This window comes from Chelonia mydas, chromosome 1 (genome assembly GCF_015237465.2).
Source record: "Chelonia mydas isolate rCheMyd1 chromosome 1, rCheMyd1.pri.v2, whole genome shotgun sequence".
NCBI lineage: Eukaryota > Metazoa > Chordata > Testudines > Cheloniidae > Chelonia > Chelonia mydas.
Window position 1 is genome coordinate 289,407,920 of NC_057849.1, and position 288,358 is coordinate 289,696,277.

General features: G+C 44.0%; 1 protein-coding gene across 4 annotated transcripts; it reads right to left on the reverse strand.

Moving 5' to 3' along the window:
• Nucleotides 1-24,981: 24,981 nt before the first annotated feature.
• On the reverse strand, nucleotides 24,982-175,426 carry SLC16A7 (solute carrier family 16 member 7). 4 transcript variants are annotated; one of them, XM_007063994.4, is made up of 5 exons: nucleotides 175,063-175,426; nucleotides 86,226-86,464; nucleotides 32,536-32,679; nucleotides 30,095-30,910; nucleotides 24,982-26,775 (listed from the first exon to the last, which is right to left on the reverse strand). In XM_007063994.4, exons 2-5 carry the CDS (start codon nucleotides 86,437-86,439, stop codon nucleotides 26,516-26,518), a joined length of 1,434 nt encoding a protein of 477 aa, XP_007064056.1. In that variant the 5' UTR covers nucleotides 86,440-86,464; nucleotides 175,063-175,426; the 3' UTR covers nucleotides 24,982-26,515. The 4 variants fall into 4 exon arrangements, with proteins under 4 accessions (XP_007064056.1, XP_043404611.1, XP_043404616.1 ...); XM_043548676.1 differs by lacking the exon at nucleotides 175,063-175,426 and adding an exon at nucleotides 155,084-155,149; XM_043548681.1 differs by lacking the exon at nucleotides 175,063-175,426 and adding an exon at nucleotides 124,534-124,607.
• Nucleotides 175,427-288,358: the final 112,932 nt, after the last annotated feature.

Below are 288,358 nucleotides of genomic sequence, written 5' to 3' on the forward strand. Positions count from 1 at the left end.
CAGGCCCATGGGGTCCTCAATCCTTCTTCCATTTGTGGGCACCTCATTTGAGTGGATTGGGGTAGACATCATAGTACCCATAAACACACGTTCAAGCAGGTGTATTCTCGTGACTGTAGACTGATACCCAGAGACTGCGGCCCTGTGCTCTGAAACAGAATAGGAAATAGCTACTGAGTGCTCAAAGCATTCTCCCCAATACGGATTCCAAGAGTCATCCTGACAGATAACCATGGCATGGAAACCTTAATACAAGAGATGTGGTCCCCACTGAGAGTCCATCTGTCTACCACCCACAAACAGATGAGTTGATATAACAGTTAAACTGTACACAAAAGGAAATGTTGCAAAAGCTTGTAACTATCAAGTGCCGAGAATTGGGACAAGATGTTACCCTACCTTTTGTTGGTAATCAGGGATGTCCCACAATCCTCTACAGACCTCTCACATTTTGAATTACTATATGGGACGCAGCTTTGGGGTATACAGGAGTCCTTATGTGAACTACAACTCAACTACTTAAACTGAGGGAATGAATAGTTCTGGTAGGGACAAGGTGGGTGAGATAATATCTTTTACTAGACCAACTTCTGTTGTGAGAGAGGCAAATTTACAACACTGCATAGGTCTGGCAGGGCTCTTTGCCAAGGAGAACTTGCAGCTGGTGCAGCACGCCCAAGAACAACATGATAATAAAAAATGTCTGCCTGTGGGTTTACCAACTGAGGACAGACTGCTTCCACTGCTCCCCTCCTCCGAAAGCAAGTTGCTAGTGAAATGGCAGGGTCCTTTCAAGGTTCTGAGGCGCATTACTATGAAATACGCTTGGCTGGGGATGTGACGGGGTCACAAACATAGCATGTCAACTTACTAAAACCGTGGAAAGCCTTGGAGGTTTGCTTTGTCCACCCCCTGACATAGGAACTAGACTTAGGAACCCAAGTGTAGGGGCACAGAGGTACCCCAGGAAAAAACACAGCAAGAAGTAACCAGGGAGCCGGTTGGAGACTTTGGTGATGTTTTTACTACCAAACCCAGCGTAACCCATTTGATCAACCACCACATGCCTCTCTAAGGGCCCTGTTCTGGAGGGAAGCCTGCAGGCAGGTGCTGGGAATCAGCTCTCGCAGGTGATGGAACAGTACTTAATGACTGGGTCTGATTCCCCATTGAAAGATATAAACGAGGGCCCCAGCTCCATAGGTTCTGGGGAGAGTTGAGAGTACACTCTCCTGTGGCTGCTGCAAATGGCTACTTGCAAAAGAGCAAGCAGACACCCCTAGACTGGAGAGGTCCACAACCTTTATTTGCCAGGGGGCTCCACAATCTCAGCCAAGAATGGGGCTATTGCATTTGCTATTCTACATTTCCGCTTGACTGTGTTGGAGAATAAACAGAGCCATGTGTTAAGGGGATGTAAATGGAACAGGTGTGGCTGATTGATTGTCCCAGGTTGGTGATCAGATCCACTAGCTGCAGTATGTATATTTCTTTTATTGTATAGTGCAAGGACAAGTGAGGTATGGCTTGTTTGTTTGCTGGGGTGGTTTTATTTTAGTAGGGCTTGTTTATTTTTTGCTTTTGTTGTATGTTATGTTCTTTAGACTTGAGTAAAGTTTTTAAAATCCCTTGGACTAGCACAGGATTTTTTACTTGATCTATAGCCCTTTGTTCTCTGTTTTGGTAACTCAGAGGCAAATGCGGCAGCCATTTGCTTATCTGCTGCTCACACGCTGCTTTGGATTGTAGAGTTTGTTTTCAGAGAGAGGGAATCTCTAGCAGGGACACTGTGTTATCCCCCTCTCAGATGGGGTCATGGGATCTGTAACGTTCATGCAGGCAGGGACCAGACCCCAGAATAAGATAACTCATCAGACCTGCCCACCCCAATACCGTGCTGCAAGCTTAGCCTGGCATTTGCCTAAAGCATAGTTTTCAAAGCACCAAAACTCTGGTGATCCTCCAGAGATGCAGAACCAATGTCCTATGTCTCTATCCCTTTTCACTGCTTGTGTAGCTGGGGATAAGGAGGCATGGCTGGGATGAGCAAGTGTGAAAAATCAGGACAGGGGTGAGGCATAATAGGAGCCTATATAAGAAAAAGCCCCAAATATCAGGACTGTCCCTATAAAATCGGGACCTCTGGTCACCCTCGCTGGGATACCCCTGACCTAGCCCAATACTGAGCTGTGGTTTTGCTCCTCTGTAATCACTGTAGCCAGGAGTAAGTTAAAACAGTCCCCAGGCTTCTCTGAAACGGAGCCGGGAGACGTGTCTGCACAGAGCACAGCAGGGTCAGGGTCGTTTAAAAGAGGGGGTTTCATCCCCACCACCTGACTTTTATAAAGAGACTGCTCAATTCAACAAGAACTATCCCTGCACTGGCGGTACAGCAGGCTGGCAACTTGCTACTTTATTCACCTGCATCACAAGAGATGGTGGGATTCAGGGGGCAGGGGGGAGCAATCCCACTTACCAGACCAGAAGTAAGGGAGAGTTGGAGCATAACTCCATCACGTCATACTTTGGGTAAGCCAGTCAACTCCAGTCATGAGCACTCTACTACACTGACCGGCTAGCCACACCCCAGGAACCACCAGAGACAAATATGATGCTCTCGATTATTTAAATCTAGAGAGAGTTAAAAAAATATCCACAAGGTTTAACAAATTAATTTTTCAACCAAATTTTAAAAAAAAAAAAATGGTTGGAAAAAGTGGGGGAAATGATTTTTTCAACAATTTTTTTTTTGTGGGGGGAAAAAATGAATGAATAAGTATTAAGCCTTGGATTGGGCATACTTTGTGTAGCCATTTACCCCTGGGATAAATGAGTGCAAATTGGGTGTAAACTGCTATAAAATCACAATAGAAGTATTTTACTCACCCTTTTGCATTCATGGAAAGCAGGGATGAATTGAAGCCACTGTGTGTAAGGGCTGCTGAACCAGCCTATAACGTAATCCTTGTTTTCTTTGTGGCATGGAAGTTAGAAGTGGAGTTTGAATCTAATCAATCAGTAGCTCTGGGAACCCTTCATTCCCAGCATTATGACTGAAAACAAACCCTCCATCAATCTCCCCTGCTCCTGTAAAGAACACAGGGTTAGATCCTCAGTAGTGTAAATTGGTATAGCTCTATTGAGGTCATCATTGCCTGAATATTGTATCGGCATTTACACTAAATATAAAAATCAATGGAACTATGCTGATTTACACCAGGTGAGGATTTGGTCCACAATTGCAGATAAAGCATCATTTCATAAAGTGGTATGGACTGAGTTTTGCTGAAGTCCTTTTTTTTTTTTTTTTTTTTTTTTTTTTGCACTTCCCCTATCATTATTCAACCAGTTTCATGATTTAGACACATGCACTAAAAAAAAAAATCTTTCATTCCCCCCCCCAGGATTATTCATGACAAATTTACAGCTCTTAGTACCAAGCCTGGGAATGCTCTAGAGAGCACGTGACTCACATGGAGAGCTAATAAAATGATCAGTCATCAGGTGACATAACAAACATGTCATTTCTTTGCCAGTCAGAGCCTGTTTAGTGCTGAGAGGAAATTCATATTTTTTAAAAAATTTCTGTCCCATTCTGTCACCAGCCCATCTGTCCCTACTAGCACTGAGTCCAAAATTCTAGCAGAAGTAACTCTGGAAACTTTATGGACACTGGAAGAATTTACTTATCACTGAGAGGTTCCTGTGGAGATACTGTTAAAGGAGGCCTTTGATGAAAACACTATAAAAATGAAACCTTGATTAAAGATGAAGTGAAGGAAGATTGGAGGATTTGAATTCACTTTCCCTCTTGTTGCCTTCAATACAGCTGCCTAATTGTCCTCATTCACCAATGCCTTGCAACTTGCATAATTATTTATATCTGTGCAAAGTGCGTGTAAGGAAATGAGGGATAATTCTGATTTGGTAGCATATTAGAACCGTCTTGCACAGGTGTAAATGGCTACAGAACATACAAGGTAATGGAGACTTAGGCCCAGTGATTCTTACACCAAAACGGTAGGAAAGCCAAGTACAGGTCTTGACCTAAAGTTCTCGGATGGCAGTGTAAAAGACTGCTCTGACATGCCAGGCTGGCCTGTAATGGGTTTTAAATGTCATTTCAGGATTGATTGAGAAATGAGGCTGACCTACTATTTTAAAAAGTAAAAAAGATTTTTCTCCCCTCAAGGACTCAGTTTCTGAGCGGGAGACAGGAATCATCTCCACTGAAGGCTCCAACCTGAGTTTTTATTTTCTCCAGTTCGCTACTCAGCTGTAGAGTCTTGAAGGAGAGGGTTATGAGTACCTTTCATTTCTTTTGTTAAACTGCAGATTTCATGAACAGAATAGAAATTACATTTCTGGCTTTGATTAAAGGGATGTTTCAGGGCCATTCCTTTTAGTTTCTGGAGAGATCTCCTGATAGCTTCGATGACAAGGAGAGATCCCATTTACTGATCAGTACAACCAGACAACATTTCTGACCCTATCCTTTATACTCAGTTTTTAAATAATTTTCCTAACAAGAAGCGCTTAAGGAGATGAAATATAAAATAGACAGTTAATTATGTATATGAAGAAACTGTTTGAATTAAATGAGGATTGTTCCCTATGAGCAGGGAGAGCTTTAAAATGTTGAAATATAAAATGATTTTAATCATTAATATTTTTAAATGGAAATGAATTAGATGGAAATTCAGCTGAAAGTTACCTGGAGAACTCCACAGGAGGTTCATGCTGAATACAGCAGATTCCTCTGAACCTTTGCATTTCCATGATGTGAAAAATGAAAGTGCAGGTAAAATGTAAAAACTAAATACAATAATGGACTTTTTAAATTATTTGATCTGAGAACCATTACTTTGAAGCCAATACAAAACTTGCTTGACCTTTTTACATCCCAGCTTTCATTAAATGTAAGATGTACTGAGTAAACAGCCAGAAGTAGTAATCACTTTCTGGTATAAATTACATTTTCCTGAGGACACTTAGCAGATATAGAAGGTTAAATAAAACATATAGACAAATGAGATAAGACAACCTGCACAAATATATGGCAGCCAGAAGGCTTTTTTCATAGATACCTTGGCATCTCAGCTGGGACTGATTTTCAATGGCGCCTCACTACTTTTCCAATGCTCACTTGCACATCCAATAGAGTCTAACATCTGCTGCTGTCCTGTAGCCATGAACCACCAACTTATTCAGCTGTGTCCATTACAAATAGTGCTCCAGTCCTACAAGCTCTCCTGAAGTCCATGGGACTCTGTGCATGTGCTAAAGGTCCACCTGCCTGGATTTGATTGCAGGACTAGGCCAAAGTGGTAACACCATTAGAGTAGACAGGTTTCCTCCCCCTGTGTGTCAGTTAGGCTGTCAGGCAGGCTAATTTAATAGTACCCTTCTTAGCCCACTTCCTGGGGCTCTCTCACAAGCACAGCATCTGCCTTTAAACAGTAATGTTTTAATGTAAATAACCCATTTAAAAGTACACTCCCTAGTGTAGGGATATTGCATACAATTTCTGGGCCAGATCCTACATTGATGTACATCCTGAAATCAATGGAGTTATATCAGTTTACATCAACTAAGAGTCAGGCCCTCCTCCAGACAGTCTATTGTAATGAAAGCACTTTCCCACCCCCCAGACTAGCACATATGGCTGCTGAGCACTGCTCCTCATAAATAAGTAAGGAAATAGACAAAGTGGTTGAACGAACATGGTGTGCTTCTGCCTTTGCTTGCATGTTGTACCCTTTTCCTCCCCTCATGTCTTACTTCACTTTCTGAATTAAAGATTGTCAGTACAGGGTGTCTCCCTGTCTGGTTTTAACCTTGCTTAGCACAATAGGTCCCAATCCTGAGCTGGACCTGGGGAATGCTACAACAATAAAGAAAGGCAGTAAACGGCTCCAATCAGCAGCTAAACATTCATTAAATATAGCTGAGCTGTAAAATAGCAAAGGTCAGGTACCCACCTTATTTGCTAGTCTGGCCCCTATTCTTTCTGTATTCCAGCAGGTAGCTTTCTTAATAAATATGGCCCACCTTGATTTTCATGCACGTTGTAAGGAGAGTGGTCACTTTGGATAGGCTATTACCAGCAGGAGAGTGAGTTTGTCTGTGGGGGGGCGGAGGGTGAGAAAACCTGGATTTGTGCTGGAAATGGCCCATCTTGATGATCACTTTAGATAAGCTATTACCAGTAGGAGAGTGGGGTGGGAGGAGGTATTGTTTCATGGTGTCTGTGTATATAATAATGTCTTCTTCAATTTCCACAGTATGCATCCGATGAAGTGAGCTGAAGCTCACGAAAGCTCATGCTCAAATAAATTGGTTAGTCTCTAAGGTGCCACAAGTACTCCTTTTCTTTTTGCGAATACAGACTAACATGGCTGTTACTCTGGAACCTTAATAAATATATAGATCTAAAGCACATATTGAGGAGCTCCCTCAATACATTGGTCCTGATTCTGCATTATCCTGCACCTGGTGTAGCCAGTGCAAAGTAGGTACCATTCTTCTCTGGTAGTTGTACACCTACTTTCCATTACTGCTTTATAGGTATAAAAGGCTATACAAGATGCAGGGCAATAGAGAATGGGGAAACTTTAGCCCACTACCTGAGCTACAAACCTACTTATGTCCCTAATGAAAGTGTCAATAGAAACAAGGGCCTGCAGCAGTATACACAATGACATAGCCCTAGGTTTATTTGACTTTATCTTACAATAACAGTTTACCTTTGCAATTGCAGTTACCTTTGGGGAGATAGGTCAAAGCAGTAGAAGACACCCTAATCAAAATGAAGCCTGGGTGAGAGTAAACATCTGGAGCTAATATCCTGAAAACGTTGCTCGTTGCTCGTTTAATGATTGCATACTTACTCTTATCACAGCTGTCGGAGCACTCAAACCAATAATATAATTTAGGACTGGCTAGCTGAAGTCACATATTGGCTGATCTTCTCTGTATCATAAAGTATAAATAGCTAACTCAGAAGAGACAAAAATCACACAATCACTCTCTGATTGGAATCTCCTTTCTCCTATAACTATGTAGTTTTATTTACATAATTCAAAACAATACACTGAAGCATAGGCCCTCCAACATCAAACCCCATTTTGAGATGCTGAGGTATACTAATATATCTCTCACCAATTATGATTTACATACTATTTCCGTAGTATAAAATTCCTAACACATAATCTATTAGCACTGTTGCAAGTGTGCATATCTATTATAACTAACTGCTTAGAAGCTCTCATTAGAAATCAGCAACTATGTTGAGCAAACATTTGCTTTTAACTTAGTGTGTGACTGAGAGTTTCTGTTAACTATTGGCTTAACCCTACAGCCCCAGCATATTAGAGGGGGTGAGTAGCTGCTCTGCCACATTCTATTTAGCACCTCATGTTGAGAACTTGTTGCATGCATGTTTGTGACAGTGTTCAGGTGTTACAAGGGCAATCAGGAAAATAACAGGTGTTTTGAGACCATAATAATATTAATGCTCACTGATTCAGCGTTTTGGATTAATTACAAAGGTCTTTGGCCATCATTTGCCCAATATTTATATTAGGGAGAGAGAAATCAACTAGAATAAGCTTGATGAAATTCACGCAACAAGTCAGAGGTAGCTCGAGGAATTGAACTCCCGTCTCCCAGCTAGAATACTGTTTTCGTAGTCTCTATACTATACTGCCTGTCTGGAAGATAAGCTTTCAAAATATGCAACCCTTTCTAAGAATGCTTGTACTGCAACAAGAGATTTGGTCTGCTGCTCTGGAGAAAGGTCTGCAGGATACAGGGACCATGGTGCTTATTGTATTGCTTTTGTTTACACTATGATACTTGTATTGCTATGCTTGTGCATTAAAGATTTCTATAGGGTAACACCTGTAGAAATATAGGTATAGTTTTCCAAACTCTTGTCACAGATGCATCTCTCCCAAGGAGCGATAGTTTGCAGCTGAAGTATTTGCTTTCAGATCTGTTTGAGCTGCGTGTAGATATGGTTCTAGAACGTGGGCTCCTTAACAGTAGATGGGGACTAATACAATCCTATCAGGTGGAGTGCTCCTAAGTTAGAGGGGGTTTTCTTTTCATTTTTCTTGCAAATCATATTCCCACAGCCTGCATTTGTTCTCAGACTCTTATCGGTTTGGATGACTGAGCCATAAGGAATAGTGTTCGTAATAAAAGAAATTCTAAATCATTGTGCAAACAACTCAAGGGAAACTCTACACTGCAGCACCTGTGCCATCTTCCCTGCCACTTGAACACACCGCCATAAATTGCAGATCACCACAGTTGTTAAGTAAAATGGCTTGACTTTACTCCAGCCTGTAGCATCTGGAGCAGTGAGGAGCTAAGATAAGTGTACCTGGAAGTTGCTTAACTTGCTCCATTGTCTGTTTAAGGTGCCTCTGCATGATGTAGCCCAGGGTGAGGAAGAATTTGCACAGTACTCTGCCTAACAGCATTCCTTTATAACCTCCACTGAACTGAGTGCTATGGGGAGTGGGGGAGAGTGGATGTGATGGGAACAGAGACAGGGCATGGCCATGGATTATTGTAAATACTTAAATACATCCAGAAGATGAAAATAAAATGTGGAGCAAACAGGATTTTTCAGTTATTCCTACTGCCAACCAGGAATAGCAACTCAACCACTTAAGTGTGCTTCCAAGGGCTTGTCTAGAATGACACTTTACGGTGCTGCAACTTTCTCACTCTGGGGTGTGAAAAAACACACCCCTGAGCGCTGCAAGTTTCAGTGCTGTAAAGTGCCAGTGTAGACAGTGCACCAGTGCTGGGAGCTGTGCTCCCAGCCCTGGTAGCTATTCCCCTCATGGAGGTGGGTTCTTTACAGTGCTGGGAGAGCCCTCTCCCAGCGCTAGTGCCGCGCCTACACAGCCAGCGCTTCAACATTGCTAGTGAAAACGTGCCCAGAGGTTGCCATAAAGTGACCTTGCTGAGGCCATGAAAATTAGAATACAAGTGTAGGCTGGCAGGGACCTCGAGAGGTCATCTAGTCTAGTCCCCTGCACTCATGGCAGGACTAAGTATTATCTAGACCATCCCTGACAGGTGTCTGTCTAACCTGGTCTTAAAAATCTCCAATAATGGAGATTCCACAACCTGCCTAGGCAATTTATTCCAGTGCTTAACTACCCGGACAGTTAGGAAGGTTTTCCTATTTTCCAACATAAACCCCCCTTGCTGCAATTTAAGCCCATTGCTTCTTGTCCTATCCTCAGAAGTTAAGGAGAGCAATTTTTCACCCTCCTCCTTGTAACAATCTTTTATGTACTTGAAAACTATTATCACATCCCCTTTCAGTCTTCTCTTCTCCAGACTAAACAAACCCAATTTTTTCAATCATTCCTCATAGGTCATATTTTCTAGAACTTTAATAATTTTTGTTGCTCTTCTGTGGACTTTCTCCAGTTTTTCCACATCTTTCCTGAAATATGGTGCCCAGATCTGGACACAATACTCCATCTGAGGCCTTATGAGTGTGGAGTAGAGCAGAAGAATTACTTCTCGTGTCTTAGAATCATAGACTATCAGGGTTGGAAGGGACCTCAGGAGGTCATCTAGTCCAACCCCCTGCTCAAAGCAGGACCAATCCCCAACTAAATCATCCGAGCCAGGGCTTTGTCAAGCCTGACCTTAAAAACCTCAAAGGAAAGAGATTCCACCACCTCCCTAGGTAATGCATTCCAGTGTTTCACCACCCTCCTAGTGAAAAAGTTTTTCCTAATATCCAACCTAAAGCTCCCCCACTGCAACTTGAGACCATTACTCCTCGTTCTGTCATCTGCTACCACTGAGAACAGTTAGCAACACTCCTGCTAATTCATCCCAAATGATTTTTTCTTTTTTTGCAACAGTGTTACACCATGGACTCCTATTTACCTTGTGATCTACTATGACTCCCAGATCCATTTCTGCAGTACTCCTTCCTAGGCAGTCATTTCCTGTTTTGTATGTGTGCAACTGACTGATCCTTCCTCAGTGGAGTATTTTGCATTTGTCTTTGTTGCATTTCATTATGTTTACTTGAGACCATTTCTCCAATTTGTCCAGATCATTCTAAATTTTAATCCTATCCTTCAACAGATTTGCAACCCCTCCCCACTTGGTATCATCCACAAACTTTTATAAGTGTACTCTCTATGCCAATGGTGGGCAGCTTGCGGTCCACGGGTTGCATGCAGCCCATCAGGGTAATCTGATTGCGGGCTGCAAGACATTTTGCTGACATTGACAGTCCACAGGCATGGCCCCCCACAGCTCTCAGTGGTGAAGTTCGCTGTTCCCGGCCAATGGGAACTTCAGGAAGTGGCGACCAGCATGTCCAACACTGCTCTATGCCATTATCTAAATCATTAAGGAAGATATTGAACAGAACTGGATGCAGGACTGATCCATGCAGGACCCCACTCAATGTGCCCTTCCAGCTTGATTATGAATCACTGATAATTACTCTCTGGGAATGGGTTTCCAACCAGTTACGTACCACCTTATAGTAGTTCCATCTAGATTGTACTTCCCTAGTTTATTTACAAGAAGGTCATGCAAGACAGTAGCAAAAGCCTTACTAAAGTCAAGCTATACCACATCTACCACTTCCCACCTATCCACAAGGCTTGCTACACTCAAAAAAAGTATTAGGTTAGTTTGATATGATTTGTTTTTGACATATCCATGTCAACTATTACTTATCACCTTACGGTCTTCTAGGTGTTTGCAAACTGATTGCTTGATTATTTGCTCCATTATCTTTAGTTAATAATGGGTATGTCACAGTTGGTTGGGGGCAGAGCAGGTGCATGATGGGCTCTGCTGCTCTCCTGCTGTTGGAACAGTTCCTAGGGGATTATTCTAGACAGTGTAATTTAGCGCAACCCTGTGGCTGCTCTAACTTGCATCTGCGTAAAATTACGTCTATACCTGGAGCTGAGGGTATGAGATACTCATGCTATTTTCTAAGCTGAAAAGTCCCAGTCTTATTAATCTCTCCTCATTAATCTCTCTTTTGTCTTGAAGACAAGACTGGGCCCCCATTTTAAATGAATTTTTGCTTGTCAATTTTAAGATAAAAGTTTGCCTAAGTCAAAACTGAATAAGGATCTCAGCATCTGGCTCATTGATTGGAACTTTTAATGCATGGGGGAAATATTGTTACAGTAGTGATCTATATTGGGCAATAATGCCATGGCCTATAGCCTTGAGCACTACTTCCTATTCTCAGTTACTTTTTTTACCAATGAGTCAACAGTGTCTCTGTCTTCATGCTCTCTTTGGATCTCAGGGTTGGAGTGCAAATTTGTTGTCCTATTAGGAATAATTCAAACTGGGCTCAGCCAGTATCTCTAATCTAACAAATCCAAGATACATGTTAATAAGAAGCAACAGATTGTGGGTTTTATGAATATATGGTATGAAACCTTGGATTTGTTTGTTTGCTATCAACATGAGCTGTTTCAAAGTAAAAAAAAAAAAAGAAGAGCAGATCATTAATGTCAATCTGCCTGTGTGGTTTTTTTTATTTATTTTTTCTATCAAGATAAAATGCTGTGCTAGCTTTTGAAATCAATGAATTGCTAACTGAAGAAAGCAGGGATAAAAACAAACTACAAACTGATGCAAAATCATTGGCAGGCATTTCCAAGCAATATATTTTAAAATGATTTAACTATGCGTGTGATTTAAAATGAAAATTACTTAATCCTGTTTTGTTGGTTGTTTGTTTTGGTGTGTGTGTTTTTTTTTTTTTTCCAGTATTGGGGACTTTTCCCAAATTCTTGGTCCACACTTAGACTGTAAAATCTTTAGGACAGAGATTGCCTCTTTTTCTGTATTTATGCAGCACAGAGCATCACAGGGCTCTGATTTGATTAAGGGCTTTGGGCACTACCTTAATACTACTAAGATACCAATTATGCCATACTGGAATTGTGAACATGAACTAAAATGTGTTCTGCTTCTTCTTGTTATTGTTTTGAATCAGTATTGCTCAGGTATTAGTCAATGGGAGCTTTTACCCTGATTTTCAAAAGTGTTGAGCAGCTATCTATTTTGGTAGCTTAACTATGGATTTAGGAGTCTAACTTAGGAGACCATTTTTGAAATACATTGCATTAGTACTGTCCATGAAATATACAAGTTAGGGCATGTTGAATCACATTGGATAAAATATCCTTTCTTCATAACCACAAACCTTAGTCCAAAACTTGTACTAAACCTGAATGGAACCCTTTGCAGGTCTGAAGAAGTTTGGTTAATTCACATTTTCCTCATTATTTTTAATGTTCACATGTCTCTTCTTTTCAGAGTTCCAGGAGGAACGCAATGCACTGAGAGTTGATCTGAAGTCCAATGAACTAAACATGAGTCTTTCTATATGATTCAGTGGGCTTTGAACGAGAACCTTAGACTGAGATATCAAAGGTATTTAGCTGCCTAAAACCAGTGAGATAAATATTTTGCACAGGCTGACTTTGGAGATTTTCTAGTTTGATCAAAAATAGCAAGTAAGGAACATCTCATGAGAAAATCTCCCATCCCAATTTCACAGACACCAGAGGTCTGAAAAATTTACGTAAGTTTCTAATTCATTACAGAAATAAACTTCCAAATCTATCTTAGTTTACCCAGCACTATTAAAATTCTGTATATTCACACCATTTCTGGTGTGAGAACTCTTTATAACTAATTTCTGAGCCTATTAGAGAAATCTAAAGTATATTAGAATCCAAGATTTATAGTTAAAAATAAAATATTTCTTGTATCACATTAATAAATCTTACCTCCTGGAATCTACCACATTGGATGTCCAAAATTATAATTCTGGCATCTAATTCTGTGACTATTCCAAATAATTTTCAACACTATGTTTAGGGTGGTGGCTGGGAAGCTGAGTAGCATTTTTTTTCATTTATGCATCTTATGAGGCACTCCATGGTCATAGAATATCAGGGTTGGAAGGGACCTCAGGAGGTCATCTAGTCCAACCTCCTGCTCAAAGCAGGACCAATCCCCAATTTTTGCCCCGATCCTTAAATGGCCCCCTCAAGGATTGAACTCACAACCCTGGGTTTAGCAGCCAATGCTCAAACCACTGAGTCAACTTTTCATGACATGAACATTACATACTGTGTGGCCAGGAGTCTCACAACATGACCTGCTCTACTTCATTTTTCCCAAGTTTAAAACAAAGGGCTGTTTTGTTGTATCATTGTAATCTGTTGAAGAGAATGTCGCTCATCCAAGCAGCCAGTAGAAATATTACACATTTTACATGCTTGGATAGTTTCCCAACAAGTCCACTGTTAAAACAATGAGGATGAAGAAGGTATGCACATGAAAAAAGGCAAATAGGTTTAAAGGGCTTTCTTGCCTCTTTTAGATGCCATAATTATACACTTGGGACATATGCTACCAAACTACTGGATGTCAGTAATATGTTTTCAGAGCACGTCTGAGTTTTTGGTGACTCACTTGAAATCTGGGCATGAAGAACCCCAAATAAGATGTCTTTGAAACCCATTTTAAAACTGAGTTTAATGAAGTAGCATTCCAAGTGTTCTCAGTGGCATTGTTTCCCCCTCCACTGCTAAATTACCAATGTCAGATATAGTAGGCTTTCTCCTCCCTTCCGCCATTTTGACATTTTTTATATTTCCAGGAATATTTCCATGTGAAGTAGCTGCCTACGCTTGTGAAAACCAGCTGACTTCAGTGGACCTAACAGTCCACTCAGAAAATCAGGTTTCTTATGGACTAATTTGGATGTTTTTAAAAGAGTTACAGTGAGCTATTAATCAATATGCTTCACTGTTAAAGTGGTGTCTGATGTGTGCAATGTCAGGGGTACTGAAGGAAAGTTGAGGGATCTGAATAGTCTGTAAAACTTTCATAAGAGGTCAAGATAGAAGGCACTTTCTATGGGAAAATCCAAGGTCCCAAAGGGTTACGTCATTCTAAACAAGTACTTGCTACCTTACAGGTCCTGAGACATCTTCAAACTTAGGAATTTTTCTTATTGCAAATGAAGTGTTTATTTTAACAATGAATATTATTAGGTGATTATTAGAGAGACAAGGTGGCTGAGGTAATATCTTTTATTGGACCTTCTGTGGGTGAGCGTTGGTCCAATAAAAGATATTATCTCACTCACCTTGTCTCTAATATTCTGGGACCAATATGGCTACCACAACACTACATTTGCTCATTATGTGACTTATTAGTTCATTATGTATTCAATTTATTTTCTTTGCTTATGCTTCTGATTACATATTTGAACATAAAATTCAGTGTCCCTGGGCTTCCAAGGGGTTGCCACATCTTAAACTAAAAGCAGTACTGGAAGTGAAATGCTGAGAACTACATGCCATTAGGTGAGAAAGAGGCATTGTGAAAATAGCAAATGTTTTCATAATTATTGTTTTAAAGATAATTACACATGAACTGTATTTGGATGGCAGATTCTAGGACTGTGCACAGGAATTCTCTAAGTCATCCAGCTGTGAGGGGTTTGAACCCTGAATAAAGGTGCAGGGTAATTACTGCTGAGATAGAGTGACAGGTGCAACTTATTAACGCCAACCAGGAGTATAAGAGGTTGGAAAGTCTTGCTCAGTGGGGCAGAATAGCTTCTGTATGGGTAACATACTAACAGCCAATCTTAGGGAGAAACCTTAGGCTGAGGTTTTCATTCTGTTGTTATTGAATTCCCAACAAGACAGTTCCTAACCCTGGCAAGGGGCTAAGTTTGGACTGTATTCAGAATGGCCATGATTCAGCAAGGGACTGAAGCATATGAGTAGTTCCATTGGCTTTAATGGGACCACTCTTACATTTAGTTAGGAATGTGAGCGTGCAATAAACAGGGTTAATAGCAATATCTCATTGGAAACAAAACAAAACTTGCAGGAAGCCACTTTGGACTCATTCCTTTATCTCAGTTATCCCAAGTTCAACATTTTCATTCCTGTATTTTGAGCTCAGTTCTTACTGTTTAAGGTGTATATTTTAAAATATTTTATTTCTTAAGAATCTGAGTAATATGGCGGCAGTCTAAACAAAACGGGGTCTAAACAAAATTCTACATAGTTTCTGATAGTTGAATCAATCTTTGCAGACTAAGTAGGCTGCAGCAAAAGTGATAGAAATCTGAATTTTAGATTAAATCAACCATAAAGGTCTAAAAATAAAGACTATGTGCTTTCAAGTTCTTCCTCTGAGGCATGTTCACCAGTTTACTGCTTTCTAAAGTTATACACACTTGTCTTCCAGTATCCCATGGCTCCTCTGTCCAGCAGAAGATGCACATTGATATCCTGGTGTTATGCTGAAAAATCATAACAATGTTGAATAATGCTCCTGCATTTAAAATAACCGACCTGAGTCTGATCTTGTTGACACTGTAAATTAGCACTATTTTCACTGAGGCAAATGCATCTAACAGTGGTGTAAGAGGAGAATTTGGACAATTGATTAGCATAGGTGATCTGGGAAAGGTTAGAAGATGACAAGGGAAACAAAAACCCGCACCCACTCATTTCAAGTCTCAGGGGCATAGGCCCAGATCCTCAAAGGTATTTGGTGCATTGATTTCCAGGGGCTTTAGCCACTTAAATACTGAGGATTTGGGCCATATCGATGGACATGAATAATTCCCATAATTATTAATGGGAGTTACATATATGTAGCAAGAGAAGACTATCACACCTAATTTATCTTTCTCTATTAAACTAATAAATACAAGTACATTCTATGAGTGTAAACAAATTTGTATGCATACATTCAAAGAACAGATAAAGCTGACATTCTTTCACAATCTTTACATGATAACTTTATTTTCAGTTTTCATTTCTTAAATTGCTTATCATACATAATTTTTCTTGTAATTCCATAAATATATATGGACAAACTGGACACATTAGTCTCTAATACAGGCCTGGAATAGGAGTTAATGAGCAAGAAGAAATAAATATACATATAAATACAACATAATATAGTGTATAAGAATTTGTACAGTGTTAATATACAGTATGAACAGCAAAATTTTGTCAACTCAAAAAATCTTATTGAATGTAGACATCAGCCTAACCATCTTTGGAATCTGAATAGCACCTGTAACTAATAAATGATTGTCAAAAAATTTCTATTCAATATATTTAAGTAAAAAAATTACAGTATTGCAAATTTAAAAAAAGTCTTGTTAGTCGATAAGAGTGGCTACTACATATTTAATTATTGCATAGCAAATTCTGTTGGTAGGGAGCAGAAGTGGTGCATTTTCAAAGTAGGCCATGGGTGGAAAGTGCACCAATGTCTCACTTAAGAAAGGATGTGTTTCACACACTATTTTGAAAATGCACGGTATTCTTCTGGATGAAACTTTCCCTTGGGTCATAGGCTAATGCAGTTTTTTCTCTGTATTGTGTACCTTCAGGCAGATTGAAACACATGTACAAAAAGTACAAAAAGATAACTTGTCAGCATGATGTTTTAACTTTGACATTCATTAAACTTCAGTAAGTACTTGCTAAGGTTTTCTAAACTCTTGGTATTGGCCCAATTTTTCAAGGTTCTATTATTCTTCTGGTGGCTGCTGCATTGAATTCAAAGGGACTTAATGGCCCTCAGCACCTCAGAGAATCAGGCCATCAATGTATGGAGTACTTTAGATGAAATTGTACCATTTGTTCAAAGATCATCTATCCAGCGGTTCTCAAACTGTGGGTCGCGACCCCATTTTACTGGGATCACCAAGGCGAGCATTAGACTTGCTGGGACCCAGGGCTGAAGCTGAAGCCTGAGCTCCCCCGCCCCTCACTCAGGGCAGAGGGGCTGGCACTCCGGAACTCTCTCCCCCACCACCACCCAGGGCAGCAGGACTGGGGCTCCAGCCTCCTCTGCCTCCCACCCGAAGCAAAGGGGCTCGGGCTCTGGCTCCCTCTCCTTCCCACCCAGGGTGGTGGGGCTCAGGCTCCACCTGCCTCCTCTTGGGGTCATTTTGTTGTCAGAAGAGAGTCATGGTGCAATGAAGTTGACGACCCCTGATCTATACAATATTTCTACAGTTAGATTATTAAAAAATCCCCTTTTTAATAGCAGTTACAATACTTGATGGTATTTGGGGCCATATTGAAGATGTGGGACATGGTAGAACACCAGTGATATTTAATATTTCAATTCTCTCTTTGAATGAATTTCTAATATAAATAAAACCTGGAAGAAATTTTAAAATAATGAAATATATTCCTGTAGAAAATTTTCCGTTTCATTCATTTGTTGAAATCCACTTACAAATGTTTTACTTACCAAGCACAGTATAATCACTATGTATATAGTGGGTTACAAACTGTGCTTGGTAAGTAAAACATCTGTAAGTGGATTAAAAATTATATATAAAATCCATAAAGAAATAAAACACATTCCAAATAGATATGAATAATGAAGACTACAATCTGCTGAAGAAAGGCTTAAAAAGAGCTAGGTAACTTTCCATTGGATTTAAATAAGATTTGTTCAGGTATTTATTTAAATATGCCCTTTACATTTAATAATCTACATGTCTTCATTACTTCATAGACTATTAAAATGGTACACATTGTGTGAAAATTTAAGGACAGATTCATTAGGAAAATTATGCGGGCACAACCTACTTTATGTCTTGTCACATAGCTAGTATTTGTTATATTATATATGGTACCCTTGAGGACAGGTATAGATAGTTAAAGAGTAGGGTGTTAAAGAGTAGAAATAGTTAAGAGTAGATAATTAAAGAGTAGAAATCTTGGCTCCTTTGAAGTCAATGGGAGTCTTGCCATTGACTTCAGTGGGGCCAGGATTTCACCCTCAGGTGAATTTCAAACCTGAAAAAATCCATTAGTTTACTCTAACATTCTCCCTTTGAGAAATGTATAGTATGTATGTACCAAAATTCCTGTAACCTGTTTCCATGACCCTGATTCCCTCTATTCTAGTAATTATATATATGGTAACATGGTGTATTAGGTGCAAAAGTTAATAGGACACTTCATGTATGTATGATACCATAGTGAGTATTAAAGTGTAAATACCCATGCTAGTCAAGGGTCAAATCTTCTCCTGGTAGTCCAACTCCTCAGCGGCTGGTCAACATTGCAAACAGAGATTTCTGAGAATCTGGCCCTAAATTTGCAATGTTTGTTTAAAATAATAATAAAATAAAAATATTACAATGACTGACTTTTAAAATATTTGGGAGGCTTTCTAATTAATTTTATGGGTTTTGTTATACATTTGCTAACTTTCTCCTGTGGCCATGTACTTCTCTAAACTGTAGTTGAGAGGTAGATGATAGGAAAAGAAGATCTACTGAATTGCAAAAGAAGAATATGCAATTTATGATGAAAATATATTCTACACTTTTAATGCAAAGAAGAGGTATACACTAATATCAAAACAGTAAAAATAAAGACTATATAGAAAGCAGTTATTAAAATTGAAATGCTAATAACCAATAAAACCAATAAAAGCTCCCTTTATAAACCTGTATATGAGTAGAAAAATAGTTTATCTATTGAGAAATTAGCAAAAGTTGCCTTAATTCCATTTTTGTACTAGGCAAAAATGTCAGCCTAATTTACAGCAATGTAGTCTAAAAATAACTGTCACTGGTTTTGCTTACTGAAACCCTGAGGTATGCATCATGTCAGAGACAGAACTGATGGTTACATGTGACTTATATGGTTTGTTATATATGATCTAAACCAGTGGTTCCCAAACTTGTTCCGCCGCTTGTTCAAGGAAAGCCCCTGGCGGGCCAGCTGGTTTGTTTACCTGCTGCGGTTCATTGCTCCAGGCCAATGGGAGCTGCTGGAAGTGGCATGGGCCGAGGGACGTACTGGCCGCCACTTCCAGCAGCTCCCATTGGCCTAGAGCAGCGAACCACGGCCACTGGGAACCATGATCGGCCGAACCTGCGGAGGCGGCAGGTAAACAAACCGACCCGGCCCACCAGGGGCTTTCCCTGCACAAGCGGTGGAACAAGTTTGGGAACCACTGATCTAAACATTACTTATCTCAACCCCCTGAAGTCTCAGCCCCCACAGGGAGACTGTGGAAAGAGAAGAAAGTCACATAAGTATTTAAAGAAAAAAAGCAGAAGAAAACACTTCACAGAAGTCACAATATACCAGATACTACTTCTATTGTGTTACATCGATGTAGGGAGAAAACAACAGAATGAGAGGGGAAAAGGAGAGGAGGAAAATAAATGATGTGATAAGAGTAGTTGAAGAGAAATAAAGACAATAAAACTACCAAACCTCAATGTTTCTTCTGTAAAGGCCAAAGAACAAGAGAGAACCGTCATCAGTATTCTTTAGGCCTGTTCTGCACATAGACTGACTGAACAATTGGGATCCTATTTCTCCATGGTGTGCGGAGGACCATGTCTTCTGAGCCAATACTAGCAACAGTCTCAATGCAGTACAGAGAGGTGAAAGGGTAACAGAGAAAAAGTACGGCTCAAAGTCAAAATGAAGTCACTGCAGAAACTAATGAGCAGCTATGACAATGGGTGAGAGAGTGAAAGGAGTGACAGGTATTACACATACTGACCATCTTGTTATGCAGTCACACACATTTGTATTCACAATGTTTTACCCATCCTTTCTGTATGATAGAAACTTGTAAAAGAATCTCGAAAGAAACAAGAGGAAAAGATTGTGCCCTTCTTGATGCTGTGTGACCTGGTAATGTGAAGGAAGCAGCTAGTGAGCCTACCTAAAGCACTGTATGGGTTTCTTACAAGGACATATTGCTAACCCATTCCAGTATGGCTAAGAGTCCTGATCTTCCATCTTCCACCTGATGAAATGCATCTCTGATTTTGGAGAGCACTTGCATCAAAATGTGAAAACACCCTAACTTTTCAGCCTTTTAAAAACTGCTGTAATAGTATTTTCAACACACACTAAATCACATGGCAACACCTTGATTCAATGTCCCATGTTTTGTTGCCTCATTAATTCACCATGCAACATTGTACATGAACTGTTTGGAACTGACCAGATCCCACTAAATTCAGTTGTACAACTACCATTGACATCATCATTGGGAGCAAGGGTTGACCCATTATGTTAACAGTGAGACAAATCTCTCTTATCCACACTGAAAAGTTGGCAGGTATAAAAGAAAAGGAGTACTTGTGGCACCTTAGAGACTAACCAATTTATTTGAGCATAAGCTTTCGTGAGCTACTAAATTGGTTAGTCTCTAAGGTGCCACAAGTACTCCCTTTCTTTTTGCGAATACAGACTAACATGGCTGTTACTCTGAAACCAGGTATAAAAGAGTCATACAAGGAAGAGACTTGATATGAAATCTATCCCCATTGAAGTCAATGGGAGTTTTGTCATTGACTTCTACAGAGCCAGGATTTCACCCTCTAAATGAGAGCAGTGTTTAAAATAATGACAAGGGAAAAGTTCATAGAATCATAGAATCATAGAATATCAGAGTTGGAAGGGACCTCAGGAGGTCATCTAGTCCAAGCCCCTGCTCAAAGCAGGACCGATCCCCGACTAAATCATCCCAGCCAGGGCTTTGTCAAGCCTGACCCTAAAAACTTCTAGGGAAGGAGATTCCACCACCTCCTTAGGTAACGCATTCCAGTGTTTCACCATCCTCCTAGTGAAAAAGTTTTTCCTAATATCCAACCTAAATCTCCCCCACTGCAACTTGAGACCATTACTCCTTGTTCTGTCATCTGCTACCACTGAGAACAGTCTAGAGCCATCCTCTTTGGAACCCCCTTTCAGGTTGTTGAAAGCAGCTATCAAATCCCCCCTCATTCTTCTCTTCTGAAGACTAAACATCCCCAGTTCCCTCAGCCTCTCCTCATAAGTCATGTGTTCCAGTCCCCTAATCATTTTTGTTGCCCTCCGCTGGACTCTTTCCAATTTTTCCACATCCTTCTTGTAGTGTGGGGCCCAAAACTGGACACAGTACTCCAGATGAGGCCTCACCAGTGTCGAATAGAGGGGAACGATCACGTCCCTCGATCTGCTGGCAATGCCCCTACTTATACATCCCCAAATGCCATTGGCCTTCTTGGCAACAAGGGCACACTGTTGACTCATATCCAACTTCTCGTCCACTGTAATCCCTAGGTCCTTTTCTGCAGAACTGCTGCCGAGCCATTCGGTCCCTAATCTGTAGCGGTGCATTGGACTCTTCCGTCCTAAGTGCAGGACTCTGCACTTGTCCTTGTTGAACCTCATCAGATTTCTTTTGGCCCAATCCTCCAATTTGTCTAGGGCCCTCTGTATCTTATCCCTACCCTCCAGCGTATCTACCACTCCTCCCAGTTTAGAGTCATCTGCAAACTTGCTGAGGGTGCAATGCACACCATCCTCCAGATCATTTATGAAGATATTGAACAAAACCGGCCCCAGGACCGACCCCTGGGGCACTCCACTTGATTCCGGCTGCCAACTAGACATGGAGCCATTGATCACTACCCGTTGAGCCCGACAATCTAGCCAGCTTTCTATCCACCTTATAGTCCATTCATCCAGCCCATACTTCATTAACTTGCTGGCAAGAATACTGTGGGAGACCGTGTCAAAAGCTTTGCTAAAGTCAAGGAACAACACGTCCACTGCTTTCCCTTCATCCACAGAGCCAGTTATCTCGTCATAGAAGGCAATTAGATTAGTCAGGCATGACTTGCCCTTGGTGAATCCATGCTGACTGTTCCTGATCACTTTCCTCTCCTCGAAGTGCTTCAGAATTGATTCCTTGAGGACCTGCTGCATGATTTTTCCAGGACTGAGGTGAGGCTGACTGGCCTGTAGTTCCCAGTAAATATGGGCACTACATTAGCCTTTTTCCAGTCATCTGGGACCTCCACCGATCGCCATGAGTTTTCAAAGATAATGGCCAATGGCTCTGCAATCACATCCGCCAACTCCTTTAGCGCTCTCGGATGCAACGCATCCGGCCCCATGGACTTGTGCTCGTCCAGCTTTTCGAAATAGTCCCGAACCACTTCTTTCTCCACAGAGGGCTGGTCACCTTCTCCCCATGCTGTGCTGCCCAGTGCAGTAGTCTGGGAGCTGACCTTGTTCGTGAAGACAGAGGCAAAAAAAGCATTGAGTACATTAGCTTTTTCCACATCATCTGTCACTAGGTTGCCTCCCTCATTCAGTAAGGGGCCCATACTTTCCTTGACTTTCTTCTTGTTGCTAACATACCTGAAGAAACCCTTCTTGTTACTCTTAACATCTCTTGCTAGCTGCACCTCCAGGTGTGATTTGGCCTTCCTGATTTCACTCCTGCAAGCCCGAGCAATATTTTTATACTCATTCCCTGGTCATTTGTCCAATCTTCCACTTCTTGTAAGCTTCTTTTTTGTATTTAAGATCAGCAAGGATTTCACTGTTAAGCCAAGCTGGTCACCTGCCATATTTACTATTCTTTCGACACATCAGGATGGTTTGTCCCTGTAACCTCAATAAGGATTCTTTAAAATACAGCCAGCTCTCCTGGACTCCTTTCCCCTTCATGTTATTCTCCCAGGGGATCTTGCCCATCAGTTCCCTGAGGGAGTCAAAGTCTGCTTTTCTGAAGTCCAGGGTCTGTATTCTGCTGCTCTCCTTTCTTCCTTGTGTTAGGATCCTGAACTCGACCATTTCATGGTCACTGCCTCCCAGGTTCCCATCCACTTTTGCTTCCCCTACTAAATCTTCCCAGTTTGTGAGCAGCAGGTCAAGAAGAGCTCTGCGCCTAGTTGGTTCCTCCAGCACTTGCACCAGGAAATTGTCCCCTACATTTTCCAAAAACTTCCTGGATTGCCTGTGCACCGCTGTATTGCTCTCCCAGCAGATATCAGGGTGACTGAAGTCTCCCATGAGAACCAGGGCCTGCGATCTAGTAACTTCTGCGAGTTGCCGGAAGAAAGCCTCGTCCACCTCATGCCCCTGGTCTGGTGGTCTATAGTAGACTCCCACCACGACATCACCCTTGTTGCTCACACTTCTAAACTTAATCCAGAGACTCTCAGGTTTTTCTGCAGTTTCATACTTGAGCTCTGAGCAGTCATACTGCTCCCTTACATACAGTGCAACTCCCCCACCTTTTCTGCCCTTCCTGTCCTTTCTGAACAGCTTATATCCATCCATGACAGTACTCCAGTCATGTGAGTTATCCCACCAAGTCTCTGTTATTCCAGAGTTGGCTGATTGGGAAAAATAAGACCTTGCTGAATTCAACCAGGACAGTTCACAGTTCATGCTCTGTACTGAGGAGGGCTCTGGTACGTGACTCCTTATGCCAGAAGGTGTAATGTCAGAAGGTATTTTTGTGAGTTTGGGGATAATCCAGAAGTGGAGACCATTACAAACAGTTCAGTGAGGAGCAGATGAGAGGGTTCATGTACATCTACATGCATTAAAAGCTTGAAAAAAAGAACTAACCTGACTCATTGGTGTGAAGTCTTTCTTTGTAGTTAAAAAGGACAGTACAGAGGGAGGGAGGTCACAAAAATAAAAGGAAATTAACTGCATGTGAAGATATGCTCTAAGAAGCTATTTTAAAAAATAACCGTATAGTAGAATGGGAGAAACACCACTACATAGTGCAGTGCGCCTGATTGTCACACTACTATAAAATTTCAGTGGTGTTATTCTTATATTAACCAGGTTTAAGGAAGAAGAGGATGAGGCCCAAACTCTGTGGCTGAGGTCAGACAAAAAGAGGCTGAGGTCAGTACTAACATAACTCCTATAGGAGAGCAATTCCCACCTGTTTATTCTGTGAACTATTGTCCAGTGCTGCAGAGTCAGTTTCACCAAGTAAAGGGCTTGTCTATTTGCTGCCAATACTGAGTTTGCCATTCAGAAAGATGAACAACACCTTTTTCCTGTACATTACACCATAGGACTACTTTGATTAGTAGTTTTGTAAGGAAGTGGAGGGAGAAAATATTAATAAGGAAATGCCAAATGACCCATTTGTCGTTAATCACAGAATCGAAGGGCCTCATCCAGCAAGGTGCTGAGAGCTGTCTGAGATACTATACTAAACACCCTTTACTTCCATAAATAAAGAGGGAGTTGCTTAGCATTTCCCAGAATTAGGGCCCCAAAAAGAGATGGAGAACACTAAAGAAAGTTGCTGATGGTACTGCTTAAGGAGTAAGGTACTTCTTAGCATAAGTAAGGATGCCACAATGTGGCCCATAGGCACAGTTTTATTTATTTCAATGTTTTGTTCTCCCTGAAGCAAGGCAAGGCAGGGCAGGAACTGTGACCGAGCCCTGTGGTGACATTACGCAGCACTGAGCCTACTTTCAATCCAGCCCAAAGTGAGCAACAATAGGTGTTTTCTCTGCAAGATTTGCTTGTATTGTGCATTAGACACTGCTGAGATTCCTACAGAATCACCAGATTTTTCTCAAAATGGTCCAGCTTTGCTGCAAGACCATTGGTAAATGTCAATTTACATTTCTGCACAGCTTTGGAAGTGGATTCAATATATTACTGAAAACAACGCTGAGTCTTGAAAGGAATGACAAAGTGTTGCATCTGCTATGGCAATTCATTGTACATTAAATATAATAGCACATCAAAAGAAAAACAAAAACCTGATGTAAATGATCAAATTGAACATGAGTACTGGGGCAAGTCTACCTTAAATGCACACACATCTGTCCAATTTTTCACGGATTTCTTTATTTATTTTATCTGAGAAATTGGGATTTCATCTTCTGCTTAGTTTATCAGTATGTTTTATATGTTCACACCTTTCAGAGGTTAAAAAAAGGGGGAGGGAGGCCAAATTAACTGCACAATAGTATGTTTTCCTGAATCATGTCTGAGTGGTGCATAACCAGTTCATAAATGTTTCATGAATCTGACCCTTAATTTTCTCAATTTCAGATGCATTTACACATAGGTACCTCCCTTCAACATTTATGAATAGCACCTTCTCTTACCTAAATAAAACAGAAATATTTTCATTTAACACACCATCATTTTGAAACTTCTGCAAGCCTGGAATTAGCTTTTAGCATTAGCTTTCAAAAGTAATCATAGGCAGATACTGTTTAGTATTTGCTTGTATTTTTGTCCTCCTTTAAGAAAACAACCTGTAATGTTTTCAGTTGAAATTGAATGAGTATTTATGAAATACTGTAGGTACAAGACCAAAATCCAGTAAAAAAAAAAGTGTACCACAGGCAGTGGCAATGCCAGGTTTCTCACCCTGCACTCCCAACATATCTCAACTGTTTTACAGAGGGCTCAGTTCTTGGCTGTTCTGCTCATACAGTCAACAAAGGAGTTAGTTTACGCTTAATGTGTTGGGTGGGTAGATGGGAATTGTAATGAGGTTACCTGTGAACAAGGACCCGAGGTTAAATCTTAAAATTCCTTTCACATAGGCTATCAAAGGATAATTACCTTCTGTGAATAAACATATGGCTCTGATTTGAACTAATTGCCAAAGGACTGATTGATCCAAAGCCCACTGAAGTTAATGGAAAGACTCACTTTGACTTCGCTGGGTATTGGATTAGGTCACTAGAGATAAAAGGCTGAACCATTCCAATCCCCTGAACCAGTTAGTCCTTCTTGTTAATTTTGGTCTGTGTATCTGATGAATGATATGGTAGCTACCCTTACAAGCTATGTACCACTGACATGTTCATCTTTATTTTTTTTTAATACAAACAGCTTTTTAAGCTAATTTGGATTAATGCTGCCTGAGTGTTCTCACAGTTCAAAAGTAAATGTTTAAAGATGTGGCTAGCTATCACTGGATGAAACAAACACTTGTATTTATTATATTGAAACATTTATTGCATTTTAGCAATAAAAAATTTTACCTTTTTTCTCTTCTAACCTTATCTTTTACATCCCCATTGTAGTTATATGTATAAATACATCCTTTTGATGTAGTGGGCATACATTATAAAAGGGCAGGCAGTTTCTTATGCACTTTACTCAGGACATTTCAGTATTTTGTCTTCCTTTTCAGATCTTAACCCATAATCTGATATCCTTCTTTAATACTAGAGGCCAAAATATGGTGGTGGGGAGAAGTCAACAAGCACTGGCAGTCAAGAGGGTTAAGACAGATGGCTTCTGTAACAAGACTAAACAGATACTGTTGCGTTAGAAGTTATTTTGGAACAAGAAAATTTGTCATGGAGGACCTTAAAGTTTAACTCTACCTGACTCATACTGTCTATAGTCATAGTTGGAATGGACTCATGTGCATGGAGTCACTATCTCTGAAACCTAAAATTCCTATCACCAAAATAAACAAACAAACAAACAAACAGTCAGTGGTAATTTGTCTGGAATCTTGGCTTTGGCAAATTTCTGTTCTCATCCAATATTGTGACTGATCATTATTATTACAAAACCTGGCCTGTATCTTGACAAAATACTTGTAATGGAAGTCAAAAACATCGATGTCTGAGCCATATTTCATATTAAATATTAGTTTCCCTTTCCGAAGAATCATTGAGTACTTTGTCAGCCCTGTTGGCAGCCTCCTCATTCTCACTGTTGGTCAAAGGTTCTGCTTCCTTCTTTAGTGCTTTCTGTTTTTTATCTTCTAAATTCTTCTCTTTTGCCAAAAGCCTGTAGTTGATGGCATTGCCAATGAACAACCAAATACTTGCCACAATTACAATTGATCCACAGACAATGTACATGTATTTATAGTCTCCAGTTATATCCACTAACCAACCTGAAAGACAGAAACAAAACGAAACCACACTTGAAAATATTCCGACTGTAGACAGAAATAAATTCCAGATCCTTCCCACAGGTATTATCAATATATGTCCTGCAATAAAAAGTATTTTCAACATGATAAAAGTTGTCCTATATTGGGCATTTTCACAGACAGATGTACAGTGGAGCTGTAACAAATTTTATATTAGTTAGATTGGCAGTTATTGCATTCATCATCTGTAGTAAAATAACTGAAAGACTAAGGAAGTAGAGCCTAGTCAACAATAGTAGGTTGTATACTTTTCTATTCAAATCTGTCTTTTTTTTTCTCCTCCTAATGTCTTTCTACTGTTGTTTTGGAATGAATGCCTAGCACTCAGTGCGGCTGCTTGCAGACAAGAGTCTGGAAAGGTGTCTGCCTTCTCAGCTGCTGTCACTATGTCTCATTGTGCAGCTGCTATTTGTGCTCCACTTCTTCTGTCCCCAAAGACAGAATATTTCACCTTGGTGTGCAGACACCACTGTCATGAAAACTGAGTTTCACACGCTTGAAGTGTGTTCCCAAACTTGTATGGGTAATGGTTACTCCCCGGGGTCGATCATCAGCAGCAAAGATGAAATGTGGTACCTCTGTATCTTAACGCATGAACTTCTACCATCTCAGCTAAAAGAACTTGCTCTGTTAGTCCTGGTTGTATCAGGCTCGTCAATCTCAGGTTGACCTTGCCACTACCAGAAGGGGAGTGCCACAATGAGCAAGCATGATTTACGTGCATAAGCCATTTAGATCAAAGAAAAATGGATTCTGACTGCCTTTTCGCATTGAGTCATTCTTGTAATTCTGTTGCATTTTCTAAACTTTAAATTAAAAGACGGGCTCCCATTACAGCAAAGCACATAAAATACATACTTAATTTAAGTATGAGTAGTCTTATTGAAGTCAATGGGATGATTCACATAATTTAAATATGTGCTTAAATGCTTTGAGGGATTGGGGCCATAATACTGACATATCAACTAGACCTGGGCAAAAGTTAGAATTTCTGTGGGAAACTCCAACATTTAATCACAAATTTTCCAAATCAGAATAAAGTTGAAAAACGTCCAATATCCTGCTAAATGAAATTTCGGGGGGGGAAGGGGGGAGTTTTGAGTCAATCTAAAGGTTTTGTTTCTATTTTGATTTATCTATATATTTATAATTTTTGTATATTTTAAAATTATATTATAAAGTTCATTAAAACACAATGTGATAGAAAACAATAGAATATATATAATTTCAAAACAAAAATGAAATGTTTTATTCTGATAACGTCAAAATATTTCACTTTTTCAAAACGCTTCCTTTAATTTTTTCCATTGGAAAAGTGTTCCATATGAAATTCGTTGACCTGCTTTAATATTAAACTTAAGTACATTTTACAAAGCATTTAAAAGCAGTAATATTTTATCTAATGCAATAAGACCTTTGAAGGTAATGCACAGTGGCTACCCTTTATAAAGTTAGTAGTTTTTGCCTTAAACAAATAGAAATGTTTACCTCAGTATTGGCAGTATTCCCTATGCTTACTACTGGGGAATACTAAAATAATTTATATGTTGAGATAATAATATAGTACTACAAAAGTATTAATATATTGTTGCTACTTAGATAGATATCACAGGCAATTTGTTAGTTTTTAATGGTGCCAGTCTCAAAGAATTATTAACAAAAATTAACTTAATGTTCATGCATGAGATCATCATAATACTTTAAGAGACCTGAACAGATCAAAACTGGAATATGAGCTTTTCAGCCTACATCCCTACTTTGTTTTCTCTATTCAAGTAGAGATATTAACAAAGGTGACTATATCCAAAGGTGATTATATCCAAAATGTATCCTTTTTAAAAAAATCCACATAACAAATATAAGAAAAATAAATAGCTGTATACTTAGTACTACATTAATATTAGATTTAATATTAATATAGGTTTCAATGTTTGAGGTGACGGGATTTTATTAGTCATAGGCACAGTCCCTCCACTAGGTGGCATGCCAACTGTCTGTGTTAGAGGAATCTATTGTGTTCCAACATCTATGAAAATAAGATGAGATCAGATCATTTGGAATAACTTGTATAATTGTTAAATATTAATTTCAATAAAATAAAGTGTACATTTTATAATCAACTGGCATCATTTACATTTTCATTAACAAATAAGTTCAACAGATGTTATTTTAGTACAAATTATAGCCTGGGTCATGCAAACATTTACCTATATAACTTTACTCGCTTGAGTAGTCCCATTGACTTCAGTGGAAGTACTCCTGCCTGTAGTAGTCAGCGTGCAGGAAAGAGTTTGCAGTACTAGGATCTACATTTATAATTCACACCTATAACATCTAATATTGTTTAGTTCAAATGTATATATTTGTATATTTTTAGTTCAAAATAATATTTGGTCAGGGATTTTAAAATTGGATTTTGGGCACCTAACTCACTAAAACTCTTTTGAAAATCCCAGTTCTATTATCAGAATTCTAGTGGTGATCAGTATGTGAAAATTAACTAGCACTGTCTTTTCATAATGAGGGACAATGCTCTGCTTATGCTCTGAGGGGCAGCATCCATCAGAGCCTTCTTGTGCATGCACCTTACCTAGCCATGTTGTGAGAATCAATCTTATTTCAATAACCTCCCTTGTACTTGGGATTAAAGCAGTAAGGTAGTAAAGTAGCATGTGGGGAGCTTTAAAATGACAATTTATATATGTATCATTTTATTTTTAAGCAGCCACTGGTTTGGCAGCCATTGGTTAGGGAAATTAGGAGCCATTTTGTGAGGTAGCAACTATAGATGTAGCTTCTTTGCTATGGGGAATGAAGTGGAGTCCCATGAATGTAGCCAATTTGACAGAGAGGGAGCTGTGCTGGCCAGGAGGTAGTGGAAGCACCACTATGGAAGAGATGCTCTCAGCACTGCTAACTGCCGAGTAAAGCACATGAAAAATAGGACTGGGTGGCTAGCAATGAGAGCAAATACCATCTTACTGTATCTTATCTCTATATGTATCTCTACCGATATATCTACATACATAGCCATGGTGGCTATACACCATACACACACAGGCAATATAAATCTGCATATAAATCTAAATCTGTGATATGCCAAAAAGAAAAAGGGGAAAAAAAAAGGTAAATCCAAAAGAACAAGCGGTGAAAAAACATGACAGTTCTTCTGGCAACATTAAGTAACATGTGCACGTCTAATATTTTAGATACATATAAATAATAAATATTTACACTCAACCCAGTGACATCAGAAAGGACAATAAAAAGGAATCCTTACCTCCTAGAGGGGGGCCTAGGAGAACAGGGCAGCACTCCACAATTGTGACAAGTCCCACAGCACTGGAAAATCTGGCAGCACCAACGAGATCCATCAATGACTCAAAAAGGATACTGCTAACCATTCCAAAAGCAAACCCAAAAAGTACAGCATATACCACCAGGCCTGTGTAGTCCTCGGCCAGTGGGCACATGATATGACAGATGCCATTGTACAAGACAGCAAAACTAAAGAAGTACTGGATTTTTGGCCGGATGTATTTGGAGTTTGCTACAAGTCCCATTGAAGGCCTAGCAAACATGTCTACAAAAGCTAGAATAGACAGCAAAAAAGCAGCAGAATATTCATCAATTCCCTTGTGTTTGGCATAAGGAGCCAAGAATACTATTGGGGCAAAGAAGCCAACAAACATAATAACATTTCCTGACAAATAAACCAGAAACCCTCTGTGTTTAAAGAGGGATAGATCTAAGTATTTATTCACGGTTTGCCAGAATGACGACTTCTTGTTATTCATGTGTAAGGCTGAATCTCCTGATCCCTTCTCAACATCTTTTTTCACAGGAGGGACTGGTTTTGGTCCAACAGGTCTCATAAGTGACCCAGCCACACAGCAGTTCAAAAGAAGTCCTCCCAGAATGAGAAAGCTTCCTTTCCATCCAAATGCATTAAAGAGAAATTGATTGAGAGGTGCCAGTGTGCTTAGAAACACTGGACTTCCAGCCATGGCCAGTCCATTAGCAATGGGACGTTTCTTATAGAAATACTTGCCAATCATAGTCAAGGCAGGCTGCAAGTTGAAGGCTAAGCCAAGACCTAAACAACAAAAGAGCACAGCATTATTGCATGTAATACATTGAAAACCCTTCACGATAAGCAGACAAAATCATTCAGAAAGCTAAAATGCCATTCAGAAATTCCAAATGAAGATAAAATGCTATCAGCACTGGAAAATTAAATGTGGTTTCACTGCTTTCCACACATTTTAATGTCACCACTATGTCACACTCGAGTTCTGTCATTTCCTGGTATTGCATTGCAATAAAAGTAAATACTCATAGTAATGTTTGAGCAATTATATAGACAATGGAGTGACAGAGGAACAATGGTATCAAGACCTTGAATACACCATTTTTGTATTTTACTAAGCTGCAACACAATTCTCTCCTGGTTCATTTCACAAAAGTTATTAAATGTCACTTCATCAACAAAAGAGAGCACATTATATTTAGAAGTATAAATCAACTGGCTTTTATCCCTCTATCCCTTTTTAAGGTTGAACATGTACCCAAAGTAAGGTGTAAAATGATTAATAAATAATGATTTTGCAGGAAATCCAGCCCCACATCCACAGCTCTGGAGGTCCTGGTAGTGGAATCACTGGTTAAGTGGAAATTGCACTGGGGTGGGAAAGGGGCTGTGTGGGGATGCACAGCCCCAGCTCCCTGCACAGCAGAGCAGAGGGGTGAGGCAGAGTTGGGCCAGATGTGCAGTCAGAGGATCCACCTGTGGTCCTTCTCCTTGGGTGAGGATACACCAGAACCGCCGAGTTTTAGTAGCAATGCACCCGCTATGTAGTCTCAGAGGAAGGATTCCTTTCCTCGTCTCCCATGGGCAAACCCAGTACCTAGCTCACTCCTTGGGCTAGGTAGTGGGTCCCTGCATTTGACTCTTAAAAAGTAGAGAGGTGAGGTCTTAAACAAAACAAAACAAACAAGAAACCCACCACATTCAGTAAGAAAGGGTTCTTTCAAAATGATTAACTTTTACTCTAGTCAGTTACAGATAAACATAAGCTTTGATGTAGTGACAGAATAAGATCTCATTTGTGTATTCCATGCTTCTATATGACCTCTAATCTCACCTTCTTTCTTTATTCAAAAGAGATGCTTTTAAAAAATTAGAATCCCTTTGGTAGCGAGGTAATTTAATCTAGTGGCTTTATTATTACTTTAATTCCCACCCTTTGATCAGTTCCTAGAGCTTTGGTGATTTAGCATTTGTTTTCAGACAGGAATATTTTTATTCTGGGGCCAGCTGGACCCTGCCCAGCATACTATTTTGCTGAATATGGATATATATATATATATATATAGTGAGCCTATAGAGCTTAGTATTAGAGTTTGCATATCTACTAGACCATTACTCATCTCTGCTGTTTTATTCATAGTATGGTATGACTGAAGGCTAAAAAAAAATCAATGCAAAATCCAATACAAATTACTCTAATAAGTGCTGTCATGCGTCAGTCAATTCCTTTCTTGTAATTATAGTGCAGTACAGTATGGCACATACATAGGGCATTTATTGAATAAAATAATCAGAGGTGCATGAAATATCCCAAGCAGTAATTTAATATCCTAAAAATCAGTTTAAAGGAGTACAGTTCAGGATAGCTGAAATTAACTGGACTAGTTACCATTTTTGAACCAGTTACTTACCTCCAACAATTCCTACACATACGTAAAGCTCCAGGACACTATTGCAGAAAGAGGAAGCAATCATTCCAAATGAACACAATACACCTCCTGCCATCATCACTGGCCGGCAACCATATTTGTTCACCAAGACACTGCTTATGGGACCTAATGGCAGGAAAAGGATAAATGATCCATCATGCAGTGATAAATATATTTGCAGTTGAGTGTTTTCAGTGATTAAAAGTCCCTCCCTGTGAGCCTGACAACACAAGAACTTACATAGTAGAAGTCAAAAGAATTACTCACCCTTCCTGGGTGTATTTGAAGAATCTGGCCCTACATAATAACCTGTGATCATGGAAGTGGATCAAAGGATGTAAGGCATGAGTGTAGCAAGCTTGTTAATTACAGTTCTCAGAGAACCAACAAGGGGCCCAGTCAATGGAAGTTTTGGGTATGCAAGAAATGGAGGATTAGGCCCACTGTCTGCAGTCTAGTTCAGAATTTCAAATGGAAGGAAGTTGTTTAATCAAAACTATAATTAACAGAGCAGAAGAGATCTCTAAATGAGTCAGATTACATCTTTTGATAGAATGAAAGCTCTTCTGAACTCCCTATAACTGCTACTGTTGACTAGGGCAACACACTTAATTATGTCAATGGGACTAGTCACTTGTTTAAAGTGTTGAAGTTGTGCATAAATAACTCACAGCTGAGATCTATTTTCCTTGTCCAGATCTGAATGAGAGTGATAATGGACAGTATCATTTTGTCCTGTAGTCTGAGGCTTCTGAAGTATGCTTGGTATAATGGCCTAGAAACTTTGAAAATATGGCTACAAACCTGTTTTTTAGTTTCAAATGAAATTTATTCCAGTGTAATTTTGTCCATACCAAACAAAGAACCAGCATGCAATCTGTCATGATGTGCACTGTATGTTCTTTAAAGGCCCACAACAGGAATAGATGGTGTCTGGCATATCAAGACTAAGAAGCTGTCAGAGTTGCTTTAGGAAGCTTGCACTACACCTGATTGTACTATATGTAGCCCTAACCATCATTAACAGCTTTACTTTTTTAAGCACTATATTCACTCCATTTAAAAAGCAGGGTGGGGGTGTTAGATTTAGAACTGGTGATAAAAGAAACCAGATATAAAGTGAAATGTCCAGCATTACATTTGGTTTTACTGCAAATCATTCTGGTTCCTACTGTGTATTGGCTCCAGTACAAATGTCTCATAATAAACACCTAAAGAAATATACATAAGCATTTTCATTGGCAACACAAATCAAGTTCAACAAAATTGGAGATATACATTGTTTGCAATATGTCCTACTTTGGGTTCAAATGTTTGACCTATCTTAAAACTGATACTGTTAGTGATGGGTTACATGCAAAAGTAGGCCCATACCATGCCATCAATATTTTAAGTATAAGTCTCAACTGAATATGATGGAAGTAGGTTGACCAGATAGCAAGTAAGAAAAATCAGGACAGAGGTGGGGGTAATAGGCATCTATATAAGAAATAAAGCCCCAAATATCAGGACTGTCCCTATAAAATCGGGACATCTGGTCACCCTAGATCAATGGTTTTCAAAAATTTTTACTGGGGACCCAATTGAAGAAAATTGCTGATGCCCATGACCCAACAGAGCTGGAGATGAGGGGTTTGGGGTGTGGGTGACTCAGGGCTGGGGCAGAGGGTTGGGGTGCAGGGGTGAGGGCTGCGGGGTGGGGCCGGGAATGAGGGGTTCAGGGTGTGGGAGGGTGCTCTGGGCTAGGGTAGGCGGTTGGTGTACAGGAGGGGGTCAGGGCTCTGGGCTGGGGATGCAGACTCTGGGGTGGGGCTGTGAATGAGGGGTTTGGGGTGAAGGAATGGGTTCCAGGTTTGGGGGGGCTCAGGGCTGGGGCAAGGGATGGGGCGTGGGGTTGGAGCACAGACTCACCTCCGGCAGCTCCCAGTCAGCGGTGCAGCTGGGCTGCAGAGGCAGGCTTCCCGCCTCCTCCTGGCAGCACAGATCACGCTGCACCCTGGAAGCGGCCAGCAATGAGTCCCACTCCTAGGTGGTGGTGCGCAAGCAGCTTTGCACAACTCTTGCCCGCAGGATGCTTTGAGTGGGGGCAGCACACGGACCCCCATGGCTCCCCTGCCTAGAAGCCGGACCTGCTGCTGGCCACTTCTGGGGCCCAGCGCGGTGTTGGAAAAGGACTTTTTAATGTCCCAGTTGGCAATGCTGACCAGAGCAAGGCGACCAAGTGCATGACATGGCACGACCCAGTACTGGGTCGCGACCCACGGATTGAAAAACACTGCCCTAGATGGAAGTGCAGTTTAAAAATCAATGGCATGACACAGTCTTTAGTTTCATTAAACACACTGAAGTCTGGATACTTTCCAAAAGGTTTCCAGCACAGTTTTCAAGAGATTTGGATGAGAAACCTTCTCATGAGATATACAATACTTTTCATTTCTGGTCAGGTCAGAAATACTTTGGGAACAGTTCCCCATGTGATAGATTGGTATGTCTTCTTTCAGCACTAAGCATAAAAAAAATTACTGAGAAGAATGGAATTGAGAAATCAAACTCAAAGCTTTGACCAGATACTTCCTGAATTGTGACCTGAAGCTTACTGAATTTATGCTCTCATGAACCATGATCCAACCATGAAGGCTCCTACTGAGAACACCCTTTTGCCCGTCCTGGGATGTACAACTCCAGGAAAGAACCATTGTTGCACTCTGTACCTCAAACCAGCACCCTGAAACCCCCATATTCACTGCTGTCATGTAATTATGATATGTTTTGTACAAAGTAAGCCTCATGAGGTATCATCTTAAAAGTCTTGATCTGTTGAACATTAATATCCTGTTGGATTGTACGTACTACCATTGAATTTCAAGTTTTATGAAGTTTTGATGTGTGTGTTACTAAAATATGTTGTGAGTTTGGGAACACCTACAACCAGCCTTTCAGGTACTACAATGGAGTAGCCAGACATGCTGATCGTGAATTAAAGGTGAATTCACTTGCCCAAAGGCCATCCCAGAACACTTTTCAGAAAGAGCATGTAGACAATGGAGGCTCCTTGACCAATGGGGGTGGACCTCCACATGACAAGCATAAATCTTTTCAGGAAGCTGGAAGAAACTATAAAGAGGGGAAGTGACATCACGACTTGGCCTCACTCCCCCACAACTCAACCCCTGGAAACACATCTGGAGAACAAAGACTTTGAACTGAGGAGGGTGGTCCCAGGCTGGAGCAGAGTTCTAGCCTATGTACCTGTGACCTGTTTATACCATCCATCAGGATGAGACACTGCTTGATTCAAATCCTATTCAGTTTATAGAACTCAGATTGTGAATTTACTTTTATTTAGTAGGTAATCAACTTTGACCTCTATGCTTACTACTTATAATCACCAAAAATCTACCTTTCTGTAGTTAATAAATCTGTTTTCCATTTTACCTAAAGCAGCGTGTTTTGGTTGAAGTGGTTGGGCAATATCAGCTCAGGTTACAAAGGTGAGTGTGTGTCCTCTCCATATCGACTGGATAATAGACTTACACTGGTCAGGCTTCTAACAAGGACAAGATGGCATATTCCAAGGGTGCCAGGCTAGAGAACTGGGGGCAATTGGCTGGATCCTCTCTATTGTTAGTTTATGAGTGGCTGGGAGAAGCATTCATGTAACTCAGTTGGGTGTGTCCCTGTCTGTGGACGTCTATGTCAGTGCAGTACCTGACAGAGGTTGGCCACTTGTCACAGCATCACAGTGTGAGAGGGATACCCCAAGTTGGTGGCACAGAGGGCTCAGCAGTCCCACAGTTCAGGTTATACCTCAGGAACCCCATCACAACCATCATGCTAGGAGAGAGGGGGAGAGGTGAGCACTCAGAGAGCTGGGTCCCAAGCCATTTAAAGCTTTGTACATTATAAACAACACCTTGAGCTGCATGTAGAGGTGTACAAGATTATGGAATACTGGAGTTATGGACTTCTAGCAACTTGGACCTCTTCTCATGAGGGAAGAAGAATCAGGAATAGGGAATGGGTTCGAAGAGCCATGGAAGAACGGATGGGACGCACACATACTGGAGCGTGGAGTGTTGAGTGTTGGAAGGATATGGGGATGGCACCCGAGAGAGGTTTCAGTACAACATGTATTAAATTGTTGACTCAGATTTATTAATACACACACCAAAAAGCCACCTAGGCACCACTACCAACTATTTAAAAGCACAACCAAACATGGAGACAAAACCTGAATAGCCTTCACCATACACCACAGAAACTAATGAAAGAAAATAATTAGGCAAATACCCCCACCCTCCCTAAAAATGACCCTTAAAACAACATTCTTCATCTCAGAAGCCCCACAACAAAAAGTGTCCTGAAGATGAACATATTGGGGCTTTTTTTTTCAGAATGGGAAAGGGGAGGGAAAGAGAAGGTTCATGGAGAAAGTTCTGCCGGCGTCTCCCTGGAAACTGTAGCTCAAGCATCTCTACTGGCATGGGCTGCAAGTGACGCTTCCCCTTGGGGAGGCTAGCCCCCTACCCTGCTTTGTCCAGCTGAGGCCCAGACTCTTCCAGCCAAGGCCACACCTCCGCTTGCTGCTTTCAGCCCCCTTCTCTCCTCCATAGAGAAGAGCTTGGTTGGGGCCACAGGAGCAGGGCTGGGAGCTTGGTCCCGGCTGGGGTTGAGCTCTCAGCCTCAGCTGGGTTCATAGAGCAGCTCTCAGCCCTGGCTCAAGCTCTGAGCCTGGAGCCCCTCCCCAAGTTTGCCCTTTTCACCTGCACCCCCCAAGGCCATACCCCATTTCCCCCTTCTCCAGTGGCCCTGCCCCGTCACACCCCCACTCTGCCTCTTCCACCCTGAGGCCCCTTCCATCTCCCCGCTGTGGCCCTGAGACCAGAAAAGCTAGGTGCCCCCACCCTGGCCCTGGGACCATGGCAGGGGGAGATTTTTCTGGGGGCTCCAAATCCGCCACTGCCCTCCTCCTCCTGGTGGCACAAGGTTTGGGGAAGCTTAGCCTCCCCCAGCCTTCATTATGTGCCACCCATGTCTACTGGTCTTAAATTATGGCAGTAATGCATGGGGAAATAAATATCTCATAAGTAGAGAGACAAGGTACTCCAAACATCATTTTCCTAGACCTGAAGAAGAGCATTATGTGACTCAAAAGCTTGTCTCTTTCTCATCAACAGAAGTTAGTTCAATCAAAGATATTACCTCACCCACTTTGTCTCTCTAATATCCTGGGACCAACATGGCTACAACTACACTGTGCACAACAATGGAAGATATTGTAAACAGGCAGGTCCCAGGCTATTTAGCACTTTTTAGGTCAAAGCCAATACTGGCTTAAACTCCAACTAGAAGGCAACCAGTGCAGATCCCAGAGAGCCACTGATCTATTTGAGATCCCATGGTCTTGGGTGGGTGGTAGGTGAGGATAAAAGGGAAGAATTGGAGGCACCTGTGCTCTGCATGGCCATTGAGTGTAATGTTGTTTTAAGCACAACTTTGAAATCAATTTGTTGACTTTCAAACTTCTTTTTAACGACAACATTCTATTAAAGTTTTTCCTGTAAGTTATCAACATGTATTTACCACCTTAACTCCAGTTTAATTTTGTTTTCTGGGAATATTCCAGTACTTTAGTTTAAAATACAAACATGTGGGGAATGTTAATTGTCATATAAACCATAATGTTGGGTTAAGCCACTGAATGAGGAAACTCCATATATTTCCCAGTTTCAATTAGACCTGATAAGTGGATTAAACATTTTCTGCTGATGTCTTTGCATATACTTTGTTTTTTAGAGTCTCATAAACTACCACATATTCATCAGTGTATGTGGATTTACGAATCTGCATAAATTCTAGTTGTGAGCATGTAATCAGGCCTTGCACGGGCATGCACAAATTTGATTTTACATTTAACTGCAACTAAAATCATTTAAGTAATGTTCACATCCAAGCATGTATTGATATCTGCTGCAAATTCTTCTTTTGAATATAAAGCAAATTTCAACCATTCAACTTCAAGAAACAAATCAGTTGCAAAATCATGCTATTTGCTAATATATATAGATAGATAGATAGATATCTATATATATATCTATATCTCTATATATCTATATCTATATCTATCTATATCTATCTATCTATCTATATATATATATTTAAAAAACAAGTAAAAATAAATTCTGATTCAATATGCAGACTTCTTGACTCTTAAATGGGAAAATTATGTACTTTCTATTTCTATCCTTGCCTGGATTTTCACTTAATTCTTCTCTGGCTGGCAGGGTGGGCAGACTTTTCAAGTGAAGAAGGGAACAATTCTCACCTGTGCATGCGTCAACCTGGATAAGAGGGTTACAGAGAGATGGTTTGGGAGAGGGTCAGGGAGCTGTACACAGGCGGCTTTTGGTAGCTGAGGACCCTTTTCCATCCCTTCCTCCTCACGTGCCTCACTGAAAGGTAGATTCAGCTCTACATGCAGGGGAGGTCTGGCTCCATAGCTCATACATTTGTGGGATCATCTGGTGGTCTTGTTTGTATGTATGAGACCAGTGAGTCAACATGTAAGAGGACTGATGCAAGCTGGTTCTGAAGGTGCATGTACACTCAGCTAGTGTGCTGTCCTTTCCACTAGCCCTTGTGGCTAGATGCTTTCTGAGGTAGCCAGTCTGCAGGAATGTGCAAAACTGAGGCAAAACACTGTTTTAGTAAAACTGTCCAGGATGCTGAGATCGGTCAAAACTCTTCTTCCTGGGGACTGATTTGATCAACAGAGGAACTAACAATACCATATGATTCTGCTAAAGCCTTCTCTTTATGCTTGGTCATGACTAGACTTCTTACGTCAGGACTGCTTAGCCCAGATGTCTGCTCTCCAGAGAGCCATTTATACTTCTGTTTTATCTCAGATTGGAGTGGACCAAGTTCTTCCCAAAGATTTGTTTTTTTCCAGGCTCTGACTCTGACCTATTGCAATACAGCCATACTTAAGGGTGGGGAAAGGGAGGAGTTTTCCCAAAGTCCATGGCTGGGAAAGTCACAGTCCCAAGCAAAATGTTGTAAAAAGGAGACATAGTACTAGCTCCACCATAAAGCTTTAGCTTCCACCCCTCCTGCTGCATCTTGAAGGAAGACAGTTCATCCCTTGAGATGGTAAACATATGTCCTCTAAAGGGAATAATTCATAACAAACGTGCCAGTCGGTGATGTCTTCTCCCTTGGCCTCCCAAAGATACTTAAGGATGCTCTTGGATGTTTCTAATAGTTCTTCTCCTTGCTTTTCTCTTTAAAAACTTCTCACTATTATGGGGGCCCCCAGAGCTGTATAACAAATACAGGAAAATATGGTTTCCAACTTCCTCTTACTCCACTCCTTGCCCTTTCCAGAAATCATGGAAATCAGCACTTTTAAATTCTTCATCATGATCCCATGCATTCTCTATCCTGTGATCATGCCCAATTCCTGTGTGGCTTATTGTATACCCTCTTTTCAGTTGCTTTTCCTCTTATGCATTTCTCATCTTCTGGGCCTGATTCCCTGTAGCCTTGCGGCTTAATTAATCATTTACACTAATGCTACCGAAAAGCATGGGAACATTTTGCATCCACTTTGCACTGATGTAAATGACTACAAAAGGCTCAGGGCAACAAAGTTTCAGGCTTATTGCTTTCTCAGTATGTAAATTACACTTATCTTACACATCACAGGATGCCAGGTTGATGCAAATGGCACTACTTTAATCATTTAAATTATTTTTTTTCACTAACGTACACCCAGCGTGTAATATACATCATTGGTTAAGTCACTAATTAATCTGACTTGTATTTTGCAGGTGCTTTAGTATTTGTTCAACGCATTTGGCTCTATATAAAGTACCTTTATACATAGGAAGGGTAACCTAAACTTGCAGCATGATAAACTCTATGACCCTCACTTGAAAGCTCTTAAATGAATAAGGATGAATATCACCTCTGTACAAAGCCTACATGCCACTTAATTTACACTTAGGTTCCATTTTGAGTGTTTACATGAGATTTTGCTGCGCAATTCACCTTGTGCTAGCCCCTCTGCACAGTGGTAAATTTAAACCTATTGGTCAGATCCTTAGCTGGTGTAAATCTTCATAGCTCCATTGCAGTCAGTTTACACCAGCTGAAGATTTGGCCAGAGGTGAAGAACACGACTCTGGTGTAGAAATAGAATATATTCTTGTTCCCTTTAAATAAAAAGGGAACCAGTAATCTATGTTGTTCTTATCCTCTCACTTGCTAATTTCTCTTTTCAATCACCATTTGAATCTTTCCTCTCGTGCTAAGCCATGATGCTGTACATGAGCAGCAGTTAAAAAAGACTACACATGACTGAATAATAAGGTATAAAAAGCAGATGTTTGAAGGAATGACACTTTTACCTTCTTAAAAAATACTAACTGTGCTAATATGATCTTAAAAGAACTTTACCAGTAAAATATTCTATTGTTAAAAATCATAACATGATATTTCTGCTGAACTGAATGTTTAGGACTCATTTTATGTGTTATATGTTTAATACACACACACTCACACACTGACCTGTTCTGATCTTTTACCATCCCTAAAAGGAATACATAGTTCATGAATGACCTAACTCTGAAGACAATGAAACAGCTTTCTAATGAAGGTTTCTAAGAGTTCAAAGGATGCAAACCAGATAATATTTCAATTTCATAATACCTAGATATTTCCATTTCATAATACCTAGAGGTAATGGTAGTGGCAGATCAGTTTTAAGGCCACAGAATAGAATAAAGGAAGATTTAGTTGGCATAAAACCTATATCCTGCAGAGCTCTCAGGTAGAATAACATTTATGAGACCAAATATATTAGGTATACTCCATTAATTTATAAGAAGAAGAGAATCTAGGACAGAAGAATCCCTGCTTTCTTCTCTCTGTTCCATCATTTTTTATACTAAGAACAAGTATATTCCTCTTAGACAGATTTCCCACAAACAGGTAACACTCTTTCTGATAGAAGAAAAATGTTTTGTAACTTAACTTAACTGGATGATAGCTAATCAGACTGCAAAAATGATAACACCAGCTGGTACAGGTATTAAACTTCCACCAATGACCTTCAGTTCTACACAGAGGTCATCTTCAAGTCTTTCCTATGTATATGTATATGTACTTCTCATTGATATAATTTTTACTGGAACTAAAACTCTTTCATGCCCATATTGTGTTTAGTGTACTGCCCACTTGTGCTTTGAATTTTCTTCTGTCTTGACTACACTAGAGATTGCTTAATACAATGATAGCATTTAAAACAAATGTTAACAATAAATACTTCATACATCATACTTGATCCCTTTGAAACCATGCATTTGAAACGAGTCAATTTGAACAATGTGACACATTTGTACATAACATAAAAGTCATGAAAGAAATTGAAAATAAGCACAATAGTCTTATTTTAGCTTGTGGTAATATACTTGTTATAGATGGCAGCCTGCCAAGTCCAATGATATAAACACAACTACAAGATTGGCCATATGGTTGGAAAAGTCAGTGTAGCTCTTTTCCGTCTGGATTTAGACTTACTTCTGTTTTCTACCAGACTGGAAAAGTCTGAGGAACTCTACAATCTTAAAAAAACCACATCTACTAATGTTAGTTTGGTATTTTACTACCTACAAAACCTATTTGCATGTGATGAGTTGATTTGTTTGAGTGACCTAGGTTAGTTTGCTAAAACAAAACCTTAGTTTTTCCTGTATAAGCTACTTGCTCAACAACAAATGCTTTTTTGTAATTTCCTGACACTGCTTGCAAAATGGCTTGTGTGGCATCAGGTGAAACGTAAAATTTTTAGTCTGATCACATTTAAAACTTGTTCACATCCTTGGACAATGCTTTAAAATCTATTTTTGATAGGTCTAAATGGGACTAAAGGGCTTTGTGAGGTGATACAATTTCTATTTCCAAAGGCTTTTGATCACTTCTGTAGGGTTGGGAGGATGGGGGCAACATAGCATGGAGGAAGGGAACCTAAAAAAGGATACATGAGATTTAAAACTTGTCAAAATTTGCAGTACATATATCTACATATTCTCCCTCCCTTCCAAAAAAAAAAAATGGGGGGGGGTTAATGTTGATTTAAGGTTGCTAAACTGCACAGCTCATTAGCACAAAGCATATAAAACAAGGAAAAAGCAGTTAAGTCTTTCAGTATCCCATCTGCACTCCATGCATCTGTTCCTCATCTTAAGCTAAACTACCTCACTATCACCCATAGCCCACATACCTCCCTCTCCACCCTGAATAACTTTTGAACTCTAACCATGTTTACTGGTTATTCGTTCATGAGTTCTGTTGATTAATATAGGGTTGGTTTGGCTTTCATGTATTACACTGTACATGGCTCTTGTTATTAATAATAACAATAGTAATATTAATTATTATTATTATTATTATTATTTATTATATTTTTTACTGCAGTAACTCCTAGGAGCCCCAATCACAGAGCAGAACTCCAATACACTAGGCACTTGGCAGGAGGATGTGGTTGCTAGTGGTTGTAGCAGGTAGCAGGCCAAGTGATTAGAACAGGCATTAGTAGCCAGGAGTGAGAGCCCTGCATCTGAGTTGAAGTCAGAGGCCAGGTGCCATAGCCAATGGTGAGAGCCAAAGTCAGGAATCACAGCCAAGGGTGAGAGCCAGGTTACCTGGAGTAAGGCAAGGCAGCCGCAAAGCTAGGTCTAAGGAAGGAGCAGGGCTGGAGCAAGGCTGCATACGGGGCAAAGTCTAGGCTGGAGCAAGGTGGGAGCAATGCAGAAGCAGGGCTTGGAACAAGACAAGCAGAGGTAGGAATCATAACTGCAGGTGTATGTGATGAGCAGCCAGAGAACTGCTGTTGGGCTTAAAAGCAAGCCTGCTAGCTTCTTCAGCCAATCAGGAGAGGTGATCCATCAGGCAGTTCGACTAATGTCGTCTAGCTGTGCTCATTAGGCTGTAGAGAGACTGAGCAGGAGCCTTAAGCTGCAAGGCCTTATTCCTACAGTACCCTCTCCTTTTGAGGGTGCCCCGCAGGCACCCTCAGGCCTGGCTTCTGAGGGTAGTTTCTGGGAGAAGCTCAGAGCAGACCTGGGGTGTGGATGTGTTCCGCTGGTTCCCAGGACCATTCATAAGGGCTGTAATCCTCCCAGTCCACCAAGCATTGGAGTTGTCCCCTAACACACAGGGAGTCAAGGCTTTGTTTCATCATGCTCTCATCCTACCCTTGGATTGTTACAGGTGGAGGCAGAAGGCTGGAATGGTGCAGGAAGGGGTTTTCGGTATATAGGTTCAGGACGGAGACATCAAATACGGAATGAATCTTCAGAGACTTGGGTAATTACCATTTGAATGTTACAGGTTGACCCATGCCTTACTCTAGAAAGCGCCCAGATATTGGTGGTCCAGCTTGGCCAAGGGGTGAGTCGATTTAAGATTGCAGGTGGACAGCCAGACATTCCCTTCTATGGCAAGGTTGGGAGTGACCTGGCATTCCTGGTCAGTGTGATGTTTATATGCTTTCTTAGTTATTTGTAATTGCTCCCTGAGCTCTTGGCAGAGATGGATAGCTAGATCTGCAACAACGGGTACTTGGAACTTCATGGGGACATCTGAATGAAAGTCATGATGAAACCCCTAGTGTGCAAAAAAGGGGTTTTGCCGGGTGAAGGCATGGATGGCATTATTATATGCAAGCTTCGCATATGGAAGCAGAGACAACGAATTGTCCTGATCATAATTCAAGAAGCAGTGTGTGACGTTGCACTCACTTATGAATGAGTATGAATGAGTATGAATATAATGTAACTGGAATATGCTTCATGCAAAAGATCTCTCGTAAGGTATCATTACAAAGCTTATAATCTACCGAGTGTGGTCATCCTATTTGTATAAATGTATCACCCTTGCATCTGAAACTAGAAATATGAAATATAACTCTGAGGGCCTATTGTAATTATGCAAAGTGTGGGCCATTAATGGTGGTTTGAAATCTTGATGGCTCCCATCAGCCAGGACAGTTGACTGTGGATGGCTCTGTTTGCAGGCAGGCCTTCCTGTGAATCAGGCTGGGAGGCATGAAGGCTTGGAGTCACACGGGAAATGTGACCATGTCATGTGGTACTGAAATCCATCTTAAACCTGGGGCTTTTCCATTTAAAAGTGGGTGTGGGGACCCAGACAGACAAAAGATTTCCACCTTGTGCCAAAGCCATATAAGGGGGTGGAACACAACAAAGGGGGTGGCAGTCATGAGAAATCCCCTAGCTACCACCTGAGCTGGAACAAGGGCTGTACGAGGGGAAAGGATTGTGCCCAGACTAGGACGGCGTCCAGTCTATGAACGAAATGTATTGAAACATCTCTGAGGGTGAGATGTTTTAACTATATTCAGTTTTATTAATGTATTCGGCTTAGACTTGCATGTTTTATTTTATTTACTTGGTAATTCACTTTATTCTGTCTGTTACTACTTGGAACCACTTAAACCTACTTTCTGTATTTAATAAAGTCACTTTTTACTTATTAATTAACCCAGAGTATGTATTAATACCTGGTGGGGGGGCAAACAGCTGTGCATATTTCTCTACCAGTGTTATAGAGGGCGAACAATTTATGAATTTACCCTGCATAAGCTTTATACAGGGTAAAACTGATTTATTTGGGGTTTGAACCCCATTGGGAGTTGGGCATCTGAGTGTTAGAGACAGGAACACTTCTTAAGCTGCTTTCAGTTAAGCCTATGGCTGTTAGGGGATGTAGTTCAGACCTGGGTCTGGCTCAAACCAGGCAGGGCACTGAAGTCCCAAGCTGCCAGGGCAAGAAAGTAGGGGCAGAAGTAGTCTTGGCACATCAGTTAGCAGCCCCAGAGAGTTTCTGTGATCCAACCTGTCACACAGTGAAGCTATCGCTCAAGCATCTGGTTCACCTGCTCCATCTGTCCAATGGCGTGTGGATAGTAGGTGGATCAGAGGAGGGACTCAATCCCCAGAAGCCTTAGAAATTCCCACCAGAACTGAAAAAACAAATTGAAAACCATGGTCTGACATGATGACTGATGGTAATCCATGGAGACAAAAGATGTTCTCCAGGAAGAGGCAAGTTTTTTCAGGGACGATAGGGATGGCAAGAGCGGAGGCAATGGGAGGCTTCTTTGTTAAGAGATCAACCACAACTAGGATCACTGTATGCATCTGGGAATGCAGCAGCTCCACAATGAAGTCAATGGATACAGTAGCCCATAGCTGAGATGCAATGGGCACAGACTGGAGAAAGCGGAGTAGTTTTGAGTATGGACAGTTTGTCCAGGTGCAAAGATGACAGGATTTTATGTAGTTCTTGACTGATGTGTGCAAGCGTGGCCACCAGAAACTCCTTGCAAGTAGATTCCAGGTCTTCAGATGGCTGAAGTGCCCCACAATGGACATGTCATGAGATAATTTCAGAACCTGAAGCGTGGTTGATGTAGATACAACCTTCGTGGTAGAGATCTCCATCTCAGAACTTGAAGTTGGGGGCAGATGAGGCACCAGCATTACCCAGGGTCTAGCAGATCTGAGCAGTGAAGGGGTCGCTGCTCAACAAGGAGTAAATTGACACGACAAGACTGTGCCATAAATAAAACTGTCTGCCTTGAAAATTGTGGAAGGAGTCTCCCCACCTCCCCCTCCCCACCTCTCCAAACTCCCCATGTTTCCAGTACTCATCCTTATGAGACCAGGGCATCAGCCTTCCCATTTCTTGATCTTGAGTAATAGGTGACTATGAAGTCAAATCAGGCAAAAAGAGGGACCAGTGGACCTGATGTCTGGCCATTCAGAGGTACTCCAGGTTCTTGTGATCTGTGAGAACCTGGATGGGAAACATGGCTCCCTACAGATGATGATGCCATTCCTCAAGTGCTGCCTTGATGGCTAAGAGCTCCTTGTCCCATTTATCATAATTCTTTTCTGCTGGGGTTAGCTTGCAAGAGTGAAAGGCACAGTGGTAAAGTCAACCATTAGGATCTGTTTGGTGGGACAGTACTACACCTAATGTGAAACTAGATCTGTTAGCTTCCTCCATACATTGATTTGACGGATCTGGTTGGCCCAGGATGGGTGTTGTGATGAAGTTCTATTTTAGCCAACTGATGGCAGTTTGAGCTTCTGAGGACCAGGTAAACTGGACTCCCTTTCACAGAAGTGCAGTCAGAGTGGCAATTAGACTTGAAAACCCTCAATGAACTGCCTGTATAAATTAATGAAGTCTAAGAATTGATGTGCCCTAAGGATGTTCTTTGGCACAGACTAGCTGGATATGGCTGCAACCTTGCATGGGTCCATGGTTAGCTTGTTGGGATAATGTAGCTAATGAATTATATCATATCCTGGTAAAACTCACAATTTTCGGGCTTCACACATAAATGGTGTTGGTGAAGTCTTTCTGTGACATTGCACATGTGGTGATCGTGAAGAGCCTGAGAGTCAAAAAAGATGCAGATATTATCAAGGTAAATGCCTACAAAGCAGTCGAGCACATCCCTGAAGATATCATTCATGAAGTGCTGAAAAGTCACTGGGCCGAAAAGCCTGATCAAATATTCAAAGTGTCTATACTGTGTGCACTCATATCCCTTTCCAATCCGAACCAAGCTATAGACCAGAGGTGGGCAAACTACGGCCCACGGGCCACATCCGGCCCACAGGACTCTCCTGCCTGGCCCCTGAGCTCCTCACCCGGGAAGCTCGCCCCTGGCTCCTCCCCTGCTATTCCCCTTCACCTGCAGCCTCAGTGTGCCGTGCCACTGGCGCAATGCTCTGGGCAGCCGGGCAGTGCAGTTGCAGAGCCGCAGCCTGACCCGGTGCTCTGGGCAGTGCGGTAAGGGGGCAGGGAGCAGGGAGGTTGGATAGAGGGCAGGAGAGTTTGGGGTGGTGGTCAGGTGGCCAGGGCGTGGATAGAGGGCAGGGAACAGGGGGGTTGAATGGGGGCAGGGGTCCCAGGGGGGCAGTCAGGAAGGAGAGGGGGGATTGGATGGGGCGGTGGGGGGCAGTCAGGGGCAGGGGTTCCGGGGACGGTCAGGGGACAGGGAGCAGGGGGTGGTGGATGGGATAGGAGTCCCGGGGGGGCCGTCAGAGGATGGGAGGTTGGATGGGGCAGGAGTCCCGGGAGAGCTGTCAGGGGGCGAGAAGCGGGGGGGTTCAGATAGGAGGTGGGGGCCGGGCCACGTCTGGCTGTTTGGGGAGACACAGCCTACCCTAACTGGCCCTCAGTACAATTTTGGAAACCCGATGTGACCCTCAGGCCAAAAAGTTTGCCCGCCCCTGCTATAGACCCTGCAAAGGTCCAGTGTAGTAAAAATCTTAGTGGAGTGGAGCCTTTCAAAGAATTCATTAAGGAGAGGGAGGGGATATCCATTGTTAATTGTAACCCTGTTTAACACCTGATGGTCAACAGAAGGCCTTAGAGATCCATCCTTTTTCTTTACACAGAAAATCGGAGCCCCATGGAAAGATTAATAAACCCTTGTGTAGGTTTTCCTGGAGGTAGTCATGGAGAGCCTGCAGTTCAGGGAGTAGATGTAGCTGAAAGGGGCTTCTGCACCAGATTGGAGGTCAATGGAGTGGCAAGCTGTTTGTATTTTTTTTGACACACACAGTGACAAAGTCCTTATATTTGGGAGGTTGCACAGAGGCAGTGATAGGGGTCTTGGAGGGTGCCGAGATTCCCTGTGGATTAACCTGCTCAGACTTGAATCTTGGGGAAGGCAAACCAAAATGTAAAAGGCTCCTGGTCTGTGGTCCCCATAATCAGGTTTCAGGAGACAAAATTGTTGGAAATACAGGGAGCTGAATTGTACTGTGCCCGCCCACCAATAAACGCATGGATTGTGGGTGGTGAGTCAGGGAATGACAAGAACTGGAAAGTGTGGTCAGAACCAGAGCTCAGAAGTCAGACACCAGAGCCAAGGGTCAGAATCAAAGTCAGAGGTCATGAATCGGAGCCAAGAGTCAGAACCAGGTTACCTGGAGTGAGGCAACGCAGGGGCAAGGCTAGGTCCAAGGCAGAAGCAGGTGCCAGCTGTTGAAATGGATCCTTAATGGCCCACAGCTGGGCGGATTGTTACTGGTACCAGTGAAAATTCTGAAATAATATGCTTAATGCATAGTAATTTATTTGAGAAAGAATCACACAAGCAGTAAAGTTACATAATACACATCTCCCTAATAATCCTCTTTTCCTCAAGCATTAACCCTCAGTAACTATGCTGGCCTTACACAGTATCCTGATTGGCAAACAAAGCAGGTATAGCTACCAGTCCTAGATGGGGACTTCTTTTCTTCTCCTTTTTCCCCTCTCAGGTACTGAGTCTATCAAATATTCCCTGAAGCATGGTCTTAGTTACCCCGAGGCCTTCTGGTTCAAGCATCCCACAAAGGCCCCTCGCAGCAGGGTCTTGGTTACCCCAAGGCCCTCTGTCTCACAGCATCACGGATCTCTTCAGATGTTAATTGGGGAACTAACTAATTTACTTTGCTTAGGGTTAGGGTTATCACATTTATTCATATCAGCAACAGTAATTCATAATAATTCAGCATTGTCCCAACACCGGACAGGGTCCAGGCTGGAGCAAGGTGGAACAAAAGCAGGGCTTGGAACAAGATTAGCACTGGAAAGAAGCATAACCACAGGCATATGTGTTGTGCAGCCAGAAAATTGTTGCCACTGCTGAGCTTAAGAGCAAGCCTGCTAGCTTCTTCAGCCAATCAGGCAGGGAGATCTGTCAGGCTAATTAGGTCGTCGGGAGACAGAGCAGGCATATCTGCATGGCTTTATTCCTGACAGTGCTGTACAAACACATAATGAAAAGACTGCCTCTTCCCCTAACAGTTTACTGCATATGGGTTTGTACTGGTATATGTAAATTAGCAAGGTGTTATGTCAGATTGCAAATGGTAGCTGTGTAATGATTTTCTGCAATGTTTATAAAAAAGCTATACAAATGGGTGAGCGATATTGCTAATGATTGCTCTAGATATGATATTTTTAAATCAAAATTACAGGATTGAAATCTGCATATTTGTGTGCACTGGGGAAGTAGAGATGTGGTCAGTTAAGATTGATGGCTGGTTCAGGATGAGGCTGAAATTTGTGGGCTATGGGTTATATTTAGGTAGAAAGCTTTGCTGAATGTCTTAGTTGCTGTTTCCTTGTGTGCCTTGATGTGGATTTGTGTGCGATGTGCTCTGGAAAACTTAACTTAAAATTAATGCAGTTTTATACATGCACACACACATACACAGAGACACAATAGAAGTTGTGAATCCAGCCAAAAAAATTTTTAAAGTGTGGGAATTGTCCAAGTTTTTAAGAAGCATATACCACGTTTATTGTTATATATATGGATAGCTGTCAATAATATTTATTATCCCTTGTATGCCCTGCTATGGAGCTTTTTTCTTACAACAAGGTAGCACAGTGGATTCACAAAATGGAAGTATTAATTAATACAGTTTGTAACACTTCTTTGTAAATCAGCAGGAGAAAACATTATCAAGTGTAGTCAAAAATAGGCCCAGTTCTCATCTCCCATGTAAGGGTTGTATGGCCTCAGAATCAGTTTGCTTTAGTTCCACTGACTTCAAAGGAGAAGTTCTGTTTAAAAACTGATGGCACAATATTTTTTCAGGTCACACTTGCAATGATTTAAGCAAGTTCCTGCACACATCTGAGCACTTGCTTAACTTTACTCATATGAATATTTCCATTGATTTAAATAAGACTACTCACATGAGTAAAGCCATACACATGATAAATGTTTGCAGGTTCTAATCCTTAGAGTGGGGGAAAATAGGTAGTAATGAGATGAAGCCAAAATATCTATGAAAGCGATCTATATAAATAGATATAATGCAACACAGGGCACATATTTTACACAAAAGGTTCCCTCATGCTATTGAAATGAAGATAGCTAGAAACAGAATCAGCACATGATATGTAAATTGCAAATACTCTTCTCAGAAAACCATAACATTTGGAAAACCAGCAGCTTGTAATTTAAGTGGTAAATGTGTCACCGCGAACATTAGCAAATTCACTGGCAAATGCAAGGTGCTTTGCAGAATTAATAAATGTTTCCATCAGAGGAAAAGACAGACTGAACTTTTCCTGCTTAGCATTTAACAGTGATTAATTCAATTCCCTTAGGGCTCATGTGCTTCCATGAATCTAAACTTAACATAGTTTTTTCATCTCTAAAATTTTCAAAGATCTCATCTAAACATTATTACTAGTGACCTGAACAAGGAACCACAGGCACAGAAGATTGCTCCTTCCTCAAATGAGAAACCAAACTGGAACCACTAACTTGCTAATCTAAAATTAAAAATACAGGACTGTTCTTTTAATGATAAACCTCATGAAATATATACTATTTTTAATGCTTCACAGGAGATTTCAGGAGGCATGATTCTCAGTTTAGCAGTGCCCCAAGTAAAACACTTAACAGTTCTCCAGCTGAGGCCCTCTTCTTTGAAATATTATCTATTCATCTCAGTAGGTGTTTCTTTTTCTTTCTGTGTGGATGGTTGCAGGTGAAAGACTAAATACAGGTTGGCAATATCTTTCCTTATGCAGTTGTGCTGATAGGAGTATTGTATTTTTGAAAAGATTAACATGGACCCTATCTAATTTGTCTACTTCCACAGAACTAAGAAAAAGTATTATTAACCTCATAGTAAAAATTAGGGATATTAAGTAATCCAGTGTCATGGACAAATTTCTCACTGCTCCTAGCAATATAGTACTTATCTATAGCTAACCAGTATTTATAGAAGTTCTTCTATCCTCAGAATAATCTTACTAGAAAACAGGTATGCACAGACTAAGACTATGCATTCACACTTTTCTTAAATGCATATCACTAAGAAAATAATCTTCTCAGTTTTAAACAATTTGCTGAAACACATTCACTGTAATGTCAAAGACTCTAGTTTTCAGAGTAGCAGCCGTGTTAGTCTGTATCCGCAAAAAGAAAGGAGTACTTGTGGCACCTTAGAGGTTAACAAATTTATTTGGGCGTAAGCTTTCGTGAGCTACAACTCACTTCAGCTGTAGCTCATGAAAGCTTATGCTCAAATAAATTTGTTAGTCTCTAAGGTGCGACAAGTACTCCAAAGACTTTAGTGTAAATCTTGATGTTTGTTATGCTGATATTAAGAGCCATTGTCCTCATGTGACAGTGGAGCTCCCAGTGATATCAATAAAAACATAAGAATTTATGAATAGCCATATTGTGATAGACCGATGGTCCATCTAGCCAAGTATCCTGTCTTCCAACAGTGGCTGGTGCTAGATACTGGAGAGGGAGTGAACAGAACAGGGCAATTTATTAAGTGATCCAGCCCTGTCATCCAGTCCCAGCATCTAGCAATAAGAAGTTTAGGGACACTCAGAGCATGGAATTGCATCCCTGACTATCTTGGATAATAGCCACGGATGGACCTATCCTCCATGAACTTATCTAATTCTTTTTTGAACCCAGTTATGATTTTGGCTGTCACAACAATCCATGGTAACGAATTCCACAGGTTGACTCTGAATTGTGTGAAGTACTTCCTCTTGTTTGTTTTAAACCTATTGCCTATTCATTTCATTAGATGATCCCTGGTTCTTGTGTTATGTGAAAGGGTAAATAACACTTCCTTATTTACTTTCCCCACCCCATTCATGATTTTTAGTCCTCTATTATGTCCCTTAGTAGTATTATATTTTCCTCAGTAGGATCTGACTTCCAATTTCCAAAGGATGTCGTTTTGCCTCTAACTGCCTATTTTATTCTGTTCTTTAACCACGGTGACAATTTTTTGGTCCTCTTACTGTTTTTTATATTATTTTATTTTATTTGTGGTATACATTTAATTTGAGCCTCTATTATGGTGTTTTTTAAAAGTTTCCATGCAGCTCGCAGGAAGTTCACTCTTGTAACTGTTCCTTTTAATTTTCCATTTAACTAGCCTCCTCATTTTTGTGTAGTTCTCCTTTTTGAAGTGAAGAGCTACTGTTGTGGGTTTCTTTGGTATTTTCCCCACTATAAGGATGTTAAATTTAAGTACATTATGATCGCTATTACTGATTGGTTCAACTATATTCACCTGTTGTGTGCTACTTAGGACTGAATCAAGAATTGCTTCACCCCTTCTGGATTCTAGGACTAGCTGCTCCAAGAAGCACTTATTAATGGTGTCTAAAAATTTTATTTCTGCATCCTGTCCTCCTATCCCAGGAGCGGGCAAACTTTTTGGCCTGAGGGCCGCATAAGGTTTCAGAAATTGTATGGAGGGCCAGTTAGCAGAGGCTGTGCCTCCCCAAACAGCCAGACGTGGCCCGGCCCCTGCCCCCATCTGCCCAGCCCGCTTCTTGCCCCCGACGCCCCCCCCCACTGGGACTCCTGCCCCATCCACACCCCCGCTCCCTGTCCCCTGACTGCCCCAGGAACCCCCGCCCCTGACTGCCCCCCAATCATAGAATCATAGAATATCAGGGTTGGAAGGGACCTCAGGAGGTCATCTAGTCCAACCCCCTGCTCAAAGCAGGACCAATCCCCAATTAAATCATCCCAGCCAGGGCTTTGTCAAGCCTGACCTTAAAAACTTCTAAGGAAGGAGATTCTACCACCTCCCTAGGTAACGCATTCCAGTGTTTCACCACCCTCCTAGTGAAAAAGTTTTTCCTAATATCCAACCTAAACCTCCCCCACTGCAACTTGAGACAATTACTCCTTGTCCTGTCCTCTTCTACCACTGAGAATAGTCTAGAACCATCCTCTCTGGAACCACCTCTCAGGTAGTTGAAAGCAGCTATCAAATCCCCCCTCATTCTTCTCTTCGCAGACTAAACAATCCCAGTTCCCTCAGCCTCTCCTCATAAGTCATGTGTTCCAGACCCCTAATCATTTTTGTTGCCCTTCGCTGGACTCTCTCCAATTTATCCACATCCTTCTTGTAGTGTGGGGCCCAAAACTGGACACAGTACTCCAAATGAGGCCTCACCAATGTCAAATAGAGGGGAACGATCACGTCCCTCGATCTGCTCACTATGCCCCTACTTATACATCCCAAAATGCCATTGGCCTTCTTGGCAACAAGGGCACACTGCTGACTCATATCCAGCTTCTCGTCCACTGTCACCTCTAGGTCCTTTTCTGCAGAACTGCTGCCTAGCTATTCGGTCCCTAGTCTGTAGCTGTGCATTGGGTTCTTCCGTCCTAAGTGCAGGACCCTGCACTTATCCTTATTGAACCTCATCAGATTTCTTTTGGCCCAATCCTCCAATTTGTCTAGGTCCCTCTGTATCCTATCCCTGCCCTCCAGCGTATCTACCACTCCTCCCAGTTTAGTATCATCCGCAAATTTGCTGAGAGTGCAATCCACACCATCCTCCAGATCATTTATGAAGATATTGAACAAAACCGGCCCCAGGACCGACCCCTGGGGCACTCCACTTGACACCGGCTGCCAACTAGACATGGAGCCATTGATCACTACCCGTTGAGCCCGACAATCTAGCCAACTTTCTACCCACCTTATAGTGCATTCATCCAGCCCATACTTCTTTAACTTGCTGACAAGAATACTGTGGGAGACCGTGTCAAAAGCTTTGCTAAAGTCAAGAAACAATACATCCACTGCGTTCCCTTCATCCACAGAACCAGTAATCTCATCATAGAAGGCGATTAGATTAGTCAGGCATGACCTACCCTTGGTGAATCCATGCTGACTGTTCCTGATCACTTTCCTCTCATGTAAGTGCTTCAGGATTGATTCTTTGAGGACCTGCTCCATGATTTTTCCGGGGACTGAGGTGAGGCTGACTGGCCTGTAGTTCCCAGGATCCTCCTTCTTCCCTTTTTTAAAGATTGGCACTACATTAGCCTTTTTCCAGTCATCCGGGACTTCCCCCGTTCGCCACGAGTTTTCAAAGATAATGGCCAATGGCTCTGCAATCACAGCCGCCAATTCCTTTAGCACTCTCGGATGCAACTCGTCCGGCCCCATGGACTTGTGCACGTCCAACTTTTCTAAATAGTCCCTAACCACCTCTTTCTCCACAGAGGGCTGGCCGTCTACTCCCCATGTTGTGATGTCCAGCGCAGCAGTCTGGGAGCTGTCCTTGTTAGTGAAGACAGAGGCAAAAAAAGCATTGAGCACATTAGCTTTTTCCACATCCTCTGTCACTAGGTTGCCTCCCTCATTCAGTAAGGGGCCCACACTTTCCTTGGCTTTCTTCTTGTTGCCAACATACCTGAAGAAACCCTTCTTGTTACTCTTGACATCTCTTGCTAGCTGCAGCTCCAGGTGCGATTTGGCCCTCCTGATTTCATTCCTACATGCCTGAGCAATATTTTTATACTCTTCCCTGGTCATATGTCCAACCTTCCACTTTTTGTAAGCTTCTTTTTTATGTTTAAGATCCGCTAGGATTTCACCGTTAAGCCAAGCTGGTTGCCTGCCATATTTACTATTCTTTCGACTCATCGGGATCGTTTGTCCCCGTAACCTCAACAGGGATTCCTTGAAATACTGCCAGCTCTCCTGGACTCCTTTCCCCTTCATGTTAGTCCCCCAGGGGATTCTACCCATCCGTTCCCTGAGGGAGTCGCAGTCTGCTTTCCTGAAGTCCAGGGTCCGTATCCTGCTCCATCCAACCCCTCCTCTCATTCCTGACTGCCCCCCCCGGGACCCCTGCCCCATCCAACCCCCCCGCCTCCCTGTCCCCTGACTGCCGCCTGCCACCCCATCCAACCCCTCCTCTCCTTCCTGACTGCCCCCCCGGGACCCCTACCCCCATTCAACCACCCCTTCTCCCTGTCCCCTGACTGCCCCCGGAACCCCTGCCCCTGAGTGCCTCCCGCCACCCCGTCCAATCCCCCCACTTCCTGACTACCCCCCGGGACCCCTGCCCCCATTCAACCCCCCTGTTCCCCGCCCTCTGATTGCCCTGACCCCATCCACCCCCCTCCCCACCCCCTGACCACCACCCCAAACTCCCCTGCCCTCTATCCAACCCCGCCTGCTCCCTTACTGCGCTGCCTGGAGCACCAGTGGGTGGTGGTGCTACAGCCATGCCACCCTGCTGGAGCCAGCCATGCCACCGTGCAGCACAGAGCACCGGGTCAGGCCCGGTTCTGCAGCTGCGCTGCCCCAGGAGCTCGCAGCCTCGCCGCCCAGAGCATTGCACCGGTGGCCCAGTGAGCTGAGGCTGTGGGGAAGGGGGAACAGTGAGGGAGGGGCCGGGGGGCTAGCCTCCCAAGCCAGGAATTCAGGGGCCAGGCAGGAGGGTCCTGTGGGCCAGATGTGGCCCGTGGGCTGTAGTTTGCACACCTCTGTCCTATTCCATATAACCAGTCAAAATGGGGATATTTGACAACCGTCTTTATTACTGGGTTTTCTGTTCTGTTTCTCCAGTCTCCCTGACCATCCCAATATCACTGTCAACAGCTTGGTCAGGTGTTCGGTAGTATATTCCTACTGCTATACTCTTATTATTCAAGCATGGAATTTCTATCCATAGAGATTAGGCAGTACTGTTTGATTCACTTAAGATTTTTATTATATTTGACTCTATGCTTTCTTTCATAGTACCACTCCCCCATCAGCAAGAGCCAATCTGTCATTCCTATGTATTTTGTACCCTGGCATTACTGTTTCCCATGGGTTATCATAATTCCACCACGTTTCTGTGATGCCTATTCTATCAATATCCTCAGTTAATACCAGGCACACAAGTTCACTCATCAATATTTAGACTTCTTGCATTTATATACAAGCACTAATAAAATATGTCAATATTTAGTTGTTTGCCTTCATGTGATGTAATTGAATGCGACTCTTTTTCATTTGACAGTTTCTCTTCAGTTCCTACCTGTACTTTATCAACTTCTATTCTCTCCTTTTTGCTAAGACATAGAATATACTATGGGCATAGTGTTCTAGGATCATGGACAGTGTATGGTCCTACAAATGAAAGGAATTGCCCGCCACACTTACTGTTACCTTTCAGTCTCCAGAGTAGCTAGTCTGTGACACAAGACTTCAAAATGCATGACAGATGGCCAGAATGTGCAATACCTGGCTTTTGCTGTGCATCATGCCATGCTTTACAGATGATAATCATCTTTAACTATAAAACCTATTTTTAAAGATGAGTGCTCCATATGCAAATCAAATTGCAAAACCTGCCATTATTTTTGTTTTGCCTGTTAAAAGGCATAGTGGGGTGACATCTCTTCTTTCTTGTTTCAGATTTGTTTCAAAGAGGCAGAGAATATAATACTCAAAAAATGAAGATAAAGAGCTCAGAGGCTTATTCTGCATATATTTTGTCTACTAGTTGGGACTTCTCTTAAGATCTGATCCTGCACCACTGAAATCAATGGGAGTAGTGCCATTAACTTCAGGGGGTGAAGGATCAGCGCCTTAGGATATGTCTGTGCAGCAGGTGGGAGGTGTGATTCACAACACAGGTAGACATACACACACTAGCTCTGCTTGAGCTAGCACCTAAAAATAGCAGCACAGCCACAGCAGCACAGGCGGTGGCTCAGGCTAGCCCCCTGAGAACAATCCCACCTGATTCCCTAGGGACATAGTGAGGCGGCTAGCCTGTGCCACTGTGGGCACACTGCTATTTTTAGCCGTTAGCTCAAGCAGAACTAGAGCATGTACATCTTCCTGTATTGGGAATGCATTCCCAGCTGCTGTCTAAGACAGACCCTTAGAGTCCTAGATATCTTCCTCCTTAGCCATTCTTCCTTCTTCGCTATTGTTCTTACTTTCAATATTATTTCTTAGGAATGCTAGATTTAAAGAAAAGAGAGTGATTAAAATTATAACAATTCTCATTATTATAGTAAAAGATAGTAAATTGAAATTCAAATTGGTGAAGTAACATATCTTTTACTCTTAAGCTTAGATCCGTCTGAATATTGCAAAAACAGTGTTTGCAACCATTTGTTTGAATTCTGAATGAGTTCTTTGTCTGCCTGTGTTCCATTTTATTAGCTATTGTCAAATGTTTCTATGCAGACGTTTTTTAAACACATGCTTGGGGGAATGACTACACTTCATACAATACTCGTATACCCTTGCTCACGTGCATGTAAGTGTGAACAAGAGTATTAGCTATTCATTATTCCCTGTTTGTTATTCTCCGCTCATCATTCACTACTTCTTATTCTGTTTAAAAATCTTTGGTCATCCTGTCAGGGAGCAGAAACAATACTTTGTTATTCAGGTGAACAACCACATACCTCAGACAGCAAGTAGTCAAAGTGAACAGTTTATGAAGACCCCACAGGAACTATTTGACAAATATTTATGAATAAGAAACATATTACCTGAAACTAGGATAAGTTCACTAGCAATTTGCAAATAGAAAAGACTTAGTTTGTCAGCTAATGTATTCATTATGAAGTAAACCAGCTCTAGTTATTATTGCCATTTGAATTTCTTTGACTGATGCAAATTTCCCATCATATTAGTTGTCTTATAATATTCCTTGTTTGCCTCTTGCTTCATGCTAGTATATATTTATTTTTTCTATAAAAGAGTTTTATCCTACCCAATTAGAAATGATTTCTTACATACACACACACATTTATGTATATATATATATGAGACAATCTGTAATTTCAAAGAATTATAAAAAATAAATTGTAAGCGGCTCCCTTCAGCACTGTTGTACTCCCCTGCATTGGGACATGGTAATATAGGTACTCCTTGGCTCAGTTGACAAGGTGTGGCAGCTGGTCCAGAGGAAGGCAGCATGTGCCATAAGCTTTGGCATACAGTCTTTAAATAGCTAATTAATAACCAACGCAGAATCTGACAATCTGTGTTCCTAAACAAACAAACATAAAGGGAGGAGCTTTGTTGCAGCTCTTTAATTCAGGATCCAGCCTGGACTTGGGGTTCTGGATTACTCTGGGGAGCTCCTCCTCTGTCCAAGTCCCACTCCGCACTACCCTCAGAACAATCAGGTAAGCCTTTTTAACTGGCCTGCTGGCTCCTTAGTGGTTTGTTTCACTTCCTGGCCCTTCTAAGGCCTCTGGAGGTCTAGATTTTGCTGATAGCCTGGCCTGCGAGGGTTTTTCTTAAGCAGGAGTGTCAGGGCACTAATGCCTCCAGCAGGGGTCGGAACAGCCTGACATACCCTGTCATATACATAATCCTTATTTATGCATCTTGCTCACTCATTTATTTTTATCCTTCCTTCTCCTCCTCTTGTTTCTCCTATTCCCCCTGAAGGCCTCGATCGTGCAAACACTTACAGATGCACTTAATTTGGTGCACATGGGAAGTCGCATTATCTCCAATGATACCACGTCACTTGTGTAAAGTTAGGCATGCACATATGTGTTTGGAGGTTTGGAGCTTTAAACTCTTTCTTTCTATTCCCCATTACCCTCAGGGCTGCCTTTGGTGCTCCTCTACTCAGGGTTTCCTCAGAAGGAGCAACATAGCAAAACTAATGCAATCCTCAAAGTTCTACACTGAAGTGCTTTCTTTGGTCACCTCTATGAACAGGAGCAGCAGGGGCAGGGAGGAGATGTTCCTTTGCTTGTGGGGGTGCACTCCTTACAGACCAACCCCCAGTATGGAAGATTACTCTTCTGCTGCCCTTCCACGTAATGTCATCCACAAGCCCCTTTAGAAGGTGTGGATCACATCCATTTAATTGTGCTGCTCCTATTGCTGTTGTGGAAAAGAACTGTGTGCAGGAGCAACACAAGTGTAATTCTGATTTTAAAAATAAAATGGCAATTCATGGGAAAAATGGAATCCTCAAGATTGCCTGCACAATGAAACCCCTCAGTTAAAGCTGGAGACCCGTGCCAATTAATATCAAGGGCTTTCAAGTGTCCTCTTGCCCAGGCCAAATATTTTAAACTGAGTAAGACATGGATGGCGGGTACCATAGACTGAGGAAGGCTGAGCCTCCCCAAGCAGTCTGGCATGGCCCGCCTCATGCTCCGCCCCCAGGAGTGCCTGTGAGTTCCCACTCTTTCTGGCCCAGGCTGGGGCTGGTCTGGGTTCGGATGGCCTGCCGCCAGGACTTGGGGAAGCTAAGTTACACTGTTGACTCTATTTAGCTTGTGAGCCACTATGATCCCCAGATCCTTTTCTGCAGTACTCCTTCCTAGGCAGTCATTTCCCATTTTGTATGTGCGCAACTGATTGTTCCTTCCTCAGTGGAGTACTTTGCATTTGTCCTAATTGAATTTCATCCTGTTTACTTCAGATCATTGATCCAGTTTGTCCAGATCATTTTAATAACAAATAAGCATCTATTAAATTATAAAATAAACATCTATTGATATTATTTACTGAACAGTATGCTTCATTGTTCTTATCCCTTTATCATAATACAAACAGATGTGTCTAATTGGAAAGACAATTTCCACTACTTGAGTAAACTATTAAATAGCACTGCTGTCAGGATAACACTAACTAAGGTGGGGTGGGCAAACTTTTTTGCCCGAGAGCCACATCGGGGTTGTGAAACTATGGGGAGGTCCTGGTAGGGAAGGCTGTGCCTCCCCAAACAGCCTGGCCCCCGCCCCCTATCTGCCCCCTCCCACTTCCTGCCCCCTGACTGCCCCCCTCAGAACCTCCGACCCATCCAACCCCCCGCTTACGCCTTGTCCCCTGACCACCCCCTCCTGGGACCCCCCACCCCTAACCGCCCCCCGGGGACCCCACCCCCTACCCAACCCCCCCTGCTCCCTGTCCCCTGACTGCCCCGACCCCTATCCGCACACACACCCCTGGACAAGCCCCCCAGGACTCCCACGCCTATCCAAACCCCCCTGTTTCCTGTCCCCTGACTGCCCCAACCCCTATCCACACCCCCGCCCCCTGACAGCCCCCCCAACTCCCACACCTTCCAACCCCCCCTGCTCCCTGTCCCCTGACTACCGCCCCCCAGAACCTCCACCCCATCCAACCACCCCCCTGCTCCCTGTCCCCTGACTGCCCCCTGGAACTCCCTGCCCCTTATCCAACCCCCCTGCTCCCCGTCCCCTTACCAAGCTGCTCAGAGTGGTAGGAGCTCGCAACCGTGCAGCTCGGCTGGAGCCAGCCACGCCACCCAGAGCACTGGTGACGCGGTGCGGTGAGGTGAGGCTGAGGGGGAGGGGCTGGGGGCTAGCCTCCCCGGCCGGGAGTTCAAAGGCCGGGCAGGACGGTTCCATGGGCCGGATGTGGCCCATGGGCCATAGTTTGCCCACCTCTGAACTAACGGCTAGTCTATACTGGCAATTCTAAAGCGCTGCCGCGGCAGCGCTTTAACATGCCTTTGTGGTTGCAGCGCAGCACTGGTAGAGAGCTCTCCCAGTGCTCTAAAAAACCCCACCTCCATGAGGGGCGTATCTCCCAGCACTGGGGCACTGTCTACAGTGGCGCTTTACAGCGCTGAAACTTGCTGTGCTCAGGGGGGTGTTTTTTCACATCCCTGAGCAAGAAAGTTACAGCACTGTAAATTGTCAGTGTATACAAGCCCTAACTAAGAACTAATCAATGTCAGACAGTCTCAGTACTGGCAGCTAAACTGTGAAGTGAGTCAGGGAACAATGGTAACAAAAAACTGTTAATCTGTGAGGACCCCTGTCTGTACAATGAAGATGACAGCCTTTAAATTGCATAAAAACAAGACGCATGTTGAAATAAATGTTGGCTATAAGATTAATTGGCTAACACTGCTATGTTTAGTATTTAGAGATGGGTGCTGAAGTATTGTAATTGTTAGAAGTGAATCACAGATATGCCTCATTATTACAGGAGAGGTGCATAAAACTGTACATATGGTGATACAATGCCTAAATCTAAATAGCACGCTTGGCAATTATGGTGTGAGCTTTTTAGAAGCTGTAGATGCTGCGAAATACTCTAACTAGTAAATGATCTTCTGGTGTGTCTCCTTTCAAACCCCCTAATATGAATGTAAATTCATAGTAGATTACAAGATGTTCCCAACTAGATTATCTTAGTTTTTACGTGTCTGAGGATAGAATTATTGGACTACTAGAATGCAGAATTGATGCCTACATGTGTATGCTTCTATTTATGAATTTAAAAAAAAATGATTTGGAAAAAGAAGAAGAAGAAGAAGAAAACTATCAGTAAGATCAAAATAAAGGGCCAGTGCCAGCTCCACTGAACTCAACAAAGCTATACCAATTTTCAACAGCTGAGGATCTGGCCTATTGTCTTTGTACATACACATGGTAGATTACAAATGCCAAGACACTCTATGCAGTGCAAACAGAGCAGACTATAAGTGTTTGTTTCTACCCCCATGATCTTAAGCATGGAAATTCAGGCTAGTATATCAATGTGATTATGCCAGCATGATCGCTTGTGTTGTTCCTTGTGAATACTTAATAAATGGGCAAGCTGACAAGACCAGAAAAACCACAAATAAATTCTGCTATCAAACAACCCTGAGAATCTTTGTTTTTTCAGGCAAGTTAAAAATGAGACCTATGGGGATTGACAGGGTCCCTTTAATAACAGGATGACATCTAAAGGTTACACTGTTTGCTTTTCCTTATGGATCAAAAAGTCTTGAAGCAATATAACTGTTAAATACTTAGAAACACAGGAGATTTAAGATTGAAAGGAGCCAGAAGCCCTATACTGGTCCATCCTCCTGAGCTGGCAGTAGTAATAACAACATTTAGCACTTATGTGGTGCACTGAATCTTAACATGCTTGAAAAATATTTATTACACCTGTAACAGCTTCCCTCTTTCTGTTATCCAAGTGGTCTCACTGTCCTCCTTCAAATCCTTTTCAAAACTTATTCATTTCATATAGCTCTGCACAACTAACCTCTACTCCAGCTTAGAGCTGAGCAAAACATGGGAAGGTTCCATTTTGCAGGATTCAGAATGGAATACTTCCCCATTCTTTCATGAACATTTCAACAGTATTTTACACTGAATTTTTTATCAAAATCTTTTTAAAAAATCATTTACCACAAGTCACACTTTCTTACTGAATTAGGTTTTGGGAAAACAGAAACTTATTTCTGCTCTCTTGCTCCTCTTCTTGTCTTCCTGCTCTTCTCTCCCCTCTTCTGTTGTCTTTCTTTCTACATGCTGCAGTAATAAGAGATGTGATCATTCTGTGGAGGCCTGATGATAATATTCCATTGAGTAAAGGGCAATGTTAGTGAAGACAGACAGACAGACAGAAGACTAGCACATTATTATGTGCATAGTATCTTTCAATATTTTCCATATTCCATTTCTTTCCATGGTTTTATCCCATTTTATTCTTTGCAGAACTTCTTGTATATATGTAAATCTGTGCAAAATATCTGACATGAAATATTAGAAAGTCAAGACGTGCAGTTTGTTATGATCTTGGTTAGGACTGCCTTTAATCAAGGAAGACTCAATAAGAAAGTGTGCATATTGATGAACCCTCTACTGCCAATTCTTTCAATTTCATTGAAAGTCTCACAGTATCTGGTGTTGTGTAAAGCTCTTAGAGTCCGGTGATTACATGAGTGTCTCAGCTTTCATTTAAAAAAAAACAAGTAAGTATCTAACAATCATGGTTGTGGACAAAAACTTGAAAACATGTACCTGGGTATACCCCAAAAGATTTAAAATAACCCCCATTCATTATTTATTATTATTATTTATTAATTTCATTTTATTAAAGGCAATCTGTGATTTCTGGGGGCCTGACTCATGATTTTTGAATGCTAAGGATTGGCAGTACTTTGAATGTCATTGCTCCTATCTAACTGTATGACGAGTCACACAACACTGGTTATACACCCACATAGAGCTGATTGAATAGTTTATTTTTTGGTTCAGTGGTTGAAAAAAGAGTCAGTTCACTTCAAACTGAAACTGAATTATTTTGTTTGTCATCAGTGAAACAAACACAACAACAAATGTGTTCAAGTCAAACAAGAACGTGTTGCCAAGAAGGCCAATGGCATTTTGGGGTGTATAAGTAGGGACATTGCCAGCAGATCGAGGGACGTGATCGTTCCCCTTTATTTGACATTGGTGAGGCCTCGTCTGGAGTACTGTGTCCAGTTTTGGGCCCCACACTACAAGAAAGATGTGGAAAAATTGGAGAGAGTCCAGTGAAGGGCAACAAAAATGATTAGGGGTCTGGAACACATGACTTATGAGGAGAGGCTGAGGGAACTGGGATTGTTTAGTCTACGGAAGAGAAGAATGAGGGGGGATTTGATAGCTGCTTTTAACTACCTGAAAGGTGGATCCAAAGAGGATGGATCTAGACTATTCTCAGTGATAGCCGATGACAGAACAAGGAGTAATGGTCTCAAGTTGCAGTGGGGGAGATTTAGGTTGGATATTAGGAAAAACTTTTTCACCAGGAGGGTGGTGAAACATTGCAATGCGTTACCTAGGGAGGTGGTGGAATCCCCTTCCTTAGAAATTTTTAAGGTCAGGCTTGACAAAGCCCTGGCTGGGATGATTTAGTTGGGGATTGGTCCTGCTCTGGGCAGGGGGTTGGACTAGATGACCTCCAGAGGTCCCTTCCAACTCTGATATTCTATGATTCTATGAAAACATTTCAAATGTGGATTTGAAATGACATTTTGAAACAACAAAATTCAACAACAGTTAAAATCTGAAGAGCAGCTGAAGACCTGAAGATGAGTTCTGTGTAAGCATAAAAACGTGTCTCTCTGACCAAAGAAGCTGGGCCAATAAAAGATATCACCTCGCCCACCTTGTCTCTTACAATTCAAATCAACATTTTGTTTTGAAAAATGTTGATTTTAAACAATATTTTATTTTGAAAATTTCATTTAAAAATGTTGAAATTGTTCATTTTGAAAATATCAAAATAAAACAGAAAATTTTGAACATTTAGACATTTCCATTTTTTTTAATTCAGCTGGAAACTATTTGCCAAATATTGCCTGAATTTTCAGTCCCCTAATAAATGATTTTTTGGTGATTTTACTATCAGTAGAAAAATTTCACTACTCCCCAAGTCCTGTTGCAGCATGCACGAGGCTTAATGGTAAACCAGGGCTGGATTCTCAGTGCGTGATGTCTTTTAGGTTGTTCTAAAGTCCTATACAATTGATAGAACAATTTTTATAGTAGGGGTGCTGAGTGCCATTGAACCAAACTGATGGAAACCACTTCAAGCCAAGGAGTGCTGCTGCACCCCCATCACTGCTAATTCCAACATCTATGATCCAAACCAAGTATACGGAGAGGATGTTCCCAGGAGGCCATTACATTGTGTTTCCATGAAAATGCAACTTTGCCCTTGGAATTTTCAAGTCAGCATACATTTTGTTAAAGTTATACACACTTCCTAGATTTCAGCAAAAATGTCAATGAAGCTTTTCATGGTGCGATTTCCAGCTTCGAGCTGGGTTTGTTGGGTGTTGTCATATGGCTGAACTCACATAATGTTTCTTCTCTGGATTAGCTGAATTTATTCATTTCCCGTGTGCTGCAGAGCCAACAGAAGCCATTTTGACTTGTTTTTTTTCTGTGAGGAAAATGTATTGTCCTTGATAAAAAAAAAAATATTACCATAAAGTGGCCAAATAGGGAGGGTTAGAGTTATGAAGAGTGAAGAGGAAAAGCCTGAATATGATGCACTAGAAGAGGAAGAGACAGTGAAGGTGACAGGGCAAGAGAGAGAGCCAAAGAATTGTATGAATTTTGCATGGACTAGAAGGGCAGTGACAATCTGTGGTGTGTTTTTCCCCCATATAGCAATGGAGCATAGAGAACCATACTCGGGCTCTTCTGAATATTAACGAAAATATAGAGATGAAATTTGCTCACGTGAGTAGGGAAACAAGTGAACTTTGCTGGAAAGAATTAGCGACCAAGAGGGGTGCTGGAACAATTTTTACAGTAGGGATGCTGAGAGCCATTGAACCAAACTGTAAACCCTGTATATAATGGAAACAACTTCAAGCCAGGGGGTTCTGCAGCACCCACCACACCCCTAGGTCCAGAACCTATGGTGACCAAGTGCCATCTTACTGTGGTTAGTGGCAGAATTTATTTGGCCTTTGAAACATATTTTCCTAACTGGCATCAAGAAATAAAACAACACACTACTGGCAGAAACCTTATTCTCCATGAGCTATTGTAAAGTAGCTTACTTCTAATGATTGCAATGTATCACAAGTTCAAAATAAATTAATGGCCATTAAACCACAGGCTTCTCATGATTTATATTACAAACACTGCCTAGACATCATGCATTACCAGAACCACCTTTCATCTGAGGAGTTATGTTGATATTCTTCAGCCAGAACACATTAAAATGATCCAGTGAAATATACCAGCTTCTGCAAGAATTTAGCATGTGTGCTTGTAATGAGAATATTATTTAGGTTTACTCGTAAACGAATTATTTTCTTCCTTTAGGAAGAACTATGATTCTCTAGTATGAATTAATATGTCTCAATGAGGAATGACTAGACAGTAACCTGACTGATCTAACTGATGTATGTATTTGAACAGTTTGCTACTTACATTTTTATAGCATGTAGCAACAGGTGGTGATCAAAACAAATTTGTATTTTGCCATTTTCCTTTAATCCTAGATAAACTCTGCTTTCTCAGTGGTCACAGGGCATGAATCTTCACTGCCTTGTACTTGAGTAATTATTTACAGCTGTGAAAAGTTACTACAAAGTTACTAATCAGAATGGCAGTAGTGTACATCTTCTTTGCATACACTTTATACTTGTGTAAATGATGACACGAGGTGCAAAACTGGAGAATCTAGCCCACACATTGTGGATTTAGTTGTTTAGTGGGACAAAGTACTCTCCTGTATAGTTAATTAGTAGGCAAAAGTTTTGTGGCATTCAGACTGAGTTTCAAGGAACAAGACAGACAGTCATGATTTCAGAACTCTATTTCTGAACTCTTTTAAAAGAATTTTGTTTAATGACTACTGTTCTTCTGGTGCCTAAACTCCTCTGCACAGTGGTCACAGCTGCCATAAAGGCTACTGAAAGCCTGACTCTTTATTAGTTGCCTGAGAAATGACTCTGCTGCAACTTCACGGCCCATACAGGGTGAAAATTTTAGTTTCTCTGTCCCTTGCACAGCCAATTTACTCGTGGAAACAGAGGTTATAATGGAAACTGTTTTGCAATCTAACTACAGTGAATTATATGGCCCCCATCAATGTATTATTTGAGTATTTTGCAATTTTTAAACGTATGTATTAGAGGTGAGTGAATTTTGGAATTTTTGCCCCACAGGAATTCTGACATTTCAATGTTTGTTTTCATCCTAAATTAGGATGAAAAGTTGAAATTTCAAAATTATTGATGGAATGAAAATAAAAAAAAATATTTTGTTTCAACATTTTCATTTGAAATGAAACATTCTGACATTTCCAAAATCAGCGTTTCATTTTGGTTTGTTGAAATTATTTGAAATGTTTTGTTTCAATTTCCATTCCCATTTCCATTTCCATATTGTCTTATGGTAGTTGTAGTTTGGAAGCCTGATGCTCCCAGTTTCCTCTAAAGAGGCTCCCTAGCAGGACTACAGCAGCCATAAAGCAACCAGACTCATATGACTCCCATGTGACACGACACAGCTCAGTCAGAGGGGCGTCCCGTCATTGTATTATAGGAGTCCTCCAGGAACCTCAGCCCATAGGAGAGAATTGGGTTTTGAACTACAACTCCTACAAGGCAATACATGCATGATAGGGAAATGCAATTTAATGTTGAAACAACTCATGATGAAGCATTTCATGTCATGTCAACAAACTAAAATGTTTTCATTTGGAGTTGAACAACCTGAAATGAAATGTTTCATTTAGATTTACCTGACAGAAAACTAATATTTTCAGCAAAATCTATTTCTTTTTAAATTTGTGGAAACTAAATTTTTTGTTGAAAAATCACTGTGTCAGAAAATTCTTTACCAGTTCTAGTATTTATTCTTACAACCCTGGCAAGATAGGCATCATCTCTGTTTTACACAAGAGACACAGAGAGTGACGTGCCTAAAGCTACATTTATCTCTGTTTTGGAAGCAGCACTCTCCCTGATTCGTGAGAGGAGAAGCTGGGTCCTATACAGCAGTGAACACAGTTTGGGTGTTTTTGATGAGATAGTTGCTATTCCTTCACTGGTGAAACTTCATTAAAATCAATGGAGTTACACCAGCTTAAAACTTAATGGCTTCTAAATAAGATGTGAACCAAATTCTGTCTGCAGACACATGCACAAGTACCATTGACTTCACAAGGAGTTTGTAATAGCTCAAATGATGGATAAAAATGCTAATTAGGGCTGATCAAAAATTTTCTGTCAAAACTTTTTCACCAAAATAAAATTTTTTGCAGGAAGTGTCTGCTTTCCTTGAAAAAATGATTTTGTTTTAATTGGAGAACCCAACAATTTTCTGCAGGACACTGAATGTTTCTGGATTTTGGAAATTTTTGGACAAAAAATTTTGGTTTTCAGTTATAGAAAACTGTTTTTTGAACAAAGTTAAAATGCTCCTCTGAAAAATTCTATAATAACAATAACAAAACATGTTTTCATCAAAAATTCTGCTGAAGCCCTTTAACCCCACCTGCTCTAATATTGTTTTGCCTTTTTGTTTGAGTCATGTTGTTTTAGATCACTACCAGCCTTGGTTTATCACACCAGATTACTGTCCCACCTCAGTACCTGACTAGAATAATTCACTACAGTCAAGGGGCCTGATTCTGCTCTAACTTGCACCACTTTTGCACAGTGTAGCTCCAGGGAATCAATACAGTTACTTTTGAGTCTACACCTATGTAAGGAAGAAGAGAATCAGACTCATATTTCTTAAAGCTGAGCTGCAGAGTGTCCTCAAATTCCAATTTTATATCTCCAGGGCACTTTTTTAAAGACCTCTGACTCAAAGGTTAGAAGTAGCATGGACTCCTGGCAATAGTTAATCAGATAAATATTTCTTTATTGAATTATAATGTTAAGAAGTAAGTTTGCAATAAATTCTATAGAGGGAGACTTTTATATTTAACTAAAGATCCTTAAATAGTGCTCTCTCTTTTTCTGAGTAACAGTTCTGAAGTTTCCTGTTTTTTATTAAGAAGGTAGGTGTGATCCTAAGAGCACCACAATGGCAGTTGGCACACTGTTGTCATGATATATACCCAAAAGATGGGATGTAATATATCACTGGAAAACTAATAACTCACTGATTATTAATATTCTTGCATGATGTATGTGTGATAAACCCACAAAGCACTTTTTAGATATGCACTGCAAATATGTTCTTAAAATGTATTTGGCAAGCAGTGCTAATTCCTAATAAGCAGTGCTAATAACCTGTTCCAGACAAAGGAATGTGGTTTTATCTGCTTGAATGTATCTCTGATGTAAATTAAGCAAGGGGTGACCAAAGACAAAGAAAATTATGTTTATATGCAAAGTAAACAAAGCCATCAGGAGAGGAAGTGGGGGAAAATGACTACTTAACAATCTTGAGAGAGGACAGAACCTGCAGCTCTAAATAACCTTCCTGTTTCCTGAAGCAAGGTCATTGACTTTTGGGAAATATAAGCAAGGACAGAAACCACTCTGACATCCATCACTCAAAAGATTAAAGGGAACAGAGTTCTTGAAATCAGAGAATGGTGGGTCTTTCATACAACGGGGTGAAGTCTCTGGGAACCAAATGTATATGAGAAACCTCCTTAGACAAAGATCGTAACTTTTGAAAATTGTTTTCATGTTGGAAGTATACTTTTACTTTTGTTTGCTTATAACCCTTTCTATCTTTATTCCTTATGCTTGGTATTACTTAAACCTATGACTTTTTGTTTAGTAAACTTGTTTTACTTTTACTATAAACTAATTCAGTGCTTTGATTAAATTAGAATGTTTGTTATCCTCACTCAAGGTAAAGAGCTGCTAGGTCCTGTTCCTTTAAGGGAGCAGTGAACTTAATAACTTCTGTAAGTGTTCAGCAAGATGGCTGGACACTACAGCAAAGACAGTCTGGGGAAAATTCAGGACTTGGAGGGTGTTGGGGTTACTCTGCAAAAAGGTTGTGGGCTGTGTAAACCAGGGTGTGACCTGAATGCTTGTGGTCTATTGGTATCAGGACTGTGAGCTGCAGCTAGGGTGACCAGATAGCAAGTGTGAAAAATCAGGAAACTTTTTTTTCAGGGTGGGAGAAGTATAGTTGCGTATATAAGACAAAGTTGCTAATATCGGGATGTTGGGTCATGCTAGCACCCAGAGTTGTAGGGCAGGCAGTGACACAGTGCCTTATTGGCCTAGGCCGAACCCCAATGCATGCAGAGCAGGATTTTTCTCTTCCTTCTAAATCATAATGACAAACTGCGTTATTTTATAGCACAGTGATGAAAGAAAAAGGCGATGGTGAGCAATCACATTAGATAATGTAATGATTTAAAATTTTAAAGTATATTTTATGTGGAAAAGATCATTTCCTTTCAAGACTTAAAACCCATATAAATGGGAGCAAAATAAGAAACAGAGATAAGTTTAGCAGCAATAGGTCTTATACTGAAGAGCTTAGGCAAGTGGTTATCTAAATAAGGAGTTCAACTCCATCTTAGCTGATAATCCTCTCTATTTTATTTATTTATATTTTGCTTTGGAGAGAGGTGATTAATACTTTATATATAATTTCATGTTACTTCATTTAACATGTGGGAATAAATAACAATTAAGGATGGGATTTCAAGAGTGCCTAAGGGAAGTAGGCCACTGAAGCTAAACTGGTTTAAGACCCTGATCCTGAAGACACTAAGGGCTGGTCTACACTACACAGTTAGGTCAGCATAAAGCAGCTTATGTCTACCTAATTATGTCAGTGTCTACACTACAGCCTTCCTCCTGGAGATGTCAGTGCCCTACTACCCCAACATAATAAATCCAGCTCCACGAGAGGCATAAGGCTTATGTCGGTGTAGTTAGGGTGACGCAGTGTCTGTGTAGACACTGCATCCCTTACATTGGCTGTTGGATGTCTTGTCAATGTCATGGCTCCTGCAGTGGAATTGACAAGAAAGCTTGGAAGCTACAGCCCAGCTACCCTCCCCTCTTCTGGAGAGCTGGGCAGCTGGACCCTGCTCCCAGCTTCGAGCCAGGGGAGAATGGACTCCGCTCCCAGCTGGAAGCCAGGGCAATAAGCCCAGGCAGCCAGCGATCCCAGCTGGGAGCCAGGATGAAAAACACGGGTGGCCAGACCCCGCTCTCAGCAGGGAGCCAGCGTGAGACTCCGCTCCCTTGGGGTGAGAAGCCCAGGGCAGCTTCCCCCACTCCCAGAGGGGAATGGGGAACTGATTGGGGGCAGCCCTCCAGAAGGTTGTGAGCCCGTGGGGCAGCCAGGCTCCTGGCAGGGAGCTGCCAGTGGAGCTGAGAGACTGGACTCTCAGTTCCTCACACTGCCCCTTTTAGGTTAGTGGAAGTGCTCCTGGTGTGGGTGTTTACCACTGACTCAAGGAGGACAGTGTGGACATGAACCACCACAGTAATTATTGCAGTGGCTGTAAGTCAACCAGATCGACTTATATTTCTAGTGTTGACATACCCTTATGGGCTTGCTTAACTTTGAGCACCTGAGTAGTCGATCATAACTTTGAAATCAATGGCTCTACTCTACACATATGCTTAAAGATAAACACATGCCTAAATGTTGGCAGGGTCAGAGGCATAGTGAGCTCAGGATCAGGCCCACAGTCTGGATTCAGTCTCAGGAAGCTATTTTACATGCTTGAAACACCAGCACAACTCTGCAGATGAAGAGTGTCATTCATCAATGTGTGTCCCAATAGCTCCACTGTCTGATTCCTTATTTTCACCTCAATTTTTTTCAGTAGCAAGTAGTCCACGCTGGCTTTATTTAAGGTCATGTCTACACTAGCACTTCTGTCACTCAGGGACATGAGCTGGTTTTATTATGTTGACAGGAGAGGTCTCTCCCATCGGCATAATGCGGCTACATGAACGAGCTTACAGCAGCACAGCTGTATTAGTTCAGCTGTGGTGCTGTAAGCTTGTTAGTGTAGACATAGCCCGCATCAAAGCAATTTAAGGCACCAATTTTAATCATGATTTAAATCAGCAAACAGAAAACCTTGATTTAAATCATCAATTTTAATTGTGTTTTGTATTTGTACTTTTTTATTTTCTAAAGAAAGATTGTTCCTTTACCTGGTAACCATTAAAACATGTTGATTTGCAATATAATATAGCCTTTAAACGACATTAGGTGCTTCTTTTTATTAACCAGGAGGATTCTGTATATCCAGATATGTTTATCTATGGAATTATATAGCTTAACTTACATTTATTCAGATTCTTAATGTTTACATTCTTTATTGTGTAGAAAATGGTGAACAATACATCTCTTATTTACTAGATGATGATTAATCTTTTACTTGTAATTTGTGTCAAGCTTTATTTGGATGAAAATTAAAATTTAATTTAAAAAAATTAAAATGACTGCCTCATACCTTAAGCTGTGTCCGGCTTGCTGGGGGAAGGGGTATAGGGCTTTACAGGTGTGGAGCGGGTGGTGGGTAAGAGAGAGACACAGAAGCCACTTCAAACATATAGTGTGTAGTGTGGCAACGCTGACATCCCCCAGGGACTGAAAGGGCTGGGCAGTTGGGTGAGCCTGGCAGGAGAAGCCCGCTTTCCCCAGACCACATGGAACAGCACCCACCCTCTCTGCCCTTGGAAGTGGCAAAATGCCAGGTTGGTCAGGACCTGCTGTGAGCATCACACAAACCACTCTTTTCTTGGGTTGCTGGGAAGGAATTTTTCCCTCACCACCAGACTGGCCTGGAGTGTGGGGTGGGGGTGGGGGGCAGTTTCTTCTTCCTCACAGCAGCCTCAAGAGGGCTTTGTTATGGTGAGCACTCATTATGTAAGTATGGGATTGATGTCCAGTGCAGGTACTCCATAGGGAAGGCATACAGTGACCAGATACATAGCTTGGTAAAGGATTTAAAGGAAGTGTTTGTTAAAAGAGCAGAATGGGGGACAGAGGATGGGAGTGGGGCACCTATGACTGGCACAGCAGGGAGCCAACCCTCCCTTCCTTTATAGCTCACCTTAACCCTCATTTGAGGGGTGGGGGATGGTAAGATCCCAGCAAAGGGTTGGCTGGGGACCAGAATAGAAGAAGGGGATCCTGGCGGAAGGCCTCAGGTTGATATTGAAATGATCATGGACTTACATGCACTGTACACTTTTATCCGCCAGGTAGTCCCAGACATCTAATAATAAAGTTGCGGCCTGATTAAACCATATCCACTGTCTCCTATCCTTTCGGTATAGCCGAACAATGCTATTTTTTTACATTTTCAATTAAATAAAACTACCTTAAATGTTCTGAGTACATAAGACAAAAAGTTTAACCATACTCATCAGGGCCGGCCCACAACATTTTGGCACCTGAGGCGGGGAGCTCAAATGACGCCCCCATGTCCCCTCGCTTGGGCCAAAACTTTGGAAGGTCTCAATTCTGCCTTCTTCCTGTTCTACTCCTCTCATCGTACTGCTCTGCTACCTACCCCAATAAAGAAGAACTAACAACTTAAAATGCCTTGTTCAAAAATTTTAAGTAACACTTAACTTTCAAATGCCTGAGCAGCAAATGTAACTTTTCTTGTCTGCATACTAAACACTGGCATTTTTATCTGTTTGAATAATCAACGTGGTGCTTTCCGTGCCTTTTTGGTTGCAAAGATTTGAACTGCTTCCTGAAGGTCCACAATCTGGGCCAGCTCATGCTCTACTGAGATGGTTGCAAGGCTGACCAGCCTCTCCTGTGTCATTATGGAGCGTTTTTATTAACTTCAGCTTGGAGAAGCTGCATTCTCCACTAGCAACTGTTACAGGAAGTGTTAGAAGTATGCGCAGAGCAACAAAAGCATTGGTGAGGGTGGTGATCTTATTTGTGCACATATATTTCAGAACAGCCTTTGGATTTGATCCTGCTGAAATGTATCTTGAAAGGGATTTCAGTTCATCACCTAAATCACTCGCATCAATATTGCGCATGTCATCATGTGTCAACACTGTCTCTAGTGCCCTGCATTGCTGGTGTAGGTCTTCTTCAGGTATAGTGAGGAGTTTTGGAATATCATACAACATCCCAAATATACTGCTGTGTTCCTTAAGCTGCATGAAACGTTCTTCAACTGACTGTACTGCACAATCTAGCACCTGGTTAAAGAATTCAACTTTGAATTGTTGTTTGGGGTCTCTTATGGGATTATCTCATGCCTCGTAATCAAAATGTTGTCTTCTTCAGTGACTTGTATTCTTGAATGGGTGGGAAAATAGCTTCAGTGTGAAGTTCCTCTGCCAACTTCTGTGCACTCTTCAGAACGTTTTGAAATCCCTCATCTGACCGGTAAGACTGTAGATATGACTTTGCTTTGTCCAGTTGTTCCATTGCTCCAGATAGATCAAGGTCAATACCTTGGAGTTTCTTGCTTACAACATTTATTTCAAACAGTATGTCATGACACAACACTAAGCCCTCCTTCCTCCAGCACAGCACTCCACCATCTCTGTGCATCTAGAGCAGAGAGAATACATATGCACCAGCAGCAGACACAATTTTCTACACTCTGGGTCCTAGTGGTAGCCCCCCACAGTCTGGCACCTGAGGCGGCTGCCTCAGTTGGCCTCATGGTAAGGCCAGCCCTGATACTTGCTGTGTGTTTAAAATGAACTCATTTACTAAACAAAGGAAGTATTATCTGTTGTTAGTGAAGGAAAATGATTGTTTCTGGTCACTATGTCCTTCAAGATTTCAGAACTAGAGGACCTCATCCTCTCACATCTAGTTTTTATTAATAGATTCTTGCTTTTTTCAATTCCCAACTGGTTTCTTATCTTTGAATTAACTAGACATTGAACTGAACTACATTACTGAGATGAAATGAAGAAAATATTCTCTTTATAACTCAGAAGAGGCTATTGCTGTCTAAAGCTGGTTTAGCACTAATGAGCTCTGGCTCCAGGCACTTAGCTGGTGACTTCCACCAGTTCAGTGGTCTGACTTTAAAACTTGGTTATTGTAGCTGTAGCAGTGTTGTTGTAGCTGTGTTGGTCCCAGGATATTAGAGAGACAAGGTCGGTGAGGTAATATCTTTTACTGGATCAACTTCTGCTGGTGAAAGAGAGAAACTTCCAAGCCTCACAGAGCTCTTCATTAGCTCTAAGACAGATGGGAAATGTGGGAAAACTTGGTGGCAAACAAGGACTACTTAATATTATTTTTGTATTTAATTTAAATTATTTTCATATACTATAAGAAGTTTAGGCCTTAACATGGGTTGTGAATTTCCAAGTTAATTTTAAAATAGTTTTATTTTTTAAAAACTAAACCCATATTTAACTTAAATTTAAAAAAATCCCATTTCAACAAACAAAAACATCTAATTTATTTTTAATTGATTTTTATCCACCCAGCACTAAATATCCCAGAATGTATAGGTTTCAATTTGACAATCACCTGCAGATTCATCAAACATAGCACACAGCCAGACTCACCATCAATAGAGTATTTATATCCCAGTGTTAGTTCTTTCCTTTTACTGCTCTTTGCTGGGCAGAGGTCCAGAAAGCAAACAAGGACCTTAGTCTCACCATAATAAAGCTATGTTTGTTCTTTTCTACCTTTAAAACTTTATGCAGTTCACTCCCATTACCAGCATAGAAATTATGGTGTCTCCATTCCCTCCTAAACTGCCTGGTTTCTGCAAAGGAATTCTCTAATATCTCTACAAATAGCATCTCTGTGCAGCAATTAGGGAATTAAATCATAGCACCTGTGAAAATCAGAACCATTTTAATTAGATGTGTAAACATCAATTTAGGTGCTTAACATTAGGCATTCACGTTTGAAAAATGTGGCTGCAGGGATTAATTGTGCCATTTAGGCACAGACCAACTGAAGGAGTAGTTCAGAGCAAAACCACCCTGGGAGAAGTTCAGGGAGGGATTCTACCTTGAGGAGACAAAATTCTTCCTTGATTTCTCCTACACCTGGGGAGGGCACACCCACAGCTACACCCCTTCAAGCTCATTCTCTCACTTGTGCCAATCCTGCCCAGCAGGCCATTGCAAAAGGGCTGTGCCACTTTCTCCCTGACCATTTAGGGCAATGTGTGCCCCTTGGAAAATAGGGAGCAATCCCTGTGCTCCCCTGGTCACAGAGACTATGGCAGGGGTGGGCAAACATTTTGGCCCAAGGGCCACACCGGGTTTCTGAAATTGTATGGAGAGCCGGTTAGGGGAGGCTGTGCTGCCCCAAACAGCCAGGCGTGGCCCGGACCCCATCTCCTATCTGACCCCCCCTGCTTCTTGCCCCCTAATGCCCCCCTCCCCGGGTCTCCTGTCCCATCCAACCCCCCCATCTCCTGACGGCCCCCCTAGGACTCCTGCCCCATCCCCCCCCTACCCCCCGCCCCGCTCCCTGTCCCTGGAACCCCTGCCCCAGACTGCCCCCCGCTGTCCCATCCAACCCCTCCTCTCATTCCTGCCTCCCGCCCCCAGGACACCTGCCCCCATTCAACCCCCATTCTCTGCCCTCTGACCACCCCTCCCCACCCTGTATCCACACCCCCGCCCCCAACCACCACCCCGAAGTTCCCTGCCTGCTATCCAACCCCCCCGCCCCTCCTCCCTGCCCCCTTACCGTGCTGCCTGGAGCACCGGTGGCTGATGGCGCTACAGCAGCACTGCCCAGAGCACCAGGACAGGCAGCTGCGCCGCCCGGCTGGAGCCAGCCACACCACCACGCAGCACAGAGCACCAGGTCAGGCTGCGGCTCTGCAGCTGCACTGCCCAGCAAGAGCTCACAGCTCTGCTGCCCAAAGCAGTGAGCAGTGCAATGAGCTGAGGCTGCGGGGGAGGGGAAACAGCAGGGGAGGGGCCGAGGGCTAGTCTCCTGGGCCAGGAGAACAGGGGCTGGGCAGGAGGGTCCCGCGGGCCGGATGTGGGCCGTGGGCCATAGGCCGTAGTTTTCCCACCTCTGATCTATGGTGTCTGGCTCTTATGCAGACTGGGTAAGGTGAGGAAATTCATTATGCCTTCCTCTATTGTTCACATGCTTAAGGGCCAAACACATTCTAGCATTAAAAAACATACAAGGTGGAGATAAAATCCAAGTCAAATTAGTATTTCCACAGAGGTAAAAAGCATTTTCTTCTTATAAAGGAAGAAAATGTTCACTCAATCCATTCCTGTTTCTGGAAAGGCAAAGAAGGCGACACAGAACTGCAAAATGTAGGGTGCCTCATACCATCAGAGAAGAGTTAATATGGCCAGTGGATACTGACTTTTACAGGGAAATACCTGGGGACCTGCTGCAAAGAAACTGAAGTATATTCAACTTTTAAAGCACACAGTAAGCAGAAGAACTTATGACAGATCCACAGATTTCAAGCTTCAGTTGATCAATCAACTACAAAAGAGTGTAAACTTGGCAGTTCATTTGGATTAATCAGCAGATACATCCAGTTGAGATATTATTTAGTGGGTGATGTGATTTAGGCAAGCTATATTAAGGGAAATTATATTTGTAAAGCACAACTGCTCAGTGAACAACTTCAGCAAAAAAAAATGTATATAAGTGGATAACTTTATGAGAGCTAGCAAATTGTAATGGCACCACAACTGGTCTCACAATTGATAAAGCTGTGGCATTGACAGAGAAACATTGTTAAATGATATGCAGGATACAAAATGTAGTATCAAATACCATATTTGATTATTGTTTAATGTACCAGAAGCTCTGCTTGCTAACAATGTGTGCAGAACTTCACAGTGCGAAAAGTTAGTCTTGTGGATAAGGTACTAGACCAGGGTCAGGTCTACACTTGGAAAGCTTCGCCAGCATAGCTGTACTCATATGCTGTACCAGCAAAGTGTTCCTAGGGTGGATACAGCTTATACTACCAAAACTGCATTTGTGCTGGTATAGCTTATTCCAGCTCCCCAGCCAAAATAAGATATACTAGCAAAAGTGCAGTTTTACCAGTATAACAGCTTCTACCCAAGGGGCATTTTCCAGCACAACGATGTCAGTCACAAATCACATCTCATCATACCCCTAACTGATGTAGCTATGCTGACAAAACTTTGTGACTCAGGAGATTTGGGTTAAACCATTGTTCTGCCACAGATTTCCTGTGGCACCTTGCGCCATTTAATCTCTGTGCCTCAGTTCCCTATCTGTAAAATGGATATAATAATACTTCCTTTCTACCCCTGCGCCTGTCTTGTCCTACTTAGATTGTAAGGTCTTTGGGGACGGGACTGTCTTTTAGCGCACAGCACCTAGCACAATGAGGCCCTGATATCAATTGGGGTCTCTATTGGTAGTGTATATAAACCATCATAATAGCGGGAATTTAAAGAGAACAATTAAATTGTAAATTTTGTAAAATCAATGCATTTGATTATAATCACTTCAAAGTTTTATACAGAGAAATCGGAACAGAGCATGTTGCTCGCAAATGTTATCAGGAGGGAAACTGTTGTAAGGGGTGTTAGAATTAAGTGAAGAAATCAACATCTTTTTTCACAACAAAGTCGTCTAGTTTAATCACATTCTTTGATCTGGTTGTCAAAGCTAGTATAGCTAGAAGAAATATTTCCTCATCTGAATAAACTTAATGCAAATCTGTAGTGCAACTGCTTCACTGGTTTTTGACTTTGGGGAAAAAAATAGCTTGCAAAATTAGTAGGGGCAGGAGTGGGGGGAGGAGAGGGGACTGGTCATGTTCCCTGTTACTCCTGAAATTCTGAGAGGGAAAAAAATGCAAAATTTGCTTTTAAATAAGCAGTTATAATTGATCATTTGCCAAAGGTGAATTTAAAATTAACAGAGTACTAAATAAATGACACAAGAAGGTTTTGATTGAATAGAGAAACTTTTTGCAGTAGATATTTCCTGTGACCTCCCCACAGAGCTTGAAAACTAGTTAATTAAATTAGCTGATACATTAGTCTCAGAAACCAGGTCAACACTGTCTCATTGTTTGTATTTTGGAGTTCCATTAGGATCACTACCCATCTCTCGCTAATAAGTCCATGATCTACTTGTTTCCACTATCAACCACATATATTTATGAACTACAGTAGGATTCTTCTGAATAATAACAGCTATTTGACTCTGACTTGGAAATATCTTACAAATGAGCCTCTATTCAACTCTGTTCCACTGGAATATACGCTTGAAAAATAAACAGGCAAATATTTCTTTCTAATTCCAAAACAATGGAATAGTTATGCTTTATAATAGGTACATTGTAAAACATTAAGTTTATTATTTCATTTAGTGTGGCAATATGATTACAATAGCATACACAGCAGGACTAGATAGACTTTTCCTTCCCCATTGTACTTTCTTGGGTGTCTGCCTAAGTATCTCAGGATTCCATATGTGCTACACCATTGTTTCTTGACCTTTTGAGTCCCATGACACACTTATCATAAATATAAGCATTGTATGATCCTTGATATGATGAACCATTGTGGGAACTAATCCAATATTATTAGTACACACAAAGTAAGCATGCTTTACAAGTTGAATGCACATATCAAAGGACAAAATTTGTCCCTTGATATCTATCTTAAACAAACCAAAGGTTTTAGTCCCTCAGAGACTGTACTTTATGGTGTACTCTATTTATTATTGTTTTTCAGTGACTGGTTACTCAGAAAAACTTGGGACAGGAATAAAGAATCTTTATTTTTGGATAGCAACACTGATAGTATTAGCGCTTTGCTGATATAAGTGCCCAGCTTTAAAAAAAAAAAAGAAAAAAAGATAAAGCAAGTAAAACTGCTTAGAGATTAAAATAGTTGCTCTGCTGAATGATAAATAAAATAATTCATGTTACATGGATGTATGTAAATGTGAGTGGTTTGAATAATGCATGCCACGTAAAGAATTTAACCTGAAAATATATTTTATGGTATACACTATATTGTCATTTATCACAAATTTGGGGGAAGGAGGGTTGCGGGGGAGATAGTTTTGTGACATTTTAATATTTCTAAAGCAATTATTTAGAATTATGATAAACATTATAATACTTATAATTATAATATGAAATCAAATGGTATTTCTCTCCATAGCAGCATATTCCTAACTGTGAGGCTGGCTTCCCAGGGGAAGCTCAAGCGACCCCAGGGAGAAATGATTATTATTGAATCTGAGCCCAACATGAAGACTGACAAGAAAGGAAAAATAGTAGACTGAGCTCATCCACATGTTTAGAGTAGTCTGAAAACAGCAACTTTAAAAAAGTCACCAGTGAGGGCCCTTTTTGCATCTTTCTTCCTGCGTCCAGTTAAATAAGTGTTTTCTGTGCATTAGGAAAGCTTGAGGATTTAGGAGGAGGATTGCTATGACAGTACTTAGAAAACTGTCCTACAGAGTACACCCTCAATCTTATTAGCAAAGTCTTGGAAGCGGCATAGGAAGAAGAGGTTATACTGGCCTATGAAGGATTTCTCAGGCTTCTTTAACCTGCAAGTCTTTTTTTTAAATTAAGCTACTGTAAGTTTATACTATTTTTGTTACTCTTGAAACTTCTTTTCTTGTATTTGTCTCAGTTTGTTAATGAGATTCACAATTCTCTGTTCTTGTGTCATCTCATTATGACTCCCTTTCCTTTATCTGCAGTCTCAAATTAACTTGACATAGATGTTGTACATATATTTTAAACTAAATGTGAACTATTCCCTCATGCCCATGAGGCATTTGGAAAGTTGATACATTCTGTTTTCAATGACACTTTAAATTAGGTTATTAAAATTCAACACTTTGCATATTCTGGTGGGGAATATAGGTTTGTCCCTCACAACAAGGGATATAGGTCAGAACAGGAAAGTTTCTCAATCACCTTCTTCACATCCACTCAGATTTGTGTGCCAAGCTCTATAAAAATCAGGAAAAACCTCTCAGTACTTCAAGAGAAAAATCACAGGGACCTATTGCTAGTGTAAAAGTTAAAAATGCAGCCATCTGTTGTTTGTGTTACATGGATTTTGCAAACTGTCATTTCCATAGAGCATGCCATTTCATCTTCACAGCAATATCACTGAAACACCCACTGAGGTAAAATTGCAAATATTTTGAACATACCATATGAAAAGTTATTTTCCCAATTAATATTTGACAAAGACACGATAAGCACTTGTCTGTAGGTTATTTTTGAATTGTCATCTGAACAAACCTTTTCAGAATTTGATGCTATATAAAAATAAGTAACCTAAAACATACATATCTTAAGACATGGGGAAAAGAGAGATGAGAAAAGTGAACTACTGTACTTTTTGTCCACTGTCAGAGCTCATCTATGTGAAATTGTCACAATTATTACTTAAGTTTCTATAGCATCTTTCATCCAGAAGGATCATAAAGTGCTTTTTAAATGATCTATTTCAAAAAATTTCTTCACTTAGAATGGAAATGGATCCTTCTCTGGATGAACTAGGGCACCTCTTCAGGGGATTCAGTCCTGCTAAATGCTGATCTTTCAACTCCCTTTGAAGTAGAAATTGAGACAATGGGAGTTAAGGGCACTTAGCACCACTCTGGTTTGGGCTAGGACACCATGATCTATTGCAATTCCTTTCTATCATGCCTGTGGGTCTTTAATTTTAAGTAGTGCCAGTACCTGTGGGGAGTGGGGATGGAAGAATATTTTAATTAATAAAGATATGATTCCATTTTGTCTTACTCTCAATAGTATTGTCTGTTTTCTTGTGAAAAGTTATCAAATAATGGAAGGAGACTTTGAAGTTGTACATAGAAATGGCCATAATTTTATTTATTTATTTATCTATTACAACCATAAAATACCAAAACACTTTTCTTTGGGAGAAATGTTTCATGAACCCCAAATAGTCATTATTTGGCCACCATGGAACTTATCACTGAAAAAAAAAAAAAACAGTAGCAAAGCAGAATCTAATAGCAAAAACAAATATTATTTCCCAAGGAAAACTAACACATAGGGTCAGACCTGTCTGGGGTGTACTGAGCTGTCAAATGGAACTGGCTTCATAGTTGTCACGAAGGGACCTATCAAACTTCTATTGCAGACAATGAGAATCTTTCCATTGACTTTAATGGGAAGTGGATTGAACCCTAAGAAGGCAACCATTTGGAGGAAGCCTTCTGTTATACTGCAGCCACTTTTTGGCAGTTAATGCTGTGTAGAGTAAAAAGTGAATTTATGAAATAAATAGAGAGCAAAGTTTAATCTATTTATCTATAGTTATATAAATATAAAAGTAGGTAGGTAGATAGAAATAAGTTGCATTATAGCTACTGACACATAAACCCCACAGCATCCTGTGTCTTGGCCTCCAGTAAAATAAGTTTGGTGGTCTCAGTCTCAGTCCCTTGTGATCAGGAATCCATCACAAAACCATCACCTTTAATTTAACACAATTGACAGTTTCTGCTCAAGAGAGGCTGAAGAATGGAGTTGCCATGGCGACTGAACTACTGCTCCTCTCCAGAGAGGATGATTCAGTCTGCACAGGCTGAACAATATGGGGAGCTCTCACTGCCACTGGCTGCCCATTGTCCATGTACCATGATGATCACACAGAAGACATTGTTTTCAGGGTTGGCAATTTAATCAACTTGAACAAACAGAAAATAACTTACTAACTAAAAAGAAACACAATATATGTGCTCATTGTTAAAAGCATACAAGTGTGCATTATATCGGATTGAGAGGGGAAAAGGGTTTCATATTGATTTAATTTATACTATTTGCCACCTCTGCTTAGTGCTTTCCTAACAGGGTGAACACTGTGCTTGACCTTTTTGCTGGAATTCACCAGGACTCCAGGAGACCATACGGATTGCCAGATGGTCTGCTGCAATTTAATGCCATTTATTCTAAGTATGAAGTAAGTGATAAATATAATTAACATTCTTTTAGCTCCTTACTGCATGCCTTTTATTACTTTCATTTTTTTCAAACATTGAAAGGTAAGTTAATATCTTGTTACTGAGACACAGATGCCATCTAATTACTGCAAAAGGCTGCAGCCTCTAAAGCAAAGAACCTCTGAATAGATTCAAACTTACTCAAAGACCCCACTGAGATGATTAGTAGGCTGAATGCTAAGCCATAATGAGTATGTCAGATCTTAAGAAGATTTTTTTTCAGGTTACCTCAATTAGAAGTATGATGAACAAAGTGTACCAGTAACATTTTAGATATACCTAGTGCACTTCAGAGTAAACAGTGCAGCTTGTACCTCCTACTTATTTCAGATTACAGTACATCAAATGCTAGAATGCAAACATAGCCATATCCAGAAAGGAAAAACAATAGAATGATTTCCTTCTCAAATGTTTTTCTTGCCTATTTCATATTCTTCCAGTGATTGTCTACATGGCTTATTTTTTAGGAAGCAGTTATACAGTAGCTGTGGCTTCAAAGAAAGTTTATGTTGGGCAGGGTTGCTCACTGTTAGCATTGTAATAAGACATCAAAATAACTTTACACAGTTTTCTTGTACTGATGTTATTTACATTGACTGAGGTATACGTTGGTTAGTCTAGACTGAATGGGAAATTATCAGGTTGTTGGCCACTGGATTTAAAGAAATACTAAATAAAAAATAGGTAGTATTGTTAGGATATAGAAATTCAGGCCTGTCTGTAAAGGCCTATACTCTAAGAATTTAGGTGTATTCTTATCACTTGGCTACTTATAAAGGTATAAAAGAAACCATCAAAATCACTGTCTGCCGGTGTAAGAGCCTTCCCTTACTGTGGCAGACTGAGGCCCTGTTATTAGGCTAAGGCCTTTGGCTAAGCAGCAGAGGCAGCCATAAGCTGGGAAGCGAACGGTCACATCCTCACATTCCAAACTAGTCACATTGAAATAAGGTGCTATTGGGCTGTTAGGAATACAATCCTGTCCTGATAATGCCTATCGCCTCCAGAGAAAGGGAAGTGCCTAGAAGATGTAAAAGGAAACTTAGTTTGATAGCATCCTGTCTGACAAGAACTCACTTATCAATAGCTGGGATGTGAAATCCTCACTTCTGTATTGTTTTGTCATTATAGTTCCCACTTTGCTATTGTTTATTTGCATGGTCTCTGTCTAGTTCTGTGATTGTTTCTGTCTGCTGTATAATTAATTTTGCTGGGTGTAAACTAATTAAGGTGGTGGGATATAATTGGTTACATAATCATGTTACAATATGTTAGGATTGGTTAGTTTAATTTCAGGAAAATGATTGGTTAAGGTATAGCTAAGCAGAACTCAAGTTTTACTATATAGTCTGCGGTCAATCAGGAAGTAAGGGGGTGGGGAATGGGAACAGGGAATGGGGATGGAGAATTGGAATCATGTTTTGCTAAGGGAGGGAATGGGAACGGAATGGGGTGGGGAAACTGGAATCATGTTTTGTTAAGGCGGGGGAATGGGAACAGGGACACAGGTAAGGCTCTGTGGTGTCAGAGCTGGGAAGGGGGACACTAAGGAAGGAAACTGGAATCATGCTTGCTGGAAGTTCACCCCAATAAACGTCGAATTGTTTGCACCTTTGGACTTCGGGTATTGTTGCTCTCTGTTCATGCGAGAAGGACCAGGGAAGTAAGTGGGTGAAGGAATAAGCCCCCTAACAAGTATCATAAACAAAATCTTTCTGTTTTGTGGTCTCCTAAAATGAGCTCTTCCATTGTTGAATATTATATAATTAGCATTCAAACTATTAATAATTAAGGGCCAAACTGAGAGATTATATGGATGGTTGTGTAAATTAAACATTAATCCCAGGCAACAAAATACTTACTTAAGGTTGCAGGACAAATCTGCCTTTACAAAACTTTGCAGTGATTAGAGGGGCATGTTACAAACAGTTAGACTCCACGCCCTCAGGAGGCCCAGGACAGAAGGCACAGCTAAGAGGAAAGGGAAGCAAAAATGGCTTTAAGACACTTTTGCACCTCCCAGATTCTGCATGGAGCAGGGGCTAATACAGGAGCCTCTAGCCTTGCCCAGAATAGGCATGGTACAAAGGACTATACTCCATCTCCTGTCCTAGCACTGCCCCTGAACATCCCAGGCCAGAGGCTGTGAGGTCTACATCTGTAAGGAAAAGGACTAGGAGCTTACTTTGTTAAACATGAAAGTGTATGTCTCCAGCAATCACTTTTTAAGTTTATTGGGCCTGATATTACCATGCTGTATTACTATTCAGGTGTCACTTGTGAGAAATATGTGGGTGCTCTTTAATAATTATGAATACTATATCTTAATCTGCCTCTGGCCTATTTTCAAGACAAATATATTTTGACTAAGTGTTTCCCAACAGAGAACCATCCTGAACATTCCAGACACGAAGGAGGAGATGTCTTATGATAGTCACCTATCAGCTTCCACTGTCATTAAATGACAATACCAGAATTACTGACCCTGATAACCCTGAACTAGTCTCCTGGACAGCCTACAGTACCAGTTTGATTGGGAAGGCCAAGCCCACTAACACTTAAAGAAGCCTCAAAAAAAGAGTGAAGAAACCAGTCAGGGTTTTAAAACACACTCTCCAGGGTGTGGAGAGAGATACTCAGACAGAGCAACCCACAGGGGTGCCATTATGGGATGGTAGTACTTGAGATAAGATAGGCATGTGTACAAGTTTTATTTTTAGTCCTTTTTTTCCTAATGTATAATTATCTTTTCTAATCTTAAATACAGTTATTTGTTTGTTTTCAAGAACATGGTGTCTTAGAATATTTATTCACTGGCCATTCCATTCTCAAAGGGAGGAAATGGAGGTGCCAGAAACCCAGTAGGACTTGCAGGGTGATAAGCAGCTGGTATACATGGGGACTGCTCTGGATCTTGGTCTAAGAGTGGAATAATCATGAGATTCCATCCGAAACAGGTAAGGGCAAGAGGTCTAACACCTCAGGGGAAGTGCCCTCAGAGAGAGCACCGGGGGGACAGAGGGCCAGCTAGCCTCATAAACTTGATATTAATATCAGAATTTTCTAAATTTAAGTGCAATCAACTAATGTTTGGTACTGGGAATGCTTTGAGGCCCTGAGCATCATTGGCAGATGAGAGCACTCAGCACCCCATTGTAGTGATCAGCATCTGGCAATATCGAGCCCTACATTTGAACTAGATGAACCAACGAATCAGGTAGACTAAATTTTATTGCCCTCCTTTATGCGTATGGTTTTTAGTGTGATTAATTGATTGAGTGATTGATTTTTGGAGGCATTTTTGGCTACAAAGTGACAAAGTTGGAAACTTTTGTCCAGTTATGGACAAATATAGTAGAACAACTTTACCTTGGTTCCAGACCCAACCCTGACATATATTACTTTTTAGATTTAAGAAAGGATCAGGGGTTGGTGAAATAATTGGGTTCATGATGGAAACATAGATGCAACCTTAACTGTGGAGTAGATACAGCTATGCCATGATAAGTCAGGGTATGGTGAGTGAGTGTGTAAGCAGGCAACAGGAATTAACTTTACATTATTTAAGACTACCCAAAACGCTAAAGAGCTATACCATTTGTTTGTTTCTCAAATGCCTTACCTCCTGCATACATAACAGCCAACATAATCGATGATATCCAAGCTATCTCACTATATGATGTGTGGAAGATCTCCTGAATTTCCTTGAAGAACACTGTGATGGCTTTTGGGAATGCATAGGAAAATCCAATGGAGATAAAAGCCCCAAAGACCACAACCCAGCCCCATCCTCCATCTGGGGGTGCGTATTGTGGTGCTGTTGTTGCTGGCGGCATTGTCAGGCTTTGTTTTCAAGCTAGGCTGTAAATGAAAAGTAGAAATAATGTTTCAAATAGCATCCTTTTTGCTTTAGCACACTGAATTTAACAAATGCATATTATTGATAATAATGGCAATGGATTATAAATCATAATCACAATAGAGAACAAACTCCCAAATTGTACTAGAAGGCTTGGGATGATATAGCATGAATACTTGCCTTTAAACCCATGTCTACCCTAGAGGGAGAGGGGGGAATTACTTGGCAATAGTTAGTCAGAGAATCCCATTAAGTACCTTGTAACTGTTACAGATTATTGATTCCAATCACTGAAGTTATATTTAGCAATTAATCACTTATAGAAAAGTGACATTTTGGGCCAGATTCTCAGCTGGTGGGAACTGACATCGCTCCAGTGTCTTAAGGATTTGTCCTTTAAATTCAAACATGGTTGTCAAAATATAAGGTAAATCTTGATTTCACCCCTATAGTAAATGATGGTAAAAAGTTGCAATCTACTGTTACTAAATGCCATTTCAATAACATCTACTCAAAGTTTACAAGCCTTTGGGAAATAATACCAAGTAACAAATTGCCAAAAATGCTTTTATTAAATTGAACACTATTTGAAATCTCCTTCACTTTTACTATATGAAAATGGGTTTTTTTAAGTTTCAAATCAGATTTAAATTCTCTGTGTATCCATCATAAAAGTTTTAAAAAGTTATGGTTCTGTGACGTGTTTATTTTTGAAGTTTTCAGACAGGTTTGTTGGCATACTTTGATGTATGCTGCAACTTATAAGAATACAGTTCTTCTTTCAGATGCACATTACAGAACTTGACTGTAATACTTTGCTTTTCTTACATACACAGAATTCCTACTGATGTCAAAGAGCGTTCTGAACATGTATAGGTAGCAGAGTCTTAAAGTCAATTGCTGTGAGGATATCAGAGCAAAGTTTTTCACCAAGAGAATAAAATGTCTCAAACTTTTAACAACTAATAATTTTCTTTTGTAGAAAGCTTCAGGAGTCAAATCTTACAGATATACCACTTCATGTTCCTCTTATGGGAGGGATAACAGGTGCAACCAGCAAACACTATGGAGCCCAAGAATTAATGGACAAATCAAATCAACCCCCTGTCTAATTAAGGTTTATACTTTGCTCATCTGGTATCTGAACACTAAGACCATCCACATCCTGCTTAGAAATCAACTTGTGTCAGTGGAGAACATGTTGGATAGAGTGTCTGCTTCCCAGTCCTGCTATCCTCCCACCAGGCATCTCCCGACCCTAAAAACATAGAGCACCAGTCATTCAGTGTTTACTTCTGTGCATTTCCAGAACATGTAGAGAGCATGCAATAAAGCTTCCACCCTCCCCTTCTGTTCCTTTTTGGGCATTTCAGCTCTGTTTTAAGCTCAAGTGATCATCTCTATACCACCAACCAAAGTTACGGACCCAGAACTATGTGTAGGTTTCCATTATGCATACTTTTGCCAGTGGCTCTCCATGTGATTTTTTTCCATGCCACTTAAAGACTGTATCAGTGGTGGCAGTGATATGATTACCTTTAGCAAAAAGTAAAAAATGAATTGTGTTAGCTTAAATTAATCTCTCTGCAGTATGCTTTGAGTACACCCATAGTAAAGTGCACATAGCAATGCATACAGTATATGTTAGAAAAAAAACATAGGGTTGTCTTTAAGATTACCTATTACCAGCCTAGCCCATACATAAAGTCACAGCACTCCAAGATTCTCCAAGATGATTGTAAACATCACCTCTGTAATAACAGACCTCTAAGAGCTAAATCAAACAAAAATATATTTGGCTCCTATGCAAAGTTGGAAAAGCCCAAATTATTTGGCTTTTGCGTCACATCAGACATGCCTGGTTTTGGCAGGAATAGGTATCTGTTACAAACATACAGCACATAATATACACAAAGTACAAGACAAGACCTTGGACCTTATTCTGATCTTACTTATCCTGTTTTACTTTCATGTGACTCCATTGAGTTACACTGGGGTGAGAGGAGAATCAGGTCCTTTATTTGAAAGAAATAAAGAATCTGAACAATGGGGACAAAGAGTTTTTTCTAACCTCATAGATTGCTAGTTGAGGTTTAACTTCAGCAAAACACTTACGCCTATGATTAAGTGCCTTGTTGAATCAGGGTCTGAAATGCTAAAATAAAAAATAAATAAATAAATAAAAATTCTCCTGGCCATCCAGAAGACATGCTAATTTATTAATCCCACTTCTAAGCATCCAGAAAACAAACTCAGTTTAGCATTAAATACACTACTTCATTCCTATAGGTAGACCAACTGAGGGTGTACTACAGGGTAATTGCGGAGATTCCTACCTGCCACTGATCACAATTTCCTTCCTCTGCTGACAAACTTTTTGGACAGATCCTACAAATACACATTAAAAAAATTCAGACATGAATCTATTTTCCTATATTTCATCAGTTTGAACTGAAGATATTTCAGATTAATGTATCAACATTTTATCCCGACTAAAATTAGACCAATGCAGTCTATACACCATCAACTTTTAAGTCCATAATGTAACACAATTTAAAGTGATAAACTGAGTAAGTCCTCCATTTAAAAAAATAAAATATACCTGTTTAAAGATCACTACCATCACATCACTGAGAAAAAGTTGAACAAATATAGTTTTCGTACCCTACAAAAACATAAACCCCCAGGAAATTCATCCATTGCATAGGCTTTTCCACCAGGTGTTGGGCTGGCTCTGCCTGTTCTTTGCCCCTATGGACCAGGACCCTATTGTGCTAAGCACAGTTATCTAGATTTCATTTTGCTCACTGTAATCTAATTTCTAGCCACTAAGAAAATCAACTAGGCAAAAGTTCAGTCCATCTCTGTGGATGGTTCAATGTCAAAGGTTAGTGCCAATGAAAGCCACTGAAAGAAAGAACGAAAGAACGAAAGAACGAAAGAAAGAAAGAGAAAATATTGCAGTAATGAGGACAAATTAAGACCAATAACTAGAGAAAAATAATGCATCTTGATATCATGCACTTCAGCTTTCGGTCAGTCATGACCAACATGTTCAGATTGTTCTTCTCCCAGTACTTTATTAATATTCTGCAGTTGCCCACTGCCAAAATGAACCATCAACAGCTTGTCAAGAAATATTTTGAAAAGGTTTGTCTTTCTCATGTTTACAGAAACTCTACTTTTATGGTGAGTTGCAGTTTTGCTTTCATGTGTATCTAACAGTAAATGTTTTTAAGTTTGGGAGGTTTTTTTAAACCAAAGTAGGCTTGCAACTTCTTTGTGCTTGATTAGGTAGCCATTCATCTGTGGTGGAAAGAAGTTGGGACATGAAAAATCCCCCCTTAATTAAGGTACAATAACATTAATACTTGGCATGTGTCCAGTGCATTCCAAACCTGTAGGATGAGCCAAGGATAACAAAGGGCTTTGCAAAAATGTGTGCATTAAGCTTCACAATGCCTCGTGAAGCCTTTAAGCATTATTATCCCTTTTACAGATGGGGAAACTAATGTACAGAGAGGATAAACAACTTGCCAAAGTCTCACAGTAAATCAGTGACAGAGTAGGAATAAGGATCATTGTCTAAGTGAAGTATGTGGTAAGGGTGCAGTTTTCATAAGCACCTACGTAATTTAGGAGAGTAAATCCCATTGATTTGTACAGGGGTCTGCTGGCATGATTAAATTGTAGAATTGGGACCCAAGTCAAAAAGAAATTTTAGGTTTAATGATTTGAATAATCTAATGATATACCTTAATCCCAAACTCGTTCATCGCTAGGCATGTCTACCACATTTAAAATCAGTGGCTTGCTAGTTGCACCAGTCAAAAAGAATTGACTGCACAGGAATTACACTTTCTGCAATACAGAGGAAAATGGTCTTGTTTAAACTCTGCAGAAAGTACAGTTTTCTAATATTTTTATAAACTGTTGTTTATTGGGCTTTGGGTAATTTCTTGTTATGGCAGGAGACACCAGATAGCATGGTCAGGCATACTTGTACACGTTCTTTATATTACCCTGTGAACACTGTTCAGTCTTTGAAGAAATGTTGTATTCTTGTTAGTTTTGTGATGAAGGTTCTTTTGACGGAGGCTGCTGCAAGCAGCAGGAGAATTTGCGCTCTGTCTTAATCTTTATAAATACAGCCAATTCTAGGGGCAGTTACTCAGGGCACTGGGCATTGCAGTGTATTTTGACAAAGATGCCTCAAAGAAGATAATTGCTTGTGTAACCCACACACCTTCTGGGTGCGGTGTTCTGTCCCATCTAGTGGCAGTGAGACCACTTAGAGAGAGAGACAAAATGAGTTTTCTCTACAGCATTAGCTAGCAGCCAGTTGGCTTCTAGCTCATGCAGTAGCAGCTCACTCACTAAGCTCTAAAAGCCTCAGGTTCAGTCCTGCCCAATAGCTGGGGTCTGTCAGCATTACAAGTGGCAGCTTATCCAGGATTTCAACTGCAAAATCTCTGACACTCAGGACGTGCTTCCTCAGCTAGGGGAAGTACTTAATCCACAAACAGGGGTGAAAGTGGGTTAGTACGGTGTACTAGTAAGAAGCTGGTACCAACCCGTACACAGCTGATGTTAAAGTTCTGTCATGGCAAAGGACCTTCCTTAAAGCACTGCCACGGCAGCACTTTAACACCGCTGCCCCTTTTGCCCCCCACCCCACCCCTGTCAGTAGCCCTGCCGATAGGGACCCTACCGGAAGGGCCGCCAACAGCGGGGGACAAAAGGGGTAGCTGCCCTGGGGCCGGCGATTTAAGGTCCCAGCTTCGATCCTGCCCGCCGACAACCAGGGTCTGTTGGCGTTACACTTGCATGCAGTTTGACCACTTCTTTTTAAGGACTAAGGTATATAATGTAAATGAAACAAGTTACACTAAAAAAAAATACCCAGACTTTGCTTAAATGATTTTCTCTCGAACGGGAAATGAATTTGGAAGGTACCAAATTATGGCTGACTGTATTATACCCATCTGTGTTTTCTAATAGTAAAAATACTCTTCCTTCCAATGGGTAATAGCATAACATATTGTAAGGATGAAGTGTTATACTAAAGGTGCTTTAAGTATAGAAATATACTTTGTTGAAGAAGAGCAAGGAAGGAATATAACAGGGGTCGGCAACCTTTCAGAAGTGATGTGCCGAGTCTTCATTTATTCACTCTAATTTAAGGTTTTGCATTCCAGTTTTTAGAAGGTCTCTTTCTATAAGTCTATAATATATAACTAAACTATTGTTGTATGTAAAGTAAATAAGGTTTTTAAAATGTTTAAGAAGTTTCATTTAAAATTAAATTAAAATGCAGAGCCCCCCGGACCGGTGGCCAGAACCCGGGCAGTGTGAGTGCCACTGAAAATCAGCTCACGTGCCGCCTTTGGTACGTGTGCCATAGGTTGCCTACCCCTGGAATATAAAATACTTTTTCTTGAAGACATGATGGAGAGATTTCAGAGTAACAGCCGTGTTAGTCTGTATTCGCAAAAAGAAAAGGAGTACTTGTGGCACCTTAGAGACTAACCAATTTATTTGAGCATAAGCTTTCGCTGTAGCTCACGAAAGCTTATGCTCAAATAAATTGGTTAGTCTCTAAGGTGCCACAAGTACTCCTTTTCTTTTCATGATGGAGAGAATGATTGTACACATATTAAATAAAGAGGCACGCAGCCCACACTGTGGACACCCATAGGCCATTTGTTTTATGCAATATATATGGTAATAGACTGCTCACTCCAGTGCAATTACTATACAAATATGCCCCAGCAGGCTTTGTAGTTAAATAAGACCCCCACACACATCCACTCAAAACAGGTATAATAATAGCCCAACCCCTCTACAAATGAGCGTGAGAAAGATGAGCTATGTCTCATGCCTAGAGTGTTAACAAAGTCAAGCTCCAGCAGACCAATGGTGGGGGCGGGGGGAAAGGGGGACAAGTTCCAAGGCCAAAAAACTTCTGCTTAAAGAGCGTGTCTGTTTGATACTGGGATGTGCTGATGCTGAGTTCCAGCACACATGGAATGTAAGGGAAGAACCCCGTTCAGTGAGCTAAACAACAATAATTTCAAATGTAAATCCTCATGTCACTGGGAATATTGGATGAATGCACTTAGGGTGAAATTCACCCATGTTCAGGGGACCAACACAAGGCCTAGGTATCACTTAAACCCTATTCCCCATTTAATATTTCAAAATAGGGTTTATGTGAGTTAAGTGATGCCTAGGCTTTACACTTGCCTTATGCACATGGGTGAAGTTCACTAGAGAGCATGATTCAAATACCACTTACATCAGCGTAAGGCCCCGATTCAGCAAAGCACTTAATCACATATTTAACTTTAAGCATGTGCTTAAGTCCATCCTGTGATGTGTCAGTCCATATTCTTTATGAAAATATGCTTATGATATGAATATGACATAATTGAGATATACTTTATGCAAGATGGCTCATGTGAGATATCATTGGAAAGGTTATGATTTACTGAATGTGATTATCCAATTTGTATGCCTGTATCATTTCTGTATCTGAAGTTAGGAATATTGATTATGTATCTGTATTTCAACTATGTTACTTTGGGTGATGCCCACTGCTAACACTTCAGGTACAACAATGGAAAAGCCAGACAGGGAGAATGGCCCATCAACAAGGACAATAGACTGTGAAAAGCTTGGCCTTCCTGTAGATGCTCCATACTGCAACTGACTCATGGACGCTGTGATCCTACAGAGTCAGGTGGTCTTATCATCTGATGCTAAAACATTACCTGGGACTTCTTGTAACTTTCCACTGTAAGGGAAGGGGGGGGGGGGTTAAGTTTGGGAAACAAAGGATTCCCGCCTTATGTAAATCCTATTTAAGGGTGGGGAGGAAGGCAAACAGGACTCCTCCTCTCCATGGCTGTCTACCCAAGAAGAAAGTCTGCAAAAGCCATCTGAAGGGAAGGCAATGGAGGACTCCAGACTGAAAAGGAATATAACTGGAACTCTGAACCACAGAAACTTTGCAACCTGCCTGCAACAATATCTAGGGTTAGAAAAACTATTTGTAACCAATTTCTTTAGTGAAACTAGCTTAGTTTGCATGTTTGATTTCATTTGCTTAGTAATCTGCTTTGTTCTGTTTGTTACCCCTTTTACCCCTTAAAATCTGTCCTTTATAGTTAATAAAATTTGTTTTGTTAATTATTAAACCCAGTTTCTGTCATTTCTAACTGGGGATGAGGGCAAGAAGTGTGCACACCTCTCTCCACATTGAGGGAGTGGACACATTTTATAATCTATCTTTGGGTCTGCACTCCAAAGGAGGTGGACATCTGAGTGCTGGAGCAAGTCCCTTAAACTGAGTCTTCTCAGAGCTGATCTGCAGCTGGGTGTGGCCCTGCCTGTATGTGTGTGTTAGAGGAGGCTTCAATAGCCTGGCTCAACAAGACAGGTAAAAGGGGGCCCATACTGGCAGAACAGGTAGACTCAGTGGTATCTCAGCACATCAGGTGGCTTCCCAAGGGGTCCAACCTGTCACACATCCCTTTTCAGCAGCTCATACAAGCAAGTGCTTATGTGCTTAGCAGTACTGAGGCCAAATCTGAAGCAGCTTTTTAGAAATCAGTATTGTTACACCAGTGTAAATAGGGTTGTCAGGCATCTGGTTTTCGATCAGAATGCGAGGTTGAAAAGGGACCCTGGCAGTTCTGGTTAGCACTGCTGACCAGGCCATTAAAAGTCCAGTCAGTGGCGCAGAAGGGCTAATGCAAGCTCCCTGCCTGCCTCAGCTCTGCGCAGCTCCTGTAAGTGATGGCATGTTTCTCTGGCTCCTAGGTGCAGGGGTGGCCAGGGAGGTTCCGTGCACTGCCCCCACCTCAAGCACTGGCTCAGGAGCTCCCATTGGCCGGGAACTGCAGCCAATGGGAGCTGCAGGGGTGGCACCTGCGAGTGAGAGCATGTGGGGAGCCCCCTGGCCACCCCTGTGCCTAGGGGCCACAGGAACATACTGGCCACTTACGGGAGCCACATAATATAAGTGCTGCCTGGAGCCCACACCCCGAACCCTCTCCCACACTCCAACCCCCTATCCCAGGTCAGAACCCCCTCCTGCACCCAAACTCCCTCCTAGAGCCCACACACGTACCCCCTCCCACACCCCAACCCTCTGCTCCAGCCTGAGCCCCTTCCTGTACCACAACCCCCACCCTCCCCCCCAGCCAGAGCTCTCACTCCTCCCCGCAGCCCAACCTCTGCCCCAGCCCGGAGCCACCTTCCACACTCCAAACCCCTCGGCCCAAGCCCTCAGCCCAGAGCCCCTTCCTGCACTCCAAAACCCTCATCCGTCACCCAACACCAGAGCCTGCACCCCCAGCCGGAGCCCTCACCTCCATACATACCCAAACCCCTGTCCCAGCCCTGAGCCCCCTCCCACCCCCTCATCCGCCACCCAACACCAGAGCCACCCAACACCAGAGCCATCCGCCACCCAACACCAGAGCCTCCACCCCTAGCTGGAGCCCTCACCCTCCTCCTCTGCACCCCAATTCCCTGCCCCAGCCTTGAGCCTCCTTCTGCACCCTAAAACCCTCATTTCTAGCCCTACCCCGGAGCCCGCACCCCAAACACCTGCCCCAATCTGGTGAAAATGAGTGAGTGAGTAAGAGTAAGACCAGTGGCCAGGACCTTGGCAGTGTGAGTGCCACTGAAAATCATCTCGCATGCCACCTTTGGCACGCATGCCATAGGTTGCCTACCCCTGGTCTACACCAACCCTATAATATTATACTGCATTCAGGATTGGGGCTGTATTGTGCTAAGTGCAATACAAACATATATGAAGACATGGTGCTTGCCATGAAGTGTCAGCAATTCCATTTAAATTACCTCAAGAAAGTCATCCTATAGACTATCTGTAGCCTTAAACATGCAACACCACAGCCAAGTCAGAGTGCGTGTATCTAAATGAAATGTAACTGGTTAAATCTGAAGAATTAATCAGTTTTGGCAATAAAAGTGATCGAGTCTGGTGCCAGCCCTTTGCTAAAATTAATCGCTCTACTGGTTCTTCTGTTAAGTTTAACTTTTCCCTCTAGCCTTTGGAAAAATTCAAACCAGCCAGCCTTTCCACAACACTTGCTTTAGTAAGGTCAGTGAACCCACATTTTACAGTTCAAACTGGAGGCTGTATGCACTGCAAGGATACTGATCCACTTAGTCTATTTTTAACCATTTACTGATAGTGGGGGAAACAAGTAGAAATGGTAAGAACTTCTAAAGTGGTAGAAACTTTCTAAGTGTGCCCTGGAAAAACCTACTGAACTATTTGCCTTCCAATAAAAGGAATTGGCATTAATGCTAGATTACACAGAAAAGAAGGCAAGTAGTAAGGGTGTAAAGAAACAGTGAAAAAAACTTGTATAGAAACTTACAAAAGGAGAAAGTAGGCTTGAAAAATAAATTACCTGAGAGTTACCTAAACTAAGGGGGGGTGGAGAGGGGAGGAAGCCTTTCAGCCATATGTGTTCAGTCTGAACAGAACAAAATTCAAGTGACACTGATCAGAAGAGAAAAATTGTCTGAATTGTGTATATTTCATAAGATCAGAGAAATATAAGAGAGTGAGCCCATTTATTGATATGAAAACTAGAATTAAAATGACACAGATAATTTGAGCTGAAAAATCAAACCAATATAAATCGCCAGGAGAGGACAAATATGTTGTTCCCTTTACCAGTAAAGGTTACACTATGAACTAGTGAATTCAAAACACATTGAGGTAATCTGAGAATTACAATACTATATTATTACAGTAAATAGAATGGGTATTTCAGCCATATGTCTTGACTTGATATTAGTGGAGGTAGGAAATATTACTTACATTAAAAAAGGATGAGAGAACTGAACTGATGTGGCCTCAGAATCATAAAAAATATTAAAACTCCAACACATTTTATTTCAGGAGTGGGAGATGTTTGGCTCAAACAGAATGTTTTCTGAAGATAAAGGCCAGTTAATATAATATCTGTTTATGACATGTTGCCATTTTTAAAAATCTTCTGCCTGGCTATTGCGAAGTATGCCAGCCACATAATAACACCACAGTGGACTTGCTGTTTATGTCCAGCCCATTTAATTTTTAATCTCTGTCAAGTCTGTACTTATGTTTCAATATTTCTTAACTGAGTTATATCAGTGGTAAAGAACTGACTTTCGTTTGCATGGTGTGTTACCTGGAACTGGTAGCTGAATAAAAGAACATTTAAGTATATGCAAAAATGTTTGCTTTTCTATCTGAACCATGACAATAAAAGAATTCACTTGTAGTATGCACCAAAACTAACATAATTTGGGGGCAATGACAAGGCTTTAGCATAAACAAATACAAGGAAGGAAGAACTTAGGATTGTGTTTGACTTCCATAGGAGGGGAGAGGATGTTTAATTACAAACTTACTATGTACTTTGTCCAAGTGTTAATGAGCTGACGCAGTGATATATATACAAACTAACTTTAAAGGACAACATGGTTTAATCAAATGCTAATGTGTATTTTGCCACCCATTGTAAAAAACTGGACCTGGAGAGATCAAAAATCCCCCTTTTCTTTAATGGAGGAAGTTTTTACTAACACAGGACACATCCTCCTATGAGCATATCACGTTGCTGTATCTCTCACAGTCATGGAGAGCCCTGACATTTCTACAATGGTACAGACAAGATAATCTTTGGATGTTCTGTAACAAAGTTTAGAGCCTATGTAAAGATTCGTTTCTCATTATTTATGTAGGCACGTATCAATTTACATTCCTTTTCTATTTTTTCTCTTTTTTTCTGTAACTTGCTATAGCCTCAAGGGATGCAGAGGAAAGTGATACAGAGAAAGTCTACATGCCATGCTAAGGTTGTGGTCTTCCTCTAAAGCAGTGCCACTGAATAGCTAAGGAGCCCAAGAAGGTCCAGACCAACCCACTAAAGTGTGCAAGAGGAATGTTATATAATTCCAGAGTGGGGACCCTCCCAGGCCAATTCACATGCACTGAACACAATAAATGTTTAGGGTGTGGTGGAGAATCTGGGCTTTAACCCCAAATCTTAAGGAAACATGCATTTAAATTATTTACTTCCCTGAATCTCCATTTTCACCCCTCAAGAGATACTTCTACCAGGCCTGGCACTATTCAGTGATCAACCTCCAATGCCCAAAGTCCACAATAAAGACACAGGCAGAGCTCTCTCTCTAAGTTCTTCTTTAGCATATAAGCATTTTTAATTAGAATTCACAGGACTCCCTCCATAGCTTGTTACAAATCTTCTTTGGAACAACTAAATAGAGGGAATTCCTTTACATAACTCAAATGGATGATCTTAACATGCAAACATGGATTCATTTTAAATAAAAATAGCCCTGTAACTCTGCATTAATCAAAATGTATCATATGTTAATCTGTTATTGTAACATTGTAACACATAGCAATCATGAACTGAAGTCTATATTGATAATTGAATTACTTTATTCCTCTTAAGCTTTCTTTGTCAATCAGCAAAAAACCAAAACCAAAGAAACAAAAATATGCATTAGTTGAAGGTATCTTTCTATATTTCTACGTAATCAGAGAAAAAGCTTTATACTCCAGATTATTTTTCTGTCAAATGTGATAATATATAGCAAAACAAGTGTTTTCCATCATCATTAGAAAATATAGATCAAAACAATTCAAATCATAAAAATCCAATATAATAGCTGTAATAAGAAATGAAATACATTTTGCTTTTTTTACATATAGTGAGCTTGGAGGGGACAGAAATATAAAGACACTCATAATATTTCTATGATACCAATTAGCAAAAGGACACAGTAAAAATATGTGCATAAGAAACTAGGTAAATCATGTTTACCTGGAAGCTTAATAAATCAAGAGTAAACTCTATTGAATGTAGGACATTGAGAACATCAATCTGAACAATGAGTCTCCTGTCAGTTTCAGGATAGAAGTTTAATCAGTTCAGTAGCAAAAAGTCATGAGTCATGCTTTTCTCAAGTGACATATAGATACATATAGAGAGTAGACTGCTGCCATAAAGTGTTTATAATTCCTATTGAAGGTCAGCTTATACATAAAAACAAGATTTTATCAGAATATTTTATACATGAAATTTTGCATAATGTGTTAAAACATGCAAAATACATTATACATGTATATATCTTGTGTGTATGAATTAGAGAGACAGAGAGGCTACAGTAGAGGTTTATAATAGAAGATCTTTTGCATTTGCAAGTACCTGACAATGCAATGCAATGCAATACAATACAATGCTGGAATCACACCTTGAGAGCATCATTGTCCACTGAAGGTCACTCTTTCATCCCACAAAACAATAATAGATTTCTACATATACAAAAATCTCAGCTCTAGAATATGTATGTATTATTATAATCTTTATAAATATATTTTTGCCTTAAACATGCTGAAAGCTTAAACTGTAATCCTGTAATGAGTGTGCATGGACTCCTGCTTCCACACTCAGACCAACTGATCTCCATGGGACTCAGTGTGGGGGCGTCTGTCCATGAGCACTCATGGCTCATGGATTGGACTCTTAGTAACATCTCCTAACAGGGTCAAGTGACTTTCTCAGTTAATAGCACAGCTCCAGCTGAAATAGCAGCAACCATCTTGGATAGTAGGATGTAAGTGAACATCTCTTCCATTTCCAGTTTCCGCCTCTCACACATATTTTTAAATTTCATGTTTACTCAGAATGCTGCTGAGTACCCATCTTGGTCTTCCTGGAGGAAGTTTACAAATATTTTAATTTCTTTTATTTTTGCATTATTTTTCTTTTCTCTTTATATTTTGCTTCTTATAGCCTGAGTAACTTAAAAAAAGAAGCAGAAAAGCATCACATCATCAAAGTCAGATGTGGAAAAGGCCTACTAAGTCACCAGTCAATCTCCCTGCTCATGTAGGATTCTTCCCTAGAGCACATTCGATAGCACTTAGTCATGTTCTAGGACCCTACAGTGAGTTACGGGGCAACTCTACCGGTTCATGGCAGAAGCAGACCCAGTGGTTTTCATTAGTGAGCCAGACCAGGTGATATTCCATTCAGGAGCCTAAAAGATTTTGTATGTCTCTCGGAATCACAAGGGACTTGAGTAGTTCCCAGAAGCCCTCCTCTCTTGCCCCTTAGTCCTTGCTGACTAAAAGAGATATATAAAACCATTTATACTCTTGGATTGGAGCTAATGAGACTCCCCTGTTCTGGCAGATGAAGATGAAATTTTTGTCTAGTGAAAAACTTTGGTGATAGGTTAAACTGAATTGGTCACATGACTGGTGATTAAAGACATGTGTGATGAAACAGAAGGGCTACTGATTCTGACCATTTATGTTTTGTAACTCACTGTGTATATAAACGTATGTCAAGAACACCCACAGCCTTGGATAGGCACCAACGTGTTCTAAAAGAAATTCCACACCCAACTGAAATAAATAAATAATTCCATGCAGGATGCTAGAACTAGACATCTTATCACACCCAGTTACATTGTCTAATAGCAGAGATATCACTGGAAACATTTGATGGGAGACCACTGCTCACTATGCGAACACTATCATTTTATATGTCTGTGTACTGTGAGTCTGATTTGAATCTTGCACATATTGTGTGTTTAAAGTACACAAACAGCTGGGCTATTTTTACTGTGAATTCAAGTTTGAGAATATTTTCCTATTATGAACAACGACAGCATTATCTGAGGAGAATTGTGATCAGGGGGTTGTTTTGTCTTGGTCAGGGAAATAAGCTGGGATGGCAGGTCACCAGGGGCTGGTGAAACTAAACCATATCAACAAGGCACCCTCTATGAGCCACATTATGCACACTAGAACAGATTCTGATTCCATACTAATTTTACACCATTTACTTTCATGGAGTTAGTCCTGATTTACACCAGTGTAAGAGAGAGGAATATCTGATTTATAGTATATAAGGTCTGTGACTATGGTATACTATACTATATAGGGTAGGCTATATATGTATACATTATACTGTTGCATAGCATCTATGGTCTGGGTGCTGTACTGCAGTGTACAGCATCACCTGCTGACAGCCAGGACTCCTGGTGGTGGTGGGGGTGCGGCTTTTCCGAACTCTGGAAACCCCAGTGGCCACTGTACACATGGTTGCCCTGTGGGACTGCTGGTGGGCTTGCAACTAGGGGAGTTGGGTAGGGGGGAATGCTCAGGTGGAAAGGGAAGAGCTCTGAATTAGGGAGTTTGGAGTTGATGTGGAGGGAGGTTCTGAGCTGCCGGGGATTGTTAGGAAATGGGGACTTCTCCACCTGAAGGGGAGGGGTCTGAGTTTGGGTGGCAAGGGGCTCTGAGCCTGTGGGTTACCATGGAGCGAAGAAGATTTTAATAAGGGGAGTGTTGCAGTTGAGGAAGGCACAGGGACTGGAAGGAGAGAGATGGACTGGCAGATTTGTGTGTGAGTGAATGAGAATGTGCATGAAATGATGGGAGGTGTAGTGCAAGATAGTGTGTGGAAATAGGCTAGAAATCAGTATGAACAGAGACAAACTAATTCAAAGTTTGTCATGAGGAAAAATTATGCACATTATGGATAGGCTTGTGACTAGTCTCTGTATGATTGTGCAAGGTAAGGGGATATGCAGGATGCCTTTACTAAGCCTTCCCATTTATGAGTCTGCTGAGATGAGGGGAAAGGGAGAAAGTGTACAGAGAGTCTTTGTACCCACCCAGTTCTCCTGCAAAGGAGTGGGGCAATTAGTGCTGTTTTCCTCTCCAAGGCATAACAGAGATGTGGCCACGATCAAACTCCCTTGCACAACAGGAAGTGGTTGCAAGGCTGCAGTGTGGTAGAGTCAATGCTACATCTGTCATCCACATCCTAGCATCCACATGCTACATTTGTCATAGCTCTGGAGGCATTATTATGCAGTATTCAATTGGCTGCAGTCTCCACATGCTATTTTTATGTGTCTTTTCATCTACTTTTATACTTGGTCAAATTAAAACAATCCAGAAAGTGGCCACTTAAATGCACCACTGATATACTAACTCTAAAAATAATTAAAAGATTAAAAGTATTTTCTGAATTAGTCACTGGAATATAAAAATTGATTTCTAAATCTATAAGAGGAGCAGTGAAGATTTAAAAAAAATATAAATATGCCCTTTCAATAAGAAACTAGAATAATTTTAAAGTAGAATGTAAAGCTCTGGTTTTAGAAGGTGACCAACTTTTGTGCACACTTAACCATCCATACAAAAACCTTTCGTAACACCAATATCTGTATGTGCAAGTAAGAGCTTTTAACAAATGGAGTTAGCGTGTATAAAATTTATCTCCTGTGAATTCAAGCATTACGGCACAATCCAAAGCCCACTGAAGTCAACAGAAGGGTTCCTATGGGTTTTGGATTGTGAAAAATGCACATTCAGTTGTTTAAACACCCTTTCGAGTGGGGGTGAGGCCTTCTTTGAAAATCAGGCCCTGTAATTTTAGCATTATACTATGATATTCACTGTCTAATATTACTAGGGTTAAGTTCTGCATTCAGTTATAGTACTTGTGCCATTGTACTGTGTCAATGTGGTTGCACTTGGTGCACCTGGGGACACAATATGGCCCTTAATATTAATTAAATATGTATCAACATGCCTAAGCATATCTCACATATGTTTAGGTAAGAGAGTGTGGGGAAACATAATTACCAAAATATGTATGTATTATATTAACCCAATTAGAGCACTGTTCTATTCAGAAGATTTGTATTAGATGTAACTAATCAGCTTTTGTCTACAGCTTATACCCCCCAGATATCCACAAGAGCTTTCCTAATCTGACTTTTTTTGTGACCAAAACCACCATGGGTAAACAAAAACCCAACATAATCAAAATGGCATATCTTTTCAACATTCAGTTCTGTAAGATGGGGGGGAAATCGTTGAAAGTAAAACATGCAACTCCTTTGAGGCATGGGGGATAAAGCTAAGTGCAAGACAAAGCTGATCACCCAAGATTTTGATGAGCTCAGGAGGAAAACTAAGAGATTTGCTGACAACTTTTAGTTGTAATACGTAGATCTCAGCCACTTAGCTGTGCCACTTCACAATTAAGTATCTCTAAAACGACAATAAAAGACCTCATTATGAATACAGCATGGGAAGTGGCTCTTACAGACAAGAACTATCAGCATAACCCATTGCTATGGGCTGTTAAATTCCAGTTGGATAACCTACACATAAAAGGCTAAATTGACTATTACAAGAGACTTCAGTAATCCAATCAAACTTTTTCAGTCACTCACTACACGTTACTGTAGCCTGGATCTTATCCAGTGGTGCAAGAAGAATTCATTTCTTACCGGTACGCTGCACCAGCTAAAAGGAAGGGAGGGGGCACGTGACTTCCTCATGTGATTCCTCACGTGATCCCGCCCCGAGCCCAGGGCCCCAGGCTCTTCTCCTCCCCCACCCCATGATCCATCCCACGTTACCTGAGGAGGGGGACCTCTGTCCTCCTCCTGCTGCGCCGGAGACTTCTGAACTGTAGGGCTCTCTGGAACTGCAGCAGTGAAAAGAGCAGAACGTGGGACCGCCAGGCGGCCCAACGCTGGCAGCTCCTCCAGCGCGGCTGCACCACCCCCAACCCCGCCCCCAGCCCTGTCCTCTGCGATACAGACCCCGGACAGGAGACGCAGGCACGCAGCTGCCTGGAAGGGTTGAGGGCGGGGCTGGGGGTGGTACAGCTGCACCGGAGGAGCTGCACATTCTGCTTCTTTTGCCACTGCGGTTCCGGGGAATGCCTGTGGTTCAGGGCTCTCCCAGAAACCGCAGTGGTGAAGGGAGCAGAATGTGGGGCCACCGGGCGGCCCCTCGCTGGCAGCTCCTGCCATGCAGCTGTACCTCCCCCAGCCCTGTCCTCTTGCGGGGCTGCTGTACAGAGCCCGGACAGGGGATGCAGGCATGCACCTGCGTCGAAGGGCTGGGGACAGTATAATCATGCCAGCGAAGCTGCTGGCGTGAGGCCGCATGGTGGCCCCACATTCTGCTCCTCCTGTGTCCTTTCAGTACACTGTACCAGCTATAAATAGCTTACTGGTATGGCGTACTGGACCATACTGCCCTACTGCACCACTGATCTTATCTGCATTAATAACATCTCCAAGGTTCATTATAATAGACAAATTGCTTAATATAGTTAATCAAGAATTGCTTGACTCCCTAAAAAAGCATAACAAGCATATAATTATCTTCTGATTAACATGATTCAGAAGGAAAATATGTTTATGTTCTATTAGAAAAAAAATTACCTTTTAACCACTCTTGAAAACCAAAGAAACATGAGTAGGCCTTGAAACTCTTTTTATGAATAACATTCATGAAATATGGAAAGAATCTTGCAAAACGATAAATATGGCCTAGAAATAGCAATGTTATTTACTTGGACTAGACAGTCATATTGTACTTGTGCTTCCTCCATAATTAGACAGAAAAATGATAAATTATAGTTAAATAGCCCAGATACACAACATATCTAAAAGCTTTCATAACAGAGATATTTGTTTAACTGCATGTCACTGTATGAAGACCTTTGTCTATAAGCACAGCAAAGCATCTATTGATTTGCTCTAACTGACCATGCATACTTGCTCTAATGTGAAAGTTCTTGCACATGCTACCATGTAACAGCAAAATCATTAACTGCCAATAAAGCACTTGAAATGGAGTGCTTCTTTAAACAAAAGATAAGAAAAGATGGTTTTATGGCAGCTTTGCACCACAGAGACCCTACTACAACCACAGATGAGGACTTTATTCTTAACAGTCAGAAAGAAATATATATTTCATCGAAACAAAACAACCTTAAATTTGACCCCCAAATGGTGGTTTTTAATAGCATTATTTTTATTATCTTAATTTTTTTATTCAAATATTTCCTTTTATTGGACACTGCTAAGTAGGCAATATCAATTAATATATTAACTGATAATAGATTTTTGCTATTTCTTGATAATAATGCTGTTTAAATCGTTGAGTAAAGAAAAAGCATATAGCACTGCTGAAGTATGTGTCTAAGGTACTTCTATGACCTTGTTACCTGAGCACTTCACCGTCATTAATGTATTAATGATGTAAGGTAGGGAAGCTCTATTTTATACAGCTGGATAAATGAGGCACAGAGAGGTTATGTAATTTGGCTGATGTCACACAGAAAGTCTGTAGTAGAACAAAAAACTGAACACAGATCTGTCAAATCCTAGGCTAGAACCCTAACCACAAGCCCATCCTTCCTCTCATGCGTGTAGATTTCTATATGAAGCTTATCAATGTATTTGAGGGTACATGTATCATTTTTCTCTTTTCACAGTCTTTTTCAAGAAGTATTTTGCATTGTGTGTATGTTTTGAGATTCCTATTGAAATAATAGTATTGATTTGAGGTCTGTGTTAATGTTGCTGTATTGTGATGAAATATGCATTTCTTTGTGTTTGATACGAATACTGTGTCTATGTTTATCCTACTGGCACATTTATGAGATCCTTAAGTATGCTGCCTGCCAAGGGCCCATATCCAAGATGTTATGGAGGGATTGTCGAGGATCATCTGGCCCTCTGACTACTACTCCATGCAACTCATCCATGTGGGCACTAATGATACTGTGAGGTATGACCCTCAGCAGATCAGAAGTGACTACAGGGCTCTGGGAGTAAGGGTGAGGAAGTTGGGAATGCAGGTGGTGTTCTTTTCAGTCCTTCCAGTCAAGGGTAGGGGCCTTGGCAGAGACAGATGCATCCTGGAGGTGAATGCCTGGTTGCGAGGATGGTGTCACCAGGAAGGCTTCGGCTCCCTTGATCACAAGATGCTGTTCCAGGAAGAAGGATTGCTAAACAGAGATGGGGTCCACCTATCGAGGAAGGGGAAGAGCATATTTGGCTACAGACTGGCTAGCCTAGTGAGGAGAGCTTTAAACTAGGTTTGATGGGGGCAGGTGACCAAAGCCCACAGATAAGTCAAAAACATGAAGACCTGGAAGAAGGGTCGGAATCTGGGGGGAGCAAGGGCTGTTATAGCAGAAATAAGGGACAGACAAGACAGAACTGTGGAGGTAAATCAAATCAGTATCTTAGATGTCTGTATACTAATGCAAGAAGTATGGGGAATAAGCAGGAACAACTCAAAATGCTAGTAAATAAACACAACTATGATGTAGCTGGCATCACAGAGACTTGGTGGGCTAATACACATGACTGGAATATTGGTATAGACGGATACAGCATGCTCAGGGAGGGCAGGCAGGGAAAAAAGGGAGGAGCTGTTGCCTTATATATTAAAAATGTACACATTTAGACTGAGGTTGAGATAGAATTTAGAGACATACTTGTTGGAAGTCTCTGGGTAAGGATAAAAAGGGTAAAAAACAAGGGTGATGTCATAGGAGGGGTCTACTACAGGCCACCAAACTAGGAAGAAGAGGTGAATGAGGCTTTTTTTAAACAACTAACAAAATCATCCAAAGCATAGGACTTGGTGGTGATGCGGGACTTTAACTACCAAGCAGATGTTGGGAAAATAACACAGCAGGGCACAGATTGTCCAACAAGTTCTTGGAATGTATTGGAGACCATTTTTTTATTTCAGAAGGTAGAGAAAGCTACTAGTGGAGAGGCAGTTCTAGATTTGATTTTGACAAATAGTTTGGAACTGGTTGAGAATTTGAAAGTGGAAGGCAACTTGGATGAAAGTGATCATGAAATGGTAGAATTAATGATTCTAAGGAATGGTAGGAGGGAGAACAATGAAGCCAATGGATTTCAAGAAGGCAGACTTCAGCAAACTCGGAGTTGGTAGGTAAACTCCCATGGGAAGCAAGTCTAAGGGGAAAAACAATTGAAGACAGTTGGCAGTTTTTCAATGAGCTACTATTAAGGGCACAAGAGCAAACTATCCCACTGCGTAGGTGTAACGTTATTGACATGAACTGGGACCACATAGATCACTGTTGCAACCAAGGTCCTGTAATAGCACCAAATCTTGTATAAAGGGGGTCAAAAAAGGTATCTAAGACAAGGTTATGGTTTGCTGGTTATGATTATGCTATTTGTATATGTGTATCATTTTGTAGTTGAAGTTATGAATATTGGCTCTGTACTGTCTGTATTTCAAACTTATGCTATGCTTCTGGGTGATACCCCAGACAAGTTGGTGTCAGCTCTGCCTACCCTGCTTGATGGCCCATTAAGGACCATCAGCTATACAACTGACCCATTGAGAGAAGGCAGACACACCTTGTGACTCAGCAAGGCCTGCAGCGACATGCCTATGGACAGAACTCTGAGGTTTTTCCATGCCATGTGATGGACAGCTTGTCTTTGGGACAAAGAGAGCAGAGACCACATGGCAAGAGACTAAAAAAAGCTGCTGCAGCTCCTCCATCTTGTCTTCAGTCCTGCTTCTTACCTCTGGAGGGACTTTGCTACAAACGGAAGCTCTACACAAAGGACTGATGACCCATCCCAGCTGTGGATGTCCTCCAGAGACTTGATTTGAACCTGCAGTTTATTCCATCACTGCTACAAGCCTGAACCAAGAACTTTGCCATTACTGTATGTAATTGATTCCATTTAACCAATTCTAGCTCTCATCTATATCTTTTTCCTTGTATGAATAAACCTTTAGATTTTAGATTCTAAAGGATTGGGAACAGCAAGATTTGTGGGTAAGATCTGATTTGTATATTGACCTGGGTCTGAGGCTTGGTCCTTTGGGATCGAGAGAACCTTTTATCTTTTACTGGGGTATTGGTTTTCATAACCATTCATCCCCATAACTAGTGACACTGGTGGTGATACTGGGATACTGGAGTGTCTAAGGGAATTGCTTGTGTGACTTGTGGTTAGCCAGTGGGGTAAAACCAAAGTCCTCTCTGTTTGGCTGGTTTGGTTTGCCTTAAGGGTAAAGGAACCCCAGCCTTGGGCTGTAACTGCCCTGCTTTAAGCAATTTGTCCTAAATTAGCACTCTTAGTTGTGTCCCGCCAGAACCAGCATAGTTACAGTAGGAAAGATAGGAAGTATGGCAAGAGACCACCCTGGCTTAACCAGGAGATCTTCAATGATCTAAAACTCAAAAAAGAATTCTACAAAAAGTGGAAACTCGGCCAAATTACAAAGGATGAATATAAATAAATAACACAAGTATGTAGGGACAAAATTAGAAAGGCCAAGGCACAAAATGAGATCAAACTAGCTAGGGACATAAAAGAAAAAAAGAAAACATTCTACAAATACATTAGAAGCAAGAGGAAGACCAAGAACAAGTAGGCCCGTTACTCAATGAGGGGGGGAAATGTGGAAATGGCAGAAGTGCTTAATGACTTAGTTTCGGTTTTCACCATGAAGGTTGGTGGTGATTGGACGTCTCATATAGTGAATGTCAGTGAAAATGTGGTAGGATCGGAGTCTAAAATAGGGAAAGAACAAGTCAAAAATTACTTAGACAAGTTAGATGTCTTCAAATCACTAAGACCTGATGAAATGCATCCTAGAATACTCAAGGAGCTGACTGAGGAGATATCTGAGCCATTAGCAATTATATTTGAAAAGTCATGGAACACAGGAGACATTCCAGAAGACTGGAAAAGGGCAAATATAGTGCCCATCTATAAAAAGGGAAATAAGGACAACCTGAGGAATTACAGACCAGTCAGCTTAACTCCTATACATGGAAAGAAAATGGAGCAAATAATTAAGCAATCAATTTACAAACACCTAGAAGATAATAAGATGATAAATAACAGTCAGTATGGATTTGTCAAAAACAAATCATGTCAAACCAACCTGATAGCTTTCTTTGACAGGGTAACAAGCCTTGTGGGTGGGGGAAAGTGGTAGATGTGGTATATCTTGACTTTGGCAAGGCTTTTGATACTGTCTCGCATAACCTTCTAGTAAACAAACTAGGGAAATACAACCTAGATGGAGCTACTATAAGGTGGGTGCATAACTGGTTAGAAAATTGTTCCCAGAGAGTAGTTATCAGTAGTTCACAGTCATGCTGAAAGGGAATAACAAGTGGGGTCCAGCAGGGAGCAGTCCTGGGTCCAGTTCTTTTTATATCTTCATCAATGACTTAGATAATGGCATAGAACGTTCACTTATAAAGTTTAGGGATGATACCAAGCTGGGATGGGTAGAAAGTGCTTTGGAGGATAGGATTAAAATTCAAAATGATCTGGACAAACTGGAGAAACAGTCTGAAGTAAATAGGATGAAATTTAATAAGAACAAATGCAAAGTACTCCACTTAGGAAGGAACAATCAGTTGCACACATACAAAATGGAAAATGACTGCCTAGGAAGGAGTACTATGGAAAGGGATCTGGGGGTCATAGTGGACCACAAGCTAAATATGAGTCAACAGTGTAACGCTGTTGCAGAAACAGCAAACATCAGTCTGGGATGTATTAGCAGGAGTATTGTAAGCAAGACACAAGAAGTAATTCTTCCACTCTACTCTGTGCCGATTATGCCTCAATGGGACTATTGTGTCCAGTTCTGGGCACCACATTTCAGGAAAGATGTGGACAAATTGGAGAAAGTCCAGAGAAGAGCAACAAAAACAATCAAAAGTCTAGAAAACATGAGCTGTGAGGGAAGATTGAAAAAATTGGGTATGTTTAGTCTGAAGAAGAGAAAACTGAGAAGGGACATGATAACAGTTTTCAAGTACATAAATGCTTGTTACAAGGAGGGGGGAGAAAAATTGTTCTTCTTAACCTCTGAGGATAGGACAAGAAGCAATAAGCATAAATTGTAGCAAGGGCAGTTTAGGTTGGACATTAGGAAAAACTTCCTCACTGTTAGAGTGGTTAAGCACTGGAATAAATTGCCCTGGGTTGTGCAATCTCCATCACTGGGGATTTTTAAGAGCAGGTTGGACAAACACCTGACAGGGATGGTCAGGATAATACTTAGCCCTACCTTTAGTGCAGTGGACTGGACTAGATTCATATATTCATATATTCATAGATATTAAGGTCAGAAGGGACCATTATGATCATCTAGTCTGACCTCCTGCACAATGCAGGCCACAGAATCTCACCCACCCAATCCTGCGATAAACCTCTCACCTATGTCTGAGCTATTGAAGTCCTCAAATCATGGTTTAAAGACTTCAAGGAGCAGAGAATCCTCTAGCAAGTGACCCGTGCCCCATGCTACAGAGGAAGGCGAAAAACCTCCAGGGCCTCTTCCAATCTGCCCTGGAGGAAAATTCCTTTCCGACCCCAAATATGGCGATCAACTGAACCCTGAGCACATGGGCAAGATTCACCAGCCAGATACCCAGGAAAGAATTCTCTGTAGTAACTCAGATCCCACCCCATCTAACATCCCATCACAGGCCATTTGGCCTATTTACCATGAATATTTAAAGATCAATTAATTGCCAAAATCATATTATCCCATCATACCATCTCCTCCATAAACTTATCGACTTTAATCTTGAAGCCAGATAGGTCTTTTGCCCCCATTGCTTCCCTTGGAAGGCTATTCCAAAACTTCACTCCTCTGATGGTTAGAAACTTTCATCTAATTTCAAGTCTAAACTTCCCAATGACTGGTTTATAACCATTTGTTCTTGTGTCCACATTGGTACTGAGCTTAAATAATTCCTCTCCCTCTCCGGTATTTATCCCTCTGATATATTTATAGAGAGCAATCATAGATGACCTCTCAAGGACCCTTCCAGTTCTATGATTCTATGATATTTAAACATTTGTGCACTTTTAAGTACTTGCGATTTGTAAGTCATGTAAGATGAAAGGAAGTGTTTAAAGGCACTGATTTGGGACTCAGGCAATTAGGGTTCATTCCCTGGCTCTGATGTAGCCTTTCTGTGTGACCTTAAGCACATGTTCAAGTGCTTTGGTGGGTCCATTCATGTTCACTTTAGGTTTAAGTGCTTTGCAGAACTGGAGCCTTTCTGCCAGTCAATCATTTGAATCATGGCGTAGTGCAGTGGCTCTCAAATTTTTTTACTGGTGACCCCTTTCACATAGCAAGCTTCTGAGTACGACCCCTCCTTATAAATTAAAAACACTTCTTTATATATTTAACACCATTATAAATGCTGAGTGCAAAGTGGGGTTTGAGGTGAGGCTGACAGCTCGTGACACCCCCCCCCCATGTAATAACCTAGCGACCCCCTGAGTGGTCCCGACCCCCAGTTTGAGAACCCCTGGTGTAGTACTACTTCATCATCATTTAGGGGGTTGTGAGGCTAAATCTATTAATGCTCAAAGTGCTCACATACTATAAACATGGGGGTCATATGGTCATAGATGACAGTAAGCTGAACAAGAAGGGTTTCTTCAGGTATGTTGGCAACAAGAAGAAAGCCAAGGAAAGTGTGGGCCCCTTACTGAATGAGGGAGGCAACTTAGTGACAGAGGATGTGGAAAAAGCTAATGTACTCAATGCTTTTTTTGCCTCTGTTTTCACTAACAAGGTCAGCTCCCAGACTGCTGTGCTGGGCATCACAAAATGGGGAAGAGATGGCCAGCCCTCTGTAGAGATAGAGGTGGTTAGGGACTATTTAGAAAAGCTGGACGTGCACAAGTCCATGGGGCCGGACGAATTGCATCCGAGAGTGCTGAAGGAATTGGCGGCTGTGATTGCAGAGCCCTTGGCCATTATCTTTGAAAACTCGTGGCGAACGGGGGAAGTCCCGGATGACTGGAAAAAGGCTAATGTAGTGCCCATCTTTAAAAAAGGGAAGAAGGAGGATCCTGGGAACTACAGGCCAGTCAGCCTCACCTCAGTCCCTGGAAAAATCATGGAGCAGGTCCTCAAAGAATCAATCCTGAAGCACTTAGAGGAGAGGAAAGTGATCAGGAACAGTCAGCATGGATTCACCAAGGGAAGGTCATGCCTGACTAATCTAATCGCCTTTTATGATGAGATTACTGGTTCTGTGGATGAAGGGAAAGCAGTGGATGTATTGTTTCTCGACTTTAGCAAAGCTTTTGACACGGTCTCCCACAGCATTCTTGTCAGCAAGTTAAGGAAGTATGGGCTGGATGAATGCACTATAAGGTGGGTAGAAAGCTGGCTAGATTGTCGGGCTCAACGGGTAGTGATCAATGGCTCCATGTCTAGTTGGCAGCCGGTGTCAAGTGGAGTGCCCCAGGGGTCGGTCCTGGGGCCCGTTTTGTTCAATATCTTCATAAATGATCTGGAGGATGGTGTGGATTGCACTCTCAGCAAATTTGCGGATGATACTAAACTGGGAGGAGTGGTAGATACGCTGGAGGGGAGGGATAGGATACAGAAGGACCTAGACAAATTGGAGGATTGGGCCAAAAGAAATCTGATGAGGTTCAATAAGGATAAGTGCAGGGTCCTGCACTTAGGATGGAAGAATCCAATGCACCGCTACAGACTAGGGACCGAATGGCTAGGCAGCAGTTCTGCGGAAAAGGACCTAGGGGTGACAGTAGACGAGAAGCTGGATATGAGTCAGCAGTGTGCCCTTGTTGCCAAGAAGGCCAATGGCATTTTGGGATGTATAAGTAGGGGCATAGCGAGCAGATCGAGGGACGTGATCGTTCCCCTCTATTCGACACTGGTGAGGCCTCATCTGGAGTACTGTGTCCAGTTTTGGGCCCCACACTACAAGAAGGATGTGGATAAATTGGAAAGAGTCCAGCGAAGGGCAACAAAAATGATTAGGGGTCTAGAGCACATGACTTATGAGGAGAGGCTGAGGGAGCTGGGATTGTTTAGTCTGCAGAAGAGAAGAACGAGGGGGGATTTGATAGCTGCTTTCAACTACCTGAAAGGGGGTTCCAAAGAGGATGGCTCTAGACTGTTCTCAATGGTAGCAGATGACAGAACGAGGAGTAATGGTCTCAAGTTGCAATGGGGGAGGTTTAGATTGGATATTAGGAAAAACTTTTTCACTAAGAGGGTGGTGAAACACTGGAATGCGTTACCTAGGGAGGTGGTAGAATCTCCTTCCTTACAGGTTTTTAAGGTCAGGCTTGACAAAGCCCTGGCTGGGATGATTTAACTGGGACTTGGTCCTGCTTTGAGCAGGGGGTTGGACTAGATGACCTTCTGGGGTCCCTTCCAACCCTGATATTCTATGATTCTAAGCTGGCTGAAGCTCAATGCACATGAGACTGAGGTGATGGTTGAGGGGTGGGGCAAGCAGCTTGAGGAAATGGTGGTGGTAACATCAGCCCCTTTGATTGAGAGTGTGTTTGCCATCAGTTACTAGTTTTCACAACTTAGAAGCCATCTAGATTGCCCACTCGTCTCCAGTGGAATTCCAGGTGTTGGTTATGACCTATAGAGCCCTAAAGGGCCTGGGTTTATCTTATGTGAGGGGTTGCCTCTCTTCCCATGCCAAACTGCCACAGCTACAGTCAGCAAGAATGATCAAGATAGATCCTCCCTGTTATAAAAGAGAGGAAGTGGCTGGCAGGGCATTGTGTGTGATAGCTCTGAGACCCTGGAATTTGCTCACCATATCTGAAATAGCCCAAATGTGGTGACCTTGCAGGCATGCTCCAAAAATAAACTTGAGCTGGGTTCTGGAGAGTGCTGAAGGTATATATCCCATATTGATGAACAGGTGTAAAGGAGCTTCTGTAGCTGGCTGGCTGAAGTCCTGTTGAATTGATTGTTTTAATTCTGTTGAGATTTAAGTATGATGTTAATATAGCGTTAGTGTCCTGTGGGCCTTGGATAGGCATCTTTAGAGTTATTATTTAAATCCAAATAAATAAAAGTACATAGATAATTGAGTTTATTGTAATCATCTAGCAACCTTAACTAGGTTTTTTAAACAAATTTTTGGGATCATTTTGATTGTTTCTGAATTCCCCTGAGCTGTTTTTGTTGTTATCTATTACATAGGTAAATAAAGATAAAGTTATTTGATATGTTAGGAATAGGGGGTCACCCTCTCTTTAAATTAAAGGGACGAGCTGAGCTGACCAAACTAATAATGGCTATACAACAAAATCCATATTCCTCTAGCTATTTGGAAATTGTAGAAAGAATCTGTCAGTGAAAATGCACCGTCTACAAGGAAAATATCACCCCAGCATGTTTTCAAGGGTCATGAAAAGCTCTCGAAGAGAATGAATTTTATATAAGTACCAACTCTGGTATCTTTGTTTTGGCCACTGAAATAAATCACTGATGAGGGGGGCTATTGCGGAATATATTCCCTATTGGCTTTTTCTTTTCTCTATCCGTTTTCAGTGATGGAGAATTGTGTCTAGTTTTTCAATAGAAAATCCTTAAACATTTTATTATTTCTGCCCTTGAAAACTGAGTCTTGCACAAGCCAATGTCAAAATCTATCTAATCTATCTGCATTTTTAAAGTGCTTATCACTCTTGTACTGTATAAAGATTAAAAACTGACAGTAAGACTGCCTGGGGATAGTCAGTAAAATCTGTTCGTGTTTTGAGTGTTGTGATATAATGGGGTTTCACTGGGCTGGTAAAGGGACACAAGAAAGCCTAGGCTCTGCACAAAACTTTCAAAGAGTTATTTTGAAGGCTTAATTTCAAAAGAAATATTTAGTTTATTCAATGTTTTCAGAACAAATTCAATATGACTTAAACCTAGAAATAAGAAGATATCAAATTGTAGTTATTTTATGCTGGGGACTCAAAAAGTGAGACTACAAAACTGATTTCATGGTTTTGAAAGTTTAGGCCATAGTGTCCAAGACTTCTCTCACTAAAGTAAACAGCAAAAAACTCCCACTGAAATCAGTGGGAACAGGATTGAGCCTAAAACTATCCAAAGGAAATTAAATTAATAACTTGGTTTAATTGTAATTTATTTTCTTCAGTTTTGGTCCAGCACACAGGTTTTCAAGGTGTATGTATGTGGAAATTTCAAAGGGGGAACAGTAACAAGCCATTTTGAGCTACAGAATGAGACAAACATTAGGCAAAGAACATTTCAGATCACGAGAATTTTTAAGGATCTAGCTCATAAATGATTAAAGCAAATTCTTCAGGCTTTGCAAAAATATTCTCCCGTGTCTTCAAAATAAATCTGACCATTTCCAGGCTAATTGCATTTTCCAAACCAAAGTGGAGGGCAGCCTAGTAGCAACCTTGATAATGGCAAGCAACCACCTCTGTAAAATTCATCCCACTGTATTTCCCTAATGGAAGTCAACAGATGAGCTTTCAATTATATTCTGAAGGTCAACAAACTAGGTATTCAAGAGACCAACACAGAAAGCAGATTCCAAAACCAAGGGCCTGGTACCAAGAATGCCCTGCATCTAGTCCCCCAGAGTTCGAGTCCAGGATGCACACGTAGCTCAGCTGATTTTAAGTCAGGGACGGGCAAACTTTTTGGCCTGAGGACCGCATTGGGTTTCTGAAATTGTATGGAGGCCCGGTTAGGGGAGGCTGTGCCTCCCCAAACAGCCAGGCATGGCCCGGCCTCCGCCCCCTATCTGACCCTCCCCCCGCTTCTCATCCCCTGACGGCCCTCCCGAGGACTCCTGCCCCCTCAACCACCCCCCCGTTCCCTGACGGCCCCCCGGGGACTCCTGCCCCCATCCACCCACACTGCTTTCTGTCTCCTACCACCCCCGACTCCCCCACCCCGTCCAACCCCCACCTCTCCTTCCTAACTGCCCTTCAGGGACCCGTGCTCCATCCAACTATCCCTTCTCCCTGACTGCCCCCTGACACCCTGCCCCCTAACTGCCCCCCGCCACCCCATCCAACCCCCCCCCCTCCTTCCTGACTGCCCCCCCTGGAACCCCTGTCCCATCCACCCCCCCCCACTCCCTGTCCCCTGACTGCCACTGGAACCCCTGCCCCTGACTGCCCCCCATCACCCCATCCAACCCCTCCTCTCCTTCCTCACTGCCCCCCCGGGACCCCTGCTCCCATTCAATCCCCCTGTTCCCCACCCTCTGACTGCCCCAACCCCTATCCACACCCCCAGCCCCTGACCACCACCCCGCACTTCCCTGCATGCTATCCAACCCCCGCCCCCTTACCATGCTGCCTGGAGCACCGGTGGCAGGCAGAGCAGCTGCACTAGGACAGCCAGCCACGTTGCACAGCACAGAGCACCGAGTCAGGCCGGGCTCTGCAGCTGCGCTGCCCCAGGAGCTCGCTGCTCCGCCGCCCAGAGCATTGCGCCGGCGGCACAATAAGCTGAGGCTGCGGGGGGAGGGGAAATAGCGGGGGAGGGTCCAGGGGCTCGCCTCCCAGAGCTCAGGGGCCGGACAGGATGGTTCCGCGGGCCGGATGTGGCTTGGTGGCTGTAGTTTGCCCACCTCTGTTTTAAGTGCTGCAAACGACCAGAAACAGAGAGGTGGGCTGTAAGTCAGCCAGGGCTCAGGACGTAAAACAGGTAGGGCTTTACAGATGAAATCAAAGCCTGTGACATATCTGGAGTAGTGTTGTTTTACATTGCCTAGCGGAGATAAACAACAAAAAGAATTCTGCACAAGCCCAATTAATGTCTGTCTGTATTTTGCAGTATGTATATATGCCTGTTAAATAGAAAGGGGAACAGTGTCAAAACAGAATTTGTTCATAATGAAAAAAATCAGAATAGTTGCAACAGACAATACAGGAAAGCAATACATTTATTTCACTAATACATCAGACTGCTGTGTGCATAAACATTTCTTGAAGCTTTGATTGAATTTTGTCATTCACTCAGTCCACTGAACTTGTCACACACTTCTTATTTAACCTATGTCCTTCATGTTTCCAGTATTTTAATATCTATGCTAGCTCTCTCAAGGATACAGCTGGAGGACTCGATTGAAGATTCAGATAAAATATCTGACATCATAGTAGAACAAGGTCACCTTTGTATCCTTGTGACCAGAGCCTTGGTTCACCCTCATTGACCCTGCATGCACTTATGTTCTGTGTTAAATCAAGCAAGAGTAGGGAAAGGAGAGTTGTTTATGCAAGAAAGTCTAGGCTGATTCATGTTAAACCATGTACACTTGTTATAAAATACGCAATCAACTTTCACCTTTCTGATTCTTACTTCTCACTTAGCTTATGGCTTCTTTGGCTTTTGTTGTTTGTTCGCTTTTGTTCACTCAGAGAAAGCCTAATTCTATATTTTTCATGGAAATCAGTGAAGCCAGGGTAGGCTTCTTTTGTTAGTGTACAATATATAGCATTCAGAGAATTTTTTTAAAAAAAACATTCATAACTAGTCCTCAGCATGATGATAATAATCTGTGACTAGCAACCAGAAATCCTTGAAAACTTTAACAGTTCCACAGGAAACGTTCTGAGTCTTTCAAGGAATAATAGATAGTATTATTCATTTTTCATGAAGCTGAAAAGGGGGGGGAAGACCTAAATCATATTTTGAAATTCGCTGAAAATAGATGTTTTTTCTTTGTATTTCAGGAAGAAACTTTTGACCTGTTCAGATTGGCTGCAGCCTATTGAGCCTCATCCAATGCCCATTGAAATCAGTGGAAGTACTTTCATTAACTCTAGTGAGAGTCGGAAAGGTCCAATAGAATATGCAGTTGCAAGTATGGAACTGTAGTATAAAATAATCTTTTTTATTCTATTATTTTTAAAGCCCTGTATGGACATAGATGGGGTCATCCCTCAGTTCTTCCGATCTCCATTCTCTCCTCAAACTAAGCAGTGCAGAGTGCAAAATGTTTCTGGAAAAGAACTGGAGCATATAACAATTTTCAACTGTGAAATCATCCAACAAATTTTGGAAAGGGCAATAAATAGTTCTGGGACAAACTGCTGGGTTATATTTTATAGCTCTTCATCAATAAAGAATTGCATAGAAATTTCACCTTAGAAGCAGAGCTTTTATTCTCTTGTAGGGTTATGATTCTTGAAAACTTTTACATCATTTAAATTCCCTTTCATAGCCTCCCAAATCCTTAACTTCTTGTCTGGGTATTCAGCACACACCAAGAGCTCATTGCTACAGTCCCCTCAGTGCTATGTGAGATTCACTGTTTCCTGCAAAATACGCAGTCTCATGGGCTTGGTCCCACCCAAGTTTCCCCTTACTGTAAATAAAAGAGCTAGAAAGTAAGATCATTGTAGATACTGTAGGGATCAGAAACAATGCAGAAAACTGAGCAGCCAAAAGGGCTTTTATCTTATAGCAACAGCTCACCTTCTGGAACAAATTACTTAGCAGGGGCAAAAAAGCTATTTATATGTAGCACTCAAGGAGCTGCATAATCTCCCCCAAACTTTGTTTCCCCTCTCTAATTTAAAGTAGTCCAGGTTCCAAAGGTAGAAAAATCAAGGGTTCTTGATTGCTGACAAACTATACAAAACTATTCATAGACCTTCTTAGTTGTAGTTACAAGCAGCTAAATGTGAAAGGTTTTCCCCCACCCCATTTTTAGCATGATTCATAGGCCCAAAGTAATATAAAATGATAATGATAACATCACAATAATGGAAGAAGATGTAGTGGATGGGGGAAGGTGAATTAACAACTACTTAGGTAATGGATAGAGGAAACGGAGTCTTAAAAAACCACCATGGATGAATTTTCAAAACTTGGCCTTTATTTCGAGTAATATCATAAAAAATAAAGAGGAGGATTGGTCTAGAAAGGAAGAATGATGTTGTTGTTTAAGCACTGAACCAGGACTCACAGGCCATGATTTTCAAAACTGATTACTGATATTTCAAAATTCTGTTTTTGTGAAATCAACTTGTTGAGCATCTATGCTCTGACTCTGACCTGCTCTGCATGTATTTTGCACAGGTGTGTTGTGGAAAATGAGACACACCATCTGTTTGGTTCAAAGAGCCTGAGGCCTTTTATTAGATACAAGCATGCAGGGAGAGGGAGACCGAGATGGTCATGTGCAGGTGCCACCCTGGTCTCTCTCTACCCTGCCCCTATAATACCAGTCTTATATAGGTCCAAATCCAAGCCAAATGATACATTTCCTTATTAGTTATTTTTCACCACTCAAGCATTATTAATAAAGCCTTATAAGCAGATAACAGAAAGACAGTTTCAAAATTAGCACTGTGCTGACACACCTTGTTATTATCAAGATCTGCGGTTTGCTGTGGCTGCATTTTGACTAGGGACTTTTGCAGGGTGGAGGGTGCATATAATGGAAGGCTAGCGACTCTTCCAGAGGCCCTTTGGTTCTTTTCTAGTTAGAGATTGGCCTAGTCTATTATCTGGGTCAAGTGCCACAGCTCAGCATACGTAAATGCTTTTAGCTTAAGCCAAGTCTTACAGGATACAGGCCTGTAGGCCTCTTGTGTTACAGCTCGTGAATATTTTGCATATAGTGCATAGATTGTGCCGCAGAATGGGAAGGGGTCAGGTGTTGTGTCAACCAGGCAAGGTACTCACAAGCTTCAACAGAACTTTATTTTCAAAGTGGAAACCTCTTTACCAAGCTGCTGCTGCACCGTCTGTAGCTTTCTCCCAGCCTCGCAATGCCTCCCCGCTCCTTCCTGTTTCCTGTCCTTTCAGACTCCCAACAGCCAGTGCTCCCAATTCTAATAATTACAAGCAACATGTAAACACCACATTCCCTCCTCTTTTAAGAAACTCTCCCACTTAAAATAAACATTATTCTAACCACAGGAACAAATATGAAACAAGACACTATACTGTTGGCAGAAATATTACACTGAAAACACTGTAGATACTACATAACATAGTCTCTAGTCCAGACAGGTGGTTGTTTGGGTCTGACAGCCCGTCTCTCAAGCCCCGGTTCCAGTGCAATGTCTTGTTGTGTTGGTACTACTGTGTAGTCATCCAATGCAGACTGGGTGTTGGCATAATCTCCTCTTGGTGCATAGGCAGGTGCAAGATAAGAAGCATTCCATACCTGCCCATCAGCAAGTTGATAGGGGTAAGGTCCCTTCTTCTCTATGATTTTAAGAGGAGCTGTGAATTTATGGTCCCCTTTGCGTAAAATTCCAGGTTTTCGTATTCTAACAAAGGAACCACACTCAAACTTTGGTTCCTTAGCACCCCACCGCTTGTCTGTGAAAGCTTTAGACTTTGCTTGTTCTGTTCAACTGTTTTTCTCACATCATCCTCAGCTGGGGCATCAGGTCGTGCCTTTAACAATCCAGCAATGTTCAGTTTAGTATTCATCTGTTTCCCATGCAGTAACTCTGTGGGTGATCTTTACGTTGTGGCATGTCGTGTAGCCCGGTATGCTTGCAAGAAATCAGTAATGAAGGGTATCCACAATCGCCCTTCTAGTTTAGCCGTTTGCAAACTCTCTTTCAAACTTCTGTTAAACCATTCGATTTCCCCATTGACTTGAGGGTAATATAGGGATGACCTTCTGTGTAAAATGTTCCTCTGTGCTAGAAAAGTTTCAAACTCCAGGGAAGTAAGTTGACTACCATTATCTGAAACCAGTTCTTTGGCATTACCTTGCCTGCTAAAAACTGAAGAGAGGAACTTAATTACTGTAGCAGAAGAGATTTGTGATGTAAATGCTACCTCAGGCCATTTACTGAAATAGTCTATTAAAGTGATGGCATAATGGCAGTCACTTGGAGCAGTATCAAAGGGTCCTACAATGTCAATCACCACTTTTTCCCATGCAGATTCAGGAAGAGGAACAGGCTGTAATGGAGGGGTACATGTCACTGCTGTCTTATCATGCATTTGACAAGTGACACAGGATTTTATGAGTGCTTCAGTTTGAGAGTCCATCCCTGGCCACCAATACAGATCCCGTAGTCATTGTTTAGTTTGGACAATTCCTTGATGAGTATTGTGTGCCAGGTGTATGAGTTTTGACTGTAATTCTTCTAGCACAAGAAGCCGGTGTGTACCTCGTAGCACACAGCCATCAAACAAAGAAAGTTCATCCCAAACTCTAAAATAAGGCAGCAAAACTAGGTCAAGGTTTTTAGGGTGCCTGGGCCATCTCTTTGTCAGAAATTCCTGTAGTTTTTGTTGAATTGGACAAGCTGAACAAGCAGCTTGAAATTGTTCTCTTGTAACTGCAGTGAGAGTGCTTGTAATAAGCGCAACCACTACATCCTCATCCTCCGGTGGACCACCTGGTGAAGGCAAAGGCAGGCAAGAAAGGCAATCAGTGATCACATTTTGGTTTCCAGGCTTATATTCCAGTTCATAATTGAAAGAGAGTAGTCTTGCAGACCATTGAGCAATACGGTATCCTGCTCTTCCCAGTCCTTTAGTTGTGTGCAACGTCGTCAAAGGGCTGTGGTCTGTGCGCAACTTGAACGTGCAGCCCAACAGGTAAGTTCTCCATTTTTCAGTAGCCCAGACACAAGCAAGTGCTTCTTTTTCGACTGTAGAATATTTTCTCTCAGCAGTATTTAGTGTCCTTGAAGCAAATGCAACAGTCCTCTCTGTGTTGTTCTCATGCAGTTGTGTGAGGACAGCCCCAAGTCCATAATCAGAAGCATCAGTAGTTACAATTGTGGGCAATGCAGGACTGAATAGTGCAAGTACTGGACTATGTAAAATCAAGTCTTTCACCATTTCGAAACTAGCTTGTGCATCCGTTGCCCACACAAAGGCTGGACTTCTCCGTAGTAATTCCTGTAACAGTTCAATGACAGAAGCATAACTGGGAATGAATTTTGCATACCAGGAGGTAAGACTGAAGAAGGAATGTAAGGTTTGCAAATCTGTTGGAGGAGGAGCATTTGAAATTGCCAGGATATGATCTGGATCAGGTTTTAGTCCAGCCTGTGAAATTGTATGCCCCAGAGACGAGAGTTCAGTTTGTCTAAATTTGCATTAGGACCTATTGAGCTGGAGGCCTGCTGTGCTGATGCAGTTTAGTACAGACTGCAGGTTATCATCATGCTCCTCAGAAGTATTTCCAAACACGATAATATCATCCAGATAGCACCGAACTCCATGTTGATTCTTCAGAATCAATGACATTTTTTTGAAATGCGAGACCATATGGAACACGTTTAAAACTAAAGACTCTCATGTATAATAAATGCTGTGAGGTCTCTGCTGTCTTCATGCAACATAACCTGGTGGTATGCCCTCTGCAAATCAAGAATAGAAAACATCTTTGTTCCCCGGAGTTCTGCAAATACTTCTTCTATGTGAGGAAGAGGATGGCTGTCAATCACAATAGCTTTATTTGGATCCCTTAAGTCCACACAAAGGCGAATGCCTCCATCCTTCTTCTGCATCACTACTATAGGTGAAACCCATTCCGAGGAGTCGATCTCCTCAATAATGTCCTTTTGAACAAGTTTTCTAAGTTCCTCTGAAACAGCTTCCCTGACTGAAAATGGTAAGCACCGTAACTTCTGTCATACAGGCATCACATTATTCCGCATTTTAACTTTATGCAGAAACCCATAAGCACAGCCAAGTTACTCCTCAAGCTGGTGTTGGGTCCCAGCTGAAACTGGTGTGTGTACCGCAAGAGTGCTTTGCTGAGAAAGATCAATCTGTCCATTAACTACCCTGAGATTTAAAGCAGCCAATAAATCTCTGCAAATGATAGGAATACTTTTGTGGACAATGTAGAACTCTGCAGTTACACAGCAATCACCAAAAGTAACTATTACTGGCAGGCAGACATGTCCTGGAATATGGTTTTTCAAATAGCACACCAACTGAAGTTTGGGTTCAGTAAGAGGCACATCTTTAAGATAGATGGAATCAGGTAGTATAGATACTGCTGAGCCAGTGTCCAACATTAGCTGAATAGAGTGTGGTTTGCCTGAGGGTATGGCAGAAACATTTACAGTGCACTTTATCTGTTCTGGAATATGTGCAGTCGTGATTTTGTCCACACTCAGCACAGTAACATCTGGTATTGTAACTGCATGCACCTGTTGATTGAAGTGGCTACTGTGACATACTTTAGCAAAATGTCCAATCTTTTTGCAATGATTGCACTGAGCTACTTTTGCCGGACATCCTGTGTTGCTTGCAAGGTATTGTGGGGATCCACAGTGAAAACATGCTTTTACTGTATTTTGAATTTGCTGATTCCGTGGTTTTTCATTAGTTTTCCTCTTGCAATTGTGTGTCTGCAGTGGTAGTGAACTTTTCTGCAAAGGAGTCACAGCTTGGACTGTGCCTCCTGAATCCATGCTCATTATTCTGGCTTCACCTGTAGCTGACTCAATCTGAGTAGCAATGGTTATTGCTTTTTCTAGTGTATGTTGTGGTTCTAGAAGTAACCATTCTCTTACACGAAGCATGGTTGTTTTCTCAATGAGTTGGTCACAAATTACAATCAGACTCCTCAGGGAAGCAATATACTGCATTATAGTTTCCCCTGGTTTCTGCTCATGCTGGTGAAACCTGTAGCAATTAGCTACTACATTCACTTTTGGCACAAAAAAATTCTTTAATGCAGTGAGTGCAGTCTCATATTTATCATCTGCAAGGGGAAAAGTGTAAAATATACGCTGCCCTTCTGCTCCAAGGCAGTGGATTAGCAGAGCACACTTTCTTACTTCAGAAATCTCTGTAGCACTGATTGCAAGCAGATAAGTCTCAAACATATGGATCCAGGTAGTAAAAGCAATTGGAGGCTCACCTGGGCTTTGCAGAAAGGGTGCAGGTGGGTTCAGAGGTGGAAGATCCATCCTCGTCGCCAAAATGTTGTATCAACCAGGCAAGGTACAAACAAGCTTCAACAGGATTTTATTTTCAAAGTGGAAATCTCTTTACCAAGATGCTGCTGCACCCTCTGTAGCTTTCTCCCAGCCTCTCAACTCCTCCCCCTCCTTCCTGTTTCCTGTCCTTTCAGACTCCCAACAGCCAGTGCTCCCAATTCTAATAATTACAAGCAACATCTAAACACCACATCAGGTCAACAGTAATTTCTCCCACAGGTGTAAATCATAAGGTGGAGGAAAATGAAGCGTCAGGCCTTGTGTGTGCAAGACAGTAAAAAAAAACTGAACATACAAAGTTGCACACACAGAAATGGAGAGTGGATTAGAAACCTTTTGAAAATGTGGCACTTGGAGTTTAAGTCGCCATCTATTTATATTGGAAGCACAGACCAGAACAGAGACACTCTTATTTTATGTCTGTACAGCTCCCAACACCTTGGACTCCTGATTCTAACTGTGGCCCTTGGGTTTTGCTGTGATGTAAGCAGTAAATGACATCTTATGCTACTGAGTAACATTTTGAAGATAAACCAATTTAAACTATTTGTAGTTTTCTTAATTGATGAGGCTGGAGGCTTTCATTCAGTAGTTATAAATTAATGCAGAATTAACAAAGCAGCAATGGAAGCATTCTTTCACAGATATTTCAAAACCTAGTGGTACTGTAAAGTTTTATTCTTGGAATGTACTACCATTTGTTTCTTAATTAAAATTTAAAATTTTTAGGTACCACTAAAAATGCAAAACAATTTTCTTCCATTAATGATCCTTTCTAACCTGTGAATAAATTAATATCCAAGTACCTGAAGAAAAATGTGCTTTTACAAGGGTATTTAAAGAAAGTGCTAGATGTGCCAACGGTGATACAGAACAATGTCTGATCACTGACAGTAATCAGTTGGCTCAGCCTAGAGAAATGAAGAAAACAAAACCTTAAATATTTACCACATATACATCTTCCAAGTTTATGAGTCCAGTCCAGTCCCCATTGAAGGCAAAGGAAAAATTCTATTGATTTAAACTGGAGCAGGAGCAGACTCTTTGTTAATAACATCAACAGTGATTTCAAGAATGGTTTCATATTTTACAGAGAAATATATGAGCTCAATCAGTGTTACAAACTACATAAATATGCACCCAAACTATTTGATAGCCAGCATCATGAATTATATTTTACAATTTGAAGATTTTTCCTTTAAGCTCAAATTTCCAGCTCTGAAGGAATTCTGAAAACTCCTGTAATATTTCATACATATTGCATAACATGTTTTGAAAGATGTCCCAACAACAAAGATATTACTAAACTACAGTGACAAACATTAGAAATGAAGCCAAAAAGAATTTTAAAAACATCTACACTTTCATTTTAATTTATTTTCCATTGTAAATAATCCCATACCTTACACAATTAGTTCCTCCTGTAATCAAACTGCAAAGCACTTTGCTACTACTTAAAATTAATGACTAATGGTCCACAAAGCCAACAAGGAAGTAAATTTATGCCAGCCGAGTAACAGGCTGAACCACTCTCAGCCAGTTACATCCAGATAAATTAAGCATGTCATGTGATACTATGTCAAAGCTAACGTATAATTTTCCTACTTCCATTCAGGTGGTATGCATGTGACAAATACAACTTTAAGTTTCCAACAACAGATGTTGTTATAGCAACTGAATAGGGCATTCAAAGATACTGTGTGAAAGTCACAGATGACAGAAGTTATAAGGAAAGACTTGATTTATAATTGTTTCACAGAACTTTAACTCTCGGGCCTATTGGTGTTTTGTAAAAGGATTTCTATTACAGTTTCTGAAACTACCAGGGAACATTAAAACTCCTACTGTAAAGAAAATTAAATAAATGTAAATTTTCAGTCAGTTGGAAGTTGTCAGAAAAGGAGGCTAGCACTTTAATGCAGGTTTTGAAAAACAAGGTTTGGACTAGAATGGAATTTAGACCTTATTCTTATCTCATATTATTGTAATTCCATTATCTTCAGTGGAGTTCCTCCTCCTTTACAGTGATATAAGAGTGATTGGAATCTTACCTTCCATGCACAAAGATGATAGAATTGGTGAGAGGGAGGCAAAATTGGATGTCTCCTGAAATTTCCATGAAGCAAAAATACTGTATTTTCATGTCTGGAGCAGTGTTCCCTCTAATTTGTTCCACACATGTGTGGAATGAATTTTGTTATGTGCACCAATATGGAAGTGATGTGTGACACATCCTTTTCATATTGGTTCACATAACAACATTTGTCGGGGGGGAGGGGTTCGGAATATGGGGGGGGGGGCTCAGGGCTGGAGCAGAGGGTTGGGGTGCAAGGATGTGAGGACTCTGGCTGGGGTGAGGGCTCTGAGGTGGGTCCAGGGATGAGGGGTTCAGGGCTGGGGCAGAGGTTTGGGGAGTGAGGGCTCTGGGATGATGCTGGGGATGAGGGGCTCAGGGCTGGGGCAAAGTGTGGTGCAGGGGGTGAGGGCTTCGGCTGGGGACGTGGGCTCTGGGGTGGGGCCGGGGATGTGGGGTTTGGGGTGCAGGAGGGTGCTCCGGGGCTATGGCAGGGAGAGAGGACTCCCCCAGCTCTCTCTACCCGCAGCAGCACCTGGGCTGTGGGGGAGAGTCTCCTCTCCCCGCCGCAGCAGCTTTAGGGCAGGGGCTGCGGGATAGGCACCCCGCCCCCGGCTGCAGCAGGTCTGGGGCTGAGTTGGGGCCAGAGGAGCCACAGCTGCGGTAGGTCCAGGGCGGGGCTGGGTTCAGGCCACTCCTCCCCCGGCCGCGGCAGGTTGGGGGCTGGGCTGGAGAAGGGGTGCCCCTCCCCCAGCCGTGGCAGGTCCCAGCTGGGCAGGTTCCCTGAGCGCATGTGTGGAGCTAAATGGGCTGCTGCGCAGCCACGCAGCTTACAGGGAACTTAGGTCTGGAGCCATATATGTGTTTAAATAAGTACAGTGATTTTAGTTATGAACATGAAAGACCATGTGCTCGCAGGAGAGGGAGAAATGAAGAAAACAATAAAGGAATGTTGGAAGGCATAGAAGTTTAACATGCTGAATTCAGCAAAGCAATTGTGGGAGAGCAGAAGGAGTGGAAAAACAATAAGAACCTTAGAAAGTAATATGAAAATAAGCTAATAAAATATTTTGGTTACAAAAAATGAAAATGGATGGTTAGAGCTTTAGATTCTTCAAGGTGCTAAGCATTCCTATGACACAATGAGTGGCCTCAACTTCATCTGGTCAGAAATGTTGGCATCCTTTTGTCTGCGAGAGACAGTGGAAATTACAGCCTATGATGTAGATGGTTTGCAATGTCTCATATGACTAAATAGTTCAATCCGAGATTTGCATGACCTTTGGCAGTTGTTGCAAATGTATGTATCATAAAACCCTCTCAAGAGGTGCACGGTTACTTTCGTAGTATCACATTCTACGTGACTCCACTCTCACACTTCTAACCCCATTGTAATTCATGGAGTTACACCACTGTAAAATTGATGTGAGAGCAGAATCAGGCCCCTTGTGTTTAATGCCTGCAATAGGGCATGCTGGCTGCTTAAAACAGGCTACTAACCCAGGAAAGCTCTATTCCCAGTTCAGCCCAGAACAAAGGCATTCTGGAGGTTGTAGTTCCCAAAGGGACCATGAAAACTGTAGGCAATAGCCAGGAATTCTGGAAAAAAGAAGGGAGGAATATAATTAAACTCTGTGCCCAGATAATTAATGAGAGACCAGGGCTGGAGTAAGGCCTAATGTAGACATCTCTGCTAAGAGTGGCAGAGACTCTGTCTCTCTCTAGTAAAATGACCTGGAAAAAGGGCCTAAAAAGACAGCCAGGTGGCTGAGTAAAATACACCGAGAGGGAGGGATTTTATTTTGGCTGGTCTCACAGCTGTAGTTTGTGCTTGTGAGTTCCTTTCTGATTCTGAGGGCCACCGGGGGATGTTGGTGTGGTATTTTGGATGGGTGGAAGATTTAAGTGAGGGATGTGACCCAGAGAGAGAAAGAGAGAATGAGTGGATGAGATGCAGTTATACCTGAAGAAGGAGGAAAACTGATAGGCTCTTGATGGGGGGCTGTTGCCCAAGGATAAGACAGGGTAGATGTTTCAGATTTTTGTTACCCTAGAAGAGGAAACTCTTGATGTAGCTGCAAAACTAAATTAGTCTATTAAAAAGTGGGAAACTGAGACATACCTACTTTTGTATGATGGAAGGGTTGCAATGCCTTTCAGGGATTTCTCTTTCTTTCTTTGACCTTAGCCCTCCTACAGAGAAGGTACCAAACTGTCACTTCATATTGTAGGTTGCAGTGCAAATTAACCCTTCTCTTTAGCTCCAATTTTGTGAATTGGCTGATGGGACTGTAGTAGAAAGAGAGAGCCTGTGACAAGGGGCCTGTTGTAAGGCCTCAGGCCTGAACTAAAGTCAAGCCCGGCTGACATAAAGCAGAGTTAGCAAAAGTCAGGCCAAGTAATGGACCTGTCCTGTTAAAAGCAGATGCCTGCTTGCAGGCTCATTGTCCAATACATGAACTTGGCAAGAATAGGGCTGATGTTGCAAAAACACACACACGTTCCTAAGTACCAGGCACAGGACGCTCATGCAAACATATTCCAGAACGGTTGTACTGAATCACACTCCCCAAAGATAAGGAGAGCAGACTGACCCCTCCTAAAGATAAGATCTGGATGACAGTGTGATGGATAGAGATCTTTTGATCAAACCAACATGTACAAAGTAATGGGTGGCAACAAAGCATGTCAGGGGGCAGTAATTAACTAGGTCAGTGGGGCAATATGTAACTTGTTTGTATTGGTATATAATGTGGTGTCTGAGAGGAAGTGTCTTTGGCCAGCCTTAGGGGGCAGTGGCTGAGCCACTTGCAGACACCGATCCGGGAAGCTAGGACCGTGCTTCGTCGGCAGTAAACGTGGCCGGGTGCCTTCACTAAAAACCGAGTCTGTGGATTTATTGGGCAGTCCGATCGAGGTCTGCTGTATCTGCTATCTGCACAGAGCTGGGATGGCACACTGAGAAAACACACACACACAGCCAAACATCTGACCATAGGGACAGTTGTGATAACACAGGAAACTTCATCTCTCCCCTTGAGACTGTACTTTGTGACATCTATGATACTCACAGCAAAGAGGGCTTTGCCCCTGTAATTTCCTCTCAGACCCATGCATTCCACTATGCAATACAGACCACTGTGACTGCTAGCAATGTCCAGCATTCCAACTGACCAGTTTGATTACCCAGTAATAGCACTATTTTCCTCAGTTTATATCCACTTCTTGAATTGCTGTAACTTTTATTATGAAGCTAATTACATTTTCCTACATAAACATCTCAGACTGACTGCTTTTTCAGTCTGCTTAACCAGCTTTGCACAAGGAAACTAGGCCCTCGAGCCTAAAATTATGTACACTGCTTGCATTTTCATCGCATGCTGCTATTGCGCAAGTAGTTCAGCCAGACTATGAAGCCAGATGTTAGTACATGCTGCTGATCTAAATCATCCATGCCAAGTTAGAAATGAATAACATGAGATCATTGTGGACAAATACACTACTTACCAAGAAACAAAACATAGTGCATTTTACGTGAGAGGTAAAACACATCGTACAAGGCTTTTTTCATATAGTGTAATTAACCCCTTCACATTTTCACAGAATACTGCAACCCTTCATCAAGGATCGGAGGTGAGGTATTAAGTAATATAAGGTTAAACACTATGAGAGTTTAGTTATGCTAAAAGACATAATATACAGCATTTGATCCACTGATTGGTTGTTACAAATGAATTTCATCATAATATCGGGGCTATTTATTTTACTTATTGCAGAAATTCCTGATCGAGAAAGCTACATTCATGTTTTATTATTATTCCTGTATTTTAAAAAATCTAAATTAAACTGGAGTTAAGATTAAGGTTGAGTATGTATCAGTTATTTCATGGTAAAAACATTTCAGAGATGATGTGATTATCCCTAAAACAAGTTTTACAACTCTAGGAAATTCAAAGTTGAAGATAACCTTAAAAGAAATCCAAACCAACTAAGATGAGGAAATGCACGTAAGGCACCCAAACACCTTTATCTCCATCCTGTATTGATGCTGTGCAATGACCACACAATTATGATTAGTGCATAATTGTGTTTGTAGTCCCAGTGTAGATTAAAATAATTTGTAAAGACTCTTTTCTTTTTTTTCCTTCATTTTTCCTCCTTATTTTGTCACTACATGTATTTGGGTCAGGCTGGTGTGCAGCTGCATAACAATAACGATTAGTTGTCTCTGAGACCATATTTACTCTTAAGATTCAAAAAGACATCAGTTTGTCCTCATCAAACAGATCTTTAAAGACACTTGCTTTCAGGGGTGATATTAAGGCTCTCTGGGGATTTGGATGTATCCATGCTGCTTCACACTTCTCAGGTTAGATATTTCCACCTCTCCACCAGTTTAGACAAGATATCTAAACTTAGACAGTCCAATCCCATGTAGCCAAGCCTATCATGAACAGATTAGTCCTCGTTCTCTTAGAGTGAGCCAATACTGGCCTCATCAATCTTCTCTCTGCCCAGCCAGCGTCAGAAAGTTTTAGAAAACTGACTTGTGGCTGTGCAAATTCTTGCTGCTCACTTTCATGGTGTGTGCCCTTCCCCATGCTGTAATAATCAGCTGTCGTCTTCATTCTAGACATTTTTTCAGTCCTCCTCACTTCCTACAACATGTCATAGCATCACTGACACACACCAGGAAAACATAGCTATCCTTTCTAACCACCATGCTCCCCCAACACTTTTCCTTTGGTAATGTAACATGACATTGTGACAGGGCATGAGGACCATTAGGGGACCTCACACCTCCATAGTAACTCTTCAGTTCTGGCTTTCCTAGTTCCTCCTCTGAAGCAACTAGCAAATAACACCTGCTATTGGATTCTCCCCGCATGACCCTTGCCCTCAGGTTACAATATGATCTAACATTGTATATGCATCTTCTTCAGAACATAAGAACAGCCATGCTGGGTCAGACCACTGCCCTATCTACCTCAGTATCCTGTCTTCCAACATGGCCAATGCCAGGTACTTCAAAGGGAATGAACAGAACAGGTAATCATCAAGTGATCCATCCCCAGTCAACCATTCCCAATTTCTGGCAAGCTTCTTCTCCACTGAGTTTTAATTTTGGTCTCTTGGAAGCACAAGACCAGCCAGCAGTAATCATTCATAAGAGGTACCTCCTACTGTTGTTTCTCTGCTCTATTATGACTCACTATTGGTTGCTGTGTCCCACTGATCCTTGTGCTCACTCCAAATGCTGGCCTGAATTCTAATGGTGCATGATTAGTCCTCCCTGCCTGCTTTGACCAGTAAAGGCAAACATGAAATATGAAAACTAAGCCCAGAAATGTGGGCTGAGTGCTTTCAGTATCCAGGCAGTAACATGAACTGTTTACAATTATTATTATTCTGTGAACTCCTCTTATTCAGAATGCATCATTCTCTGACTTTGCAAATACCTGTGGTTTTGTGGCAACCCAGGGCACTGTTGATGTCACAGAATGCACAGAATTCACAGCATTCCTGAATATTTTAACAAAACTAGAAGTCTCAGAGAGAAATAAATTACCAATGAAACTAGAATCCTAACTGATTCAGAGCTGCACTCAGGTATTCCTGTTAAATTCTGTTAAAAAGCTTAAAGGGATGCATTAAGGATGTCAGTATTGTTCCTATTATAACATTTCCTGGGTCAAGTCTTAAAGGAAGGATATTCGCCCACATTTTTTACTCTACACTGATAAGTCTGTACTTTCCCCAACACTTGTAAGTCTGTAGTTTTCCCACTGAAATTATCATGATTTTGGCAAATAAATTTTGTCAATTTTGTGTAATTTTTAAATATAATAATGAAACTTCTGGCTCAATACTGGGTACCCCTGCTCTTTTGGACTGACCCAAAGGAAAAGCACTGGGTTATTATAAATCATTCTAGGGTGAGCAGGACTCAGGTTAGCATCTCGCCAGCAGCAGGAACTGTATGATCCAGAGTTACTGGGAAGAGGAAATAAAGGCACTATAAGGATTTTGGAGCAGGCACTCTGTCCAGAACAGCATATGGACCTACTGTGCAGCAATGTGGCAGGGAGAGATCCTCAGTGTGACAGTCAGAAGATGCCTAGAACACCAGAAACTGAAGACTAGGCCTGTGAGACCAAAGGCCTAGGACTCTTATCTCCTCATAGAGGGGTGCACATAATGAAGCCCCTTGGATCTTAGACCCAGGGAACTCTGAGAGGTTAGCTTGTACTCTTTATTTGGATGTCCCCTAGTCTACATCTACACTACAAACCACTGGTGGCAGCATGGAGTGTATATGTAGCTACACGCTTTAGTGAAAAGCAGGCTGGGCCCACCTTGCTGTGGGTAGCTATGGATATCAGTGAAAGACTCTGACAGAAGGGTGGTAGGGGGGAATGGTTTCAAAAGCTCCCTGCTGCCAGAGCCTTTCACTGCAGCAAGGAAAGGCTCTGCCTCAGCCCTTCCCTGTTGCCTCCCTCCTGCCAGAGCCTTTTTCCCCACTGCCGGAGTTTCTCCCTGCTGTGAGGAAAGGCTCCTGCAATGAGGGGCTGACAGAGCCTTTTCCTACTGCTGGAGTCTTTTACTGCGGCAGGGAAGGGCTCCAGCAGCAGAGAGTTGCTTTCCCCACTGCCTTCCTTGCTGCTAGAGGAGAAATGTGCCAGCAGCAGGGAGCTGCCAGAGCACTTCCTCCCTGCCAGAGCCTTTTCCTGTGGTAGGGGAGCTGATGGAGCCTTTCCTTGCTAGCGACTCTCCCCCAGAGTGTGCATGTGAGTACATGCCCACACCCTCAAGGCATCTCTTTCCTCTATTTGTCTCCTAAGCCATATCTTACTGGCTACACAGCTAATTATACCTGAGCTGGGGGGCTATGTGGGTGTGTCCTCTACACGCTGCTGAAAGAAGTGTGCAGTGAAGACATACTTATTGTGGTGTAGTTTGGAAATTATCTACTTTCCTTTTACAGCTAATGTGTGAGAATCCTACCGAATAAGTTTGCTTCTTTTCTTTCCTGTCAACTGTTGTGAAGATTCCTCTTTTACTTTATAGTAGGACTCCACCAATGGACAGAGTCTGTAGAGCCCGGTGCTTGGCATGCCCATAGTGCTTGTCACCAGCCTGTGGTACACAGAGCACCCTAACAAATAACTAGAAGAAATTGTGTACCACAGCAGTCAAAATGACACCCTGCAGTGGGCTCAGCAGAGGAACCTCTGCTCCCATTTTATTACTATGACTTTTGTTGTTTATACAGATGTCTTACAGACAAATGAAAACCACAGCCTCTGCCCTGAAGAATTTACAATATCATGAGCACAATCTTGAATTTAAAATCAAATGACCTAAAGATAATGTACAGCACAGAAGACGGGCAGGTGAGAGAGCTTCTAGGTCTACATTAAATACAATCATGTGCTCTTTTGTGTTTGCAGTGAATATATGCATCATGCTCGTTAGTTTTATTCATACTTTTTTAAATATATGTTGTTTTTATTAATTTGATGCAGGAGCATCAGTCTGCATTGTGAAACGAGAGAACTGAAAGAAGTAATATTTCAGGAGTGACTTGCAGAAGGAGAGCATAGTTGCACAGTGTGCAGGATGACATGTAGAGGGCAGTGCAGGAAAAAGTACAGAGGAACTTATATCAAAAGGATGTAAAGGAAGCATAAAGGGAAATAGAACAGAATTGGAAGACAGCAGGGCACGAGGGGTGGCATGGTAAAAAAAAAAAAGAGCTCAGATATAAATAGGGTCAGAGATTCCCTAAACATATGAAGGTGAGTTTGAGGAGTTCGCTTTTGATGTAGGAGGAGAAGACCCAGTGAAAAAGGTAGTGTTTGGAGTGGGGAAGGGGCTGGAGAGACACAATTAAAGAATGAGTAGACGATAAGGTTAGCAGTGGCATTTTACAGAGACAAGAGGATGCAAGGTGAGAGTCAAGTAGGTCAAAGAATAATAGGTTGAAGCAGTATAGGCAGGAGATTACAAGGTAACAGACAAAAGTATTTGCATGAGGGATAGAATTAGTTTTTAAAAAACAATGTATATTTGTATATATAAATCAGGCATACATGCAGGTGCATGATATGGATGCACAAATCTAGGATGTGAAGGGCAGGCTGAGGAGTTCTCTTTTCATAATGTTGAGCTTGAACTGTCAAACAAACATCCAGGAATTGATATCTTAGAGCTTTGAAATTGGAAGAGGAGGAAAAGCCAAGATAAAGATGTTGATTTGGGAGTCATCAGTGCATATATGATATATGTAGATAAAATACTCTTATAAGCACTAGACTGATCCCACGAATGGATAAAAAAATCACCCAGCAATAAGATGTAATCTTTAGAATAAGGGGCTACGTACAGAAATAGAGGCACTCTGGTGGAGAGGGAGGTAGAAGAAACCAACAAAGGAGACACTAAAGGATTTGTTAGAGAGTTCTCAGAAAGAGAACCAAGATGGAGTGGTTGACTATGTAAAAGAGCAGAGAAATTGAAGAGGTTAAAGATCATCCAGCTGGTAGGAATGGAAGGGAGCAAATAAAAGAAAAATAGGGCTTTAAAAACTCAAAGTGGGGGAAGCAGCACTCCCACAACATGCTCCTCCCCTTCTTGAAAGCATTCAGAAGCCTCTGGACTGCAACTTCACAGGGTCAAGACTTTGTGGCTTAGTGAATAGTGGTGATGGAGCAGGTGAACAGTACTGTAATCCCAAGGGTGTAATGGTTATCTGCATTAGAGGTAATGTTGCTCTGTACAACACATACTTTTGCTCCATACTTGCACTCCCTTGTTTTCACACAGGTGGAACCTGAATGTCACAGCCCATGCCTTCTCCTTAATCCTCAAAACTTTGCCGCTGAGGGAGTAGACATTTTCTGAGCTTTCTGTTCATCTTCAATAGGTTTATCTGTAGAAAGATATAGTATGGCTGTGATGCTCCCCATGGGGACCAAGGGCTGTCAGATATCTCCCCACAACCAGCCCTTAGTGTGAAGCAGCCTTGTCTGTGCCTGATGTGGATCAGCTCCCTGATTACACCAGCCTCTGGCAACACAAGCACTGCCTTCCAGGCCTCGCTCTCTCTGTACAGATAGCAAGAGGCACACACCAACCCCTGAGTCTTCCAAGCATTCCCTGCCATGTTGAGCCCCTTATCTACTGAACACTCACTGAATGACTGAGCTGTCAATGTGATGCGACCATGAAAAAGGCTAATGCGTTCCTAAGTTGCATCAGGCGAGTTATTTCCAGTAGAGACAGGGAAGTGTTAGTACCATTATACAAGGCTCTGGTGAGACCTCATCTGGAATAGTGTGTGCAGTTCTGCTCTCACACGTTTAGGAAAGATGAATTCAAACTGGAATAGGTACAGAGAAGATCTACTAGGATGATCTGAGGAATAGAAAACCTACCTCATGAGAGAAGACAAAGGCTTTTGTTAAGCCTAACCAAAAGAAGGCTGATGGGAGATATGATTGCTCTCTATAAACACATCAGGGAAAAATACCAGGGAGGGAGAGGAGTTAAGCACCAATGTGAACACAAGAACAAATGGATATAAACTGGCCATCAACAAATTTAGCCTTGAAATTAGGTGAAGGTTTCTAACCCTCAGAGGAGTGAAGTTCTGAAAAAGCCTTCTAAGAGGAGCAGTGGGGGAAAAAAACCTAACTGGCTTCAAGACTGAGCTTGATAAATTTATAGAGGGGATAGTATGATGGGACTACATAGGATGGTATATGGCCCATCGGCGACTGTCAGGAGCAACGATCTCCACCCCTTGGAGATTTGACACTAGATGGGGAGGGCTCTGAATTCTTTCCCAGGTATCTGCTTGGGGGTCCTGCTCACATGCTCAGGATTTAACTTATCGCCGTAGTTGGGGTCAGGAAGGAATTTTCCCACAGATCAGATTGGCAGAGACTCTGGGGGACTTTCGCCTTCCTCTGCAGCATGAGGCACAGGTCACTTGCCGGTTTAAACTAGTGTAAATTATTAATTCTCTGTAATTTGAAGTCTTTAAACCATGATTTGAGGACTTCAGTAACCTCTGCTGAGATTAGGGGTCTATTTAAGGAATGGGTGGATGGGGTTCTGTGGTCTGCAATGTGCAGAAGGTCAGACTAGATGATCACGATGGTCCCTTCTGACCTTAAAGTCCATGAGTCTATGAATTACCAGATCTGCTGTTCCCAAAGGAACAGTACATAACGCTTGTAAAATTCAGTTTAGGACTACCACCTTGCTTAACACCCCAGCATTAAGAAATATTTATTGTGAAAACAAGAATAAGTTTATTATCAAAAATTTCAACATTCAAGTTAGAGTGAGTAAGACTATTGCAAACAAATGGTTACATGTAAATCAAAATCATGACACTTTTTCTAGAGAGTACACTTAAGAAGTTACGATCTTGTCTAAAGAAGTTCTCTCTCACCCAAAGTTCTCTTCACTGTTTTCAGCCAAGCCTGGTTTAGACCCCTTTTTCATGATGCAAACTTGTTGTCCTTTTCCTTCCTCAGTACCTTGGTGTCTTCTTTGACCTCCCCCAAATATAGTCAAACAAACCTTTGAAGTTCCTACCACACAGCATTCCCTTCCCCCTGATGTTCTTCTCTTCCTGTTAGATCTTTCTGAAGTTCTCACAATCCTTCATTTGCATTCAGTTTAGACTGTTGATAGGAAGCCCATTGTAAATGAAACAATACTCTATTTACATGCCAGCAGGTAGATGAATGAACCTCTCTTGTATGACAGAAATCCTGTTTTTCACCTTTGGTGGTGATCAATACCTACAGATTTTAAGACCATATTTTCAGTGTACATACATAACTCCTTTCATAGTATTTGTACATACATTTTACAATGATACCGATGACCAGTGTGACACCAGCTTTTATTTAAGACCTTACATGACCTTCTTTGGTGAACCAGAAGGCACATACGAGAATCAGGAGATTTCTCGAGCCACTCCACACCCCCTTCTCAGTTGGCATTAAGAGATTCTTGGGTTACAATGACCCTTCATACTCTTTCACCTGTGTCAGAGGTCCTCAACATTTTATTTTTAATATGATACAAAATTAACCAGCTAATAAAGGAGAAATTTATTATTCCCAAATATGAGTTAATATTGAAAGATTAGGTAAAAAGTGTTTCCTTGACTCAAGACAACTGTAAAATTAATCAAATGTAAAATATTTCTATAAGCTGTATATTGTAAAATGATAGTTAATAGATAAAAAGATAAAAAAAATAAAACGTGGTCAAATAAGAAATACTACTTTAAAAAACCCACCCCATTATTAGCTACACTGAATAAAAATGAGCCAGCTATGGGTAATCAGGCTGGGAGCAAAGTTCTTCAGTGACTCAAAGGTTCTAGATATAACAACGGTTCAGTGTAAAGTCCTCCTGATGTTCAGCATGTGTTTAAGTGCTTTGCTGAATCACAGCCAGACTGCTCAGCACCTTACAAGATGGAACTCTAGGGGTGCAACATAGCGGGGTTGAAGATTGCATCCTCCTTTTGATCGCCTGTGTACAGATCAGCCACATTGTAGTTGGTAAACATTGTTTTTGACACATGCAATGCCTGCCTCCCCAAACGAAGCAAGACAGTGGTACGGCTGGCCAGTGACAGAAGGAAACATACGCTGTTCTCTCTCCAAGGGTGGAAGAGCTTCTGCAGCAACACATGCTGCCCAGGAGGAATTCTAAGTCAATGCAGCCCATCAAGTGGGGCCTGGCCTCTGGCTTTAAGCCACAAACTAGTCCTAGACTTATAAATGCTTCTTAAGTAGATTACCTATTCCTTAAGTAGCTCTGTTGCCTATAGTTTGTGACTTGCACTCTATATGATTTTATAAAAATATGCTAATGAGTGTGAATATAATGTAACTGGGTTATGCTTCATGCAAAATGTCTCTTGTAAGGTATCACTACAAAGTTTAGGAGTACATGTGGCACCTTAGAGACTAACAAATTTATTTGAGCATAAGCTTTCGTGAGCTACAGCTCACTTCATCGGATGCACCAGAGCTGTAGCTCATGAAAGCTTATGCTCAAATAAATTTGTTAGTCTCTAAGGTGCCACAAGTACTTCTTTTTTTTTTTTTTTTGCAGATATAGACTAACACAGCTGCTACTCTGAAACATTACAAAGTTTATAATCTACTGAATGCGTTCATCCTATTTGTATGTATGAATCATTCTTGTATCTGAAACTAGAAATATAAAGACAGATTTCAGAGTAGCAGCCGTGTTAGTCTGTATCCGCAAAAAGAAAAGTAGTACTTGTGGCACCTTAGAGACTAACAAATTTGTTTGAGCAGAAGCTTTCGTGAGCTACATCTGATGAAGTGAGCTGTAGCTCACGAAAGCTTATGCTCAGATAAATTTGTTAGTCTCTAAGGTGCCACAAGTAATCCTTTTTTTTTAGAAATATAAAATATAACTCTGGGGGCCTATTGTAATTATGCAAAGTGTGGGCCATTAATGGTGGTTTGGAATCTTGATAGCTCCCATTAACCAGGACAATTGACTGTAGATGGCTCTGTTTTACTTGTAAGTCTTCCTGTATACCAGTGTGCTGGCAAGCGAGTAATGAAGTCTTACAGTGACATGTGATCATGTCACCTGAACTGGAATCCATCTTTAACCTGGTGTTTTTCCATTGAGAAGGAGGGGTGGGTACCCAGAGAGGGACAAAGAATTCCCACCTTATGCAAAAGATATATAAGTGAGTGGAAGAGAACAAAGGGAGCGGCCATCATGAGAAATCCCCTAGCTACCACCTGAGCTGGAACAAGGGCTGTATGAGCGGAAAGGATTTTGCCCAGACTAGGAAGGCGTCCAGTCTGTGAAAGAAACTTATTGAAACATCTCTGAGGGTGAGATTTTATCTGTATTCAGTTTTATTACTGTACTAGACTTAGACTTGTGCGTTTTATTTTATTTCGCTTGGTAATTCACTTTGTTCTGTCTGTTACTACTTGGAACCACTTAAATCCTACTTTCTGTATTTAATAAAATCACTTTTTACTTATTAATTAACCCAGAGTATATATTAATACCTGGGGGGGGGGGGGTGGCAAACAGCAGTGCATACCTCTCTATCTATTGTAAGCTTTATACAGGGTAAAACAGATTTATTTGGGGTTTGGACACCATTGGGTGTTGGGCATCTGAGTGTTAAAGGCAGGAACACTTCTTAAGTTGCTTTCAATTAAGCCTGCAGCTTTGGGGCATGTGGTTCAGACCCTGGGTCTGTGTTGGAGCAGACTGGCATGTCTGGTTCAGCAAGACAGGGTGCTGGAGTCCCAAACTGGCAGGGAAAGCAGAGGCAGAAGTAGTCTTGGCACATCAGTTGGCAGCCCCGAGGGGGTTTCTGTGACCCAACCCATCACACAGTTTTTGCAGGAAATTAATCTGACAGTTCTTTAAATGCCTTTCTGTTTTAGTAGCAGGGGAAGGCGTGCCTGTTGACAGTGCACCATAATGTTTCAGAGTTTTATAAACAGAACCTGATACAGCTGCTGATAGCTTCTCTCAACCTTCTTGCCCTTGAAGGAGCATGTACTCCTTATAATCACATGATAAAATGCAAAAAGGCCTCTATTACAATACCACTGAGGGTATTACTCTTAATTATTCTACATTTCTGTCACAGTGGGTTTGACCATCAATTGACTTCTGAAAAGGCCAAGGTATTTCAAATTTAAAGGTTTATTATTAGGAGAAGTTGACAATAAATAGTATTTCCAGTATAACTCAAATATATGCCTTTCCATTTATAATTAAAGGAATAATTACATTAACAGGGTTTCTGTTTCATAGATATATAGCATGCTCTTTGTTTCATTTCTACTCTATTGCTCTTAATAGTGTTGAAAGGCATAAACAAATAGTAAATAAGCTCTTATTGTGTGTCTGTTATCCACTTCCAAGAATTTCATGCCATAGTGGCTAGTTTGTTGCCTAAAAGATATAGAAGCCTCCAGCTTCCATCCAGGACACACCACACGATCCATTGTCTACAGCCAAGCTCTAAGATACAACCGTATTTGCTCCAATTCCTCAGACAGAGAAAAACACCTACAAGATCTCTATCAAGCATTCTTAAAACTACAATACCCACCTGCTGAAGTGAAAAGACAGATTGACAGAGCCACCTACTCAAGGACAGGCCCAACAAAGAAAATAACAGAACGCCACTAGCCGTCATCTTCAGCTCCCAACTAAAACCTCTCCAGCGCATCATCAAAGATCTACAACCTATCCTGAAAGACGATCCCTCACTCTCACAGATCTTTGAAGACAGACCAGTCCTCGCTTACAGACAATCCCCCAACCTGAAGCAACTACTCACCAGCAGCCACACACCAAAAACACTAACCCAGGAACCTATCCTTGCAACAAAGCCCGATGCCAATTCTGTCCACATATCTATTCAAGTGACACCATCATAGGACCTAATCACATCAGCCACGCCATCAGGGGCTCGTTCACCTGCACATCTACCAATGTGATACATGCCATCATGTGCCAGCAATGCCCCTCTGCCATGTACATTGGCCAAACCAGACAGTCTCTACGCAAAAGAATAAATGGACACAAATCTGACATCAGGATCATAACATTCAAAAACCAGTAGGAGAACACTTCAACCTCTCTGGTCACTCAGTAACAGACTTAAAGGTGGCAATTTTGCAACAGAAAAGCTTCAAAAACAGACTCCAACAAGAAACAGCTGAACTGGAATTAATTTGCAAACTAGATACCACTAACTTGGGCTTCAGTAGAGACTGGGAGTGACTGGGTCATTACACAAATTGAATCTATTTCACCATGTTAAGTATCCTCACACCTTCTTGTCAACTGTCTGAAATGGGACATCTTGATTATCACTACAAAAGTTTTTTTTCCCCTGCTGATAATAGCTCATCTTAATTAATTAGCCTCTTAGAGTTGGTATGGCAACTTCCACCTTTTCATGTTCTCTTGACCCACAATTTACTATTTGTAAATGGACTTTTACAAACCAAAAAACTAGGAGAAATGCTGTCTGGCACTTTCTCCCATAATGGAAATGTTTTAAAATAAACTACTAAAGATCTATTTCCCTGTGGTATCCAACTTTGTAAAAAGTTTTTTTTTATAAAGCTTATGTGATCTGACAGAGCTCACATTTGTTGGCTCCAAAGCCTGCTATAAGGGGCCTGTGTTCTCTTGGGCTTTCTCGGGGTGGCTTGACATATCTTGGGTGGCTAGTTGCAGGCTGTTAATTTTTGCTGGGTTCTTAATTGTCAAGTTGGCAGTTTGTAATATTAATGGGCTATATTGTAAAATGCCTTTCAGCAGAAAAATCTTTTGTCTTGATATTAGTTAGTTAGTTAGAAAAAAATGTTTTCATTTGCTTTGAAAATTATCCCCCATTTTTGAAAGAAAATAAATCTAAAAGTTTTTCTGAATGAAATATTTTGAAAAAATCATTTTGAATTTTTAGGGTTTTTTTGTCCTCTCACCATTATTTCTTCCCTGTATTTTCCACTAGAAAAGTGAGGGAAAAGGCTATATATATATTTTTTTTAAGTTGGGTTTTACTTTTCTCACACTTTTACAGTGGAAAAAAATTTAAAACTGTGCAAAAGTGTCTTTTCCTTAATTTCACTTTTTACAAGATTTTCCAGTGGGGAAAGTTAAGAGGCAGAAAAAAAAAAAAGAAAAAAAAAACACCTTTCTGTAACGTGTGGCAAATTGCCAGCACTACTTTGATGGGTCTCACGCTTTCTCTTCTTGGGGGGGAGTTCATGGCACCATTTCTCACCCCTGAACTGGGGTATTAATTGCCCCACTAGTGTCCTAGAGGAGGGGAGTGGAGAGGGAGGGACCTGGGCCCGCCCTCTACTCTGGGTCCCAGCCCAGGGGCCCTAGGGATAGCGGTAAACCACTTGAACTAGTGGTTCCTTCCCCTGGGCTACTTCCCTCTCCTGCCCTTCAGCTTGTGGGGCTTCCTGCCCTCCCTCTGCACAAACCAGGTGTCCCTTTACCTAGGGTCTTGGTCTTCTAAGCCCACCGCAGCACTTCTCCAAACTCTCCGCTGCTTCCCTCCAAACTGCTCTCTGCTCCAACACCAATCCACTCTGCTTCAACTCCTTCCCTTGTCTGATTGAAGCAGAGGGGTTTTATCAGGTGACTGGCTTCAGGTGCTCTAATTAATCTATAGCAAACTTCCTTCCCTCTACAGGGAATAAGTCTCCCTTCTTACATTCTCCTACTGCCCTCTGGCCTGGACTTTCCTTGCTTTTTGCCCCTGCTTTAGTTCCCCCCCCGGTGACCGGGCCAGACGCTTTTTTTTTTTCTTTCTTTTTTTTTTTTTTTTGCTGTTTTTTTTTTTGCTGCCGTTTGAGTGCTGGTCGGCTGCCAGCTTGCCTGTCAGCCCCCCCACACCTGCCCTCGGACGCTGCTACTGCTTCAGCTGCAACCCCCGGAGGAGGGGGGGAGGACTGCCGACCCTCTCCCCGGAGGAGGGGAGTGGACGCCTCCAGACCCAACCGTTTTGCTGTTCGTTTGTGGACTCGCAATAAATCGTCTTCTTATCTTTGCTTGGCATTTTTGGAATGGCTCCAAAAAGACCGGGAGAGAAGACAGCCGACAAAGACATCACCCAGGGAAGCTACAAATCATTGTGGAGGGGGCCATAAGACTGAGTAACTTTTGAACTGTTCTCTCATGTGGCGGGAGTTTGACTGTGTCTTAACTGTGTTTGTAGGGGCACAGGGGGTGTGGCACGGAGCTGCCCCCCGATCTACCAGTGCCCCCCCAACACTACTACAATCGTCACGGCCCTCCCGCCGTCCATCCCTGCTGGCAACTTGCCATCTGCCTCTAGACTCAACTGCTTGCTCTGAATTTCGTCATCCAAACCAGACACAACAGCCGACCAAACGAGACGCGTCCTCCCCCCCCCCCCCCCCCCCGGACTGCCCACCCCACAGTTTGCCCCTACTACCTGACCCCAACTCCTGTTTCCTTCCCCTGTCCAGTCCGACCCATTTGCCCCACCCCCCCGCCTGCAGCCCAACAGGGAGAAGTGGTTAATCTGCTTCCCCCTCCCCCCTCCTCCTTCTGGTGTCTCCCCGTCTCTCCCTGCTCACGATGGCGGGGAATGAGAGGGGTGAGGCCCCTCTAACAAACTCAGTTGCCCCTCCCCCACCTACCCCCCTGCCCAACCCCCAAGCCTCCCCCCCCACCACTGCTGCCAAAACACCGGCCATCGCCCCCGCTGGGGCATCGGCAGCTGGAGGCACTGGGGCAACTATTGCCGCTGCTACGCCCACCGCCCCCCCCAAATTCTAGGAAAGCCCCCCCGGTTAGCCGGAAAGGCCAGGGTGCAAAGAAGGGGAAGGGCCCCGCCACAACCACCAAGCCCTCCATGGCAGAGGCTGCCCCACCGCTGTGGCCTCGTCATCGACCATGGCGTCCCTCCCCACTGTTCCCTCCACCAGGTCTGCGAGCGTCCCTCCCCTGGCCCCCAGGGCGTATGCCCGGGTGGTGGCAGTCCCCCCCCCGCCTGCCACCTCGTCATCTCGCCCACCCACCGCCTCCGCTACCATCAATAGTGGCCGGGGCCCCTTTCCCACCATGACCAGGAAGCATGGCGTCCGTTGCCTCCTGGTGCCCGCCTCGCCCCACGTGGAGACATACGTGCAGGCATTGGCGAGGACCCACGGCTATTGTGGCAGCCTCCAAAATGTACAAGAAGGTCGTCTTTTTCTTAGCATCGGAGGCTGCTGCCCAGGAGGTGGTGGAGAAGGGCCTGGCGGTGGGGGGGGGGGGGTGTTTGTCCCCCTGGAGCCGCTAGAAGACCTGGGCGTCCGCCTAGTCCTGACCTCCATACCTCCTTTTCTACCCAATGCCGCCCTGTTACCCGCTCTCTCCACCCTGGGGAAACCCGTTTCTGTCATCAGCCCTCTCCCGTTGGGCTGCAAGGACCCCACCCTCCGTCACGTCCTTTCGTTCCGCCGGCAAGTGAAGCTTCTACTGCCACAGGCAGCGCGTGACGGAGAGGCACTCGAGGGATCCTTCCTAGTCCCTTACCAGGGAGCCCGCTATCGGGTCTATTATTCCACAGGAGAGGCCCGGTGCTACCTCTGCCGATCAGCGGGGCATGTCCGAAGAGACTGCCCCTTGGCCCGGCGGGGAGGGGCACCCGAGACCCCCGAGACCCAGCAGGACATCGGCTCCGTCATTGCCGACGCCCCTGGCTGCCCGACATCTGAAACCACCTCTCCTCCTGCTCGATCCACCACTGCTCCTGCCCGGGCCCAAGAGACACCTCCCCTACAACGCCCAGACGAGCGAGGGAGCCCCGCCCTTGCTGTTAACAATCCAGCAGAGCCTATGGAGGAGGGTGCAGCAAAGATATTACCGGGCATAGGAGAGGGCCCACCCCAAGGAGAACCGCCCCCCCCTCATACTGCCTCACCGTTCCCCCCCCCCCGAGCCCCGAACCATCGCCTCTGCCCCCCGACATGACCCCTGCTAACCAGCCCCTGGACGATGCTATGGAGGGCCGGACCCTAGTCCAGGGAAAGCGAGGCAAGCAGAAGGCTCGAGCTCCGCTGTACCCATCCGATGCGGAGGCCCCCCGGAAGACCAGGAAGGGAGGCACTGAAACTGAGCCTTCCGCTATGCCCAAGAGTGAGATCCAGCCACCGGTGTCAGGAGGGGAAGACAAAATAGCACTGGAAGGTAGAATCTCCCCTCCACGGGAGATCCTGCCCTCCGAGACCCCTGAGGAAGCCCCTTCTGCCCGAATATCACCCGAACCCCCCGCGAACCCCGAAGTGACCGTCGTAGCAGGCGCCAGAGGGGAGACCCCCGGGGTGGCAGAAGACGACCTCTCCTCCATGTATGAGGAGATCGAGGCCCTAGGTTTGACCCCGGTCACCCAGGGAGAGAATGACCTACTGCCGGCTGGCCTCGATCTGGGCAACCTTACCCCAGTTCCCGTTTCCCCATGCTCCCTCCCCGTAACCGCCTTCCCGGGCGAGCACCCTGCAGAAGGTGGTCCACCACCTGATGCCATGGCTGCCAAATCCACCACAGAGCCTGCACCTAGCATCACTGGGAGCCCCCTCCCCACCCCCTTAACCCTCGAATCTGTTCGGGAGACACCACCTCTCAGCTGCTTGCCTCCCGGAGCCCAGAGCCTCGCCTCTGCCCCCACCCCCACCCCTGTCCCTGCCCAGTCCACCTCCTCCTGCAATGCTATTGCCGCCCCTGGGGTTATTTCTTTCCCGTTTTTTGTGGATCCCCCCCAAGGAGCAGCCTTTGCATTTTCCTGCCGCAACCCATTAGGAGCAGCAATTTTCCCTCCGCCATCCTCTTCTACCCCAAGGCTTGAGACGGACCTAATAACTTTAGCCTGTCAGACGCCCCGTCGGTGGTCTGCACCCTACCTGCCTGCCTCAGTGGACCACGAGGCTGCACCAAGAGCCCCACCAGGGAATAACCCGGAAATCGCAACCCCACCCCCCGTGAGCTGCGAAAAGCGTTGCGAGAGTTTTTAGAAGACATCCGTGGCTCCTGCAACAGGGTACAGCTAGCTCTCCAGCTATGGGGGGACTTTGATCAAATCCTCCAGGCCACAAGGGCCCTTATAAAGGAGGGTAAAGGGAAAGGAAGGCACGGTGCCGCGGCCTACGGGCGGGCCCGCAGCTTCCGTGACGATTTACTCACTTACGGGATGGGTCATGGATTGTTGTGCGACCCGCCGGGGGCTGCGAATACCCCCGCCAACAAGGAACCCCCACCCCCCCAGCCCTCCACATGACGCTCCTCATTATTGCAACTTTGAACACCAGGGGCTGTAGGATGGCTCTCCGCAGGTCCCAGGTGCTCTCTTACCTTCGGGAAGGGGGGTACTCTGTGGTTTTCCTGCAGGAGACCCATACGGATCCGACCGCCGAGGACAGCTGGCGGCTGGAGTGAGGGGACGGGGTCTACTTCAGCCACTTCACGATTCGACAAGCTGGAGTGGCGACCCTGTTCTCCCCCAATCTACGGCCCGAGGTGCTAGGGGTCACTGAGGCCGTGCCGGACCACCTGCTGCATCTCCGAGTCCGTATGGAGGGGTCGTGGTCAACCTCATTAACATCAATGCCCCGATAATGAGCCCGAAGCGGCCGCAATTCTATCAGCGGGTGTCTGTCTTCCTCAGCACCCTAGATTCTCACGAGTGCTTCGTCCTGGGAGGGGACTTTAACACCACCCTCGAGGAACAGGACCGCTCAGGGGCCGAGCTGAGTCCGGCCGCTGCGAACATTCTCCAAGAAATAGTCGAACATCACTCCCGAGTAGATGTCTGGCGTGACCACCACCCAGATGACACTTCCACGTTCACCTTTGTCCGGGTGGAGGCCTATCGGTCACACCACTCTCGGTTGGACCGTATTTATTTATCCAGTTTCCATCTTTCACAGGCCCACTCCTCCAACATTCGGCCAGCCCCATTTTCCGACCATCATCTAGCCACCATAACAGCCTCCCTCCGTGCAGAGAGGCCGGGGCCGGCCTATTGGCACTTTAATAACAGCCTGTTGGAGGATGAGGGCTTCGTGACGTCCTTCCAGGAGTTATGGCTGGCGTGGCAAGAGCAGCGGCGTGCCTTTCCCTCGGCGCGGCGATGGTGGGATCTAGGGAAGGTGCGAGCCAAGCTCTTCTGCCGTGACTACACCAGGGTCACCAGCCGACGGAGAAATGCAGCAATAGAGCAGTTGGAACGGGAGGTCTTGGAGATGGAGAGGCGTCTGGCCGCCAGCCCCGAGGACCCATTCCTCTGTGGAGCGTGCCGAGAGAAGCTGGAGGAGCTCTGGGCCCTCGAGGACCATCGGGCCCGAGGTGCCTTTGTTCGTTCCCACATCCGCCTCCTTCGGGAGATGGATCGCGGCTCCCGTTTCTTCTACGCCCTGGAGAAAATGAGGGGGCCAAGAAACACGTCACCTGTCTTCTAGCAGAAGACGGCGCCCCCCTCACGGATCCGGTGGAGATGTGTGGGAGGGCCCATGACTTCTACACAAGCCTTTTCTCCCCGGATCCGACCGATCCTGGGGCTTGCAGGGTGCTCTGGGAGGAACTCCCCATGGTCAGCATGGGCGACCGAGACCAACTAGAGCTGCCTCTCACCCTGGCCGAGTTCTCGGAAGCCCTCCGTTGCATGCCCACCAATAAATCTCCGGGCATGGACGGGCTGACCGTGGAGTTCTACCGCGCGTTCTGGGACATCCTTGGCCGAGACCTAGCCACTGTCTGGGCTGAGTCTTTGCAGGGTGGGGTCCTCCCTCTTTCGTGCAGGCGAGCAGTGCTCGCCTTGTTGCCGAAGAAGGGGGACCTCCGCGATTTACGAAACTGGCGTCTCGTCTCGCTCCTTAGCATGGACTACAAAATCGTAGCGAAAGCAATCTCGCTGCGGCTAGGGTCTGTGATGGCGGACATAATCCACCCAGACCAGACCTATACTGTCGCGGGTCGCAGCATTTTTGACAACCTATTTCTAGTCCGAGATCTTTTGGAACTCGGGCGTAGAGACGGTCTGTCATTCGCCCTCCTGTCTCTTGATCAGGAGAAGGCGTTCGATAGAGTGGACCATGGGTACCTCCTGGGCACTCTGCAGGCGTTTGGATTCGGACCTCAGTTTGTGAGTTTTCTCCAGGTGCTGTATGCTTCCACGGAGTGTCTGGTTAGGCTCAACTGGACCCTGACCGAACCCGTCAGCTTCGGGCGAGGGGTATGGCAGGGGTGCCCCCTCTCGGGCCAGCTGTACGCTCTGGCGATCGAGTCCTTCCTCTGTCTCCTCCGCAGGAGGTTGACGGGGTTGGTGCTGCGGGAGCTGGAGCTGCGGCTGGTCCTGTCGGCGTATGCCAATGACGTGCTCCTCGTGGTCCAGGACCCAGGCGACTTGGCGCGAGTGGAGGCTTGCCAGGCCATCTATTCGGCAGCCTCCTCCGCCCGAGTCAACTGGGTCAAAAGCTCTGGCTTGGCGGTGGGGGACTGGTGGCAGGTGAGCTCCCTCCCACCCGCGCTTCAGACCATCCGGTGGAGCTTGGGTCCACTGCTCTACCTAGGCGTTTACCTTTCTGCCACACACCCTTCTCCGCCAGAGAAATGGCAAAATTTAGAAGGCGGGGTGATAGAGCGGCTCCGGAAATGGACGAGGCTACTCCGATGTCTCTCCCTCCGAGGGAGAGCACTGGTGCTTAACCAACTAGTCCTGTCCACGCTCTGGTACCGGCTCAACACCCTGGTCCCGGCCCCGGGTTTCCTGACCAACCTCCGGACATCGATTCTGGAGTTCTTTTGGTCAGGAATGCACTGGGCCCCTGTAGGGGTTCTTCATCTACCCCTGAAGGAAGGAGGGCAGGGCCTGAAGTGTCTGCACACTCAGGTCCGTGTCTTCCGCCTCCAGGCCCTGCAGAGGCTCCTTTATAGTGCAGGTAGTTCGACGTGGAGCATATTGGCGCACGCCTTCCTGCACCGCTTCCAAGGGCTCCGATACGACCGGCAGCTCTTTTATCTTTGTCCGAGAGGTTTTCCTTGAGACCTCTCCGGGCTGCCGTTCTTCTACCAGGACCTCCTCCGGACCTGGAAACTGTTTTCAACGACCAGGTCCGTGGCGGCCACCGTGGGAGCAGATCTCCTCGCGGAGCCCCTGCTACACAACCCCCAGCTCCGTGTGCAGGCGGCGGAGTCCCGCTCGGTGCGCCAGAGTTTGGTCCTGGCGGAAGTCACGAGAGTCAGAGATCTCCTGGACTACGACCGGGGAGACTGGCTGGATCCCCTGACGCTCGCTCGGTGCATGGGGCTCTCCAGACCTCATACCCCCCGGCGCATACTTCAGGAGGTGAAGGCCGCCTTGACGCCCGCTGCTCGGGCTTATCTCAACCGAGCCCTGCGCGAGGGCGCACCCTGTCCACCCTCTACCCCAGGCCCGCCGGATCTTTCAATTGGGCCCCTACGCCGTAGATCCCAACAAACCCCTCACCCTTTCACTGCGAGCCGGCTGCATGAACTGCAGTCGGTCAGCTTCCAAATCGCGCCACGGAAATATCTATACACACTCACGCTTCACACCCTTCACGCCCACACCCTGGTGTCCCGCCCCGATACAAAGTGGCGGGACCTCCTGCCACCTTTGGAGGTTGAGCAACCCCGGTGGGCCTGCCTGTATTCCACCTTGGTCCCGAGGCCCGTCGGGGACATTAGTTGGCGGCTCCTTCACGGAGCTGTGAGCACGGGCGTGTTTTTGACGCATTTCACCCCCATCCTGGATACTTGCCCTTTTTGCAACGTGAGGGAAACCCTGGCGCACATATATTTAGACTGTTCCAGGCTGCAGCCCCTTTTTTGGCTCCTCACGAATATTTTATTACGCTTTTGGCTACACTTTTCCCCTCACCTTTTTATCTACACACTCCCCATCCGTGGCCCCACAAAATCGCGAGATCTTCTGGTTAACCTCCTCCTAGCCCTAACTTAAACAGCCATTTATAAAACCAGAAAGGGGAGGTTGGTTAATGAAGCGTCCTGCAATTGTAGGGCCGTTTTCCGATCCTCAGTACATTCACGTATCTGGGCGGAGTTCCTCTGGGCAGCGTCCACCAACTCCCTTGATGCCTTCGAGGAGCGGTGGGCGCTGTCCGAGGTTCTCTGCTTGGTGACCCCATCCGGTTCTCTCCGTCTGACCCTTTGATTGAGGGGAAGAGCGAGAGACCCCAGCCCCAGCCATTGCCGCTGTGAATACCATCATCACTGTCACCTAGGAGGGGTCCTATCACACGTGGTGTATGTCCCCCCCACCCCCAAACCGTCCACCCCGCAGCCATGCCCATCTTGTCGGGCACTCTCAGGAGAGGAATAATCGGTGACAGTGGGCGTGGTACTATGTAACTCGAGGGGGTGGAAGACCATGAGTGTCGAGGAAGCCCCCCCACTCTAGGCCACCAGGTAACTCAGGAGGGTGGAAGACCACAAGTGTCAAGGAAGCCCACCCCCGCTCTGGGCCCAGGCTAGCCTGAACACTTCTCCCTCCTGAAGGCTGCTGTGTTATACCTTGTGTTTGCTTTTGTTTTGTTGCATAGTTTTGCTTTATCCTTTTTGGTGATTCCTTTTAAGTGTTACATGAATAAAATTCTTTTCTGCTTAAAAAAAAAAAAAAAACCACTCTCCTGCCATGCTGTATCACATATCCCACCCCCCACTCAACACCATGGGGTTGGGCTACTTGGGACAAGAGGCAGTGCTGTCCTGATAGGCCATCAGCGTTGCCGTGTTGGCTTCCGGCCCTATGCTGTACCCGGAAATGGAAGAGCTGCGGGGATAGGAAGCACCTAGTCACTGTTGTGTTCTTCTCCTCCAAACTGCTCTCTACTCCAACATCAATCCACTCTTCTTCAACTCCTCCAAACTGCTCTCTGCTCCAGCACCAATCGACTCTGCTTCAACTCCTCCAAACTGCTCTCTGCTCCAACACCAATCCACTCTGCTTCAACTCCTTCCCTTGTCTGATTGAAGCAGGAGGATTTATCAGGTGACTGGCTTCAGTTGCTCTAATTAATCTATAGCAAACTTTCTTCCCTCTGCAGGGAATAAGGCTCCCTTCTAGCACTCTCCTGCTGCCCTCTGGCCACGCTGTATCACAAACCTTATTATTTACATCCCCCATCCCTCTTTAACTTTTTATCAGCCCTAATATTTATTTTAGTTTTGCATAGAAACTTGGAATTGTGATTGTTGCTTTTAATACACCTAATTAAATTAAATAATACATGAGAACCAAAAAGTAACACTGATTTGAAAATGCCTCTAAATAAAAATGAAACTGACCAATTCATTTTGATTGTCCAAGCAGAGAGAAACAAATAAATTAAACTTTTCCGTACCCCCGAGTTCTTATTATTAAAGTGCTTGAGCCCAGTCCTGGGGTCCTTACTCATCCCTGGTCTATACTATGAACTTATGTCGGCATAACTACATCACTCAAAGGTGTGGAAAATCCACACCCCTGACTGAGTAATGCAGTTATAACAACCAAACTCCCAGTGTAGACACTGCTATGTCGATGGGAGGGCTTCTCCCGTCAACATAGCTACTGTCTCTCAGGAAGGTGGAGTACTTATGCCAATGGAAGAAACTTTCCCGTCAACATAGGTAGTGTCTTCACTAGATACTACAGCGTCACAACTGCACCAGTGCAGCTGCAGCACTGCAGCACTGCAAGCGTAGAAAAGTCCTCAGACAAACTCTGACTTTAATAGTAATTTTACCTGAAAAGGACTGGAAGAGTCAGACCCTTCAATTAAAACAGAGATGCTACCTGCTATGAATATAGTTATCTATACCATGGCAATCAATGTAGTATTTCAGTACTGTATGCAAAATATAATTATGAAGTTAATAGGGGATTACAAAATACTACTGAGTTTTAAGTTGCAATATTGTCTGTGTCACTTTGGAGCTGTGCAAAAAAACCAAACCCAAAAAACAAAGCTGCAACTGAATAGTGCTGTAATTTTGCAGTGTACTTGTAGCCATGTTGATTCCCGAATATTATAGAGACCAGGTGGGAGAGGTAACATCTTTTTTTGAACCAACTTCTGTTGGAGAGACAGACAAATTGTCTGGCCACACCCCATTGCTCTTCAGGTCTGGGAAAGGTACTCCCAGATTCACAATAAAATGCAAGGTGGAACAGATTGTTTAGCATAAGTAGTTAGCACATACTGTAAGGGACCAGGCACGGTAGAGTGGCCCATTAACACCTTTGCAGTCATAGGACAAAGGGAGGGAGGGGTTAGTGGGTTACAGAGTGTTGTCATAAGCAATAAATCCAGTCTCTCTGTTCAGTCTATGATTGTGTTTAACTGAGTAAAGAATTTAAGTTCCTAGGCTCGTCTTTTGAATGTGAGGGTTTTCTTTGAGGGCCTATCAATCCACTTTTAACTTCATAATTATATTTTGCATATTCACACCCTTGGCTAGCTTCATAGTAGTTTATACTGACATCTTGCAGTGTAAACCCTGGCATAGGCTATGTCTACACTATCCAGCTTTTAGTGAAATGGCTTTGCCGCTAAAAGGAGCACAGCGTAGCCGCTGTTTGTTGGCACTGACAAAAAACTTCCACCCCCAATGAGCGGCGTTAGCATTGTCAGCAGGAGAGCACTCCTGCCAACAAAGCGCTGTTCACACAAGTGCTTGTCATAGACAAAACTTTTGTGTTCAGGGGCATGTGTTTTTTTAACCTCTCAGCGACAAAAGTTTTGTCTTTCACTTGCCCGTGTAGACAAAGCCATAAATCCATTAGGGAAGAGGTTATAGTTAGGGCCCTGCCAAATTCACAGCTGTGAAATCTGATCTCTCGCGTGATATCTGGCTATTGTGGGCGTGTGTTTTTTTAACCTCTCAGCGACAAAAGTTTTGTCTTTCACTTGCCCGTGTAGACAAAGCCATAAATCTATTAGGGGAAGAGGTTATAGTTAGGGCCCTGCCGAATTCACAGCTGTGAAATCTGATCTCTCGCGTGCTACCTGGCTATTGTAGGGGAAGAGAGTCTGATCTCCTCTGCGCTACTCGGGGCGCCCCTGCCGGGGGCTCCTACTGCATGCCAGGCCCCAGCTTCTAGTTCTGGACTGGTTGGGGAAGGACAGGACTTCCTCTTCCCCTGCAGGGGCTGCTCCTCCGGCCAGGTCAGACCCACTTCTTGGAACCTCCCCTGGCTGCAAGAACCTCCGTGGCTGCGCTGACCTTCAGAGCCCAGCTCAGCTCTGAGGGCAGCACTCCCGCCAGCAGCAGCGCAGAAGTAAAGGTGGCAATCCCGTGATCCCCCTGCAATAGCTTTGCAACCGCCCCCATGCCCTCTTTTGGGTCTGGATCCCCATGGTTATGACACCATGAAACTTCAGATGTAAACATCTGAAACCATGACATTTACTATTTTTAAAATCCTGTGAGGGTGAAATTGACCAAAATGGATCGTGAATTTGGTAGAGTCCCAGTTACAGTAGTCAAATACTACATCGATGGATATGGTATATTCGTAGTAGATAACATCTTTTTTTTAAATAAAAGGCCTGAGTCTGCAATTCTCTTTTTGTCCTGACTGCAGAGGTGTTAATGGGCCACTCTCCCTTGAAATGTCCCTTGCTGCCTATAGCATTTGTGATTCCCCTATGAATCTAGGTCTACATTGCCTTACAGGACCCAGGAGGACGAAGGCTGTTGCTTGTGCTCCCAGTGCCCTTTCTTATTTATGGATACTGAGATGGCTACCCATGTCATTCCAGAGCCTCTGTCAATAGCAGGGAGGGGTTTTTCCAAAAGTGTCTAAGTCACTTAGGAGCCCAAGTCCCATACAAAGTCAATGTAGATACTTTTGAAAATCTTGACCTATTGCCCGTTTTCATCATGCCCCGCTTGCTCTGCTGGGCATTGAACAATGCGGGCCATTTTCACATCTTATGCAAATACACCTGCATGTACTGAAAATGCAGGGGCCAACCTGGAGCCTACACTTGACCTAACAAAAGAACAGCAGACACTTAAAGCAAAAGAAGGACCTTTCAAGGAGGGACAGGAAGAGCCATACGACTTGTCCTAGTTCAGGGACCCCAAAAGTGGGTAGCGAAATGGGGTCGCCAAGGCTGGAGTTAGAGTTAATGGGGCCCAGGGCTGAAGCCCAAACTCAAGCCCCACTGCCCAGGGCTGAAGCCAAAGCCTGAGCCCCACCAGCCAGGGCTAAGGTTACATGCCCCCCGCCCAGGCCAGAAGCCCCTGGGCTTCAGCTTTGGGCCCCCACCCAGGGAGGTGGGGCTCAGGTGGGCTTGGTCTTCAGTCCCCACTCCTGGGGTCGTGTAGTAATTTTTGTTGTCAGAAGGGGGTCACGGTGCAATGAAGTTTGAGTACCGCTGATCTAAGCCTTCCAAAATTAAGGATCTAGGCCCAGATCCGCAATTAAACCTGAGGCTTCAAGTGTGTCCATATGATCCTACACCACAAGTGTTCGTTTTCAGCCTGGCACTCAGCAGCATGTACAGAACACCAGCTATTTAAACTTTTCATTTATTAACATACTTTTAAAACCTGTTAGCATGCTACAATCACCAAAGCATGGGGCATTGAAATCTTCATTACGTGACATTGGTTCTGCCATGGGTATCACAGCAAAAACTTCATTTAAGCAGCCTTAATGGCAGTTGCTCAGAAACAAAGCAGTTTCTAATTTAAACATGTGTCAATCACACAGAAAAAACTATTTCCTGTCCAGTTAAGAACAAACAAAACATCCTGTCTCTCCCCCGCAAAAATCTAAATTATATCAGTGATTCTCAGTACAGAAGCAATAAGGAGGATCAATAAAAAAGTGTAATGCAAGTTTCACAACATTATAATTAACTGTCTTACTTTTGCATAGTGTTCTGATAACCATTGAAGTTACCCATATTTTCAGTTTTATATTTTGATACATTTACAGCCAGCTCCTCAGCTGGTGTAATTCAGCACACTTTTATTGACCTCAAAGGAGCTGTGTTATACTACCTGAGGAGCTGGCTCTTAGGCCCTAAGCCTGCACTAGAGAAGTCAATGGGAGATTCAGCATCAGGCTTTCTGTCTCTAAATTGTTATAATATGGATTTCACAAAGACAACCCTAACAATCATCAATTTATCTTCATGAAAAACTCAGTCAACATTTTGCCTTAAATTGTGTGTAAACAGCTATTTGAAAATTACTGGTGCATTAGCTATTAGCAAAAAAAATTAATTACTTTTTTACATAATGAATAAAAAGTTGAAAACTGCTGTCACACGTGCTTCACTCAGAACCAGTCTATTAATTTTAAAATGCCTGGAGCTAAAACTAGTGGTGGGAGACAATGTCATTAAAACAGACTCTTATATTGTTTGCTTTCAAGAAACCGATAGTCCCTTATTTTAAAAGTTTTAAATGAACTGAATGTGTAACTGCCCAATGTTGCTCAGTGTCCTGCATTTCACTCGCTGTTTCTGTTTTACTGTGTTTTGTATTGTGTTTTATGCCAGAGACAGATTTTTATTATTGCTGTCTGCCCAAAACCCTCATAAAAATAAAGATGCTTATCTCAAGAGCCCGTCCCAGTAAGACCTTTTAAGTGAATATGTTAAAATGATTGTTTGCAGCGTAGGTCCAATAAAAGATATTACCTATCTTGTCTCTTTAAAATGTTTGCACACTTTGAAGATGTACAGAGTTGATCCTCTTTGCCATCCTGGATTCTGGTCTTCCCTTCTCCACACTTGCACAAAAATCATCTAACTGATTCAACCATGTCCAAATCTTTTTACTGGCCCCTCTCAGCTTTTCCACAGTAGATGAAAGCTCACTCCTGCCTCTGTAACTTATTTCTGTGTCCACTAATTCTGAAGCCCCTTTCCTGACCATATCTGCAGTGCTATTTCCCTTTTCTTCAAGTTCCTCTTCACAAGACTCATCTTCGATAAACACTTTCTCTTCACAGAAGTATTAACAAAATATACAAAGAAAAGTGTCTGAACAAGGAATGTCTGAGTGCCATCACTCAACCACGCTATTTTTTGTTATAACTCTTTGGGACAGGATCCTTGTCTTCATACTTGTCTTTACAGTGGTGTTATATAAGGAAATAATCATAATACTTTAGCATTACACAATATTCTGTATAACACTGGCTTGTTACCTTTAATTGTTCAGTTAGTTTCAAACTACTAGATAAATCCATGCAAGTTATCTGTTATCAGTAAGCAAAGGTAAAAGAAAATAGCAAGTGATACATTACCTGGAAGAGGGCTGCTGTCCAAGCTAATAATCTAGTCTTGATAGCTATAAGGACTTCAGATAGTCTGAGCATTTAAAGACTCTTTGTAGTCCTGATTGGTTTATGACAACATAATGTTTTTATTGTTTATTTCTAACAACCAATAGCCAAAGGAACAGGCATCTCAAATTACATACATGTATGAAGTTATGATGCTTCCGTCTCGATGCTTTTTCATAAGAGGGAAAGTTACACAGTAAAACTGTTGTTCTTCCCTAATACTTATACAAGTCCACCTAGGATCTCTCATAAAGCTTCTTCATCTACTACAGAGGATTTTTCTGATTGTTACTGTGTATCTTAAAATTTATGAAATTTATCTTTTATAAATTCTTCATGTTGCATGAACAGCAATAGTTTTAAAAACATGTGGAAAAAATTCAGACAAGAATCCAACATGAACACCCACATTTAGGGGCAACTAGGGTTTTCAGTCTATTGATAATGTTAATAGGAGTTCCACACACAGAGCTCATGGGTCTTTTATGTCACTTAAGAAGAAGTACAATGAGTGAAAATCATCACTAGTTATTATTTCAGTTGACAGATCAAACAAACACTAAAGCCAACTATGCAGTAAATATCACATGCATACTCTTGAAAACATGAAATAGACATTCATATTGCAATAACCATGTTACCAAAATGTATTTTTTTCTGATATACATGAAATTATCCAGCAATTAACTATAAATATGGATTTATACTTCACAGATTTCTTTAGTCAGATTAATTCACAGACATACTAAGTTTTCACAGACATTTCACATTAGGTTTTATAATATAATTAGAACATTATATGTGTTAATAACCACTATTATCTGCTGCATAAATTAAAAAGATATCTTTCCACATGTATACTACAGATTTTGCTTTAGAGCTGCATGGTTTTTATTTTATTTTATTTCCAAAAACTCTCAGTTTTGAAGATGGGTGAAATCTAATCATTTTGAATATATGTGGGAAAATGAATGAATGCATAAGAGGCAAAAATCTATCCAAAACAAGTTACAACTTTTCACCCTTTAGCCCCATGTAAAAATACATTCACCATTTTCACACAGAAGGATTTTTCCCTTTTTGATTGCAAAAATTACCACATTTTTTCTGTGAAAAATAGAAAAATAAAGAAAAAAGATTAAATGTTTTTAATGTCATAAGATCAGTGAAAATGTTATTTTTCACAGTCCTCTATGTGCAGTTTGACTCAGCATACAATACGAATGACTCAGTGCTGAAAGAGTTGACATCACATGTCTAACTGACATGGAAAACAAATTCTGTAGCCTAAGGTACAGAAATAAATTGAAACCTAAACTTGCCCTAAATATTCACTGTACAACTGATATTAATACCTCCAAGGTTTCACACCATCAACTACTTTGATATGTGAATTTCGCCAGTGTCTGAAACAGATTTTATAAAAAAAACTTCCCATTTTGCTCTGCCCAGCACTTTTTGAAAGTTCACAGGGTAAGAAGCAATTTTCACTATGAATTAAATCTATCTGAAAATAACAATTAGTTACAATCAGCACTTCTAAGCCTGGTGGTTATCTTGCTAAAACACTGAAATTAGTTATGGGACTAGTATGTGCAAACCCAATATAAGAGTTTGTTTAAATAAAGAAATGGTTTTTTTCCTCCTGTTTAAGACTTGTTTAATAATGAGAAAATATAATCATTTAATTAATCTCTCTGACGTCTGAAAGTTTAATTTGTATCTGACCTGGTTCCTTTAGGAGGGATGAAGTGTACTTGAAGATAAAGGGGAATAGTGATAGGTAAGCCTCAGTTACCAAGAAGTACAAAGGACACGGTAGAAGGGTGTTCAACTCTCTGCTGAACACCACAGCAGGAGGGGATTATGTTTGCTGACATAAGTACATAAGGAAGAGGGCAGAGAGGTGGTAAACACAAAACACAGAGGGGTGGTAAACACAAGTTGTTGAACTCTGACACAGCAGGAACGATAGCCTATTTCCCTTTTTTGGTCAGAAATAGGAAACAGACTATTGTTCCTGCTGGATTCTCTGTCACAGTTCAACAACTTCTGTTTATATCTGTGAACATCCTTTCTTACATATTTGTGTCAGCAAACATAATCCCCTCCTGCAGTGGCCTTCAGTAGAGGGTTACACGTCCTTTCACAGGATCCCTACTTGCTGTCTTTATTTTTATTTTATTTTTTGTTGGGCGGGTAGGGGGAGCAGGGGGAGAGAAAATAGGGCCTTCACCTGAAGATTTCCACGTCCACAAAAGGTAAACGTGGGGCGAGGGAGTAGCTGCAGGCACCACCCTTGAAGGTGAGCCTGATGCCCATAGAAGGAAGATCTGCAGGCCTCCTCTGAAGGAAGAGAGCAACCTCATGATAAGGTCAGCAAAAGCAAGACTAGAAAGGACGAGGTGAGTCACTGGAAAGGTGGGTACTGAGAGGGACAGCCAATTGGAGAAGTCATAGTGGGAGACAGACAGAGACTCAAGAAAGAAGTGGAGGTGGTGTCCGGGAGATCATGAGAAATCTTTAAATAAGTTTCAAGTAAATATTCAGACTTTCAGAAACTCACCTGAACCTCCCAACCAGATGAGATTCACTTCTCACTACTATCTGTTCCATACTATTCATGATTTATTCATAGATACTATTAATTTTCAGACTGTGGTGCTCAGAGCTGACATATTAGTTCCTTTATTCTTATTTTCCCATATCATATCCTTCTGTCACAATCCAGCTATGTCACTAATAAGATAACTAATCGTCATAATACATTACAGCAGGAGTGGCAGCTGTATACTAACTATACTTAATGCTGTATAATCATTTATGTTCTAACTACCTGCTTTTGGACACGCACAATTTTCTTTTGGGCTGATTCTCTTCAAACTTGTTTTGTGCTTTAAGATTTATTTATTTATTTTAAGTTTAAGCAGAATCAGTATAGCCCTGTTGGTGTGAAAGGAGAGTGAATATTTTCTACAATAAACATATTCTTATGACTTTCTTTGAAACAAACCCACAGTCACATTGGCATGGTGTTGAAAGCTGCAATTTGGCATAGGAATAGCATTCTCATGTGCTGCAGAGAAAATTTATTTCAATTTGACCGAGTTATGAGCCTTTGAAAATCACATGCAGCACAGTACATTGTGTTCAGGATTTTGTTTTGCTATGCTTGTAAAATGTGCAACTCAGGAAGTCTGCAATATGTATCTGTCCAGCTAATTTTAGCTATGTCATGGAAAGTATATAGATGCTGTGTATAGGCTGGGTCCTGCTTTCTACTAATATGGTAGCCATCTAGCTTTACTAATCCAAGTACTCTTGAAAACTGAATTTTATGTACTCTTTGGTAAACACAAATTTTGATTGTCTAGTTAACCAACAACAGCAGAAATTTCTAATTTTAGACTTGTAAATACAATTCAAAATTCACACTGTTTGCTTGCTATACTGTATAAGTCATCCAAGAGGGCAACAATCAGACCCTTGAACAATAACCAGTGCCTTATGTAATGGCATGTACATGGAATATTCACAATGAACTGCTCACAACTGACTCGCAGTACAATAATTATTTGGTGAAGACACATTTTTAACAACAAATTCAAGAATCCCTTAGTTTATTCTTTCTCGGAAAAAGAGGCAAAATTTATCCAATCAAATGTTCATTATGAATTATTTTACCAGTTCTAACATTTAGGAATGAAGATAACAGCAGAGTCTTTGTCTACACTAACACTTTTGTTGGCAAAACTTTTGTCGATCACGGATGTGATTGACACAAATTTCACCGTCAGATGGGCTGGTGTGGACAGTACTATGTTGGCAGGAGACATTCTCCCATCGACAAAGCTACTGCCACTCATTGGGGGTGGTTTAATTATGCCGATGGGAGAACTCTCTTCCGCCAGCATAGAGCAGCTACACGGGACACCTTACAGCAGAGCAGCTGCAGCGGTACAGCTGTGACACTGTAAGTCTGTAGTGTAGAAATAGCCTGAGATGCCAAGTCCAAATAATAAGATCTGACAGGGGGTGAGACATCATTCAACAACAATATGTTTGAGTGTGTTGCATATGAGAAAAATTTAAGTCTGAAAATTAAATAACATGTCATATTTCCCAGTGTTGTGTGCCTTGGCCCTTATGCATTGTGTTGTGTTGCATTGGGGTGCAAGGACAAAGAACCTTGTATAGCCCATATAAAGACCAGACAGAATTACAGCACCTGGGTCCTGAAGAGGCAAAGAGAGTTTCTTCATCTGCACAGTGCCCCCAAAGGAACAGGAAATAATGGGGAAGCAGCTGGGTAAAAACTTTGACCCCCTCACTCTCCAGCTCGCCAGACTGACCAACCACATGGGAGGGGTAAACTACAGCCCACAGACAGAGGAATTAGTGGGTACACTACCTAAGGAGATTCCTCATGACTCCCTGCAATTGATCCCTCAGTACCCCCCGGCTGAACCCAAACCAGCTGCCAATGTCTCTGATCCCCCAACCAACAATATACCACCATTTCCCCACAAATCCCTAAAATCAACCCCACCTCTGCTCAAGCCTCTGCCACTGGTACTCCAGTCGCCCACCTTCCTCTCTTCACTTTTGTCTCACAATCTCACCCACCCTGAGATGCTGGCTGCCTCATCTCCACCTACTAAAACTGTCGCCATCCAGCCAGTGCCTCAACAGCACAGCACCACACAAAGTCCATGCTAAACAGAGACTCCTGTACAACTGAATGTGAAGCCCGGATCACCACAAGACTCCATGGCAGATGACTCCGCTACAGCTCTACTTCTCCCTCAGTCTTCCCAATTTTTCATCTTTTAATGAACTTTTCTCTTTTAAAGTTATCCAGATGAACAGATTCCCTAAAGCCCAACTATAAACAAACACAAACTGTACAGTACTTTCTTAGTCATTTTGAGATGACCACATAGATGTAACTCTATTAGGGCAGAGTTAAAGGTGTGGTTGTTATCTGAATGTAAGCCAACGCCTCAACTGAAAAGGGAAGCCATAAAACTCTAAATTTCTAACTTATTTTCTAAACAGTGTAATTCTTGCAAAGTAGCATACACTCAGGCCATTGATATGTGTCCACAACTTTTCTAGTCTATTCAGTCCTTTTTGGATTCTTTTACCACCACCATTGTAACAGAGCTCTTTCATTTCACTTTAACTGAGAGAAAGAGAGAGAGACAAAGTGTAAATATCTTTCTTAGCTCAAAGTTCAGTATTTGAGTATGATTCTGAGGAACTGAATGTGTTCCCTGGACATGACTGCATATTAGAAAGGAAAGGGTGTTTGCTATGGAAGCAAGGAGACAGTGAGCGCATTTGGGCCCTGTGACAGAGCGTACCAACCCCACACTGATGAGGTGAGGGTTAAGGAGTTGCTCCAAATGGAGTGAGGGTTCAAAATGGAGCAACTCAGCTCAGTCTGGGCTGACTAAGCAGGAGAGAAGGTGGGTGCTGCAGCCTTCTGCAGAGGAGCCGCTGGGGCTTCCAAGAGCTGGGACTAGGCCTCACAGTCAAGCTGCTGCAGATCCTTCAGCCATGGATGCCAAACTGCCACAGAAAGAGGGAAACCATCCAGACAGTGGCCCCAAAGAACTCCAAGGGGGACCCCAAGACAGACCAGTGATACCAGAAGAGGATCTGAAGCTGGGATAGGAAGTAGCCCAGACAGCAGAGGTAGGGGTGCCCATCTCCTGTGCTGTGCAATTTGAATTATTGTTTCTTTGAGCCCTGGGTTGGAACTTGGTGAAGCAGAGAGGGCTGGGTTCCCCTTCCCCTGGCCACTGGGTGACACAGCTGCTGAATCCTGCTGCTGGGTTAAGGCAGCCACTGACTCTTGCTACTGGGTGACACAGCCCAGGCTAGAGTATAGCCACTAGATCAGCGGTTCTCAACCACGGCCTCCTGGGGGTCCGTGAGCCTTTTCAAGGGGGCCGTGGGGCCCCGCGTCTGAAGCCTAATGTCCGGCGCCCCCGCAGGGCTGAAACCGGGAGGTGCGGGGCTGAAGACCTGATCCCCAGGGGTTCACCTAGGGAGGTGGTGGAATCTCTATCCTTAGAGGTTTTTAAGGCCCAGTTTGACAAAGCCTTGGCTGGGATGATTTAGTTGGAGTTGGTCCTGCTTTGAGCAGAGGGTTGGACTAGATGACCTCCTGAAGTCCTCTTCGAACCCTGATATTCTATGCTTCTATGAAGCCATGATCCCCAGTGCCCCCTGTAAGGCTGAAGCTGGGAGGCGTGGGGCTGAAACCCCGATCCCCGATGCCCCCCATGGGGTGAACCCCGATCCCTGGTGCACCCTGTGGGTCTGAAGCTGGAAAGCGTGGGGCTGAAACCCCGATTCCCAACGCCCCCCATGGGGCTGAACCCTGATCCCTGGTGCCCCCTGCGGGGCTGAAACTGGGTGGTGCGGGGCTGAACCCCTGAGCCCCAAGCCCTGGTGCTCCCTGTGGGGCAGAAGCCCTGAGCCCATGGGCAGAGTTGGGGACATGCAGGGCATTGCCTCCCACCCCCGAAACTGCAGTGCAAGATCACGGCAGTCCCAGGGGCAGCTCCATGCCTCCCCCCTCATCTCCTCTCCCCGCCCTCTGGCCAGGTCAGAGGCGGGAAGCCAGAGCCAGGCAATGCGGGGCAGCTGCTGCTCTGGTTGGTGCCATGGAGCAACCAACAGCAGCGTTCCTTCCTCTCCTGCTGGGGCACCAGGTTGAAGCTGCTCCTCAGCTCCAAGCCCACTTTGCTCCCGCAGAGGAAGCCGGTAAGAGTGCCCCGGGCAGGGAGACCCGGCTCTGTGGCTGGCACACCCCTCCGGAAACAGGGACTGCAGGGGAGTCCTCCCAGCATACAGCCCCTAATACCCTCTCCCTACACCCTGAGCTATGCCCTCTGTGCACCCTGAGCTATCCCCTGCCCACACACAGTACCTAGCCACCCCCCTCCCTGCACCCTGAGCTACCCCCTGCTGGAACACAGCCCCTAGCCACCTCTGTCCCTGCACCCACAGACACCCCCTGTGTGCACACAGCCCCAGCTACCTCCTCCCTGCAAGTTGAGCTACCCCCCTGCCCACACACAGCCCCTAGGTACCCCATCCTTGCACCCTAAGCTGTTTTCAAACTTTTTGAGCTAAGCCCCCCACCTTTGAGTTATAATTTTTGGTTACATCTCCCCCACCCCCCACAACCCAGGTAGCCTGCTGAGGTGAGTCAGGGGGTGGAGGTGGCACTCCCTCCCTGGAGCCCGCCATGTGGAGGTGGCTCAAGCCCCGCTGGCCCCTGCCCCCCCACAAATAGAAGTCAAACTATGCCTATGTCCAAGACCCATGCCCTGAGACCCTTCCCCCCCACACTGGGCCCTGGAGTTTGCATAGCGTGTTGAGGGAGGGCTCAGAGAGAAAAAGGTTAAGAATCCCTGCACTAGATGGTGTTACTGCTGGTCTTGGACTCAAAACCTCCTTTGGCTGGCACTGTGATGTGTGGGTGGTAGAGGGAGGTGAATTGAAATTTTGAGATTGGGTGGGATGTTAACACTGTCTTTACTGGCAACCTCCTTGATTGTTAATGGCTGTGTTGTTCTGAAATTCACTTCAGCATCCTTAAAGATAAGTGAGCAAGATTTGTGGGTGTGAATTTATTTATTTGTTAAGCACTAACACTATTCTCAGCCCTGTACAGCACATGTAAAAGAGATGGTCCCTAGCTCCAGAATCTTACAATCTAAACTGAGATATCTGCATCTAAATAGCTTACAGCCTTATGTTTGTGGGAGGCAGTGTCAATTTTTTCCAGAGAAGTTTGGATTTGATTAAGGTAGATAGTAAAAAAAAATGTAGATGGACACTACACTAAGAGCTAGGGCTTCATTTTGATATGTTTTAAACATATAAGTCTAATGATGCTGCAGAATATTTGGAAATTGAAATAGTGACTTTGTTTATAGACAGGTGCCTGATTTACCCCATAGTCATAAAGAGGTAGGTTTCAATTTCTATCCACTGTGTCTACAAGGGCAAAGCACCAACTCCCAGAGAACTATAGTTGACTATAGGTTCCAGGCCAAAAACTCTTCTTCCCAGCCCAGCTTCTCCTAATTTCTGGAGTGTGCCAGTCTCTTCCAAGCCATCCAGTGGAAAAGGGGTTTCAGGCAGCTTGAGCTACTGATTCATCGTAGGGTTATGACCAAGGCCTCCAGGGTGGCAGAAGTCAGAAAGTCAATGAATGTGATGCTGGATTGACCCAAAGTTAGAAGCAAATCCACCTTAGACCCATGTGAAATAAATGTCCTGTCTTCACTTTCAAGGCTCTCTACCATTTAGTTCCTCCCTTTCTCTCTTCTCGTATCACTCTGCTTACTCCCAATGAAAATGTCAACACTACACTAACCTGGAACAAAGAATCACCAATCCCTTGAAGGAAACAAAATTTCAAACACATTTTAACAAGTCCCTCTCTCTTTAGGTCAAGCAACAGTTCTTCGGGTCTATTTCTTGGCAGGAAAATACAGTCAATTTTTCTCCCCAGAAGCATCAAAATAAACCGTTCAAGTAGGTGGGGAAATAAACAGGGGGATTCCCTTATGATAGAGTCAAAGGAGCAGTTTTGGGTCACCCTTGGTCCAGAGTTTAATCAAATACAAAAAATGTTCCCTTCTCTGTAGGGTTCAGCTAAACAATTCCGGTCCATCCTTTCGGGAAAACAAATATGAAGAGTCCTCTTCTCATCGAGGTGACAGAAATAAACACACACAGTTAATGAATCTAGGTACGGATCAACTAAACAATTCAAATTCTCCTCTCTAGCAGTGGCAATAACTAAAAGACCAACAATCTCAGCCATGTGGCTCTACGAAACACAGTCCTCTCTACTTAGACTGGAAGAATAATCACCTCCTCGCTTGCCGGAGCCCTTAACTCTTATGGGACTAGTATTATTACTGAGCCCAGCTGAAGAGCCATCCTTCAAAATCTGACAGCAGATGTGGTCACTGTGAGGAGTGGAAGAAGGAGAATCTCTTCGCTCATCCCATACTGAAGGGATTTAACCTCTTTAGTGTCCTGCAAGGCACACACACATCCCATCACATTCCCACTCACTCTTCCTTTCCATCACACAAGCCTCTATCTCTCATCTTCAAGCTTGCTCCATGCTGCCCCTATGTGCGGAACCACTTTCCTTTCCTTGTACATCATGGCCCAAATCCTTTCCAATGCACAAAACTTGACTACATTAACTTTGCACAGGGATGTTCCACAAAAACCAAAGGGTATCCTTCCATCTAGCAGAAATATTCCACTACTGTTACTGTATTCTGTGTACTTTAATAGCATCCTATTTGGAGGACAGTAGTGGCCAGTTGATCTGATTACTCCAGCCGCTTCCGGCCCCAAACCTCTCTGGGCTACAGTGGACAGACCACCTAGACAGAGCACAGCTCTGTGGCAAAAGAGAGTGCAGACCTACTGCACTGATTCTTTGTGACATTCCCTAGACTCCACCACGATTGCTTACAATGCCTTTTAGGTAAGACGAGTAGGACACAACAACCATCCTCTCCTCATTCAAATATTTCATTAAAACACACTTCTTATGTGAAAACATTCAATGTTAGTCCATCAGTGGGGGGTCAGAGAAAGAAAGGAACAATAAAAATACCTGCACTGCTTCAAGATTGGATGCCAGTCTCTGGATATCTAGTCTGTAATGTGTCTCAACTGCACTGTATATTCAGCTCAAGCGGTACAGAACTGTGCTTTGAACCTCTGGTACACTACTTACAAATACAGTACATAAATTCTAGAATACGGTATATTATTGCAGGTTTCAGAGTAGCAGCCATGTTAATCTGTATCCGCAAAAAGAAAAGGAGTACTTGTGGCACCTTAGAGACTAACAAATTTATTTGAGCATAAGCTTTTGTGAGCTACAGCTCACTTCATCGGATGCACGTAGTGGAAAATACTGGGGGGAGATTTTATATACACAGAGAACATGAAACAATGGGTGTGACCATAAACATTGTAACAAGAGTGATCAGGTAAGGTGAGCTATTACCAGCAGGAGAGCGGGGAGCCGCGGGGAACCTTTTGTAGTGATAATCAAGGTGAGCCATTTCCAGCAGTTGACAAGAATGTATGAGGAACAGTGGGGGGGGGGGGGGAATAAACATGGAGAAATAGTTTCACTTTGCAAACTGGATACAATTAACTTACGCTTGAATAAAGACTGGGAGTGCATGTGTCATTACACAAAGTAAAACTATTTCCCCATGTTTATCCCTCTCCCCCACGCCCCCACTGCATGGAGCCCTAGGCATTCCTCGGTCTCTTGGTTTGGGTAGTCTAACATCACGATCCTCTTCCCCTCAGTGCTCCGACTCTGTGTGGCTTCTGGTGGGCTTTCACCCCTCTCTTTTTCCACCTGGGTTCTCCTGGTGGCCCAGTCACCCGAGCTCTAGGGCTTGGTGCTGCTAGTTTAACCCAGGGTGCTTCTTCCTTAACTGGTTGGGTCAGCTCCCTCACCGTCCTTCGCCTTTCTACCAGCGCGACAACCTCGTCGTAGGTGGAGGGTTCGTTCTGGCTTACCCAGGCGTGAAAGTCTGGCGGTAGTCCTCTCATGTACCGGTCGATGACCAGAACCTCTAGTATCTCCTCCGGACTCCGGGACTCAGTTTGTAACCACTTTTGTGTGAGATGGATGAGGTCATATAATTGGGACCACGGGGTTTTGTTTTTCCAGTACCTCCACTCATGATATCTCTGGGCCCGCATTGCGGTCGTTACCCCAGATCTGGCCAGGATCTCTGCTTTCAGCTGGGGGTAGTCTACTGCAGCCTCTTCATGCAAATCATAGTAGGCCTTCTGGGCCTCCCCACACAGGAATGGAGCAAGGAAGCCAAACCACTGTTCTCAGGGCCAAGCCTCCTGCAGGGCTGTCCTCTCAAAGGCCAGGAGGTAGGCCTCTACATCATCCTCCCGCGTCATTTTCTGCAGCCAATTGCTGGCCCGCATGATCTGTGTCCCATCATGGCCGCGGTTCAGCTCTGTAAGGGCCTTTACCTGGTTTATCAGTTCCAGCAACATAGCTCGGTCTTGAGCAGCCTGGTCCATGAGGAGGCGATTACTCTCTTGCTGCAGCCGCACTGCCTCCTGTTGGGCGGCTGCCTGGACATGAGTAGCCTCCTGCTGGGCAGCCGTGGCTTGTATCAGTGCCCGCACTACCTCCTCCATTGTGGTGAAAAAAAAATAAAAATAGACCCTCTTCCCCTTTTTTTTTCCTTTCTTCCAAACACCCTCCTTCTTCCGCCACGCTGTGGACACCAGATCCCACTTCTCACACCAGTTGTGACAAAGTTCCTGTTCTATCTTGGTGGGTCTTGCGCTTATTGGCGGATTTGCTCAACTTGGAGCTTCACGGCAGCCCTCAGCTTGACCGTTTTTCTGAACCGACAGTCCAGATCGACTCCTCCTGTGTCTGACCAGGAGTTGGGAGGATTTGGGGGGAATCCGGGCCCACCCTCTACTCCGGGTTCCAGCACAGGGCCCTGTGGAACGCAGCTGTCTAGAGTGCCTCCTGGAACAGCTGTGCGACAGCCAAAACTCCGTGGGATACTTGCCCATGGCCTCCTCCCAACACCTTCTTTATCCTCACCATAGGACCTTCCTCCTGGTGTCTGATGATGCTTGTACTCCTCAGTCCTCCAACAGTCTGTGTTCTCACTCTCGGCTCTTAGTGCCTCTTGCTCCCAGCTCCTCACACGCATGCCACAAACTGAAGTGAGCTCCTTTTTAAAACCCAGGTGCCCTGATTAGCCTGCCTAGCAGCTTCTTGATTGGCTGCAGGTGTTCTAATCAGCCTGTCTTAAATGTCTCCAGAAGGTTCCTGATTGTTCTGGAACCTTCCCTGTTACCTTACCCAGGGAAAAGGGACCTACTTAGCCTGCTCTCCTGCTGCTGCCCTCTGGCCTGGGCTTTCCTTGCTTTTTGCCCCTGCTTTCGGCTCCCCCCCGCCCCCCGCGACCGGGCCAGACGCTCTCCCCCCTTTCTTTTCTTTTTGTTGTTTTTTTTTTCTCTGCTGTTGCTAGAGTGCTGGCCGGCCGCCGGCCGGCTGTTAGTCGTCCCGCCCCACCCCCACCCCCCCGCCCTCGGACGCTGCTGCCGCTCCAGCTGAAACACCCCCCTCTCCCCCCCCGAGAGAGGGGGTGCCTGCTGGCCCGCTTCCCCAGAGGGAGGGAGTGGAAGGACCCAGCCCACAGACCCAGCCACTTGCTGTTTGTCTGCGGACCCGTCTCCAGTCGAGAGGACTCTTATCACTTGCTCCGGCATTTCTGGAATGCAAAAAAGAAAGCCCGGAACAGACAGAGAAAGAGCTCTCCACCGGAGGAACAGATTGCCGTGGAGGGGGCCTAAGACTGAGTAACTTTCAAACTGTGCTCTCGTGTGGCAGGAGGGCTTGACTGTGTCTTAACTGTGTTTGTAGGGACACAGGGGGTGTGGCATGGAGCTGCCCCCCGATCTGTGTCCTCCCAACCCCCACACTACGATCTTCACCCCCCCACTCCATCATCTTTGCCGGCTGTCTAACATCTGCCTCTGGACTCAGCTGCTCACCCTGATTCCACCGCATGGGCCAGAAGCACCAGCCAACCAAACAGGACTCTCTGGGCAAGCGTACGGTGGTTCATGTGCCCCCCCCCCCGAATTGTCCACCCCACAGCTTGTCCCTTTCTACCTGACCCCAACTCCTGTTAATCACCTGCCACTGGCTGGCCTGGCGAGGGCAGCGGCGTGCCTTTCCTGCGGTGCGGCGATGGTGGGACCTGGGGAAGGTGCGCGCCAGGATTTTCTGCTGTGACTACACCCGGGGCACCAGCCGACGGAGAAATGCGGTGATAGAGCAGTTGGAACGGGAGGTGTTAGAGCTGGAGAGGCATCTGGCCGCCAGCCCCGAGGACCCGCTCCTCTGCGGAGCATGCCGAGAGAAGTGGGAGGAGCTCCGGGCCCTCGAGGAACATTGGGCCCGGGGCGCCTTTGTTCGATCCTGCATCCGCCTCCTTCGGGAGATGGATCGCGGCTCCTGCTTCTTCTATGCCCTGGAGAAAACGAGGGGGCCAAGAAACACATCACCTGCCTCCTGGCAAAAGACGGCACCCCCCTCACGGAACCGGCGGAGATGTGCGGGAGGGCCTGAGCCTTCTATGCAAGTCTTTTCTCCCCGATCCGACCAACCCTGGCGCTTGCAGAGTGCTCTGGGAGGAGTTCCCTACGGTCAGCACGAGCGACCGAGACCGGCTAGAGTTGCCTCTCACTCTGGCCGAGTTCTTGGAAGCCCTCCGTCGTATGCCCACTAATAAGTCTCCAGGCATGGACGGGCTGACCGTGAAGTTCTACCTCGTGTTTTGCGACGTCCTCGGCCCAGACCTAGTCACCGTCTGGGCCGAGTCTCTGCAGAGGTGGTCCTCCCTCTTTCATGCAGGCGAGCTGAGCTCGCCTTACTGCCGAAGAAGGGGGACCTCCGCGATTTACGAAATTGGTGTCCCGTCTCGCTCCTCAGCACGGACTACAAAATCGTAGCGAAAGCAATCTCGCTGTAGCTAGGGTCTGTGCTGGCGGATGTTATCCACCCAGACCAGACCTACACCGTCCCGGACCGCAGTATCTTTGATAACCTATTTCTGGTTTGGGACCTTTTGGAACTCGGGCGTAGAGACGGTCTGTCGTTCACCCTCCTGTCCCTAGATCAGGAGAAGGCTTTCGATAGGGTGGACCACGGGTACCTCCTGAGCACTCTGCGGGCGTTTGGCTTTGGACCCCAGTTTGTGGGTTTTCTCCGGGTGCTGTACACTTCCGCAGAGTGTCTGGTTAAGCTCAACTGGACCCTGACCGAACCGGTCAACTTCGGGCAAGGAGTACGGCAGGGGTGCCCCCTCTCAGGCCAGCTGTACGCTCTGGCGATCGAGCCATTCCTCTGTCTCCTCCGCAGGAGGTTGACAGGGTTGGTGCTGCGGGAGCCGGAGCTGCGGCTGGTCCTGTCGGCGTACGCCAATGACGTGCTCCTCGTGGTCCAGGACCCGGGTGACTTGGCGCGGATGGAGGCTTGCCAGGCCATCTATTCGGCAGCCTCCTCTGCCCAGGTCAACTGGGTCAAGAGCTCTGGCTTGGAGGTAGGAGACTGGTGGCAGGTGAGCTCCCTCCCACCCGCGCTTCAGACCGTCCGGTGGAGCGCGGGTCCACTGTTCTACCTCGGCGTTTACCTTTCTGCCACGCATCCCTCTCCGCTGGAGAACTGGGAAAACTTAGAGGATGGGGTGATAGAGCGGCTCCAGAAATGGACGGGACTACTCTGATGTCTCTCCCTCCGAGGGAGAACGTTGGTGCTTAATCAACTAGTCCTGTCCATGCTCTGGTACCGGCTTAACACCCTGGTCCCGGCCCCGGGTTTCCTGACCAACCTCCGGACATTGATTCTGGGGTTCTTTTGGTCAGGAATGCACTGGGCCCCTGTAGGGGTTCTTCATCTACCCCTGAAGGAAAGGAGGACAGGGCCTGAAGTGTCTGCACACTCAGGTCCGTGTCTTCCGTCTCCAGGCCCTACAGAGGCTCCTTTATGGTGCAGGCAGTTTGGCGTGGAGCATACTGGCGCACACCATCCTGCACCGCATCCGAGGGCTCCGATATGACCACTGAGGGTGCAGATCTCCTCGCGGAGCCCCTGCTACACAACCCCCAGCTCCGTGCGCAGGTGGCGGAGTCCTGCTCGGTGTGCGAGAGCTTGATTCTGGCAGAAGTCACAAGAGTCGGAGACCTCCTGGTCTATGACCGGGGAGACTGGCTGGATCTCCTGACGCTCGCTCGGTGCATGGGGCTCTCCAGATCTCGTACCCCCCGGCGAGTACTTCAGGAGGTGAAGGCTGCTTTGCCGCCCGCTGCTAGAACTTGCCTCGATTGGGTCCTTCTCGAGGGCACGCCCCGCTCACCCTCTACCCCAGGCCCGCCGGACCTTTTAATTGGACCCCTGCCCCATAGACCCAATCGACCCCCTCACCCCTTTACAGCAAGCTGGCTGCATGAACTGTAGCCGGTATGCTTCCAAACCGCGCCAAGGAAACATCTATATGCGCTCGTGCTCCACACCCTTCATGCCCTCACCCTAGTGTCCCGCCGCAACACAAAGTGGCAAGACCTTCTGCCACCTTTGAAGGGTGAGCAGCCCCGGTGGGCCAGCCTATATTCCACCTTGGTTCCGAGGCCCGTCGGGGACATCAGTTGGCAGCTCCTTCACGGAGCTGTGAGCACGGGGATGTACTTGGCACGGTTCAACCCCATCCCAGATACTTGTCCCTTTTGTGGTGTGAGGGAAACCCTGGCGCATGTATATTTGGAGTGTGCCAGGCTGCAGCTCCTGTTCCGGCTTCTCACAAATCTTTTATTATGTTTTTGGTTGTATTTTTCTCCTCACCTTTTTATTTATGCACTCCCCATCCGTGGCCTCACAAAGTCGCGGGATCTCCTAGTTAACCTCCTCCTGGCCCTGGCTAAAACGGCCATCTATAAAACCAGAGAGAGAGGAAGTTGGTCTATGGAGTTTCCTGTGACTGTGGGGCCGTTTTCCAATCCTCGGTCCGTTCACATATCCGGGCGGAGTTCCTCTGGGCGGTGTCCACCGACTCCCTTGATGCTTTTGAGGAGCGGTGGGTGCTGTCTGAGGCTCTCTGCTCGGTGTCCCCGTCCGGCTCCCTTTGTTTTGACCCTTTGATTGGGGGAAAGGGTAAGGGACCCCAGCCCCAGCCATTGCTGCTGCGGACACTACCACCTTAGAGGGGTCCTTTCACACGTGGGTGCACGTGCCCCCCCGGTTGTCCACCCCACAGCCTGCCCCTTTTGTTGGGTGCTTTCAGAGGAGGGAATTGTTGGTGACACTCAGGCGTGGCGCCAGGTAACTCGAGGGGGTGGCAGACCTTGAGAGCTGATGAAGCCCCCTCGCTCTGGACCACCAGGTAACTCGGAAGGGTGGAAGACCACGAGAGTCAAGGAAGCCCCCCCGCTCTGGGCCCAGGCAAGCTTGAACACTTCCCTCCCCTGAAGCTAATGAGAAAACAATTGTGATTGATTGCTGTGTTACACATTGCGTATGCTGTTGTTTTGTTTTGTAAGTGTGTTATGCAAATAAAAAAATACCTTTTTTGCTTAAAAAAAAAAATTACTCTCCTATAGCCATCTGGCCCGACCCTGTCAAAATAGCATTCCTATAACTCAATATATTTGCAAGTTCTAGGACAAGTATACATTGTATAACTAGAGACGTGTCTTTTATATTTTCAAATTGCATTAAGTTTGAGACTCATGTTATTCACTTGTTCATTAACTTTTCTCTTATGCACATTAAAATTGTATCAGTATTAGCATCATAACTGATCAATGTTTTACAAAATAGCAAAGCCAAGGGCTGAAGAACAACTTTGTGATGGAATGACCTACGATTCATCAATAAGCACAACCTTGCAATGGCATACAGGTAGCTAATGTAACTACCTAAACAATAAAATAAGATAAAGCTGAAAACAACTAAAAAGCATATCATTGAAAAATTGATCTACTATTCTACATTAGCTAACCTGGAAAGATTAAGGTCTAGGAAATCCCTGCAAGTAATAATACTTCCCCCAGGATGAAACTCACCCAGCCTTCCACTTTGTCTTTTACCTTTCACCCTCTGATGTTTGTCATCCCTTTTTTAAGATTACATTTCCTCTTTAGCCTAACTATAACCCCTGAAGGCTATGATAAGAAAACAGAAGGGGGAAATGTAAAGGTGTATTTTGAAGGATAAATATGGGTGGAACGAACACAGATACTGGGTATTCTAGTAGAGCGACATTTTTATGATACAGGAAATGACTTCTAACTGGGGGCAGTCCTGACAACTATTGCTTTTATTGTGGAAAACAGACAAGATAAAATCACTAAGATAAAAGCTCAATACTAAATTAAAACTACCACTAACTCCTCATGCAGTTATTACTCCATACTAAGTTACACACTTAAGAGAAATGTCTAATAGAAAAAGCCATCTTCAACTCTCTTCTGATCAAACTGATACTTACCAGTTTCTATCCCTCAAAATTAATTTATAAATTCATTTTAAGGGTCAGAGAAACTGCATTTATTCAGCATTCTTTATCAAAAACAATATCAGAAACCTTCAATATTAAAGAACTTTAATATGCAGTCTAGAACTAAAGGAGAGGGGAGAAGGTTCTCTTTTTTAAAAAAAGTATGTATCTTATTAATATTACCAAATATAACTAACTTAAACATAAACCATTTTCCTTTCCTTTATTGGCCTTTTTTGTAATTTCTTTCTGCTTTTTCTATCTGTCCAAAATATTTGCGTTTAAGCATGACCTTCATATGATTCAACTCTCTTTAGACCTGGGCTGGCATGTTGCTAGGCTTATCTGGTGTGCTGTTGAGTTTACAGCCCCACTCCTGCAAAGAAAGCTGTATGCACCTATTTCATTACTATTTGATAAGTAGCTTGAGCTACAGCAATGCAAAGAATTACTATTAAGACCAGTGAAACATATATGGAAGGCTCCACAAGCCAGTGACCTCAGTTTGCTCAGATGTTTTAACCACACAGGTTTCCAACAATTATCTTAGTAAGATTCCTACTTCACCAATGGGCATGTGATGCACTCTGCATGTCTGAAATGGCCCTGCCTTAGATGTGAAAACTCAGGGGGACTCATTCCTATGTTGATATTGTGCCTGGGACAGAGACTGAGGAGATAATGTGCCTTCTGGATACTAGGACTGCCAGGGGACAGTTAAACCTAGCATGGTTTAGGGGTGGGCAGCTTCTTGGCCTGCTCTAAACTTGTGCTTCAGCTGTAACATTATATGGGCCATTCCAGGAGCCAGAAATAGCTGAGGCATGGCAGTGCCTCACTGATGCCCCATGTACCAGGGCACCCTGCAACAGAACAGGGTGGTAGAGCAGGGCTAATTATGCTCCTCCTGCTAAGGAAGCCCCTTAAATTGGAAACATTCCCTGAAGGAACTTTAGGACTACTTTGCACCCCTTATATCTGGAAGTATGCTGAAGTATATGAAGTAGCTGCAGTAACAAAATGAACTCCCCCATGTCTACTTCTCCTTCTATACCGTGCCAGTGACACCGTTGGATCAATAAATATCCACCATAACCAACACCAGAATGATTGTAGTAGTAATCAGAGCAATACATAAGAGCTGCAGAGTCGGGAGACTTATTCTGGCCGAATTTTCCCACAGCTCAGGAGACAGGATCTCTACTTCCTTCAGCCCCACCTCTCAGAATAATAAATTGATCGAGTTGTTGTTTTTAGAAGTTCCCACGTTTCCCTCTGGAGCCTTCCCCAGTGTGCAAGTGCCTTGGTACAGTGTGCGCTAGACTCGGGCAGTCTCCGGGCGGCAGGCAGCACAGCCACCTCCAGCGAGCCCTTGCCAGGCTTATGCTGAGTGAACTCAGCACTGCAGGGCTGGGTTCCAGGCGGCCCCAGCTTCCCCTCAACGAACCAACCGGGCAATGCCGGGCGGCCGAGCCCACCTCCCCTCCCAGGCGCATCCGGTTCCCGTCCTCATCCTCCATTCCTCTCCAGCGGCCAGCCGCCGCCTCCGCGCCGCTTCCTATTGGCCACCGCAGGGTGGGGAGTAGGGGAGGGGCCGAAGCAGCCGCCACGCTCGCTGAGCATCGCCAGCCACCGCCCCCGGCCCGTGCCTGTCTGGCCGCTGCACCCCACGGCTCTGCCCCGGGCAAGCCAGTTGCTGTAGGGCGCTGACAACGAGACGGGCCACGCTGGCCCGTGGTCTGCCCAGTAGCACGCCCAGCCTGGGGCAGCTCCAGCGCGGGGGAGGAGGCGGGGGCCGGGCTGTGTGATGAGAGGCTAAGGGGGCGCGTGGTGATGCTGCGGCGCAGACACAAAGGCGTGAGCCAAGCGCGCTCACCTCCTCTGCCCCCGGCGCTGCCAAGCAGCGGTTCCCAGCGCGGCTAGCGCCTCATAATAACGGGCAGTCCCAGGAATGGCCCCGGCCTCGCGGTCAGAGAAGCATCCCGCGGGGGTGGAGCGGTCCCACCGTCAGCGCCCTACAGCGCGCCATGGTGCGGGGCCGCGCAGCGGGGGCGGCTTCTGCGCTTCTCCCCGCGGCTCCGGAGACTGGCGGGGGGCGCCGGGTGCCCAAGCCACCGCCACACAGGGGCACTTCAGCTTGCGGGGATGGGAGAGAGCACTGGCCGCCGCTCTTTGTGTGTGCCTGCGGCAGCGGCTGGCAGTGGGGCGGGGGGGGGGGGGACACAAACAATCCAAGAGCAGCAGCAGTTGTAGTGGTGCCGTGTGTGTGAGTGTGTGTGTGTGAGAGAGAGAGAGACTGAAGCTGTCACGTGCTAGGGTACCCGCCCCTTGCCCACAATCCAAGGGCAGCAGCAACTGTGGTGTGCCCCTGGCGCACACACACACACACGCAGAGTGTGTGTGTGTCAGTGATTGAGGCTGTGCTGGGATACCTGCCCCTTGCCCACAACCCAAGGGCAGCAGTTCGTGTGTGTGTGGGGGGGGGGGGGGAATCTGTGGCAATGAGCGAGCCTGCTTGGGCATCCTCTCTCCGCACACAAGCCAGTGCCAGCCGCTGTTTGTGCAGGGCGGGTGTCAGTAAGTGAGCCCACTGGGCCGCCTGCATCCCACTCACACCCCAGCCTCGGCAGCGGAGGCTCTGGAGCGCGTGTCTGAGAGCGGCTCCCGGCCCGCTGCCCACACTCCGGGGGCAGCAGCCGGCACGCACGATGGGCACGCACACTAGCCCTGGTGCTAGCCCCCTTCCCGCCCAGGCAAGCGCCGAGATAAGAGGCCGCCTCCGCCTCCTCCCTCCTGAGGGGTCGGTTACGTTACCTGGTCTCTAGCTTGGGCTCGGTGGGCTGGATCTAATCCCGCCGCCGGCTCCTCTCGCTGCCACTGGGTGAGTGGATTTATTTATTTATTTATGTATTTATTCACCATGACGTGTCCCCAGCAGCAGCAGCAGCAGCAGCAGGAGGGAGCCCTTGTGTTTGTCTGGGGCAGGCGGCTGCCCCTGCTGCTCGCTGACCGGCTGCCGCTCGCGGCCCAAAGTACAAGGCGCCGGTTTCCCGGGGAATGGTGACAAAGGGGGTGTCGTTGCGGCCGCTACAGCAGCAGCCAGGTGGCTGGGCGGAGGCTGCTGCCGGAGACGCCTCCTGGGCTACCCAACCGGGCTCCTGGCCCTGCCTGATGGAACGGGAGGGGCGCCGCGGAGACCGAGAAGGCGGGGTGGGGGCGAGCGGGTGTCAGACCAGAGGGGCAGTAGTGGGAGGGGAGCGGGTGTCAGACCTGGGGCAGTAGTGAGGGAGGGGAGCGGGTGTCATACCAGAGGGACAGTGGTGGGAAGGGAGCGGGTGTCAGACCTGGGGCAGTAGTGAGGGAGGGGAGCGGGTGTCATACCAGAGGGGCAGTGGTGGGAAGGGAGCGGGTGTCAGACCAGAGGGGCAGTGGTGGGAAGGGAGCGGGTGTCAGACCTGGGGCAGTAGTGAGGGAGGGGAGCGGGTGTCATACCAGAGGGGCAGTGGTGGGAAGGGAGCGGGTGTCAGACCTGGGGCAGTAGTGAGGGAGGGGAGCGGGTGTCAGACCAGAGGGGCAGTAGTGGGAGGGGAGCGGGTGTCAGACCAGAGGGGCAGTAGTGAGGGAGGGGAGCGGGTGTCAGACCAGAGGGGCAGTAGTGAGGGAGGGGAGCGGGTGTCAGACCAGAGGGGCAGTAGTGGTGGGGTGAGGGGAGCGGGTGTCAGACCAGAGGGGCAGTAGTGGGAGGGGAGCGGGTGTCAGACCAGAGGGGCAGTAGTGGGAAGGGAGCGGGTGTCAGACCTGGGGCAGTAGTGAGGGAGGGGAGCGGGTGTCATACCAGAGGGGCAGTAGTGGGAAGGGAGCGGGTGTCAGACCAGAGGGGCAGTAGTGAGAGAGGGGAGCGGGTGTCAGACCAGAGGGGCAGTAGTGGGAGGGGAGCGGGTGTCATACCAGAGGGGCAGTAGTGGTGGGGGAAGGGGAGCGGGTGTCAGACCTGGGGCAGTAGTGAGGGAGGGGAGCGGGTGTCAGACCAGAGGGGCAGTAGTGGTGGGGGGAGGGGAGCGGGTGTCAGACCTGGGGCAGTAGTGAGGGAGGGGAGCGGGTGTCAGACCAGAGGGGCAGTAGTGGTGGGGGGAGGGGAGCGGGTGTCAGACCTGGGGCAGTATTGAGGGAGGGGAGCGGGTGTCATACCAGAGGGGCAGTAGTGGGAAGGGAGCGGGTGTCAGACCAGAGGGGCAGTAGTGGTGGGGGGAGGGGAGCGGGTGTCATACCAGAGGGGCAGTAGTGGGAAGGGAGCGGGTGTCAGACCAGAGGGGCAGTAGTGAGAGGGGAGCGGGTGTCAGACCAGAGGGGCAGTAGTGGTGGGGGGAGGGGAGCGGGTGTCAGACCAGAGGGGCAGTAGTGGTGGGGGGAGGGGAGCGGATGTCAAACCAGAGGGGCAGTAGTGGTGGGGGGAGGGGAGCGGGTGTCAGACCAGAGGGGCAGTAGTGGGAGGGGAGCGGGTGTCAGACCAGAGGGGCAGTAGTGGTGGGGGAAGGGGAGCGGGTGTCAGACCTGGGGCAGTAGTGAGGGAGGGGAGCGGGTGTCAGACCAGAGGGGCAGTAGTGGGAAGGGAGCGGGTGTCAGATCAGAGGGGCAGTAGTGGGAAGGGAGCGGGTGTCAGACCAGAGGGGCAGTAGTGGGAGGGGAGCGGGTGTCAGACCTGGGGCAGTAGTGAGGGAGGGGAGCGGGTGTCATACCAGAGGGGCAGTAGTGGTGGGGGGAGGGGAGCGGGTGTCAGACCTGGGGCAGTAGTGAGGGAGAGGAGCGGGTGTCAGACCAGAGGGGCAGTAGTGGTGGGGTGAGGGGAGCGGGTGTCAGACCTGGGGCAGTAGTGAGGGAGGGGAGCGGGTGTCAGACCAGAGGGGCAGTAGTGGGAGGGGAGCGGGTGTCAGACCAGAGGGGCAGTAGTGGGAAGGGAGCAGGTGTCAGACCAGAGGGGTAGTAGTGGGAAGGGAGCGGGTGTCAGACCAGAGGGGCAGTACTGGTGGGGGGAGGGGAGCGGGTGTCATACCAGAGTGGCAGTAGTGAGGGGGGAGCCTCCTCAACTTCCTAGATTCCCAGAGTCAACAAGGCCTCCAAGATCAATTGACCTATGCACTCCTCCACATGGGCAAGAGCTCCTGCCCCACACACAGACATACATGTAGTATCTACAGCAGGGGTGGGTAAACTTTTTGGCCTGAGGGCTACATTGGGGAATAGAAATTCTATGGCGGGCCATGAATGCTCACAAAATTGGGGTTGGGGTGTGGAGGGGTTAGGACTCTGGTTGGAGGTGCAGGCTCTCGGGTGGGCCTGGGGATGAGTTTGGGGTGTAGGAGGCTGCTGTGAGCTGGGACCGAGGGGTTTGGAGGGGGATCAGGGCTGAGGCAGGGGAGCCGGTTCCAGCAGGGCGTGCGGGCTCTGGGGTGGGGCTGGGGATGAGAGGTTTGGGGTGCAGGAGGGTGCTCCCTGCTGGAATCAAGGGGTTTGGAGAGTGGGAGGGGGATCAGGGCTAGAGCAGGGAGTTGGGGCATGGGGAGAGGCTTGGGTGCAGGCTTCAAGTGACGCTTACCTCAAGCAGCTCCCGGAAGCAATGGCATGTCCCTTCTTCGGCTCCTACTCGTGGAGCAGCCCCGACCCTTGGAGTGGGGCCATGCCGCGGCTTCCGGGAGCTGCATGGTGCAACCCGTGACCCAGCGCCCCAGTGAGAGCTCGCGGGCCAGCTTAAAATGGCACTGTACTTCGCCCACCCCGATCTACAGGATAAGCTGAGACCCCCAACCTCTCAGGAAGCCTGGACCAAATAATTGTATGATGTGGTTTGGCTTTGTTTTTTTAAGGTGGAGAAGGAGAGGACAAGGGCACTTGGCCCATGAAGGTCTGTCAAGTGTGACACCTTTCACATGACACTCATGCATTTGGCAGGCAAAGTGTCAAACTCTCCCAGCCCTTATTATTACACGCCTGACACGTCCCAGTACATGATCCAGTTTTCAGCTGCTCATATCTTTGCAGCACTATAACCTTTAGGGCTGAAATTTTCCATGCCTGGTGTCTGCGTCAGGCCGAAGTAGTTTGGAAAGTTTGGAAGCTAAAATGGTTCAGCTGTTTCTGAGAATGAGGTTACAGAAAAATTCATTGTTTTACCTGTGCTAAAAATAAATTCTGATGACCATTTCCTTGAAGAGCTTTACCATCTGCATACTTGGGGCCAGGACTTCGAAATTTGGCAATGTGGTGCCCTTTTTGATAGCGATGTGCCTTGTGCCATCATTATGAAAATCAGCCCAAATCTGGCCAAGTTATAAACTTCACTAAAAAAATCTCAAGTTCACACATGTTCAGCAGATGTTTGTTAGAATGGCAGCTAAATTTTCTGAAGATTCCATCCTTAAGACAAGGGTCTTGTGGAAAAAATAATATGTGATCATATAATTAAAGACTGCATCATAATACAGGTGCACAAGGGGGCCAAATTAAGGTTCTGGGAGCAATCTTGATTCTAGCATTTCCTAATTTTGTGTTAGACTTTGCAATCTTAATGTATTTTTATTGTAATTTTAAACTAAAATATAAAGATATTCCAAATATCCTTTATACCGGGGAAACTTGCACTGGGCTGGGAGCCAGAAGGTTTGGTCTTAATGACTGAATACTGGTAATATTTCTGTACAGCTCACAGGTCTTATTATTGACCTCACATCTTCAGCTCCGGAGGCAGAAACTGTCATTCCACCATTTTATATATAAGAAAACAGAGGTTATACAAGGTCTGGCAGACCTGGGCATTGGCAAAGCTAGGAAGAGAACCCAGGTCTCTAACATTACAGCCTCAAGTCCCTTCCACTCAGCCTTTCAAAATAAATGTGCCAAAATCATGAGCTTAGTTATTCTGCTTCTAAACCACTGGACCACACTGCTCCCAGAGCCAGGAATAGAACCGAGAATCATGTCCACCATTTCACTGCTGTCTCACAAATAAGAACATAAAAATGGCCATACTGGGTCAGACCAATGGTCCATCTAGCTCAGTATCCTGTTTTCCAACAGCGGCCAATGCCAGATGCATCAAAGGGAATGAACAGAACAGGGCAATTATCAAGTGATTCATCCCCTTTTCTCCATTCCCAGCATCTGGCAGTCAGAGGCTTAGGGGCACCCAGAGCATGGGGTTGTATCCCTGACCATCTTGGCTAATAGCCATCGGTGGACCTATCCTCCATAAACGTATCTAATTCTTTTTTGAACCCAGTTATAGTTCTGGCCTTCACAACATCCCTGGCAATGAGTTCCACAGGTTGACTGTATGTTTTGTGAAGAAGTACTTTCTTATATTTGTTTTAAACCTGCTGCCTGTTAATTTAATTAGATGACCCCTTGTCAAAGTTCCCTCCCCACTCTGAACTCTAGGGTACAGATGTGGGGACCCTCATGAAAGACCCCCTAAACTTACTTCTACCAGCTTAGGTTAAATCTTTCCCAAGGCACAAATTATTTGGCTTTGGAGGGTACGCTGCCCCCACCAAGTGATTTAACAAAAAATCAGGGAAAGGACCACTTGGAGTTCCTATTCCCCCAAAATATTCCCCCAAGCCCTTACACTGCCTTTCCTGGGGAGGCTTGGGAATAATATCCTAACCAATTGGTTACAAAGTGATCACAGACCCAAACCCCTGGGTCTTAGGACAATAGAGAAATCAGTCAGGTTCTTAAAAAAAGATTTTATTTTAAAAAAAAGGTAAAAATCATCTCTGTAAAATCAGGATGGAAAATAACTTTACAGGGTAACAAAAGATTCAAAAACACAGCAGAACTTCCTCCAGGCTTAGTTTCAAAGTTACAATAAACAGGAATAAACCTCCCTCCAGCAAAGGAAAAATTCACAAGCAAAACAAAAGATAATCTAACACGCCTTGCCTGGCTTTTTACTTACAATTTTTGTAATATGAGAGACTTTTAGGATGGTTTATAGGAGAAGGAGTTTTCTGACCTGATGCTTCTCTGCTTCCCAAGAGAATACACAAAACAAAGCCTTCCCCCTCCCCCCCCCCCCAAGATTTGAAAGTATCTTGTTTCCCCATTGGTCCTTTTGGTCAGGTGCCAACCAGGTTATTTGAGCTTCTTAACCCCTTACAGGGAAGGAGGAATTCTAGGCTACCCTTAACTGTATGGTTATGACACCTCTGGTTCTTGTGTTATGTAAAGGGGTAAATAACACTTCCATAATCACTTTCTTCACAACATTCATGATTTTGTAGACCTCTATCATATCATTCACTTAGTCGTCTCTTTTCCAAGATGAAAAGCCCCAGTCTTTTAAATCTCTCCTCATATAGAAGCTGTTCCATACCCTTCATCATTTTTGTTGCCCTTTTCTGTACCTTTTCCATTAGTAATATATATTTTTTGAGATGGGGTGACCAGAACTGCACAGAGTATTGTGAACATACCATCGATTTGTATAGTGTCATATTTACTGTCTCATTTTTTATCCCGGTCCTAATGGTTTCCAACATTGTTAGCTTTTTTGACTGCTGTTGCCCATTGAGTAGATGCTTTCAGAGAACTATTCACAATTACTCCAAGATCTCCTTCTTGAGTGGTAACAGCTTATTTAGATCCCATCATTTTGTATGTATAGTTGATATTAGGCATTCCAATATCATTACTTTGCATGTATCAATACTGAATTTTATCTGCCATGTTGCACAGTCACCCAGTTTTGTGAGATCCCTTTGTAACTTTTTGCAGTTTGCTTTGGTTTTAACTATCTTGAGTAATTTTGTGTCATCTACAAACTTTGCCACCTCACTATTTACCTCTTCTCATAAATATAAAAGGAAGGGTAACCACCTTTCTGTATACAGTGCTATAAAATCCCTCCTGGCCAGAGGCAACATCCTGTTACCTGTAAAGGGTTAAGAAGCTCAGCTAACCTGGCTGGCACCTGACCCAAAGGACCAATAAGGGAACAAGATACTTTCAAATCTTGTGGGGGGGGGAAAAGGCTTTTGTTTGTGCTCTTTGTTTACGTGTTTGTTCTCTCTTGGGACTGAGAGAGGCCAGGCAGAAATCCATCTTCTCCAACCCATCCTAATCCAAGTCTCCAATATTGCAACCAGTATAGGTAAGCCAGGCAAGGTGGATTAGTTTATCTTTTGTTTTATGTGTATTTTCCCTGTGTTAAGAGGGAGGTTTATTCCTGTTTTCTGTAACTTTAAGGTTTTTCCCAGAGGGGGATCCTCTGTGTTTTGAATCTGAATACCCTGTAAAGTATTTTCCATCCTGATTTTACAGAGGTGATTCTTTTACCTTTCCTTTAATTCAAATTCTTCTTTGAAGAACCTGATTGATTTTTCATTGGTCTTAAGATCCAAGAGTTTCGGTCTGTGTTCACCTGTACAAATTGGTGAGGATTATTATCAAGCCTTCCCTGGGAAAGGGGGTTTAGGGTTTGGGGGGATATTTTGAGGAAAGACGTCTCCAAGTGGTCTCTTTCCCTGTTCTTTGTTTAAAACGCTTGGTGGTGGCAGCATACTGTTCAAGGCCAAGGCAAAGTTTGTACCTTGGGGAAGTTTTTAACCTAAGCTGGTAAGAATAAGCTTAGGGGGTCTTTCATGCGGACCCCACATCTGTACCCGAGAGTTCAGAGTGGGGAGGAGCCCTGACACCCCTTTTTCAGATCATGTATGAATATGTTGAACAGTACTGATTCCAGTACAGATCTCTGGGGGACACTGCTATTTACCTCTCTCCATTCTGAAAACTGATCATTTATTCCCTCCTTTGTTTTCTGTCTTTTAAGCAGTTATTGATTCTTGGGAGGACATTTCCTCTTATCCCATGACTGTTTACTTTGCTTAAGAGTCTTTGGTGAGAGACATTGTCAAAGGCTTTCTGAAAGTCCAAGTACACTGTAATGGGTTCCCCCAGGGTGCCACTTGGAACTGGGGTACCACTGAGACTGCCTGATCCACCAGCCTGGGCCCTTTCATTGTACTGCTGAGGCAAGCCAGCCAGGCTTAGACTGCGCTTAACCAGCGTACAAAAAGGTAAGGACACACCCATCTGCAGCTTTACACACAGATGCTGAGGTCAGCTAGAGAACTTCCCAGTACTCAAGTGCATACATCCCTCTGGAGTGCAAACCCAAAATTATACCATCTTGTGCTGCACAGCGTAAGCTCATGAAATTTGCCCTTTTCCTCAATGTGAAGAGAGATATGCAACAGCTTTTGCACCCCAGTTATGAATTCCACACTCTGGGTTTTAGATAAAACAAAAACAAGTTTATTAACTACAAAAGATAGATTTTACGTGATTATAAGGGATAGCAAACAGATCAAAGTAGATTACCCAGCAAATAAAGCAAAACACAATCTAATATTAATATACTAAATAAATTGGTTACAAGTGGCAAATTCTCACCCAAACTGATGTTTTAGGCAGATTACAGAGACTTGCTTGCAGCTTAAAACTCCAGATATTCCTTTTACAGGCCAGACACCCTCTAGCCTGGGCTCAGCCCTTCCACCACAGCTCAGTCTTTTTGTTTCTTGGGTGTTTCCAGCAGCCTTCTTTCTTGGGCGGGGAGTTAGTGAAAAATGAACCCGATGATGTCATTCCTCTGCCTTAAATAGGCTTTGCATATGGCAGGAATCCTTTGTCTCCCAGTTTGATTACCACCCTGTCAGGGGAAGAATATTAATATTATTATGGAGTTTAGTACCAGGTAACTTGGTCACATATCCCATATATCCCATAACTCAGAGGTAGTTTGTAACGTTCTCAGGAAAGCTTCCCCGGTGGGAGATTAGCATCTTCTAATACCTATTGTTCTCCCTAATGGTCCATTGACTTGTTTCCAGCCAGCCTGCTGGACTGATTGCTTTCTGTCTGGTGAGTGTTCCCCATGTGTAAACACAATTTGTAGTACAGATACGTACTCAATATTCAGATGCAGAAATGATACATGCATACAAGTAGGATAATCATATTCAGTAAATTATAACCTTTCCAATTATATCTGTCACATGCCTTATCTTGCACAAAATACATCATAATTATGCCATACTCATATCATAACAATATCTCTATGAAGAATATGGGGGCATACACTATATCCACTGGATCACCCTTCACCACCATGCCCTCAAAGAATTCTAATAGGTTGGGGAGGCATGATTTTCCTTTGCAAAAACCTTGTTGACTCTTCCCCAACATATCATGTCCATCTATATATCTGATAATTATGTTCTTTACTATCGTTTCAACCAGTTTGCCTGGTACTGAAGCTAGGCTTGCTGGCCTGTAATTGCCAGAATCGCCTCTTGAGCCTTTTTAAAATATTGGTGTCACATTAGCTATCCTCCAGTCATTTTGTATAGTTATATTACCATTGGCAAAGTATGTGTTGTGTCCCTCTCTATGGATTGGTCCACACAGAGGATAACAGCCTAGTTCTGCTACTGATTTCTCCAAGTAGATTAAGCCTGTGCTGAGGTTCTTAAGACCCTTGGTTCAAACCCTACTGACCATCTTATAGGGAAAAAATTGTATATAAATAAAGGCTGTGTTATAATGGATATATACAAGGGGAAGAATTATGATTGCATGGGGAATCTTAATTTTTTCCCTTTTCTAACTTTTGAGTTGCTTGATTTTAAAACCTTACTGTTTAATATAGCTTAATGTAACATATAAAATTCTCACAAATTAGTGGGAGAAGCCTGGAAAAATTGTAGCTGTTGAAATTATGTTGCTAAACATTGTGTTTAAATTTGGATAACCTGTTAATTTTGTTGTTGTATTTGTATTACATGCATTTTAGTTAAAGGGAGCCCTCCCTTTGGGAACAGAGTTGAAACTGAAATTATATGTATAAATGGAGTATAGGTAAAGGAATAGGGACTGTACTGCGGTTGAGGATGGGTGGATATTCTGTTTTGTGGCTGATGAGTGAGAAAGAAGGAGTTTTTTTTTTAATGAGTGTGTTTTTGAGAAACATTTAGATTTATTTTACAACTGGTATTAATATCATTAAACACAAGATATGTACACTAGAAACCTGAATGATGTGACCTTTTATTGTACCTTCAACCTCCCATCTCCATTTTCCTTCTTATTTATTTGTTGCTATCCACTGCTTTGTATTGTGTACTTAGATTGCAAGTTCTTCCAGGTAGGGACTATTTTATCATCTGTACAATACCTAACACAATGGGTCCTCATTGCCGATCGAGGCACTTCTGTTAGGTAAGGAAGCCTTCTGAAAAATCCTGAGACATCTTGGAATTCTAGCAAAGATTGTTAATTTGATAAAAGCGTTATATGATGAGACTGTATGCTGCTTCAGGACAGAGAGTGGAAACCTGGAATGGTTTAAGATTGTCACTGGTATAAGGCAAGGTTGCGTGCTATCCCCACTTCTTTTCTGCATTGTCATTGACTTGCTGGTGAGAAGAGCCATGGCTGCTGCTGAAGACACTGGTATTGTATGGGCAAAATATAAGCTGTGAGAGCTAGACATAGTCATACTGGATACCAGGTTGGGTGGAATGAAAAGACTGTTTATAAGTATACAAGCAGAAGCTGCTAAAGTGGAATTTTGCATCAGTATCCAGAAAAGTAAGATCATAGAGATATGAGAGAATGCTGTCAACTGTGGCAGATTTGAGATTGATCGAGAAGAGTATGAAAGAGGTGATGACTTTATCTTTGAAGTACAATATCTGCTAATGGCCAACTCACAAAGTGAAAGCCAGAATCAGAAAAGCCAGTGAAGGATTTTCCTGTTTGTCAAATATCTGGAAAAGTAATAAGATACATCTATACACTAAAATGAGATTAAACAACACTATTGTCTTCCCAACACTACAGCTCAGAAATGTGGCAGATAGTGGAAGTCCATAATAGGAAGATGAATGCATTTCACCAGCTTTATTTAAGAAATATCTTGGGCATTTATGGGTCAGCAGCCTGTGGACTCAACAATCAGACAGAGATGGCTACTCCAAGGCAGATGCCACATGGTAGGAAAAGAAGGCGTAGAGAACAAAGAATGACTTATTGCAAGATGATTGAAAAGGATGCTGTTGTCATGGACATGACTTATGATGGAGTCAAGCACCCTAGCTCTGGACAAACAACAGTGGGAAAAATGGGTTACCTCTAGATTCTAAGACTAAGTAACGCTGACTTATATAAAGAGTCACTTTTAGTCATGTGATACTTGCTTTTCTTTCTGGAACAGGCTGAGTACCTCAGAGTCTATTTATGACAATAATCAATAATCCTGGTGCTGCTAAAGTGGCTGGGTGTGTGGGGTTTCGGGGGGTGGAGGTGGGGGGGGCAGGGTTGGAAGTATACTCTAAAAACAATCAACAAACTAGGAAGAAATGCCAGCCCGGAAGAATGCAATGAATAGGAAAAAATAAGCAATGATTGGTGGGAATGAGGGGAAAGAAACTTACACATGGGGCCAATTATCTCAGTTACGGGCATGCCACCCCATTGATGTCAATGGGATTGCAATTATGTACATAAGGGCAGAAGCTGGCACTGTATCTTTCATAAAGGAGCCACCCTGTTTGAGTAAAAGGCAGCAGAACTGTACTTAGCCTGCTCTGATTGAGGAGATCATTTTAAACTGAATCTCATCCACAATGCAGGGAGTAGGTATGTCAAAGCCTGATAGAGATGGGATGGGAGTGTGGATGGTGCCTAAAGAGTCCTAGACACTATTTGACTGTCCCCTTACTGCTGTTTAAAGACAGAGTTGATTAGACTCAACTGAGAGTCACAGTTTCTGTTCGAAAAAAGAAAAGGAGTGCTTGTGGCACCTTAGAGACTAACAAATTTATTTGAGCATAAGCTTTCGTGAGCTACAGCTCACTTTATCGGATGCATTCAGTGGAAAATACAGTGGGGAGATTTATATACACAGAGAACATGAAACAATGGGTGTTACCATACACACTGTAATGAGAGTGATCAGGTAAGGTGAGCTATTACCAGCAGGAGAGAGAAAAAAAGAAAAAAAAAACACTTTTGTAGTGATAATCAAGGTGGGCCATTTCCAGCAGTTGAGAAGAACATGTGAGGAACAGTGTGTGTGTGTGTGGGGGGGGGGAAATAAACACAGAGAAATAGTTTTATTTTGTGTAATGACACATCCACTCCCAGTCTTTGTTCAAGCCTAAGTTAATGGTGTCCAGTTTGCAAATTAATTCCAATTCAGAAGTCTCTCGTTGGAGTCTGTTTTTGAAGGTTTTTTGTTGAAAAATTGCCACTTTTAGGGCTGTAATCAAGTGACTAGAGAGATTGAAGTGTTCTCCAACTGGTTTTGAATGCTATAATTCTTGACATCTGATTTGTGTCCATTTATTCTTTTACGTAGAGACTGTCCAGTTTCGCCAATGTACATGGCAGAGGGGCATTGCTGGCACATGATGGCATATATCACATTGGTAGATGTGCAGGTGAACAAGCCTCTGATAGTGTGGCTGATGTGATTAGGCCCCATGATGGTGTCCCCTGAATAGATACGTGGACACAGTTGGCAACGGGCTTTGTTGCATGGATAGGTTCCTGGGTTAGTGGTTCTGTTGTGTGGTGTTTGGTTGCTGGTGAGTATTTGCTTCAGGTTGGGGGGCTGTCTGTAATCAAGGTCTGGCCTGTCTCCCAAGATCTGTGAGAGTGATGGGTCGTCCTTCAGGATAGTTTGTAGATTCTTGATGATGCGCTGGAGAGGTTTTAGTTGGGGATTGAAGGTGATGGCTAGTGGCGTTCTGTTATTTTCTTTGTTGGACCTGTCTTGTAGCAGGTAATTTCTGGGTACTCTTCTGGCTCTGTCAATCTGTTTCTTCACTTCAGCAGGTGGGTACTGTAGTTGTAATAACACTTGATAGAGATCTTGTAGGTGTTTGTCTCTGTCTGAGGGGTTGGAGCAAATGCAGTTGTATCATAGAGCTTGGCTGTAGACAATGGATCGTGTGGTGTGATCTGGATGAAAGCTGGAGGCATGTAGTAAGTATAGCGGTCAGTAGGTTTCCGGTTTAGGGTGGTGTTTATGTTTCAGTTTCTGTTCAGTGATTACCAGAGGTAAATCATTGACAAGCAGCTCTAGGGGCTATGCCTTAGACCTGGTGTAGGGACTAGTAGCGAAATGAAAGGAAATGCAGATGTTGTACTGGCAGTGAGGTTTCCTGCTGCCCAGTTAAATCATTGTATTGTTAAGAGAATCCCCTAGAACCTTGGCCTTGTTGCTGCCAACTCCACCTGGCAGAAGGGTTACATAAGTATTATGATAATTAGTCCCAAGGGTCTAGTTAAATCTTTTCCTAGGTTAATCTATTTTGTTGAGTTAAATTCATCCTGCAGTTTCATTTGACTACAACATTCTTCGCTTCCACTTCTAAACTGTAATGCTTCATTCTACATGTCTCTACACAGAGGGGCTGGCCCTGCTCTTTAACCCTGAGTGGCTGCATTTATGGTGGTTTCTAATTCTTGCCTACATTGTACAGAAGCATATATCCTTATCTCAGTTACTCTAGATTTACACCTGTCCCAACTTTATCATGGTGGAAAGATATATATACACATACATTCATACGAGACACTTTATTTACTAAAGGGCTGCACGCTTCATTGGTTATGGAAGTCAAACTGGGAGGAGCTGGAATGCAGTCTCTACTCCCGAACATGTAGCAATTTTTCAGGACACTGCCACTAAATCTAATTTTTTATTGTGATGTCATCTAAGCCACTCCTCTCCTTCTCTTTGTTGTTTTATCAGCAGTTTCTTCTTAAAAGTGCCCATTTGGTGCTCCAGGCAGAGGAATCTCTCTGCTTGTAACACCAAATGGACATCATTTAGATTAACTAAAACAGCTTTCACTGGACGAAGGTAAATGACCTTGCCTGAGCCAGATATAGTGTGGTGGGAGCTCCAATGCAAATCTTCAGTATCATTCCTACTCAGCCAGTATAACTCCTGATCTGAAGTAGTTGCCCACTCCAGGCTTGAAATCCAACATACACCCACCATTCTGTCAAAGCACCTCTGTGCTGAACTGAAGTTTCATTTGCTGTCTCATTTCAACCAATGGGATTGAAGTATGCAAATGAATTGGAGGCAGAAAGTGCTACTTAGTTTACCTTAACTGATCTCTCTCATTATAGTGTGTACGATAACACCCATTGTCTCATGTTCTCTGTATGTATAAATATCTTCTTACTATATGTTCCATTCCATGCATCCGATGAAGTGGGCTGTAGCCCACGAAAGCTTATGCTCAAATAAATTTGTTAGTCTCTAAGTTGCCACAAGTACTCCTGTTCTTTCTACTTAGTTTAGTTACTGCTGATGTCACAATGTCACTTTCTCTGCAACATGAAATGAGCGCTGTGTGGAAGTCAGGCTTTTACAATGTTTTGGTTTTCTGATTGTCACCCAAATCAAGAGTTCTTCCCATTGATGCCCAGAATATTCCCTTAAAGTTTGGAATTGATCGGGCACAGTCTTCAAATGTTATGTTACAGAAAGAGAAATGCCACTGAGTTGAGTGGTAGGCATCACTTGACACAGACAATTATGTTATAGGTGTTCTGAGCAATTGATATACTGAAAGATCTCATGCCCTGGGTTATCTGGGTATACAGTGGCCCTGGAGCCAAAGTGTTAGAGCTAAATTCCCCCCTCCGTTACAACTAAAAATGTACTTAAGTCACTGGATTTGCATTGCCATATTATTTGGTATTTAGTTCAGTCCATTGCTGTAATTTTGAGAAGGAGACACTATTTTTCATATATATAGCTGTGATTCAACCTCTTGGTTAAGTTCAAAACTCAGCTTTAAATATAGAGCTTCAGTTGGTGCCTCCATTCAGTGTGTGTGTTTGTGGATTAGACTGGCATAATTCATTTTAATATATAATTGACAGATAATATCAATGTTTATTTTAAGCATTTTTTTAAAAAATATCTCTTTAAGTTTTCACAGTTGTGGAAGATTATGGGAGGGGTCAGACAATCACTAGTTATTGACAGTAGACATTGAAATTTTTAAAATTTAAAGCTTTATAACCTTTAAATCACAAATTGTCAAAAATCATATGTCAAAATGTTGAAATATCCTTATCCTCTAAGTTTTCAAGGAGCATTTTTCTTACTTTGCTTATCTGTAAATTTTGAGAATCATCAATGAAAATATTTTGTTGGTTGGTGCTTGGTGAAATCTACATTTACAAATAAAAATGTAGTCCTTCCAAACCTAATTATAGATGAGTAGTCCCATTGCTTTCAATTTAGCCTGGAATCATTGATCATACTTGAGAGAGATGTCTTGTAGGTATATCAAGACTAAATGAATGTAAGTTTGGAATTAAAAGATTCTAAGACAAGTAATGGAATCCCTGTAGAATAAATTTTTCAGAACAGGTAAATGCAGCAGAAGTCAGGCCCACAGTGAACTTCTATGTGCATTTTGCTTGCTGACTGTATAGGTTACACTGATGAGCCAGAATTTGAATACTATTGTGAAATCCCTAAATAAATCCTATTTTTTAAGTAAAAAAGAATGCAGCATTTTACTTTGTCTTATGCCATGGTATTTTGTACCATGAAGTACTGTCTGACGCGTGAATGGGTCTGAATCATGATTCTGTAGGTAAATATTGTCCTGTTCAGAATAAAATAAATAAAACCACACAGAAGGGGAAATTACTGTCAAATGATACATTTCATCTTATGTCATCAAATCCACATGAAAAGTAACCTGTGGGAGTGATTTTATTTAGGTCAGTGTTCTATATCAGGAACAGGAAATGTTTATTCCAGATTCCATACAAACATGTTTTTACAGCTCTTGGAGGTGCAGAACACAGCACACTGCTTGTAACCACAGTAATAGACTTAAATGTGAAAAAAAAAGTGTTTCCTGCCTCACATAGAATTTGAGGCAGCTGCCAGTTGTCAGCTGAAGCAAGTAGACCATCAATAGAAGTATGGAAGATAAATAGAAAAGCAATCTAGAAACCCAGGAGACATAGTAAACCTCCTTCAGGTAGGTCACTCAAGTAGGTCACTGATCAACTCAATTCCACAACTCTGTGTCACATCTACTGCTGAAAGGACAGCAACAGTTTTACTGTTCATGCCTGTCAGCTCTAGAATGATATTCAACATACTGTTGGAAATGCTGTTTGACATGTTCAATTACAAAAATCACTAACACAGTAAAGTGAAGAAGGATCATACCCATAAATGACATCTGACCAAAATCTCAATCACAGTGACCCCACACTCAATTATAGTTGATTGAATACAAAACAACACACAACCCAAGGCATACAAGTTCTATTATATGCATATTGTTAGTACAGCAATCACAAAAGAGTATTCATGTCACAGAAGTGTTACTGATGGTGATCCTCAGAGGAGCACATGATATCATCTGTTCTTGGTGTAACTCACATTCTTCTTCAGAGAGTTGGGTATAACTTCGTTTTTTCCCCAGTGTGAGCCACAGAAGCAAGAGGTTCTCCTTGATGATTAGAAGAATCTGATGGTATTAACCTCACAGTTAAAAGAGTAATACAACATATATTCAATCACCATTCAAAATCTCTGACTATGAAGTACACTGATCTCACACATGCATTCTTAACAACTGAATCATTGATAAATAATCTTGCTGGATCATTAGATGGCATGACCGAGTTGTAGGGAAATAAACTTAGGAGAATTCTAATGAGAGTGAGTGCCAAAGAAAAGTCTGTAAATGGCCCCCTTCCAGTAAAGAAGTGCGAGAATGAATCCATTGCCATCTGTCTTTATTTTGTTAGTCCACTCAGGTGGACACCAAAAACTGGCTGAAGGTACTGAGATGTGAACACTTAATGGCAAAATTCTTTGGAGATGGACAAAAAATAAGACTACTGCCCGATTTGTTAGAAAGTGATTTTAAAAATCTATGTGTACAATAAAAAAGTTATGAATCATCATATAGATTTATGCTGAAGGATGATAATCTGGAGACATATCAGTTAAATATATTTTAAATGTTAACCTGTGTCATTTTCTTGTTATTCAGAGGAAGAACACTTAACCAAAAATAGCATTGTATCTTATATCAGACACAATACAAATTAACAATTATATAAGAGTATCTGGTGTGTAAAAAGACTTCATATGCTTTAATTACTTCCATATGTAGTTCCAAAGAGGATGGCATGTATAAAAAGTAACCCATTTACATACTCCAAATTGGGGAAAGTCCTAGTTGCTTACTGCCTATTGCTTTAATTGTATCTTTAATACAGTAACTCCACCTCCTGCTTTGTCCACTGCTTGCAGGAAGAGCAGCCCATTGCACCTAGCTGGTGGGGGCTTGGAACCAGGGTGGACCGGCAGCCCCCCTATCAGCTCCCCATTCCCCTAAGTTCCCTGTATGGCAGACGCCCAGCAGGCTATCAATTGCTGGCAGTTTAGCTGTCCCTGCCCCCATGCCATATGCTGCTCCTGCCCTCTGCCTTGGAGCTGCTCCCCGAGCCTCCTGCTTGCTGGGGGGTGGGGGGGGAAGAAGAGGGGCTAATGTCAGGGTGTCCTCCTCCCTCCTGCTCCTGCACCCCGCTTACCCCATCTTCCATAGAGCCGGGGGGGCACACGACAGGGCTTAGGATGGAGGGAGCTTCCTGGCAGTAGCTGCCATCTCAGCTTGCTGAGTAACTTAAAAAGGCAGTGTACTTAAGAGTGGTGTCAGCGTACTTAAAGGAGCAATGCGCGTCTCTCTCTCACACAAAGGGTGTGTGTCTCTGTCTGCCATGCTGTCTCCCCTCCCTCCATCCCTGCTGCCTTGTAGAGTGTGAGGCTACATTACCAACAATGAGTTAACCCTTGAGGGCTCAGCTGATTGCTAGTTCATCATTTAGCAGTAAGGCATCCCTTGGGAAATATCCCACCCTCTGACTTCATAGAGTCATAGAATATCAGGGTTGGAAGGGACCTCAGGACGTCATCTAGTCCAACCCCCTGCTCAAAGCAGGACCAATCCTCAATTTTTGCCCCACATCCCTAAATGGTCCCCTCAAGGATTGAGCTCACAACCCTGGGTTTAGCAGGCCAATGCTCAAACCACTGAGCTATCCCTCCCCCTCACCACCTCAACCAAGCTTCACAATCATCATTGCTGTGTACCAGTATTAAATTGTTTGTTTAAAACTTACACTGTGTGTGTGTGTGTGTATATATATATATATACACACACAATATAGTCTTTTGTCTGGTGAAAAAACTTTACCTGGAACCTAACCCCCACTATTTACATTAATTCTTATGGGGAAATTGGATTCTCTTAACATCGTTTCGCTTAAAGTCGCATTTTTCAGGAACATAACTACAATGTTAAGTGAGGAGTTACTGTATATCCCTGAACAATAAATAAATAGCATGTTTATGTACATTCATATTTTCAAATATTGACTAAAGATGTTTTATCCTAGACTTCTCATTGCATGACCAATTTAAATAAGCAAATGCCAAAAAATCAGAGTTAACATGAAAGTAGAAACCTTAATTTTTACATATGCTGATATTTTGGGGGCTGATTCTCTTTTCATGTACACAAATGTGACTATTGGCAAGATCTACACCAGTCTGAATTAGGTCTTTTTATTATAACTTCCCAGTCTCAATGCTGTGGAACTATAGATTTAGGTCATGGCTCTGTATTCCATGACATCCCCAACTCCCATTGATTTCAAAGGTCATTTTGGTAGTACTAGATGTAGCAGCATTCCCTTAACCTGCTAAGTATTTTTGTTTGCTTGCCAGTTTCACTTAAGTGTGTGTGTGTGTGTGTGTGTGTGTGTGTGTGTGTGTGTGTATGGTTTTCAGGAGGAAAAAAGCAACTGAAAAGAAAGGAAAGAGAAAGAGGCAAAAATATAAACAAACTTTATTCCTGTGAGGTTCTAGGAGGTACAGGTACATTTGTTACAGAATAAGCCCCTAATCTAGCAAATTACTATTTGCAAGCATGATTTTCACACTAAGCCATTTTTGCTGTAACTGGTCCAGAAAGCATGTTAATTATCCTAATCTTTTTTCAGAGTAGCAGCCGTGTTAGTCTGTATTCGCAAAAAGAAAAGGAGTACTTGTGGCACCTTAGAGACTAACAAATTTATTTGAACATAAGCTTTCACGAGCTACAGCTCACTTCATCGGATGCATTCAGTGGAAAATACAGTGGGGAGATTTATATACACAGAGAACATGAAACAATGGGTGTTACCATACACACTGTAAGGAGAGTGATCACTTAAGATGAGCTAATACCAGCAGGAGAGCCGGGGGGTGGGGCGGAGAGAGAAAACCTTTTGTAGTGATAATCAAGGTGGGCTATTTCCAGCAGTTGACAAGAACGTCTGAGGAACAGTGGGGGGTGGGGGGGGGAAATAAACATGGGGAAATAGTTCTACTTTGTGTAATGACCCATCCACTCCCAGTCTGTATTCAAGCCTAAGTTAATTGTATCTAGTTTGCAAATTAATTCCAATTCAGCAGTCTCTCATTGGAGTCTGTTTTTGAAGTTTTTTTGTTGAAGAATTGTCACTTTTAGGTCTCTAATCGAGTGACCAGAGAGATTGAAGTGTTCTCCGACTGGTTTTTGAATGTTATAATTCTTGACGTCGGATTTGTGTCCATTTATTCTTTTATGTAGAGACTGTCCAGTTTGACCAACGTACATGGCAGAGGGGCATTGCTGGCACATGATGGCATATATCACATTGGTGGATGTGCAGGTGAACGAGCCTCTGATAGTGTGGCTGATGTGATTAGGCCCTATGATGGTATCCCCTGAATAGATATGTGGACACAGTTGACAACGGGCTTTGTTGCATGGATAGGTTCCTGGGTTAGTGGTTCTGTTGTGTGGTGTGTGGTTGCTGGTGAGTATTTGCTTCAGGTTGGGGGGCTGACTGTAAGCAAGGACTGGCCTGGCTCCCAAGATCTGTGGGAGGGATGGGTCATCCTTCAGGATAGCTTGTAGATTCTTGATGATGCATTGGAGAGGTTTTAGTTGGGGGCTGAAGATGATGGCTAGTGGCGTTCTGTTATTTTCTTTGTTGGGCCTGTCCTGTAGTAGGTGACTTCTGGGTACTCTTCTGGCTCTGTCAATCTGTTTTTTCACTTCAGCAGGTGGGTTGTGTAGTTGTAAGAATGCTTGATAGAGATCTTGTAGGTGTTTGTCTCTGTCTGAGGGGTTGGAGCAAATGCGGTTGTATCATAGAGCTTGGCTGTAGACAATGGATTGTGTGGTGTGATCTGGGTGAAAGCTGGAGGCATGTAGGTAGGAATAGCGGTCAGTAGGTTTCCGGTATAGGGTGGTGTTTATGTGACCATCGCTTATTAGCACCATAGTGTCCAGGAAGTGGATCTCTTGTGTGGACTGGTCCAGGCTGAGGTTGATGGTGGGATGGAAATTGTTGAAATCATGGTGGAATTCCTCAAGGGTTTCTTTTCCATGGGTCCAGATGATGAAGATGTCATCAATGTAGCGCAAGTAGAGTAAGGGTATTAGGGGATGAGTGCTGAGGAAGCGTTGTTCTAAGTCAGCCACAAAAATGTTGGCATACTGTGGGGCCGTGCGGGTACCCATAGCAGTGCTGCTGATTTGAAGGTATACATTGTCCCCAAATGTGAAATAGTTGTGGGTTAGGACAATGTCACAAAGTTCAGTCACCAGGTTTGCCGTGACATTATCGGGGATACTGATGGCGTGTAGTCCATCTTTGTGTGGAATGTTGGTGTAGAGGGCTTCTCCATCCATAGTGGCCAGGATTGTGTAGTTGTAAGAATGCTTGATAGAGCATTTGCTCCAACCCCTCAGACAGAGACAAACACCTACAAGATCTCTATCAAGCATTCTTACAACTACAATACCCACCTGCTGAAGTGAAGAAACAGATTGATAGAGCCAGAAGAGTACCCAGAAGTCACCTACTACAGGACAGGCCCAACAAAGAAAATAACAAGAACACCACTAGCCATCACCTTCAGCCCCCAACTAAAACCTCTCCAACGCATCATCAAGGATCTACAACCTATCCTGAAGGACAACCCATCACTCTCACAGATCTTGGGAGCCAGGCCAGTCCTTGCTTACAGACAGCCCCCCAACCTGAAGCAAATACTCACCAGCAACCACACACCACACAACAGAACCATGAACCCAGGAACCTATCCATGCAACAAAGCCCGTTGTCAACTGTGTCCACATATCTATTCAGGGGACCATATCTATTCCCCCCCCCGCCCCGGCTGTTCCTCAGACGTTCTTGTCAACTGCTGGAAATGGCCCACCTTGATTATCACTACAAAAGGTTTTCTCTCTCCGCCCCACCCCCCAGCTCTCCTGCTGATATTAGCTCATCTTAAGTGATCACTCTCCTTACAGTGTGTATGGTAACACCCATTGTTTCATGTTCTCTGTGTATATAAATCTCCCCACTGTATTTTCCACTGCATGCATCGAATGAAGTGAGCTGTAGCTCACGAAAGCTTATGCTCAAATAAATTTGTTAGTCTCTAAGGTGCCACAAGTCCTCATTTTCTTTTTGCTAACCTTTTTTGTACAGGAAAAAGTTGTTATTTTTTAAAATATGTCAGCATTCCAGCTAACTTTTTCTCCACTCAAAATATAAGCAAAAATTTCCAGCCATAGAAATTCTCTGCCCCAAAAGTGAATATTTTGTCAAAGCTACAAAATTAGTAGTAATTGTTTTGTAATTTTAACCATTATAAGTCACTTTAATGGTGAATCAAGATTACATATGTAACAGCTAAACATGAGAAAGTGGCATCAAGGGCTATTCCTGTGTTTTTTTTGATTTTCAAAATGATACTCTACATTTATACTCTGCTTAGAGTTGTAACAATATGTTTATACAAATTGTTGAGATACTTTATGATTAAACAGAGACCAAAACTACTCAAGAAGTAAAATCAAAAGTCTCTCTCCCTGTGCTCTGTTGCTGTAATTGACATCAGCAGAGACACTTGAGCAGGGTGTTCCAGTTTAATTGCAAGGGAGCTGCTGGCAGGATGTTCTCTGACCTTTGGATCCCTTATTAGGGCTGGCCACAACACAGAATTTCCGTTCCATGGAAAATTCTAAACTTTCAACAATAAAAAGTTGCTCATTGGAACAAAATCTTGTGATTTTGAAGTTTCCTGCAGAATGGAGAGGGGGGTTTCCAAATTTTTTGGTTTTGAAAAATTGAAGTGACATTCCATTTAGACTTCTTCAAAAAAAAAATTGATGAGACTCCCCAAGCTTCCCAGAGGTCTGGCTGCCCACCTGGTGGGCTATGCAGCAGCTGGGAGCCTGTAAACCCTGACTATCCCAGCTTGAGCCTGTGCTGCTGGGCTTCCAGCTGCATAGCAGGGAGTGTGGAAGCCCTGAGAGCCCTAGTGCTCATAGGGCTTCCAGGGTCACAGCTCAGAGGCAGCGTGCCGAGCAGAAGAGCTTTCGGAAAACTTGCCTAGATCCACCGGACAATCCAGTAAAACTGATACAGTCCCGGAAAAGATTTCAACAAATCAACATTTTCTGACAGAAAAACATTCAGTCAAAATGTCTGACTGGCTTTCTCTTTCATCCCTCTCTGCCTTGGTCTCTTGACATCTGAACACACTATAAAGCTTATCTATCTGTCTAATCTTTTGGGGAAGGGACAATTGTGCTGCCAGTATGGATTTGTGTTTATTTTCAGCTTGGTCATTTTTTCCTAAAGGGGGTAAGTGAAATTATTGGATCTGCAATTAATAAGAATTATATGTATTTTAAATTGTCAGATGCGCCTCTATCCTAGGGAAGACCCTTTTCATTTTTAAGAAATCAAAGTAGATAAATAATGTCAGTGCAAGATATTAGGGTGAAACACTATGACTCCATATCAAGTGTCTTCCCTTTTTATTCCTCCTGACAACAGCAAAAGCTTTAACAAAGGAGTGTTTGCACATACACTAATCCAAACTCCTAATTAAGGTGAGCAAATTATTCTTTTGATGCACCCAATATCCTTGACTCATCAAGGTAACAAGTGGAATGATAAATCAACTCTCAAATTCAAAGTAACTTGGAATAAACGCTAATTAGGACATCTGGCATAAACAATCATTCTTCAAAGGGAACATTTAAACTTGTTATTCACTGCATTCAAAGTACAATAATATATAAAATGAATCATAGAGAGAGGAACTGTACATCTTGCCTCCATGTCTTTATTTAAATTCATGATTTTCCCCACAAGTCACCGGGTGATAATCACAATTTCCCTCCTCATAAAATAGTGGGCCAAACCTTCAGCTGATATAAACTGATGTAGCTCCTTTGAAATGTGGCATATTTGGCTCACTATATTTTGCACACTTCAAACAAACAGTCTCAACCTTACATGAGTTTGTTTTCCTTAATGGTGAGGTCAAGAAAATGGGGTTTTCTTGTAATTTAAAAGTCACGAGTTTGTAAAAGAGATTTAAGATATAGCAAAATGTTTAAATTTTTCCTTCAGAAGAACCCCCAGAGGGTGAATTCTAGAGAAGAAATCTCTGTAAAGTTCTTCCTTATGGAGTTTCCCCACATTGTTCCATTGTGAGGCATAACAGGTGTGGAGTTTAACCTCCCTTGTGGGGCAAGCGGCAGGCTACTCACCCAAACCCATTGCCTTCCAAGAGATATGCAGCAGGGCAGGGCATGTGCTCTGAAGTCCTGTGCCTCTGCACGTGCTCTGGTGTCTGGCATCCTTCTGCCCCACTGCACCCTCCCTAATCCTTGGCAACATGGCTCTATTGAACCTGCACTACCAGGGACATGCCATGTCCACAGCAGCTGCCAGGACTCCTGGGGTGTGCTTTGTGAAAAACCTTCTGCCATGAAGATCTGTGGGGCTACGGATAATGTCCATCTGCCCAGTCCAAGGTCCACCCAGTCTTCTGCTTTCCTAGAGTTAATCCCAGATCTAAGGCTTTCCCTCTGCAACACCCAGCATGATGAGGTGCTACAGGCAATAAAACAGTTCATACTCCAGGACTGGCCACATTGCAAAGAGCAAATGCTAGAGGAGGTTACCCCCTACTACCAGGAGAGTGATTAGCTTCATGTGTGCAAGATGGAATTTTGTTTACAGATAACTGAGCAGCAGTCCCAGCAGATTTAAAAGCTGACATCATGAGACAGATACATGATTCACACCTGAGCCTGAGATGAGCAAGGGATGTATCTACTGGCCAGGCATGGATGCCCAACTGAGAGTGCACATGGAATAGTTTGAGATGAACAATGGAAGGAAACTCTATAGCCTCATTAAATTTCAAACTCAACCCTGAGAAAAAGTCAGAACAGACCTGTTCACTGTTTTTCATATGACAGGAAGTATATGGTTATAGTAGATTATTAGTCCAATTTCTGGAATTGGACTGTCTGGAGGAAACTCAGGCAAGAACTGTGATCCAGAAATGAAGGCACATTTTGCAAGGTATGATATGCCCAACATGCTGTGCTCAGACAACAGGCCACAGTACAATGAGAAGAAATTAAACGATTCAATGACAAATAGGAATTTGAGCGCAAGATGTCTTCTTTTGGGTATTCACAAAACAACAGGTAGGCAGAGTTTTCAATTAAAAGAGCCCAGGGACTGATGGAAAAGGCAAAACAGACAGGAAGGGAGTCACTACATAGCAGTTTTGGACCATTGCAACATATCCTCCCAAAGACCAGATAGTAGTCCAGCACAGAGATTGATGGGCTGGAGAACCAAGACTCACGAGGGATGCTGCAGCCCTACAGAGGAATGACAGACAGTACACAGGATCAGTTAAGAGAACATCAGCACAAACTGCAACAAAGAAACCAAGGACCTGAATCCACTGTGCACAGATGAGCAGGTCTTGATTCAACCAACAAATAGCCACACAAAGCAATGGCAAGAGGCAACCATCCAAGCTTCAGCGGGACACAGGTCATATGTGGCAGCTGCAGACTCAAAACAGCGGTGGAAATTAAACCAAAGATAACTGTGTAGTAGTAGCAGACAGCTGGCACATCTGGACAGATGGACCAGGGCCATGATTAAGATCAGCCTGAGCCATCATCTGGCCTGACGTAGCAAAGTCAGAAGAAACTAAGAATATTAGCAAGAGAGAGGACCAACAGGATGCCAATCAGCAGAATGAAGGCAGCAACTGGGTGGAAGCAAGTCTCCCATCAACAGCAAAAACACAAACAAGAAGTGGGAGACTGCTTTGAAGATCAGCACTCTTGAAGGACTATGTCTCTATGATGGGCTATGTACTAATAACCTGTGACCCCAGCAGGTCAGAAAACATAATAGTAGTTGTTAAAAGGAAAGTGTAATTGTGATGGGTTGCCCCCCACTCCAGGGTGCCACTGATACACTGGGGTCCTACTGAGCCCACCCATTCCACCAGCCTGGGCTCCCTCTCCCTGTCCTGCTGTGCCAAGCCTTCAAGCCTCCACTCACACACTCACAGGTAGGTCCACACCCAGCTGCAAAAGGACACAGACACTGAGATCAGCTCCACGTGGGAAGACTCAGCTCGGGGATTGCCCGGCACTCAAGTGCACATCTCCTCTAGAACCCAAAACTGTACTGTTTTGCACTGTACAGAAATCTATACAGCGTAAGCTCATGAAATCTGCCCCCTCCCTCAATGTGGAGAAATATATGCACAGCTCCCCCCCCCCCAGTTATGAATTGCACAAACTGGGTTTTATAAAACAAAACAAGTTTATGAACTACAAAGGATAGATTTTAAGTGATTATAAGGGATAGCAAACAGATCAAAGCAGATTACTGAGCAAATAAAACAAACAGGCAAACTAAGCTTAATACACTAAAGAAACTGGCTACAAATAGTAATTCCTCACCCTAAATGTTGTTTTAAGCAAGTTATAGAATTTCTTTGTGGACAGACAGCTCTTGCTTGCAGCTTAAAACTCCAGGTATATCCTTCAAGGGCCAGACACCATTTCTAGCCCGGGTTCAGTACTCCCACTGCTTCCCCTTTGTCTTTGTTTCTTAGATTTTTCCAGTGGTTATCCTGGGTGGAGAGTCAATGAAGAATGAACCAAGATTAACTCATTCCCCAGCCTTAAATAGGATTTGCATATGGTGGGAATTCTTTGTTTCCCAGTTTGACCACCAGCCCCTCTTAGTGGAAAAACACTAAAAGTCCAGGATGGTGTCCAGTACCAGATGACATGATCACCTGACCCTGCAGTGTCAAAGCAGCATCCCAGGAAACTTCTCAGGAAGGAGAGAGATTAGCATCTTCAAAGTCCTGTTTTCCTTCCTAATGGCCCATCCAGCCTGATTGTCTACTGTCTGGTAGGTGTTCCCCAGGTGCAAAACTTTAGTAATGGATATATAGTCAATATTCCTAACTTCAGATACAGAAATGATAAATGCATACAAATAAGATAATCATATTCAGTAAATCATAACCTTTCCAATGATATCTCATATGACCCATCTTGCATAAAATACACCTTAGTTATGCTATAGTCAATTATAGCAATATTTCTATGAAGAATATGGATTGTAGCATCACAGTAGCAACCTGCATGAAACTTGGAGGGAAGAGTACAGGTTGCAAGAGGGAAGAATTTGAAGGAAGGATCAGGGGGCCAGTCTTGTGAGCACATGATTGGAATGCTATCTGCAGATGCAGCATCTCTGTAAAAAGTTTTTATAATAAAGAGCCAGTTTCATTTAGAAATCTGAAGTCCTTTCATAGTACTCATCGTGTTATACATGAAACAGTAAGGGCAGTGCTGCAAAGGCATCTCGTACCACTTTCTGCACAGAAAGACCACCCTAACACTAACAGAAGTATCATACCAAATATTTTTAAAACAGAAAGCATTATTCTTCACTTGAAACTCACATGTAATTCACACATCAGTGTTAATGGGAATTGCCCGTGCATATTAAGATCATAAGACCAATAGCCCATCTAGCCCAGTATCTTGTCTCTGACATTGGCCAGTACCAGAGCTTCAGGGGAGTGTACAGAACAGGGCAGTTGGAGGGATCCACCAGTGTGTTCCCCTCTTGGCTTCTGGCAGTCATAGGTTAGGGTTGTCCCTTTAGGATTTGGTATTAAGATAAAGGAATACATCATAAATCACGGGAACTGTTCAGATTAAATTTAAAATGTGCTGTAAAGTAACTATAAAACCAGACAGTCTCTACGCAAAAGAATAAATGGACACAAATCTGACATCAGGAATCATAACATACAAAAACCAGTAGGAGAACACTTCAGCCTCTCTGGTCACTCATTAACAGACTTAAAGGTGGCAGTTTTGCAACAGAAAAACTTCAAAAACAGACTCCAAAGAGAAACTGCTGAACTTGAATTGATTTGCAAACTAGATACCATTAACTCAGACTTGAATAGAGACTGGGAGTGGCTGGGTCATTACACTAATTGAATCTATTTCCCCATGTTAAGCATCCTCACACCTTCTTGTCAACTATCTGAAATGGACCATCTTGATTATCACTACAAAAGTTTTTTTTCTCCTGCTGATCTTAATTAATTAGCCTCCTAGAGTTGGTCTGGCAACTTCCAGCTTTTCATATTTTCTGTATGTGTATATATCCTCTTACTATATGTTCCATTCTATGCATCTGATGAAGTGGGCTGTAGCCCACAAAAGCTTATGCTCAAATAAATTTGTTAGTCTCTAAGGTGCCACAAGTACTCCTGTTCTTTTTGCAGATACAGACTAACACGGTTGCTACTCTGAAACTTTTTAAGCCATACTGGGAGCATCCATAACTGGAGAATTGCTGTTGCTTAACTGAAATCCTTAGATAATTTGATGTTTCTTTCTTTAAATAAGAGGCAGGGTTTTTTAGAGCAACACTGTTCAACAGGAATTCTCATAACTGAAGTCCTTAAAGAAGCATTGGCTTTTGAAATCTGCTAAGTATAATGTATTCTCTTTCTATTCAAATTGTTTACCCACTATCCTCTTACGCTGAATGACATTGTGACTGTAAAAAATTAAGGGCTTGATTCAGCAAAGATCTCCATCCTTCAAAGGGGTTTCTTGATGGCATCCGTAATGTGCTAAGTATGGTATCATCATATAGGAAGACACTGTACCTGCTCCGAAGAGCAATTAAAAAGACAATAAAACAGATAAAGGGTGAGGGACAGGATGACGTATACAGAGGTCTCTTGAGGGAGTCTATTCTTACAAGATATCCTGCCCAATTTGGTAGGCAGGAGATAGTTTAGATTAGTTATGGACAAGTAGATTAACTTTTGGTGCCCATCAAAATACATCCTCTGAATCCTTTGAATTTTTCCCTTATGGAAAAGTGCTATAGAAATACACAGGAATGAAACCAATAGGGTTCTATAGAAGTTACTGTAAAACCTATTTCCTGATAAGTTTTAAATCATCCTGTAGAACTATAGCAAGTATATATTTTTCTGTTAAGTCCTATAGGATGTTTCTAAAATATATATGTCATGGACTGGTCCTTGGCAGAGTGCCCCCTTCAGGAACTACATGGGAAGCACCAGCGTGCAGATCCAATTGCCCCCAAATGCCAGTCTAGCAGGGCTGGTGTTCAACCCTCCGGCCGAGGCCTTTTGGTCCCAGATGAAATGAACAAAACAGTCCACGGTCAGAAAATGAGGTTAAATTAAAGCATAAAGAAAAAGAAAGAAAACCTATAGGTGGTTTCAGTGAGGATATTGGCCACTCTTATTTCAGAGGTCCTTGGAAGTATCACATTCCACTCCAGTGTCCGGGTAAGTCTCAGGTTCTCTCTCCTTAGTCCAGGAAGTCCGTATTTTCCTTTCTTTGAGGACAGGGGCTCTGTTGGCTGTCTGACCTCTGTCTGGGAGCTGGGAAGCTCCACAATTTGTTCCCTTCCCAAGGTTGCTCTGTCTGAGTGAAGTTTTCTCCTTTTAACTCCTCCTCCAGTCCTGGCATGATTTGCAGGAATGGAGGAGTAGGGCCACTGCAGCCCAAAGCAGCTCCTTAATTCTTTCCATGCTGGTCCTTCCATGCTGTATATCCTGTCACAACATAATTTATCATTTTCTATTAAGTTCAATGGGAGTTTCCCTGTGAACTGGTTTAACTCTTTATTAGTAATAAGATGCACAGAAAGCTGCATGCTTTGGAAGAAGTCAGTGAATTAAAATCAGGCCATTATGCCCTAACTCCCATTAACCGGCAAAGAGATCTACACATTTTTGTAATAATGTGTATGGGTTTTCTATAAAATCAGCAAGGTCATTAAAAAAATTGCAGGAACATCTTACAATCTTTGCAGTTAGACTGACCAACCTTTTGGGTACAGCTTCATCAGGACTCTAATCCTGTAAGTACCTACATCTTCAAAAATCTGAGCTAAATGAGTATTACAGAATTAGGGTTCCTGATAAGAGAATTTTTCTAAGAAATAACACATGATATTGTTTAACAATCTTTGCACAGAAAAAAAATATTGTATATTTGGCAATATCCCTCTCTTCCCATTCTTCATCTTTTAATTGTTGATCCCATGGGGTTACTGGCATACTGTGTACCCCAGACCCTGGCAAGTGTCTAGTAGTGTGCTTTGTGCACCATGAGCTCAGAGACAGTTCAGTAGGCACTCCAAGCGCCCTAAGTCAGATATGCTACAATGTTGTTCGGTCCCATTCAGCTTTCCGCAAACTGTCTTCAATGTCACTCTCCTCCCAGGGCCTCCCACACGCCCCCTCTTGAACTTACTCATCAATCAGCATCCCAGCTGTCTAGAACCTTCCCCATCCTGCTGTCCTATTCTGTGCAGAACAGGAGGGAGAAGAGCAGCTGATTCACTCATTGCAGATTTAGCACGCTGCCCTTGATTGATCTTTGATTACCATAGGAGCATAGGCCCACATTAGACGTTGGTAAAATATGGTTTTAAATTGAGTTTGGATGTTAGCATGAAAGATAGGCCCAAAACATGTGACCAAAAACTAATAAGAGCATGAGAAAGAATAGTAATTTGTGTTAAACTTGTAGCAATCCTTGAAATACCAGTGCTATCATATTTAAGGTTTGCTCTGAGATAATAAAAATAAAGAAGACATAGTTAATTGGGTACCACGATGGGAAGGTATCTCCTGATCCTGATCCTGTTGTGAGTATTTGGCCAGTACTTGTAACTGTATTATTACTAGGATATAGAGTATAAGTGTGTAGGCGCTTATATTTGTATTTGGATGTAAACACCACCGAGTGGCCTTTGAATTAATAAAGGAATGCTTTGTGGAAACTGAATCATGGTAAACCTTACCAAACTTGTTAGGGAATTTCTTTCCAATAACTACTCAGCCTATTCAGCACAGTCTGTAACTTTGTCCCCTAACTGCAAGTTGTGCAGGGTAGGGGACATGCCTATCTCAGTGTTTGCACAGTACCTAGCACAATGGCACCTCAATCCTGATTGATGCCTCTGTAATATGGTAATGTGAATATTAAATAAAAATAGAAATTGGCTTGAAAAAAATAAAAAAGAGACATATACAGTAAGTTAGATGAGAAGTTAAGAACTGCCATACTAGAATAGACCTGTGGTCTGTTTAATGCAGTCTCTGACACTGAACAATGACAGACAGTCAGAAGAAGGTATAGTCTCCACCATTCTTATAAAGTCCCTAATTATGACATGGGGAAATTTATCCTGATACTACCTGCTGATCAACATGTGCCCCGAAACATAAGGACTAGTATAAGGACTCGTCCTTAAAAATGATTACTCTAGTTAGTGTTCTGTAACAGCAAATTCTATTTTTATCCATGCACACTTCTAAAAAGTGTACTCAGGGGTAAATCCTGCTCTGTGAGTGTGAAGTACCCAATAGACAGCAAAACCAGTGAGGATTCAGTATATTGGGTGATGAACAGGAGGGAGTGTGTGATAGACTAGACTCACTGCTGATGCTTCCCCTAATGACTAGATGGGGTGTAGCAGCCTCTCCTCCACTGGCACCCTCTGCCGACAGCCGCTTGAGCTCTGTGGTGGTCTACTTCTTCTCATGACTGAGCCCTACGGCCAGGGACATTAGTTTTACCCCTTCCAGGGAAAACAAAAAGTCAAATAAACTAAACTCAAATAAACATAATTCCTCGACCCCTTCTTGGGCTCAGCAGGGTAGCTCTCCTGCTCTTGTGCAGAGCAACACCTACCAGGGCTCCAAATTCAACACTCCTTCTCCCCCTTATGTCAGACAGTTTCCTCACCACTTTTTCCAGTGGACCAGTGGGAGAATCCATGCCCTCCCATTCCTCCAGGTTCCAGTCCAGGGACCCTGTGGCAAACAACTAACATCTGCTCCTTCAGACACCTTGATGCTTCCCTGGACTTCTTCCTATCTTGATTTTCCTTCAGGCCCCGTAACCATGTCTCCTCCCTAAGCTTATTATACTTCTACTTCTCTCTAGGTCTTTCTTCCACATTCTAGCACCAGAGAGGCAGAGAAGACCTCTTATTCTTTCTCTCCTCCAACCTCCTTCTTATCTAGGCTTCCTCCCTTTATGTTCACCGCAGCTCTGCCCACAGCTAAGCTTCATCTGTAGTTGGGCCTGGCATCTGCAGGTGCAATCAGGTGTTCTGGTTGCTGTCTGTCTCCAGTTATCTCTTTCATTACCTGTATGGGGGGTACAAACCCCATCACAGAGTGTAAGAAGGGGATACAATGCAGACACCTTGCATCCCCCACATGGTTCTGTGGATCTCTGACCACACCAGTAGGGGCGTTTTGTGGGTCTGGGCAAGATGTGGGAGGGTGGATGGGGACCTGGCTATTATATTCACAAATTCCTTGTGGCAGAGGTGATGGCTGCAGTTACCACAGAGGTTATTGTACACACTGAAGCATGGCCTTGATATTCTAGAGGAGGATTCTTTTCTGCATAGGGCATCCCTGTGCCAAGACTGTTTACTCAGGCTTGGCACAGGTAAGAAGATGTGGTACTCAACTATTTTCTGTTTTGACAAGGAAAAAATGTTCTTCCTCCTGAATATTAAAACAATAGTTACTGTTTCTTACAACTTTCATCAAATGCTTAGCTAACCAGAGTTAGCTCTAATTGCTTTGCAGGATGTGTTGGCTTTTGCCACATATCACATAACAGTGAAGTTCATGTGCATCTTATTTACTCAAATTATCAATTCTATGGTTCTTTGAATGGCAATTTTTTTGCACTAATGCAATTGCATTTGCTGAGTAATTTCTCATATTACAACAAATGTACAGTGAAAGTAATATTTGTTAAACAAGACCAACCTGCAGTCTTTTAGCACTGGTACAGATCACTTGAGCAATGTCTAATAAAATCTGGCATGATTTTCAAAGTAGGCTAAATAGAATTTTATATAACCTGACCTCTGTTGATTTCTATTCATTTCCTAGTGGGAATTCTTAAAAGAAAGCTCTGATGACGGCAGTAATGCAGTCACTTGTATTGAAAAAAACCCACCCAAAACCACCTTGAGTTTGATTTGCGGCTAGTCAACAGGATACATGCTTGTAATAGTTCTATATAACAAATTAATGTGTCTTCATAAACCATGTGTAAGCTCTGTGGCCTGATGCCTCTTTGGTTGTGTAGAGGGTGGAGTTTTGCTGAAGTTTTTTCCAGCGGTTTGCTGCTGATGTATAAATAAAGTCAAAGGCACTCAGAATAGCAGATGAGTACCTTTTTACTGTTAACAATCCCAAGTAAATCAAATTCTAAGGGTACTTGTGACAAATTTCAATATTAAAAAAGAAATATAGATCCCAATTCACACTGTTCTTAAACACATAAGTAATCCCAGTTAAATCAGTGGGAATACTAATGTGCTTAATTGAAGGCACATGATTAAGTACCTCAGTCAGTGAATCAGGACCTAATTGTTTAGACTGATTTACCTTCCTTGATACACACCACAGTTGTGTCTACTTATTTTACAACAAGTTGAATCTATGTCATTTTGTCTGGCAAAGTTGTTAAATCATTGGAGTTTGGGGGTGGAACTAATTTCTTTGCAGCCCAGATGAAACAACAGATGGAATTTTGGATATAAAAATAAAATTGAACACAGACACAGAAATTCAGGAAAAGGAAGAAAGTTATTTAGTAAAGGGCACTCAAATAGTACACACTCCAAAACATGACCCTGTAAACCAGATGCTGTAATCATCTCCTATAGCTCTCTCCCAGACTCCCTTTCAGACTGATAGATTTAGGGGGCTTAATTTGTTCCATTTTTGTTGAAGATTTTGTTTACTTTTGACAGGGATCACCTATGATTTCAGAGCCCCAGTTGTATGACTTACAATATGTTATATTCCTATCACATGGCAGCGATTACTATTCACTCCCTCTAGCGACTATTGTTACACAAATCACCCCAAAGAATGTAGGGAGGAGTTGGGCCTACATATCCTGTTATGTTGAAGTCTGTATCATGAGTTGGAGCCTTGCTGAAATAAGAGTGGATAAAAAACAGCAAGAAGTCATTTTAACTATAAAATGTGTTACAGAAACTTGTTTTTGAAAGAAAGTACAGAATGGGGTCAAATAAATGATGTAAACTATATTTGTTTAAAAGACCTACCGATTGTGGCATTTCAAGGCTCATAGTGAAGCCATAGAATTGTCTTAAGAAAAGGAGTACTTGTGGCACCTTAGAGACTAACAAATTTATTTGAGCATAAGCTTTCATGAGCTACAGCTCACTTCATCGGATGCAACAGACTCCAACGACAATTGTCTTAGTAATAGACTAAGATTTTGTTAAAATGAAAGGGGGAAGTGCATATGTGGAACCACCCGATATTTATTCTGATTGGTGCATTTTGATACAACAAAGTTACCACCGCTTTTGAACATGTTTTTCAGGGGAGCTGCTGGGCAGCTTATTTTGGAATCATTACACTACATGTTGTTAGTAGCAGGGATCATTAGCCAGTATCACTATCCTGGCACCATCTGGAACCCAGAGATTCATTACTGGAGTCTCTTTTTCCTGATCCTAAAAGATGTTCTAAACCAACTAGACAAGGAGAGGGAACCAGACAACACCAGGTCAGTTCCAGGATCAGGGAGAGGGGAAAGGTGGTTTAAAACCTTTGCTTCCTCTACTCTTCTCTTCACCAAACAATTAAGCCTTTAAATTTTAGTCCTTTTCACTTCCTACAAGTGCCTGTGGAGTGGAATTTAATAGGATAGTAACAATGGGAGGAGATCAAGGCAGAAGCCGAACTTGGAAGTAGAAAGAGAACCACAGAGGAGTGAAGACATAAGTGAAACTATGGTAAGAACTACAACATGAGGGAGGATGTAGAGGGGAGTCTAAAATAGGGCTTTCACAATATAATGAAGGTTGCAGCCTTACCAATGGTGCCTTGACCATGGTCCTGTAATATAGTTGTAGAGATTTAAAAAAAAAAAAGAAACAGCTGTTAATGCTATGAATAGCATCTTGTTCAGGCCTTTATTTTTGATAGCACATGAATAGAATAATGAATTCTGAGCACAGTAGAACAGCATATTAAATTTATATATATATATATATTTAGGTTTGTAGTTTTTAAGACAAATATATATTTTGGCAACAGAACTGACAAATATATGTGTACATATAAACATAAAATTTGTCAGGTCTGTTGTCAAACATATATTTGTCTTAAAAATTACAAAAATAAATGTCGCCCTATTTTTATTAATTATACTTCTCTTCTTGTAAAGACAATTGCATACTAACCTCTGTAAAGCGCAATAAAATTGTAATATCAAACTATATATGCCAAGTGAAAATATAAACCCTGGAAGGATGACAATGTAATTATTTCTTATTGACTTGCTGGGATTTTAAAATTAGCACATTATTTTGGAATGCCGTTCTTAGAGAGAGTTACAGAAACATATTGTCATTCTCTTGTATATTGTTGGCTAGAAAATGATTGTAGAAAGTTAGTTAATGGTGACAGATACCAGAATTTTCAAATGACTTCTTGACAAAACATAAAAAGTAACAGGAGATAGTGTAGGGTAATATCTAAAGCAAAAAAAAACCCACATTATTTTGTATTCAATAAAATATAGTTCAATATTGAAACAATATTCAGAAAAAGAATAGCAGTTACCCCTCAAAAATGTGTATTGGATATTTAAGTAATTTTTGCACTATGACTTTTTCAAGAAGTAATCCCTTTCAACAAGTAATCCCTTCAACTCTTTTATGAGTGTTTTGGATAGTTTGTGTGGAAGGTGCTCTACAAAGTAATGGCCTGATGTGGAAAGGTGCTGATCAGGCCCTTTAGTGTCCATCTACACTGCAATTAAACACCCTTGGCTGGTCCATGTCAGCTGACTTTGACTTGTGGGGCTTGGGCTATGAGTCTGTTTAATTGTGGTGTAGACATTTGGCCTTGGGCTGAAGCCCAAGCTCTTGGACTTTCCCACCTTGCAGGTCCCCAAAGCCTAGGTTCTGGCCCAAGACTGAGCATCTACACTGCAATTCAACAGCCCCGCGAACTTGAGTCAGCTGACATGGGCCAGCCATGGGTGTTTAATTGCAGAGGGTGTGTTCCAACTTCAGGGGATCACGCTCCTCAGCGTCCCCGGCAAAGCCTATGCCAGCGTAACAAGCTGTGGGAGGGAGGGGGGAGGTGCGGGAGTGCAGCACACTCAGGAGAGGAGGTGGGGAAGAGGTGTCGCCAGGGCTGGGATTTGGGGAAAGAGTCCAATAGGGGCAGGGAGGGGGAGTTGGGGTGGGGACTTTGGGGAAGGGGTTGGAATGGGGGCAGGGCAGGGGTGGAGTCAAGGTGGGGGCAGGGGGTCTGTTACCATTCTGCCTTAGACATCAGGTGATCAGGCTGAGGCCGCAGGATCGTTAGGGGAGGAGATGATGGAGCACACCAAGTAACTGAGTTTTAAAGCTTTATTAATAAAATAATAAAATGACAGTGGAGAGTGCTGGGGATTCCATTCCCCACGTCACTCAAAGGAAGGAAGAAAGCGTTAGTGCCCCAAGCCCTAACCCACTTTCATACTCACACCTGTACTACCCGAGGCTGGCCAAGGCTGGGTGTAATGTAAGAAGAAGAGGGAGAGGGGTGGACGGGAGTTCTTGTCCTGTGCACGGGTCGTCCAGGGTCTGCTGTTGATCTCTGATTTGCCTCAGCTCCCAGGAGGGTTTTTAAGTCCCTGGGGTCTCTTGGGGGCATCTCCTTCCGGGACCTTTGTTCCCCAAGCTCTGTGTACCAGTTCAGACTGGCCGCCCGTGGCTTCCTCAGCTTTCCCAAAACAGACCAGCTTCAGGGCCGTGAGATGCTTGTTTTTCTCTCGTTGACCTTGTTGTCTCACTCCTTTTCGTGGCCCCTGCAATTTTGTTAAACAACTCTCCTTTCTCACGGCTGGTCAGGAGGTGGAGGTGTGGACTCCCCCCCTTCTGTCTTGGCAGGTATCAGAGTGTGCGCGATGGCCTTGGGCTGGAGTCAGCTCCTTATCTTCGGGTTCATCTGGAACATCAAGTTAAACCATTCTTTTCTCCTTTCCTCCCCCTTCGGCCTTTCACCACCTGTAAAGAAACCTTTCATTCTGCATTCATACCTTTAACCCTTCCCGAAATTCTTTCCAAAACATACAACAGCATTAGCAATATATGAGGCTGGTGTTTACCCAGGGGACCCCCTGTGGGGGGGGGGGGGAAGCCATATTGTGACACCGGTGCCAGGAGAAGTTGGTGCCTATCTGTGGAACAATGGACCAGCTCTTTGCTCTCTCCAGATATTCGAGGGGTCATGGAAGTTTGCTAATCGAATCAACCTTTGTTTTGTAGACCTGGAGTAAGCATATGACCACGTTCCCTGAGATGTCTTGTGGAAGTCCTGCAGGAGCATGAAGTTCCGGTGCCACTTTTGTGTGCTATCTGGTCCCTCTATTCTCAGAGTGAGAGTTGTATTCATATTCTTGGCATTATGTCGAGTTCATTCAAGGTGGGCATTGGACTCCACCCAGAGTGTGTCTTGTCCCCTCTCCTGTTTGTGATTTTCATGGACAGGATATCAAGGCACAGCTGAGCTTTTGGAGTGCATCCGGTATGGGGACTCAGACATGGGATCACTGCTGTTTGCGGATGATGTTGTCCTTCTTTCTTCTTCAGACTGCAATCTCCAATGTGCACTCAAACATTTTGCTGCTCAGTGTGAAGCACTTGGGATGAGAATCAGCACCTCCACATAGGAGGTCACGGTCCTCTCCCAGAAGAAAATGGACAGCTCTCTCTATGTGAGGGGGGAACAGCTACCCTTTGTGGAAGAGTTCAAGTTTCTAGAGGTCTTGCTCATGAGTGATCAACTGGGTGACTGGTGCGGCAGCAGCAGGTATGCGGGTGCTGTACCAATCCATGGTGGTGAAGCGGGAGCTGAGTTCTTGGACGAAGCTCTCGGTTTACATGTCAGTCTACATCCGCATCCTCACCTATGGTCATGAACTTTGGGTAATGACTGAAAGGACGAGATTGTAGGTAAAAGCAGTGGAAATGAGGTTTCTCTGCAGGGTGGCTTGGTTTATTCTCTGAGTATCTAAGGATCTTGTATCTAGGGGTATCTAGGAGTATCTAGGGGTCTCCGCAGGGTGGCTGGGCTTATTCTCCAAGTATCTAGGGGTCTTGCTCATGAGTGATGGCAAACGTGAGATCATCTGGCGGATTGGTGCAGCGGCAGCAGGTATGTGGGTGCTGTACCAATCCATGGTGATGAAGCGGGAGCTGAGTTCTTGGACGAAGCTCTCGGTTTACATGTCAGTCTACATCCCCATCCTCACCTGTGGTCATGAACTTTGGGTGATGACTGAAAGGACGAGATTGGGGGTACAAGCAGTGGAAATGAGGTTTCTCCGCAGGGTGGAAGGACTTATTTCTGAGATAGGGTGAGAGCTCAGCTGTATGGGAGAGCCTCGGAGTAGAGCTGCTACTCCTCCAGATTGAGAGGAGCAAGTTGAGGTGGTTTGGGCACCTGATAAGGATGCCCCCTGGGAGGCTTCCGTTGGAACTCTACTGGGCATGTCCCGCTGGTAGGAGGCCCCAAAGCCAACCCAGGGTAGGCTGGAAGGATTATGTCTCACAGCTTGCCTGGGAATGCTGGGGAAAACCCCAGGAGGAGCTGGAACCTGTTGCAAAGGAAAGGAAGGTCTGGTCCTCCCTACTCCCCATGATGCCACCACGACTCTCACCAGGAAAAGCAGCATAAAGGAAAAAGAAGAAAGACGAAGATGATGACATAGATTTAGTTGCAAGGTAAATTGTCACCCTGCTGTTTTTAGAGTATTATGGACATAGTTTTATAGTGTGCCTGAGCAATATTCTCTCTGATTTTTCAGAGGGATGAATAAATCATCATTTCATGTGAATGATAGAGCTTTTTACTGAGAAAGCATGAGCATAAGTTGGGGTGGGTGGTGATGATGGGGACGTATTATCAGCCCATTGTGTCCCTTCAACTGTTTACCAACTATAACGCCTCCTACTTGCTTGGAAAGAACCCATATAGTTCTTTAGGTGCTTAGCTTCCATATAAAACTGCTAGGGTACAGAGTCAGGGGCTTTGTTTCGGAGCAAAGATTGACAGTGCAGGAGGTTTGATCAGTCTCCTCAAGTTCTGCATTAATCTCTGTGGGTCAGATATATCTTAAGGGCTCCATGCTGAGGCCTCCCTGGGGTCAGGACTTAGCCCCGAGTTTCATTTGATTTTCATATGAATTCTGGAAAGATTGCAATTCTGCACTGACAAGTTATATGAAAAATCCAGGCCTTTAGTGTAAGAGGGAGAGAGATTGTATTGCTTTTTCTGGTAGCACACTACCAGCAAAAAAACCATGTAAAGTTGGTGTCACAGGGCAACTGGTCCCTGTAAACAGAGAAGGTCCAGTGCCCCTGTGTCGGAGCAGGTGTGCCCAGCTGAGCCATTTAAAGTGGGCATGGCTACACCTGGGGATATAAAGGCCTGTAAGATGGGAGGAAGCGGAAGAGGGAAGAGTGACTGGAACAGGCTGTGCTTGGGGAAATGAATCATAAAGGAATGAAGCTAACTCCTGTGGTGGGTCCCTGGAGCAAGAGGCCAGATGCTCAGGAAGGTTGTCCTGGAGTTGGTGTTCCAGAGGAGCTACAGAGCTGGCTGGGACGAGAGCTGTAACAAAGCATTTTAGTGCCTGGAAAGAGCAATCATATTTGTGCCCCCTAGAGGCAACGTGAGGGGGAGCACATAGCCCTCCCCACAATTTCTGCCTCCCATTTGTTAGGATATAGATATTCAGGCCTGTCTGTAAAGGCCTAGACTCTAAGAATTTAGGTATATTCTTATCACTTAGCTAGTTCTAGAAGTATAAAAGAAAGAATCAAAATCACTGTCTGCTGGTGTAAGGGCCTTCTCTTACTGTGACAGTCTGAGGCCCTGTTCTTAGGCTAAGGCCTTTGGCTAAGCAGCAGAGGCATCCATAAGCTGGGAAGCGAACGGTCACATCCTCACATTCCAAACTAGTCACACTGAAAGAAGGTGTTATTGGGCTGTTAGGAATACAGTCCTGTCCTGATAACACCTATCGCCTCCAGAGAAAGGGAAGTGCCTAGCAAATGTAAAGGGAAACTTAGTTTGATAGCATCCTGTCTGGCAAGAACTCACTTATCTATATCTGGGATGTGAAATCCTCATTTCTGTGTTCTATCACTTAGCTAGTTCTAGAAGTATAAAAGAAAGAATCAAAATCACTGTCTGCTGGTGTAAGGGCCTTCTCTTACTGTGACAGTCTGAGGCCCTGTTCTTAGGCTAAGGCCTTTGGCTAAGCAGCAGAGGCATCCATAAGCTGGGAAGCGAACGGTCACATCCTCACATTCCAAACTAGTCACACTGAAAGAAGGTGTTATTGGGCTGTTAGGAATACAGTCCTGTCCTGATAACACCTATCGCCTCCAGAGAAAGGGAAGTGCCTAGCAAATGTAAAGGGAAACTTAGTTTGATAGCATCCTGTCTGGCAAGAACTCACTTATCTATATCTGGGATGTGAAATCCTCATTTCTGTGTTGTTCTATCACTGTAGTCCCCATTTCCCTATTGTTTGTCTGTATAATCTCTGTCTGGTTCTGTGATTGTTTCTGTCTGCTGCATAATTAATTTTGCTGGGTGTAAACTAATTAAGGTGGTGGGATATAATTGGTTAAATAATCATGTTACAATCATGTTAGGATTGGTTAGTTAAATTTCAGGAAAAATGATTGGTTAAGGTATAGCTAAGCAGAACTCATGTTTTACTATATAGTCTGCAGTCAATCAGGAAGTAAGGGGGGGAAATGGGAACAGGTGTTGGATCATATTAAAGAAATTCTGTATTAAAATCACAAATGAGTTTGATTCCCCATAGTTTAAATTCCAGGGTATTACTAATTAAGAGGTCTCTTGGTTTTTGGTACTGTTTCTCTCCCTCTCTGTGTGAAACTTGCAAGCTGCTAATTGTGTTAGTACATTCTAAGACAGAGTCTGTTCTCAAAGCAATTCTTTGTAACAACAACTGCTCACACAGAGAGAGACTCAAAGCAATACTCTGTAACAACAGAAACAGCACCCAGAGACTCCCCGCCCTTTTGTTGTATTCATCTCGCTTTGTTAACAACTGTGATTAAAATAGAGATAGAGGATGGATGTGGATGGATGCTTGTTGTGGATAATAACTGAATGATCAGGGAGATGCCAGTCTAAGAATCCAGTGTCCATTGGCTGAAGAAGGCGTCAAGTGGAAATAACCAGAGGACCCCCGGAGGGCAGACTGGAATCCACCCAACAGCCTCAAGGATGGGAGAACCAAAGAACAAGATAACATCTGGCAGCACAGAGCCGTCAGGAATGTGTCATCTGGCATAGGAATAAATTCCTATAAAAATGGACTCTAGAAAGTGAGAACTTTGGGGTCTGATTCTGCAAATCAACTTCCAGGAGCATCAGATGAGCATCTGACAAGGCCCTGCTCCCTCCTCGTGTCCAGGCCACCTGGCCAGTGGCTTGGCATGAGCAACTCTAAGGCTGGTAACTATGATAACAACCTTGCAGAACCTGTGTGTGTGTGTGTATGAATGAATGTGTGAATAAATATGAAATTGAATGGAATGTTAAGGCTATAACTAACTGCTTACTATGATTCTTTCTGTATTCTCAATAAATGTGGCATTTTGCCTTTTCCCCTTTAATAAGATCCTGCTGGTTTTTATTTTATTGGTATAACACAGGGAATGGGGGTGGGGAAATTGGAATCATGTTTTGCTTGTGGGGGGGAATGGGAACAGGGACACAGGTAAGGCTCTGTGGTGTCAGAGCTGGGAAGGGGGACACTAAGGAAGGAAACTGGAATCATGCTTCCTGGAAGTTCACCCCAATAAACATTGAATTGTTTGCACCTTTGGACTTCGGGTATTGTTGCTCTCTGTTCATGCGAGAAGGACCAGGGAAGTAAGCGTGTGAAGGAATAAGCCTCCTAACATCATTTAGCACAGAGGTTATCAAACTGTGGAACACGCCTCCCTAGGGGGATGTACCTCACAGTTTGAAAATCGTCTCCTCCCGCCAGGGGCCAGCAGATTGGAAGCTGGTGGGAGCTGCTTGGCCCGCTCGGGCTCCTGGCTCTCTGTGCTGTAGGATCCAGGGTGCTGGTTGGCTGCTCAGCAGCCCTCCCCACCCTGCTCCCCAAGCCGGCTGCCTCTTCATGGCCCATTGCTCCCCAGGCAGGGCAGGCGGCACAGCTCCAAGCTATGCTCCTGACATGCTCTCGCCTCTGCCTTGAAGGAGCCTGGGGCTGGCTGGCAACACCCCCTGAAGCCAGGCTCTGCCAATGGAGCCTGGCTGCCATGAGTTGCTCTTTGAGGTGCTCCCTGGAGTATTCATCCCCCTTGGGCTCCTGCCTCTCAGCAACCCGGTCATACCCCAGTCCCTGCCCAGGGATCTGCCATTGCAGCCAGGTCACTTTCCGCACACTCCCTGCACACAGAGCAGAACTTCCCCTTGCTCCCCTTGGCTGTCCTGACCAAGCCCTATTGCTTCCGGGCTTGTGGTCACACAGCCCAAGCTCGGCCACAAAGCTTGGTGCCCAACCCAGGAGCGGGGGCAGGTGGCTGCTGGCAGGATGGACTCGCTCCCGCCTGCTCCAGAAACCAAGGCTGTAAGAATGGAGCAATCCCTGGGGTTACCATATTTCAGGTTCCCAAATAGAAGACACTACTGGGTGGGATGGGGGAGGAGGAACTGGAGGGGGTATTTGGGGGCTGTTGGAGGGGATGTCTGTGTACTGGAAGGGATATTTGGATGGCACTGGAGGGGGTACATGTGGCAGGGGTACCCACTGGAGGTGGGCTGCCAGTGCTGGGCAGGGATGGGCTGGCTTAATGGGGGAGCTCCAGCTGCTGCCAAGCGGGTGCTGCATGCCTTCCACACCCCCATTCCCCATCCCCTTCTCTTCCCCATCCCATCCCTCTTCCCCACCGTCCCTTGCCCCTATCTCCCTCCTCCCACTTCCATCCCCCCTCCCCCTACTCTATCCCACCTCCCTTCCTGCCCCACTGCCTCTTCCCCTCCACCTCACCCATCTTCCCCCATATCCCCCCCTTGCCCTGCCCCAACTGCCCCCTCCACTCCACCACAAACTACGCCAATGGATTCTGGCTGACGCTGCTAGGCCCAATCCTGCGGGGGGAGGGGGAGGGGGGGGAAAGCAGACACCACTGGGCCTGATCCTGCATTGCCCCATTTTGGCGCCCCCACCAGTTCTGCGTCCACAGTCTTATCATTACAGCAAATGCTCTGCACACACACAAAAATTAATCGTATCAAACATATAGATTTTTTCAGTGCCAAAAGGCACACAGGCCACAAATCCTTTGAAAGTATGCACCACTGATCTGGCAATAATGTCACCACATTGTCCTGAGCTGAAGAAACAGCAAGTGCCCAGTTCTTTAAATAGGCTGGTATCTCCTTGTGCTTATCTTCTTGCTGCAAATAGTAAAAGCAGGCCTGTGAGCATCAGCACTTAGGGCAGAGATCTTCACCTCCCCTCTGGTATGGCTATCTGGCTGGACTAACTGAAGAGTTTGGCACCTTTTTTTCCTTATGCGTGGGAGTGAAATTGGCCCCACCCTTGAAGATGCCCTACTGATCATACTCGAATTGTTTATGAACTTTTGCCTTCGCTTATTTGCTAGTCCCAGACTAGCTGGAGTCAGTGGACAGCTGCTCCATTCTTTTGGCAAAAACAAAGCAAAACTGACCAGTACTGTTTAAAAGAAACAGTGACAGAAGCATGAATTACAGCCACATGTGCTGCCAGGCTGGTAAGAAGCCCTGCCATGTCATACTTGTTTGCCGGACAGGGTGCATACACTGAGTAATAAACCTCTTCCAGCTCTATTCACTAGAGAGATCTGATCTTTTGCACAGTGAAGACTCTGAAAGGTTGAAGATTAGCCTTTCCCTTCCAGTCTGGTAATTTAGTAAGAACCTGGCTTGAGTGCAGATTCCATTTTCTGCTGTATCACAAATGCCTTCCATGAAGAGCCTAATCCCAGAGGCAACACAATTTAAACAAAGATTTGCACATGTGTGGAGCTCTCTCCCTCTGTCAGCAGCGGTGAATACTGGCCTACATGACTGTGAAAGCACCTTTTTCTGTTTTGCATAAAAGGTAATCTATCCTGGAGCTAAACCAACTGCTACAAAAGCTCTTGTTTGCCAAGCAGATGCTTATTTTCGGTTAGAAACAGAGCCCTGTTTTTACACATCTCCTAGCATTTTCTCTGCCAAGAGTAACTCCTACAAGTGCCATTAATTGACAGTCTCTGAAAAACCATCTTCTGTATTTATATTTGAAGAGTCATTAAGCATGCTTAGGCAAGGAGTTCAAATAATAATCTCACTGTGGATTAAATTCACCAACAGTGCAGAGGGCCACTCAGGACCTATGCACCATTTAAGTCCCACTTATATAAGGCTTAAATGAAATTTACTGGTGCATAGGTCTTTGCTGGCTCTTGGCACAGTGGATGGGGTGATTTCCCCCCATGAGCACAGCCAAGTGTGTCTTAAGGAGTCTACACCATTTTGAGAGGCATTCCAAGGGGCTTGAGAAGGAGCACAACTTTGATTTATGAATCAGCAATAGGGCCTAGCTGAGACAGGAAGTCATGTTAAAGTTATGTGGCCAAAAACTGTGTAATAAGTCTTGGGGAAGAGGATCCTTGATGTAGAGAAGATTATTACATGTATAATTGCATCTATGTTAAGTGTAGTTGTGCCATAACTGAATTTGGTCCCTAATTTTATTTGAACAAGTGTCATGTTGCACACACATGGAAATAAACATGTGACTGCAGACACTTTCCTTGATTAATGGATACCTCAGACATCATTTGTGGCCAGTTGCTGTAAGGATAACAGCATTTTTCCTGCTTTTGGGACAGTGTACCCCAACTTTCTTATGTCACTTAATAAGTCTGCTCAATTTTGAGAGTACTTGATTTTTATGCTTTATTGCTCTAACTCAGCAAAGCACTTAAATACATGCTGACAGCTAAGCCTCAGATGAAACCTCTTGACTTCAGCGCAACTGCTCATCTGTTTAAAATTAAGCATTATTTTATTTCTTGTTCAAGTTAACCTTGCCCTTCAAAAGGTCTTCTTCCTTTCTTCTTGTGAATAATAAATCCACCACTGTTCATTAGAATCTCCCTCACTTTGAGACTTGAATTACAGATCCATTCTTTATGAAAAGAAATATAAAGAAAGTGGTGGTATCTGAGGCTACATTTATTTAATAAATCCACAAAAGTAATAGAATCAATAACTAATATGACAAAGGTTAATTGTTTAAGTTAGCAAGCTAATAATTCCTACGGAGACAGGCTTTATCACTGTGAGCCATTGTAAAAGGATATTGGGAAATTTTGTAATGTACTATATTGGCAACCTTCATATAAAACACCACAGAGTTACTAATATTTTATAACAGCTTTTATGCTTAAACTCACTAATATGATAATGAAGCCAGGCTATAGAAACAGCATTGGTATCAGACTGGTAATAAAAGCAATAAAAAGACAGAGGCAGGTATACAGATGGGGACAGCCATGAAATATGCTTTTACTGTACTTTCATTAGCAATGGATTAGATCTGAACAAACAACTCAGTTGAGTTTTATTTCATTTTCTATTTGTGAATTATTCAGTAGCCTGATCCCAGGCTTGTAAAGAACAACAACAAAATTACAGATGGGACAAATATATATACGAGTATCAGACTGAAATGCATAAGTTAGAACCACATCCTTATTAAATAACAAAGTGGGTTTCAGCTACCTCAACTTCTGTCTTGAGAACTGGAAATATGATTTGACTCAGAATTTTGAGTCCCAAAACAATCATCAGATGACAACAAGAACCTGTTACTATCAACCTAGGATAAATTTAGATCAGCAGACTCAAGGTGAGAGGCCGCATATCCTCTCTGATACACATCTCCTTCCAATGTCTGTTTTGTTTGAGAGAGTCAGTGCAGGGGGTCCCTGGTATCCATCTCCCCCTGTCGTTTTGCTTATCCGTCGCTCATGAATAGGGGAATGTGTTCCGATTCACGTCAGTCCTGATCCACATATCCGTCACTTCACCTTTTGTGTGGCTTTTCTTTGGATAGCTCCCCCGGCATTAAGGAGGATCCTGCCTTGGAGCAGCAGCAGCTGTTGAATGTGGAATCCAGAGGTACTGAAACCCTGGCAGATGCCCAGATCCCTGCGAACACCCTTGGGACTTTGGAACCACTGGGATCATTCCAGGCAGAGGAACCCAGGAATCCCGAAGTCACCCAGACCATGAATGCAGGAGTCACAGTAAGAAGTAGCACTGGGGAGGGACTAGCCATAGTCCCAAGCACAGTCCGAGTCTTGCAGTTGGTTCCCCACTGACTCGGTGGTGAACTCACTCTCCGCTGCCAGGGCCCTGAGCTGAGACCCGGTGGAGCAGGGAGGACCTGGGTCCCCTTACCTTGGCCATCCGGGTGGTGGCCCACCTCTCTGCAGGCCACTAGGCCTTACTGCCCAGTGAATCAGAGAACCAAAGTAGACTTATTGACTCTGGCTGATTGGCCAGACTTTCCTGTGAACTAGGGTAACTCTATGGACTCTGGCCACTAGGCCATGCTGCGCTGCGGAGAAGGGCAACTTCATTGACTTGGGCCCTACTGCCCTGTGGATCAGAGTGATTATATAGACTCTGGCCACCAGGCATCACAGCCCTGTGGATCAGGGCAACTCTATTGACTTTAGCCCTTAGGTCTCTCTGCCTACAGACAGAAGGCTGCTCGAAGGATGGGATGCACTAGATCAGGTCCCCCCATCCTGTCACGCGACTTCATTCTTTTTCAAATGAGACTTATTTATCTCAAAGCTGATTTGTGAAGTTGATATGAAATGCACTTTATAAACCTGCATTTCATTCTTTATTTATGAGTTATGCAATGAGATTATGGCCCGGATCCAACTCCTTCTGTAGTCAATGGAGAGATCCCCTGTAAAGCAATTCAGGTCCAGTGAGAGCATAGTATTGTGCCAATGGTAGAAAAGCAAAGTAGTTAATATGAACTTAAATATAGGCAAAAATACAATACAATGCATTAAGAAAGATAGTAATCCCTTTTGTTTCTAAGTATCGAAGAAAACATGTATTTTATCCTGTACTATGACTTTTTTCAGAACTGTCGATGAATTACCTTAGCCTGATGTTTTATAACTTCAAGGTTAAATAAATGCCTACAGTTGTCTCCAGTGTCTTCCAACACAATATACAAGCCTGATTGCATAAGTGTTTAGCAGTAAGGACTGAGGCTCCTGGGTGACATGATATACTACTAAATTAGTGAATCCAGAAGAAGCTGGGCTGCTCAACCCCTTATAGGATTGGACCCACTGAGAGAAAACAATGGAAGCTGCTCATCCTAAAATGTTACTGTATATCATTTTACCCCACATTTATAAGCTGTAGTGCATCCTGTGCCAAGTTTCTTGTTTTCAGTGTGGCACTGTTCTTGTTTATTCTGAGTGTTTAGAGTATCTGGAGTCAGCAAAATTCCATTTGCTAAAGCTTTTCATACAGAAAGCTTTTATTTAACACCTGACATTTCTACTTATTTTTCAAGCATTTCCTTTCATATCCATGTGTCTTGCTGGATACTCTTCCCCTGATCTCATTATTCCATGTCCATGATGCAAATCAGCCAAATATGAGAACAAAATAGCAGTTTTCTTACAACTTAAGTACTTGATGAACCCTGCAAGTTTTATTCTAATGAGTAAAAGGTGTCCTGCCCTCTCCAAAAGAAAACTCAAAATGTAGATTTCATCCATAGTGGTAAGATACATAAGCTTTGGACTAGAGACTAAGCAGAGTCTAGAGTTCCCTATTCATCAGGTTGGGAGAGGAAAGTAATTTAAAACATCCCTTTTCAGAATGCAGTTTACTCCCCTCCCAGTGGTCAGCCAGCCCTGCTGAGGAAGAAGGGAGGATCATCTGGTATCCAACCCTTAAACTTCGCCCACATACCCCCAAAGCAGACATCCAGGTAACCCTAATAAGACCACACAAAGGGGAATGCTTATTCCTCTCTCGTTCCCTGAATGGTTGCGTTAGAGATCATCATAATTTCTAATCTTTTTATTAGTTACAGTGTCAAAGTGTCAGTTTTCTCCTTTCTTTCTGAAAAGTCATTATTAGCAAAATTTAAACTAAAAGGAAATCTGTTACTAGCAACATCAGTTTAGAGCCTAAACATAACTTAGGACTACTGTTGTGGTTATGGTGACTTTTCTATGAATAAATGGGCTGTATGTATAAAGAGATCTAATTCAAATCAAAGTAATGCTTCATCATTCTACATTAGCAACATTCAACAAGAATGTGAATTAGAAATGCTGGCTGATCTTTAAGCCCAAGTGTTTGTTTTTTTATGTGATATTTTATTCCACATCTGCCAATTCAAATTATGGAACATACAACTCTACTGAAAAAGAGCAACTTCTTACTACATCTAAAGCATCAATATGCAAACTACAAAGATCATAATAAAACTTCATGCTAGCAAAAGCCATTAGCATTTCAAATGTAGTGTTAGAGACAAGTGGCAAAATCCCCTTTCCCAGTAGGTCTTTAAATACATTTTTATTTTCAGAATTCCACTTCTCTTTGGGTATTAAAGTTTAGTATTCAGCTGATAAAATACTGCTTAAGTTAAGGAGGCAATATGTTATATGCGATATAATCATAATTTTCAAAGTTCAGATGCTCAAAAGACAGATCAAAGGAGTGCTACAGAATTAAAAGAGAAGGGAAATCCTTATGTTCCATCTACTATAAAATTATGTGTGAAACCTCAAGAAGCTGTTTGGATAAATAAAAAAAATATACAAGAGCTGCAATGATTTGAATGATTTTATGTTTAAACAACAGTTACCAAAGATTAATAGGAATTCCCACAAAATGAGAAGACAAAAACCCTAAGTAAGCTTGAAGATGTTAACTCAGAAATAAAGTATGCCTCAAAGAATACACATAGTTTTTAGCCATCATAAAAGGCTAGCTCATACTTTTGCAGATTTCAGTATGGAATACAACACTTTGTAAAGATTAGTTATAACTGTACCTCCCAAAGTAACTGGGGGTTGTTCTTTTTGTTTAGCTTTTGTTTTGTTTACCCATCTGCTGTCATGGAGAAAAGTGAACCTAATGTAACAGATCTAGAAATGTATAAATTTTATATTAATAAGAAAGAGGCCCAAGTATATATTTGTCTGCATAATCATTATGTTTCCATAGTTTAACAAATATTTTATGAGGGAATAAAACAATCAGACATCCATTGGGAAATTATAGGCTACTTGGAGAACATGTATATAGAGTGCCATATTTACTAAAGCTTTTTCATGCTGTGCATTTTTAGTTTAGTCTTGTAAATTACATGAGGTGCAGTTGGACAACTATGTGGACTGAATGGGATTCAGGGGGAAACCTTCAAGAATTACTGAACATACATTTTGGCATGGTTTGAGCAACCACACCCTTGTGCAAGGAAGAGGTCATGTAAGGAAAGTTGTATTTTGGGGGGGCAATAGACCTAAAATCTTAGATTTCTGGAAGTACCCTGCCAAGATTTGGGTATCTTCAAAATATTATATGGCAACTTGCAGGTAGGATAGACGTGTCCCTTTACCTTGTGATGATTTTTACATTGCTATTATTTTTAATGCCTTATTTTGGAGAGCTGTTTACTGGAAATTAAAGCTAGAAGTGGCAAATTTCTTCTTGCTTTCTGAAGAAGAAGAGATCTTACAACATAGTGGATTAGTGGGTACTTTTTGTAGTACTCAGGGTTAGACTCAGCTGCGATCTGGATACATGATGATTCCCAGATGTTAGATGGTCTGTTTTCTGAAACATTTCTCATAATACATAACAGGTTAGAAATAATCTGTGAATATGTAGTATTTTGGGATAAAATGGTCCATCTTAGAACATAAGAACAGCCATACTGGGTCAGACCAAGGGTCCATCTAGCCCAGTATCCTGTCTTCTGATGCCAATGCCAGGTGCCCCACAGGGAATGAACAGAACAGATAATCATCAAGTAACCCATCATGTCGCTCCGTCCCAACTTCGGGCAAACAGAAGCTAGGGACACCATCCCTATCTATCCTGGATAATAGCCATTGATGGACCTATCCTCCATGAATTTATCTAGTTCTTTTTTGAACCCTGTTATAGTCTTGGCCCTCACAAAATCCTCTGGCAAAGGGTTCCACAGTTTGACTGTGTGTGAAGAAATACTTCCTTTTGTTTGTTTTAAACCTGCTGCCTATTAATTTCATTTGGTGACCCCTAGTTCTTGTGTTATGAGAAGGAGTAACTAACACTTCCTTATTTACTTTCTCCACACCAGTCATGATTTTACACCCCTCATTCATATCCCCCCTTAGTCATCTCTTTTCGAAGCTCAAAAGTCCCCATCTTATTGATGTTTTCTCATATGGAAGCTGTTCCTACTCTAATAATTTTTGTTGCCCTTTTCTGAAACTTCCAATTCCAATATACAATTTTTGAGATGGGGCAACCACATCTGCATGCAGTATTCAAGATGTGGGCATACCATTGATTTATACAGAGGCAATATGATATTTTCTGTCTTATTATCTATCCCTTTCTTAATGATTCTCAACATTCTGTTACCTTTTTTGACTGCCGTTGCACATTGAGTGGATGTTTTCAGAGAACTATCCACAATGACTCAAAAATCTCCTTCTTGAGTGGTAACATCTAATTTAGACCCCATCATTTTATATATAGTTGGGATTATATTTTCCAATGTGCATTACTTTGCATTTATCAACATTGAATTTCTTCTGCCATTTTGTTGCCCAGTCACCCAGTTTTGTGAGATCCCTGTGTAGCTCTTCACAATCTGCTTTGGACTTAACTATCTTGAATAGTTTTGCATCTTCTGCAAATTTTGCCACCTCACTGTTTACCCCTTCTTCCAGATTGTTTATGAATAATTTGAATAGTACTGCCAAAAGAAGTGTCCTTTGCAAGTCATTACAATTTTTTTTACTTTGACTTCAAATGGACCCCTAAACAGACACTTATAAAAATTTTAATACTATTTGTGCCACTGTTTACCCTTCTGCAGAAGATCAGAGGGCAAATACTAGAACTTTATTCAATCTATATGATACATGAGTTTAGGATACACCATTAACACCACCAGTTGCATTATGTAATTGGAGTTTAGAAGGTGATGCCTGAAGCAAAGAATTCATATGGAGCATCCTCTGCTATATTATCATTCTAGGAAATATTAGCAGGACATAGAGAGAGTCATTGTACTGACTACAATAATATGTTTGCAGTTCTTTTGACTGGAAGTGAAATAACATGTACATCCCTGATGTTAAAGAGGACATTTGTGCTTGGTAAATACAATATTAATGGCTAGATCTGGATAAGGTTCGAAAGATTAGGGTTAGGGTTTTTCTGAATCAAATGACAATTCAGAATGTACTCAGATTATATGAAGCATCTCAAATATTTCTCCTCCTCCTCCTCATTTTCTGTATCCAGTCCCTCTATGTAACTGGACTCAGCCCAGTCTCATTATTCAATCTATTCTCTCTCCTTAATTCCAGCCAGATCCTTTTCTCCAAGTATAAAAACCTCTCTAGAACACTGCTCTAGCTTGGACCTGAGGACTTCTATTCCACATATATTTTACTTCCCTTACCCCTCATTCCCCTGGCTTTTTCTACCTTTGCTAATGTTTTGCAATTGATCTAACCCTTTCACTTTATTATGAGAGTCATCACGTCATAGTCTGATGGACTAGCTTTTGTCTAAGACACCCAGCTCTACAAAGGTACTTAGGACCTAACTCCCAGATTTAGGCAGCACAAAGCTTGTGGAAAATATTTCAAACAGTCTAAAACCTCAAAGGTTCACATCCCATTTAGCATTCTGACACTCTTGAAAGTCTTTATAGCAATCATTTATTACAGGGCATATCATAGTAATATGTTGCATTTCTTCAGTATCTCAAAGCTACAAACAAACAGGAACAAGGCCTAGTAAGTTGGTGATTCACAAATCTTATTGGCATATATACTGAGTTTTACTAGTCAAGTTTGCCTGAATCCATGAAAGATTTATTATAACTGCATAAATCAATGTTTCTGCAAAATATTTGCTTAGCTTTAGAGCTGAATATTGTGAAACCAAAAGCCAAAGTTAAATAGTGATTTGATTCTGTTCTCATGTGTAGTTGTATTATGCAAAGTTTGTATAAAATGAGCTACTGGGTATATTCTATACTCATCCATAAGAGCTGATAAAACGGGCTCATGCAAGCTGTGTAATATGAAACTCTATTTTAACTGACCATGTAGCTAAATCATGTAATGTTCAAAACTGGTGTCCACTCTTGAAAAAGAATGTTGAAAGATTTAAGAGCCACAAGAATGATTCAAGGCATGGAAAACATGCTTTACAATTAGACACTAAAGGAGCTCAATCTATTTAGCTTTTCAAAGAGAAAGTTAAGACACAAGTTGACGATAGTCTGTAAATCCCTGTGCAGAGAGAAGAGGATACTAGCGTGTTCTTTAATTTAGTAGACAGTGGCATACTGAGATCCAGTGGCTAGAACCTGAAGTCTGAAAAGTTCAAACTGGAAATAAAGTGTAAATCATCATCACTTGGAGTCCAGATTGGATGTCTTTCTAAAAGATATGGGATTCCGAAGTCCTCAGTCCCCATTTCAAAAGTGATAGGCACTTAGGCACTTTTGAATGTTTTACCCATGTTCTAGTTCAGCCACAAATTGTTGCACCAAATGCCTAAATCAAGGGGATGAATCTATGGTCTGCGTTATGGAGGAGTCAGACTAGATCATTGTAATGGTCCTTTAAAATCTGTGAATAAAGATCAAAATTAGATATTGTAATTTTGCTACAAATTTCATTTGTAAAGAATTGTAACTAGATAGTACTAAAATGGCAGCTATTTTATGTATTATCTCTTCACATTCAGGAGAAGATTTCTTTATTAAGAAATGGCCTGTCAGCCCCACAAGAATTGGAACTTTAAAAGAAGTTATTGATTTCCTCTCACCTATAAATTAAGGAAAGAATATTCAATATTATTAAGAAGGATTTTGTATTTCCAAAGTTCAGCTTTGAGATGATGATAGAAATAACTAATATTTTTATTTCCTTGACACCTCTATTAGATGAGCCACCAAGCTAGAAAGCAGTTCTTAAATAGAGATGTACAATACCCTTTTCCACTAAGGATGCTAATGTAACCCTTCTGCTAGTCAAAGTTGGCAGCAACAAGGGCCGAGTTCAGTATCTAGAGGTTCCTTTTCAACAATATAACACAAAATTGGCTCGAGTTCCCACCCAGGGACCTGGGACAATTATACACCACTCCCTGGGTGCCTCTAAGAGGCAATACTTCCCCTCTCGCAAGCACAGAGCCTGAGTGTAGCAAAAAAAATTAATAAAAGGAGGGAAATAACTCAACATTAATTTGGGGAAACACCACAAACAGGGCTCATAAACATAAACCATGAATGAAAGACCCACCCCCAAGTAAGTTGGGCAGTGTCCTTTCCCCCTGAGGTTCTTATTCCAGCAATCCAAAAGTCCCTTTAACATGTCCATCTCTTTCTGCACCCCATTCACAGTTAGTGTCCTTGGGCAGTGCAGACATAGAGTTCAGAGATGCTTCTGCAGCATTCACCTCGCACCCTGGGTGGAGGGGGTAAGGAGACACCTTATTCGCTCCTTTGCTCAGGCACTCACTTGCCACCCCTCTCTGCCAGGCTCTGCTCTGACCCTCTTTGCCAACCACCATGCTGGCTGCACCTTTCCACCAGCCACCCTGCTAGCTGTTTGAGGCAGCCCTCCACCCTGCTGGCTGCTCACAAAGATGTCTTCAGGGCCCACCACTTAACACAGTTTTCAGTGATTTCAGCTGTTAGTGTGGGAGCCTCACTGCTGGTGTACACTGGATAGTCTCTTGCATCAGAGATATTGTCTTGAAGCAGGTCTAATACTTAGACCTTGGTATTACTGATTTCAACTCTACAGCATGTAACAAGACTCTCAAGTGAGTCTAAATTAGCTCCACTATTACACTGTGGATAGAGGAAGGCTCAGATGGTGTCTGGAGCCGTTAGGCAGGGCTACACCACCAGGTAAAAGTACCTATCCCCACCCTCTTTCAACTCACTGGGGTTTAGAACCCATGTCCCCTGCCTAGCGAGTGCCATTTACTTGAGGGTGAGTCCCTTAATTGGGAAATGCCAAGTACAGTTCTGCTGCCCTGGATTCACACAACAAGGATAACAATCTTTATTACTCCTGCCCCAATAACAAGGAGACTGGGAATCCAACACCAGCCAAAAGTGATCATTTAGGCAAGCAATCCCATCATGCTGAGCACCTGGGCCTTGTGGAGTCCATGGGAGCCAGGGGCAATGGGGGGCACCATACTCATGGTGGCCGGGGCACCAAAATACAAGTTTGCCCAGGATGCCATTTTCCCTAAGGCCTGGCCTGATTTCAAGTGAAGTTGAAAGTTCACCGTTAAAGTCTTCTGTATATGCTTTAAGATGTGTCTCCCTATTATAAGTTATACTATACAACATGAAAATTATACAACCTTCCCTCCACCCCTTAGCTTGATTTAAAATTTTATTGAGGTCTACAACAGAAACCAAGCTTTAAGAAAATCAGTTCTGTAGTTTTATAGTTATGAACAGCTAATGTTTTCAACTAGAAAAGTTTCCTTTGAGTTTCTAGACCAACTCAAACGAGCACAACTGTGAGAATGAGGGGGAGTTGGAAGGTTATCACATTTCTTATTGTAATATATGGGACAGCTGTGGTTTTTTTTGTTTGCATTGTTAAACCCACACATCTTAAAGTCTGAATAGATTTTGCTAGAATGTTTGTGTATTGGGACTGGAGCTAGCAAGCAGATTGTAGAATCAAATTGGGTTCTCTGTGTGAGACAGCTCATGAAAAATAACACCTCCACCATTTTGTCTCTCCAACTTATGACTCTCCCTCTGGCATTACCTGCTATATGCGCAATCAGCTTACTTCAATTATTACATACATTTTCCAAAATCTAACCAACCAAAAATTCATCTCTGTGTGGGCAAACAAAATTCCACAAAGGAATTTGCTTGGAAGTTAAAAACAGAGAGAGAGAGAAGACCTAGAATGGAAACTGCTTTTCAGCCTTAACTTCAGAAGCTGAGCTCCTGCTAAAATTTGTATATATGATTTGTACTTTCAACATTTTGTATATGTTGTACAAAATGCCATGTAAAATAAATGAACATACAGCCCCTTTGGCCATCAGAGCTCACTTCAGTATACACATGCTCCTGTTAACAGCAACATTCAAGTCCCAACAGAAATTCTCAACCCTCCTAGGAGTGGGTTAGGGCCATAACAATCTCAGCATGAGTACAAGAAGGCAACTGGAGGTTTTAATGAGAAAAATAGCGAGCAGTGGTTCTCAAACTGGGGCTCATGACCTCCAGATGGGCTGTGGAACTATGTTGAAACTTGCACTGCTTTCCTCACTAGGCCTCTAGCTTTCATGGGAGGTAGGTTGGGGAAGGGGGATAGACCAAGCTATTATTGTCTATTATTTTCAGGATGACCAGCCCAGTGAGATTATTTCAAGCTTTTTGAATTTATTATTTCTTTTTGTAGTATTTTGATTTGCCAACCTTTGTGACTCTTTTACTTCCTAAATTTTGGCAAATTCCAGGAGCTGAAAAACTAGTCTGCTGCTTTCAAATAGATTTTGGCTATTTGGATATTCATATTTTGTTTATGCTTCTGAGGTTATGGCGTTCTTTTCAAATATCCTGACATGTTTATCTTACCATTTTCCTGCCAGGATGCCTCTTATGCTCAGTAAGGTGATTTCAGTTAGTCAGGGATTTGGCCTCATAGGTGTTAGAACAATTTGTACGGATGGGGTGCTGATATCCATTGAACCAAACTGTAAATGCTGTATATGATGCAAACCACTTTGAGCCAGGGAGTGCAGCAACACGCCCCCACACCCATAGTTCCAGCACCTACGTTTGGCCCACTGGCCAAGTAAAACATCCTCCCTCCTCGGGCAAATTCAGAGCAATACAAACCCTTTGCCTTTTCAAGACAAAATAGTCTTTCATCCCTGCCCAGTGTCAAAAGGCTTCCCATCCACAGACTGCTTGTCTTCCCTGGGCCAAGCCTTTGGGTTGCAGGAGTTCCAGTACAGGCCTTGTCCCATAAATTCATGAAGTTTCCCACTCCTCCATTGCAGAAGTAGCCACATTAGCTCTGCAGGCAGGATCGTAGCGGTACCCCTCATGCCGCTCTGCTTTGGATCTCAGCCTGAGGACTTTACATCATGAAGGCATGTCTACACTCATCCTCAGACCACTGTGTCTCACTGATTCCCAGGCCTACAATGCTTCTCAATCTATTTAGGCTTACTCCACTAAGCTGCTCCCAACACCTTCCTCATTTTTTTTTTAAATACAACCCTCTTAGGCAGCTGCTCCAGTTCCCTGTCTGCCAAAAGCTATTACTAGTCTCAGGTGTTTTCATTCTCATGCATCATCATTAACAGATTCTGCAGGCAAAATATATCTTCATGTATGATTGTCAAAATGTCAGATCACCTGTGGGTGAATGCTTTTCACAAAATGATCACTCCATATATGACCTCTCAGTCCTTGTCCTCAAAGGAAACCTGTCCAACACCTTCAAAAGACAAGCCTGGGATCTTAAATTCATAACTTTGCTAGACACTAAAGATCATGGTCTTAATAAAGACACCAAATTTATGACTTATTTTACACTAATCTGTTAATCACTCACCCTCCTTTTTGTCCTATGACTACAAAGGTGTTAACAGGATACTTCACCTTGAATGGTCCCTTATGCTAAACAATCTATTCCACCTTGCATTTAGTCGTGATACTCCGAGTATCTTTCCTAGACCTGTAGAAGAACACTGTGTAGCTCCAAAGATTGTCTCTTTCACCAATAGAAATGATCCAATGAAAGATATTACTTCACCCACCTTTGTACGGGGAGACTTTGGCAAACCAGTAAAGTGCCTGAAACCACTATGGCTTATTGCTAAAAGCAGCCAAGTCAGCAGGCTGTAAATTAGCCAAGTCAGCAGGCTTAGCTTAACCAAGGCAGGAGGGGAAGCGGGTTTTTGAGTGCCACAGAGAGGGCAGCTTGACCCCACGTCCTTCCTGATAAGAATTGTGTTGAAGTTGCTGATACATGCAATTTAGAAGAGCAGGATGTGCCCCAGGAATGTCTATTGGGGCCTCAAGGCTGCAAACGCTGGAAAAACCCACACTTGGTTAATCGATAATCAGAAGGAACCTCTCACTTGACCATTGAAACTGCTTACTTAACAAGTTTGCTTTAAGGGACATGTCATTCTATTACTAATGTATAAACAAGAGGAAAAAGTTTGAGGTAGGGGGACTCTTCAGAACTGGACTCTCCCTCTGGATGCATCTTGTGTTCCCCACTAGCAGACGGGCTACCATTGTGCCACTTGAGAGCCACACTCAGCTTTGGTAATTATCAAGGGTTGGGGGTGTTTTACTAACCTGTTGAGGATGTGTGTATAAGTGCTTGAGACTAAGTAAAGTTTAGCTTTAAAAAAAGCACTCTTGTGTTGTCCTGTTTGTGCCAGCCATCTATCGGTTGGACGGCCGTGTCTCCCCTGATTTATTTCCTCGCACAGAGTAAAAGTTACCAAGAGCTTTGGGTTGAAAGAACCCCAGGTAACACCTTGTCTCACCAGCTGTCAAAGCTAATGGGTTGCACAGGTGTAACTGACTGCATAATTAGGCCCGAAGAATCATTTAGTGGTGATGATGATGATGATGTATGCCAAGGTAAGAACTCAGCTTGACTTTCAGATCTCAGATTACGTTCAATGTACATAAACCCTTTGATTTTAGTTTTTCAGTGGTCTAAATCTGAATTATGACTTATTCCCACCTCTCTTTGATATTGTAGCTATGATATGACATGGGGTGATGCTAAATACTGTTTTGCCTTGATAGAGCTTCAGAATTGGATGTGACAAAATGTTGCAAAATTCTGAATGAATCAGAGAAAAAGTTGTTAATTCTAGGCGATTTTTTCTTGTGACACGCAGATTGATGGTGAATATACAAACATCACTGACATTATTATGGATTTGGTTGTAATGCTAGACCCAATTCTGTCTTTTGAACATTTGTCTTGTTTGGTCAGAATAGTGATCTCCCATCTAAAAAAATATTGCAGGATTTCAGCTTCTATTTTTGGAGGCAAACCCTGGAGTATAGATAAAGTATGCTCTTCTTACTTCCAGTCTGGACTGCTATACCACTGTTATGTACAGGATGTTCTCACTAGCATAGCTCTGCACACATTACAATCCATGAGGCTAGGTTTCTTAACAACTTTAGGTATTTGAAACGATTTTTTTCAAAATATGGCCTATTTATTTATTCATCCCCATACAAAAGGTGAATATTTATTATTTCATGAGATGTTGTCAAAAATCATATTTAAATAAGTAATTCCTTACTTACAATACTGAGAAAACAGGCTAATATTTAATACCATTACTTTTTAAAAATCCATCTATCAGAGGATAGATGGTCCTCTGAGACCTTTTATAAAACACACCAACCAATGTAAAAACAATAAATTCCAGACAACACAACCGAAATATGAACATGACAAAGTCAAAAATCAAGATCAAACTGATGTCAGAGAGCACAGCCTACCCCCTCCTTCCAATGTCTGCAACCCCCTTGGCAAGAGAACGTTGGCACTGAAGCTTTGCCACATCCTCCAAATACAGTTCCTTTGACATCCGAAGTCCAGTCAAATCAGAAGTCAATCACAACTGGTAGTTCTCACTCAGTCCCATAACAGGTGCTCCATACCTTCACAGAGCATCAATTGCATAGTGCTCAAGATTCTGCTTCTAGCATTCTCCCAATACCTGGACACAAACCCGGCTCCTTGATACACAGCAACATGTCTCTACATGGAAAATAAAAACAGTTGTAGCCAACAGTGATAGCAGAATCCTCACAGTCATTACACAATAGCCCTTTCACTGATACCCCATGCCCCTGACATATTGGATTCTGTGATACCTCGAGTAACTACAATTAACAATATTCCTGGGGTAGCATAATTCCCACACCCAACACAATCTCTTTCCAGTTCCCACCGTAGCATTAGCTAAAACGTTCACCAGCATACTCCTTCACTCCAAACAGTCTCAATGGTTTTTGCTCCTCTCCCACCTCCAAAGGAGAGGGGCCAGGCACAAACCCAACCCATATTGAAATTGGATGTGCCTCTGTTACTTCCTCTCCTTTTCCAGGAACTCTTCCATGGAAGCTAATGTCAGTGGGCCCATCTGAAATATCAACTCACACCTCACCTTGCAAAGAGGTATACATAAAAATCACACCAGTAAGATAGAGAACTATCCATGACTCCATCATTTTATATGTATAGTTGGGATTATGTTTTCCGATGTGCATTACTTTGCATTTATCAGCATTGAATTTCATCTGCCATTTTGTTGCCCAGTCACCCAATTTTGTGAGATCCCTTTGTAACTCTTTGCAGTCTGCTTTGGACTTAACTATTTTCAATAGTTTTGTATCATCTGCAAATTTTGCCACTTCACTATTTACCCCCTTTTCTAGATAATTTATGAGTATGTTGAATAGTACTGGTTCTAGTACAGACCCCTAGCAGACACCACTATATTTAATATTTAATTATAGTGACAACTCCATGCATTTTTAGGAGATTGATGCATGGCCTGATACAAGAAGCAAGTCAGTGATTGGCTCACTTTGGGAGATTTGGATTCCGGAGACTGTAGTGACTGACAATAGACCACAATTTGCCTTGGAAGAATTCAAGGAATTTGCACACTTGGGAGTTTAACCATCACACTTCCTTCCAGCATACCTAGAATAATGGTAAGGGGAAATCAGCTGTGAAAACAGCTAAGAGACTGTCACACAAGGCTATTTCTTCTGATTCAGAGCCCTTTTTGCATTTTTTGACACACAGAAATACCCCATCACAGGGGTGCTGAAACAGTCCAGTGCAGGCACTGATGGGACACCTGATCAAAACCCTGCTACCAATGAGGGGAGACCTATTGCAGCCAGAAGGATGGAGACACCACTGAGAGGAGGTGGCCAGCAAGCAGAGGAAGCAGGCACTAGAGTATGACACATCCGCCAAGGACCTACCAGCACTGGAGACAGGCACTGCTGTGAGGATCTAGCCTTTAGAGAGGCACCAGGAGTGGAGTGAACTAAAGGAGTTGTGAAGGGCACAGTGGCACCCAGGTCATAGGCAGGGAATACTCAAGAGGGTCAAGTGATCTTAAAGAACAGCAGACACTTATGAGCTGGCAGACACCACACCCAGAGAGATTTTACAGAGATCATCACAGAATGGAGATATGGAGAACCATCTGGTGGGCAACTCCCCAGGGAGGGAGCATACTCTGCAGAGAGATAGTTTGCTAGATTTGGAGACTGAGATAGGTCACTCATGGTGTGGTGACCTGTTGAGGAGCACAAATGATCTCTAAGATGATTTCAGAGTAACAGCCGTGTTAGTCTGTATTCGCAAAAAGAAAAGGAGTACTTGTGGCACCTTAGAGACTAACCAGTTTATTTGAGCATAAGCTTTCGTGAGCTACAGCTCACTTCATCGGATGCATACTGTGGAAAGTGTAGAAGATCTTTTTATATACACACAAAGCATGAAAAAATACCTCCTCCCACCCCACTCTCCTGCTGGTAATAGCTTATCTAAAGTGATCACTCTCCTTACAATGTGTATGATAATCAAGTTGGGCCATTTCCAGCACAAATCCAGGTTTTCTCACACACACCCCCCCCCCCCATACACAAACCCACTCTCCTGCTGGTGATGTAACCAGTTGAATCTGTGGTAAAGACCAGACACAAACTGAGCTATGTACTAGCAACCTCTGTCTGAAGGGACATGGGATAGCAGTCTGGGCATCAATTATTTGTTTTTAATGTTCATATTAAAGTGTTTCCAAACTAGGAAAGATGTATCATGATCAGAGGAACTGGAGTCCATGTTCCCTGAAGGACTGTTATTGAAAGGACACCAGGGGAACAGGTGGAGTTAGGATGGAAGCAACTCAGGCATATGGACAGAGCAGACCACAGGTTTTAATTAAATTCCAGTTGTTCAGTTGAACCTGCATTCAACTTCATGCTTTGCTAAAGAAACAGATTGGACTCAGGTGGGGAAAACAGAGGCAGGGTCATACCCACAGTTCTGCACTGGACCAAGAGGGAGCATGGGGGCAGACACAGCAGCTTTGATACAAGGGGGCATTCTAGAGGAAAGTGCCTGCCATAACACCACTTTTTATCCATAATGTTTATTATTTGGATTTCACTTAGCTTGGACAATAAACCTGGAATGTTCAGTTTCACTTTAGTTGCTAGTCAGTGTCATAATCAGTTCCTGTACACTCTTCCAATACTGTTGTGTTTGTTTTAAAGTACTGAAGCTCAGTGATTATATTGATAAAAGAACTTAACTGAAACTCTAAAATATCACAAACACATTTCAGTTTAGATTTTGTTACCTCCTCCTGTGCTTTAAAAAAAAATTCAGAACCTAGACTAAACTGACTGTGGTCATTTACCCATATTATTTTGCCTTTTTATATGCCGTGTTCCAGGCTGAAATTATTGGTTTACTTGTTTCCTACAGTTTTTAATCTGGTTTATTACATCTGTGATGTTTTTCAGAGGTCTCATTAACAAAGAAAGCATTTTCTGTTTCATTTTAAGTAGCAAAGACAGACACAGTTTCGGATTTCATACAGAAATAAAGTTTTTGCAGGTGGGAGAGAAGGAGGCATCCTTTAACATTAAGCAGGGGTAAGGTTCCATTAAGGAATTTTAACAAGTGATTTGGTTTCATTAAAAAAATCAGAGATAATGTTACTGAGACCTACTGTAAAGCTGTCAATAAACAGAGATTGAAAAGAAGATATGATTCTGATAAATTCTTGTGAAATGCATTTCTACCTTAGGTCATAATTGTACAGCCAATGCCCTAAAGTAGGAACATTTTTCCAGCCTAAGTCCCTGTTTGCATTTCAGATATGATACTATATTTAGTATTCAAATGAACAGCATCCCAGTTCTAAAACTAGTATAAATTTTCTTTAATTCTGGAATAAGACATTTCATTACATCATGTTATTGCATAACATGGCACAATGGAACAGGTTTGAACTAGGTTTCAGGATGAACAGCTGTCCATATAAGGACTGGCATTGTTTCTGTCAATGTATTTGCAGTTATCCAAGAGAACTTCAGATTGTACAACACTTCTGATGAAAGCTAAACAAGTAATATGTATTGGTTAGTGGCCAGAAAGTCCCAAACATCCTAAATGATTGAAGTAGAATTTAGAGCACAGCTACATTGAAACTAAAAGCCTGGCTCACACAGAGCTTTGATGTGTTTTAGAAGTATCTGGAGATCAAAAATCATTAAAGTTGCTGAGAAGTTAAATGTAATGGATATGAAGGGTCAGATGTTGAGTTCACTTACACTAGTTTATATGAGAGTAACTAACTCCATTGTTTTCAGTGAAGATACCCTAGACTTATAGCAGAGTAACTGAGATCACAACCCTGCATGAAAAACAATTTGACTTAAGTAGCAGAAACATTTTTTCATACGTTTATTGATGACTTTGCAATACATAAGAAATATTATCTCCTAAATAGTAAAAGGTAGGGTTACTTATATAACCCATTTAAGTGTGTGAAACCACATACATTTGAATCGACAAAGATTTTTATTTACCAGTGACTTACCCTGGAGCATGGTGACGTGAGGTGAGATTCTTTGCTGTACCTCTACAAGGTACAACACAGAACTCGCAGTACACAGGGAGGAGGGATTAAGGAAACTTTAAATTATCTTTGTGCCTTACTGTTCCTGGGCTGCTCCAGGGGTGGCAAAAGCCCTCAGGTTATAGGAGCCTCCCCAGGCTACCCTATGGGCTGCAATGCTAACTGCTGTGATACCAGCCCTGTCATTCCCCCAACACCAGGGCTTTCAAGGGAATCGTTGGAGGACAGTCTCTTGAGTGCTTGCTCTGGGGAATCCTCCCCTGGTCAGAAAGGGGTACTATTAGGACCTCTTTAAGACACTCCAGCCCTTTTAGCCAGTGTAAAGGGACAAAAGCAGGAATAGGAGGTTCTTATTTCCTAGAGCCTGAGTTTTTTGGGCCCAGATCCACAAAGGGACTTAGGAGTGGTGACTCTCAGTATCACAGCACCTAACTTTTAGACATCTAGAAAAGCACTTGAACAAGACTGCAATCCGCAATGCCTGAGCTAGGCACCGAGGCTCCCTATATGATGAATGAAGAGAGACAGGTGCCTGAGAATGGGATCCACAAAAGCCAGCACACTAGGGGGAGGTCACCTAAGCTAGCCAATGGGAGATGCTGACAAGAGAGATGTATCCTAAGCCCTGCCCCTCTCACAGAGATAGGTGCCTAAGTCTGGGCTGCAGGGAGGCACCTATCTCTATTAGCAATCCACATCTAGGAACCCGTCTCCTGGAGTCAGGTGGCATAGGCGCCTGTGACAGGATGCACTCACCCACACTGGATGGGGAAGGAGAAGTTAATGCTTCAATGTGGGCTGAGGAAGCCACGCCCCCATGTCACTACTGGGCATGCTCGAAGTGTAGCACCAGTATAAGAGGGAGCAGCCCAGCTCAGTTGGGGCTGACTGCTGGAAAGGAAGGATGTCTCTTGCAGGAGCCTGCCTCAGACCTGCGGAAGACCCTGAAAGCGGAAGCCAGAGACTCTGAGAACCTGGCAACACCCCGATACCTATAGACATCCCGATGCCTGGCAAACACCCACAATGCCTGTTCTAGCTACTCTGGTCATCACTTTGAACTCTACTGCCCTGCCCTCAGGTAACCAACCATCAGACCTGCCCTCTAAATTTTCTGGGAATTTTGAAAATCCCTTTCCTGTTTGCTCAGTGAGGCGTGGAGTGCTTTCAGTGAATCTTTCCAGGTGACCATGCTTCCATGCACCAGGCGATCCCCAATATGGAGCAATGGCGACATGCTGGACCTCATCAGTGTTTGGGGGGAGGAAGCTGTCCAGTCCCAGCTGAGGAATTACAATACCTTCTGGCAGATATCAAGGGACATGATGTAAAGGGGCCATGGGATGCTCCTCAGTGCACGGTTAAAGTGAAGGAGCTGTGGAATGCCTACTGCAAAGCCCATGAGGCAAACAGCCACTCTGGTGCTGCCCCTGTGACCTGCCATTTATACAAAGAGCTGGATGCAATATTTGGGGACAACCCCACTTCTACTCCGAGTACCACCATGGACACCTCAGAGCCCAGTTCAACAAGGCGGGAGGAGGAGCAAAGTGGGAACTGAGGTGCTGAGGGTGGAGGAAGACACCCCTGAATCCTTAGCTGCATGCAGCCAGGAGCTGTTCTCAAGCCAGGAGGAAGGTAGACAGTCACGGCTGCCGGTGCTTGGAGAAGGACAAACACCAGAGGAGGCTCCAGGTAAGCAGCTTTTATTTTGGGAAGGAAGTTATTCGGTGTGGACTCTTGGGGCAAGGAGGGTTAGGGCTACATTCATGCCTAGATGCAGAATAGGGCGTTGATGTGCTCTCTCACATCATGGCAATCGGCCTCAGTGATCTCTTCAAAGGTCTCATCCAGAATTTGGCAATGCTCTTGCGCAGGTTTCTCGGGAGAGCCACTGTGGTCCTTGGCCCAGTAAGGCTAACTTGTCCTTGCCACTGTGCCGTGAGGGGCAGAGGGACCACTGCTGCACATAGGCAAGCTGCATATGGTCCAGGGGAGAAGCCGCATTGCAGTAGAAGACCGTCCCTTGCTTCCCAGGTCACCCTCAGCAGTGAGATCTTCCAGGACAAACTCCTGTGGAAAATGTGGGGACAGTGTTCAGTGTAGGGGGCCCCCTGCTGCTGTTGGCTCTCCCCAAGGCACAGAAACCCAGAGGACTGTACAGCCGGGAAACAATCAGTCACGCTTGACCCTGTGCTTACTCACCATTTTGGGGCTCCCGTGGGTTATGTGCACTCTCTTTGGGATGGGAAAATTATGCTATTGTGTAGACTGTGCTTGCCCTTAAGTATGGGGGAATCATTGCTCTGTCTGGTGTGAACAATGATGCCTCTGTTAAGTGTTGCATTTTGCCTTTACAGATGCAACCTTGAGATCTCAGCCATCCATGCTATCACTGGCCAAAAGACTCCAAAGTATCAAAAAGAAGCCACGTAGAAGCATGTGTATGAAGTAATGCAGCATTCAAGTAATGAAAATCAAAAAGTGCAGGAGTGGTGGGACAGTGAAAGGAGGATCCGCCAGCAGAATGAGGAGCGCTGGCACGGATCGGCAGATAAGCATAATGGAGCGCCAAGCGGACGCTATCCAGGAGCTTGTAGCCATGCAGGTGGAACACTAACGCGCCTGCCCCCACCCCCTCAGCCCTTGTCCCAAAACTCTTTCCCTTGTGCCCCCATGTCACCTCCAACCCACTTTCCCCAACATCCAGGTTCTTACCACCACCAGCTGCCTCCAACACCTGTAGCTTCACCACTCAGCCCTGAAAACTATGACCCTTACCCACTGCACTCAACCCCCATCACCATGCAGTATAGCCATCCTGGAGTGCAGCACTCATTGCACCGCACTCCAGACAGGAAGGCTGTGTATGATAACAGGACATACGCAAATCTGTGATTGTACCGTTCCCCATGCCACCCCCTTGCTCTTTCTGTTTCCCAAGCAGTTGTGTTTCTTCTCAATAAATTTTCTTTTCAATAAACGGATATTGTTTTATTTGAAAACATTCTTTATTATTGCATAAAGTAAATGATACCTTAGCCCAGGAAAGAAACAGGCACTGCAAGTCAGCGTAGCAAACACAGATTCCCACTAACATTGGAAGCACTTCACTTCACTCCCGTGCAGGGCACCAGACATTATTGGTGGCTTTCAGCCTCAAATTGCTCCCTCAAGGCATCCCTAATCCTTGCAGCCCCGCCCGGGGCCCCTCTAATAGCCCTGCTCTCTGGCTGTTCAAATTCAGCCTCCAGGTGTTGAACCTTCGAGTTGTATTCACCCTTCCCTTCACAAATGTTATGGAAGGTACAGCATGTGGATATAACCGGGAGGATGCTGTCATTGGTCAGGTCCAGCTTCCCATACAGAGAGCACCAGTGGCCCTTTAAATGACCAAAAGCACACTCCACAGTCATTCTGCACTGGCTCAGCCTGTTTAACCACTCCTTGCTGCTGTCCAGGCTCCCTGTGTAGGGTTTCATGAGCCATGGCATTAAAGGGTAAGCGGGGTCTCCAAGGATCACAATGGGCATTTCAACTTCCCCTGTGGTGATCTTCTGGTCTGGGAAAAGAGTCCCGGCTTGCAGCTTTCTGAACAGGCCAGTGTTCTGAAAGATGAGTGCGTCATGCACCTTTCCAGGCCAGCCTGTGTTAATGTCAATGAAATGCCCATGGTGATCCACAAGAGCCTGGAGAGCCATCGAGAAATATCCCTTCCATTTAACGTACTCGGAGGCTAGGTGGTCTGGTGCCAGAATTGGAATATGCGTGCCATCTAGCGCCACTCTGCAGTTAGGGAAACCCATTTGTGCAAAGCCATCCACAATGTCACGCATGTTACCCAGAGTCATGGTTCTTCTGAGCAGGATGAGATTAATGGCCCTGCAAACTTGCATCAACATGATTCCAACGGTCGACTTTCCCACTCCAAACTGGTTAGCGACCGATTGGTAGCTGTCTGGAGTTGCCAGCTTCCAGATTATTGCAATAGCCACCCGCTTCTCCACCATCAGGACAGCTCTCAAGCTCATGTCCTTGTGCCACAGGGTGGGAGCGAGCTCCTCACACAGTCCCATGAAAGTGGCTTTTCTCATCCGAAAGCTCTGCAGCCACTGCTCGTCATCCCAGACTTGCATGACGATGTGATCCCACCACTCAGTGCTTGTTTCCCGAGCCCAAAAGCGGCATTCCACGGTGGTGAGCCTGTCCGTGAATGCCACAAGCAAACTTGTGTCATATGCGTTACTTGAGTTGATATCATCGTTGAAGCCCTCACTGTCACTTTGGATCAAAAGGAATAACTCAACTGCCAAACGTGATGTGCTTGCGAGACTCATCAGCATCCTCCTCAGCAGTTCGGGGTCCATTCCCACAGACCTAAAGGGAAGACAGAGCACGCAGTACAAAAACTGTTTAAAGATGGCGCCAAACGTGGATGGAAGCACAGAGATTTCTGGGATGCAAACCAATGCATCATGGGGCATTGGGACAGGACCCAGAATGCCCCACACCTCCTGCCCTCTTCCCACAAGCCACAGCGCCAAAATGGGAAGAGGTGCTCTGTGGGACAGCTGCCCACAATGCACTGCTCCCAATGCCGCTGCAAGTGCCGCAAATGTGGCCACACCAGGGCGCTTGCAGCTGTCAGCGTGGACAGACTGCAGCGCTTCCCCTACTGCGCTCTCCGAAGGCGGGTTTAACTCAAAGTGCTCTACATCTACAAGTGCAGCCATGCCCTAGGGAACTTTTACTCTGAAAATTTGGATGCCAGGGGAGTTAGGCACCTACAGGATAAAGCAGCAGCTGAGCAGGAGTTATATGGATTGCGGTGCATAAATTGGAATGCAGGCATCTAAATCTGGGGTTTAGGCATTTAAGTACCTTTGTGGATCTGGGCCTTAGACCTGCATATCCCCTTGGCTAAGGGAGTTTCTTAAATTACTCAACAACAGTGACTGCAGTCAATTTAGGAGTGGAATTGATAGGCTCATTAACATGTAATCCTCCTTGATTAGGAGGAGGAGGATTTCAATATTGGATAATTCTCAGAGGTTTGCCTAAGAGAGTGTAGGAGGCCCTTGTAAAAGCAAGAGGGTAATTCTCTCTTGGACAATAATGGGGGAGTACTGATGTACAGAGGGAGGAGAGAAACAGAAATTGCAATGGATAAGGCAAGAACAAGGTTTTAGCAGTGAGAATGAAGAGAAAAGGATAGATGTGCTACTGCAGCCAGAGAGGAACAATTTGTATCGTTAAGAACCTCCTTGCCTGTGTATTGCAGGGCCAGGAGTGTATAATGTAGGAAATTATTGAAGTAAGGTGTGTTTTCATTGTCATTTTCTCCACAGCACTTTTGTTGTATTTTGACTGAAGCAAATGAGTAATTTTTAGTATAAAACTTGATTATTTATTCAAGACAGCTCAAATTAAGTAGTGCTCAGTATCTTATTTATCATCTTCCTTCCCTGAATTATATTCCTCGAGCTCTCTCTAGAATTCTCAGCTGTGTGTAGTATTTATTCCCTCCTGCCCTATTCATTCATCATTGGAGACAAGAGCCTTCATTTTCGTGGTGTCTGCCTGGAGTGATGGAGTGTGATATGTTTTGGTGGCCTCCCAACATTCACCCTTATTACATCTTGTGTAACACAATAAGAGCTGCCACTTCTAGGAAAGGCATAACTTCTTCTTTGGCAGCACAACTGTGAGCAGAGCATCACAACAAAGAGGACAAGAAGGAAAACAACCCACATGAGTGAGTGCCCTTTCTCTGGAACAACAATGAAACAAACATACATTCACAGAATCACTACCCGCTTTCATGGGTGCCAGGTTTGTATAATTTTTGGTGGTGCCTGGAATGGGTCCAAGCAGACTCGTCCCATCCATAGGACGGACCGGGGCAAGCGCCCCGGACCCTGCACTTTCAGGGGCCGCACGCTGCAGGGAGATGTGGGGTTCAGGGCAGCCTGCAGGGTTATCGGGGGGCCTGGTGCCGGCAGCAGCAAGTGACCAGGCCCCTGCCCGCCCTGCTCTGCCTCGCCCGTTCCTGGCATAGCTCAGGGGAGGGGCTTGGGGAAAGGAGTGGAGTGGGGGCAGGGAAGGGGCAGGAAGAGGTGGGGCGGCATGGGCTGGGGCCGGGTTGCTCACTGCTGCTGGCGCCAGGCCCCCTGCTAACTCCCCAGGACCCTGGGTCCCTCTGAAGAGTGGGGGCCCCCAAAGCACGGGACCCACGGCGGTTGCCCCATTTTCAGGATGGCTCTGAAAAGATAAGCCCAAATATTGGTGGAGCCAGGCCCACCTTCCTGAATATTGGTGGAGCACGGGCACCATGGGCCCATATAACTTGCCTCTTATGCCTGCTTTGGTTTGAGATAGATATTGCCCCCTTTGGTAGCCTGGAATTAGCCCTTTTTAGCCTTTTATCTCTAAAAACAATGGTAACTAAACAATAAAAAGTCTGTCTAAGTTTCTAATACCTTTAAACTGCATTTCTACTCTGATAAATGACTGTAAAAATGGCGGTATGGATGTCTGCTTATTGCATGTCCATGGGACCAACACAGCTACAACAACACTGCATACATATTAAACTCTGTTTACAAGTAAAAATATTTTTTCCAAAGGAAAAAAATTGGCAAACTCATTATTGGCCCTGAGAATCAAAAAGCTTATCCTTGATCAGCAGATGCTTCTCCTAAACTTTATTTCTCTGTTACCAAGTTGCAGAATCTCCTTAGAAATTTCTTTAAAAATACAGTGCTTCAGTTTTGAAGGGGCTGAAGCGATCTGAATCAGAAAAGGAATAATGCTGAGTGCCAGGGACTATGTGTGACAGCTCACAACCACAATTCAGGGAATTGTACTCTACACCTTTCCAGGAACTGTAGGAATAAGTCTTCTTCAGCCATCTCTATGCCTGCAGAGCCTAAGGACTTTTGAGTGTAATCACTATAGTTTCAATGCCAAAGAAATCTTGGTGTATTAAGGGACCAGTGTAGTGGTGAATTGCACCACATAAAGCTTGTGTACTCCCTCTGTGTGCCATGAATCTCCAAGAAGCATTTGACTCCCTGATATAGACTTTGCACCACCCTTTACTCTGGGATGTGCCTAAACTATACAGTCAATGCGACAGGGTGATTTTCTCACATGGGTGAGCACTTACTTATGTGAGCAGTCAGTGTCAGACTGTTAATGTCTGTGTTGCTCTGTGCTCTATTTTTGAATTCTTCTGCTACCTTAAGATCTCTTCCCTCCTGCACAAAATATTTTTACATTAATAAATTACTTGAGGTTTTGCCTGAAAAAGTAGTGAAACGTCCATGCCTTCAGCCTACAGCTCCTTTAATTAATTCAATTCCTTCCTCATGGTTTGGATCATTGAGTTTGACTCGGGGGGAGGGGGAGTGGGAAATACCATCAGAATATAAATCTGTTGCAACTGTAACCTTTCATGAGATGTGTTCACAGTCCCTGCAATGTTACTGTTATGGTACCTCCCTTCACACTTTTCAGGCCTACTTCTGTCACTGAAATACAGCAGTACCTATTGAATAAAGGAGCCACTCTGTGTGCCCTGTTGCTGTAAGTACTGATAAAAAGGACTTAAGTGTAAGTGCCAAGCACACCATTACAGGAGTACTTACAAGTACAAGTATGATGTGGAAATAGTACTTATAAGTAAAAGAACATGTACTTTCAACTCCTGTATTCCCAGCAATTGCTGGGTCAGTATTTGAACAACTTCCTAAATAATATAAGCACAATATATTGCACAGTGGAAGAAAAAGAAAAGCGTAACAAAGAAATTTCATTCATAATTCAAAATACTCCCTCAAATACAAATGGGAACAGATTGTGTAAGGAAGTTTATCGAGCATTTTCCGACCACATCTATTGAGTATAACAACATATCCTATGGCAAGTTGAATGAATGAATGAATGAATGCCTAAATCCCTTAAGCAACTTTGTAGTTATACGATATTCTTTCTACAACCAGGTTACTTCTCATGAGTACTGTGATTTAATTTTTTCACTGCCTGTTTATTTTGATGGTTTTTCCCCAAAAAAGGAATTCAATTTTTTTTTTGGTACTCCAGCTGTCTTGTTCACTAATAATGGTGGATAATCTTTCAAACCTTCATTCAAATTATACCAAAGTATCTTAGGTGTTCAGGATATTAAAAATGAAAATGTTTATTTATTATTGTTGGATTGTGTTACTCCTGAGGGCACTCTGTGCCAAAATATTAAAAATTCTGCACCAAACAAACATTTAAAAACTCTGTGCACAATATTTTAAAATTTGACAAATAAAATTTGCAGAAATGTGGAGGCTCCAGCATGGCATTGGGGAGCACAAGCCACTGGCTGCACAAAGGTGGGAGATCACTGTGCAGCTCCCCCCAGGACACAGACTCAATGGTGAGGCTGCACCCAACCCTGACACAGTAAAAGGACCAGGCCTGCCCCAGAAACACCCCAGAGTCCTGTCCTTCTGTGCCAGGTGCACCAGGTGTGGGCAGGCAGGCTCAGCCCTTGTTAGGGGGGTTCCGGGTGCAATGGTAATAGGGCTTTGCAGGGGAGTCCAGGTGAACCTGGTTGGAGCTCAGGAGGGGCGGGAGTCTAGGTGGAGTGGGGTGGGGCGAGGTGAGGCTTGGCGGGAGGGTGTGGATATTAGGTGGTCTGGATGCACAGGCAGATGGGGGAGCAGCTCCCCATACAGTGATCACTCGCCCTGCAGCTGAGGAGCAATGGATGCAGGAAGTGTGGGAGGAGACAGAATTTTCAGAGCTGGGGAGAAATCTAGGGGTGGGTCTGACTCAGCCCTGGATGCTGTGCAGGGGAAGAGTAAGTCCTGTCCTCCCCAGCCCAGCTGGGACTAGCAGCTGAGCCCAGCGCAGGGTCTTCCTCATTCCCACCCCCTTCCCCACACTGATTTACCTCTCTGCCGACTGCCCTGGGCACCCAAAACAAACTGCTGGGGAAGGTCGCATGACCACTCTTGTGGCTTCTCTTTGATTCCCTATCAAAGTCACTTTTCTTCTGGGAAGTAAAGAAATCTGTGGGGGACATGAATTCTGTGCATGCACAGTGGTGCAGAATTCCCCCAGGAGTAATTATGTGCAACATCTCTACAAGGGAGATGTGACTAATGTAAACCTGGGAAGTAGGGTGACTAGATAGCAAGTATGAAAAATTGGGACTGAGTGTGCGGGGTAATAGGCACCTATATAAGAAAAAGCCCTGAATATCAGGACTGTCCCTATAAAATTCGGACTTCTGGTCACCCTACTGGGAACTGTTAGGAACTTCAAAGGCCTATTTGAAACAGTGTTCCAGACAAGAATGAACTTTTCAAGTTAAGTGTGTTTCCCAGGAATCTCTAACGGCAGGTGTATGCAAATATACCCCCTCCAGTTATGCAAGAACTCAGTCTTTTGAAACTTCAACCTGAGGAGAGGATTTTTCTGATCACCTGTTTCATGAGGACAACATCGGAGCCCCAAACTGTATAAAGGAGGGATTCACAGATTCATGGGGGTTCTTGTTCTCACCTTAGGCTATTATGAACTTGTAACCACAGAAAAACCCTGTGTGGGGTTTGAAGTGCTTATCACCTGCAAGAACCCTTGGTGGAGTTGGGGTGACCTCTGGTGAGCTTATTAGCATGCATGTAGGTTCTTTTATTGTTTTACTATGTTTTCTATGTAATGCTTTCACCTAAGAATAAATGTGCTTGCTTAGGAAGAGCTGTGTGACGCCTTATAACAGCCATTATTCTGTTTATGACCTCTGAGGAGAAAAGCAAAGCAGGCCTGCTTAAGCAGTCTGACTTGCAGGGGAACTCGCAATGTAGGCAGGGAGCTACACAGCCTGGAAAAAACGTGTTCAGGAGGGGGAGAAATGTGGGTCTCTACCGAAGACAGGTGACTTTGGGACTCTAAAAATGGGTTTCCTCGCTGGACCCAAGAGGAAAATATAGTTGCAATTGCCCTGAACTGTGACACTCATGACGGGAGGTCAATTTCTCTAGTAGATCTTTGGCTAGGAATGTCTAACTCCCAATTGTGACACAGCTAAGTGAACACTCGTTCTGTTCTGGAGAAGTCTATGTTCTTGCTTTCTGTCTTTCTCTTTCACCAATTTAAAAATAGCTTTTCTTTTACTAAGTGTGCACACTCATGTTGATACAAAGGGATACCTTTTCTTTTTGCAAACATTACCTCTTTTAATTAAACGTGGGCCAGATCTTCAACATTTGGGTCTGAATTTCCCTCAGGTCTGAATGGATTTGAATCTAGTGTATAAAGCCCCACTAGTGTGGGTGCACACTTGGATTTTAGTGAGTCTCTGTGTGTACCTGCACACTTGTGAGTAGTCCAGGAGCTGGGTCCAGATTTGGAAGCTTCTTATAAACATAGGCCACAGGCATGAAGTTGCAATCCAGACCACATCACCCCCATTCGTATGAAGTGAGTTTAGCCCAATCACTACTTCAGGGCCAACAAATTACAGTACCTCAATATACGTGAGTTAATGGATGACTCCAGATGATATAATTTTTACAAAAATTACAAGATTGATTAGCTTTAAAAGAATCAAATACTGTGGTTGTAAAGATATTGTTTGACTAAATCACTCCATTTCATTTGACAATGAACTTCATAACCCTTTAGGGAATACATCTTATGACTATAGTTTCCTGTACTATGATAGGTGGCAGAATACGCAGATGGATTTGATCTTGTACTGACCTCTGTATGGCCAGATCACGGCAGCAAAGCAGAACACGTGGCTCTGGGAAGAAGGATAAAGGAGTTTGAGGTGCAAGTGGTGTTCTCGTCCGTCCTCCCCGTGGAAGGAAAAGGCCTGGGTAGAGACCGTCAAATCGTGGAAGTCAACGAATGGCTACACAGGTGGTGTCGGAGAGAAGGCTTTGGATTCTTTGACCATTGGATGGTGTTCCAAGAAGGAGTGCTAGGCAGAGACGGGCTCCACCTAACGAAGAGAGGGAAGAGCATCTTCGCAAGCAGGCTGGCTAACCTAGTGAGGAGGGCTTTAAACTAGGTTCATGGGGGAAGGAGACCAAAGCCCTGAGGTAAGTGGGGAAGTGGGATACCGGGAGGAGGCACGAGCAGGAGCACGTGAGAGGGGAAGGCTCCTGCCTCGTACTGAGAAAGAGGGGCGATCAGCAGGTTACCTCAAGTGCCTATATACAAATGCATGAAGCCTGGGAAACAAGCAGGGAGAACTGGAAGTCCTGGCACAGTCAAGGAATTATGATGTGATTGGAATAACAGAGACTTAGTGGGATAACTCACATGACTGGAGTATTGTCATGGATGGATATAAGCTGTTCAGGAAGGACAGGAAGGGCAGAAAAGGTGGGGGAGTTGCACTGTATGTAAGAGAGCAGTATGACTGCTCAGAGCTCCAGTATGAAACTGCAGAAAAACCTGAGAGTCTCTGGATTAAGTTTAGAAGTGTGAGCAACAAGGGTGATGTCGTGGTGGGAGTCTACTATAGACCACCAGACCAGGGGGATGAGGTGGACGAGGCTTTCTTCCGGCAACTCGCAGAAGTTACTAGATCGCAGGCCCTGGTTCTCATGGGAGACTTCAATCACCCTGATATCTGCTGGGAGACCAATACAGCGGTGCACAGGCAATCCAGGAAGTTTTTGGAAACTGTAGGGGACAATTTCCTGGTGCAAGTGCTGGAGGAACCAACTAGGGGCAGAGCTCTTCTTGACCTGCTGCTCACAAACCGGGAAGAATTAGTAGGGGAAGCAAAAGTGGATGGGAACCTGGGAGGCAGTGACCATGAAATGGTCGAGTTCAGGATCCTAATACAAGGAAGAAAGGAGAGCAGCAGAATACAGACCCTGGATTTCAGAAAAGCAGACTTTGACTCCCTCAGGGAACTGATGGGCAAGGTCCCCTGGGAGAATAACATGAGGGGGAAAGGAGTCCAGGAGAGCTGGCTGTATTTTAAAGAATCCTTATTGAGATTACAGGGACAAACCATCTCGATGTGTAGAAAGAATAGTAAATATGGCAGGCGACCAGCTTGGCTTAACAGTGAAATCCTTGCTGCTCTTAAATAAAAAAAAGGAGCTAACAAGAAGTGGAAGATTGGACAACTGACCAGGGATGAGTATAAAAATATTGCTCGGGCTTGCAGGAGTGAAATCAGGAAGGCCAAATCACACCTGGAGTTGCAGCTAGCAAGAGATGTTAAGAGTAACAAGAAGGGTTTCTGCAGGTATGTTAGCAACAAGAAGAAAGTCAAGGAAAGTGTGGGCCCCTTACTGAATGAGGGAGGCAACCTAGTGACAGAGGATGTGGAAAAAGCTAATGTACTCAATGCTTTTTTTGCCTCTGTCTTCACGAACAAGGTCAGCTCCCAGACTACTGCACTGGGCAGCACAGCATGGGGAGCAGGTGACCTGCCCTCTGTGGAGAAAGAAGTGGTTAGGGACTATTTAGAAAAGCTGGATGAGCACAAGTCCATGGGGCCGGATGCGTTGTATCCGAGAGTGCTAAAGGAGTTGGCGGATGTGATTGCAGAGCCATTGGCCATTATCTTTGAAAACTCATGGCGATCGGGGGAGGTCCCGGATGACTGGAAAAAGACTAATGCTGTGCCCATCTTTAAAAAAGGGAAGAAGGATAATCCTGGGAACTACAGGCCAGTCAGCCTCACCTCAGTCCCCGGAAAAATCATGGAGCAAGTCCTCAAGGAATCAATCCTGAAGCACTTACACGAGAGGAAAGTGATCAGGAACAGTCAGCATGGATTCACCAAGTGTAAGTCATGCCTGACTAATCTAATTGCCTTCTATGACGAGATAACTGGCTCTGTGGATGAAGGGAAAGCAGTGGACGTGTTGTTCCTTGACTTTAGCAAAGCTTTTGACACGGTCTCCCACAGTATTCTTGCCAGCAAGTTAAAGAAATATGGGCTGGATGAATGGACTATAAGGTGGATAGAAAGCTGGCTAGATTGTCAGGCTCAACGGGTAGTGATCAATGGCTCCATGTCTAGTTGGTAGCCGGTATCAAGTGGAGTGCCCCAGGGGTCGGTCCTGGGGCCGGTTTTGTTCAATATCTTCATAAATGATCGGGAGGATGGCGTGGATTGCACCTTCAGCAAGTTTGCAGATGACACTAAACTGGGAGGAGAGGTAAATACGCTGGAGGGTAGGGATAGGATACAGAGGGACCTAGACAAATTGGAGGCTCGGGCCAAAAGAAATCTGATGAGGTTCAACAAGGCAAGTGCAGAGTCCTGCACTTAGGACGGAAGAATCCAATGCGCCGCTACAGACTAGGGACCGAATGGCTCGGCAGCAGTTCTGCAGAAAAGTACCTAGGGGTTACAGTGGATGAGAAGCTGGATATGAGTCAACAGTGTGCCCTTGTTGCCAAGAAGGCCAATGGCATTTTGGGATGTATAAGTAGGGGCATTGCCAGCAGATCGAGGGATGTGATCGTTCCCCTCTATTCGACATTGGTGAGGCCTCATCTGGAGTACTGTGTCCAGTTTTGGGCCCCACACTACAAGAAGGATGTGGAAAAATTGGAAAGAGTCCAGCGGAGGGCAACAAAAATGATTAGGGGACTGGAATACATGACTTATGAGGAGAGGCTGAGGGAACTGGGGATGTTTAGTCTTCAGAAGAGAAGAATGAGGGGGGATTTGATAGCTGCTTTCAACTACCTGAAAGGGGGTTCCAAAGAGGATGGCTCTAGACTGTTCTCAGTGGTAGCAGATGACAGAACAAGGAGTAATGGTCTCAAGTTGCAGTGGGGGAGATTTAGGTTGGATATTAGGAAAAACCTTTTCACTAGGAGGGTGGTGAAACACTGGAATGCGTTACCTAGGGAGGTGGTGGAATCTCCTTCCCTAGAAGTTTTTAAGGTCAGGCTTGACAAAGCACTGGCTGGGATGATTTAGTCGGGGATCGGTCCTGCTTTGAGCAGGGGGTTGGACTAGATGACCTCCTGAGGTCCCTTCCAACCCTGATAGTCTATGATTCTATTCTATGATTCTATGAACATCACTGAAGGCAATAGGGGGTCTCCATGTTTCTAAGGCTTGGTAGATGCCGGTGGAGCTCATTATAGGATCTGGAGTAATGCCTGGATCATCAGTGACAGCAACTTTTTGAGAGATCAGGAATTTGACATTTCATTTATTAAACACTGGCGGGAGGACAACTAAGAACTTGAATTTTCCATTGCAGCTGGATCTGCCAAAGAAATTAAATCTTAAAATATTTACATTAATTTTCCCAAGTCTGCTCTCTGATTCAAATGTTTTCACTGTGCCTTTTTCAATGGCTGCTGATCAGTGACTCAGGAGATATCAGCTATGTACATTAGAGACATGTGACTCCCACTTTTGATATTTGCACAGGAGACAGATTCGAAATTGGTTGCCCCCATCTAACTTCCTACTTGTTTTGCTGCTGGGTAGATTATATCTAATATTTATTTTCATACCATTACCTCCTCCTGCTATTTCTATTTACACTGCCAGATCCTGCAATTTCCATTCCTCAGGCTAGACTCTGAGGAGTCTTACAAAGTCTACACCAAAGCTGCCCTGTAAAGAGAATGTTTGTGTGAGGCTGCAAGGCTGCTGTGACAATAGAAATTTAATTTGTTTGTTTGACTATCAGGTGTTCATACACAGAATCATACTGCATGTGTTGGAAGTGTAAATCTGCCCTGCAAACAAGGTATTTACAACAGGTCACACAGTGTCATGTGGGTAGCCTCATTCATCTATTATTAATCTTTTTTTTCTCGTTCTTTTGGTATGCAGAAGCAAAATGGATGCTTATACCACACATAATAGAAAAACTAGACTAGAAAAATTGAGTTATGCCCTACTTCTACTAAGTTATGCAAATTACAAATGCTTCAAACGAGTTCTTAGCAATCTGATTCAGATGGAATGATCATAATTGGGAATTTATTTCTGGCTGTGTGTTTGTGTGTATTGTGGCAAACTGCCAACACTACTATGATGGGTCTCACATGGGCTCTTCTTGGGTGGGGGGGGGGGGTATTCAGGGCACCATTTCTTGCCCCTGAACTGGGGTATTAACTGCCCCACTAGTGTCCTAGAGAAGAGGCGTGGAGAGGGAGGGACCCAGCCCACCCTCTACTTTGGGTCCCAGCCCAGGGATAGCAGTAAACCACTTGAACTAGCAGTTCCTTCCCCTGGGCTTCTTCCCACTCCTGCCCTTCAGCTTGTGGGGCTTCCTGCCCTCCTTCTGCACAAACCAGGTGTCCCTTTACCTAGGGTCTTGGTCATCTTAGCCCACCACAGCACTTCTCCAAACTCTGCTGTGCTCCGCTGCCCTCCCCTCCAAATGGCTCTCTGCTCCAACACCAATCCACTCTGCTTCAACTCCTCCTCTTGTCTGATTGAAGCAGGGGTTTTTTATCAGGTGACTGGCTTCAGGTGCTCTAATTGGCTTCAGGTGCTTTAATTGCCTTCAGGTGCTTTAATTAATCTATAGCAAACTTCCTTCCCTCTACAGGGAACAAGGCTCCCTTCTAACCCTCTCCTGCTGCCCTCTGGCCTGGGCTTTCCTTGCTTTTTGCCCCTGCTTTCAGCTTCCCCCCTGACTGGGCCAGACGCTCTCCCCCCTTGTCCCCCCTATTTTTTTTGTTTTTCTGCTGTTGCTTGAGTGCTGGTCGGCTGCCAGCTGGCTGTCAGCCTCAGCCCCCCCCCGCCCGCCCGCCCTCGGATGCTGCTACCGCTCCAATTGAGGCCCCCTGAGAGAGGGGGGAGTGGAGGGACCCAGCCCCCAGCCCCAGCTGCTTGCTGTTTGTTTGTGGACCCGTATCCGGCTGAGAGAGGCTCTTATCATCTGCTTCGACATCCCTGGAATGCTACAGCTTCAAAGAAAGCCCGAAAAAGAAAGGGAAAAAGTGGTCCACCGGAGGAACACCGCCCGGGGAATCTACAAATCACCATGGAGGGGGCCTTAAAACTGAGTAACTTCCGAACTGTGCTCTCGTGTGGGGGGAGGGCTTGACTGTGTCTTGACTGCACAGGGGCATAGGGGATGTGGCACGGAGCTGCCCCCTGATCCATCTGTGTCCTCCCAACCCCCACACTACTATCTTCACCACTGCCCCCCTCCACCGTCTTTGCTGGCTGTTTAACATCTGCCTCTGGACTCAGCTGCTCGCCCTGATTCCACTGTGTGGGCCAGAAGCACCAGCCAACCAAACAGGACTCTCTGTACGAGTGTATGTTGGTTCATGTGCACCCCCCCCCCCCGCCCGAACTGTCCATCCCACAGTTTGTCCCTTTTTACCTGACCCCAACTCCTGTTAACCACCTGTGACCACCCCCGCTGGGGCATCAGCAATGGAGGGCACCGGGGTGACCTTGCCGCTGCCATGCCCATTGCCTCCCCAGACTCTAGGGGAGCCTCCTCAGCCAGTGGGAAAGGCCAGGGCAAGAAGAAGGGGAAGGGCCCCGCTAAAACCACCGGGCCCTCCATGGCGGAGGCCACCCCCACTACTGCGGCCCCGCCACCGACCACGGCATCCTTCCCCACTGCCCCCTCCACCAGCTCTGCGGGTGTCCCTCCCTCAGCCCCCAGGATGTACGCCTCGGCGGCGGCAACCCCCCCACCTGCCACCTCGTCATCTCTCCCGCCCACTGCCTCCGCCACCATCAATAGCGGCCGGGGCCCCTTTCCCACGATGACAAGGAAGCACGGTGTCCGATGCCTCCTGGTGCCCGCCTCGCCCCACGTGGAGACCTACATGCAGGCGTTGGCGAGGGTGGTGGGGCCCTCGGCCATTGTGGCGGCCTCCAAAATGTACGGGAAGGTCGTCTTCTTCTTAGCATCGGAGGCTGCCGCCTAGGAAGCGGTGGAGAGGGGCCTGACGGTGGTGGGGGGTGTTTGTCCCCCTAGAGCCGCTAGAGGACCTGGGAATCCGCCTGGTCCTGACCTCTGTCCCTCCTTTTCTCCCCAATGCTGCCCTGTTACCCGCCCTTTCCACCCTGGGGAAACCTGTTTCTGTTATCAGCCCTCTCCCGTTGGGCTGCAAGGACCCCACCCTCCGTCACATCTTTTCCTTCGGCCGGCAAGTGCAGCTTCTACTGCCGTTGGCGGCGTGTGGCGGAGAGGCACTCAAGGGGTCCTTCCTAGTCCCCCACCAGGGGGCCCATTACCAGGTGTACTTCTCCACAGGGGAAGCCCGGTGCTACCTCTGCCGGACATCGGGGCATGTCCGGAGGCGCACCTGGGATCCCTGAGACCCGGCAGGACATCGGCCCCATCATTGCCGATGCCCCTGGCCACCCGGTACCCGATGCCCCCTCCTCTTCGGACCACCACTACTCCCGCTCAGGCCCAAGGGGCACCTCCCATACAATGCCCAGATGAGTGGGAGAGCCCCGCCCTCGCTGCTGACAATCTGGCGGGGCCTATGGAGGAGGGTGTGGCAGAGATACCACCAGGCATGGGAAGGAGCCTGCCCCAGGGAGAATCCTCCCTCCCTTATGCTGCCCCACCATTTCCCCCCCCCAAGTCCCTGAGCCATCGCCTTTACCCCCTGACACGACCCCTGCTAACCAGCCCCCAGATGATGCCATGGAGGGCGGGCCCTAGTCCAGGGGAAGAGAGACAAGCGGAAGGCTCGAGCTCAGCCTCATCTACCCGAAGCGGAGGCACCCCGGAAGACCAGGAAGGGGGGCACCGATGCCGAGCCTTCCGCTTTGCCCACGAGTGCATCCCATCCACCGGTGTCAGCCGGGAAAGACGTGGCAGCACCGGAAGGTAGCATCTCCCCTCCATGGGAGACCCTCCCCTCCGAGATCCTTGAGGAAGCCCCTTCTGTCCTGACACTACCCGAAGCCCCCGTGAACCCCGAGGCAACCGTCATGGCTGGTGCCGGCGGGGAGAACCCCGGAGCGGCGGAAAGTGTCCTCTCCTCCATGTTCGAGGAGATTGAGGCCCTAGATCTGACCCCGGTCGCCCAGGGGGAGGACGACCTTTTGCCAGCAAACCTCAATCTGGGCAACCTCACTCAATCCCTCTTTCCCCCATGCTCCCTCCCCCTAACTGCTGCTTCTGCTCCCACCTCCGAGGAGCCCCTGGACTCCTCCATCAACCCGGCCGCTGCTGGCACCCCGCTGACGACCACCGAGCCTGCTCAGGTGACAGCCGGCGCCACGCGGCCGGGACACGAGTCGCCGGGGCACCCCCCGTTGGTGCGGAGCAATTGACTTCCTTCTCGGGCGGGGGCCCTACAGAAGATAATCCACCTCCTGATGCTGTGGCCACTAAATCCGCCATAGAGCCCGCGCCCGATTCACTGAGAGCTCCCTCCCCACCCCCTTAACCCTCGATCCTGATCGGGAGGCGCCACCATCCAGCTGCCTGCCTCCCGAAACCCAGAACCTCGCCTCTGCCCCTGCCCCTGCCCCTACCCCTATCCAGTTTACCTCCTGCAATGTTACCCCCGGGGCTGTCTCCTTCCCTTTTCCAACTGATGACCCCCAGGGAGCAGCCTTTGTGTTCTCCCGCCCTGACCCATTAGGGGCTGCTATTTTCCCTCCACCGCCCCCTATTGCCCCAGGGTTTGAGGAGGGCATAGAAGCTCCAGCCCATCAGGCACCCTGTCGGGGGTCCGCACCCTGCTTGCCTGTTTTAGTGGGCCACGGGGCTGCACCAAGGGGAACAACCGGGAAACCATAACCCCACCCCCCGATGAGCTGCAAGGAGTGTTGCGGAAGTTTTTAGAGGATGTCCGTGGCTCCCACAACAAGGTACAGCTTGCTCTCCAGCGATGGGGGAACTTTTCTCAAATCCTCTGGGCCACAAGGGCCCTAATGGGGGAAGGTAAAGGGATGGGGAAGCGGGATGCCGCGGCCTACTGGCGGGTCCGTGTCTTCCGTGAACAATTACTCACCTACGGGATGGGTCAAGGACTGTTGCGCGGCCTGCTGGTGGATGCAAGCATCCCTGCCAGTGAGGATCCCCCCCGGCCCTCCCCATGACACCTCTCACCATCGCAACGTTGAACACCCGGGGTTGTAGGATGGCTCTCCGCAGGTCCCAGGTGCTCTCCTTCCTTCGGGAGGGAGGGTACTCTGTGATTTTCCTGCAGGAGACCCATACGGATCCAACCTCCAAAGACAGTTGACAGCTGGAGTGGGGGAACAGGGTCTACTTTAGCCATTCCACGGTTCGACAGGCTGGAGTGGCGACCCTGTTCTCCTCCGACCTGCGGCCTGAGGTGCTAGGGGTCGCCGAGGCGCCGGGTCACCTGCTGCATCTCCAGGTCCGTATGGAGGGGCTCGTGGTTAACCTCGTTAACGTCTATGCCCCGACATTGGGCCCAGAGCAGCTGCAATTCTATCAGCAGACATCCGCCTTCCTCGGCACCTTTGATTCTCACGAGCGCCTGGTCCTGGGAGGGGATTTTAATACCACCCTCGAGGAACGGGACCGCTCAGGGACCGAGCAAAGCCCGGCCGCTGAGGACACCCTCCGGGAGATAGTGGAACATCATTCCCTAGTGGACATCTGGCGTGACCACCACCCGGATGGCACTTCCACGTTCACCTTTGTCCGGGTGCAGGCCCATCAGTCGAGCCACTCCCGTTTGGACCGCATTTATTTATCACGCTTCCATCTCTCACGAGCCCACTCCTCCAGCATTCGGCTGGCCCCATTTTCTGACCATCACCTAGCCACCGTGACAGCCTCCCTCTGTGTGGAGAGGCCGGGGCCGGCCTATTGGTATTTTAACAACAGCCTGTTGGAGGATGAGGGCTTTGTGACGTCCTTCCGGGAATTCTGGCTGGCCTGGCGAGGGCAACAGCGTGCCTTTCCCTTGGCGCGGCGATGGTGGGACCTGGGGAAGGTGCGCGCCAGGCTTTTCTGCCTCGACTACACCCGGGGCACCAGCCGGCAGAGAAATGCGGCGATAGAGCAGTTGGAACGGGAGGTCTTAGAGTTGGAGAGGTGTCTGGCCGCCAGCCCCGAGGACCCGCTCCTCTGTGGAGCATGCCGGGAGAAGTGGAAGGAGCTCCGGGCCCTCGAGGACCATCAGGCCCAGGGCGCCTTTGTTCGATCCCGCATCCGCCTCCTTCGGGAGATGGATCGCGGCTCCCGCTTCTTCTATGCCCTGGAGAAAATGAGGGGGGCCAAGAAACACGTCACCTGCCTCCTGGCAGAAGATGGCACCTTCCTCATGGAACCGGGGGAGATGTGCGGGAGGGCGGGAGCCTTCTACGCAAGTCTTTTCTCCCCAGATCTGACTGGCGCTTGCAGAGTGCTCTGGGAGGAGCACCCTACGGTCAGTGCGAGCGACCGAGACCGGCTAGAGTTGCTTCTCACTCTGGCCGAGTTCTCGGAAGCCCTCCATCATATGCCCACTAATAAGTCTCCAGGCATGGATTGGCTGACCATGGAGTTCTACCGCGTGTTTTGGGACGTCCTCGGCCCAGACCAAGTCACTGTCTGGGCCGAGTCTCTGCAGAGCGGGGTCCTCCCTCTTTCGTGCAGACGAGCTGTGCTCGCCTTATTGCCGAAGAAGGGGGACCTCCGCGATTTACAAAATTGGCGTCCCGTCTCGCTCCTCAGCACGGACTACAAAATCGAAGCGAAAGCAATCTCGCTGCGGCTAGGGTCTGTGCTGGTGCACGTGATCCACCCAGACCAGACCTACACCATCCTGGACCGCAGCATCTTTGATAACCTATTTCTGGTTTGGGACCTTTTGAAACTCGGGCATAGAGACGGTCTGTTGTTCGCCCTCCTGTCCCTAGATCAGGAGAAGGCGTTCGATAGGGTAGACCACGGGCGTTTGGCTTTGGACCCCAGTTTGTGGGTTTTCTCTGCGTGCTGTACGCTTCCGCAGAGTGTCTGGTAAAGCTCAACTGGACCCTGACCGAACCGGTCAGCTTCGGGCGAGGAGTACGGCAGGGGTGCCCTCTTTCGGGCCAGCTGTATGCTCTGGCGATTGAGCCCTTCCTCTGTCTCCTCTGCAGGAGGTTGACAGGGTTGGTGCTGTGGGAGCTGGAGCTGCGGCTGCTGTTTTACCTCGGCGTTTACCTTTCTGCCACGCATCCCTCTCCGCCGGAGAACTGGGAAAATTTAGAGGGCGGGGTGATAGAGCGGCTCCGGAAATGGACGAGGCCACTTCGATGTCTCTCCCTCTGAGGGAGAGCGCTGGTGCTTAATCAACTAGTCCTGTCCATGCTCTGGTACCGGCTCAACACCCTGGTCCCAGCCCCGGGTTTCCTGACCAACCTCTGCACATCGATTCTGGGGTTCTTTTGGTTAGGAATGCACTGGGCCCCTGTAGAGGTTCTTCATCTACCCCTGAAGGAAGGAGGACAGGGCCTGAAGTGTCTGCACACTCAGGTCCGCGTCTTCCGCCTCCAGGCCCTACAGAGGCTCCTCTATGGTGCAGGCAGTTTGGCATGGAGCATACTGGCGCACGCCATCCTACACCGCATCCGAGGTTTCCAATATAACCGGCAGCTCTTTTATCTCCGTCTGGGAGGTCTTCCGCGAGACCTCTCTGGGCTGCCAGTCTTCTACCAGGACCTCCTCCGGACTTGGAAACTGTTTTTAATGACCAGGTCCGTGGGGGCCACCGAGGGGGCAGATCTCCTCGTGGAGCCCCTGCTACACAACCCCCAGCTCCATGTGCAGGTGGCGGAGTCCCGCACGGTGCGCCAGAACTTGATCCTGGCAGAAGTCACAAGAGTCGGAGACCTCCTGGACTATGACCGGGGAGACTGGCTGGATCCCCTGACGCTCGCTCGGTGCATGGGGCTCTCCAGACCTCGTACCTCCCCGGCGCGTACTTCAGGAGGTGAAGGCCGCTTTGCCGCCCACTGCTAGAGCTTAACTCGACCGGGTCCTGCTCGAGGGCACTCCCCGCCCACCCTCTATGCCAGGCCCGCCAGACTTTTTAATTGGACCCCTGTCCCATAGACCCAATCAACCCCCTCCCCCCTTTACTGCGAGCCGGCTGCATGAACCGCAGCCGGTATGTTTCCAAACCGCGCCAAGGAAACATCTATACACGCTCGTGCTCCACACCCTTCACGCCCTCACCCTAGTGTCCCACCTCGACACAAAGTGGCAAGACATTCTGCCACCTTTGGAGGGTGAGCAGCCCCGGTGGGCCAGCCTATATTCCACCTTGGTTCCGAGGCCCGTCGGGGACATCAGTTGGCGGCTCCTTCACGGAGCTGTAAGCACGGGCACGCACTTGGCGTGGTTCACCCCCATCCCAGATACTTGTCCCTTTTGCGGTGTGAGGGAAACCCTGGCGCACGTATATTTGGAGTGCACCAGGCTGCAGCCCCTGTTCCGGCTCCTCACAAATCTCCTATTACGTTTTTGGTTGCATTTTTCCCTTCACCTTTTTATTTATGCACTCCCCATCCATGGCTTCACAAAGTCGCGGGATCTCCTAGTTAACCTCCTCCTGGCCCTGGCTAAAACGGCCATCTATAAAACCAGAGAGAGGAGGTTGGCCGATGGAGTTTCCTGTGACTGTGGGGCCGTTTTCCTATCCTCGGTCTGTTCACGTATCCAGGCGGAGTTCCTCTGGGCGGCATCCACCGACTCCCTTGATGCTTTTGAGGAGCAGTGGGTGCTGTCCGAGGTTCTCTGCTCGGTGTCCCCGTCCGGTTCCCTTTGTTTGTCCCTTTGATTGGGGGAGAGAGTAAGGGGCCCCAGCCCCAGCCATTGCTGCTGCGGACACCACCACCTTAGAGAGGTCCTTTCACACTCCCCCCTGGTTGTCCACCCCACAGCCTGCCCCTCTTGTTGGGTGGCTTTCAAAGGAGGGAATTGTTGGTGACACTGGGCGTGGCGCCAGGTAACTCGAGGGGGTGGCAGACCTTGAGAGAGCTCTGGGCCAGCAGGTAACTCGGAAGGTTGGAAGACCACGAGAGTCGAGGAAGCACCCCCGCTCTGGGCCCAGGCAAGCTTGGACACTTCCCTCCCCTGAAGCTAATGAGAAAACAATTGTGATTGGTTGCTGTGTTACACATTGCATATGCTGTTGTTTTGTTTTGTAAGTGTGTTATGCAAATAAAAACAACTTTTTTTGCTCCAAAAAACAAAACAAAACCAAAAAGACCACTTTCCTGCTGCCCTCTGGCCATGCTGTATCACAGTATGTGTGGAAATAATATGCATTTCATTAATTATTAAGGTCTATCTTGCTTTTAGAGGGAAAATAAGTTAATAATTCTGTCTGTAAGAACAGGTACAGCTGGGGATAAGGAGAAGAATGGAGATACATTGGTCATGTATTGTATAATGGTATTTTTGGATGTTATAAAAGGAATCAAAAGACCCAAACTCATAAACCTTGAGTACAAAATAGGATTAAACCAAATTGAGAAGCTTCTAATGAAAATTTTCTGATTCTGGAACTGGAAATATAAGATACCATGTTACCTCCAAATTTGGTTCTATGTAAATTACACATTGGTAAATTGTAAACTGTTGTGAGTGTAAAATGATGGCACATATAAGCTAAGGTGAAAGAGAGGGTATGTTGCAGTAGGAGGTATAAGATGAAGCAAATCCACACCCCGGCTTTTCCCCCGACATTCCTGCCTTTTCACGTCCTGAAGGTAAGTTATGTATTTAGTCTTATATTCACACTAAAAAAGGCACCGAATCATATTCCGTAATTGTCCTTGCCCTAACTTAAAAACACAAAACTAACACGCAAACATAACCACCATGCATAACTACAGCCCATGTCCAGCAAACCAGGCTCCAGTCCCCCTCCTTCTTTAACAATTCCCCAAGGTGATAATTGCCTGGGCAAAAAGAAGAAGTTTGTAATATGCCATGAAAGTTATCAGATTTGGCATATTTTAGACAAAAGGAGCAGGGCTGGCTGGAAAACAATAATTCTGTTTCATAAAATGTTTTCAGGTTTCAAAATTTGTTTTCATGCCACACTTGAATGAAACAGACCTTGAGTAAGGACTTAAAGCTGGGCCTCCCACGTCCCATGGGAGTGCCCTAACCACTGAGCTATTGGCTATTCTGTGGTGTTTAGGGTTTTTTCTCCTCCTCTCTCCTGTCTCTCATTTTCACCAGAAATTCTACGCTGGACCTAAGAAATGTGCCCAGTATACATTTTGTTGAAAAGTTTTGCTTTCAAGAAAGTGGCATTTTCTAACCAATAAATGTTTTGTTAAAAAAATCCCAACCAATTCTAGGAAGGAACAAATTCCAGAGCCATGGGGCCTTCATGGAATGCCTAGCTAGCTGGCCTTCTTGTTTATACCAGTAGGACTACAGCTCAATAGTCTTTGCTGATCTCAACTGTGTGGTATGGCAGGCGGAGAGAGGCTACCCTCCAAAGCAATGGGTCCTAAGCCATTTAGGGCTTTATAGGTCTTAGCTAACACCCTAAACACCACCAGAAATCCCACACAGCCAGTACCTATTGTAGAGTGTTGGTTGAATATAGTGCATTAAGCACCAGCTGCAGTTTGTGGATGGTATTAAGGAACAGCTCCACATAGAGCACGTTTCTGTACTCTTGAGATGACACAGTAATAGGTGATGGATGTGAGGTTCCAAAAGGCACAGTCACACCTCCTGGCCATATGTATGATAAAGATGACTTTGCTTTTGCTACTCTTTGACCTAGAACAGGTAGGAGTCCAGCCAGGGCTCCTAGATTACAAACCCAGTGAACAAATGATAGATAAACAGAATAATTAAGGGATAATTCTTGCCATATCTTCTGGTTGCAAAGGTTAACCAATGTGCAGCTTTTGCTTTTCTGGCTCTTTCTTTGGCTGTTCAGCTTCCCACCTCTGGTCCTCACTTTCCTTGTCTCCTTTCTCTATCTTAGCCATTTTGAGTTGAATGGATGTCTTACTGGGAGCTGAGTCTCTGCCCTCAAGCCCTGTTGATAGATCAGATTATTCTTTTTGGTGTTCTGCATGCTTACTCATCGTTATACTTTCTTTTGTTCTATTTCTATCACCAGAAATGAACAGTTTCTTTTTTTTCTAATTTTTTCTTTGTCTGTTCCCAATCTTCTCTCTTGTCAATCTCTTAAAAATCTACTCTACCAGTGCTTGAGGAGGGGTCTCTAGTTAACCAGTCAATTGTGTGTAAATTCTGTTATGACAATGTGATTGTGATGGTTTCCATAGGTCACCATGTTACCTCCCTGCCTCAGTGAGAGAGAGAGACTAAATTGGTGTCAGTTCCCTGACACTCCCAGTCAGTTAGCCACCCAAACAAACTCCTCAAGGCTCCACCAGCCCTTACTGTGCCTTGCAAGTTAATCCTTGGTGTACCCCAGTCCCTGAACCCCATTTGAAGAGCAAAGCTTCTAGCCCTGTCACTGACACAGAAATTACGAGGTAAGCTGTATACACACAGTTGGAAGGTTACAACTCAGGATCAGGTTCTTTATAACAACACAGCAGTGTAATTACTAATCTATTTATAGTGGAAACAAATATAAATTTATTAACAAAGAACAGAAAATCACAGATTCAAGAAAGAATAATTGAAACAGAAATGGTTACAAATAAAACAACTATAACATGCTTTCTAGAGACTAAAACTAAATGTGTTACAACCCTTGTCTAAAGCAATTTCTCACCCTCAGTCTTTCTGCAGAGTTCACTGATTTTGAGTCAGTCCAGGATCCATTCCTTGATTAATCATCTCCTTCCACCCAGGGTGATTCCTCAGTGGAACAATAACAGACTCTGGGTTTTGCACCCCTTGTTACAATCCAGTAAACCATTGAAATGCATTCCTGTTGTATGCTAGTGCCATGTTAAGTTCACATCCCCCCTCTTCCTGTTGATTTTACATGCACATGAAGCTCCCATTGCTTTTGGCTTCAGATCTCAATTCACATTTGACAGAGAGATAACTATCTTCCCTGTCTGGAAGAAACCTGTTTCTCCCTTTGTTTGGTTACAGACCTTAAATCCCTATATTAGCAGGCATACCTATTCTTCAGTGTGACAAAGTGAGACCTGACAGCTATCAGAGAGTGGTGGAATGCAGGTACATCAGCCCTAGAATGATGAAGGCCCTTTTCCTTGTGAACTGAAAAGGGTCAACTCAGGTCAACTAGGGATGCCTGAGTCCAATTAAGGGCAGCCAGTGACCTTTTAAAAAACCCTCTTCTGGTGAGAAGGAAGGGTGAGAAACAAGCTGCATTAGCAGCAGGGAAGAAGAGGCTTCTCCTGGATGGAAGGCTGACCTCCTTCCCCATAGGGGAAAGAACCAGGCTACCTACCTGTTTAGGGAAAGCCAGCATAACATGGTAACACCTGGAGAAAGGGCAGGGAGAGGTATTCGCTTTTAATGTTGTGAGTTTGTTGGGGTTTTTTTTTCCTGTTACTTAAGAGAACTACTTGGGCTTACCTTGTAAATACTGAAAAACAAACCAGAGTAAAGAATAAAATCCCTCCAAAGCACGACTGATTTACTCCAGGACCCCACTGCCAGAGGGAGAAATCCTGGAGCCACTGAGGCAAAGGAGGTGACTTACCACATCAGATAGTGTTAATACATACACTTCACAAAGATACTAATTGCCCATGTATCACTACATTTCATTTGATACTTCATGTGATGGTCTCTATAGATAAATACCATGACGGCAATGTGTGAAGGTGTAGCAAGTTTGTCAGGCCTTAATTGGCGTGCAGACTAACAAGGACTGGGGAGATCTGAAGCAACTTGGTACTCTGAGTTTTCTCACCACAACCTAGTCAATAACTTTACCAAAACTTATACCATGCGGTTATGGCCCCAGTTTCTGCAGGGCAAAAGTTGGCAGAAACCTAAGCTCAGTAAAGTAGGCACAGAACCCTAAGATAGAATGTCCGCTACAATGATGTTGCAATGTTGGCTTCAAACTCCTGTCCACCTATAAGGGCTATTGCAGCAAACTCTTCTCCATCTATAAAGGCCATTGTAGCCCAAAAGAAGAGGTAGGCTGTAAGGGACCTATGACAAATGTAGGGGTACTCTTTAATACTGTATTTAGATGTGTCATTAACTCTGTTTTTGTACTGTTTATGGGGGGTGAATATTTCACCCTAGGGATGTGGCTAGGAAGCAGAGTCTACTCAGGAGAGGAAAGAGAAGGCCCTTTCTAATAGTCACCTAAGGGATTCCACTCAAGAGTCACTAAGAAACATTGCTAAAACCAGTAGCCCTAATGGCTAGCCAACCTCCTGGGAAGACTTCATGCCAATCTGAGCAGAGGGGTCATGATTTGTGTACACTGGGGAAAAAGCCTAGGAGGATAAAGGGGGTGCTCTTGGAGAAAGCTGGATAGGGGAGAGGTACAGCTAACCTGGAAACTGTGACAGGACCATTGTACTAAAAAGTTTAGGTAGCACTGGCCAAGAGTGTGGGCAGCCAAGTAATGAGATGATTTAGGATCTGCTGCAAAGCTCATTTTGTGTCCTCTGAGCAGCGTCTACTTTAAAACTCCTAGTGAGCTTTAAACGTGCCTTCGTCTGGGAGAATCCCTAAGGAGAACAAGCAGCTCCCTTCTCTCAAAGTGAATCCCCTCTGAAGCACAGTGGGATTTGCTGGTATCGGGAGATGGAATTCACACTTGTCTGTGCCAATGTCAGAGCATCTGGCCGACTTAAATCAGTTCATGTCAACATGCACAAAGTGTGTCTTGCACGAAATCTTATGTCACTTCTGAATTTGTCCATTATGTATTGATGGTAGCACTCGCTATGTGCTAGCTGCTTCCTGGACAGACTAGAAGGAATGGTTCCTCCTCCATGGAGCCACCTTCTTAGGGAAAATCTGCATGGCAGCTAAAAAATCTACATGAAATAAACACATTCCAAATCTTTTATAAAAACGAGTCATGGATCCAAACCAAACCCTGATCTTATTATCAACCCAAATCTTATTATTGATGGATCTGGATGTGCTGCCTGTAGTTAAGGTTGCCTGACACTTTGCATTATAAGTCCCTGTTTTCTGTTCCTTATAACTTTGCCAAACTTTAACTGGCTGAAAGTTTCCACGGCCTTAGCCTGATGGTTTCTGGACAGTTTAATTGAAAACAGTGCAGCCATCTCATGGAATGAGATTAAGTAAAAATGTTGTTTTGCCCCTTTTTAAAAAAGATCTTAAAACAATTTTGTTGAGAAGCTCTGGCACCTCCATGCTGTGGATCAGGGATTTACTACTAGTTTTGGTTACTTCGTCGCCTCAAGAGGTAGAGGTCTGTGGTGTGGATTTAAAGGTTCTATTCTTGGTAATGACCCATGTGGGTGTCCATGTGCTGCCACAGGATGGATTTTTTGTTTCTTTTCCAGTTTGTTGTGTGTGTAACTTCCCAGTGTGTGAGGGTTTATTTTTTATTTTATTGTATATAACCCTAAGTTAAAACCATTAAGGTTGGACAGTCAAGCATTCAAAAGTCAGGAAAAGCCACTGTTAAGGCTGCCTGTGCAGCCTTAATTTGCAACTTTGTTTATATGCATTAAAATAGTCTTTAATTAAATAATCACATACTATTTTTTCCGTAGGACCGCTGCCTTATTCAGTGCTCAGGATGGACTGTGCTCTAGGGGTGAATCAGGGCTGTGTGACAAAGGCTTTTGCCTGCCACATTTGTTACAGAAGTTGGACGGTGTGTATTATCTGAAGTACTGGGCATGGGCAGGCATAGGCCTGCCCAAATCTAAAGGCTGTCTCCCTCAAGTAGGGAGGAACCACTGTATCCAGGGATCAAGTGATTACAGGGGACAACTAATGAAAAAACAGGAGCCAGGGAGAGGTCAGAAGTTAAGTGTCCGGGATCCAGAGGGGAACACTGAACAGAGGACCGCTGACAGCGCCCACTGCTCCTCAAAAGCATCCAAGGAGTCAGGGACACCACTTAGTGGAACTCTGCCCAGAAGCATGATTGGATAAGGGACTGGAAATGGGCCCCACAGTTGCAGAGCATTCCGCATCCAACTTCCTCCTCCTGGTGTGGTGGATGGCCAACTTGGCAAGCGCGAGGAGGAGGTCCTGAAACTCTGTGGGACCACAGATAGGGTGAGAGTGGATCAGCAGGTGCGGGGGAAAGTGCAGCCAGAACCTCAGTGAGAGGTTTTGGAGGAGCTGGAAGAGAGGCTGCAACCTGACACACCTTATATAGATGTGTAGAATTTCCCTCTCACTGCAAAATAGGCAGGTGTCATGGGAGTTAGTGAGCCATGCCAGGTATACACCTGTGCTCATGGTTCCATGAAGGAGCTGCCAACTAAGGTCCCTGGTGGGCCATGGGATCAGGGTGGAGTACAGGCTGGCCTAGCAGGGGGTTCCTCACCCTCCTTGCGTGGCAACAAGTACTGCCACTTGGCATTGGGGTGGAACACAAGGGCGAAGAAGTGAATAATATGAAGCATGAGCATGTACAGATGTTTCCTGGGTGTGGTTCTCAGGTGGACTGGCTGGATTTTGTGCAGCTGTCTCAGGTGGCATTTCAGGGGGGCCTGATGATAAGGTCCTCGGGTGAGAGGCAGCGGGGAGCACCCTCCTGCAGGACTTGCTCAAGGAATGTGAGAGAAACAGGAGGCAAACCTGCCCTCACCTCCTGGAGCACATGATGCTGGAGACATGGGGTGTACAACCCCATGCACCACTGGCTGAGAGCCGTGGTCTCAGACTCTGGTGGTACCAGCCAGGACCGAGCTCCAGCACATCAAGGGGGACTTCACCACCTGCACACATAGATGGGGTTGTGTAGCAGGGGTTCCATGAGGAGGTTCTCCCCCTTGACAGCTGCTTCGGATGGTGTATAGTGAATGAGGCAGTGGACTACAGGTAAGAAGATGAGTGCTGCCTGGAGAATTGGATTCAAACCATGCCTCTGGCAGAGAGTTTCTCTGTGAAGCAAGAAAGTCACTTAAACCAAACTTTTCACAGGTGATCCCTATCTTTGTGTTCCTCATATTCTGGATGCCAAATCTGAGACCCCAGAGTCTCATCTGCAGAAATGCTCAGCACTCACAACCTCAGCTGATGTTAATGGGAGCTGTGCTTTCAACACAATATTATATATCACCTTCTAAGTACTCTGAAAATGAAGCCGAAGGCATCTCAAGTTGGACACTCAAAAATAGAGGATACTTTTGACCTTAATCTCTCTGTGCTTCTGTTCTCTAACTATAAAATGGGGATAACAATGCCACCACTCACATCCCAAGAGAATTGTGAAAATAACTTAATGTTTGTGAAGCACTCAGATACTACAGGGATGACTGACCTAAAAAAGCCCAGGAGGACATTCATAATTCTGTCTTCAGAGCAAGGTTTGATTATGTGCAGTACAGAAGGCCTGGGGCCATACATTGAATGAGGAGAAAACACAACATTGAAGAGCTGCTCATTAAGTGAGCACTGTCCCTTCTGTGCACTGAATGAGGCAGGTGGAAAAAAATAGTTATGAGACTGTCGCATAAGGCAGATTCACAAGGGGGTGGAATTAAGGTTGCACAGACAGTTTTAATGCTGGCATTTCCTGACTTTTGAGTGCTGACTTTGCTACCTAACAGCCCTTTTAACTTAGTTTTTGTATGTAATATAATCATGATATTACGTTTTATTATTTAAGAAACAGTATGGGGCCATATAATGAAGCACTGAAACATGAGGCATTTAAGTGCATCACTTTGCAACCATAACATTTTTAATGCAGTTTTTGGAGTGGAATTAAGTAAGAAAACCATGATTGCTCTTGCTTGCTTTCTCCATGTTTTGTTAATCTAACATGCTCCTATTCCATTTTATATGCCATTGGGCACCCCATTCTCCCCTTCCTCTCTGCCCCATCCTTCCAGTCTGCCTGTTTTTTTCTGCTCCTCTGACATTTTGTCCACTCCACCAGCTACAGTGGGTTAAGGGGGCAGCAGCAGCATCTACTTCTATGCCGGAATGCCAGTGACTGTCTCTTTTGCTTCTGTTCTGCAGTGTGAAAGCGAGTGAGAGGCAGTGACACTGCAGAGAGATGTGAGAAAGGGGCAGAGGCAACACAATGCCATCTAATGCTCTCCTCTTTTCAGTGTGATAGGGAACTGCTGTGGTAGAGCCAGGGCAGCTGTATTGGGCATAATTCTAATTTCCCTAACGATTGTTGAGGTTCTGTGTAAAATCAAAGAGCAGCAGCTCTCCCTAAGCAGGTGAGGGTATCCCCACTCACAAAATCTGTCCCTGTTTTTCTGAGCACCTGGGCTTTTCACTACTTATCCAAATTTCATCTGAATTCCATTTTTTTTTAAATTGCCCATAGATAATTGGAGCATGGATGCACTGAAGCATAAGATGAAATCTCATCTTTGGCAGTTAGTTGGAGACTTTCATTTGTTCACTTTAGTATTTCTGTATATCAGCATGACCATCCTATCATAAAGAGCCCTGGCAGGTTAGAACAGCTACTGTCTCTAATTCATGCCTACCAAGCCTGTTAGCAGCAGGCGATGTTTTAACAGGTCTTCCCATTAGACTGCATCTTGTTGGCTTCCTCATTAGAGAAAGAATGTGATTTTCTTCATTAACTAGGAAAGTTCTATTTGTGGTGCAAATATCCAAGAACCAGTGATGACATTAGACTTTCTAGACTAGCATCCAAGTCCAATTAGAGCTGGCCAGATTATTTATTATGAATAATATTCATTGCAAATGTAGGGCCTGATTCTCATTTGCACCAAGACACTGTTAGCACTGTAAAAGGAACTTAAAGTCGTATAACTTTAAGGGCCCCTTTATGATGCCAGAGCAGTCTATAAGGGCCTTTAGTGTAAATAAGAATCAGGTCCCTAATCTTTTTATCTATTTATGAACCAATCCTGATTATGTCAGATGTATTTGTAACTCAAAGTATCTGTGAAATGTCTGCTGTTCACTTTAACACTTTGCTATTTATTTGAGGTGTGTGTTTGGTGAGATATATTACATGGGATTTCTTGAGACCCAACCCCAGTTCCCTACTTCACCACAGGCTTCCTTGTGTGACCTTCAACAAGTCACTTAGGCACAAAGGTATTTGCTGCACTCAGCATCATAACACCTAAGCGGTAAGGCAAACCTCTTCCCCTGCCGGGGCAGCAAGTCTCAGAGCCCAGGTCAACTGACTCAGACGCATGGGACTTGCATTACAGGGCTAAAATACCTGTGTGGACAGTCCCACTTGGGTTGTAGCTCAGGTTCTAAGGTCACCCTCTCACCGTTCAGAGCCCAGGCTCCAGTCCGAGTGGGAACATCTACACTGCTGTTTTTAGTCTAAAAGCATGAGCCCTGTGAGCCTGAGTCAACTGACCTGGGCTCTGAGATGTGCTGCTGCAGGTGTGTTTTTTTGTTGTTGTTGTTTTTTTGCAGGGTAGATGTACCATACATTGCCTGCTACCAAGTAGAATCCTCAGCCCCAGGTTAGGTGCCCAATGCTTGAGGATTTTTAGATCCAAAGAAAGGGACCCTCAGAAGCCAGTAGGCTGAGTGGGAGCCATCTAAGGGTATGTCTACACTACGGAATAAGGTTGAATTTATAGAAGTCGGTTTTTTAGAAGTTGGTTTTATATATTCGAGTGTGTGTGTCCCCACAGAAAATGCTCTAAGTGCATTAAGTGCATTAACCTGGTGGAGTGCTTCCACAGTACCGAGGCTAGCGTCGACTTCCGGAGTGTTGCACTGTGCGTAGCTATCCCACAGATCCCGCAGTCTCCGCTGCCCATTGGAATTCTGGGTTGAGATCCCAATGCCTGATGGGGCTAAAACATTGTCACGGGTGGTTCTGGGTACATATCGTCAGGCCCCCGTTCCCTCCCTCCCTCCGTGAAAGCAAGGGCAGACAATCTTTTCGCGCCTTTTTTCCTGAGTTACCTGTGCAGACGCCATACCACGGCAAGCATGGAGCCCGCTCAGGTAACCGTCACCCTATGTCTCCTGGGTGCTGGCAGACGCGGTACTGCATTGCTACACAGTAGCAGCAACCCCTTGCCTTGTGGCAGCAGATGGTACAGTACGACTGGTAGCCGTCATCGTCATGTCCGAGGTGTTCCTGGCCACGTCGGCCAGGAGTGCCTGGGCAGACATGGGCACAGGGACTAAATTTGGAGTGACTTGACCAGGTCATTCTCTTTAGTCCTGCAGTCAGTCCTATTGAACCGTCTTATGGTGAGCAGGCAGGCGATACGGATTGCTAGCAGTCCTATTGCATCATCTTCTGCCCGGCAGCCATGAGATGTGGATGGCATGCAGTCCTTCTGCACCGTCTGCTGCCAGCCAAAGATGTAAAAGATAGATGGAGTGGATCAAAACAAGAAATAGACCAGATTTGTTTTGTACTCATTTGCTTCCCTCCCTCCCCCGTCTAGGGAACTCATTCCTCTAGGTCACACTGCAGTCACTCACAGAGAAGGTGCAGTGAGGTAAATCTAGCCATGTATCAATCAGAGGCCAGACTAACCTCCTTGTTCCAATAAGAACAATAACTTAGGTGCACCATTTCTTATTAGAACCCTGCGTGAAGTCCTGCCTGAAATACTCCTTGATGTAAAGCCACCCCCTTTGTTGATTTTAGCTCCCTGAAGCCAACCTGTAAGCCATGTCGTCAGTCGCCCCTCCCTCCATCAGAGCAACAGCAGACAATCATTCCGCGCCTTTTTTCTGTGTGGACGCCATACCAAGGCAAGCCTGGAGGCCGCTCAGCTCACTTTGGCAATTAGGAGCACATTAAACACCACACGCATTATCCAGCAGTATATGCAGCACCAGAACCTGGCAGAGCGATACCGGGCGAGGAGGCGACGTCAGCGCGATCACGTGAGTGATCAGGACATGGACACAGATTTCTCCCAATGCAGGCATCATGGTGCTAATGGGGCAGGTTCATGCTGTGGAACGCCGATTCTGGGCTCGGGAAACAAGCACAGACTGGTGGGACTGCATAGTGTTGCAGGTCTGGGACGATTTCCAGTGGCTGCGAAACTTTCGCATGCGTAAGGGCACTTTCATGGAACTTTGTGACTTGCTTTCCCTTGCCCTGAAGCGCATGAATACCAAGATGAGAGCAGCCCTCACAGTTGAGAAGCAAGTCGCGATAGCCCTGTGGAAGCTTGCAACACCAGACAACTACCGGTCAGTTGGGAATCAGTTTGGAGTGGGCAAATCTACTGTTGGGGCTGCTGTGATGCAAGTAGCCCACGCAATCAAAGATCTGCTGATATCAGGGGTAGTGACCTGGGAAATGTGCAGGTCATAGTGGATGGCTTTGCTGCAATGGGATTCCCTAACTGTGGGGCCATAGACGGAACCCATATCCCTATCTTGGCACCAGAGCACCAAGCCGGCGAGTACATAAACCGCAAAGGGTACTTTTCAATAGTGCTGCAAGCCCTGGTGGATCACAAGGGACGTTTCACCAACATCAACGTGGGATGGCCGGGAAAGGTACATGACACTCGCATCTTCAGGAACTCTGGTCTGTTTCAAAAGCTGCAGGAAGGGACTTTATTCCCAGACCAGAAAATAACTGTTGGGGACGTTGAAATGCCTATATGTATCCTTGGGGACCCAGCCTACCCCTTAATGCCATGGCTCATGAAGCCGTACACAGGCAGCCTGGACAGTAGTCAGGAGCTGTTCAACTACAGGCTGAGCAAGTGCAGAATGGTGGTAGAATGTGCATTTGGATGTTTAAAGGCGCGCTGGCGCAGTTTACTGACTCGCTTAGACCTCAGCGAAACCAATATTCCCACTGTTATTACTGCTTGCTGTGTGCTCCACAATATCTGTGAGAGTAAGGGGGAGACATTTATGGCGGGGTGGGAGGTTGAGGCAAATCACCTGTCTGCTGGTTACGCGCAGCCAGACACAAGGGCGGTTAGAAGAGCACAGGAGGGCGCGGTATGCATCAGAGAAGCTTTGAAAACAAGTTTCATGACTGGCCAGGCTACGGTGTGAAAGTTCTTTTTGTTTCTCCTTGATGAAACCCCCCGCCCCTTAGTTCACTCTACTTCCCTGCAAGCTAACCAGCCTCCACTCCTCCCTTTAATCATTGCTTGCAGAGGCAATAAAGTCATTGTTGCTTCACATTCATGCATTCTTTATTCATTCATCACACAAATAGGGGGACGACTACCAAGGTAGCCCAGGAGGGGTGGTGGAGGAGGGAAGAAAAATGCCACACAGCACTTTAAAAGTTTACAACTTTAAAATTTATTGAATGCCAGCCTTCTTTTTTTTGGCCAATCCTCTGTGGCGGAGTGGCTGTTTGGCCGGTGGCCCCCCCACCGCATTCTTGGGCATCTGGGTATGGAGGCTATGGAACTTGGGGAGGAGGGCGGTTGGTTACACAGGGGCTGTAGTGGCAGTCTGTGCTCCAGCTGCCTTTGCTGCAGCTCAACCATACACTGAAGCATACTGGTTTGATCCTCCAGCAGCCTCAGCATTGAATCCTGCCTCCTCTCATCACGCTGCCACCACATTTGAGCTTCAGCCCTGTCTTCAGCCCACCACTTACTCTCTTCAGCCCGCCACCTCTCCTCCCGGTCATTTTGTGCTTTCCTGCACTCTGACATTATTTGCCTCCACGCATTCGTCTGTGCTCTGTCAGTGTGGGAGGACAGCATGAGCTCAGAGAACATTTCATCACAAGTGCATTTTTTTTTCTTTCTAATCTTCACTAGCCTCTGAGAAGGAGAAGATCCTGTGATCATTGAAACACGTGCAGCTGGTGGAGAAAAAAAAAAGGACAGTGGTATTTAAAAAGACACATTTTATAAAACAGTGGCTACACTCTTTCAGGGTAAACCTTGCTGTTAACATTACATACATAGCACATGTGCTTTCATTACCAGGTCGCATTTTGCCTCCCCCCACCGCGTGGCTACCCCCTCAACCCTCCACCCTCCCCGTGGCTAACAGCGGGGAACATTTCTGTTCAGCCACAGGCAAACAGCCCAGCAGGAACAGGCTCCTCTGAGTGTCCCCTGAAGAAAAGCACCCTATTTCAACAGGTGACCATGAATGATATCACTCTCCTGAGGATAACACAGAGAGATAAAGAACGGATGTTGTTTGAATGCCAGCAAACATACACTGCAATGCTTTGTTGTACAATGATTCCCGAGTACGTGTTACTGGCCTGGAGTGGTAAAGTGTCCTACCATGAAGGACGCAATAAGGCTGCCCTCCCCAGAAACCTTTTGCAAAGGCTTTGGGAGTACATCCAGGAGAGCCGCGAATGCCAGGGCAAAGTAATCCTTTCACATGTTTGCTTTTAAACCATGTATAGTATTTTAAAAGGTACACTCACCGGAGGTCCCTTCTCCGCCTGTCAGGTCCAGGAAGCAGCCTTGGGTAGGTTCGGGGGGTACTGGCTCCAGGTCCAGGGTGAGAAACAGTTTCTGGCTGTCGGGAAAAGCGGTTTCTCCGCTTGCTTGCTGTGAGCTATCTACAATCTCATCATCATCATCATCTTCTTCGTCCCCAAAACCTGCTTCCTTGTTGCCTCCATCTCCATTGAAGGTGTCAAACAACACGGCTGGGGTAGTGGTGGCTGAACCCCCTAAAATGGCATGCAGCTCATCATAGAAGCGGCATATTTGGGGCTCTGACCCAGAGTGGCCATTCGCCTCTCTGGTTTTCTGGTAGGCTTGCCTCAGCTCCTTAAGTTTCATGCGGCACTGCTTCGGGTCCCTGTTATGGCCTCTGTCCTTCATGCCCTGGGAGATTTTGACAAAGGTTTTGGCATTTCGAAAACTGGAACGGAGTTCTGATAGCACGGATTCCTCTCCCCATACAGCGATCAGATCCCGTACCTCCCGTTCAGTCCATGCTGGAGCTCTTTTGAGATTCTGGGACTCCATCATGGTCACCTCTGCTGATGAGCTCTGCATGGTCACCTGCAGCTTGCCACACTGGCCAAACAGGAAATAAGATTCAAAAGTTCGCGGTTCTTTTCCTGTCTATCTGGCCAGTGCATCTGAGTTGAGAGTGCTGTCCAGAGCGGTCACAATGGAGCACTCTGGGATAGCTCCCGGAGGCCAATACCATCGAATTGTGTCCACAGTACCCCAAATTCCAGCCGGCAAGGCCGATTTAAGCGCTAATCCACTTGTCAGGGGTGGAGTAAGGAAATCGATTTTAAGAGCCCTTTAAGTCGAAATAAAGGGCTTCATCGTGTGGATGGGTGCAGGTTTACATCTATTTAACGCTGCTAAATTCGACCTAAAGTCCTTGTGTAGACCAGGGCTAAGCTAACTACGAGTGAAATGATGGGGAGGGGAGAAGGCTTAGGCACCTAAGCAGCCAGCCTGGTGCACCTGGGTAATGGCCAGAGACAGGCATCTTTGTCCACTCAGGAATGGATTGCTCAATTGCAAACCCTCCTCTTGGAGTTAGGCACCTAAGCCGGGTCAGTCACATAAGTAGCCAATGCTTTAGCAGCCCAAACCATCTGTCTTGCCTGTTCACATTTGATACCTCTCTCACACTTTCCCTGCATTTCTCTGTGCCCCTGGTGCCTGTTGTTTAGGTCATGAGCTACCTACCTAATAGTGGCCTTCATCCATGCCTCCTGCTGTGGGGCCTAAGACCGGGCAACTGCCAGACATGTTCAACCATACCTGCAAGATCATTTCCCACTGGTAAGATAGCCATTCTCCCTGCCTAATCTGAGAATCCTGCTTCAGGGCCCCCAGGGCTTTGGCTTGAGCTAGGGCTCTGAGCTACTCAAGAGCTGTGGGGCAACATCAGTGCTCGGGCAGTTTCGCAAATGCTAGCTGGTAGAAACTTAGGTGCCATAGGAACCAAGGGTATGGTTACCCTGCAATTAAAAACCTCTGTGTCTGGCCTGTGCCAGATGTCTCGGGCTAAGGGGCTGTTTAATTGCAGTGTAGATGTTCAGGCTCAGGCTGAAGTCTGAGCTCTGGGACCCTCTGAGGGGGAAGGATCCCAGAGCTCAGGCTCCAGCCCGAGCCCAAAGCATCTACACCACAATTAAACAGCCCCAGAGTCTGAGCCCTGTGAGCCTGAGTCAGCTGGCATGGGCCATCTGGGGGTATCTAATTGCCGTGTAGACATACCCTTAGATGCCTAAGGGATTAGGTGGCAGCTGAGTGACAGCTTTGAAAATGTCAGTGGCACCTAAAGGGTGGACCTAGGCATCTAAAGAGGAAGACGGGGGCCCAAGTTCTTTCAGCAGCTGGGCCTTAGTCACTCTGTGCCACAGTTCACCATGAGTAAAATGAAGAGAATAGCACTTTCCTGCCTCCCAGCTGATGTGAGGAAAACTATGTTCTAGATTGTGAGGCATTCATATGCTATGGCAATAGGGGGTCACATATGTATCAGAGACAGTTTCTGATCCATGAATAAACCTTTGTAAACAATAAAATCAACAGTGAAGAGCAAATAATGAATAATGCATTTTTGGGTACAAAATTTTGGACAAATTATTCATACAAAAAGCTTATGAAAAATTCAAGATTTGCAAACACTTTGAGAATACCCTGTGGCTATGCAATTATTCAAGAGCAACAAGCCGGAATCCTGCCTTTATCCCATAAAATATGCACAAATCCATTTTTGTATGTTTTTGGCCCCAAATCTCTATTGATCTACATACTGACACTGATGCCCACCTCTGGCCATTCGTTCTCATTAAGGTACTGAGATACGAAGGTGGTTATTAGGATAATGCAAACAAAGACTTTTAATTAGACCTATTGTGTTTCGGATCAGTGCTATGTTATATAATGTTCTCAGTAGAGCTTGTCATACAAGCTCTTGGTAACTTAACACACCTTCTATTTGCCCTAGATATGGTGATACTCTGTGTTTCCTAAGCAGAAATACAAATGCTAACTTTACATTTATGTTTCTAATTTTTAACAGTCTTTGATTCTGGCGCATTAGTTCCCATAACTCACCTGCCGGTATCATCGCTCCCTTAAAGCCATTCTGGTAATGTGGGAAGGTATTAAACTTACTCCTTGCATGGGTTAGTGCAGTAACAGTGCGTTATTAGGTGCTGCTGTTCTGCAAATTAAAGACATTTTAATTTTCCTGCTAGCAGGGAATGATGCAGGCAGGAATTTGTGAAAAGTTCCTAGCTTCTGGTAGTTACAGTGCAACAGTACAGCTGAGTAAGCAACAATATCTTACAAATGGAGCTCCTCTTGTAAACAAAGTACAATTATTATTTTAACATATGATGCAATGAAATTCTGCTCCTTTGAGGCAAATGTTGGTATTTGTAAGGTACTAAAATCCCATGGTAGGGTAACAGTTGGTGGTAGCAGTAATTAATTACCATAGAAATTACTGTTTCTCACCATTTACTGCTTTATTTCTTCCATACTTACATCACTTGCTTCTTTCCCATATAATATTGTAATGGATGTTGTTACACCAGGACTTACTGCATGTGGATTTGATATAGATGAAAGAAGCTATATCACAAACAATGACTTTAACGCTACTAGCTTTGTAAAGGTGGACAGGATGCAGTCTGAAGATGGAATAATTTTTATGCTTGATGTTGCACCATGATGTTAGTACTGCACTCTTGAGAACAAACCACTCATATTTCTCTGTCTGGGCTCATCCAAAGTCCACTGACAGCAATGGAAAGACTTGGATAAGGTGGTCCAGGACAATGTGTGTATGTACACAGGCCTGACTGTGTGTGAAGCAGTGGATTATACTTGTACGATATAACCAGATAGGGTTGCCAAATCTCCAGCATTGTCCTGGAGTCTCCAGGAGTTAAAAATTAATCTTTAATTAAAGATTGTCATGTGATGAAAGCTCCAGGAATACATCCAAACAAAATTGGCAACCCTATAACCAGAAAAAGCAGAAGTTAAAAAACTTCTGGATCACACTTGCTCAAACAACCTTGTCTGGTTAGCAAAGTATTACTGAGGAGAGTTAGACCCACCTATGAATATCTGTTTCTTTTGAAATGTGATCAGAAATATTTCATTTACTTTAATCCTAGAACAATGCACAAGCAACAATTTCATATTTTGATGAAAAGTTTGTGTATTAATTCTGGTGAACACTAGAGATTAAAAATTACATTGTTACTTGTACAGTATGTTCTTTTTCCCCCCTCACACGATTGCAACGAAGAGCGGTTGGGGGGAAAAAATCACAACTTGATATCTTGGCATCAAAAGCTATAATGTAAACCAATTGCTGGAATGCTACAGATTCCCCCAGATATTCAGACTTTCAGTATTGTAACAATGATGCTCTCTTCAATGTCATTGTTTCCAGCTTCATTACAAAATATCCTGCCTTAAATCTGGTTATGACAAAAAATGCAATGCATTTGTTCATATTAGCTGTGATTCTGTTTAATTCTCAATAATTCTACAATTGTTTAAAATATGTAATATTTTAATTAAAGACTTTGATATGTGCCTTGGTTTATAATTTGTATGCATGATATACCATTTACTTCTGGAAAACATAAAGTCTCCTAAAGAAACTAAGAGAAATTTATAAATGTTAAGTACTTTCAGTGCCACCTGTTGGCTGACAAATTACTTTGTTCAACAATAAGCAACAGCTTTGTAACTTTGGGCAATGACCTCGGATAGACTTACTAATAATACTAATTTGTATTGCCGTTGAAGCCAATGGTTCCAGCCAGGATCCGCGTTAGACTCTCTACAAATACAGGAAGAAAACAGCCCCAGTGCTGAAGAGCTCACAGACTACAGCCCCAACCCTTCAATAAGAACAGCAAGGTAACACCATCTGCAAGACTCCCTGTGAGTTCAGAAGCACAAAGGATTTACAAGAAAAGTGTGCGATGGGGAAAAGTGGTGATGGGTTTTTTTTGTTTGAATATAAGCTCTCCTCAGCTGTTAGTTGTTTGATTTTTGTTTTTGTTTTGTTTTTTTTTAAACTTAAAATATAAATTGTTCTCAATATTCACAGACTATAAGACCAGAAGGGACCACTGTGATCATCTGGTATGACCTCCTGTGTAACACATGCATTAAAACTTCCCTGAATTAATTCCGATTTGACGTAGAGTATCTCTTTTAGAAAAACGTTCAATCTTCATTTTAAAATGGCCAGCGATGGCAATTTACTACTCTTAGGAAATTGTTCCAGTGCTTCATTACCATCACTGTTAAAAATTTGCCCCTTATTTCCAGTCTGATTGTCTAACTTCATCTTCCAGCCATTGGACTTTTTTATGCCTTTGTCTGTCTGGCTAGATTGAAAAGTCCATTATCAGATATTTGTTCCCTCATACGGGTTCTTATAAACTCCACCTCACCATGATCTTAGCTCTGCAAAGTGCTGAACGCTGTATCCCCAACCCAGCAAAGCACTTAACCACATGCTTAACTTTATGCATGTGAGTAGTCCCCTTAAAGTCACTAGCACCGTGCCTTATTGAGCCCTGTATGTATTATTTCCATTCCTATGGGACCTGACATTTTAAAGTATATTTTTCCTGTATTTTTAAAGTTCTTGAGTTTGGTGTTCATGGGAAAGCATGACATGCCTGCCTCTATACGAGAAGTGCACTGTTATTTAAGTAGATATCAGTAGACCCATCTCTTATAAACTATGATTAAAATATTATAACTATATAATTATTACTATAGTTAAAATTCCTAGATGGGCTATAGGAATTAGTCTGGGGACGTTCTATGGCCTGTTATACAGGAAGTCTCACTAGATGATCACAGTGATCCCTTCTGGCCTTGGAAATCATGAAAATAACTTTAATCTGATGTCTATATGGGGATGAATATGAGTATCCTACTGCAGAGGTTAACTTGGCAGGGAAGGGTTAGTGCTCTTTGTTAGTAATGGGTATCATACCTGACCTTAGTTATGAAGTGATATTGGGTCAAGATTTATCAATTCTTCTGGATTTAGTTCTGGATAACTGGAGCATGCCTCTGTCTCAGCCAGGCTTCCTAACTGATCTCCATCTTTCAAATTTAAATCAGGCTTCTGCCTAAACCAAACTTCCTGGCCATCTTCCAAACATTGACTAGGATTCTGTCTGAACCACACTCCAAGACTTCAAAACTGGGACAAGTTGTATGGCTCCTTAACTTCACCCACTAAACTCTGACCATTGAGCAATTGTTCTCGGCCTGTCAAACATGGGGTTATAAATTAAATCCCATATCCAAATTTGCCACACAATACTGCTGATTGTGAATTGGCTCCAAAATGGGAAGATTATTATTTTCTGGTTATGGCAGAAATCTCACAAGAATGACTGATCTCACATTTAAACTGTTCAGGATAGTGGAAATTTTGGCAGATCAACTGATCTCACGAGACTTCTGCCATTAGCTGGTAAAATCTCACCTGTATGGCTCACAAGGTTTTGATACCATTGAACCCAAATTCTTGTCTTAATTTGGCTTCTAACCTGAATGGTAGCCTAAACAAATTATGGATCAGGATTAAAATGTGACCTTCTCAGCCCTTCCCTAAAACCCATTAGTAAAATGACAATGAGCACTTACATAGCATTTTTCATTTGGAAAAGAGACCACTAAGGGAGAGTGGGGTGGGGTGGTGGTGGAAATAGAGGTCTATAAAATCATGACTGGTGTAGAGAAAATAAATAAAGAAGTGTAATTTATTGCTTCTCAAAACACAAGAACTAGGGGTCACCAAATGAAATGAATAGGCAGCAGGTTAAAACAAACAAAAGGAAGTATTTCTTCACACAGCACATGGTCGACCCATGGAACTCTTTGCCCAAGGATGTTGTGAAGGCTGAGACTATAACAGGGTTAAAAAAAGAACTAGATAAATTCACGGAGGATAGGGCCATCGATGGCTATTAGCCGAGATGGTGTCCCTCGCCTCTGTTTGTCAGAAGCTGGGATTGGGCAACAGTGAAAGGATCACTTGATGATTACCTGTTCTGTTCATTTCCTCTGGGGCACCTCGCATTGGCCACTGTTGGCAGACAGGATACTGGGCTAGAGGGACCTTTGGTCTGACCCACTATGGCCATCCTTATATTCTTATCTTCAAAGCATATAGCTATAATTAAACTAAATGGAGCAAAATTATCCTCTAATTTCTCTCCAACGCAGATTTTTTGTGTGAGATGATCAAAAAATTCCTCCTTACTGCTTGACTTGTGACACTTATTTGTTGGGGTGCTCCATGGTGGTATGGTTACTTTGCTATTCCCTTCTTTCAAACAAATAAAATCAAATTAAACCCTATTTCTAGCCGATGAGCTTTATACTGTTTTTCAGTGTTTATACAATTTATCTTAAAATCCCTTTTCTCCTGGGCCATATTCAAATGACTTATGATAATGTTCTTAGCAAAAACCATATCATTATTGTGATTAATCTCATCTGATGACAGCAGCACTGCACAACTAAATGATCAACCAAGGGGAAAAAAAATCAGTAATCCTATTTAGCTTTTTTTGGGTGATGCTGCTTCAAGTATTAGACTTCATAGTAAATTACCTCCATAAGATATTAACTGTGTTCATATTGTGTTAGACTTTGGTCTCAAATATGATCATTTTTGTTTTCTAGTGCAAACAAATGTTTAGAAAAATCAGTCATCTGAAATCACCATCGCATTCCAGGAGTATTTTGCCCTGTGCAAGATGGCATCTGACAGCATGAAGCACAACACCACTTTCATAGCACAGTAGCCATTGTCTATTTCTAACTACAAACAGAATAATCTTTTTTTAGGTGTTGGTCACACAGAATGTTCTTTTTCACTACTGTAGCGTTACAAACCACTGGTGTTAATTGAAACCCCCTTTAAAATAGAATTCCTTATATTTCCTGGAATTAGAATATTCCACACTGTTGCACTTTATGTACAGTAAATTTGAGTTAACATTACTGCACAAATTAGACAGAAGTACTATCTAATGTGTTTTCCCTTGTCTTAGAGAAAACAGACATTGACTTTTTAAATTGAGAGCTTCATGACTGTGTGAGGCACGGGCTGTACTCCTGAGTTAATATGCTTTTAGAATCTGATTAATTAGTTATGCTATTTTGTGGCTCCCTTGTGCCTGGTTTTGAGTCACAATCTGGTGCTTATATTTTACCAGACAGTTCTACTTGAATTGTGACCTTCGAAGTTCTTTTAACAGAGCAAAACACATTTTGTAGTTAATCCTGAATATACTATAAGAGTGGAGTTGAAATCGCAGACTTTTTAAAGTGTTGTTTGAGCATAGGAGCTGAACTAATCTTAGCTTGAGTTTTTCTTCATTTTCAGCAATTACTATAGTCAAGGTTTATGTGAAAATAACACGAGAACTAGTTCTGTCCCCCTGTAGCTAGGTCCGTTCTTTGGTAAAAACACCGTTGGCTGAGGGGCGCACCATGTACCAGCAATGCCCCTCTACCATGTACATTGGCCAAACCATAGAACAGTCTCTGTGCAAAAGAATAAATGGACACAAATCTGACATTAAGAATTGTAACATTCAAAAACCAGTAGGAAAGCACTTCAATCTCCCTGGACACTCAATAACAGACTTAAAAGTGGCAATTCTTCAACAAAAAAACTTCAGACACAGACTTCAGCGAGTAACTGCAGAACTGGAATTAATTTGCAAACTTGACAAAATCAAATTAGGCCTGAATAAAGACTGGGAGTGGATGGGTCACTACAAAAAGTAATTTTCCCCCTGTTGATATTCACTCCTTCTTGTCAACTGTTGAGAATAGGTCACTCCCCCTTGATTGAATTGGCCTTGTTAGCACTGACCCCCGACTTGGTAAGGCAACTCCCATTTTTTCATATGCTGTAATATATATACCTGCCTACTGTATTTTTCACTCCATGCATCTGATGAAGTGGGTTCTAGCCCACAAAAGCTTATGCCCAAATAAATGTGTTAGTCTCTAAGGTGACTCAAGGACTCCTCATTGTTTTTGATGAAACATATTCTATCATGTGGCATCCTATTGACAGCCACATGGTTATTCAGCAGGGCTGGAACCATTAGTCACTGCACAGATTTCTGCCACTTAAGCTAATGGAATACCTGATAGCAGGAGTATATTCACAAAAAGAAAAGGAGTACTTGTGGCACCTTAGAGACTAACCAATTTATTCGAGCATAAGCTTTCGTGAGGCTGTTACTCTGAAACCAGGAGTATATTGTCATCTGTGTGGACCAGCATGAGAGGGGGATGGGACACACACTTTGCCAGTGTGTATCACAGATATTTGCTGACAGCAGAGAAATGCTGAGACTCAAATCTTGGGAATCCATTTCAGGCTCTGGAGGGGAGCATGCTCCAGGGGCATAGATTCTTCTGCCTCTTTCCTCAAGCTTTTGAGCCCTTCCCCTGTCCCAGTCCTGACTCTTCCCTGCTCCTGGCTCATTGTCCCAGTCACATTCTCCTTGCTGTCCCCATCTCACACCTCCAGGATTCCTGTCCATGTCTCAGTCTCCCCACTGATTCCCAGTCTCTCCCTCTCTCTGTACCCCATCCTAGTCTCCTTTCCCAGCCAGTCCCAGTCACCCTTTCTGGCTCCTTGTCTGACCTCTTTCTCCCCTCCCCTACACTGCTGGCACTAGTCCTAGTCTCCCTCTACTGGCTCCTCATCCAATCTCATTCTCCCATCACACTCTTCTTGGCTTCTTGCCCTAGTCCCTTTTCCCCACGAGTCCCAATTCTCTCCCCCTAACACCTCAGCTCCTTGTCAGATCTCTTTCCTGTCCCCATTCCTTCACTAGTTCCTAGTCCATCTCCATCTCCAGCCAGATCCAGTCTTCCCTCCAGGGCCTTGTCTGATCTCAGTGTCCCCTCTGCAGCCAACTGGCTCCCATTTCCCCACATTTCCCTCATCCATGTCCAGTCCCAACCTCCCTACTGTGGCTTACAGTGTCATCAGATTTCTTACCCCAGCCTACTCCTTTCACTCCTCCCCATCCACTTTTTGTCCCCCTCTGCATTTGAACCAGACACCTTCCTCCTTTATGCTGCCTGGATGCCAACAGGAGAGCCATTGACAGCACAGAAGAGAGACATACCACTACTGAGAACAGGGAGCCTGGCCCAGAGCAGCTGGGAACAACAATTACAGGGAAAGTTATTCTGAGTCTCTGTAGCCCTAGGCTGGAGGTAGCATGCTCAGTCTCTCTGTGGGGATGGTGTATGCACAGTCTAGTCAGCACTAGAAGCCATGTTCAGGGAGGATGGAGTCTTCAGGGAATTTAGCTGTAGTCTAAAAAGTCCCTATGGAGTATGTGCAAACAGATATTTTCCCCAAAGGTTTGTAACCTGGCCCAGTTTGGACAGATGTTTGTGGTGCTGGTAAAAGGCATTAATGCCCATCTTCCTGCTAAATTTCAAGTTCTTGCCTCAAAGAATTGTGTGCTTGAGCTACCAGCCCCATCCATAATTAACTGATATTCAAAATAACCAGACTAGTAAAGAAAACCTAAGAAAAAGGAAGTAATAGAAGTTGGTAACACTTTTCAATGGTACTGTATAACCTAAATATGTTATTTAAAAGCTTGGGAGCTAGACCTTCGTCTGGAAACCAGTGGTTTGGGAATTTAGGCTGTTGAATATGAACAGCTGGAGTTTAATGACTTTTCAAAGATTTCAGACTTCCTTATGAGCTACAGGAAAATGAATACCATATTTTATATATGCACACGTGCTTTCTAATTGTTTCATCATCTGAATTAGTTTTTCCATTAAAGCAGCATTTGTCATTGCATTAGTGTACTCTGATAGGTTGAAGAGGCATTAGATCTTCATAACTAAAGGATGGTTTTTAGCTACAGCGATAATCAAAACAAACACCTGCTATTTCCATGATGTTGTTTATCACAAGGTGCATTACCAAAATCTATAATTTATATACAAACTGAGCATTAATACAATGTTAAGGTTAAGCAATTAAGCCAATAGGGCTAGGTAGAGTTAAACTCAACCTCAACCCTGTTTCCTCAGTCTAATGCCTTTAAAAATGAGGTAATTCCTTGGTCAAATGATACACTATAAACTAAAACTTCATGTTCAAACTTGTATACTAGAACTACAGTTTTCGAAAGTGCTTATGTGACTCAGAAGTCTAGGCCCTGCTGATTTTCAATGGGATTCAGGCTTCCAAGTCATTTAGAATAATTTTTGTAAGCATCTGTGTATTTGTCTGGATTACATTAATACCTAGAAGTCTGGATCAGGATCCAATTGTTTTAGGCACAGTACAAAAATCTGAAAGACACAATCCTTACCCCCAAACAATTTACCATCTACTTTACAGCAAGCCAGAAAGCATGGTTGTGAACACACACACCTTCCTGTGTTGAGGTGTACAAACCCCCTGTAGGCCTGAAGGCATTAAAAGACAATAGTGGGCCCACGTCGCCTTGCCCCTCCAGACGTGCAGCGCATGCTCAAACTGGAGAGAGAACTTAAAAGGGAGCAAGTAGTCTAGGGCCTCCTGAACAAGGGTGCTGAAGAAGCCTCTCTGTGAGGAAGAAGTCTGATTTCCTGCTGAGCCCAGTTGGGGCTGAAGGTTTAGGTGTCTTTTCTTTTGCTATATCATATTGGACTTGGAGGAGGGGAGATAACATAAGAACGGCCATACTGGGTCAGACCAAACGTCCATCCAGCCAGGTATCCTGTCTACCGACAGTGGCCAATGCCAGGTGCCCCAGAGGGAGTGACCCTAACAAGTAATGATCTAGTGGTCTCTCTCCTGCCATCCATCTCCACCCTTTGACAAACAGAGGCTAGGGACACCATTCCATACCCATCCTGACTGGTTTTATATATTCGAGTATGTGTGTCCCCACAGAAAATGCTCTAAGTGCATTAAGTGCATTAACTCGGCGGAGTGCTTCCACAGTACCGAGGCAAGCGTCGACTTCCGGAGCGTTCAACTGTGGGTAGCTATCCCACAGTTCCCGCAGTCTCCGCTGCCCATTGGAATTCTGGGTTGAGATCCCAATGCCTGATGGGGCTAAAATATTGTCGCGGGTGGCTCTGGGTACATATTGTCAGGCCTCCGTTCCCTCCCTCCCTCCGTGAAAGCAAGGGCAGACAATCATTTCGCGCCTTTTTTCCTGAGTTACCTGTGCAGACGCCATACCACGGCAAGCATGGAGCCCGCTCAGGTAACCGTCACCCTATGTCTCCTGGCTGCTGGCAGACGTGGTACTGCATTGCTACACAGTAGCAGCAACCCATTGCCTTGTGGCAGCAGACGGTGCAATACGACTGGTAGCCATCATCGTCATGTCCGAGGTGCTCCTGGCCACGTCGGCCAGGAGCGCCTGGGCAGACATGGGCGCAGGGACTAAATTTGGAGTGACTTGACCAGGTCATTCTCTTTAGTCCTGCAGTCAGTCCTATTGAACCGTCTTATGGTGAGCAGGCAGGCGATATGGATTGCTAGCAGTCATACTGTACCATCTTCTGCTGGGCAGGCAAGAGATGAGGATGGATAGCAGTCGTATTGCACCATCTTCTGCCGAGCAGCCATGAGATGTGGATGGCATGCAGTCCTTCTGCATCATCTGCTGCCAGCCAAAGATGTAAAAGATAGGTGGAGTGGATCAAAACAAGAAATAGACCAGATTTGTTTTGTACTCATTTGCTTCCCTCCCTCCCCTGTCTAGGGGACTCATTCCTCTAGGTCACACTGCAGTCACTCACAGAGAAGGTGCAGTGAGGTAAATCTAGCCATGTATCAATCAGAGGCCAGACTAACCTCCTTGTTCCAATAAGAACAATAACTTAGGTGCACCATTTCTTATTGGAACCCTGCGTGGAGTCCTGCCTGAAATACTCCTTGATGTAAAGCCACCCCCTTTGTTGATTTTAGCTCCCTGAAGCCAACCCTGTAAGCTGTGTCGTTAGTCGCCCCTCCCTCTGTCAGAGCAACGGCAGACAATCGTTCCGTGCCTTTTTCCTGTGCGGACGCCATACCAAGGCAAGCATGGAAGACCCCTCAGCTCACTTTGGCAATTAGGAGCACATTAAACACCACACGCATTATCCAGCAGTACATGCAGCACCAGAACCTGGCAGAGCGATACCGGGCGAGGAGGCGACGTCAGCGCGGTCACGTGAGTGATCAGGACATGGACACAGATTTCTCTCAAAGCATGGGCCCTGCCAATGCAGGCATCATGGTGCTAATGGGGCAGGTTCATGCTGTGGAATGCCAATTCTGGGCTCGGGAAACAAGCACAGACTGGTGGGACCGCATAGTGTTGCAGGTCTGAGACAATTCCCAGTGGCTGCGAAACTTTAGCATGCGTAAGGGCACTTTCATGGAACTTTGTGACTTGCTTTCCCCTGCCCTGAAACGCATGAATACCAAGATGAGAGCAGCCCTCACAGTTGAGAAGCGAGTGGCAATAGCCCTGTGGAAGCTTGCAACGCCAGACAGCTACCGGTCAGTTGGGAATCAATTTGGAGTGGGCAAATCTACTGTTGGGGCTGCTGTGATGCAAGTAGCCCACGCAATCAAAGATCTGCTGATATCAAGGGTAGTGACCCTGGGAAATGTGCAGGTCATAGTGGATGGCTTTGCTGCAATGGGATTCCCTAACTGTGGTGGGGCCATAGACGGAACCCATATCCCTATCTTGGCATCAGAGCACCAAGCCGGCGAGTACATAAACTGCAAGGAGTACTTTTCAATAGTGCTGCAAGCTCTGGTGGATCACAAGGGACGTTTCACCAACATCAACGTGGGATGGCCGGGAAAGGTACATGACGCTCGCATCTTCAGGAACTCTGGTCTGTTTCAAAAGCTGCAGGAAGGGACTTTATTCCCAGACCAGAAAATAACTGTTGGGGACGTTGAAATGCCTATAGTTATCCTTGGGGACCCAGCCTACCCCTTAATGCCATGGCTCATGAAGCCGTACACAGGCAGCCTGGACAGTAGTCAGGAGCTGTTCAACTACAGGCTGAGCAAGTGCAGAATGGTGGTAGAATGTGCATTTGGACTTTTAAAGGCGCGCTGGCGCAGGTTACTGACTCGCTTAGACCTCAGCGGAACCAATATTCCCACTGTTATTACTGCTTGCTGTGTGCTCCACAATATCTGTGAGAGTAAGGAGGAGACGTTTATGGCGGGGTGGGAGGTTGTGGCAAATCGCCTGTCTGCTGGTTACGCGCAGCCAGACACCAGGGCGGTTAGAAGAGCACAGGAGGGCGTGGTACGCGTCAGAGAAGCTTTGAAAACCAGTTTCTTGACTGGCCAGGCTACGGTGTGAAAGTTCTCTTTGTTTCTCCTTGTTGAAACCCCCCGCCCCTTGGTTCACTCTACTTCCCTGCAAGCTAACCACCCTCCCCTCCTCCCTTCGACCACTACTTGCAGAGGCAATAAAGTCATTGTTGCTTCACATTCATGCATTCTTTATTCATTCATCACACAAATAGGGGGACGACTACCAAGGTAGCCCAGGAGGGGTGGTGGAGGAGGGAAGGAAAATGCCACACAGCACTTTAAAAGTTTACAACTTTAAAATTTATTGAATGCCAGCCTTCTTTTTTTGGGGCAATCCTCTGTGGAGGAGTGGCTGGTTGGCCGGTGGCCCCCCCACCACGTTCTTGGGCGTCTGGGTGTGGAGGCTATGGAACTTGGGGAGGAGGGCGGTTGGTTACACAGGGGCTGTAGTGGCAGTCTGTGCTCCAGCTGCCTTTGCTGCAGCTCAACCATACACTGGAGCATACTGGTTTGATCCTCCAGCAGCCTCAGCATTGAATCCTGCCTCCTCTCATCACGCTGCCGCCACATTTGAGCTTCAGCCCTGTCTTCAGCCGCCACTTACTCTCTTCAGCCCGCCACCTCTCCTCCCGGTCATTTTGTGCTTTCCTGCACTCTGACATTATTTGCCTCCACGCATTCGTCTGTGCTCTGTCAGTGTGGGAGGACAGCATGAGCTCAGAGAATATTTCATCACAAGTGCATTTTTTTTTTCTTTCTAATCTTCACTAGCCTCTGGGAAGGAGAAGATCCTGTGATCATTGAAACACATGCAGCTGGTGGAGAAAAAAAAGGGACAGCGGTATTTAAAAAGACACATTTTATAAAACAGTGGCTACAGTCTTTCAGGATAAATCTTGCTGTTAACATTACATACATAGCACATGTGCTTTCGTTACAAGGTCGCATTTTGCCTCCCCCCACCGCGTGGCTACCCCCTCAACCCTCCCCCCTCCCCGTGGCTAACAGCGAGGAACATTTCTGTTCAGCCGCAGGCAAACAGCGCAGCAGGAACGGGCTCCTCTGAATGTCCCCTTAAGATAAGCACCCTATTTCAACCAGGAGACCATGAATG

Excerpts from the sequence above, each read along its gene's own strand:
- SLC16A7 (XM_007063994.4), bottom strand. The coding sequence starts at position 86,439 with ATGCCGCCAGCAACAACAGCACCACAATACGCACCCCCAGATGGAGGA. Across the intron at positions 30,911-32,535 it reads ATGTGTAGGAATTGTTGGAG|GTCTTGGCTTAGCCTTCAAC; the intron begins GTAAGTAACTGG and ends TTTGTTGTTTAG. Across the intron at positions 26,776-30,094 it reads CCTAGGCCCCCCTCTAGGAG|GTTGGTTAGTGGATATAACT; the intron begins GTAAGGATTCCT and ends TCTGTCTTTCAG.